Raw genomic sequence first — 288,358 nt, 5'->3', positions numbered from 1 at the left:
TTGCTCGTTCTGTCTTCCCACCCTGCTCCAGTATAAAGATGGCCCCACCTACACACAGTTTTCTTGTATGACACCCACTCTCACAAGATCACAAGTGGAGTCTCTCCCCCATGGTTAGGGAGTTTCTTTTTGTCCATGACTCCAAACACCAGAGAAAACATAACTGGTGTTGGCAAAAACAATCCCTTTCTTCCTCTTCAAAAGATAAGGGGGAGAGACATTGACCTTTCCAAGTTCAATCCTCCCTTCTCCCACATGAAAGGCAGCCTCAAAGCCTGATTGACCATCCTATCCTCCGTAAAAGGGAGCCATTAAACAACAGATTAGTTTCCTTCAAACTCCAAATTGGAGAAGAAACACTGGGGAAGAGGTGAAGGCAGAGAGACATTCTCTCTCAGCCTTACCTTCCTCCCTCATTAATGGAAACATTTGTTTCCCCCTCTGCTCACAGCAAAACCAAAGCATTCAAACTAGAGGTCTGAGAGTCATTCCAAGTTGAGCCTATGTAAGCTCAATAAAAATATAGTTAATGTGAATTCTTTTTAGTGTTTGCACTACAGTAGTTCAGAGTCAATGGTAATCTCATGAGTCCCAGTCCAGTGCTTTCTCTCCATATGAATATGGACAAGGTAAGAAATAAATAGTTTAAGAACATAAAAAGCAAGTAATTTGATTTCGTTTTAGGATATTAAGTAGGAAGACCATCACCATATGGAGCAGTGTTCTGTGTTATACTGTATAGTTAGCACTAGCTGAGAGCATAAAAATAGGTCTGCTTCTCCTAGCATTCAGCAGAGCCTATAAAAGGGAGGGAGAGAGAAAGAAGAGAAACCAATGATAGTCAATTTCTCTTGTTGGTATCACATGTAACAAAAAGTTATTGGTTAGTTTAATTTACCTTTTGGTAGTCTACTAGATTTCAACAGTTCATTTGTTCAGCTTGATACAGATTAATACATATATTAGTATGCAGGTGTTTCCCATCCCTTCTCTGTATGTTTTCTATTTAGGTTGTAAGGCATGCATCTAACTTTCAGTTTTATCTGTAAAGCAGCAGGCACCCTTCAGCATTACTTATATACATTTTCATACTGTTCTTTGTACATACCAACTGCATATGGAATTGTTTAATCATCTCCACTTGCAAATTCACAATGTCTCGATGGCATGCTTCTCTGGAGGAATAAAGTATAAAAAGTCCCAAATGATACCTTTCTTGTCAATTCCATAAAGACATTAGTTTTCCTCTAGTCCCCCAAACACACACACACACAAAAAACCACAAAACCAACTGTCTTATAACACTATGGGATATCTTGGACACAGGAGTAAGGATAATGATTATCCCCACTCCTAACTGGTGCAGAAAGACAAGTAGAATTGTAATAAATCATTCAGGATGGCTCATGTCTCTTGCTACTCCCAAGTTTCTGCAAGAATAGTTCATCTAGTGATTATATGAATCCTTGTTCATAGTCCTAGAAAAAGGATTTTAAGAGCAGAACAATACAGAACATTTGAGAGCTTGTCCTCTTTTTGCTAACAGGACCAGGAATGCCAATAGAAATACATTTTTACTTTTAATCAGTGATCCAAAGATTGGCCTTTCATCTGATGCATCATAGGTTTATCTTAGATTTGTATTATATTTTTAGTGTTCAATTTGAATGTTAAACTTGTTGGAGGAGAAAAGCCTCCTTCAGTCACACAATACGATGCACAACAATGATGCTCAATAAATGAAAGTCATTCGCCTGTAACTGAAATTAAAGAAGAAGATTTTCAGTACAGGTCCACACTTTTGGAAGGTACCTGCACACTGCATTATGGTCTGGAACCGTGATTAGGATGGGCCATAGAGACTTTGCCAAGTCCATAGCATATTTCAGGTCAAGTGATGTAAGAAGGCATGACCTCTTTGTCCTCATTTCCTAAGAATCTACAGTAAACTCCAAGAGAGTGGGGAATATGAATCTGTACTGATGATCTATTTGAAGGCCTCCTTTTACTGGCAAGTAACACTCCCTCCCCAACCCTTCTGAGTAGTGTCAGTACAGATCTTTAACTTGAAAGGTTCTTAATCTTTGGCATTGGGCTCTATCTCTCAGCACAGAGAAGTCCCTCAAATGAGAATTTTGCACTTGGCAACCTGAGAATCTCAGTACTGGCACCTTAATGAATCCACTATTTTTAGTTTACTTGAAGGTGAAATGGATTCCGGGGAGCACTGGTGTAATTCCATCTTTCCTCTCTGAATTTCTAGTCCTTGAAGAATACTCAAAAGAGGGTCTGAGGCAACAGCCTTCCACACCATTCAACCCACCTCAACAGTCAGGATCTCTTGGCACCAAACTTTGAGGCATCCAGAGTCTGGGATTTTGAGTAAGGGCTCACAATTTATTCTGATTTAGAATTTGTCCTAAAAACTCTTAGCCTACTCCATAAAATATGGATCAGAGCAGAGTCTCCCAATCGAATACCCAGCTGATGAACCTTAGGTTTGATGCAAGAAAATGTATTTTACAAATGGGCAATCCTTAAACCTAGGCTCTTTAAAGGGATCTGCCATCCATAGTGAACTGATGAGGTTCATCTTAAATTTCCAGAGAAACTCTTTTCTTTAATTAAAAAATTCATAGATAAAAAATACAAAAACAAACAACTCAGAGGATGTTACATGTAATATTGCTAATCCTTTGAAAATATGCAATATCTTTTAGAGCCAGATTCAAAGCAGCGAGAACACACTGGCCAATTAAACATACTTTGCAGACGCTTTGCATTGTCAGAGCAGCACAAACAGCCAGCGTGTAACACCCCATTTTCCCCAAACCCTCATCCTCCATAGTCCCCTGCACACATGCCACCCCCCCATTTCACCTTCTGATCCCCCAAAATTCCCCTGCATGCATACAAGTATTCCCCCTGTTGAAGAGACATGAATCAATGGGTAGCTTCTGAAAGGTAGTTAGGTTATTGTAATTTTTGCCACTATTTTCATGAATGCACATTACAGGAGCAGCAGAAGAATGATCCTCTTGTTAGGAGAAATCATTCAAAGAACTGTCCTCTTTCAAAATGGCCACCTCCTCTTGTTCACAATAGAAATGATGCCAAGCTGCTCTCTGGCAACACAGAACCCTCTGTGCTGTGAGAAAGCAAAGATTTGCACTGTGCGAAGCAAGTAAATGGAGGCAATGGCCATCGTTTTTAAGGGCAGCCTGCAGCCTTCGTTCCATTGAAAACAATCGGAGATGGCAGCCATTTCCAAAGAGAGCAGTTATTTATGAGATTCGCTGTAGTAAAACAATTCTCAACCTTTGCTGAAAGAAACCTTCAGTCATAAAAAAAACCAAACCTGGCAAAAATGGTCATTAATCTTTAAAAAAAAAAAAAAAAAAAAAGTCTTCTAATGCTGCATATTCACGATTTTAAGGAGTTTCGACTATATAGGAAGCTTGATTCTGCATTAGTTATTAAAATCATTAAGGACAAAAGAGAGAGTGACATCAAATGCTAAATGTCTTAAAAGATCCATTTAAGTTAAAATTAACTCAAACTAATAGATTTATCTATAAATTCTCAGAAAACATGTACCCAGTAAATGCTGTAATTTTGAAGAGCATATGTATTTTTCATAAATAAAGACATTACGTGTAAAACATTCTACAGTCTTAAGTATGCAACAAGTGTTTCCACACAAAAAAGTTCTATGAACTCGACAAGATTTGAGCATCACCAATGAAGGTACAAAGGGATTCTGACTAATCTCTACCTGTTTGAGGAGTGCTATCCCTAAAATCATTTCCAAACCTGAGCCTGGAAAGTAACATCACAGTGTGATTCTGCTATTCCAGTTGATGCTACTGTGTGTTTTTTTTTTTCCTGTTCCACAAACAACTAATTACATTTCATTTCAAAGTCTGAAAGTGCAAAAGAATATGTCCCTTATATTTTATTCAACTACAATTATAAATACATTAGGAGGATACAGTGGTGTAGGCTGGAAGAATGATAAGAGAGAAATTTGTTTTAATTGGTGTTCTCTAGAGGCAGAGACTCTTCTAAAGATTTGGATCAGAAGTGCACACATGCCAATCTCAAGAACTGACCAAAGAGTTCTGTACCCTCTCTAAGAGGCCGATGAATACATGTACAATGAAAGGGGAAAAACTTTTGAGTCATAGCCTAAGACTGCTTCTCTCCCACTACAAATATCAATAATCTAAAACTAACTCAGTGGGAGCTAGGTCGATATACATGCAAATATATGAGACTTGCGTCACAGACAATTATAGATATGCCATTTCTCTTTGATTTCCCCCCAGTTTTTTCATTTTTCCCCCCTTTAGCAATGAAATGTTCAAACAAAATTGTATTAAAAGCTAACTGTAGGAGATTCAAGCCCTCGGCTTCCACAAACTAAGTGCCCTCCACAGACTCCTACTTTCAGAGCCTTTTAAAAAGATGCAGAAATAAAAATCTATCAGACACATAGGAGGTAATATATACCATTAGGTTCTGCTGTTGACAAAATTTAGTGGCTGTAACAAGAGTGGCAGGTACTCCCCACCCAAACAGTGACACGAGCGCGCTTTACCCCATTTTGGTACACCACATCCCTTCCCTCTACAAGGGCATATCTACCCCTTTCTCTCCTCACTCAAACATATTCCTCCTGTCACACAATGAGCTTCCACCATTAGCCGCCTGGCCTCAATTTCTTTCCATGCTCCCTGGTTTATTTGATAAGGAACTAAAAGATTTTGCTTTGGTTTTCTTCATTCTAGGTATGACTTCCCTAGTGTCACAGAAGAGGAAGATGAACCTTTTTCTTAAGAACTGGGGGTTCTTAAGGCAAGAAAAGGAAAGACAAGAAGACTTCCAAGAGGGGGAAAAAATATACATTTTTATTATATTTCTTGATTAAATCCTGGAGGTTATAAACATAAGAAGCTATGGTATGGTATTTCTCTTGAAATACATATACAAAGAGAGAGAGAGAGAGGCACTTCTAGAGTAGATGGAATGATACTAAGACACAAAGAAGTAATCAGTGTCACAGTATAAATAGTTTTTGCTAGTAGCATAGCAATAGTTCTGTCACATCATAGCAAAGCTATTGTGAGACACCAGAAAATGTTTTGAACAACAAAAAAGAGAAGAACTATTATACAATGTTGTATATATATGAGAAAAACAAAAAGACTATCACAAGAACCACCACAATTTACAACATTTCCAGTTAGAGTAAAATTGTGTGAAATTATTGATTTCCATCTATATAATTGACTTGCAATTTTTTCGACAGAAAATAGAAACCAGTGCCACATTTCTGTTTCTATAAACAGCCTATAGAAATAATATACAATGACTTTTGAAAGAGTCACAAAATAACCTGTTTCAGAGTGGTAGTCTGGTTACTCTGCATCAGCAAAAAGAAGGAGGATTACTTGTGGCACCTTAGAGACTAACAAATTTATTTGGGCATAAGCTTTCGTGGGTTAAAACCCACTTCGTCAGATGCATGCAGTGGAAAATACAGTAGGAAGATATACACACACACACACACATACCTACACCTTAGACGTTAGGGAGTGCTATGTAAAAAAAAATTTTAAACACAAAGGATCTGTTTAAAAAAATAAAAATCAAACACAAGGCAGGGCTCATTTTCGGAGATGGGTGGCTGGAAAGAAGTGGCACTCAGTCAAAGGAGGGGGACTATGGAGGAGAGAAAACCAAAGCCAATACAAACATAAGAATGGTGGTGCTGGCTGAAAAGAATAAGGAAGACCTGAGGTGATGCTGCACAACAATTTAGACCCAAGTTTGTAAAAGAAAATGGGAGAAGAAGTGGGAGATGCAGACACTCCACCCAACAATCCAAAATTTTTGGGATGCAAAGAAAAAACAAACACCCCCCTCCCACCACCATCACATCATAGTTTGGTCCCTCAATAGTCCTCCTTTGCACAGGTCTGATTCAACTCTACCATTGATCACTCATTGATGGGAGTTCTCAGAAGAACAAAAAACCCATTGGAGTTCTGGAGGAATTAAATTAGGTGTCATCTACACCTGAGAATTTACCAAAATAGCTATTTCAGAATAATCATTGAAGAGTTATTTTGGGATAAGTCCCCATGTGGATACTCTTATTCTGGAATAAGAGTGCCTTCTTCCAATTTTCAAAAGGCACTTTCCCAGTCTGGAATAAGTAGCCCCATAGGGGCTTATACCAAAATAACTATCCCTGAATAATTATTCCAAAATAGCTATTTTGGTAAATTCTCAGGTGTAGACAAGCCCTAAATGAATCCCTCCAGAACCCTGATAGGTTTTTTGTGGTTATGAGAACTCCTGGCAATGAGTGATCTCAATCTGTAAGTACAGTTGAGCCAGACCTGGACTATTGATGGACCAATCTATAATAATTATTCAGGAATAGATATTTTGGAATATTTCCAGGTGTGGCTAAATCCTTAGCTAAACTATCTGTCACAGCTAGTTTGAGCCCTTTAGGCGTCTAAAATCACCTTCTCTCCCTTTTAACCCAGCCAGGTGTTAAAACCCTACACAACTGCAGAACTTCATAAAGTTACTGGGGCAAGTCTACACTACAAAGTTTTGCCAGCATAGGTATGTGGGTTAGGGGTTTGAAAAACCACAACCCTTCCTGACATAGCTATGCTGGCAAAAGCCTCTGTCCCTACACAGCTTATACTGCCAAGAGTCCTTTGGCACTCAATACAGCTTCTTTCATTCAAGGAGGTGGTTTTAGTATACTGACAAAATAACTTCTTTTGCTGGCATACGTTGAGTCTACATCTACAAGGCTTTGCTGGTATAGTTGCGCTGGCACAGCTGTACCAGCAAAGCCTTTGTAGCGTAGACTAGCATTTCTTCTCCTTTCTTACATGCTTTGATAAGTAGTGAAATACTTAACAATGCTCACATTTGAAGTATCACAATTGTTATCTGTGTTACCAACCACTAAAATGAATGGGGCAGTTTGCACCTCAGAGCTGTATCAGGCTCTTTGTGGGGGGGGTTGGGAAATCGATCTAAGATACGCAACTTCAGCTACGTGAATAGCATAGATGAAGTCGACGTATCTTAGATCAAATTAAAATTACTTATTTCACGTCCTAGCGGCACGCCGCGATTCCCCCGTCGACTTTGCTTCCGCCTCTTGCCGCGGTGGAGTTCAGCAGTCGACGGGAGAGTGATCGGGGATCGATTTATCGCGTCTACACTACACGCAATAAAATCAATCCCCGATAGATCGATCGCTACCCGCCGATCCAGCAGGTAGTGTAGATGTACCCTTAGTCACAGTTGGCCTTGCCTAGGCTAGGACTTGAAGATGTGTCGTTAGCTAACAAATTCTAACTAACTGGTTTTAAACCTAGTATCAACAAGGCAAACTGCCTTTAACATGGGCTAAACTGGTTGAGTTAAAGCCTAAAGCAAGAAAGAGTAAAGGTCAGGGTGAATGTCACACCAGAAAAAAAGCTCTTCAGTTTCCCAATAGAAGACAGACCTCTTTAGATACAGACAAGGCTGGGAAACACTAAAAAAATAAATTGTAGGGAACAATTTTCTACCAGCAGGGAAATCCATTATGTCATCTAGTGTTTCTTTTCCTCTCCAGTTCCAAAATCTAGAATTCCAACAAATGCAATGCACTTGACCCACGATACAATGAGTTAGGAGGTTTATGGCAAATGTTCCTATATTTTAGATAAGCTCTTTAAAAAGCCATTCCTTTGGCTTTTAGTGAGGCATTTTTTGTTTTCAAAAAATGAGAGAACTTTTAGTAACAGCTCCACATGCACAACAAATGGATGCCAACCAACGTTTTTCATTTACAATACTGGCTTCATTTTGTGTAGACCTACACTCAGTACTGCAGTGCATAACTGAATTAATAGCTTTGCAGTTATTTAGATTCTGAGAAAAGCTCAAAGCATTGCTTTGAACAATTTATTTTCTTCTTAAAAAAAAAAAAATATATATATATATATATATATATATTAGAGAGAGAGAGAGAGAGAGTGTGTGTGTGTGTGTGTGTGTGTGTGTGTGTTTGGCTCAATAAATTTCCACCAAAAGATAAAAGCAGAAGTGAAGGCAAAGTATAAGATACTGAGACCTATTTAATGGTTTTTTTGTAACACCTGACCTATCATATTAAAATTAATGCTCCAGTGATCTCTATTTGAGTGCATTGTTTCAAAAAAAATGTTAAGATGGCAACGAACTTTCCCACTCTAACTTGAGCCATATCAAACCTGATTTAACTGCAACTGAAGTCCATAGGAGCCTTTCCATTGATTTGAATACGAGTTGGATTGTGCCCCCGGGGGCGGGGGGAGGAGGGGAATCTCCCAAAATAGTTAGTACCCAAAGCAGAAACTCCTATTTCTAGAGAAGGGAGAAGCAACAGAAGACACCACAAAAATCTACTAAGGAACTCATCATGCAGATCTAAAACTTACCCAAAAAGCATGTAGCTTACCAATCCTGCAAACGTATGTAAAATTTATTCATATGAGTAGTCCCCATTATGGCATCAACCTATTGAAATCAATAGGGCTACTCACATGAATAAAGTTACGCACAAGCTTACAAGTTTGCAGTATTGGGACCACTGATACTTCAGTGATAGGAGATACAGAAACTAGGACTGTCGATTAATCGCAGTTAACTCACGTGATTAACACAAAAAAAATCGCGATTAATTGCAGTTTTAATCGCACTGTTAAACAACAGAATACCAATTTAAATGTATTAAACATTTTGGATGTTTTTCTACATTTTCATATATACTGTATTGTGTTGTAATTGAAATTAAAGTGTATATTATTCTTGATTATCATTTTTGCTGTGCAAATATTTGTAAACAAAAGAAATAGTACTTTTCAATTCACCTCATACAAGTGCTGTCGTGCAATCTCTCTCATGAAAGTGCAACTTACAGATTTTTTTTGTTACATAACTGCACTCAAACAAATTAATATAAAAACAACGTAAAACTTCAGAACCTAAAAATCTACTCAGTCCTACTTCTTGTTCAGCCAATCGCTAAGATAAACTTATTTATATTTACAAGAGATAATACTGTCCTCTTCTTATTTACAATGTCACCAAAAAGCGACAACAGGTATTTGCATGGCACTTTTGTAGCCAGCATTGCAAGGTGTTTACATGCCATATATGCTAAACATTTGTATGCCCCTTCATGCTTTGGCCACCATTCCAGAAGACATGCTTCCATGCGGACGATGCTTGTTAAAAAAATAATGCGTTAATTAAATTTGTGACTGAACTCCTTGGGGGAAAAGCGTATGTCCCCTGCTCTTGTTACCCACATTCTGCCATATATTTCATGTTATAGCAGTCTCGGATGATGACCCAGCACACGTTGTTCATTTTAAGAACACTTTCAGTGCAGATTTCACAAAATGCAAAGAAGGCACCAATGTGAGATTTCTAAATATAGCTACAGCATTCGACCCAAAGTTTAAGAATCAGAAGTGCCTTCCAAAAATCTGAGAGGGACTGGGTGTGGAGCATGCTTTCAGAAGTCTTAAAAGAGCAACACTCCGATGCGGAAACTACAGAACCCAAAGCACCAAAAAAGAAAATCAACCTTCTGCTGGTGGCATCTGACACAGATAATAAAAATGAACATGCGTCGGTCCACACTGCTTTGGATTGTTATCGAGCAAAACCCATAATCTGCATGGATGCCTGTAGGGTTGTCGGGCATCTTGTTTTTGACTGGAACGCTCTGTCGAAAAGGGACCCTGGCAGCTCCGGTCAGCACTGCCAACTGGGCCATTAAAAGTCCGGTTGGCAGTGCTAAAGCAGGCTAGTCCCTACCGGTCCTGGATCTGTGCTGCGTCCCGGAAGTGGCCAGCAGGTCCAGCTCCTAGGCGCGGGGGGAGAGCGGGGGGGTTGAGAAGCGGGCCAGAGGGCTCAGCATGCTGCCCCCACCCCGAGCACCAGCTCCGCACTCCCATTGGCCAGAAATCACAGCCAATGGGAGCTGTGGGGGCGGTGCTTGCGGGCGAGAGCAGCACGCAGAGCCTCCTGACACCCCCCCTCCCCCCATCTAGGAGTCGGATCTGCTGGCTGCTTTCCGAGAGCAGCGCGGAGCTGCCTTAGCCTCGCTGTGCTGCTGACCAGGAGTCACCTGAGGTAAGCCCGCGTCCCAACCCCGAGCCCCAATCCCTAAACCTGGAGTCCCCTCCTGCACCCCAAACTCCTGATCCATAGCCCCACCCCAGAGCCAGCACCCCCAGCCGGAGCCCTCGCCCCCTCCTGCACCCCAACTCCCTGCCTCAAACCGCAGCTCCCTCCCACACTGCGAATCCCTCATCCTACCTCCCCCAGCCTGGACCCACCTCCCGCACCCCAACTCCCTTGCCCAGTGAAAGTGAGTGAGGGGGAGACCGAGCCACCAAGGGAGGGAGAATGTAGTGAGCGGGAGGCAGGGCCTCAGGGAAGGGTGTTTGGTTTTGTGTGATTAGAAAGTTGGCAACCCTAGATGCATGACCCCTGGAATGGTGGTTGAAGCATGAAGGAACATACAAATCTTTAGCGCATCTGGCATGTAAATATCTTGTGACGCCAGCTACAACAGTGCCACGAGAATGCTTGTTCTTACTTTCAGGTGACATTGTAAACAAGAAGCCGGCAGCATTAACTCCTGCAAATGTAAACAAACTTGTTTGTCTTAGCGATTGGCTGAACAGGTAGGACTGAGTGGACTTGCAGGCTCTAAAATTTTACATTGTTTGATTTTTGAATGCAGTTTTTTTGTACATAATTCTTTTCATGATAAAGAGATTACACTACAGTACTTACTCATAGACATTAAGGTCAGAAGGGACCATTATGATCATCTGGTCTGACCCCCTGCATGCCGCAGGCCGCAAGACCCTTCCCTGTACTCTACCGTTGAAGTCCCCAGTCCTGTGTTTTAGTGACTTCAATCGGCTGAGACCCTCCTGCTAGTGATCCCTGCCCCATACTTCTATTAGGTGAACTGAAAAATACTATTTCTTTTGTTTTTTTACAGTGCAAATATTTGTAATCAAAAATAAAGTGAGCATTTGTATTCTGTGTTGTAATTGAAATCAATCTATTTGAAAATGTAGAAAACATCCAAAAATATTTAAATAAATGGTATTCTATTATTGTTTAACAGCGCGATTAATCGCAATTAATTTTTTTCATCGCTTGACAGTCCTAACAGAAACCCTAATATTAGTTAAACAGGTTGATGATCAATGGAAATATCTACAGCATGTTTACCGTACTTTAGTTGAAAAGCTGAATTCTGATTATACAAAACTGAATGATTTGTTTTGCCATCCAGAGTTTGTATTAAAACACTTCATATAAAGTTACAAAATTCAATTGAAGAAAAAAAAAAAGAAATCAAGTCAATGAAATATTCCAAACATTACATAAACATACTTTACCTGAAATCATCCAGCGTTTCTTGTATCATATTTTGAATGAAATGAATTTGAACTGATGTCAATGGTGCATTTGGTCTATTACTTCCAATGGTGTCTACTATTTTTTCAGATAATGAACTGGCAACTCCCGCAGTGACAGAAGAAGTTATCTTTGGACCTATAGAAGAAAAATGAAGCGTATTAGAGTGAATATGGAGAAGGAGACTAAGAGAAAACTTCTGTTACTCCACAAGGCATCTGTCTTGAGAGAGAGAGATGATAAACTAAACTAGTCAACAACTTAATACTGTTGCCAAAAAAAAAAAAAAAGGCAAACATTCTGGGATATATTAGCAGGAGTGTTGTAAGCAAGACATGAGAAGTAGTTCTACTCTACACAGCACTGAAAAGGTCTCAACTGGCATACTGTGTCCAGTTCTGGCATCACACTTCAGGAAAGATGTGGATAAACAGGAAAAACTCCAGAGGAGCGCAAACAAAAATGAGTAAAGGTCTAGAAAACATGACCTTTGCCGAAAGACCAAAAATAAATAAATCAATCCCCTGGGTTTGTTTAATCAGGAGAAGACTGAAGGGGGACATGATAACAGTCTTCAAGTACGTATAAGGTTGTTATATGGAGGAGTGTGATAAATTGTTCTCCTTATCCACTGAGGATAGGAAAAGAAGCAATGATCTTAAATTACAAGAAGGGAGATTTACGTTAGACATTAGGAAAACTGTCAGGGTAGTTAAGTACTGGAACAAATTACCTAGGGAGGTTGTGAAATCTTCATCACTGAAGGCTTTTAAGAACAGGTTAGACAAAACAACCAACCGGGGTGCTCCAGATAATACTTAGTCCTGCCTCTGTGCAGGGTACTGGATTAGATAATCTGTGGGGGTCCTTCCAGCTCTATATTTCTATGATTCTATGTTTTTGAATATTTTACCCATAAGATTAAGTGACTTGAGAGCCTAAGGGCTAGATTTACAAAAATACTAATGATGTGGCTAGGTGCTTAATGGGATTTACAAAACCACTTGAGATATATGTCTAATTCAGGCACTTTGGAAAATCCTACCAAGTACCTACCTGCATCTTTAACCAGCTAAATACCTTTGTAGATCTGGCCTTTAGGCTCCCAAGTCATTTGGGAGTGTTTACACAGACACTTAGTTTGCTGCAAGCTGAAGTGTAAGTCTGCCGCACACTAAAAGTTCCCTAGTGCACTTTCAGCTACCCGACTTTGAAAAGGGAGTAGATCAAAATGCATGAGAGAACTTTAAGTGCATGGCAGCAGGGTCCATAAAGAGACACTTAATGTTCAGCAGGTTATATTTACACCCAAGCGTTCATTTAGACAAGCCCTTAGATGCTTTTGATTATTTTATCTTACATCTAAGCAGCTCAAGTTATATTTAGTACACTATTAAAAAAAAATTCCTCAGTTACTTGCCCTTTAATTCAGTTTTAATGCTAAAGTCACTTCTGTGACAGTTTTCACATTAGGTATCATAACACACAATAACCACTTGTAAAACCAGACAACTTCCACACACTTACTTGCTGAGGTAGTACCATTTACTGGTGAATCGGACATCAAGAGTGCCTGAATATTCTTCCCTAGCCTCTCATTTGCTTCCGGAGTCTTGATTACAGTGGGCAAAAGTGGAGTATTTGAATTTCCAGACTCAGCATTCGATGAGCTCAATTTTGAAAGCTTGTAAGTCAAATTAAAAACAGTAATAATTGTAACACTTCAGTTGTACTTAATGATGGTTTACATTTTAAGATCTACATTGCCTCATGTATTTTTGTGTTTGGAAAGCTGGAACAAATAGGTCTGGCTAGAAAACAATGATTCCATTTCCCCCAAAATTTTGAGATTTTGGAATTTGCTTTTGTTCCGCATCAGAACAAAACAGAGACCTTTTGACATTTTTCACAGAAATGAGGGCACCAATCCCAGAATACCCATTAGCCTAGTGGTTAGGGAACTCCCCTGGGATGTAGGAGACCTGCTCCAAATCAGGAGTGCCCTACACATCAGATTACACAGATAGTCCTCTCTGAAATATTCCTAACAAAGTTTCTGGGGAGAAAAATTGTTTTACTGAGTTGGCATTTTTTAACAAAAAAGTGTTTAGACAAAAAGTTTCCAACCAACTCTAGTGACTAATGCAAACTAAAATTTAAATACAAATATTTACAGCATATCCTTGAAGCTGACCTCAAAAACTTGGCTTTGCATTAGTATTAGAATGGTAAAACCCAGTATCTACTTACTATTGTAAAAGGAAACAGACACTATTCATGACTAATGCAGTATTTTCCTTTCAGCAGAAAAAATATGGCAGATTAATTAGTTCTCTTCTCTTTTTAAGAGAGTAGAACTATCTCCTCTAGCCTGTAGCAAAGCCATATGTTCTGGTAATGGTGCTACAGGTTCCACATGAGCCACAATTGGAGAAAAACAGGGAGTCAGCAATACAAGAAAAGCCAAAAGAACCTTCAGACTCAACAGTGCCCTTGGAGGTAGTTTGGCCACACAGTTCTTGGGCTCATGTGTTTATTCCCTTTCTGGGATAGTGCCAACACCTCTGGCACTGAAGACCTCTCAGTTTCTTACTTTTGTTTATGAGGACATGCCTGAAACATCCTCAGATAGAGAACCTGCTTGAAACTCAGCGGACTGTGCCCAAAAGTCTTGTTCTGCAACAGACTTTTCCAAAGTGAAGGAAAACCCTGACATTGAGGGAAAACTTGCTATGGCTTGTTCCAATGGAAGATGATGTTTGGCAGGTGCTGGCTTAGTACCACATCTCTATTATCTGGGTAGATCCTGGCACTAACAGGAGGACCCATAACAACAACAGATTCTTGAGACACAAAGATCAGCCTCATAACCAACTCATACTCAAAGCTGCCTACAGAAAGAAAAGAACTGGAATGACGTGGGCTTTTTGTAAATTCAGCTGTAAAGGTTCAGTGCTGCAAGCATTGCTTTCTAGAGAGTTCCTGAATCTCAACAGCAACAGAAGTGGAAGCAGATTTCATAAAGAGGAGTAAGCAGAGACCACCTCAAAAGAAATGACACCTTCCCCTTTCTAGGTCCTATGAGTTTTGTGGAAAATGCTTTCTAAGTCAAGAAATAATAGCTCCCAACTATTCAGAAATTAAAAATATTCTGCATGGTAGTATAGCTGGTCTTCATTGGTTTCAAAGTATTATAATGTCAAGGACTTTTTTAAAAAGGATGTAAACTCATATCATGTTGCTCAAGACCACAAGAGACTTCTCAAAAGTGATTCATTGTAAGTCAGACATTTAAAGAGATCAAGAATCAGAATGGTCTAAACTGGAGTAAGACAGAGACACTGTAAGGTTATTGTGACATCTAAGGGTTATTTTGCAGTCCTTTTAGTACACATTTCCTGGAACAATTTTTGGCAAATTCCAAATAAAAGTATTTATTGCAGGTAAAAGGCAACAGGCAGTCACTGATAAACAAAACAAAGAACAATCACTTAGGAGAGGAATTAGCATAGAGTACCTGTTTCAAGGGTTCTCTAGATTCTTGTTTTCCAATATTTATTTTTGTAGCTTCAGCATCTTGATTTGGATGCTCATCTTCTTCTTTAATAGGAGAGCCCACAAATGCATGTAATGGGCTAGAACGTGTCCCTTGCATGCAAGCACCTACTGTGTTTCTTTTTATGGGAAACACAGTGTTGAATTGGGGAAGGAAATCCAAACCAGGAAAGTAGGGCTGAAAATCCAAACCTGAAAGGGAAAGAAAACAAAAGGCTTTTCTGGCTTACACTGAGGTATTCATTAACACAAACAAACAAACAAACATGGAGAGAAAACCCATATCCTGCAGTACTTATCACTTACAGGAATGCTTTTCTTACAACAGTTATGATTTGCTGTTACACAGCATACCCAACATTATACATATTGGGCCCTGACATTATTATGTCCATTTTATACCAGTGCAGTTCCACTGATGTTTGACTGCATGGATGGTTTGGTTTCAATGGAATCATATCAGCATAAAACTGGCGTTAATGCCTTGGCTAACCAGGCTTGTTTTGTTTTTAGCCTTGACAGTAAACAGAAATGTACTGCAAAAACACTTACCATCTCCTTTTCCTGGAAGATCTTCATTTGTTTTGTAAACTGCAACATCTATAAAATATTGACAAAAATAAAGGTTAATTTAAAACTTGTGTAGATTGAATCTGTGTCAGTATTCTACATCAACACAGTAGTTTAATAATAAGCAATTAACATAACTATGAAACAGGAACAGCTTCTGTATTCTGGACTCCTGCTTCTGCATTCTGGACTCTTGCACTCATACATAGAGCACTGTATGGATACAAAGTTTGTATCTGCATCCGATCCGCAGAAATGGTCTACAGATAAAGGCAGATATCCGCAGACTTGCAGGGCTCTACTTATACAGATTCATGACTTCCAATAGGATTGCACACAGGTGCAGAGATCCACATTAGTGCATGTGCTTTCAGGATCAGAGCCCAAAGGTGATAGCAGACGCACTACTCTAACTTCCCCATCAACATAAGTTCCTAGAAATCAATAAAAATAATGCCTCTGATTGTTTTCTTATTAATTTGCCTTCTGGATATTTGAGCACCATGTTAGTCTATTTCATACTTTTGTTTCTAATAAGTTTTAAAAATACGTATCATAGGGAAAGAGTCTGAGGTGCAACCAGGATCCCAGAACTTTGGGAAAACTTGGATCTCGACTGTGCACCATAGGCCCATCTCGGACAGTAAGTATTCAAATGACCACAGTGGCAGTATTTTTTATTGACACTCAACACTGTTATTTTCTTACAGCCAACTCTTGCATTTTTACAAATGTTCTGATGAAAGTTTGTTGTCTGCCTACTTAAAAAAAAAAAAAAAAAATCCTAGTTTTCCAAAGCCTGCAAAAAGATAGGATCCTGTGCAATATGTGCAAAACTAAAAGCATTAAGCTCTCTGAGCCTTGTTGTATGGAGAAGTACTACACAAGATGATGCCAGACAGAGCACACAGCAAGAATTCATCTGCATTGTGACAGGTTTCAGTGGTAGCCGTGTTAGTCTATATCAGCAAAAAAAACGAGGCGCCCTTGTGGCACCTTGGAGACTAACAAATTTATTTTGGCATGAGGTTTCGTGGAATAGAACTCACTTCATCAGATGTATGAAGTAAAAAATACAGGAGCAGGTACCTTCTTGTCAACTGTCTAATGAGCCACTCTCCTACCACTTCAAAAGTTCTTTTTCCTCCCTTGGTATCCTGCTGTTAATTGATTTATCTCGTTAGACTGACCTAACACGTGATAAAGCACCCCCATCCTTTCATGTATTTATATCTGCGCCTGTATTTTTTACTTCATACATCTGCTTAAGTGAGTTCTAGCCCACGAAAGCTTATGCCCAGATATATTTGTTAGTCTCTAAAGTGCCACAAGGACTCCTAGTTTTTTTTCATCTGCATTGTAACGAATCTTACAAGTTTCAATATTAACAACTTACCATCTCTGACTGGAGAGAACATGTCACCCAAACTATCTCGTCCCAGATCATCAAAGTTAGTCATATTGGCACTCTTCCCATGATCTGTTTCTTTAGATAGAATTACATCCATGCTGCCGCTACGAGGAAAACCTTAAGATGACGACAACATTCTATTAGGAACTTACTGTTTCATTACATCAAATAAAATAAAATAAAAGACTGCTTGCTTTACAAAATCTAACTGAACATCAATCCAAGCTAAGTTTCCCTAACAAAAGCCAAAACAAAGTTTGCTATACTTTTATTTTACGGTCTTGTAGCAATTCTAATTAGAAAACCAACTCTTTGTCTGTACATTCCTTCATGTGAGAGTTACCTCATTAACAGCCTCCAGTCACACAAGTGAAAGAAAAATATAGGTTGACTTTTTCCTTTTATAGAAGGAGTCTTGTTAATGGAGACAAATGCTCAAACTAAGTTTTTCAGGTAACACTACAAAATGTATTGTTTATTTGATGGATGCAGTCAGGATTAATGGAAATTAGAAAAACAAAACAAAAAAACCCCAGCACCCCACTCCCCAAAAAGTAAAGTACTTTTATAAGCTTGGAGAAGAAAAGTCACCTATCAACATTATCCAGCAATAAAAAGCAGTCTCTGCTTATACAGTTGTTAAATGTTCAATTTAAAATTATATATAAATATATGTGTATGTATCTTCAAGCTGCTTCCCTCCCCCCCCCCCCCCCAAGCTCTAAAACTAATGTTTAGAAAATGAGCAGTTAGTTAGGTGTCCCTAGCCTTTGTTTACCAGAAGCTGGGAACGGGCGACAGGGGATGGATCACTTGATTATCTGTTCATTCCCTCTGGGGCACCTGGCATTGGCCACTGTCGGAAGACAGGATACTAGGCTAGATAGACCTTTGGTCTGACCCAGTATGGCTGTTCTTATGTCATCTTAAAGTTTAACCAAAAAAAAGTCTCAATTGAAAATGCTACAAGAATGAAGAAGAAATGAAAGATACCGACATAAAAGAAAGGATTAATAACTATTCTTGATATCTCTTCTATTCTAAAGGTGGTCATTTTTCACTGGAAGTAAAAAGGTGGATATTCCAAGATTGATCCAACTCAGACTTTATAGAGTTAAAGATGGGCTAAGCCTGTCAGCCTCTACATCTCTTTTAAACCTAGAAAAGCAGCATAGAAAAACAAAGCTAAATATAACTTTAGATCACTTGCAGTAGTATAAATGTTGTCTGTCCATAATGGCTTGGGAACTGATCTTTATTGATTTCTAGCTCTATGAGGAGCACCCACAGGTATATACACATCTTAAAAACTCCAGTTACTGCACAAGGTGAGTAACTTCTTCTACAAGTAGCATCCCTGCGTGTGCTCCACTTCAGGTAACTCCCAAGCAGTATCCCTAGATAGAGATGGATGTAACACTGAAGACTGCATTGCCAACCACATTATTTGCTTTAGAAGAATGAATCAGAGCATAACGTTTGGGAAAAGGTATGTATTGAGGTCCAGGTTATGGCTCTGAAACTTCAATGACCAGAATATTGTTAAATGAAAGCCACAGAAGTAGATTGGGACCTTGTGGAATGGGCTATCACCCTAGAAGGAGACTGAACATTGTCATAATAAGAAATAATTTATCCTGAAGACTCTCAAAGTGTATCTGTGGGTGTAACTGCAGATCTTCTGAATCTGTCAGCAACTGACACAAAGAGTCTAGGAGACTTCCTGAAATGCTTGGTTCTATCTAAATAGAACGGCAGTGTGTCCTTCTGACATCTAAAGAACGTAAGGCTGCTTCCTTTCTAGTCCAGTTTTCTTTCAAAAGTCATGCCAGGTGAAAAACCTAGTTAATATGGAATTCAGAAGAAACTTTAGGTAGAAATTTAGGATGTGGTCATAATGAAACTTTGTTCCTGAAGAACATGGTGAGTGTGTGTGTGTGGGGGGTCTGCCTTCAGAACACCCATTTCCTCCAACCCTTCAGAAAGAAGTGATGGCTACCAGGAAGGTTGACTTCATAGAAAGGTGGAGTAGTGCACAGGTAGCCAGAAGAAGTGCAAAAGGGGGCTTCATTAGACAGTTAAGGACCAAGTCCCCACCCCATACCGGGGTTGGTTCCTTGATCTGCATAAAAAAAATTCAGCAGTCCTTTGAGGAATGTTGTCATCGTGAAGTGAGCAAAAACTGAAAAACCTCCATGGACAAATGAAAGGCTGTCATAGCCACCAAATGAACCAGGACAAGATCTGATTTTTATTTTTTTTTATTTCAACAGATAGTCAAGGACAGCAGAAAGGGAAGAGTAAACAGAAGAAGTCTGTCATCAGACACAGGCATGGGGAAATCTCTTCCACTTCTGAAGGTAAGCATTTTTCATAGAGGTCTCTCTGCTGTACTTCTGTTGAAGAGGAAGTCTCTATCCCCAAGAATCACTGAGGAGCTGGGATGAAGAGGGCAGCCAGAGTCCTAGCACAGCACATAGGGAACAGGTGAACAAGAAGAGAGGCAAATCAGGTAAGGGTACCAGACCTGTCTAGGCCAAGTTGGTACAACTAAAATGACACTGGCTTTTTCTTGCTCTATGAGCACTCTCAGAAGCAATGGTATTGAAGGATTATGTGCAGTCGTTCACAGAATAAGGATGACATCACTTAAAAAAAGGGGGGGGGGACCCAGACTTCCTTTCAAACAAAAGTTCCTGTCCTTTTTGTTGAGGGTGTCAGAAAACAGATCCACTTCTCGGACACTGCATGTTAGAAAGACACAATGGAGATTCTCTAGTCCAGTTCCCTCTTGTAATCTTGGGAGAAATGCCTGCTGAGATTGTCAACTCTAGTGTTTTGTTTGCCTGGTACGTAAGATGTTGACATCAGGATGTGACTGCTTGTGTGCCAGTTCCATAGCTTTATGGCTTCAGCCCAAAGAAAAGGGGACCTCACTTCCCCACTGATGTAAAACAAACGGGGCACATTGTTATGATTTTGATGGACTTGCTCCTAATTAGAGGAAGGAAGTAGATACAGGCATTCCTGACTACTCTCAGTTCCAGAATGTTAAATGTATAGAAAAGATTCTTGGGCAGACCACTTGCCCTCACTTACTAAGATCCCCTAGGTGCACTTCCCATCCCAGAAGGGATGCATCTGATGTTATACTGACAGTGGGAGAAAATGGGAAGAATGGGACTCCTGCACAGACTTAGAGGGGTCCTTCCATCCACTGAGTGAGTTCAATTCATTGTGAGGGAATCATAGGCGCTTGTCTAGACTATGTTCAGAATATAGACTGTTTGAGCCATCCTTAAAAGGAGCGAAGGCATAATCTGGTACAGTGTATTACAAAAATACGTGCTGCCATAAGAACTAACATAGGAAGACAATTTCTTGCTGAAGTCTGGGGACCTTGCAGCTTGGAAATTAGGTTTGTTAAGAGTTATAAATCTGTCCCTCAGAAGATAAGCTCTGGCGGTTATGGAATTCAAAGAAGCCCCTGTGAAATCTATTTGCTAAACCAGAGTCAAGGTGGACTTGTCAATACTGAGTTGAAATCCTAATCTATGGAAGACAGACGTTATCAGATGGATGGCAGAGACACGGAGTTTTGTTGTACGACTGTGCCTTCAGCAGCCATCCAAAGTAAGGGAAGACTATTATTCCCAGGTAACGCAAATGAGCAGCTACCACTGCTATGATGTTTGAGAACACTCTTGGAGCAGAGGAAAGATCAAAAGGGAGTACTTCATACTGAAAGAGACTGGCTGACTAGAAAGCGAAGAAGCCTCCTGTCAGAGGGGTGAATTGCAACATGGAAGTACACATCGTGAAGACCGAGGGCCAAGAATCAAATCCCACAATCTAACAATGGACTTATAACTGAAAGAGTCACCATCCTGAATTTTTGTGATTTCATGAAGGTGTTTAGGAGCCAAAGAGCTAATATTGGTCTCCATCCTCTGTTCTTTTATGGGACCAGAATAAAAACTTGGAATTCAAACCTTTCCCTCTGTGCTTGGCTGAAACTGCTTTTATGGCCCCTATACACAGGAGAGAGTTGACTTCCTGCCTCAGCAGGTGCTTGTGAGAAGGGTCCCTGAAAAGGGATGGGGAAGGTGAGGATGGAGGTGAACTGAATGGAATAACTCAGTGTTATGGCTTCCAAAACCCACTTGCTGGATATGATTTGGTCCCAGGCTGGTTGGAAATGGGAGAATCAGTTTTCAAAGGGAGAGAGGCAGATAGAAATCTTCAGCTGCACCATCCTATTGTGGGGGGGGGGGGAGAGGGAGAGATGTTCTGTGCCCTTAACCAAATCATCAACATTGATGTTTGGAGGACAAGGACTGCTAGGTGGTGAAGGTTACAATAGTCACAGTGGGTAGTCTCTTCTAGGTGGTTCGGTGGATCTATGGGAGAAAGTGTATTGAACCAGATGAGCTCTCTATGCCGAGTACAACCTACTAAATTTCTCTTACTTACTGAGCATGGCCCTGGAATCTTTTCAAGTCAGAAGAGATTCATTTGAGGACTCAGAAAAGAGCTTAAGCTCACAGAAAGGAAGATCCGCTACAGTATTTTGGATCTCCCTAGAAAAGCTAAACAGTTGTAGCCAGATGTTCTATGCATAATGACTGCAGTAGAGATGGAGTGAGTGTGTGTTCTACTGGGAGGTGATCAATACAATTGTTGAATTTATCATAATTGATGTAGTCGTATTTTGCCATCAGGGCTTGATAATTAACAGGCTGGAATTGTAGAGTCACTGACAAGTAGTTCAAGTCCAAATAGGTCAAGACGCTTTTGTTCCTTGACACAGTGTGTTGACTTCATCTGATGTTGTGTGTTATGCTCACTGACAGCTTCCATAACCAAATCATTCAGTGGCGGGTGGGTAAATGAATACAAATTCTGAATTTTTCACCAGTATGCAATATTTTTTGTCCTCCCATTTGCAAGCAGGTATGCAGTGGCTGGAGTTTGCCAGATGGTTTTGTTAGGGCCCAGTTTTGTTTCATTCACTGGTACAGCCTCTCTGCCAGAAGTTGATGTACATAAAAAGTCAAAAAACGTATGTTGGGACTCCTGGACCTCTTCTGGCAGAATCTATAAGGATTCAGAAATACATTTAATCAATTTCTAAAACTGCTGAAAGTATTGAGCAAGAGAAGGTGGAAGTGGCACTATGGCCTTGTTTGATGAGGTTGATGAAATATTAGTTTGCAATGTCACCTCCTTGTCTGCAAAAGACTCCTCCTGAGGCTTTTAAGGAGGGAGGAGAGGGCAGAGTCTCCCTCAACCATCTCCATGGGAGGAGCTGGGAGGCTTTAAGAACTGGTGATAGCAGACAGCCCGGAGGTTCCAGTATGGCCACTGAAGTTGACCATAAGGCAAAGGAGGGAGGATGCAATGTTGGTCATGCAGGTAAAGAGGGGCATAAGATTATCTGTCCTCTGAGATTTCCCTGCAAGATAGAAAGATGGAGGAATGTCTCATGTAGAACAGTCAGAGGATCCCTATACAGAGATTGGCGAGTCTGAGGAATCATCCTTGATTTAGTCCAAAGGTGGAGAGGTCACCTGAAGCAAATGCAACTGCCTGTTTCAATCGGTACTGGAGATCTATGAGATACCGGTGAAAGATATTGTCTTGGAGACCAAGTGGATCTCGGTGCAGACAAACACCTGGAACCCATTAACAAGAGGGATTATGCCTTGTCTTATGTGACCAAGGCTCTAGAATATCTAAATCCTTGCACTACCAAGTGTAAATGAGCCAAAATAGATAAAGGCTCTGCAGAAATCGGTGTCGGTACCAAGAGAATTATCTGCTTCTGTGATCCCAACTTGGAAGATGGGGCAGATACCGACGGCACTGACATTTGAGACACATTCCTGTTAGATGAGACTGGTACCAAGGATAAGGATAGCCTCTCTTCTACGGGTATCAACATCTGGGATACCCATATACCAGCATCCAAGAGTCTGAAGATGGCATAGGCTTCTGTGAAGCAGAGTGCTTGGAGCCTCTGCTAGGTCTATCATGCTTTAATAGTACCTGGGTTGGTTTCAATACCAAGGTATGACTGGTACCATGGTGTTTTGAAGAACTGGAAGTCTTCAAAGAACTTCCAGTACCAGAGTAGTTTGGAGTTTTCACGGAACACCTTTTGAAACCAGAGGTCTCTGGATCACACAGTCTCTGAGATGACCGGACTCTTTTAGATGGAGGCTCTCTACTAGGAGAACAAGAATTTCTTTTCTTAGGAGCCTGGGGGTACCTTCTGCAGTCTTTTCTGTCAAGGATCGACCAAGAAATGGAGGTCAACAGGGCAGTAAAGAGTTCTCAGATGCCGATGTACAGAGAGATTCCCTGGGCCTGAGGCTGGTCACAAAGCCTATTCCCATCATTAGGAGCTGAAACTTGATTTAATCTGTTATTCTTGAATCTGTTGTTAAAAGAGGTGCAGATCTTGCACTCTGCAGATTATGTGAGTATCTCCTAAAGAGTGGATTCACCAACAGTGTCGGTCATTAACCAGGATGGATTCCCAGCAGAAGAGCCAACATTTTAAAAATGAGGATCCCAGAACACCCCAGCAAAACAAACAAAAACTCACCCCGCCACCGAAGCTCCCCTGGTGAGGGAGGAAATATTTTACAGTTGGGTTCTATATAATAACTACCATACCAAGCAAACTGAAATATACTAAAACTAACTGGTTAAAACAAAAACAGTAATGCTAAACTAGAGACTAAGCAAGATGCAGGCACACTAGATGATCCATCTCAGGCCAAGGGGAATTGAGAAGGAACAGAGGGCAGCTTGCCCAGGTAATTCTCTATATATCTTTGGACCACAGCACAAGGAAGACTAGAGCGCAAGTGCAGGCTAAACAAGCACTCCAAACAAAAATTTCCAATCAAAAGGCACATGGGTGGCATGCGCATCTGAAGGGAATGCCCATAGGGTCACTATGTGAAGGAGGAGACATTTACAATTTTGATCCTATCTTCATCCCTTCAAACAGGTCTCTTTCTGTCCTGGCTGAAGTATCTGGTTTTGTTTTTTTGGGGGGAAGGTTGGGCTGCAAACTTTAAGACTTGGATCAAAAGAAAAACACATCCTCCGTAGAATGGAAAGCCCGCTTTTGGAAAATGCGTTTACAGACTGAATTAGGAGCGTCTTGAGCTTCTGAATTCCAGACCCCTATTCCACTAACACTGGTCTACAATTTTTGAGAAGTCGTCTACTTCAGAGATAAAATGTGCTATTTATTATGTATTTTGATGTGCTGAATTCAAATATGACAATTAAAACAACTGATTGGCTACTGTTTCTAAGATATTTAAGTTTTTATATTTTATGTCTACATATATTGTGTAGATAGTAGAGTTTTAATCATAAATTGTAAACCTAGGTCTTTTCATGTGTTTATGGTTGCTTTCCATGATCATATTTCACCTGTCCTGTTTATGTAACACTTTAAAAATCAGCAAAAGGGTTATATAAATAAAATTTATTATGAAACAAAAAGGCAAAAAACTATTCTGTACATAGTTTAGTCCTATTCAGTGTCTACCGGCGCTTCTTGGCTTGTCTCTTGTATTCATTAAATGGAGCATCTCTTGTCACTGTCCAGCAATAGTCTGCAAGCATTGATGGGCTCCATTTGCCCTGATAGCGTTTCTCCATTGTTGCAATGTCCTGGTGAAATCGCTCGCCATGCTCGTCGCTCACTGCTCCACAGTTTGGTGGAAAAAAATCTAGAGGAGAGTGCAAAAATGTATCTTTAGTGACATGTTGCAACCAAGGCTTTTGTATGCCTTGAGGAGGTTTTCCACCAACAACCTGTAGTTGTCTGCCTTGTTGTTTCCGAGAAAATGTATTGCCACTAACTGGAAGGCTTTCCATGCCGTCTTTTCCGTGCCACGCAGTGCATGGTCAAATGTATCATCTCGAAGAAGTTCACGAATCTGAGGACCAACAAAGACACCTTCCTTTATCTTTGCTTCACTTAACCTTGGAAATTTTCCACAGAGGTACTTGAAAGCTGCTTGTGTTTTGTCAATGGCCTTGACAAAGTTTGTCATCAGACCCAGCTTGATGTGTAAGGGTGGTAACAAAATCTTCCTTGATTCAACAAGTGGAAGATGCTGAACACTTTTCCTCCCAGGCTCCAATGACTGTCGGAGTGGCCAATCTTTCTTGATGTAGTGGGAATCTCTTGCACGACTATTCCAGTCGCAGAGAAAACAGCAGTACTTTGTGTATCCAGTCTGCAGACCAAGCAAGAGAGCAACAACCTTCAAATGGCCACAAAGCTGCCACTGATGTTGGTCATAGTTTATGCACCTCAAAAGTTGTTTCATGTTGTCATAGGTTTTCCTTCATATGGACTGCATGACCAACTGGAATTGATGGCAAAACATTGCCATTATGCAATAAAACAGCTTTAAGACTCGTCTTCGATGAATCAATGAACAGTCTCCACTCATCTGGATCGTGAACGATGTTGAGGGCTACCATCACACCATCGATGTTGTTGAAGGCTACAAGATCACCTTCCATGAAGAAGAATGGGATAAGATCCTTTTGACGGTCATGGAACCCCTAACATCACCTGCCAGGAGATTCCACTGCTGTAGTCTGGAGCCCAACAGCTCTGCCTTACTCTTGGGTAGTTCCAAATCCCTGACAAGGTCATTCAGTTCACCTTGTGTTCTGAGGTGTGGTTCAGAGGAGGAGGATGGGAGAAAATATGGGTCCTGTGATATTGATGGTTCAGGACCAGAAGTTTCATCCTCTTCCTCGTCTGACTCAAGTGAGAATGATTCTGGTGCATCAGGAACCGGCAGTCCTTCTCCGTGGGGTACTGGGCGTATAGCTGATGGAATGTTTGGATAATGCACAGTCCACTTTTTCTTCTTTGACACACCTTTCCCAACTGGAGGCACCATGCAGAAGTAACAATTGCTGGTATGATCTGTTGGCTCTCTCCAAATCATTGGCACTGCAAAAAGGCATAGATTTCCTTTTCCTGTTCAACCACTGGCGGAATCCCTTCCCTTTATAACTCACTTATCCTCTGCCATTCCCAAGTCAAGGGTCGTATATACTGACCCAATAGCATATCTTGAAAACTAGAGCCAATCAACAATTTTAAGCACCATTTTCGTTCTCAGTGACCCAGAATTAGTAAAGTTTGACTACATTTATTTCAGAAGCATTTTGGCTGTAGAGCAGTGTAATTATTAGTGCCTAGAGCTGGCCCATCCTGGACACTGAATGAGGCTGGGGTCCTGTGGAAAAAATAGTACTGATCATGTAATTAAAAGGGGCAAATTAATGTTGGATTGAAACCTTAATTCTGGCATTTCCAAACTTCTGAGTACTTGACACTGAAATTTTTTTAGTGTTCTTTTAAAAACTTTTTTGTGTTTGTAATTGCCTGTTTCCAAAAAAGCAAACTGAAAAACAGGAATTCCATCATGTAGCATCATAATGATATCCACATGGTCGTCAGCAGGCTTGGAACCTTTAGATCTACCATACAGACCTCTGCCAGCCCTGCCTATAATTAGCTACTCAATATACAAGCAGACCTTTCCACACCAAAACAGAAAAGCTTGATGTGATGGACTTTGCAAAGGAAATTAAAACCAATAGCAAAAAGTTGTTTAGACATACAAATAAAAAGAAAACAAGGAAAAAGGAAATGAAACTGCTAAGCACTGAGGATGGGGTGGAGATTAAAGATAATCTAGGCATGACTCAACACCTAAACAAATACTTTGCCTTAGTTTTTAAATAAGGGCAATGAAGAGTTTAAGGGTAGTGACAAGGTGGCTAATGGAAACGAGGATATGGAAGTAGAAATGACCACATTCGAGGTGAAAGTCAAATTCAAAAAGCTTAATGGGACCAATTGGGGGACCTGGATAATCTCCATCCAAGAATATTAAAGGAACTGGCACATGAAATTGTAAATCCAATAGCAGGGATTTTTCATGAATCCATAAACTGGGCTGTCATACCCCATGACTGGAGAATTGCTAATATACTACACTTATTTTTAAGAAAAGGGGTGGGGGTGGGAAAGGATACAGAAAACTACAGGCCGGTTAGTTTGACATCAATTGTATGTAAAGTCTTGGAACAAATTCTGAAAGAGAGTAATTAAAGACAGAGCTAAACGATAATTGGGATAAAATACAACATGGTTTTATAAAAGGTAGATCATGCCAGGCCAACCTGATCTCTTTCTCTGAGAAGATAAGATTTTCTAGACAAAGGAAATGCAGTAAATCTAATCTACCTGAATTTCAGTAAGGCACCTGATGCAGTTCCACATGGGAAATTATTAGTTAAATTGGAAAAGATGGAGATTAAGAGGACAACTGAAAGGTGGGTAAGGAACTGGTTAAAGAGGAGACTATAGCAGGTCATACTGAAAGGTGAACTGTCAAGCTGGAGAGCAGTTGTTAGTGGAGTACAGAGATCAATTTTGAGACCAGTGTTATTTAACATTTTTATTAATGACTTTGGCACAAAAACATGGAAATGTGCTAATAAAATTTGCGGACGACACAAAGTTGGGAGGTAATGCCAATATGGAGGCGGACCGGAATATCATATAAGAAGATATGGAGAACCTTAAAAACTGGAATAACAGAAATGGAATGATATTTAATAGTCATAACCTTGCACCTGGGGACTAACAACAAGAATTTCTGCTATAAGCTGGGGATGTATCAGTTAGAAGCGACAGAGAAAGAGAAGGACATAGGTGTATTGACCACAGGGTGACTATGAGCCGTCAATGAGATGCAGCTGTAATAAAAGCCAATGTAACCATAGGATGCATCAGGTGAGATATTTTCAGTAGACACTGGGAAGTGTTATTACCATTATACCAAGCACTGATAAGACCTCATCTGGAATACAGAGTGCAATTCTGATCTCCCATGTTTATGAAAGATGAATTCAAACTAGAACAGATGCAGAGAAGGATTACTACGATAATCAGAGCAATGGACAACCTACCCTATGAGAGGAGACTCAAGGAGCTTGGCTAGTTTAGCCTAACCAAACAAAGGCTGAGGAGAGATAGGATTGCTCTCTAGAAATACATCACAGGGACAAATACCAAGGAGGAAGAGGAGTTATTTAAATTAATGTTAGCACAAGAACAAATGGATATAAACTGGTCACCAACAAGTTTAGGCTTGAAAATAGATGCCATTCTAACCATCAGAGGAATGAGGTTCTGGAACAGTGTTCCAAGTGGAGCAGTGGGGGCAAAAAATCTAACTGGTTTCAAGATTGACCTTGATAAGTTTATGGAGGGGATGGTATGATGAGACTGCCTACAATGGCATGGCGACCCATCTGCAACTGCTAGTAGCAAATATTTCCAATGGTCAGAGACAGGACAATAGATGGGAACGGCTCTAAGTTACTACAGAGAATTATTTTCCAGGTGTCTAGCTGGTGGATCTCACCAAGATGCTTTGTGCTTCTAACGGATTGACCGGGGGGGGGGGGGGGGGAGGGGGGAATTCCTTCCCAACCCTAAACATGGCAGATTGACAGAGATGCTGGGCGGAGGAGGGGTTGTACCCCTCTGCAGCATAGGGCACAGGTCACTTAATGGTCTGAACTCAGTAACTCAGGCAGAGGTTAAGCGAATGAGTGAAGTTCTGTGACATGCAATGTGAAGGAGGTCAGACTACATAATCATGATGGTCCCTTCTGGCCTTAAAGTCTATGAGATAAGGTGAATGATGATGTATCTTTTATTGGACCAACTTTTCTTGGTTAGAAATAAGCTTTTGAGCTTACATAGAGCTCTTCTTCAGGTCTGAGTATCACAGCTGAAATAAGGCAGCTCACCCACATTGTGTCTCTAATATCCTGGAACCAACATGACTACAACAATGAATATGCCTATGAATAAGGCAACAACAAATCAGGGTGAAATCCATTCATAGGGCCTACTCCTGCAAACATTTACACACCAATAACTTCAATCATGCAAGTGGTCCAACTAAACTCAGTGTAACTATGCATGTGTGTGAAGTTACCCATACGCATGTATGTTTGCATAATCAGATCCATAAACTTGTAATTTGGATCATATTCTGAATTTCACTTTGATATATTTTGGCATACAAATGTTCTCTCTGAGCTTAGATTCCTTTCCACTCTATCCTACATGTAATACTGTGATAAATGTGTACTATTTCACCTAGTAGGTTTACTCTCACCAACACCCAAAGGACTCTCCATAAAACTTAAGCACAGGGTTTTGGGCTCATATACAAGAAAATATGCTATTTTATAGCATTACCCAGATGCCAATTTCAAGCATGCACTCTTTAAATATTTAACTGAGTTCTAGCACACAAATAAGACCAATCATAAAAAAAAAGTAATTGTTTTTAAATAGGAAAGATGAATGCTTTTAATAAGTGCATGTTGTAACTGAAGGAAGACTCTCCAGATGGTGCAGTAATGTTGATTAGTGACACTTCTTGGGTACACAGGAAGCATTCTACTTCACCTCATACTGCACTGCATACCCAAGGGGGTTAATTAATCAGTGTCCCTATAGACTGCAGTGGCTTATTGCTTAATAAATGTTGTTAAACATATTTCTCCTTATTTAAAAAAGAGGGAAAGTTTAGCAGCGTAAAAAAAATCATTAAAAATGTCTTTTGAGTCTTGAAACCCCTCAAAGACTTGCTCAATAGACTTGAGAATATTTTTTCAGAACTGAATATGCTCAAGTTAAATTCCAGTAAGTTATACCTTAGAGAGCAATGGCATTTTACTTCCTTGCAGAGTAAGGGTCAGAACTCCTACAAAACAGCTGCTAATTAAAAGTGCTGTGTTTAGTTAGCATCATCTCCTCTGTCAAATCAATGCACAATGTTAAAAAAAAAAAAAAATAATGCAACAAGGGCACATGAATTAACTGCTTTTGTGGTGAGCTTTATTTTAAAAGAAAAAAAAATGTAAAGAACTTCCTGCACCTTTAAGCGCTAACTGTAAGTACTTCTGTCAGCCAAAGTACAAGGTATGAGGCATAAATTCTAGAAGAATGAGAAAACCAATTTAGCCTTCTCTTCACTACAAATACTGTGGCATGAAAAGCAAGATAGACTTGAATCTGCCTAACACTATTCATGCAAAAGTCAAAAAAAAAAAAAAAAAAAAAAATTGGAGCATACTTTTAAAACAAATATCATAAAATATGCTGCACCATAATTTTCTTCTTCTGTTTTGTTAGCATCAGGCATTTTATATATATAATCTGAATTCTTGAGTAAAAGGCAAAGATCTCCAAAAGTCCCTGGGAGATTTAACTAACTTAACTCTCATCCTATATTCCCCAGCTATCTTTCTAGTGAGAGCTAGAAAGGGGCATCGGGGGGGGGACGGGGGGGGGGGACGACAAAAAACAAACAAACTAGCCTGCAAAGTATTCCATCTTTTAAGCCTCTTGGACAAAAAACTGCACCTAGAACAAAACCCTGCTAACAATAAAAAGCTCAGAGGAATGCCTTTCCACGGAGCTCTCTAAGCGAGGCTTAGAAAAGAGATGGCTAATGGTGACGGACGGAGGGACACGGGACAGATAGATATGATAAAAGGTGTATAAAAATCATGAATGGACTGGAGAAAGTGAATAAGGAAATGTTATTTTATTCCTTCACATAACACAAGAACTAGGGGCCACCCAACGAAATTAATAGACAATGGATTTAAAACAAACATAAGGAAGTACTTCTTCACAAAAAACACACAGTCACCCCTTGGAACTCATTGCCAAGGGACGTTGTGAAGGCCAAAAGCATAACTGTGTTCAAAAAAGAATTAGATAAGTTAATGGAGGATAAGTCCATCAATGGCTATTTGCCAAGATGGGCAGGGACTCAACTCCATGCTCTGGGTGTCCCTAAACTGCTCACTGCCAGAAGCTGGACTGGACAACAGGGATTGGACCATTTGATAATTGCCCTGTTCTGTTCATTCCTTCTGAAGCATCTGGCACAAGCCACTGTTGGAAAACAGGATACTGGGCTAGATGAACCATTAGACTGACCCAGTATGGCCATTCTTATGTTTTTATAATTTCATGCAGAACCTAAACAGTCTACAGGTAATCTAAATCTTTTTATCATTCTACCACAATTAAACTCAACAAGATTAATTATATAAAATGGACTGTGATGGTCTACTATTATGGTCACCACTTTTACAAGACTATGATAAATTTTGCACAAAGTATGCCTTGTGAGGTATCATTTGAAAAATCATAATCTGCTGAATATCATTATCCCGTTAAAATATGTGTAGCGACACTAAATGCAAAGTTGTAAGATTCTACTGTATGATTGTTACTGAAATATGTTGTAATTTGGGGCAACACCACAAATCAGTTTTTCAGAGACAAAGGCACACTATAACACCAGACAGGTGTTAAAGGGCCATCACCTACTTTAGCGGCCATCCTCCAGGAGGGGGGGAAAAGGTGTAAACAAGAAGTTTACATTTCACCCCAGGAACAATTTTAACCTCACATCCACAGAGAACTGCATGTCACCATGACTCAGCAAGGAGGTTTCTAGCCGAAGAAATTGAATTATGAAGAGGAAGGGAAACACTTGCTTGCACCTCTCCTCCTCCCAACACTCTGTCTTGACTTCAACGACTCTTAAAGAGCTCAGCTAAGGGGGAGTGGTCTCAGGCTGAAAGGAGACCCAGCCTGTGAAATTTATAGAAGCATATGGTGAGACAAAAAAATCTTTGATTTTAAGTTCACTTAGCTTGTTAAGTTAGGTATTAGCTTGTGTATTACTCTTTTATTTTGTAACCACTCCGGACTTTCATGCATCATCACTTACAATTACTTAAAATCTATCTTTTTGTAGTTAATAAACTTATATTATTGTTTTATCTTAACCAGTGTGTTTGGATTAAAGTTTGTGGGAAACTCCATTTGGGATAAAACTAGTGCATATAACATTTTCCTTTGATGAAATGATGGGGACTTTTTATGAGCTTTCATTGTTCAGTAGTGTCCTGGACAATACAAGTTGCACATTTCTGGGGTGACAAACCTAGGACTAAGAATTTGTGGGTGTTGCGCTATATGTAATTTATGAGTGACTGGTCAGAGTGCTCATGTATTTTAGCTGGGAGTGAATTTGCATGCTAAAAGCTGTGCTAAGAGGGCAGGAGTGGATATTCTGACAGCAAAGCAGTGTAAAAAGCACCCCTGGCTAGAGAATTAAGGGGACAGCTGTTCAACTGTCCAGATTGTATCCTGGGTAATGTCACATGGACCCAGTGACTTTCTCAGTTCCTTCAGCTCATACATAGCTATTCTATCATAAGCACATGCAGTTTTAGGGTGCAAGGTTGACACAATGGTGATTAAATTGTGGCTGCTCCCAACTTTATGGAAAAACAAATAGCACCATACCTATTACACTGCAGGTTTATCCAGATAGCTGTTAGTGCGCAACAAGCTGGGATGTAAATCTACTTCTCACTAATTGTCCACAGGGACCCTGCTGCTGTGCACTAAAAAAAAAAATCCCTAGCTTGCTTTGATCTATTCTCGTTTCAAAGAGATGTACATCAAAGCGCACAAGGGAACTTTTAGTGAGCAGCAGCAGGGTCTACGTAGACAGTGAGGTAGATTTACAATCCAGTTTGCCACGGACTAACTGTTAATCTAGACAAGCCCTAAGTAGGCTCGAAACTTTTACATTCTTTTGTTCTGGGGTTTGACACTGCCTGTATCACTAACAATGTAAATGAGCAAAACGGCCAATTCCTGTACTAAGCTAAATATTAGAATAAAAAAAAAAAAAAACACCTACATTAAAAAGAAAATTAAGGTTGTGAAGTCAAAAGCTTACAAAATGTTAAAATTAATGTTGCCTGTGGCCTTAATTTGGCCTCTTTGTGTGTATGCAATAGGCTACAGCCTTTAATTACACGATCTCATACTGTTTTTTTTCCACAGGATACCTGCCTCATTCAGTGCACAGGACGGACCCAGCTTGGGATTGAATTAAGGTTATCTAGCAATGGGGCTGTTGTTGGTCAATACCTTCCTGATTTGTTGCAGCAGTTTGAAGGCCTGTGGTGAATGAGGTAGGGAACTGTGGGAAGAGAAAGGATAGTCTCATAGTTAAGGCAGTTGAATCCAATTATATACACAAACGTATACAAATAATATTTCATGGTGACATAATGACTTGTGAACTTTCATTCTGCAAGGCTGGCCAAAGCATGTGAAGTATTGCTCCAAGATCTTTTTTTCACAAACTCAGATAATTTCCTATCCTAAAAACTAGATTCCTTACCTGTTTTGTCCTGAACAACATCTGCTCCTTTACTCTCAATTGTTGACATGGGCTGGGGTGAAACTGTAATTGGTGTGTTAGAGGTAAGATTTTTGATGATGCCAGTATTCTGAATTCCTCCAACATTACTACTCGCTTTAACATCTGTTTTTTTGGATGCTGGTTTATTTGAAGAACATTTATTAAAGCTGGACTGAAGAGAAATAGCAAATTTAAGAAGTTATTTGTGCTCCAACTTAAAGGAAAAAAAAAATACACAAATTCTTTTTTCCTGTTTAAAACATGGACAAGTTTCACAAAATGTTTAAATTGCAAGAAATTGGTCTAAACAAATACAACCTCTCAGTTTCTGATAACAAGTAGGGAGTCAGATGTCTTCAAGCAAATGTGGAGAATGTGGGAGATTTTGTACTATTTCTATTAATATCGTGTGTGCCTCATTTTACCTGCTTGCTATTACTCTATAGACTGCAAGGAGTTAAATCAAAAGGAGGCTGTTTGTTTCCCACTAACAGGAAATAGAACAAGAGCAGAGATAAAATACCTCCAGAGAGAATATGGAGGGTCCTTAAGGAAACCACGGAGAAGCCATTTAATAGGGAAATGCCCACAGCCTAGCTCCTGTCAGAGTAGTGGGTTTATTTTCCCGAGGCCTAAGACTAGGCTCAAAAGGGACACAAAACCATTAAAGACCCCAGCAAAGAGAGAGAGGGCCGGGGTAAGTGGGCAGGAGCAGCTGGAGATAAGTCTCAGACCGAAATACAAAGAGAAAAATGTTGCAAGGGTTGACTGTCTCTGCTAGGCCAGGAACAGAGATATTTGGCCTGTGTGGAACTTATCCAAAACTTGCAAGGAGAGAATAAAGTTTAGGTTAGAGTCATGAGACTAGGCCTTCTCTGTTAATTTACTTTATTTCCCTAATACACTGTTCCTGTTGACTAATAAACAACACTTTGTTTGATAAAGGTTGACTTGTGTTGCTGCAAACATTTTCTGATTATAAAGCTCCCTGGAGAGAAAACTTCTGCAGGGAGCCAACTAAACAGGCCCCACTAGAAGAGTCACAGTGAGAAACTGGGATGCTAAAGCCCGGGGACTCAGTCTAAGGGTATGTTTACACTGGGAGCTGGGGGAGTGATTCCCAGGTCACGTAGACATACTTGCACTAGCTCTCATCATGCTAGAGCACTAAAAGTAGTCGTGTAGCCATGGTAGCATGGGTAGCAGTGATTGATGGCATGGGCTAAGCATGCCGTGTATGTACCCATGGGATTCAGTGGGGTTTGAACTCAAGATGGCTAGCCCGTACAACCACTCACCATGCTACCCCAGCTACACTTCTATTTTCAGCACGCTAGCTAAGTGAGCCCTAACATGAGTATGTCTATGCAAGATGGAAATCACACATCCCACTCCAAGTGTAGACATACCCCAAGAGAGACATTGACGTGTCACAAGACTCCTCCTTGGGTGAAGTGGAGGCCCAGAACAGCACTATAGCCACACACAAAAAGAGTTTAAGACTAAACTTCACTCATGTTACGAAAGACAACTAGCAATGCTGAAACTGTACTTAAGAATGAGAAGAAAATTAAATGGACAATGTATACAGTTAATGTTTGTTTTCTATACACTCTTGGTGTGTTGACAAATCTGATTCTCCTTTATGTTGACACTTGTAATACACTGACAATTCAGTATACACATTTCTTTAGAAGACTTAGGTTAATAAAAGGAAACCATTAACTTTAAGTCTGATTGATAAAGAAGGAAATGCTTTACCTTTGAACAAGTGCTACTGTACTGAAGGCGTATACACTTCACAGAGGTTTTGTGAGCACTGACTGTTTTTACCGGTGACGTCAGCTTTCTTAGATCATAATGGTAAATTTTTCCACGGGACGAGCCAATAGCCAGGGTAGTGCCATCGGGCATAAAATCTACTGCTGTCAGAGGAGATTCAGCTACCAGAGTTCTCAGTAGTCTTCAGACAGGAGAAATATAGGAAGAGGTTATAATTAAAAAGACTTTTTAAGTCACTATTTTTATTTTTAATTAGACTTTTCCAACAGCACTGAAGAATTACAGCAAACTATATAAACACAGATTTTTGTAATTCAGCTACAGATTTTCAATATATTTATTCTTCTAAGGACTGATCAAATACCTACGTAAGTCAGTGGAAAGGCTCCCATTGACTTCAGTGGGCACTGGATCAAGCCTTTGTGAAGCTTGTACACTTATACATTATCAAAATATTATATTTACACACCCGAAAAAGGAATTTAACTGGAGCACAACCACTATTTTCTAGAGAATTCAATCTAGAAGCTATCATTCTTAATGTGGTCTGACTTTAAAATAAACACTAACAACCTCTAATCACAGATAAATGTACTTCTTGGAGTTACAAGAATTGAGTCAAATTCACGTACAATCCACTGATAAAGAATGCTTACCAAAAGTTACATAATCCTTACTTTTTACTTGACGTGTCATAGAGAATGATCCTTTTATCCAAACCTATGGTGACAAGTAGCAACTCATTGACAGGAGAAAAGCAGATTTCTGAGGCTGGAGCTTTGTGAGCAGTTTCAAAATTATGGTATGGATTTTGACTATTTACATCCCACAGCGTTACAGTTCCACTGTCAGACACACTGCCCAATAAAGACTTCTTAAAGGAAGAATATTTCAAGTGTCGAATAGGCTGTAAAATAAACCAAACATGCATAATGCACTATTAACTTAAAAATTATTAAAAAATTAAATGCATACAATATATCTGTATATAAAGTTAAGGTTAAACATGTCTAAATCATTCAGACCAAAAAAAAAGTCATCTGAATTAGGATCGCAAAAGCTGACATAATTCAACAGGCCATAAGTCAATAGACTGACATCATGTTTCTTAGACATGCTTCAGAGGAAGGTGGCTTTAAAAAACAACCCACACACCCATAATGCATTTGGCCAGTATCGCAATGCAGTATGTGTGAAGTGAAAATTCCTTCCTGACCACTGTGCTGCTCAGCTTACACCACAGTCAAAAAGTGAGGGTTAAGGAAGCAGCAATAGAAACTCCTGAGAAAAGTTTCCTGATTTTATGCCAATATCTCTTATAATAAAAGGAAACTTTAAAAAAAAAAATGCCTGTATCATAAAGTTAACTATAAGGCATCAGTTGGTCTATGGAGCCTGTGTCTAGACAAGTGAAAAGCAATATTATAATTTTACTAATTGCTACCTTACCAAGAGTGTTGAACTTTTTAAATACACCACAGTGATGTGAACGTAATTTGGTAAAACATGATGAAGAGGAGGAGGAGGAAGTTATAGCTAGCATGTGATATAGCATTTGTAATCTAGGGGGAGAAGACTTGGCTGTTTACACTATACATTAGTGTAAATGCAATAACTGAGGAAATTAAGTTGACCGAGGCGTATCCTGTTTGTCTTTTAATTTTGCATGCAGAGTTCACCCCACCCCTCAGTGACCTCATAAATAGATGAGTTAGTGCATGATTTTAAGTCTTTGCTCTGAAGTGAATGGTGAATGTGATCTCTATCAGCTTTCTGAGTACTGTCTCTTTAAAATGGAGAGAACTCACTTCACTGCTGCAGAGCCAGTTGCCATTTTGTGTTCAGATGCAGAAGTCTCACTCAGAGTGTGTCTTTCTTATGGAAACAAAGCTTGGGATTTGAGTGATCCGGGGGAAGTGTGTAATTCACATCAACTCATGTGGTGCTCTATGCCCCTCTAGTGGAAGCAGGGCCACATACAGCCTTGGGTTATCGTCTGTATTGACCTGCCACTACACAGGGATGGGGTGAGACACTTTGCCAGTGGGATTCACAGCTAGGGAAGGGTATACTAGTGGTTAGACCCTTCAGCCCCATCCCTCCAGCCCCTCCCTGTGCCCTTCTGCTCCTATCCCTCCCTCTCCAGTTCCTGCCCCCACACCCTTATGCTCCTGCCCATGTTCATCCTTCCCCCACTCCTATCCTCTACCTTTGCACAACTCATCTCCCCTCATCTTCTGTTTCATTCTGCTCCTGTCCCTCTCCCCTCCTGCTCCTATCCTTCCACCCTCCCTCCTCAGTACAACTCTTCCCCCTCCTTCTGTTCGTCACCCATCTGCTCTTGAGTTAGGCAGCTTCCTGCTTAGGCACTAGCAGGGAAAGCATAGACAGCCCTGTCTCCTGGCCTCACAGCAGCCAAGAGGAGCAATTACAGGAAAGTCCTGCTTAGCCCCTACAACCCTGGGCTCAAGCATATTTAACGCAGGCATAGTTAGGCAGTTAAATTGGCCAAAGATACCAACAAGTCTCTAAGGATGTGTGAACTCATATTTTTCAGAAGCTCTAATCTAGACAAGTTTTCCTTCAAACAGCAAAAGATACATCCCTGACACTAGTGTGACCTCCCCACCAAGTCAAAGCTCAAGTCCCTACTCCAAAGCACAGAGGTACAAGAGCTTTTCAATGAGACAGTAGTAAGTCACAGCAGCAGAAACAGGTGCAAGAGTGGGCAAGCAGGGGCATGTCCTCCCCTCCCTCCCCCTAAATCAGCAGGGGCACAGAAATCCTCCAGGGCAGGGAGATCCAGCTCCTCCAGCTGCCAGGAAAGAGCGAGCTCCACCAGCCCTCGGACCACAGGTGAAGGTGGCAGAGCCAGCTCCTCTGGCCCTGGAGGGCACAGAAAGTGCCCCTCCAAAAGCAGGCAAATTTTTATTCCTCTACACACCCCTGCACAGGAGATTTTTAGTTTCAAGCATGGGCAAAGCAGTGTATTTTCTCCTAATCATTCTCTGAAACAGCTGAACAATTTTATCTGAAACTTTCCAAAAGTATTCAGCCTGTGGCAGACACCCGACATGGAAAATTTCACCCTAACAGTTACCGTCTGGCAAAGTTATAAGCAACTGAAGAAAGGGTCTTAATCATGACACAATCTTAATTAAGGTGGTACAGCCTGCACCACATATGATGCATCCTAGCTATCAACACTTTACTTATAATTCCTAACACGACAAAGATTAAATTCAACACTATATCTTGGAATGAGAAAGGGCCAATAAAAGTAACACTAGAAACCCCTTACATTTAAAGTTTTGGCATTCCATTATAGCTTTATTACAAGAAAAGTCTTTCAGATATTGAACAGTTTGCAGAGTTGTCCAGGACTCATCATACAATTAGAATTTAAGAACCTTATCAAAACAGGCATGTCTGCAGAAAGAATGGAGCTTGTTTTTCATTTTAAATGAACTGGAAGCTATACAGGCAATTGGATTTAGTGTATCGGAACACAGGAATTGCCATACTGGTTCAGAGCTGCAGATCATCTAGTCTGGTGTCCTGTTTCCAACAGTGATCAGCACCAAATTCTTCTGAGGAAGGTTCAAGACACCCCACAGCAGACAGCTGTGGAATAACCTGACCCCCTTTTTAGCTCACCTCCTAATCTCCAATAACTGAAATTAGCCTAAACCAGTGGTTCTCAATCTGTTTTCCATTGTGGGCAATATATGCAGCTCTCTCTGTATCATATGGGCCGCATTCACACAATAGATGTACTACCTGTATGGCTCTGAGGATGGCACATGGGCCGCAGCTGTGTGCTGACTGGGCTGCAAATGGCCTGTGGGTTGAGAACCACTGGCCTAAACCCTCTGAAGCATTAGATCTTCTCTCCCTAATACTCCTCATTTATCATTAATTATTGTAACTTTTGATATTTTTGCTATCCATATAAAACATTCAATCTTTTTTAGAATCTTGCTAAGTTTTTAGCTGCAACATTTCTGTGGCAATGAGTTTCACATTAATTTTAGTTATATATTGTGTGGGGGGAAAAAGAACTATTTTCTTTTATTGGTTTTAAATTTGTTTCATTGAACATCCCTTTTTTCATGTTATGAGACAAGGAAGAATCGATACTCCCAATCTACCTTTCTCTATACCAATTATTTTATATGCCTTTATCATCTCCCCTCTTATTCATTTCCTTTCTAAGATACAGAATTTCAATCTTTTCAGTCTCTCTTCACAAGAGAGTTTTTCCATACCTGTGATCATTTGTAACCCCGTCAGAACCCTTACTAACTTTACAATCTCGTTTTTATGATAGGGTGCCCAATACAGCACATAGTATTCTAGGTGAGGCTACACCACTGATTTATATAAAACAACATTCTCCATCCCATTCCTTATACAGCCTAGCATCTTGCTTTATTATTATTATTATTATTTTGGAGGGTGCAGATATATTGTCTACAGTGATGTCCAGGTCCCCTTCCTCAGTTGATACAGTTAACACAGACTCTCATATGTTATGTGAATAGTTTCATTTTTTATCTCCAATGTGCATTACTTTGTATTTATCAACAATGAACTTCATTTGCCATCATCTACCTTAGGGCTTGGCAAGTATAAAGTTCTACTGTCAAGACTTTAAAAAACTATTGCCCCAATTCAGCCCTGATAGTAAAACTTCTTTAATGTAGCAGACAAAAACGTAAGATCCAATGACTGGAGGTTGAAGATAAACAAATTCAGTCTAGAAACAAGGCACAAATTTTTAATAATGAGGGTAATTAGAGTTCAGCTAAGGATGCAGTGGATTCTCCATCACTTGAAGACTTTAAACATTTTTCTAAAAGATATACTTGAGCTCAACAACAAGTTATGGGCTTCCATGCAGAAATCACCTGGTGAAATTCTGTGGACTTTTTTTATACAGGAAGTGACACTAGTCTTAATGGTTCCATCTAGCCTTAAAATCTATTAAAACACTTATAAATAGTAACCATGTGCCTAACATTAAGTCAAGTTAGGCAAGTGTTTAAGTAACTTGCTGAACTAGGGCCAGAGTGCCTAGTTTAGTCTCTTATTCAGAAATGTAATGATTTCAAGAATGTTGAGGGGACAAACAAGGTAGATAAAGTGAGTGGCTGTGGAGCTCATGATTATTTCACTATATGAAAAGAATAGAAGCCATCACATATCTTCACAGATCACCAGCTGCTCAAACAGCTAAACTAACCCTGTTGCTGGGAGAACAGTGCTAGGCATTCAAGATTTGAACAAATGTTTTCTTTTGAAACAGACTTCAATACATTCTCACACAGCAAACAGATAAAATCTAATAGCATTAATAAAATCTAAAAACAGCAGTTGAAGACTCTAGGATTAGATGGTCTACATACAGCTTAGTGCAAGAACATACAACTCAGTGCAAGAACTTAATTCTAATAATGCACATACATGTGAATTTACAGTCACAATTAGGACAATTCTTAGGTGAAATGCAAAGTTTTCATATCACTGAAAGCACTATGACCATGGGCTACGCTACTAAATGTAGAGCCTATAAAGTTTCAGATATTAACTGATCAAGAGATTACATTCCATTTTGCTGAATCAGGTGAAGACAAGCCACTTTTATAAAGTTTGTCTGGCCTCAGCTTCACAACAAAAATGCTTAACTTTCTGTAGTTTTTCCCCCTTAATAAGGGTCACCCCTCCTTAGCTAAGCCAAAGAACCTGTGCCAGAATCAAGAGGTATAATACATTGTTTACCCTGGAAACTTCACCTTTACAGAATTAGACCCTTAGGACTACAAATTCTTGGAGTAGGCACAGTCTTTTTAAAACTCTGTAAGAGCATTATATGTATGTTTAGATACTAATATAACTGTATAATCCTGCAATTCTCTACAAATTCCAATGAAAATCCAAACCAAAAATAAAACTATAGGTAAATAGGAGCAAAAAGATTTTAAAAGATGCACTATATGCAGATAAACTGGAAATCTAAATAGCTACCATGTTACATAATTCTAAACAATTCCATTTTGACACAAAAACACAACAATGAAGTACCCATCACAGTACCTCATTAGAAAATATTATAGGCCCCTTAGTGAGAAAGAGTACTAGCTATATGTATGCAATTACCTTCATGTAACACCTACAATAACTTTAGCCATCTTCCGTCTAGTTGTCTGACCTCTTGATTTCATCTCTATCAAGAAAATGGCTATTCACTGTATTATTGCTAATCATCCTCAAGCACTGGAAAAGCAATCTGATCTCTCTTCAGTGAAAACAGTTAAAATATACCTGAATAAATAGCAGCTACAATAAAGGCTTATCAATTTGGCACCTACTGAAAACACCACTTGAACAGTGTAACCCAGCTGAAAGTTTTCCAGCTCCTTGTCGCTAGTTCTCAAATCCACATTTCCTGTTGTTTTCACCATTATGGTCTTAATGACCACACACTGTCCATAAATAACTGCCAAAGATAATCCCCAAGATGAGCCATCTAGACAGCACACGTATAACAAATTTACTAGCTCTATAGATGGATTGCTTTTTTAAAAAGCAAACTGAGTATTAAGGACAATTCTGCATGCATATAAATGGTAGATGATGATGCATTGAAGACACCACAACACTAGAAACTGAACTTTTTAAAATGATTTTATGTAGTTTTCTTCACCCCAACGTTTAAAAAACACGATCTTCTCCCGATGAAAAATCTTATTAGATCTTCATTAAGTGATTCAAGTTCAGTGTTAGACAAGAGGACCACTTCCAGCTCTATGCCAGCACAAAAGGGAGGTGAAAGGTCAGCTACAACAGCTGAAAGCAGCCAAGCCACCACTTCACTGGTGCTGCAGACACACTGGGAGTCAGCAAATGGTCATGAATAGGGCAGCTTGGCAGAAGTGCCAACTTTGTCCATCCCCCAGGCCAGTGGTTTTCAAACTTTTTTTCTGGCAACCCAATTGAAGAAAATTCTTAATGCCCGTGACCCAACGGAGCTGGAGATGAGGGGTTTGGGGTGTGGGAGAGGCTCAGGGCTGGGGCAGAGGGTCCAAATGCAGGGGTGAGGGCTGTGGGGTAGGGCAGGAAATGAGTGTTCCAGGGTGTGGTTGGGGGTCAGGGATCTGGGCTAGGGGTGCAGGCTCTGGGGTGGGGTCAGGGAAGAGGAGTTTGGGGTGCAGGAAGGGGCTCCGGGTTTGGGAGGGGGCTCAGGGCTGGGGCAGGGGCACGGGTTACCTCGGGTGACTCCTGTTCAGTGGCACTGCAGGGGTGCTAAGCTAGGCTTCCTACCTGTCCTGGCACCATGGACCACGCTGCACCCTGGAAGCGGCCAGCAGCAGGTCCGCCTAGTAGGTGGAGGCGTGCAAGCGGCTGTGTGGCTCTCACCCGCAGGTACAGAAACCCCCCTCCCCCCCCAGCTCCCATTGGCTGGTTCCCGGCCAATGGGAGTGCAGAGCCAGTGCTCAGGGTAGGAGCAGCGCGCACAGTCCTGGGGCCCCCCTGCCTAGGAGCCGGACCTGCTGCTGGCCACTTCCAGGGCGCAGCACGGTGTCAGAAAAGGTAGGAACTAGCCTGCCTTAGCCCGGGCAGCACCGCCAACAAGACTTTTACCCACCGCAACCCAGTGCCTTCCATTCCGTGACCCAGTACTGGGTCACAACCCGCAGTTTGAAAACTACTGCCCTAAGTAGTCTCTACCTTTATACACTGAATGTTTTTTCTACATTTCTTACAAATTGAGCAAATTTAATCTGGAGGTACTGAAACCAATATAGAAACCCATAACAACTTTTTTTTTTTTTTTTTTTAAACCAATCATTGAGTAGAAATGTACTTCAAACTTGTCCAGTTTTGACTCTTCATATTCTACTGCCTTCCATTTCTAACTGGAATAGAGTTAAAAGCCTCCATTATCATCCCTGTCAATACATTTATAAATTTCCAGAAAGGAAATGGTAGGTTAGTAATTTAATACTCTTTTAAAATATTACTACTACTAGAGGCTATGCTGATTAATAAGCAACAAGAGTTAACACATTTTTAAATTCACATTTATGACTTACAAACCTAAAACTTTACAGAACAAACGTTCACCATTTTACAATTGTGTAAAATATTCAATAATCTAAGATTAAACTCCAAACCCCAAATAGTTACTACTTCACTATACACATACTGTACCTGACTGCTACCATGACCAAAGGGAGTGCTGGATAAATTGGTAGTAACATTATGGAGAATAATTTCACCACTCATAGATCCAGAAGCAATGTAGCAATCATTCCAATTAAATGTTACACAAGTTACTTCATCTTTATGATCCTGAAAGAGAAACAAACAAACTAAAACAGAGTGCTGAAGAACGTTCTAGCAGAAGACAAAATGTTTTTTCCATGCTATTATAGAAATACTTCAGCTTCAGGCTTTTGTTTTGCCTCTTCTGTAACAAAGATGACTTTTTGCAAAATTATTTCAGGTTTAACTTGGGCACCCAAACAACTTGGATTTTCATGCTGATGTAACAAAAACTGGGAACCTTGATTTACCCAACACCTGATTAGATTTTTCAGAAGGTTCTTTTATAAAACCCAACATGTTCTTCATTAGAGTATCAACAGTATGTTAATTGTATAATGTAAAGACCTCTAGCACACATAAATATCAAAGTAAAATCTTTCAGGGACAACTGCCAGTTTAACAGAGTTATATTAAGAGCAGTCTACTTTTGCCAGATTTCCCCCTTCAGTAGCTTTACTGTTATTGAACATATTTGCTCAACAGCTCTCTCTTTGGTAGTGAAGGCATCATCATGTCTTTGTACATTAAACTAAAGTGTCCAGGTATATTCCCAGCCCAAAAAGTACACGTTTGAAACATGTATCCATTACCTGTAAAGAAAAACTTTTTACAATACTGCAGATATAAAAGTCTGAAAGTCAGGAAAAATCATAGTTAAGGTTCACAGCTATAGCGGTACATTTTTAAAGGGCTTGGTGGATGCATGACTGGCACTGATATGGGATTAGAGTTAAGGATGCAGCAGAACCTTAACTATGATTTAAAAATCAGGCAAAACTTTCCCTGATTTTAATTAAGAAAAGCCATGACGATCTTAATACCATGTGTCTGAATTTAATTTTATAGCGGATAATAAAAAGCTATTAATATTCCTAATATGAGGAACCTCCCCCCCTCCAGAATTTAAGATTACATCATAGATTGTGTCTTTTATTTTATCTTGGCTTCCCATTTGCAAGACCCAAGCCAAAGTTACTTCAAAAATTACGTTCACAGATTTAAGATACATCTGCCTGGACAGACTTTATGATGCATGCAGACTATCCTGAAGACTCAAAGGTTTTCAAGAAAAGTGCAGACTTTAGACTCTACAGATATTATAAAGTCCTTAGCAAGTGACTGCAGCAGTCACCCATACAGCCTTTTTTCTTGTCAACCTCCACTGCACCGAGGCTCTAGTTGCAAACAAAAGTACAGATAAATAAAACAAATTTGAAGTTAGTAGAATGAGGTTTTTTTGAGCAGTGGTTTTTATTTAATTCCACAAAATAAAAACTCATTTTCAAACATTCATAATGTCAAAACATCTCAGTTGATTAACCTGACCCCCCTTTTTTTGGGGGGGGGGGGAAACAGTGGAGGGGGTAGGAAAAGGGAAGGCAAGTTTGGTAAAAAAACAAACAAGTTACATCCTTAATTATGGAGTTCATACTTCTGCAGCTCCATAAGATGTCATGGAAATAAATGAGACTAGCACAGGGTTTTTTTTGCATTATGGCTTCACTGTAGGATTGAGAATCCAAAATGGACTGGTAACGGGGGTGGGGGTGGAAAATGACCTCGCTCTAACACATACTTTTTCTCATTAAGATGCCAAACCTGACAACACACTTTCATACATGCTTAAAGTTAAGCACATATCGGAAGTTATGTATGTCCTTTTGTATTTGCAGGATCAAGGCTGTAATAAGGCAGGAATAATAGAAAGTGCAGTTCTTGAAATGATTTGTTTTAGGACTTGGCTATTTGCCAGTTTCTTCCAATATGAAAAACCCACTTAAAACATTTTGAAATCACAAAGTTTGTTATTCCGACCTTGATCTTGCAGAGACTTACACATGTGCTTAACTTTAGGCCCTATGAGTAGCGTCTCTGATTTCAACAGAGCTGCTTATAGAGCATGAAATTAAGCATGAGAGAGTCTTCGCAGGATCAGGGTGGTAAATTGTAGCTTGTTTGCTAGCAAGATGGTCAACAAAAGCTAGAAAATATGGGATCTACTTTTTTTTTCCCTGTTAACTATCAGAGCCAAAAGAAAAAATAGTTACCTTAAGGCATCGATGAAGTCTTCTAGACTTTAAATCCCAGATTTTAACAGTGTTATCAAGGCCTCCACTGACAATATGCATAGAACTGGAATTTAAGCTCACACATGTCTGTTTTGCCTAGTAAGAAAATAGGCATAAGAAATGTTTATTATTGCAGACATTTTTATATATATGGTGTGTGTATCTCATGTAAATACTCAAGAGCTTAATCTTTATCAATACAAAGAACAGTCCCACTGACTTCAGTGAAACTACTGGTGCACCCAATGATTACTTATATATTATATGTGATTACTTTTACTTATATATGTTAATTAACAAATATTAAACTTATCATATGGCCTCAAACCTCTCACTCCACCTTTTCCCCCTTCCCATTTATGTTGCCACCACCTTGGTTTCCTTTATTTCAATATGCATTTTCCCTATACAGTATAGCTCCCAGAAGTGATGCCATACCCCTCTAGTCTCTCACAATAGCTACTGTGCACAAATCGGGTAAGACTTTCTTAAACAAATTCCTTTAAAAGACACTGCAAAGCTGTCTAGGTCTCCAAGGTCATATTCTTTAAACATTACAGAGAATATTACAGTAGCAAGCCTTCCAATTCCAAAAAGTGCTTCTTTTTTAAAATAATCACTGCAGCACTGAATTGGGGGGGGGGTCGCCACTCTTAATGACACACCTACACTGAAGACAGAAATGTATTATTATTATTAAAGATTCACTTTGAAGTTTTTGGGTCTGGGAACACTAAGAAGAGTCCATTTATTTTCCATCAGACTCATTCTAATCATTGGCATCAAGGAGTTAAAAATAGCTATGCTGTATTTGGATGTCTAAAAAACAGACATTTTCACTGTTATTTCACCAGTATTCCTCCAAATAAGTAATAGCCCAGCCTTTATCCACTTCTGAACCATTATTTTAGTTTTCCATCAGGATTTAGTAAGGTTTTTGATGCTGTCTTGTATGACCATCTCAAACAAACTAGGAAAATACAATCGGGGCAGGCAAACTTTTTGGCCTGAGAGCCACATCGGGTTTCTGAAATTGTATGGAGGGCCGGTTAGGAGAGGCTGTACCTCCACAAACAGCCAGGCATGGACCAGCTCCCCCCCACCCGCTTCTTGCCTCCTGACGGCTCCCCCGGGACTCCTGCCCCATCCACCCCTCCCCACGCTCTCTGTCCCCAGCCCCTGGACACCCTGCCCCATCCAACCACCCCTTCTCCCTGACCGCCCCCAGACACCCCACCTCTAACTGCCCCCTGCCACCCCATCCAACCCCTTCTCTCCTTCCTGACTGCCCCCCCCCCCCCCCCCCAAGATCCCTGCTCCCATTCAACCACCCTGTTGCCCGCCCTCTGACTGCCCCGACCCCTATCCACACCCCCGGCCCCTGACCATCCCCCAAACTCCCCTGCCCTCTATCCAACCCCCTCCTCCCCTGCTCCCTGCCCCCATACCGCGCTGCCTGGAGCACTGGTGGCTAGCGGCGTGGCTGCACCAGGACAGGCAGCTGCGCTGTGCAGCACACAGCACCGGGTCAGGCCCCAGCCCTGCAGCAGTGCTGCCCGAGGAGCTCGCTGCTCCGCTGCCCAGAGCATTGCGCCAGTGGCAGGGAGCACTGAGGCTGCAGGGGAGGGGAACAGTGGGGGAGGGGCTGGGGGCTAGCCTCCTAGGACAGGAGCTGGACAGGACAGTCCTGCAGGCCGTAGTTTGCCTCTGATCTAGATGGAGCTACTATAAGGTGAGTGAATAACTGGGCGAAAAACCATTCCCAGAGAGTAGTTATCAGTGGTTCACAGTCAAGCTGGAAGGGCATATTGTGTGGAGTCCCGCAGTGATCAGTGATTCATCAAGGATTTAGATAATAGCCTAGACAGTACACTTATAAAGTTTGTGGACAATACCAAGCTGGGAGGTGTTGCAAGTGCTTTGGAGGATAGAATTAAAATTCAAAATGATCTGGACAAACTGGAGAAATAGTCCAAAGTAAACAGGATGAAATTCAATAAGGACAAATGCAAAGTACTCCACTTAGGAAGGAACAATCAGTTGCACACATACAAAATGGGAAATGACTTCCTAGGAAGGAGTACTGCAGAAAGGGATGTGGGGGTCATAGTGGATCACAAGCGAAAAATGAGTCAACACTATAACACTGTTGCAAAAAAAAGCAAACATCTTTCTGAGATGTATTAGCAGGAGTGTTGTAATCAAGATACCAGAAGTAATTCTTCTGCTCTACTCCATACTGGTAAGGCCTCAACTGGAATACTGTGTCCAATTCTGGGTGCAACATTTCAGGAAATATGTGGACAAATTGGAGAAAGTCCAAAGGAGATCAACAAAAATGATTAAAGGTCTCGAAAACACAACCAATGAGGAAAGATTGAAAAAATTGGATGTGTTTAGTCTGGAGAAGAGAAAACTGAGGGGGGGAAATACGATAACAGTTTTCAAGTATGTAAAAGGTTGTTACAAGGACGAAGGAAAATTTTTTTTCTCTTTAACCTGTGAGGATAGCAATTGGCTTCATCTGCAGCAAGGGCAGTTTAAGTTGGACATTAGGAAAAACTTCCCATCCAGATAGTTAAACACTGGAATAAATTTCCTATGGTAATTGTGGAATCTTCATCATTGGAGGTTTTGAAGAACACCTGTCAGGGATTGTCTAGAGAATAATACTTAGTCCTGCCTCGATTGCAGGGGACTGGACGAGAAGACCTCTCGAGGTCCCTTCCAGTCCTATGATTACAAAAGCAACAGTAGTGCAGAACCTGATTATAACAAGTTAGCACTCCAATACAGTTTACTCAAGCAGCCATGTCAGAGTATTACTCTATAAGTGGGTCTCTCTCTCCGGCATAGTAAGTTTTATAATGTATATGGGATGGGACCTAACCCTTGTTACAAAAATCGAGTGATTTAACACACTCACAACAGCCTATAGTCATGACAACCCAGCAAAAAATTAAGCCTCATTTTCTGCTCCTGCAACTAGGTAGCAGTTACTGACCGATACATTGTGTTGTCCCACGGAACTCGAGTTAATAAACTGGTAACAAGCTAAATACTATACATGTTGCTCAATTTTCTGATACTTGGCATTGTGTGTCATAACCTTAACAGTACTTAATTATAAGTGGTATCTAAATAAAGTTGTAAAAGAAGTGAGCAGAGCAGACATAATGCAAATACGAGACAGAAAAAACAAAGCCACAAGTTATACTTACCCCTTCAGCTAGTTCAAAAAGTGGAACAGGTTTACTCTTACAGCTTGAAACAACTATTTTATCACCAATGGTAGATGCAGTGACTAGAAAATTATCTGAATTGGAAGTTAAGGACCATGGAATATAGATCATGAAACTTTGTACAGCTGCTGGCAAGCAAGTGTAGGTACTACCCATTATTGTACCTGTTCAACTGTATTGGCTTAAAGTACAATACCTTGAAATGACATCGCTGCTTTGAAACATTGCTCTTTGAAGGGGGGGGTGGAGAATAAAATGATATGCTCTTGATCCTCTTTTATGGAATTTCATTAAGCAGCTGTTATGTAAATAGTTTGCCTTTTCCTGAAGTAGATTCTCCTATATGATGCCACGGCCCCCCAACCCTAACAAAAAAAATAAGGCAAATTTCGGGGGGGAGGGAGAGAAAGGTATCTGGATTATTTTTGTTGGTTAAATCTCCACCCTGCTAGGCTGCCTGCCCTGACAATATTTCTCTCCCATCTATCCCCACAACATTTTCCCCCTCACTTCTTTTAGGCTCCATCACAACTCTAGCTACCATTAAACAAAATTCCAAGCAATGTTTGTTACCGTTAGTAAGCCTAGAAATCTAGAGAAAACCCCTGTTCATGACAATCACTAATCCAATTCAGTGTGCTGTTCCTAGAATATAGCACAGGTTACTGTGGTTTAGTTTCCAGTGGTCTCCTTCTAGATAGGGAAACCATGCAATACTTCTAATAAAAAGTTATTTTGTGTTTAGAATTATGAAAATGAGTATTTTAGGTATCTGTTGCATACACGATAATAAGCAGAATCAGATTACAGTACAAGTACTGTGAAAGGGAGATCATTATCCCATAGTTAATTTTAATATGAAATAAGCTTTACCTAAACCTTTTGAATGACGAGAAAACTCAAACTAGAGCCCTTTTTTGGGCTTAACTAACACCAGAGTACATTAGCAACTGTTGCAGTTATCATGACCCCAATGCCAATAAGTCTTTTGTCACCCAAAGTAGCTTATTAAGGACAAAAGACACTCTGGAGCAAATAAAGATGCAAAGTTTATCTTCACTAGCTGTAGCATAACAAAACTCTTTCTAACAGCTCAGGCATACAAAATAGTAAAAACAGCCTTTGACATAAAACAGATATACAAGATGGCATTCACCACTATGCTCTTCTCTCAGAGCGTTTGCAGAGAAGATGATAGATGAATAGCAGGATAAAATACACAGGATCAAGGTGGGTGGAAATGGGAGAAGTGTAGCATCTTTTCCCCTCCATCCTACCCCAAGGAGTGCAGAGTGCCCCACTACCCAAACTTGAAATAACCAGAGTAACTATCCCTCCTGAGACATGTGTCCCACTTATAGCCATCTCCAGGGCAGTGGATATGAGGATTAGTAACTGAAGTAAACAAATACAAAACTAGTTAGCTGGATCTGTAACCCAAGAAAATTAAACCTCTCCTCTTAAAATGGTGAAGCAGCCCTCTGCCATCTGAAAAAGTGCACACATATGGCATTGGGGATGGGGGGAAAGTAATTCCCAAGTTCTGATGCTGAGTTAACTCAACTTAAACTTGCACACAGAAGTAGGATTTTTGCCATGTATTATTGTTACAAACACCACCTTAGATTAAGGAACAACTTAAATATTTTTTCCAGTTTGCATTGTGTATTTGATAGCACTTGTAGACAGGCAGTCCCAAGATTTCCCTTTTTGCTTATATCTACCTTTCACATAGAAACAAAAAGGACAAAAATATTATTTTTTAAAAATTAGGAAAACCTGGTTGTAAAATCCTACAAAGATTGGCAGAGGGATTCAGAGGCAGGTGTAGTAACTAAAATACTTTAGTTTTGTTTTAAATGGTCTAGAATTCAAGTTGACTATATCCCTTCAGAGCTCTGGGTTAGTATTTGCACTATATTAGTCAGTCTTTTCCTCAATCTATACTACTAAAATCCTCATCCACACCTTCGTTACTGTAACCTTCGCCTCATCTCTCTCTCACACTCAATTCAAACCTCAGGGGTTCGGGACCCAAAAGAGCCACGGTAGTGTGAATTCATGGTTTCATTTACTATAGTACTATATATTCATATTTAGACAGTATGACAGGGAAAATATTTTTTTTATTAAATGTGTATACATTATTCTCATAGCAAAATGACTGACCAAGTATTATTTTATCAACTACAATTGGTTAACATAATAAAAGCATCTTGATTGGTTAATAATAAAAATCACTCTGTGTTTTAATATCATGTGCTGCAAAGAGCCACAGGACACACATTACAGAGCCACTTGTGGCTCGCAGGCCTCAGTCCAAGTATCACTGATTTAAACAGTTTAGTCTCCCTTGTAATCTCATATTTTATTCCTCAACTCTAAATATTTTCTGCATCAGCGTACAAAACCTTTGCCTAAAACTAAAAAAACAGTTCTTCAAATCAAAACTAAATGAAAATTGACATTTACATATACTTTAATCCAGAAGTTCAATAGAGTTTTGCAGAAATGCACAGACACAGTACCAAACTGACACAGTAAAGGATATTATTATTGCCCCAACATAGTGAGTTGACTGAATGTGAAGTATGTGGGTTGAACTGCTCCACCACTGTTATAGATGAGGAGTCCCATATTTTAATATCATCTCCTGATGAAGCAAAACGGATGCTTTCCTGCATGGCTGCACCTATAGGCCTAAAAAAAAGCATGGGGGTGGGGGAGGGAAAAAAAAGTCAGCTCCAGTTCACTTTGTAAATTAAAGGGAAGGATTCTATCCACAGTTACTTACAAGATTTCCTTGATAAAATGACAAATTAAAGCATCAAGCTGACATTATACAAACAGTCAAAAAGACGGAATTTGTAGCCTGTGATGTTAAATCTGACTGGCTGATAACTCAACTGTTCAGGTTGAAGCACTACAAATGGTAAATTGGTGCCCTCCCCTCTCCCCAGCTGCCATCCCCATTCCCACCCACCCTCTTTTAAATGCTCAATTCTTTGAGTTCATAACAGCTTCATTCTGAACCATGAGTATTTTCAGAGACCTGTTTTGAAAAAGAGCAGATGGAGCCATTCAGGCTAAAATAAATGAATTGTTCCAGCAAGGATTGGAAGTTTGAACTGTAAGCACTCCAGTGCCTCCCCCATCCCAGATCATAAAAAGAGATGGGGGGAAATCTTAATCTGTGGTTTTAATGACACAGATCATTCAAAAGAATTTGAAGTTTCTAATTTACTGTCACTACCAATGCTGTTCGGTTTTGTACTACATTCAACTTCCACAATAAAAACAGACTACTTGGTTTCACTTTTGTTTATAAAAAGTTTCCTTTTCAGCAACTTATGCAATAGCATTTTCTTTTTTGATTTTTTATAGAAACATTTCCATATGATCTTTGGTTGTTGTGCCTAAACAAACGGATACTTTAACTTGATTCAAATTATTTTAAGAAAACCCACACATGCAAAATATGGGGGGAAAAAAGTTAGACATAAGACTCAAGGCCCATGACACTTGTATTCATTTAAGAGTGCATGGCACAACAAACTAGCAACAGACGTACTCTGCCTACTTAAAATTTTCCCTGTAGTTTTAACTGAATTTCATATCCCTTTCCCCTGATTAGCCTAAACTTTGTACATTTGTAATGAAGTGTTGCTGTGTATTGTTTACAGCTGCTGGATTTCACCCAATGGGGGCTGCGCTTCATCATAAGAGACGGAAAGTGGTGGTCTTTTTAATACCAGAGATTGTGTATATCTGTTAAGCATGCAAACTGCTATTTAGTCTTTCTAGATGGAAGATGCTATAAAAACAAGTTATTGTTCCTGTTAGTCAACGGAGATCTCAACACTTTTTGTTGTAAATGGAACAATACTTCCACAATTTGATAACTAGCATGCGTTTTCCTTCAGTTATCCCTGCCACAGCAATATTCTCTCTTGAAGAAAGAACAGGAGTACTTGTGGCACTTTAGAGACTAACAAATTTATTAGAGCATAAGCTTTCGTGGGCTACAGCCCACTTCATCAGATGCCCATGAAAGCTTATGCTCTAATAAATTTGTTAGTCTCTAAGGTGCCACGAGTACTCCTGTTCTTTTTGCGGATACAGACTAACATGGCTGCTACTCTGATTATTAGATCAAGTTCCTCTTCTAATTTCTACTAGAGATGGGCCCACCTAGAACAACAGAACCAAACTCTCACAATCTGAGGGTATGTCAATGCTAAAGCACCACAGCTAGGCTACTGCAGCTGTAGCCCCATAGTGGTGTAGATGCTTCCTACAGCCCTGGGAAGGATTTCTCCCTCAGCGCAGCCGTATCTAGGTCCATGGAAGAAATCTTCCATTAACCTAGCTGAGTCTATCTACATCAGGGGTTAGGTCTGACAATTTTCACAGCCTCAGCGATGTAAGTAAGGTTGATATAATGTTTAGCTGTAGCTCAGGCCTAAATCTCAACCCAGTGGGCTCAGGCCTTTCACCGGCTTTACATAAAGTTAAGCCGGGTTAATGCTGAACGGGGCCAGTTTTCAAAGTCTGCAAACTCCACCCGCCGTGACATTTCAGCGACGCCCCCTACGTGCGAGTCTCGGTCCCCCACCCCGCCGGGCCTGGGGCTGGTTTCGAGCACGCCCCGGGCGAGGTCACCCGGACCATGCCGCGCGCCGCTCTGGGACGGGGATGGGGGGGGGGGTATTTTCAGGGTTAAACTAGACTGCAGCCCCCACCCGCTCCGGCTGCTCCCCCCGGCTCCCCATGGGGCGGCCCCGGGGCTACCAGGAACTTCGTTCGTGCCCCCCCGCCCCCTGGGGCTTTCACCTGCCGGCGAACCGATGGACGGTGCGGACCGCAGAGGGGACTGGCCAGGGGATGCCCCCGCCCGGCTCAGCGGGAGGGAGCCGCTGCCCAGGTAACAGGCACCTGGCCCGACAGCGCTCAGACCCCGCCCCGCGGCCCGTTCCAATTGGCTGGGGCACCCAGGCTCAGAGTCCTCTACAGGGTCCGACTCATGGTTCCAGCCAATGAGCATTGCTAGCGGCAGCGGGCCCCGCGAGACACTTACCGGCGGGCGCCCGCCCGCCCACCCCTTCTCCCCAGGCGCGGGGCGGCGACAGCGGAGTTTCCGCGCCTCTTGCAACTTAACAGCCCGTCCCAGCAGCCACCGCGAGCCCCCTCCCCCCGCCGACTCCGTGTACGGCGGCCCAGAGAGGGCAAAAGGGGTAGAGCGCGTTCGCCTTCTCTTACCGCTCCGGGAGCGGGGCGGCGCCTGGCGGGATGCGGTTGTGTCTGGGCTGTACTGTAGCGTAGTAAACTGCTCCGCGTAGTAATGTGCTACCGGTAGCGGTTATTGATAGGTATAGCGTGTAAGACACTGCTATGGTAGTGAACTGCTACCGGCTGTAGCAAATGCCTGCAGGTAGCAGTTTCTTGCACTATAGTGTATGTGAAATTGCTACGGGTAGAAACGTTCTATCTGTAGCAGTTATTGATACGTATAGATGGTAAGAAACAGCTTTTGTAAAAAGATTATACTTGATTTTTACATACTTGAAAACTGTTATCATGCTTCAAGCGTCCCTCATACTCACAGGTCATGTTTTCTAGACCTTACATTTTTTTTTTCTCTTCTCTGGACTTTCTCCAATTTGTCCACATCTTTCTTGAAATGTGGTGCCCAGAACTGGACACAATGCTCCAGTTGAGGCCTAATCAGCGCAGAGTAGAGCGGACATTCCAGAGTGATGGTCTGTTTTGTTTTGTCTTTTTTTTTTTTTTGCAACAGCGTTACAGTGTTCACTCATATTCAGCTTGTGGCCCACTAGCACCCCTAGATCCCTTTCCACAGTACTCCTTCCTAGGTTATCATTCACAAACTTTATAAGTGTACTCTCTATGCCATTATCTTAATCATTGATTAAGATTTTGAATAGAAACATACCCAGAACTGATCCCTGGAGAGCCCCACTCGTTATTCCCTTTCAGCCTGTGAATCACTGATAACTACTGTCGGAACTGTTTTCCAACTAGTTTTGCACCCATCTTATTTTAGCTCCATCTAAGTTGCATTTGCATTGTTTGTTTATGAGAAAGTCATGGGAGACAGTATCAAAAACCTTACTAAAGGCAAGATAGACCATGCTGACCACTTCCCCCGCATCCACAAGGCTTGTTACACTGTTAAAGAAAGCTCTCAGGTTGGTTTTACATGTGAGGCTGCTTGAATCAGCTACACCAGGTGGCCTTTTTTAGCAAAGTAGGACCTGTTGCTGCTGCAGGTAGCACAGTCCTACAGATAGCATTTTCACACACACAAATGTGTAAGAAACTGCAAACTGTAGGGATGTGCAATCTGATGAAGCTAATTCCTACAGGTAGCAGTTTCTCACACCAGAGGTAAGTGAGACTGCTATCTGTAGCAATTTGCAACCTGTAGATTCCTGGGGTAATCATTATGTGTTTGTGCATTCCTTCAATAAGCCACTAACATTGTCTGGCCTCATTCAACAGAGCACATTTGAAATACAGAGACATGGTCAATATTTCTAGCCTCAGATACAAACGTTACATGCATACAGATTGGATAAATACAGTCAATAGGTCTTAAGTTTTGCAATGATACCCCACATCAGCCATCTTGCATAAAGTACATATTAGCTATGTCATATCCATATCATAAGTATATTTTCATAAAGAATATAGAGTATAATGTCACAACCCACATGTATGTTTGCTGATCTGCAAATAGTAAAGGAGCATGCACCTTTGGGTTGAAACGCTCATGACAATAGGGCAGAGCCATGCAAGCTCCATAATTCTGTGTGAGATGGCAGACAGTGAGTAGGGCCAGGCAGGTTTGTGGGTTTAGGAAAAAAAAGGTGTAAACATTATATAGACGTTTATGTATGGGATACATATAAAATTAGTGGATGGTTAACAATGCATTATAGGAATTTGGATCCCATGGCCACAACCACCCCTGTCTGACCTGTTTGGTACCCAGCATACACTGCCAAACCAAAGCTTCCCAAAATACAGTGGGTGGATAGTGGGATATCTATTCATGGTGCACCTCACTTTGAATCTATACAAGTGCTTCTGGTGAGTACCCTGACTGCTGAGACAAGGAGTCCAGAAGGCATGCACACAAGTGACATAGTAACCGTAGTGACTCTATGCTGACATAACTTGAGTTAACCCACACTTAAAGTGTAGATATGGCCTTAAGTGTATGAAATGTTTGGGAGAGGTAACAGGAACAGTATGAGGGTAGACTAAGATTCATTCAGGTGTTTAGGCTCAAGGCATTGGAACTGGCCTTACTGTACCCTACAGGCTCAGGAACAAAGATGCACATAAAAAAATCATTTATTTATTAAAATTTCTTGACTCAAGGGTGTATAACTCATGATTTTAGAATTCTTGTGGTTGTAAAAGTATCTTGGGGTTGTAGATGTGTGTTCATTATATTTTGAAAGGCAAAACTATGAATGGGTTGAAAAAAGAATTAGATCAGTCCCTCAGGATAAGTACACTGGCTATTAGCCAAGATAATCAGGGATGCAGGCCCATGCTCTGCATGTCCCTAAACGGTACTTTGACTGCCAGATGCTGTGAGTGGACAATGGGATGGTTCACTGAGTCATTGCCTGGTCTGATCATTCCCTTAACAGTGGTTTCCCCAGGAATTGAGATTAGGAGGGGTGTTCGAATTTATAGGGGGTGTGTGTCAGGGCCAATGAGGGGTGAGACTGTGAGGGTGAAGATGGGCTGTATGGCACCATAGTAAAAACTGAAAAATGTTTCATGACCATTTTATTAGATTTAACTCATGTTTTAAAATCATCACACAAATTAAAGTTGGCTACTCAAGCCTTCTATGAAGCACTACATTTACATCCTTCTGCGTTCATCTTTGGTGGCTTCTCATATGTCCGGTACTTCCATTCCTTCAATTGATATGCTCATTAGTTCATTCACATGACCAGGCAGAAGGCGACTTCTTTCAGAACACAAAATTCTATTCAATGATGAAAAAGAACGCTCAACTGTAGCTGTTGTGACTGGAAGTAGCAAGAGATGAATTCCTACTTCTTTCATCCCAGGAAAGATAACACAAAGATCGGGTCAAGCCACTAGTGATGATAAAAAAGAAGTTGAAGTCAAATCGTCATTCATTCATCGTATGATATTCCACTCTGTGTTCAAATTCTCTATTCTGTCCTGATCACATGGCAGCCCCATTGCTGGTAGTGCCTCCTCACTCCACTCAACTGTTGGTGTTTTATAGGACAGGCATCTGGAAAAGCTACGTAGAGGTTGAGTAGAATCTAGAAGTCGCTGTTGTAGCTTTTTAAGAATCAAGTCTGTGTACTTTTTCAGTTGTCTTAACAAACACTTCTTGTTTTCTTCACTTAAGGATTCAATATAAATGTCTTCATTAGTCAACTTCTGGAGTGAAGTCTTTGCTTCTTCCAGTACTTTTTCAATGGATAGCTGTCTGATTGATCCAAATGTAGCTTCTATCACTGGACAAAGATCTACTACTGTTGTAGCAGATGCCTGGATGGCATTGTTTAATGACCCAAGAGGTTTCAACAGTAGACTTAGGAGAGAGAGAATGGCAATAGTCTTCTCTGAACGTAATAGCAAAAGTAATCCACCAGCCTCACTACTTAGATCCATCCCATCTTGGTAGATATTTTCCAAAGCCAGTAATAACGGCTGGAGTAATTTTAAGACAACAGCCAAGGATCGCTCATGAGAAAGCCAGTGGGTTTTCCCCGGTTGGACTAATTTTAACTTCAGTCCCAGTGTATCTTCTATATTTTCCAAGATATTCGCTCTTTTTGGACTCTTGCTGAAAAAAAGAATATAATGAAGACATTAAATTTATAGCCTTTTTAATGTCTTTTGAAAATTCTGCAGCTCGTACTAGTGCTAGTTGGAGTAGATGACTTCTGCAATGTGTATAGGAGAGATTAGGGTTACACTTTTCTCTAAGCAAAGCTTGTACTCCACCATGTCTTCCAGAGAAGTTTGCAGCTCCATCAAATGCACAAGCAGCCATCTGTTTGGGGTCCAATTGACAAGCATTTAACTCTTCTAAGATGTGGGTTGTCACAGATGCAGCCGATGTGTCTTCTATAACTTGGACATCTAGAAATGCATCTACTGGCCTACCCCTGACATCAAGATAACGTACACAATGACTTAATACTTGATGCCCATTTGCATCGGTGCGTTCATCAGCCACGTATGCAAAATTTTTGAATGTGGTGAGAGAGTTCTTCACTTTTTCAACTGTTGAATCTTTCACTGTTGCACCACATGCTTCTAGCCAGTCAGTTGAGTTTCTTGCAGAAAGATAGTGAGCATTTGCTGGTCTTGTTTGGAACCAGTGTTCAAGGATGAACAAGTGACAATGCACTTAATACTGGCCTCCAGTTTGTAGTGTGTGATATCTCTTGCTTAAATAGAAAGTAGGATGCCAGAGCCATGTTTGTTTGCATGAACTGTTGTGTCTCCAGCATTCTTAACAGCTTCATTAAGTACTTCTAAAATTGGCTTTGAAAGTGGGCTTATATGGCTTTCTGCATGTTGATGCACTCCAGAGGCCTGGTGTTTTGCAGCCTTTTCATGTAGTTTGTCAGCATTGGCTTTGCTGATCGGTTTGACAAACCAAGCTCCTCTACTTTTACCAATTATAGCATTGAGAAGCTTTCCTTCTTCGTAAGCTTTTTTGCAAGAGGTGCACCAGTAGCCATCTTTTGTAACTTCAATAAATGGGAACACTTTGACCGACAAACATCGGGAACTGCCTTTAGGTTTTGGAGACACTGTTTCTTCAGTAGGTAGCTGTATTTGTGCTTTGGGCAGGTCGGATGTAGATATACCACTTGAACCTTCAGATGACATGTTGATATCTTCTTGGTTCTTGATGTGTTCTTCACCTTGGTTAGTTTCTGAGGCCTTTGAGAGGAAAAAAATTGTTGTATTGTTTTTTGTCTTTTAATTTTCACTTTGACCTGCAACATATAAAAGAGATATGAATAAATTAAATGTTTTATTAGGATAATGCAAATTTAACATAAGGATAATGCAAGTTACACCAAAACACATAACAAGTCTAGATTTCTAAAAATATATACATTAAAAAGAAATGTATTTAATTTAAATTGACCTTTGAAAAGTAAGCCATCATGGGATAAGATGGAAGTCCTCTCATGGATCAGTAACTGGTTAAAAGATGGGAAACAAAGGGTAGGAATAAATTATCAGTTTTCAGAATGGTGAGAGATAAATAGTGGTATCCCTGAGGGGTCTCATAGACTCATAGACTTTAAGGTCAGAAGGGACCATTATGATCATCTAGTCTGACCTCCCGCATGATGCAGACCACAAAGCCGTCCCAACCCTTTCCCTTGACTCTGCTGTTGAAGTCCCCAAATCCTGTGGTTTAGAGACTTCAAGTAGCAGAGAATCCTCCAGCTAGTGACCCCTGCCCCATGCTGTGGAGGAAGGCGAAAAACCTCCAGGGCCTCTGCCAATCTACCCTGGAGGAAAATTCCTTCCCGACCCCAAATATGGCGATCAGTAGAACCCCGAGCATGTAGGCAAGATTCTCCAGCCAACCCTCATTGGCCATTGATACTGGGACCATTACTGTTCAACATATTCATAAATGATCTGGAAAAATGGGTAAACAGTGAGCTGGCAGATGATACAAAACTATTCAAGGTAGTTAAGTCCCAGGCAGACTGCAAAGAGTTACAAAGGGATCTCACAAAACTGGGTGACTGGGCAACAAAATGGCAGATGAAATTCAGTGTTGATAAATGCAAAGTGTAATGCACATTGGAAAACAATCTCAACTATACATACAAAATGATGGAGTCTGAATTAGCTATTAACACTCAAGAAAGAGATCTTGGAGTCATTGTGGATAGTTCTCTGAAAACATCCACTCCATGTGCAGCAGCAGTCAAAAAAGCAAACAGAATGTTGGGAATCATTAAGAAAGGGATAGATAAATAAGACAGAAAATATCATATTGCCTCTATATAAATCCATGGTACGTGTACACCTTGAATACTGTGTGCAGATCTGGTCACCCCATCCCAAAAAAGATATATTGGAATTGGAAAAGGCACAGAGATGGGCAACTAAAATAATTAGGGGTATGAAACAGGAGGAGAGATTAAAATGACTGGGAATTTTCAGCTTAGAAAAGAGACGACTAAGAGGGGATATGATAGGTCTATAAAATCTTGACTGGTGTGAAGAAAGTGAATAAGGAAATGTTATTTAGTCCTTCACATAACACAAGAACTAGCAGTCACCCAATGAAATTAATAGGCAGCAGGTTTTAAAAAAACAAAAGGAAGTACTTCTTCACACAACATAAAGTCAACCCGTGGAACTCTTTGCCAGGGGATGCTATGAAGACCAAAACTATAACCGGATTATAAAAAGAACTAGATAAATTCTTGGAGAATAGGTCCATCAGTGGCTATTAGCCAGGATGGGGAGGGATGCAACACCATGCTCTGAGTGTCCCTAGCCTGTTTACCAGAAGCTGGGAATGGGCAACAGGGGATGGATCACTTGATGATTACCTGTTCTGTTCATTCCCTCTGAAGCACCTGGCCTTGACCACTGTCGAAAGACAGGATACTGGGCTATATGGACCATTGGTCTGACCCAGTATGACCATTCTTATGTAAAAATTAATTATAATAATAAAAATGTTTAGTACAGAAATTCCCCAACATAATGACCTCTCAAGATAGCAACGATGTGAGATAACAACCTTGGCAAATAATGCATTTTAAAAATCTTGGCCTACTAGGAAACATATTGATATAAGTTTCCATTCCCAGTCACAAATCTAGCATTCTGGAGCAAAGTCACTAAAATATAGTCCAACAAACAAATGTTTATTTAATGTGCCCCGCACTTTTCCCTCCACCGCACCCCACTCACCGGTGTTGTCCTTGGTCAGTGGAGACTCAGAGTTCAGAGGTGCTTTCACGTGTGTACACCTCCCAGGTGGGCAAGAAGGCACCTTGCTCGTTCCTCCAGCTGCTCACTGTTCGCTCTGGCCACTGCTGTTTGTTATGCCACCGTTCACTCCACCACTCTGTTGCCAATGGCCCTGCGCCATCACCTTCTGCTGCCACCTGCCACCTGCCACCTGCCACTGTGACCTCTGCGAGTTGGTCTCTTGAGGTTCCACCCAGCTCTCAGTGATTTCAGCTGAGCTCTCAATGGGGGAACCTCACTGCTAGTGCAGGCTGGGCTGTCTCTTCCACAGAAACTCTATCCCCACAGGAGGACTAAGCACTTAGGGTATGTCTACACTACGGGATTATTTCGATTTTACAGAAACCGGTTTTTGAAAACAGATTGTATAAAGTCGAATGTATGCGGCCACACTAAGCACATTAATTCGGCGGTGTGCGTCCATGTACCGGGGCTAGTGTCGATTTCTGGAGCGTTGCACTGTGGGTAGCTATCCGATAGTTCCCGCAGTCTCCTCCACCCATTGGAATTCTGAGTTGATATCCCAATGCCTGATGGGGCCAAAAACATTGTCGTGGGTGGTTCTGGGTACATCCTCCCCTCCCTCCTGGAAAGCAACAGCAGACAACCGTTTCGTGCCTTTTTCCTGGGTGAACAGTGCAGACACCATACCGCGGCAAGCATGGAGTCTGCTCAGCTCAAGACAACAGTCATGAACATTGAAAACACCTCACGCGTTAGCGTGGAGTTTATGCTGAACCAGAACCTGCAAAACCAGGTGACGAGGAGTAGGCTACGGCAGTGCGGCGACAAGAGTGATGAGGACATGGACATGGAATTCTATCAAACCGCGGCCCCCGGCGCTTTGGAGATCATGCTGTTAATGGGGCAGGTTCATGCTGTGGAACGCTGATTCTGGGCCCGGGAAACAAGACCACATAGTGTTGCAGGTGTGGGACGATTCCCAGTGGCTGCGAAACTTTCGCATGCGTAAGGGCACTTTTATGGAACTTTGTGACTTGCTTTCCCCTGCCAAAATACCAAAATGAGAGCAGCCCTCACAGTTGAGAAGCAAGTGGTGATAGTCCCATGGAAGCTTGCAACGCCAGACAGCTACCGGTCAGTCAGGAATCAATTTGGAGTGGGCAAATCTACTGTGGGGGCTGCTGTGATGCAAGTAGCCAAAGCAATCACTGAGCTGCTGCTACCAAAGGTAATGACTCTGGGAAACGTGCAGGTCATAGTGGATGGCTTTGCTGCAATGGGATTCCTTAACTGTGTTGGGGCGATAGATGGAACCCATATCCCTATCTTGGCACTGGAGCATCAGGACAGCCAGTACGTAAACCACAAGAGGTACTTTTCAATGGTGCTGCAAGCACTGGTGGATCACAAGGGACGTTTCACCAACATCAATGTGGGTTGGCCGGGAAGGGTTCATGACGCTCGCATCTTCAGGAACACTACTCTGTTTAAACATCTGCAGCAAGGGACTTACTTCTCAGACCAGAAAATAACAGTTGGGGATGTTGAAATGCCTATAGTTATCCTTGAGGACCCAGCCTACCCCTTAATGCCATGGCTCATGAAGCCATACACAGTCAGCCCGGACAGCTTTAAAGCGCTAGTGTGGATAGGCTCGGCTCCCAGTGCTCAGAGCTAATCCCCTCATCGAGGTGGATTACCAGGAGCACTGGCACCCGCGGCAGCACTTTGAACTTTGTAGTGTAGACATAGCCTCAGTAGGTTACAGCAGACAGAGGAGCTGCATTGACGAGGCATTGGGATGCCTGTGCCTTTAAGAACGTAGCCCTGTGCCTGTGACTTTAAGAACCCAGCCCTGCGAAGCTGATGCTGAGAGGTGCTATCTGTGAGAGGGCAAATAAAAAAGTCCCTTTGGCCCCCACCATTTTTGCAAGCACTGGTGTCTCAGTCCTATGGGGGTAACTTAACTTTTATCCCCTGTGCCCCTGCCTGTCCTGGGTTTTGCTCTCTGGCACCCTCTGCCAGCATCTCACTACGAGCTTAACTCCTGCTCCTCCCCCCCCCCCAGCCCTGATTTTGCCCTTTAGTCCCTCTCCTAATCCTGCCTCCAGCTACTTGACCCCCCTGACCAGTAAATTTCCACCCCTTGCTCAGACCCTGGCCACCTCCCTGCTCCGATTCGCCCCCTTTACCCCTTTTCAACCCCTGTAAATAGCAGTCAGCCAAATTTTATGGCTAATAAGGGCAGGCTGAAGGGCAGCATGCTCAGTACACCATAAGTAGTTTGTACTACTATGCAGAGCAATTTACTACACCGGCTCTAGTGCAAGGGGCAGGGAAGTGGGGGTGTCGCGTCAGCTGTGGGAGTTCCGGGCCCTGCCGCTCCCGGGGACAGAGATGGAAGCGGCCACTAACTCCCGCCTCTGCAGGGCTGCACAGGTGGATCCATGTGCAGACACGTGCGGGCAGGGACAGACACGTGTCATAGATGTGCACCGACAGACAGACACGCATGGACAGGTGGACAGACCAGGGTGCAGACAGCCACACAGACAGACATGGGGTGCAGACAGATGAGCAGGGACAGACACGGTCACACGTGCAGATGGAGAGACACGTGTGCAGTAGGCAGACACGCACGAACAGGTGGACAAACGTGTGCAGACAGACATGCACACACAGACGCAGCTAGTCTGGTCTGCCTGCCTCCCGCCTGGCCTGCACATGCACAGCCCGGCCGGTCCTGTGGCTGGATGACAGCGGGTGCTAACACTGGTCCTGCCATGCCCCTGGCTGGATCCTGGGAGGATGGCACTCGAAGGGCACAGGGAGAGAAGTGAACCAAGCTGCGGGTGCCAGTGTGCCAGGGTGGCGCAGTTAAGTGCTTATTGATAGTTTCAGTCATTAGTGCATACGTGTGTAATGGGGATGAGCTTAGCACGTTGCCAAAACATTGAGGAAATTTGGATCTAGATCCATAAGGACTGGCCTGTATCATCATAATGGGTCAAGGCCTAATCCTGTCTCTTGCATGTGCCAATGCCCATTCTTCATTATATTTGTACACCACCTAGCACAATGGGGCTTCTGATCATGACTGGCTTCTAAGTGCTACTGTAAATAAAACCAACCTCAACTTGGAGAAGGTTCAGCTCTTGCACTGAACTTTTCAGCTTAGGGCACTGTTTAATTTATTTATAGGACTACAACTTTCTATCCCTGCTCCCCATTTATTTTTAATAATCAATCATGCAACAGCATTTCTTGGCATGTATACCCCAACTGTGAATATGAATTGCTACTCCAGCTTCTTTGAGCTTTACAACAAAATAAACATTCTTTGATCTGTTAAAGTGACAACCATCAATTCCTCACAGCCAGTGTTGGTGGTTCACATTGTCTTTGCTCTCTCGCTCTAAGTGGTATATTCTTTAATAAAGACTATTACTAAAGGGCTATTAAATACAAAAGCAGCAAAACAAAATGGTACAGTGCAGATTCCTTCAGCCCCTAGCTTCCTTGGTATTGCCCTTGCTTCCTAATGAGTCTTTCCCTTATAAATGATCTCAACGTTGCTAGGTATAAAATGCCCATGTCAACTCCATTGCTGATGAAATGTTAATTTGTCTGGTTCACTTCATTTGTCCTGGTCTATGTAAGTGAACTAAGGTCAGGAAAAAACAAAATCATGTTACTATTATACAAAATGCCATTACTTTTCGTTTTCCTGACAGCCTTTAGCATTGTGTCTTTATTCCTTACATTCATCATCATCACACAATCATTGTTCATGTTTTATCTCCTGTACCAATAGCTCTTCTCAAGGGACTCCTGTAGCATTAGTCAGAACTCTTTTTCTTCTTGTAGGCTTAAAGAGTCTGATTCTCCTCTCACATGTGTGTAAATTAGTATCTCCTTTAAAGTCAATGAAGTTACACAGATGTAAAAGCCGTGTGAAAGGAGAATCAGGCTCGTGATCTATGACAGAAATTTCTCCAAGTCTCCCTCCCTCCAAAGAGTCAATTTCTGTCTCATTTACAGGGATTCCAAAAAGCCCTAGGCAGTTCGATAATAAATATCTCTACCTTTTTGTCTTAATGTGCTTCTCAACTGTCTTGTTTATCTTTGCTGTACTCCTATCATCTACTACACGAATGCAAAGCCTTTATTTTCCTTAGCTATTGCCTGAGGCTTTTTTTATTTTAGCTTCTCACTCAGGGATTTAACCAGTTTTATACTGCTGTGCATCCTACAAGACAGGTTTTCCACTTTGCTTCCAAGAGATGCTGTGATAAATGAAGGGGGGGTAGCTCCCTTTTATGGACACCCAGCCAGCCAGTTAGCTACAAAATCCCTCTTGGTAGCTGTTCTCTACTTGCTTTACCTGTAAAGGGTTAAAAAGTCTCACTGCTATGCATAGGTAAAAGGAAGTGAGTGAGCACCTGGCCAAAAGAGCAATGGGAAGGCTAGAACTTTTTTAAATTGAAACAAGACTCCCCTTTTGTCTGTCTGTTGTTCTCCGGAGAGAGGAGATACAGAGCAGCAATGCTGTAAGAAGCTTGCGCCAGGTATGAAAAATCATCAAATCACACCTAGAAGCTCCTCAATATGAAACCCCGGATATATAAGTATATCAGAAAATGTCTAGGAAGACACGATTAGATTTATTTCTTTTATTTTTTATTGGCCTGTGGACTCTGTGCTAAACCCCCAAATGCTTTTGTTTTGCTTGTAATCATTAAGCTGGACCTCAAGAAAACCATTCTTGATGCTTATTATTATATTTGCTCTTTTTAAATCTAGCACTAGCCTAAGTTCCAAAAGTATTTTCTTTCTTTTTGTTTTTAATAACATTTACCTTTTTTAAGACCAGAATTGGGTTTTTGTGTTCAAAGAGGTTGTGCATATTACAAACACTTATTTGAAATTCTCCATTAACACACACACACACACACACACACACACACACACAGAGTGGGAGAGGTTTGCATCATTAGCACACCCATTCTGGGGAGCCGGGGAAGGGAGTTCCTTCTTTTGTACATACAGTTGGGGTGAAAGGGAGGACTCCCCCTACATTTACATACAGATTGGGGAGAGAGACTCCCCTTATTTGCTCTAGTATGTGAGAGAGAAGGCAGTCCCACCCACTTGCACACATAGTGGGACTGTGGAAGGAAGCGAAACAGATGCTCCCCCATTTGCAGCACACCCACATGAGAGGGGAGAGGAGTGGACCCCCCCCCATTTGTTGCACACCCGCCTAGTTTCCATGACCTGCCAAATTCTAGGCTGAGAAACTTTCCAAACTTTCCCCAGTTGGGTGGTCAGGAGTGGGCGGGGCCGGGAGGGCTGTGGGCTGTGAATTGGCTGGGCAGGCAAGGCACCAGGCTGTGATTGGCTAGGCTCTGTCCCCCTCGTCATAAGGGTGGCAAGCATTCGCTGGGTAAGTGTCTCTCAGCAGGTTAAATTAAAATCGGCAGTGAATGGTTTCCACAGATTAAAAAAAAAGAACATCAGGGCTTGTCAAATGGCACCTGGACACACAAACCAAAAGCCAGACTTGTCAGGTGAAAACCAGATTGGTGGCAAGCCTAACTCATGCATTCCTGGAATACCAGACATTCCAGGTCTTCTGGGAACAGTGTGAGCCTGCCCCTACCAACATGACCCCACTGACGCTAGCATGACCTTGGATGCACAATGCGTGTGAGGTCATGCTGCATGGGGGCAGAATGGTGCCCCCATGCTGCATGATGTTGCTCACACTGTGCGTGCAAGGTCACAGCACTGCTCTATCCCCACCAGTATGACCTTCCGTGCATGGTTTTCAATATGGCATCACCTATCCAATACCCGACAAAATCACGTCCAGTTTTGTCTGACTCCAGACGGGGGACAAACCCTAGAAAAGCAGGATTGTCTGGTTTAATACCAAACAAGTGGCCTCCCTAGTCATATCCAGAGTCAGAAGTCCAGAACAGGAGCTGAGGGTGAGACCCAGGTTACTTGGATAAAAGCAAGGCAGGAGCATTCCTGGGTTTGAGACAGGATCAGGGCAGGATCAAGGTAGGAGCAGGAACTATTGCAGCCACGGGCAAATTCTCTGAGCAGTTGCCAAACTGCTTCTGGGCTTAAGAGCTGGTCTGCTGACTCTTCTTGCCAATCAAGCAGTGTAGTCAATCAGAAACCCCTATTACAGGCCAGCTGCACTTGTTAGGTTGTCCGGAGACTGGCTCTGCTGAAGACCCTGATTCCTGAGTCAGGAGGAGAAAAATACGGTGCCCGTTTTTTACAATTATAACTTAATTTCAAAAATTTTGAAACAACTCTATGTTGAGTGGTGAGATTGGTTCAGTCACATTCTCACAATCAGCATATTATTGACTTTAGTCATGCATATGCTGCAATTGTACTGGTTAGTAACAGTCTTCATTTCTTATGCCATAAGAGTGTTGTCATATTCCCAGATATATGATGCCAATAATGATGGAAGGTACGGTAAGGTCCTGGCCCCTATTGCCAGTGCTTTGTGCTGCTGCAAAGCAGCCACAGAACCAGCAGATAGCTGGAATTCTTTGGTGGTGTAGTCACAGTAACAGCTCCTTTGCCAACTCCCTGCTAGCCCCTTGAGTAGGAGGCATGGCCAGAGGAAAGGGATTATGGCTGGGACATCCCTCTGCCCTGGCAGTCTTTGGCTATTGAAATGACCCTGTGTGCAACTGGCCAGAAACAAGATCAACCTTGAGATACACTAACTTCCTCTGGGACTGACCCCCAATGTAAAGGCAGCTTGAAGTCACCCTTCAGCATCTTTCAACCCCCACCCCTGCTACTCTTACACTAAGGACAGTTCAGTTGGACTAAGGAATCTGGCCCTTATTGTTCTGATGAAATCATAACGAGGACATTCCATTTCTTTCCACTGCCTCCCACTAAGATTTTTGCTGTATTTTGTTGAATACATATTATAAATTTCTATTTGCCTGTAAGTGGAATCTTAATTCAGGCTGACCAGTGATATGAATGAGTTATCTTTGAAGTTATCTTATCAAAGGCTGAAAATTAAAATTGCTTTGGTAAATTTTAGATTTCAGTACTTACCTCTGGACTCTTTCACTTGGTTTCTTTATCTTACCTTTGATTTATAGAGCAACCTATGCTGCATATTTTCTCTTCTTTCATCAGATGATGCATTTAGTAGCTTAATTCAAAGAGCATATTTGGCAAAAATAAACAGAGCTCTTTGCTGTCCTAATTCATTTGGTTTATTATCTTGTAATTCTGCAAATTAACCCTAGCCCCATCACTATTCTACTTAAGAAAAATATTTCTTCCCTTATTTGACTGAAAAAAGGATTAGGCAACAAATATCTCTTTAATACGGTCTCTCGATATAATAATTTGCATTCCATAGCATCTTCCATTCAAGGATTTGAAAACATTTTGTGATGTTAATGGATTAAGTCTCCTAACATCCCTCTGAGTTGGGGAAGTACTTTTATCCCTATTAATGATGGGGAAACTGAGGTACAGTGAAGCTAACCAATGGGCAGTCCCACAAGATGATAATTTCTCCAAGAAAGAGGATATGTTCCTAGTGCTAATCAGATGAAAAGTAATTAGAGTTGGAGTCAGAAGGGATTCCACACCACTTTCACACAATAATCACATACATTTGAAGAAAACTGCGTGAAACGATCAATTTTCACTTCACAAAATTCATGAAATGAAATCTGAAGTACTTGCAAGTAGCTAAGTATTTCTGGAGGTGTGGCAGATCCCAGGCAGGCTTTCATTATTAATATACACATGCATTACATACAAGAAAACTATGGTAAAAAGACATTAAGGTTGCAAAGTCAAGTGTTCAAAATTTCAGAATTGTGAAAATAAAGCTGAATTCATCCCCATGGTGTGTGCTGACACAGTCTTTAATTACACAATCACAGGTTATTTTTTCCTCAGGACGTCTGTGTCATTCAGTGCACAGGATGGATGGTTCTCATTGAATGAAGCAGCTGTTTAATGTTTCTTTCTATCCTCATCATTCAGTGTCTGGCCCCTTCCCCAATTTACTGCACGCCATCCAAGGGTTGCACTGAATATGGAGTATTTTATTTCATCACTATTGCCTCTCACAATACTAATGAATTTATCCTCACAAACCCCCTGTGAGATAGGGAAATATTATTAACCCCATTTTACAGATGGGAAATTGAGGCACAGAAATATTTTGGCCAAAATTTGGCCACTGTCCATTAATTGTTGGAGCCTCAATGTCTGGGTGTCCAACTTGAGACGGGCAGGTTTTTCAGAGCTGTCATAGAGGTAACTAATTCCACCACTGCTCTGCATGGATTGGACCCTCACTTCAAAAGGCCTGGGGAATGCTGGTCCCATCCGTTAGTCTTCAAACTGTGGACTCAAATAAGACATGGTCCCCTCCACCCATAATATTTTTAGGAGGACTGAGGGACAACATATTGCAGAGATTTGAGTAATGGTGCTAACAGAGACTTATCTGAGTCTAACAGATTGTAAACCCTAGTCTTCATTCAATGGTAGGGGACGAAAAACCCATCTGAATTCCTATGCTACAGAAAACAAGAATCAATTTACTTTGCAATTACTTTTATGCTTTACTCTATGCAATTGTTGAAAATGTGTTTAAATATGAGCTTTCTTCGTTACAAGCAGATTGTTAACTAAAGAATTTAATTATATGCTAAAGAAATATGTTGTCTCCAATGCTACCTTCTGAAACCTTCAATGAATTCTTAATCCTGTGTTTATGAAAGTAAAATTTGCTGCTATGGATACAGTGACGTCAAAATTTCAGCATTACCATTTTACTGAAGTGCTAAGGAGAGACGGTAGGACAAAATTCTTATTTCAACAAAAACATCTTTAAAAGCATAAAATATTTAAATATGAATGTGAAAAGAATTCTATTGAACATTTATCTTTTAAAAATAAATGTAATAGTGCTGGCAGGGTCCAGATTGACAGCACTGAAGAGTTATCTCCTCTGTAATAAAAAATTTCTTACTTATACAGCACTTTTCATCTGATGGTCTCAAAGTGCTTTACAAATATTAATTAAGCCTCATGAAAACCCCCTGATATACTTCAAGGTGACCTTCAAAAAGAATTGAAAAAAAAAAAAGAAAAAATGAGGTACCGTGCCCTTTTTTGGTTTTTATTATGTCTGGAAGGTTTTTTCCAAATATGCTGTTTTTCTACTTCTTTTATAAAAGAAATATGAGGAATGTAAATTTTTCATCTTCCCGGTAAGAGTTGGGGGTCTTCTTGGAGGATGCTGGAACTGTAGACGGAGCATTCTCAGCCTTTAATTGAAGGGGTAGTGGTTGTCAATCTTTTCTCCGTTTGAGTTAAATATGAGTTATAAGAGAGTTTTAAACAATCTCACTAAAAATACATTCCCTAATTAGTTACTCAAGTTTCACTTTCTTGGTTCCTCTGATGTGATAATCCTAGTAGTACTCCTCTTATCCATAGTGTTATAGGAAAAACAACATCGAAAACATCTGAATAATGTAAAAATAAACACCCCCCACACACATAAGAACATAAGAATGGCCGTTCCAGGTCAGACCAAAGGTCCATCTAGCCCAGTATCCCGTCTACCGACAGTGGCCAATGCCAGGTGCCCCAGAGGGAGTGGACCTAACAGGCAATGATCAAGTGATCTCTCTCCTGCCATCCACCTCCATCCTCTGACAAACAGAGGCTAGGGACACCATTCCTTACCCATCCTGGCTAATAGCCATTAATGGACTTAACCACCATGAATTTATCCAGTTCTCTTTTAAACGCTGTTATAGTCCTAGCCTTCACAACCTCTTCAAGTTCCACAAGTTGACTGTGCGCTGCGTGAAGAAGAACTTCCTTGTATTTGTTTTAAACCTGCTGCCTATTAATTTCATTTTGTGATCCCTAGTTCTTGTATTATGGGAATAAGTAAATAACTTTTCCTTATCCACTTTCTCCACATCACTCATGATTTTATATACCTCTATCATATCCCCCTTTAGTCTCCTCTTTTCCAAGCTGAAGAGTCCTAGCCTCTTTAATCTCTCCTCATATGGGACCCATTCCAAACCCCTAATTATTTTAGTTGCCCTTTTCTGAATCCTTTCTAGTGCCAGTATATCTTTTTTGAGATGAGGAGACCACATCTGTACACAGTATTCGAGATGTGGGCGTACCATCGATTTATATAAGGGCAATAATATATTCTCAGTCTTATTCTCTATCCCCTTTTTAATGATCTCTAACATCCTGTTTGCTTTTTTGACCGCCTCTGCACACTGCGTGGACATCTTCAGAGAACTATCCACGATGACTTCAAGATCTTTTTCCTGACTTGTTGTAGCTAAATTAGCCCCCATCATATTGTATGTATAGTTGGGGTTATTTTTTCCAATGAGCATTATTTTACATTTATCCACATTAAATTTCATTTGCCATTTTGTTGCCCAATCACTTAGTTTTGTGAGATCTTTTTGAAGTTCATCAGTCACACACAGAAGGTAGAATGGAACCCAGGATTTCTGACTCCCAGTCTCAAACTCTAATCACCAGGTACAACTCAGCTAATTCCCCCACACTTCCCCCTGATCCTTTCTGTTAGCTGTATTGCTTGTTGCCTGAATTATTGTAGTTAACAATGGTTTTGAGGCAAAATGGTCGTATAACTTGAGCAATGGCTAGGGACCAGAAACTCCCAAATTCTAATCTTGGATCTCACAGTGACTTATTATGTGGTCTTGGTCAAGCAACTTCATTTTTCTGTGTCTATTTCCCCGTTTGTAAAGTTGGGATAACAACACTTCCTTCCTCAGAGTATCATATGTTTTTATGATACTTTAGTTAATGTTTGTCCAAATTTTCAAACAATAATAATACTTAGCATGTATACATATTTTCAATGTTATTTTGTTAAACATTTTAGAATAGTGTATGAAAGATACAATACCTTTGTACTATACTTTTGTAGCTTTTAAATTTGCCTCTTTACAGATTCTCTCTTCAGAATTATATGAAGATATCTAAATACTTTCTAACAAATCAGTTTCACCGTCAGCAGTATGTAAGAGTTTTTCTTCCTTTAACAAAGGCAGAGGAGTCTGAAATTGTAATTTAAAAGCAGTGAAATTGTGAAAGTAGTCCAGTGCAGTGGTTTTAGGTAGTTGTTTCTCAGTGAAGCTCATCAATAGAAGCACCAATAGAAGCACCTGTGACCAACTGCAAAAGCAGTTAAATGTGTGCTGGTAGGGTAAAGTTTAGCATATAATACATGCTTTATGAAAAAATCCATAGTTTATATTTGAATATTAGGAGGCTACAAGGCCTGCAATATCTCAAGGGAAAACAGTCTTTTTGGCCTAGTCACATTTTTTAATCAACATGAGGTTTTTGAAAAGGAGAAACCTCAGCAAAATACAGACTCACTTATTTAGGACTGAATAGCTTACATTTTAAATCTTTTTACTACAAAAAGTTCCTATAAGAACATTAATTCCTGAAAAAGACATTATTTCGTTTAAGAAACATAAGGAAGAAGGAAAGTTATTTAATATTTCACTTATTTAATAAAACATAAAAGGTGACATTTTCCAAAATGTAACTAAAAACTACACAAATCAATAGGGGCCAGATCTTGGTCCCATTAAAATCAATGGCAAAATTCCCACTGGCTTAAGTAGGAACACAATTTGACCTTTAAAACTGTGAAATTCAGTATTTGATTAAGTTACTACAGAAAGAAAATTCAAGGGAGCAGAGATACAACCCAGTTGAAAAGGCTTCCTCCAGCTATCATACATCCATTAGCAGGATCAAACATTTTCTCCAAATTTTTTATTGACTGCAAAGTAACATCAAATGGGACCTGGTAAAGATAAAAACAATATTTCTTAAGTAAACAGCTCTTTAATATCACAGTAGGAATAAACTGAGACCTCTTAAATTGTCAAAAAACAGGTTTCCCAACCACAATGGAAGAATAAATTGCAAATATGCACATAAATAAGTTTGAGCCCAAAATGACTTCTTCTTACATAAACCCCCATGGAAACGGGTTAAGGGGGAGGAAACCTCAGCAAGATCCCTTCACAGAGTTTCTCTTTTATCGTTCTGTGCCCCTCAAACCTGGGGACTTTGATATATCCACTGGATGCTAGGGCACCAGGACCATCTGCCCCATTCATGTTTTTGTTCTGCTCTTGAACCCTGATTCCTTCCGCCCACCACCCAGTAGTGTGGCTCCAATGGAGCCATGGTGCCAGGGAATCCCACTAGCTACAATTATTATCAATCACCCCCTCCTCCCACACACACACACAATGAGAGAGCTCTAAAGCAGTGGTGGGCAACCAGAGGGCCGTAGGTTACCCATCACTGCTCTAAATGGAAAGAAAGAGTGCCCCAGGTTATATTACCGTTCCAATTTAATCTCAGTAGATCTTGTAAGAAGGTGATGCCAGTCCCCCTAGCCCTGCCACCAATTAATGTGAGACCACCTGGTCTTTATGAACTAGATCAGTTTAAAAGTTATTGTTTAACTGCATTCAGCCAAAAAGTATTTTATTTAGAAATCACTTTTGAAATGTAAAATGGACTTTCCCTAGCATTATTTTTTAAAATTTCACTGGGGCACCTGACTGTACTGAGTATATTATTTTTAAACAGATGATTCATCTTCTATTCTCAAAACCTAAACACTAATACTGTATACTCTAAAATGAATGAAAATGGCCTTTTGTTCTAATTAACCAGTTAATTCAATGATGAAGCAAAAGTACAGGCAGATACTTCAACAAAAGAAAAAAAAGACAGGAAAATACAATGGCCTGCTAAGTGTGACAGGACAAGAAAGATAATTTTAAAAGACTTTACGCAAAATTTTAAACTGATTTCATTCAATTAGCTCAGGAAAAGACAAAAAGGAGGCGAAAAGAAACAACAACTGTAAAAGGTTTCTTTAATGGACTAGGTTCTCCCTGGCCCTGCTGTGAGGCGAGGGTGCACAAGAAGCCTCTTCTGCTTACATACCCCATACAAAGGCAAGAACAACTGCAGTCCCTGTGCTCAAAGTAAGGCAAGAAGTGTTTTAGCAACACATCCTGGCTTCAGGGGACAGGTAGGGGTGGGGCTCGGTGATCACCAAAAGGGGAGTGTGCTACATCATCCTAAAGGATGTTGTGCGTGAACTCCCCCTGCAGGCTGGAAAACATGGGTGAGGGATTATACCTCCTGATGCACAATCTCTCACTGAGCTTCCCCCGACTCCAACAAAGGGTCGTCTGTTATGTGCACAGTCTAACCAAAGATGTTTTATAAAATTTACGGAAAGTGTTGGAAATATTGCTCTGAAATATACTTTAAAGAGGAAGGTGCTGAGCATTCTTAACTTCCCTTGGCTTCAGTGAGATTTGAAGATATTCAGCCCTTTGCAGGATCAGGCCCTAAATCCTTCCTTAACCAAATCTCCCATGGAAGTTTTACGTGAGAGGATTTGGCCTGAAGCCTCTATTCAACATGTTGGTGTGAAAAGTCAATTGTTTTGCCTGTGGAAACATATGAGTTTGTTTTTGGCATAAAACTACATCAAATTAAAAAGTTAATGCCATTGTTTGGCTATGAGGGAACTTGGCTGGACCTGCTTCGTACCTACAGCCAGATTCTCCACAATGAGAAGAAGTTCAGAAGAATTTTAAAACAGGCCCCACTGATACAGCCCACCAGGACTGTAAGGACGCTGGAATGGCATCTCTTCCTATTCACCTGGCCCAGCTTCTACTTCCAGGGAAGATGTTTGGGCGGGATTGTTGGAAGTCTGATTTCTGCAGAAATAATTGCACTTAGATATGGGCCATGAACTGAGTAATGTGGCAGGATAGGATCCTTTGGGAGGAGGAAGATTTATTTCTCAAAGGGGATATTTGGGTTGGTGGGAAGGGGGAAGGTGATACGTACAAAAGGGTTTTGAGGAGCTCTTCATTTGTGCTGGTGAATGTTGATCAGCCAAAATGGAACTGCAAGATACCATGGACCTTTTCCCCATTATTGGTTGGGCCAGGATCCATAAGAGTCAGTCCTTTGGACAATCTCACTCCTATAGGCAGGACTGCTCTATGAGTACCAGGGAGTACTGTATTTAGTAATGAGGAGGAGGAGATAATTTGATTGGGAAGGGGTGAGAGATCCACGGTTTAATTATTTATAAAGGGTGGATGAGGGGGATGCCTTGTGTATTCATCATTATGCTGTGGGCAGCTGTAGGGTAAAGGTATTTGGGGATTAGTGGAGATGTCACTGGTTAGGATGGACTTTGAAGCTTACCCTAGGGATTCTTACTTGAACACCCAGCTGCAGCCACTGCAGCACTTTCATGGCCATCTTAAGGTAGTTGAGAAAGTTGAGTAATAGTGCCTCATACTGGAAAGTTTTGATGCTGATTGAAGAGAAGGTTACTTAGCCTGTGCAGTAACTGTGGGTTCTCCACTTGTAGGTGCGGCAGCACACCCTGCTCCTGGGATCGGAGATCTTCATCAGCAGTGCCCATCGGACTGCACATGTGCACATCCCACTCTTGCACTGTGAGCGGGACCTATATATAGCGCTGTGCAGTCTGACCACTGCCAGTTCCTTCTCTGCCACAGAACTTGTGTTTTCGGCTCCAAAGCAGAGGGCAGGAGGAGTAGGTACTGGAGCACCCATAGGGACACATATCTCAAAGAACCTCAGTTACTGCACAGGGTGAGTAATCTTCTCTTCTTCTTAGAGTGATGTCACTACAGGTGCTCCACTTATAGATGACAAGAAAGCAGTGCCCCTAATTGGAAGGCTGGGGTTTCAGAGCGACATTTACTGCTGATGATAAGACAGCATGTCCTAGGAGAGTGTCCGCTGTGGCATCATGCATAATAGCATAGTGGCGGGCGAAAGTGTCTGTTGATGCCCATGTAGCAGCTTTGCAAATGTCAGCAATGGGGACATTATTGAGAAAAGCTATCGAGGTGGATAGTGGACATGTGGAATGTGCTCTAATTGCAGTAGGGGCTGTCTACTGTGGAGTCTGTGAGAGAGGTCCCCGAAGAGGGACGAGGGTGGGGAGGTGGCAGGGCAGGATAGGAAGGGGATGGAGTATCCTTCCTTGACTATCTTTAGAACCCCACTTGTCCAACATGATTAGTCTCCATGGTAGGAAAAACAGAGATAGTCGGTCGCCAAACTGGTGGGATGTTAAAGAAGGTGGAAATGACTGGAAGAGGGGGAGACTTCTCAGGGACTCGACCACACCTTCAAAATTGTTGCTTCGGTGGGTGTGCGTGAGAGGTAGCCCACCGAGGAGTGCTGTCTACGTTTGGAGGGAGGTCTTTGTTTTCAGTGCTGGATGTCACAAAAGTGCCGTTGAGGAGTATACTGCAGTAATCAGGATCATGGGGGGGAAATGATACTTCCCCAGGCGTTTTTTTGGCACTGGTATGTAGATGCTGAAAGACTGGAGAGTAGTTTGGGAGTCTTTAAGGGAGTGCAGGGAATCATCTGTGTGCACTGAATACTTTTTGGCTCTCAAAGGTAAGTCTTCCACAGAGGTTTGTATCTCCTTAAGAAAGCCTGAGAGGTGAAGCCATGAAGAATGCCTCATGACCACACCAGTTGCGACGGAGTGGGCAGCAGTATCTGCAGCCTAATGCCGCTTGTAGGTTTGTATGTGCTAGGAAGCATCTCTTAGATATTAAAGTCTGAAATTGCTCTTTCTTAGCGTCCGGAAGGTCACAACAGAGTTCCTCCAACTTGGAATAATTTAAGTACAGTAGAATCTCAGAGTTACGAATACCAGAGTTATGAACTGACCAGTCAACCACCCACCTCATTTGGAACACAATCAGGCAGCAGCAGAGACCAAAAAAAAAAAGGGGGGGAAATACAGTACAGTACTGTGTTAAACGTAAACGACTAAAAAAACAAAGGGAAAGCAGCATTTTTCTTCTGCATAGTAAAGTTTCAAAGATGTATTAAGTCAATGTTCAGTTGTAAACTTTTGAAAGAACAACTATAATGTTTTGTTCAGAGTTACGAACATGTCAGAATTATGAACGACCACTCCTGGGGTGTTCATAACTCTGAGGTGCTACTGTCACTGTATTTAGCCATCAGAGCTCGTAGTACAAAATTCAAAATTGGAGCATGGCTGATGAATATGTCTCGCATCCAAATAAGTCTAAGCATTTCCAATCTCTGTCTGGATGGCTAGGCTGGGATTGGTATTGACGGTCTTTCTCTTGCACCACACTGACTACCAGAGAATTAGGGGTGGGTTGCAAGAATAGAAATTCTTGGAGGTAGCTAGTTTTTACCTATATAATGTAAATGAAAAACAATGCTTTTGGTGCCATTTCCGGACTGCAGTTAAACATCAAGCTCCCAGAACTCTGACCCCTCTATATGACCGTGACGTGCAGAGGCATCGCTGGGAATCCCCAGATTAGTGGGTCCTCAATGGCCATTGGGTGAAATCTGTCTGTATATCGGGAATGGTGAGCATAAGAGATTTGCTTGGTATACATATTCTGTGTGTGTTGCTAATAAACAGGTGTTTAGAGCACAGCTGTTTAAGGCTCTTTCACTGGGAAAAGGTTCTGCAGACCCGTAGAGCCCTGAGCCCCGTGAGTAGGAGTGGGTACTTAAATTGACCAGGTTTCTTCCTGAGCCCTGTGGGTAAGGATAGGTACCTTACACCCTGAGCCCTTGGAAGGAAAGGGTGGGGGTGCCTAAATTGATTGAGTCATGCCTTGAGCCCTGGGTAGAGTATAGGCGGGGTGCCCTAAATTGAGCAGGTAACAATTGTGTACATGAATGCTCTTTTGATTGTACAAATCTCTATTAAAACCAGGAACGTAGGAAAGAAAGAAAGACACTAATTGATATCATCTCTATTTTAGTTTGAGCAAAGAATTTTAGCCTTGAAGAAAAAGAGGGTTTTTTTAAAATCAGAATATCATACCTCAATTAATGGAGAGGACAGATCTGGAACAACACACAGCAAAGCTTTTACTTCAGACAAACATTGTTTAAGCATTTCCTAATGATAACAAAATAGGAAAAAAATCAATGCTGTATTTTACGTTTTCTGCTCAGAACTATTAGATAGGATTTTTAAAAATTCTTTTTCAATGCCTCACAATTATGGGGTTATTTGTTGTTTTGACAGAATTCCAAGTGTGGGAATGTTTATGTTCCATTTTTTAATACTGCAGAGAAGTGATGCTCAGACATCCTTAAATTTATAAAGTACCAGACTTATAGTATCCACAATAAATTCATGCTGGTCTTTTCTAGAGCAACTCAAGAGCCCAATCCTGCAGTCCTTACTCAGGCAAAACACCAATTGACTTCAGGAATGAGTAGGGCCATCCCAAGGGGAGTGCGGGACCCGGGACAACACCCCCCCACTTCCCTCACCACCCCCATTCCACCCCTTCCCCCAAGTCCCCACCAGCTTCCTCTTTCCGGCTTCCACCCCCTCCCCCAAGCGACACCAGGAGCCGGCAAGGCGGAGAGGAACAGGGCAGGCTGGGGCCAGATTGCTCGTTGCTGCTGGCGCCAGGCCCTCTGCTAACCCCCCAGGCCACCCAGGACCCCGCGTCCCAAAGCACGGGGCCCCACAAAGCGCAGGGCCCAGGGCGGTTTCCCCTGTCCATCCTATGGACGGGACAGCTCTAGGAATGAGCCCCCAATAAGTGTACTTCTGCCACACATTTATTGAAGACAGAGTTAAGCAGATAGGCAAAAAGATATTTGTGTACATGTAACATACAAAAGAAATACCACAACCAATTAGCAGTCCAGACTGTGGTTTTCAGATCGCTGACTTATTTACTAATGAAAGTTTGAACAAAAACCTTCAGCTAATCAGAAACAGTCACTAAAGACAGCTCTGTCTACCTTCTAAAAACACTGTATTCTGTGATTGGCTGAAACATCATTTGTTCTCCAAGCCAGTCAGAATACAGCTTTTCAATAACGGCACAGTGAGCAATTGTCACTGCTTCACAGCACCCATCAAGCAAAATGACAGCATCTACATCATTAATCATTTCATATAATAGATATAAAGAGAACACTGTCACATGATAAATGTCTCCCACTTTGAAAATAAACGCCTACTTTTCCTCGGCATTTATCAAGCAGCAGTTATGCTGCAGCAATATTCTATTCCATTGACATTATCTCAAAGAGACCACATGGAAATTCTGAAATTGCCTCTTTTGTATTTATTTATTTATTTATTTCTGTCACAGAGACATATTCAGCCTTGCTAATAAAAAGAGAGAGCATGGTGGTATAGAGAAGATGAAAAGAAATTCCTTGCCAGTTTTAACCCTACTCAGAGTTATTGGAAGGTTCTCTTTTTAGAATCCAATCACTGCCCATTCTGGACTGAAGATGTATAAGTTATTTTGTCAAAAGAGCTTTTGTATTGATCTTCATATTAGTATAATACCATGGCCAACATTTTCAAATACGGATCACTAAAAAAGTTAGGTGCTTACAGTCATATTTAGACATCTGAGAATGTGGCCTTTATTTTCAGGGAAGTTGAGCATATTTTATGTTTTTAAAGTGCCAGGCACACCTGACAAGAAAGGAAAAAAGTTACAAAGTTAAAGATTAGGTGAAGTGGGTGACAATGTTTCAACTTTCATTGTAGTAGTTGAGGGAGGTTTCAGTGTTTGTCTTTTCTTCCAACTTTCCCATTTCCTCAAAAATAAACATCTAAGACATCAGACTATCAAACGATTTTAGAATTCTGAGCATAATTTATCCTCACTTACTTCTATTTTTTCATCAAGTTGCACCTTTGCGAGATTAATTTTGGACTTTGTTGAAGGCTCTCGTTTCTGTCTTTCACTTTGTTCTTGTAAAGGAAAACTTGTAGATGACTGCACCAAAATTTCGATTTGCTGTTTCACATTAGACAATTTCTCATGTAAGGAAATAATTCTAAAAAAGAATAATATTGTATCGGTTACAAAATGCAGCTATACATTTGGCAATGCTTTGATGGTACTTTTATTTCCATACATAAACAAATTGACATGAGTTGTTTCTCACACAGTTTTACTGTGATGCCTTCTTTCATTTCAAGCCTGATCCTGCAGTTTTGCACAAACCAAACTTTCACTGAAGACAAAAGAAATATGAGATGTGAAGGAATGCAGTATTAGGCACTTTGTGATTTAAAAGAACCACAGTAGAAATGGTAAGAGGAAACATACTTCAAAAATAATATTTCTCCTTTGTGCCATTGTCATTCTGTTGCCTTTGTTGCTATGTTGTGTGTTTTGTATGCCAAAACACACCAGTTAAGTTTAGCAATTTGATGATCTGGGTTGGATTTGAAATAATACATAAAATATTGCTATAGTTTGTATAACAAAATTAGGAAGTTCCTGAATGTTGACGGGCAGGGATACCTTTTACCTACGAAACTATTTCCTTCACAATGCTCTCCAGTGCTTCCTCTAGTCCAATTCTGCATTGCTCAAACAATACTGCTTCTATTACTTTCCTTGGGAGTCTATCCACACTCTGATATATCTCAAAGTTTACTGATATTCAGCTTAAAATTTATTTTACCTAATTTTCTCTCATTACTCCTACCTATTCCCTCTTGTAGCACCCTACACAACTGATCTATGTCCTTAGTATTTATAGCCTTCAAACACTAAGCTATATTTCTGAGCAGTCATAATTTGATCAAGACACAAATTATGCATACAGTAGATATTACACACATAATATAGCACGTAATAATATAACAAGGTCTGTGATTAATTACCTAGTCAGTGGAATCCACAAGTGACCAGAAAACACATTGGCTGAATTGAAAGTCTTGATGCTGACAATCTTGACATACTTTGTATTGTAAGCATAAAGCAGCAAAACCTGTAAAGAAATGGGAATATGTAAGGTATAAGCCAGTACTAGTATTTCAGACATAAAGTATTTCAATAACAATATACAAACTAATATCTCTGTTGACTTCAGTGGAACTATTCGTGTGAATAAAGTTAAGCCCCTATGGAAAAAGTGTTTGCAGAATCAGGACCTTAGATTGTCAACTCTTTGGGGGCAGGAGTTGTTTCTTTCTATATATTTATTTGTACAGCATCCAGACTATTGTAGATTTTACCACTAAGTAAATAATTTCTGTGGATCTGAAAGATTATGTCACAGGGCATGACCACCCTGAATGCACCCCCACTTCCTGACCCCATTCAACCACATATTTCAAAACCCACGAAGCCTTCACCTCATGCAGACTGAACAGAGGGCTTCTATTCAATGTGGATTAGGGGACATGATACTATTGAAGCTTCTTCCCTGCCCCGGTGTGTGTCAGTCATTTTATTATATCGAAGTATTATGGTCCATATAGCAAGCACAATCACCCAGTCTATGGAGTAATAACAACAAGATGAGTTAGGTCAGTGGCTCTCAAACTTTTTTACTGGTGACCCCTTAGCAAGCCTCTGAGTGTGACCCCCCCTTATAAATTAAAAAAACTTTTTTATATATTTAACACCATTATAAATGCTGGAGGCAAAGCGGGATTTGGGGTGGAGGTTGACAGCTCGCGACCCCCTATGTAATAACCTTGTGACCCCCTGAGGGGTCCTGACCCTCAGTTTGAGAACCCCTGAATTAGGTCAACCTTAGTACTAATTGAATTAATTTGCTTTTGTAGTTGATAATCTATTTCTTAGCAATAGATGAATATTTTTGTTGCATACACAGGCAATTTCAGGCGTATGGCATCATGCACTGTATGTATATATGATTTATACAAGTTTCAGGTACTGCACTTAAATGCACTTTGTTATTTTTAATAAAAAGCTCCAATCCAACTCTTTCATTTTGTAATTATACCATAGTCTCCATATCTTTTGTTGACTTCTCCAGAGATGGAATGTACCACTGAATGCAAAGTTCCTTGTTTGGAGCAATCGTTGCCTTGTTGTCTAGCTGAATGTCTGTGTCTGTGCAAAAAGAAACTGTGGAGGCTATTCTCACTGTGGACATTTTATGTGGGGCTCCAAGAATTTCTAGAGACATCTGAAAAACAAATGTAAACCAAAATAAAGATTTATAATTTTTTTCCAATATAAAATGAACTTGGCTAGCAGTTAGTTTTAGACCAGTAGTTTTCCACCTGGAGTGTGTGGACCCCTGGAGGTCCCCAGACTATGTTTAAGATTTTCCAAAGGGGTCCGTCCACACCATCATTCGAAATTTTTTAAGGGTCTGCAAATGTAAAAAGATTGAAAACCACTGCTACACTGTCTACAATCTACACTGTCTTTTTAGTCCCATTATAACATCCACTGCTGTATAAATATACTACTTTTATATAGTTATTCAAGTAAATATGCAGCTTTAAAAGAAGTCACGCTCAGTTAAGCTTTTTTAAGAGTTCATACGGTGAGATTTTTTTGTCATGAATGAACTGAAGAGTTTTTAAAAGTGAAATAGGTAATTAAAAACTGTACTTCCAAGCTCCTGATGGTTTGTCCTTCTTGCTAAAAATTATATGACATGCTGATCATGTGGAAATCCAATGCTGAGATACTCAACCCGTTTCCATATATGTTAACAACTACAGTAGTGGCTTCATCGCTCAGCCACAAAAAATGGTCTGATAACGTCAGTGGGTCCTTGGCCATGCAGATTCAAAGGATAAAAACACCCTGAGACAATAAACACCCATGACATACCCACAATGTTTTCTTGGCAAACGAAAGCAGACTTTGTCCCTGGGGGTACCCCACACTATACATGATTCCTCAGTATCTCTTGATGCTCTGGCTGTGTCCATGAACTCGTTACCATCCACAACACAAGGCTCTGAGTTTAAGACACTTTTGAGCCCTCAATGCCTGATTAAACCTTTTTATACACATATACACATGTTAACATAGAGATGCAACAAACTTACAAGAACATTCTAATATGGGCCTGCGAATAGGGATTTAGTTTTTGATATCTTTATGATTTTGCAATATCTAGTCTATGTTGTACAGTTTAATTAAGGATTTATAGAAATTTATTTTTATAGTGTATATTTTTAATGTACCACACAGGACTGTATGGCATATTTTGTTTTTAATTGTACAACATTGTCTGTTGTTGTTTACATCACACTGAACCTTTCAGAAGAACAATGACACAGCTCCGCCTGTCAAACTGGAGAGTTGCTGGACTACAGACATTGGTATTTATCAACTCAACTTTCTCAAAATCCTGTAAGCAACAAACTACTGTCTTACATACTTCCTGTCCTACATACTGTTACAGAGTGATATAAAATGTAAGCATGAAAAATTCAAAAAAGGTACACAATTTTATTAGAGCATTTTTTGAAATTTTAACGTAATTTGTTTGGATTCTTTGTTCAACAGAGGAGAAAAAAGCTTCAATAGATTAAAAAAGTTATACAGACATGCATAAGTGATGAGATCCTGAATATAATAACAATCCTTTCAATAAGTCATCTACCTATTTGTAGTGAAAAAAACGCTGAGGTTTAAGTATCAAATTACAGGAACAATTTTTTAAAATAATGCGTACAACCTACTGAATGATTAAATCTTCTAAAATGTTGTTATAAAAATCAATGAAGCTTTGAGCTGATAACAAAAAAATCAAATAATTTTATGCTTGTTAGCTGTCTACAACAGTGAAACTAACACATGATTATGCTGCTTGCACCCGTCATGAACATAACAGTGATTTCTGGAGCTGATTATTCTAGGACAGTGTAATACTAATTATATCAAAAGGAGAGCAGACTGAGTAAAATAATTTTTGATATATGATGGCTGTTATAAATGTCACATACCATATAGTTATAGTTTATTCAGTGGCATTGCTCTTCATTGCTGGGAACTGGGTAATGATATGCCATCTTACATTACAGAAAGTTCACCAACTCTAAAGAGCTACTTTCATAAAAGCAGTTTAAGTCAGACGGGTAAGAGAACAAATTTTTGCAGGCTTATATGAAAACACTGAATAATGGACAGTAAAATTAACCATAAAGAATAACCTGTTGTTTCAATGTTAAAATGGTAATTGTTATTCCTGTTCAGGTGAGGAGTGGGATGGGAAGAAAATAATGTTTAACTTTAAATTGAACCTTCAGAGACTAAAATCAATATATATATATATATGGCATTGTTATTGTAGACCCTACACTTCCAACTGTTGAAGCTTGCTGTGAATGATATAATGTGAGTATATAGTTTGACAAAGTTCCTTCTCTGCCTTGGTGGGTCCTGCGCTTATAGGTGGATTTGCTTCCCTCAGAGATTCACGGCAGCCCTCAGTTTGGCCACTTTTGCTAGTGGCTCAAACCTGCCATCCACTCAGCTAACCTTATCACTGGCTAGCATGGGGGAAACGGAGAACAATCCCCACAGTCTCTGTGTCCCACCTAGTGGGCTGGGGACAGGCCAGATCCCTTTCAATTTAGACCTTCCCTTCTGGTGTTTCTCAAAGACCAGGTCAACTCCTCCTGTGTCCGATCAGGAGTTGGGGGGATGGAGGGGGAACCTGGGCCCACCCTCTACACCGGGTTCCAGCCCAGGGCCCTGTGGATAGCAGCTGTCTACAATGTTCCCTCTATCAGCTGTGTGACAGCTACAACTCCCTGGGCTACTTCCCCATGGCTTTCCCCCAGCACTTTCTTTATCCTCACTGCAGGATCTTCCTCCTGAAGCCTGATCACGCTGGAACTCTTCACTCCTCCAGCAGCACGTCTTCTCACTCCCTACTCCTTGCACACACTCCTACTAACTGATGGGAGGTCCTTTTTAAACCAGGTGTCCTGATTAGCCTGCCTGCCATAATTGATTCTAGAAAGTTCTTAATTGGCTCCAGGTGTCTTGATTAGCTTGCCTGTCTTAACTGGTTCTAGCAGGTTCCTGATTGCTCTTGGGCAGCCCCTGCTCTGGTCACACGGGGAACAGAAAATTGTTCATCCAGTGGCCAGTATATTTGCCTTCTACCAGACTCCCGTACCCCACTGGTCTGGGTCTGTCACATATCCCTCCCCCATTCTCAACACCAAGGGGTTGGGCAACTTGGGACGCCAGACAGTGCACACGTGACAAGCCATCACATTGCCGTGATGGCTCCCTGCTCTGTGTTGCACATGGAACTGGAAAGATTGGAGGGATAAGAACCATCTGGTCACCCTTGTGTTCTTCTCCTTGTTCTGCCGCATCCATTGAAGTGGGGCATAGTGGGTCACGAGGACAAATCTGCGCCCAAGCAGGTAGTAGCAGCAGAATGTTTCCATGACCCATTTTACAGTGAGGCACTCTCTCTCCACCACTGCATATTTTTGTTCCCTGAGAAGGAGTTTCCTACTGAGGTAGAGAATTGGGTGTTCCTCCTCCCCAACCATTTCTGATAGGACGGCCCCCAACCCTACTTCCGATGCATCCATCTGCAGAATAAATTCCTTGGTGAAATCTGGGGCTATCAGTATGGGGTTACTGCAGAGGGCAGTCCATAGGTGTGTGAACGTTCTCTCTGCTGCGTCAGACCATCTCACCAAATCAGGTCCACGGGCCTTCCCTAGGTCTGACAGAGGGCTTGCCCTTGTGACAAAGTGGGGGATAAATTGTTGGTAATACCCCACCACACCTAGGAATGCCCAGATTTGTTTCTTGTGACTTGGACAAGGCCAATTTTGGATGGCCTCTAACTTTTTCAGTTGGGGTTTTACCAGACCTTTTCCCACAATGTAGCCAAGATATTTGGCCTCTGTAAATCCTATGGCACACTTAGCAGGGTTTGCTGTAAGGCCAGCTCGCCTGAAGGTATTGAGGACTGCCTCTACCTTCTCTAGGTGGGTTTCCCAGTCTGGGGTATGAATGACCACATCATCTAGGTAGGCAGCAGCATTATGATTATGGGGGCATAATAGCTTGTCCATGAGGCGCTGGAAGGTAGCTGGTGCCCCATGTAGTCCAAAAGGGAGGACAGTATATTGGAAAAGACCCTCTGGGGTAGAGAACGCAGTCTTTTCCTTTGCATCTTTGGCAAGGGGAATCTGCCAGTACCCCTTTGTCAAGTCTAGGTTAGTCAATAATAATATATGGAGACATACCTATCTCATAGAACTGGAAGGGACCCTGAAAGGTCATTGAGTCCAGCCCCCTGCTTTCACTAGCAGGACCAACTACTGATTTTGCCCCAGATCCCTAAGTGGCCCCCTCAAGGATTGAACTCACAACCCTGGGTTTAGCAGGCCAATGCTCAAACCACTGAGCTATCCCTCCCCTATCTAAATAGATATTATTTTTTGTTGAGAACACATCTTGGTTCCAGAAGATCATCTCAGACACCTCATTCTTCTGGTCTGGCGTTAATTTGGGACACACCCTCACCTGTTCGGAGGATTTGTTTTCCTGGGGTAGGTCTTTTCGGACAGCTGCACATGCCTCTTGTGCATGCCAGGGTTTCAGAAGGTTGATATGATATATTTGCTCTTGTTTCCGATGTCCCAGTTGTTGCACCTTGTAATTTACCTCCCCTACAGGTTCAACTATTTCGTAGGGTCCTTGCCACTGGGCCCAAAGTTTACTCTCTGTTGTGGGTACCAGCACCATTACTCGGTCTCCAGGCTGGAACTGCCGAACTTTGGCTTGGCAATTATACTGAGCTCGTTGGGCCTCTTGCACCTTCTCTAGGTGTTCCTGAACAATGGGTGTGACCCGCGCTATCCGGTCCCTCATTTGTAACACATGCTTAATTACATTCTTCCCCTCATTGGGCTCCTTTTCCCAAATTTCCTTGGCTATGTCCAAGATGCCTCGAGGGTGGCACCCATATAATAGCTTAAAGGGAAAAAACCCAGTTGAGGCCTGAGGCACCTCCTGGATGGCAAACATAAGGTATGGTAGTAGAGTGTCCCAATCCTTCCCGTCTCGACTTACCACCTTCCTTATCATAGCCTTCAGGGTTCAGTTGAACCTTTCTACCAGCCCATCGGTCTGTGGATGATAGACCGAAGTCCTCAAGGTATGTATGTGGAGTAGGTCACATAGGTCCCTCATTAGTTTTGACATAAATGGGGTTCCTTGGTCTGACAGTATCTCCTTTGGTAGCCCCACTCGGGCAAAGATCCCCACTAGCTCTTTGGCTATTGTTTTTGAGGCTGTGTTCCGCAAGGGGACAGCTTCTGGATACCGTGTAGCATAGTCCAGAATGACAAGTATATATTGATGGCCCCGGGTAGTCTTCTCTAGGGGTGCCACTAGGTCCATGGCTATTCGCTCAAACGGGACCTCTATGATGGGTAGGAGTACCAAAGGTCCCCTCAAGTGGGATGGGGACAGTGCAGCCGACACTCTGGGCAGGAGGCGCAGTATCTCCACACTTCTTCATGCACTCTGGGCCAGAAGAACCTTTGTAGGACCCTTGCCAGGATCTTCTCTACCCCTAAATGCCCCCCAAAAAGATGGCTATGCGTGAGGCTTAATACGGCCTTCTGGTGTTTGTGAGGCACTAGGAGCTGCTCTACCTTCTGTCCTTGTACTGGTGCAATCCGGTACAGGAGATCCTTTTTTATAATGAAGTAGGGGCCAGGTTCCTGGGTTTTCCCTTCCATGGGGACCCCATCTATTTCTGTTACCTCCTTCCTAATGTTGTCATACCTTGGATCTTCAGCTTGGTCCTGTCCAAAATATTACCTCCCAGGGCTGGTCTGCCCGAGTTCTAGGGATGGGTCTCTATCGCGTCTGCCGGTTCAGAGGCATTAGGGTTGGGGTCTGTCTCAAGTGCTTCTCCCTCCTGGACAGCCTCCTTTTCAGCTGCCCAGGTCCGCCTACCCACGAGAGCAACCCTCTGGCTTTGGGTCAGTATTCGGGTTCCCAAGGCCTTAGCTGCCCTTCTTTCCTTTTTTCGTCTTTCTGCCCCGCCTGGGAGTGGATAAAATGTCTGGGGAAATTTCAGAGAAAATTGGGGGTTGACAGTCTACTGTGGACACCTCACTAGCTTCAGGGTCCTCCCCTTTCTCCAACCCCCCTACTGGGAGTAAGTCATCAAATCCTGGGAAGTCCCTCCCTATGAGCAGCAGGTAAGGGAGTTTAGGCACTACACCTGCTGCTATCTCTGTAGCGTTCCCTTGGATTTCAATTTTTACCGGGATGGTGGGGTGGTAACTAACCGTCCCATGGATGCATGTCACCCCAGTGCGTTTTGCCTGTAGTAACTGACTACGTTTCATGAGCTTTCCTGTGATGAGTGTGATGGTGCTCCCCGAATCTATCAGTGCTGTGGTCTCTACTCCATTTAACCTCAATGGCCTGGTATAATTGTGTGGGGTTAGTGCAACCCCCACAATGTGAATTAGGGAGCATGGGTTTTCCTGGTTGCCTAGGTTACACTGCATAGACTCCTCAGCATTGGGGCACTGTGCAGCTATGTGTTCCCACTCCCCGCAAGCGTAATATCTGTATGGGGCCCTAGGTGTTCCCCAGTCTCTCGGTTTGGGCAGTCTAACATCACGATCCTCTTCACCCTCAGTGCTTTGACTTTTGGTGGCCTCTGCTGGGCCTTCTGTCCCTCTCTTTTTCCACCTGGGCCTTCCTGGGGGCTCAGTTGCCTGAGATCTGGGGATCAGTGCCACTAGTTTAACCCGGGGCGCCTCTTCCTTGACTGTTCGGGTCAATTCCCTCGCCGTCCTTTGCCTCTCTACCAGTGCAACAACCTTGTCGTAGGTGGAGGGGTCGCTCTGGCTTACCCAGGTGCGAAGATCTGGCAGTAGTCCTCGCATGTACCGGTCAATAACCAGAATCTCTAGTATCTCTTCTGGACTCTGAGACTCGGTTCATAACCACTTTCATGCGAGATGGATGAGCTCATATAATTGGGACTGCCAGGTTCTGTTGTCCTAGTACCTCCACTGGTGATATCGCTGGGTCCGCACTGCAATTGTTACCCCAGATCTGGCCAGGATCTCTGCTTTCAGCTGGAGGTAGTCTGCTGCAGCCTCTTCAGACATATCACAATAGGCCTTCTGGGCCTCCCCACACAGGAATGGAGCGAGGATGCCAGACCGCTGTTCTCGGGACCAAGCCTCCCTTATGGCTGTCCTCTCAAAGGCCAGGAGGTATGCCTCTATGTCATCCTCCCGTGTCATTTTCTGCAGCCAATTGCTGGCCCATATGACCAGCGTCCCATCATGGCTGTGGTTCAGCTCTGTAAGAGCCTTCACCTGGTTTACCAGTTCCTGCAACATAGCATGGTCTTGAGCGATCTGGTCCATTAACAAGTGATTGGTCTTCTGCTGCAGCCTCACTGCCTCCTGTTGGGCGGCTGCCTGGACATGAGTAGCCTCCTGCTGGGCAGCCATGGCTTGTATCAGTGCCCGCACTACATCATCCATTGTGGTGGGGGGGGGGGAAAATAAACCCTCTCCCTCTTTTTTTTTTATTTTAAAAACATTCTCCTTCTTCTGCCACACGGTGCACCCAAATCCCACTCCTGACACCAGTGTGACAAAGTTCCTCCTCTGCCTTGGTGGGTCCTGGCCTATAGGTGGATTTGCTTGCCTCAGAGATTCACAGCAGCCCTCAGTTTGGCCTCTTTTGCTAGTGGCTCACACCTGCCGTCCACTCAGCTAACCTCATCACTGGCCAGCATGGGGAAACAGAGAACAATCCCCACAGTCTCTGTGTCCCACCTAGTGGGTCGGGGACAGGCCAGATCCCTTTCAATTTAGACCTTCCCTTCTGGTGTTTCTCACAGACCAGGTCAACTCCTCCTGTGTCTTATCAGGAGTTGAGGGGATGGGGGAACCCGGGCCCACCCTCTACACTGGGTTCCAGCCCAGGGCCCTGTGGATAGCAGCTGTCTACAATGTTCCCTCTATCAGCTGTGTGACAGCTACAACTCCCTGCGCTACTTCCCCATGGCCTTCCCCCAGGACCTTCTTTATCCTCACTGCAGGATCTTCCTCCTGAAGCCTGATCATGCTCGAACTCTTCACTCCTCCAGCAGCACGTCTTCTCACTCCCTGCTCCTTGCACACCCCACTACTAACTGATGGGAGGTTCTTTTTAAACCAGGTGTCCTGATTAGCGTGTCTGCCATAATTGATTCTAGAAAGTTCTTACTAGGTTCCAGGTGTCTTGATTGGTTCTAACAGGTTCCTGATTGCTCTAGGGCAGCCCCTGCTCTGGTCACTCAGGGAACAGAAAATAGTTCATCTAGTGGCCAGTATATTTGCTTTCTACCAGACTCCTGTACCCCACTGGTCTGTGTCTGTCACAATAGCTTTATTTAGGTTTGAGGCTTGGAATTTCTTTTAACCAACTATACAAAAACAATCTCCAATTTGCATCTCAAACAAGGGGAAAAACTTGTAGGGAAAGGCTCCAGACCCAGCTTGATGAATAACAACCTCAAAGAGGTTATTAGGAGTAAGCAGAAGACCAACAGTGAATGGAAGAAGGGATTGATCAGCAAAGAAAGCTACATTTTGGAGGTTAAAAAAATGTAGGAATAAAATAACTATAGCTAAAAGTCAAGCTGAATTAGCTCATGTCAAGGAAATAAGTAAGAGGATTTTTAGTTATAGAAATACAAAGAAAATAAGGAAGGACGAGGTTGGGACTCTATGCAGTGTGGATAGGAAGGGGATTATACATAATCTAGGTATAGCCCAAAATCTAAATGAATGCTTTGCCTTAGTTTTCAATAAAGATGATAATATGGAACATAGGCATGAATACAACACGGCTGATGAAAATGAGTATATAGAAATGGAAATTACCACACGTGAGTTGGAAGGAAAATTTAAAGAGCTTAATGTGCTCAAATTGGGGGAGGGAGGCTATATCATTTCCATCCCAGAATACTGAAAGAACTGGCACATGAAATTGCTAGTCCAGTAGCAAGGGTATTTAATAAATCTATCTATTTGTGGGTAATACCATATGGACAATAGCTGACATTGTACCTATATTTAAGAAAGGGGAGGGGGGAAGCGATCTGGGCAATTACAGACCTGTTAGTCTGACCTCAGTAGTATGCAAGGTTTTAGAGCAAATTGTGAAGGAAAGAATAATTACATTCATGGAGGTAAATGGTAATGGGGATGTAATGCAACATGGGTTTACCAAAGGTAAATTATGCCAGACTAACCTGACTTCCTTCTTTGAGAAAATAACTGATTAATTAGATAAGGAAAATACAGTAGATCTAATATACTTGGACTGAAGTAAAACATCTGACACACTACTACATGGGAAATTACTAACTAAATTGGAGAAGATGGGGATTAGTACAAGAATTGTAAGGTGGATAAGGAACTGGCTAAAGTGGAGAAGGCAACAGGTTGTACTGAAAGGTGAACTATTGAACTAGAGGGAGATTACTAGTGAAGTTCCTCAAGATCAGTCTTGGGACCAATTTTATTCAATATTTTTTATTAGTGACCTTGGCATAAATATAACTGTGTGCTAAATTTGCTGATGATACTAAGTTGAGAGGAATCATCAATGCAGAAGATGATCAGAATATTATATGGGAAAATCCTGATGACCTTAAAGGGATGAAATTCAATATTACAAAGTGCAAAGTCATGGACTTAGAGTCTAATAATAAGAATTTTTGCTACAAGCTGAGATTCATCGTTTGGAAGTGACAGAGATGGAGAGAGACCTAGATATGTTGATCCATCACAGGATGATTATAAGCCACAAGTGTTATAAGGCTCTGAAAAAGACAAATGGAATCCTAGGATGTATCAGATGAGGCATTTCTAGAAGAGATAGAGAAGTCTTTATGCCACTGTACAAGACACTGGTTAGATCTCATGTGGAATACAGTGTAAAATTTTGGTCAGGTGCAGAGAAGAGATACTAGGATGACTGGGGGCATGGAGGGACTATTTTATGAGAGGAGGTTCACAGATTTTAAGGACAGAAGGAAACACTGTGATTATCTAGTCTGACCTCCTGCACATCACAGGCCACAGAACCTCACCCACCCTCTCCTGAAATAGACCTATACCTCTGGCTGAGCTATTGAAATGCTCAAATCTTGATTTAAAGACTTAAAGTTACAGAGAATTCACCATTTATTCTAGTTCAAACCAGCAAGTGACCAGTGCCCCATGCTGCAGAGGAAGATGAGCCTTCCCCCTCCGCCCCAGGATCTCTGCCAATCTGACCTGAAGGAAATTCTTTCTCAATCCCAAATATGTCGATCAGTTAGACCCTGAGCATGTGGGCAAGACCTGCAGCCAGAGACCCTTTTTTTCTGGAAAAGAATTCTCTGTAGTAACTCAGAGCCCTGCACATCTAGTGTCCAATCTCTGGCCAGCATGGAGGTATTGCTGATAGCAGTCGCAGATGGGCCATATGCCATTAGAGGCAACCTCATCATACCATCTCCTCCATAAACATATCAAGCTCAGTCTTGAAACAAGTTAGGTTTTTGCCCCCAATAGTCTCCTTGGGAGGCTGTTCCTGAACTTCACTCCTATGCTGGTTAGAAATCTTTGTCTAATTTCAAGCCTGAACATGTTGATGGGCAGTTTATATCCATTTGTTCTTGTGCTAACATTGGCCCTTAACTTAAATAACTCCTCTCCCTCCTTGGAATTCATTCTTCTGATGTATTTATAGACAGCAATCATACCTTCCCTCAGCCTTCTTTTGGTTAGGCTAAACAAGCCACGCTCCTTAAGCCTCCTCTCATAAGGTAAGTTTTCCATTCCTCTGAGCATCCTAGTAGCCCTTCTCTGAACCTGTTCTAGTCTGAATTCATCTTTCTTAAACATAGGAGACCAGAATTGCACTCATTATTCCAGATGAGGTCTCACCAGTGCCTTTTATAATGGTAATAACTCTTCTCTGTCTCTACGGAAAATATTTCGCCTGATGCATCCTATGGTTGCACTGGCCTTTATCACAGCTGCATCACATTGACGGCTCATAGTTGTCCTGTGGTTGACCAATACACCCATGTCTTTCTCTTCCTCTGTCACTTCTAACTGATACATTCCCAGCTTATAGCAGAAATTTTTGTTGTTAGTCCCTACATGCAAAGTGCAAGGTCATGACTTCTGACGTTGCACTCTATATGATTTTATGAAAATATGCTAATGAGTGTAAATATAATGTAACTGGAATATGATTCATGCAAAAGGTCTCTTGTAAGGTATCATTACAAAGCTTATAATCTACTGAGTGTGGTCATCCTATTTGTATGCATCATTCTTGTATCTGGAACTAGAAATATGAAATATAACTCTGACGGCCTATTGTAATTATGCAAAGTATGAGCCATTAATGGTGGTTTGGAATCTTGATGACTCCCATCAACCAGGAAAATTGACTGTGGATGGCTCTGTTTGCTTGCAGGCCTTCCTGTGAGTCAGGCTGGGAAGAATGAAGACTTGGGGTCTCACAGGACATGTGACCATGTCACCTGGTACTGAAATCCATCTTAAACCTGGGGCTTTTCCATTTAGAAGGAGGGGTGGGGACCCAGAGAGACAAAAGATTCCCATCTTGTGCCAAAGATATATAAGGGGGTGGAACAGAACAAAGGTGGCTGCAATCATGAGAAATCCCCTAGCTACCACTTGAGCTGGAACAAGGACTGTACCAGGGGAAAGGATTGTGCCCAGACTAGGAAGGTGTCCTGTCTGTGATAGAAGCTTATTGAAACATCTGAGGTGAGGTTTTATCTGTATTCAGTTTTCTTACTGTACTAGGCTTAGACTTGTATGTTTTATTTTATTTTGCTTGGTAATTTGTTCTGCCTGTTATTACTTGGAACCACTTAAATCCTCCTTTTTGTATTTAATAACATCACTTTTTACTTATTAATTAACCCAGAGTATGTATTAATACCTGGGGGGAGGGGACAAACAGCTGTGGATATTTCTCTATTAGTGTTATAGAGGGTCGACAATTTATGAGTTTATCCTGCATAAGCTTTATACAGAGTAAAACAGATTTATTTGGGGTTGGGACCCCATTGGGAGCTGGGTATCTGAGTGTTGGAGACAGGAACCCTTTTTAAGCTGTTTTCAGTTAAGCCTGCAGCTTTTGGGGGATGTTGTTCAGACCTGGGTCTGTGTTTGTAGCAGGCTAGCGTGTCTGGCTCAAACCAGGCAGGACACTGAAGTTGGAGGAAAACGGGCTCAGAGGTAGTCTTGGCACATCAGGTAGCAGACCCAAAGGGGGTTTCTGTGATCCAACCCATCACATGACTATTAAATATCATCCCATTTCTGTTACTCCAGTTTTCAAGGTCCTCCAAATCTTCTTGTATGATATTCCGGTCCTCCTCCATATTGGTAATACCTCCCAACTTTGTGTCATCCACAAATTTTATTAGCACACTCCTACATTTTGCACCAAGGTCATTAATGAAAATGTTAAATAAGTCTGGTCCCAAAATCAATTCTTGAGGAACTCCACTAGTAACCACCTGCCAACCTGACTGTTAATCTTTCAGTATGACAGGTTAAGGTCTCCTAACCAGTTCCTTCCCCACCTTTCAGTTGTCATATTAATCCCCATCTTCTCCAATTTAACTAACAATTTCCTACATGGAACTGTATCAAATGCTTTACTGAAATCCAGGTAAATTAGATTTACTGAATTTCCTTTGTCTAGAAAATCTTATCTTCTCAGAGAAAGAGATCAGGTTGGTCTGGCACGATCTATCTGTTGTAAAACCATGTTGTATTTTATCCCAATTACCTCTCTGTCTTTAATTACTCTCTTTCAAAATTTGTTCTAAGACCTTGCATACAACTGAGGTCAAACTAGCAGGCCTATCATTTTCCAGATCACCCTTTCCCCCCTTTCTTATATATAGGTATTATATTTGCAATTCTCCAATCCTGGGATATGCCCCCCAAGTTTATGGATTCATGAAAAATCCTTGCTCTTGGTCTTACAATTTCATGTGCCAGTTCCTTTAATATTCTTGGATGGAGATTATCTGGACCCCCTGATTTTGTTCCATTAAGTTGTTCGGGTTTTGCTTCAGCTTTCACCTTGGATGTGGTAATTTCTACTTCTACACTCTTGCTCCCATCAGCCACCCTGCCATTGCCCCTTATTAAAAACCAAGGCAAAGTATTTGTTTAGGTGTTGACCCATACCTAAATTATCTTTAATCTCCACCCCATCTTCAGTGTTTAGTGGTCCCACTTCTTTACTTGTTTTCTTTTTATTTATATAGCTACAGAACCTTGTACTATTGGTTTTAATTTCCTTTGCAATGTCCAGTTCTGCTTAGCTTTTGGTAGTTCTCACTTTATCCCACACTTTCTGATCTCCAAGAGTTAGCTTTCCTTGCTGATCCATCCCTTCTTCCATTCCTTGTAGGCTTCCTGCTTTCTCTTAACAATCTGTTGAGATGCTTGTTCATCCAGTTTGGTCTGCAACGCTTCTCTATGAGTTTCTTCCCCTTGCTTTGGATGCAGGCTTCAGATAGTTTCTGCAACTTTGACTTACAGTAATTCCAAGCTTCTTCATTTTCAGATGCTTGAGTTCTTCAGTTCAGTCAACTTCTCTAATCATGGAACCTAGTTCAAGACCTATTTTTGTTTGTCCTGGAAGAGCTTGGCTTATTTAACCTAGAAAAAAGAGGACTTAGAGGGTATATGATTGCTCTCATCGGGGGAGGGGAATAAACACCAGGGAGGGCTATTTAAGCTACAGGACAATGTTGACACAAGACCAAATTGATATAAACTGGCCATAAACAAATTCAGACTGGAAATCAGAAAGTTACTAATCATCAAAGGAGTGAGGTTCTGGAATATCCTCACAATAGGAATTGTGGGGAGAAAAAACTAGATTAGTTTAAGAGAGAGATGGACAAATGTATGAGTGGGATTGTATAATGGGATTGTTTGTGATGGTGGAGGACAGGGCTCAGCAGACCTGGGGAGGTCTCTTCCAATTCATATATTATGTTCTTAAAAGTTTATGTTTCAGGGCTTCAGCTGGCATCCTGTAAGGTTCAAGAAAGGACACCCCTCACCGCCGCAATGTATTCTTAGATGGTTTTGTTTGGTCTACTTCCTCTAAAGCATCAGAGATGGTCATGTGAGATGGGATACTGATGGGTGGGCCAGGGCTCCAAAGTGGCAGTGAGCATTCTCTCTCTCAGATGCTTGGCTGGCTGATTCTTGCTCACATGCTCAGAGTCTAACTGATCACTGTATGTGGGGTTGGGAAGGAATTTTCCCCTAGACTGGCAGTGACTTTAGGTTTTTTCTCCTTCCTCTGCAGCATGTTGTGCAGCTCACCCACTGAGATAATCTGTGTATATTTCACTTATCAATTCCCTTCCATTGCAAGGGCCTTGGGCATTGGTATATGTCAGTCTATCCCATGCTCTGCCTGTTTCACATAATAGTTTAGGCTCCTGTGGACTGTAATACTTTGGATTTAGTGTGTGGGTGCTGGGTTTGTGTTGGTGGCCTCTGATATGCAGGAGAACTGAATAGCTGATCTGATGGCCACTTCTGGCCTTAAATTCTATGACTGTGAGATCTGGACTGGACTAATTGACATGTTTGTTTGCAACCCTTCAGTCCTGAAAGGACTGACTCTAAAACTACCAACTCAGCTGGTCTAATAAGCATATTTACAATTGTAACACACCTTTAAAAATAAATTAAATCTGGAGCTAAACACCTCTGCAGTGTCCTCTTTAGACAAATAAATATAATTATTTTTTTGAAGAAAATGTTTCATAATATTGTATGTAACATATAGAATATATACAAAACATACAATTCTGACAGGATAGAAGGTTTTTACAATCTGAATATGTATTAGGTATTGTGGTATTTTTGGTGTGATGCATGGGGATTTAACCAAGGGATAAGGCAAAAGTATTGGTCTTCTATCAAATAACACTGAAATTTTCTTTAGCTTTTTATGAAAATTTTCATTTAAAATAACATTGTTTAATTGCTACTATTTATCATGCTATAGACACAATGTACATTGGATGTAATTCACTCCTGTGCAGAGAATCAGCACAAAAGCCGGTGCAACAATTAATTCTTTAAAATAAGGCTTGAATAGGACTTAAGTGTGGCATGGGCGTTGTGCTAGCCCTGTGCACTGGTCTGAATTTCACCCTTGTAGAAGAGCTGATAAGAAACAGAATATTTGGAGAGTCCATGAAGCTCTCCATGAATGATGAGTGCAAGGCATGTCATGCAAGCATGACAGGGAAATAATTTTTAAAACATACCTTTACAGGAACAGCAGCCAGATTAGCACCTGGTTTTTCTAAAAACTGCAGTTGTTTTGGAAAATCTTCAAGACAACATGTTGAATAGATATACAGATGTTTTTTAAGGAAAATATGCATTTCTGCTAAACGTAGAACAATTCCAGTATCAAAAACAGAAGTGAACAGTGCATCTTCCATAGAAAATGATCCAGGTGTTGATTTGGAGACAGCTTTGGAAAGAGAAAATCTTCATTAATTTACCATCTGCTATTTAGAAATATAGACTTTCTATGACTGCTTGGCATTTATAAATCCAAAACATATAATAAATTTAAATATTATTTAATTCAGCAACGAATCTGTAAATTTTTTTTGCAGAATTCCTAAACTGATGGTTCTTAATCATTATTGTTTATTTGAATTGTTGTAGCACCTTGAAGCCACAGTCATGGACCAGGGCTGTCTGTAGCTGAATAAACATAACAAAAGTAGCTTAAAAATCAATACAATTCTGTGACAGACTAGAGCACCCACCTCCCATTTGGTGCTTGCAGAAAAAAACACTTTCTGAGGTGATTATTTTAAGAGTTGCTCAGTGGAAGGAAGAATCCATCTCTCCCAGGAGCTCAGTTAGGGGTTTACCCTGAGACAACAGCTGAGGCGGAACAAAACCACCCCTGGAGCTTGGGATGTAATGTTGTTTTTAAGTGCAACTCTCACTATCACCTTGACAATCGAATATTTTCTTAGGCCTCCATAATTAAAAAACAACAGTTTGAAAATGAAATAGCTTACTGAAATAATAACAAGAAATCAATTTCAAGAGACCCATTTAGTGATGCAAAAGAGACATAATATGGTAGTCTAAGTCTACATTCATTTACAGTAGTTTTACACTGGCATAACCCCATTGACTTCAGTGAAGTTTCTCCTGATTTACACAGTGCAAAAGAGCTCAGAATCAGGATCAGTATCAGGTACTTTGGAGTTAGTCCCAGAGAATAACTCCCCTAATTCCCCTGGCATCAAGAAAAAAAAGTAAAATTGACAGTTCATACCAAAGAGAGGGCTCATGTTATGTCTTATTAAGTAATTATGGTAGCGGATTAAATGCACCCATGTTATAGTTTGTTTCCACTGGCTGTCCTTGGAGATATTATATTCTGTTCCTTCACTTTCAATTTGGTCCTTTTCACTTTGTATGATTTCTTCATTTTTGATAGAAGAGGCCATAAGGTTTTTATAGAGAACCTCATATCCATCTGCAAATGCAAAAACAATTAAACCTAACTCACACCCATTTTATTCAACCTTGCAATTTGCAAGTTTAAAAGCTAAGGTGTACTTCACAGCAAAAAGAAACTAAAATGCACACCAAAAGAGAATTTTATTTTCAATGCTATTTCTGAGTCTTGTGCTGAACTTTATCATCTGCAGCTGAAATGCCATTTGTGACCCCAGCAATGTGGCTATACAAGGAAGTAACTGTAAAGCCCTTTCCAACCTGCTTTCATATTTGTTTACCAGTCAGGAGAAAATGTTTTTAACATTCAAAATTTTAACATCAGGAGCCATATTCCGTCTGGTCCTTATGTGAATTCACGCTGGGGTGGGAGGCAGGAGGAGAGGCACATGGCATCTTCAACCTCTTTGTGTGGCCTACATGAGGGCCAGGCAAAACTGCAGTTCCTGTGCTCAGGGGAGCACAGTCCCCTGAGGACATGGAGACTGTAGACACAAACGGTTTGGGAAGGAGGAAGAGGAATATATTCCCACCCCTTTCTGCACCAGCCTGGGGAGCAGGCTGTACCCAATAAAGCGGGGGGTGCAGGCAGTAGGTGCACTGTCCTTGAGCTAGAAAATTCCTGAAAGCAATGACTCCCCATGGGCCCCATAGGACAGTGTGACTTCTCTTAGGCCTGGTCTACACTATGAGTTTAGGTCGAATTTAGCAGCATTAAATCGAATTAAGCCTGGACACGTCCACACGACGAAGCCCTTTTTTTTGACTTAAAGGACCCTTTAAACCGGTTTCTTTACTCCACTTCCGATGAGGGGATTAGCGCTGAAATCAGCCTTTCCGGGTCAGATTTGGGGTAGTGTGGATGGAATTCAACGTTATTGGCCTCCGGGAGCTATCCCACAGTGCTTCATTGTGACCGCTCTGGACAGCACTCTCAACTCAGATGCACTGACCAGGTAGACAGGAAAAACCCATCGAACTTTTGAATTTAATTTCCTGTTTGCCCAGCATGGAGAGCACAGGTGACCACGCAGAGCTCATCAGCACAGGTAACCATGATGGAGTCCCAGGATCGCAAAAGAGCTCCAGCATGGACCGAACGGGAGGTACGGGATCTGCTCGCCATATGGGGAGACGAATCAGTGCTAGCTGCACTCCGTAACAGTAAACGAAATGGCAAAATATTAGAAAAAGTCTCAAAGGCCATGAAGTACAGAAGCCATAACAGGGACGCACAGCAGTGCCACGTGAAAATTAAGGAGCTAAGGCAAGCCTACCACAAAGCCAGAGAGGCAAACGGAAGGTCCGGGGCATGCCGTGAACATGCCGCTTCTACGCGGAGCTACATGCCATGCTAGGGGGTGCAGCCACCACTACCCCAACCATGTGCTTTGACTCCATCAATGGAGAATCACGCAACAGAGAAGCGGGTTCGGGGTATGAGGAAGATGATGAAGAAGACAATGAAGATAGCTCACAGCAAGGAAGCGGAGAAACCGGTTTCCCCAACAGGATATGTTTATCACCCGGGACCTGGAACCAATAACCCCCAAACTCACCCAAGGCGTGCTCCCAGACCCTGAGGGCACACAAGGGACCTCTGGTGTACCTTTGTAAATATTACACATGGTTTAAAAGCAAGCATGTTTAATGATTAATTTGCCCTGGCAATCGCGGCCAGTACAGCTACTGGAAAAGTCTGTTAACGTGTATGGGGATGGTGTGGAAATCCTCCAGAGACATCTCCAGAAAGCTCTCCTTCATGTACTCCCAAAGTCTTTGCAAAAGGTTTCTGGGGAGGGCTGCCTTATCCCGCCCACCATGGTAGGACACTTTACCACGCCAGGCCAGTAGCACGTAGTCTGGAATCATTGCATAACAAAGCATGGCAGAGTATGGTTCCGGTATTTGCTGGCATGCAGACAACATCCATTCCTTATCTCTCTTTGTTATCCTCAGGAGAGTGATATCATTCATGGTCACCTGGTTGAAATGGGGTGATTTTATTAAGGGGACATTCAGAGGTGCCCGTTCCTGCTCGGCTGAACAGAAATATTCCCCGCTGTTAGGGGTGAAGTGATCATCCCAGAGAATTGGGTATGGGGGGAGGGGAAAAGAGCTAGTTGGGTTTGTGCTGCATGTTAACCCGGAAACCGCAGCCCCTCCTTTTACATTGCAAACCCATTTTGAATGGCCAACCCAACAGGTGCTTGGTATGGGAAATGAGGGCGCTGCTGTTTGAAACCATTCCCACATGTTATGAAGATTAAAAAAGCCAAAAGACTGTGGCTTACCATGGCTGCCTGCAAGCCAAATTCTGTTGCCTGGCACTGCATGAGTGATCTCTCACACCAAACTGGCAGGCCCTCAATATAAGAGGAAAAATGCGACCTTGTAACGAAAGCACATGTGCTGTGTAACGTGAACAGCAAAATTTAACATGAAAGAGTGTAGCCATTGTTTTCTATAATGTGTCTTTTTTAACCACCTCTCCCTTCTCCTCCACCAGCTGCAATTGTTTCTTCTTCGCAGAGGCTAGTGAAGATTAGAAGGAGAAAACGGTGGACTCGGGATGATATGTTCTCGGAGCTCCAGATGTCCTCCCACGCTGACAGAGCACAGCAGAATGCATGGAGGCAGTCAATGTCAGAGTGCAAAAAAGCACAATATGAACGAGAGGAGAGGTGGCAGGCTGAATTGCGGGCTGAAGAGAGCAAGTGGCCGGCTGAAGAGGGTAGGTGGCGTCAGCTTGCTGACAGAAGGCAAGAGTTGATGCTCTGGCTGCTGGAGCATCAAACTGATATGCTCCAGCATATGGTTGAGCTGCAGGAAAGGCAGCAGGAGCAGAGACCGCCGCTACAGCCCCTGTGTAACCAACAGCCCTCCTCCCCAAGTTCCATTGCCTCCTCACCCAAACGCCCAAGAACGCGGTGGGGGGGCCTCCGGCCACCCAGCCACTCCACCCCAGATGATTGCCCAAGCATCACAAGGATGGCCTTCAATAAGAGTTAAAGTTTTAAACTGCAGTGTGTCCTTTTCCTTCTCTCCTCCCCCACCCATTCTGTGCTACCTTGGCAGTTATCCCCCTAGTTGTGTGATGAATTAATAAAGAATGCATGAATGTGAAGTAACAATGACTTTATTGCCTCTGCAAGCGGTGCTCGAAGGGGGGAGGGGAGGGTGGTTAGTTTACAGGGAAGTAGAGTGAACCGGGGGGGTGGGGGGGAAGGGTTAATCAAGGAGAAACAAACAGAAGTTTCACACCGTAGCCTGGCCAGTCACAAAACTGGTTTTCAAAGCTTCTCTGATGTGCACCACGCCCTGCTGTACTCTTCTAACTGTCCTGGTGTCTGGCTGCACGTAATCAGCGTCCAGGCGATTTGCCTCAACCTCCCACCCCACCATAAATGTCTCCCCCTTACTCTCACAGATATTGTGGAGCACACAGCAAGCAGCAATAACAATTGGAATATTGGTTTCGCTGAGGTCTATCCGAGTCAGTAAACTGCGCCAGTGCGCTTTTAAACATCCAAATGCACATTCTACCACCATTCGGCACTTGCTCAGCATATAGTTGAACAGGTCCTGACTACTGTCCAGGCTGCCTGTGTATGGCTTCATGAGCCATGGCATTAAGGGGTAGGCTGGGTCCCCAAGGATAACTATAGGCATTTCAACATCCCCAACAGTTATTTTCTGGTCCAGGAAGAAAGTCCCTTCCTCCAGCTTTTGAAACAGACCAGAGTTCCTGAAGATGCAAGCATCATGTACCCTTCCCGGCCATCCCACGTTGATGTTAGTGAAACGTCCTTTGTGATCCACCAGGGCTTGCAGCAGCATTGAAAAGTACCCCTTGCAGTTTATGTGCTTGGTGCTCCGGTGACAAGATAGGGATATGGGTTCCATCTATCGCCCCACCACAGTTTGGGAATTCCATTACAGCAAAGCCATCCACTATGACCTGCACGTTTCCCAGAGTCACTACCCTTGATATCAGCAGGTCTTTGATGGCATTGGCTACTTGGATCACAGCAGCCCCCCACAGTAGATTTGCCCACTCCAAATTGATTCCCGACTGACCGGTAGCTGTCTGGCGTTGCAAGCTTCCACAGGGCTATCGCCACTCGCTTCTCAACTGTGAGGGCTGCTCTCATCCTGGTATTCTGGTGCTTCAGGGCAGGGGAAAGCAAGTCACAAAGTTCCATGAAAGTGCCCTTATACATGTGAAAGTTTCGTAGCCACTGGGAATCGTCCCACACCTGCAACACGATGCAGTCCCACCAGTCTGTGCTTGTGTCCCGGGCCCAGAATTGGCGTTCCACGGCATGAACCTGCCCCAGTAACACCATGATTTGCACATTGCTGGGGCCTGTACTTTGTGAGAGGTCTATGTCCATATCAATTTCCTCATCACTCTCGTCGCCGCGCTGCAATCGCTGCAATCGCCTCCTCGCCTGGTTTTGCTTTGGCATGTTCTGGCTCTGCATATACTCTAGGACAATGTGCGTGGTGTTCATAGTGCTCATAATTGCCGCGGTGATCTGAGCGGGCTCCATGATCCCAGTGCTATGGCGTCTGGGCTGAAAAAAGGCACGAAACTATTGTCTGACGGAGGGAGGGAGGGGCGAGTGATGACATGGCTCACAGGGAATGAAAATCAACAAAGGTGGCTGTGCATCAGGGAGAAACACAAACAACTGTCACACAGAATGGGCCCCCCCAAAGATTGAACTCAAAACCCTGGGTTTAGCTGGCTGTTGATTTCACGGAGGGAGGGGAAAGCAAATGAATACAGAACAAATGTGGTCCATCTATCTTTTACATCTTAGGCTGGCAGCAGATGGTGCAGCATGACTGATAGCCATCGTCATCTTCTGGGTGCTTGGCAGAAGATGCTGTATTACGATTGTTAGCCATCATCATCAAGACGGTTCAATAGGACTGCTGGAAGGACTGAGTCTCCAGGAGACAAAACATGTCTGCCCAGGTGCCTCTGACCGAACTCACAGAGGAGTACGACAATGATGGATACCAGTCGTAATACACCATCTACTGCCAAAAGGCTATACAGCAGCAGCTCCTTGCAATGCAGCCCCACGTCTGCCAGCACCCAGATAGCCGATGACGGCTACCAGTCATACTGCACCGTCTACTGCCAAAAGGCAATTAGCTGTTGCTGTGTAGCAATGCAGTACCACGTCTGCCCGCACCCAGATGACATATGGTGACAATGAGCTGAGCTGAGCGGGCTCCATGCTTGCCGTAGTACGTCGTCTGCACAGGTAACCCAGGTAAAAAGGTGCAAATCGATTGTCTGCCGTTGCTCTGACGGAGGGGGAGGGGCCTGACAACATGTACCCAGAACCCCCCACGACACTGTTTTTGCATCATCAGGCATTGGGATCTCAACCCAGAATTCCAATGGGCGGTGGAGACTGCGGGAACTGTGGGATAGCTACCCACAGTGCAATGCTCCGGAAGTCGACGCTAGCCTTGGTACTGTGGACGCAGTCCGCTGACTTAATGCACTTAGAGCATTTTATGTGGCGACACACACAATCGACTGTATAAAAACGATTTCTATAAAACCGGCTTCTATAAATTCGACCTAATTTCGTAGTGTAGACATACTTTTACTCTGGGCTGTGCCTAACAGATGTGAACTAGCTCCAGAGTGCATAAAGTTTTTGATATGATTCTTCCATTATGTCATATTAGGCCATTCCACATTTCCATGCTTTGGCTTTTGCCTGTAGTGTCTCCGATCTTCCCATTGGTAGTGCACAGGCAGACTGCTAGGTGGGTGTAGAACACTACTGATGTCAATAGGGTTCGATCTGGGCACAGCATGTGCAATCCACTGCAGGATCAGACTTTGACTTTTCATTTTCACTGTGCAGTAGGTTCTAAACCCAACCTAATAAGACCATTATAATAAAAATCACTCTGTGTTCCAGTTATTTCTGATTTTTGATCTTTTGTTTAAGATCTCTTGTTTTACTTAATCCATGACAATCTCAAAAAGCACATTGGCCAATCTTATTTCTTTCTTTTAATGAAATCATTTAAAGGCCAGGTTACTTATACAATGTATGGGTCTCTGACCCTCCTTATAGAACTTGATCCTGATTTTGCAAGTGCACTGAATACTGAACTCCATGAAACCAGTTGGGCATCCTGCTCCCAGAATACTTGCAAGACCAAGCTCCTTTTTTGTTATTTCAACCCTTAGGAGTGATGGCTGGTGAGGCAGTCTCCTGCATGAAACTCCTTTGCCAACTTCAAAAAGGAAATAACTGACTGTAAAGTTCAGAGGGCACAATCTATACTCAGCAGGGTGTGGAGCAGAATGATCACTGAGGCTAACACTCTACCCTGCTTCTGCTGCCCTCCAGGGTAAGAAAAACTCTAAGAGCTAGGGAAGTTTCATCACTTTTGCCAGTCTGGAGCTAAGGAACTAAGATCCAGAAGTGAGAATCATGCACAAATGCTATCTTTAAAGAAGCTATTATTAGCACAAAGCTCACAGCACAAAAGAGAATGTAATCCGCACAATGCAACAGTAGAGCTGGAGTAGTGAGTATTAACACTTGTATTTCTGCACATAACACAGGGAATCCTTGCATCTGCAGGCCTGGCAGCACTATTTGAACTATGCCTGATTTAGTCTCTTTTCCAATTCCTTGCTGTTTTCAAAGCCTACAAAATCTGTCTCTTACAGCCATTCAAAAAAACCTTTGGTATTAATTCCCAGTGGCAATCTCCCAAACAACAGTTTATGCTAATTATGTGTGCATATAGAAAAATAAGTAATGCCTCCATTATTCCCATTTTCATTGTTAAAGATCATTTCATTGTTAATTGTAAAAACAGAATGTAAAATGCCCACACTGTATATAAATGAAATTTTTACAATTTCCCTCATTAGTGCCTCTAAATCTAATATTTTACATGCTGTGTTGCTCATTTTCATTTCAATTCTCCTTTTCATATTATGGCTTATTACTTCCTTTCTACATCCTCCATTCTCCTTTGTATTCCCTCTCAAAACAACCAGGACAAACACCTGCAACATTTGCTAAAAGAAAAATGATAAGCAATTGTCAGCAAATGGAACTCATGCCAGACAATTAAATTAATGGAAGGCTGTAGCACACAACCCATCTGTTTTTATAAACCAATCACAACACATCTATTTAACAGTGGTGTAGTAAGCAGTCATTGCTCCACTTCACCAACATGTATCAGACACAATAATTCCATCTACAGTAGTCATTTGGAATAACTGAAATTAAGTCATTGGAACAGAATGTTATCACAGCATCAAGGTTTTCTGTTTCAAAAAATATAAACATCTCTGTTTTGCCTTGGTATTTACATAGCATTTCAAAATCATTGTTCCACAGCAACACTTTATTTCACTGAAATTATTTCTTAAATAAAAACTGCCATTTCATCATTTTAATGAGCTCCATTGTTTGCAGAATAATTTTAGAGGTTGGAGAAAAATCTCCCTTTGTTAATTTTAGCTTTTATCATTCAGCAAACATGGATAATTTTTTACTTTGTTTCTCAAATGGAGCTTGATTTTTAAGGAAATCTTTTTTGTTTACTTTTACTATTAGACTGATCTCTGTGTAGCTCTAGGAACAGGGTTTGTTATGAATCAACGAATGCAAGATCACAAAATATTATTTTTGGCTGGGACTTACATAAACTCTACTGAATATATATATTTTTATTTACTGGACTGGAAAGATAGTGTTGGATAGTGGTTGATTAATAGGATATAATAACTATAATAGATTATAATTAGGGCTGCAGGTTTGTCACTGTGACTTTTCTCCCTGTCTGTGTGACTTTCCCAAAGGCTGGGTCACTGGCCCAATGCATAGCGGAGGCCCAGGAAGCAGTGGGAGGTAGGAGCTGGAGAGTGAACCTACCTCAGTCCAGTGAGGAGATATGAGGAGACTGGAAAGTGAGCCTGCTCTACATTCACCAGGCACATCGTTGCTCAGGTTCGGCCCCACTATCCCTGCATCATGGGGGGGAGGATAGGTGGGCCAAACTTCATTAAGTGGCATTATGACCTAGCATGTGGAGTCACAGTGCCTCTCAGGTTTGGCTCACATGCCCCTCCATCATAATGGGGGAGATGTGGGATGGTAAAACTTGAGCAGTAATGCAACCCTGCGCACTAGGTCACAACAGCTGGAGTGGGGCACTGGGCCCAACCCCGGGGAACAGCTGCAGCGTGAGCATGGGGCACCAGGAACAGTCCTGCAGGACAGGCACTGCAGGAGCTGCCACTACCCAGGGTGAGTGCGAGGCAGGCTTGTTCTCTAGTCCCCTCTCCCTTCCTCACAGAGTGCGATTAGGGTTGCAGTGCTGGGGCTACTGCAGTTGGGGTGGGGCAAGGAGGAAGGTATTTTTTTAAATAAAAAAATCAGGGAGCAGTCACAATAAATGTAGTGACCCATGACTTTTACTGAATTTACCATTTGTGCTCCAGGATTTTTGATAAAAAATGCCATGGCTAATCTGCAGCCCTAATAACAGTATTAACTGCTTAATGTCAGAATTCCTTTGAAAAACAAATCAAACAGAACCTTACTGACTACTAGTAATATTTATTTTTTTATTCCAAATTCAGACACTCCAAGGTAAAACTAACCTTTAGAGAAAAATTCTGCCCTAACTCACTATGTGAAAAGAAGCAATGGTAGCTGACCAGAGGGTTGGGAGCCATCCCTCTAGGTCAGAAGTGGGCAAACTTTTTGGGTCGAGGGCCACATCTGGGTGGGAAAATTGTATGCAGGGCCAGGGCAGGGGGTTGGGGTGCAGGAAGGGGTGTGGTGTGCAAGAAGGGGCTCAGGGCAAGGGATTGGGGCAGAGGAGGGGTGCAGGGTGTATGAGGGGGCTCAGGGAAGGGGGTTGGGTGCAGGAGGGGTGCAGGGTGCGGCAGGGGGCTCGGGGAAGGGAGTTGGGGTGCAGGAGGGGTGTGGGGTGTACAAGGGAGCTTAGGGCAGGGAACTAGGGTGCAGGGGGGTGCGAGGTGCAGGCAGGGGGCTTAGGGCAGGGAGTTGGGGGGCGGGCTGCAGGAGGGGTTTGGGCTCTGGCCCAGCGTTGCTTACCTAAAGTGGCTCCGGGGTGGCAGCGGCACGCACCAGGGTAGGATAGGCTCCCTGCATGCCTGCCCTGTCCCTGGTCCCGCGCCACTCCAGAAAGCGCTGCGGCCCCTGGAAGATGGGGACGGAGGGCTCCACGTATGCTGCCCTTGCCGCGCTTCCAGGTACCTCCCCTGAAGCTCCCATTGGCCGCGGTTCCCGATTCCCAGCCAATGGGAGCTGCGGGGGACAGTGCCTGGAGGCAAGGGCAATGCACGGAGCCCTCTGCCCCCCATCCGTGGGCCACAGGGACGTGGTGCCAGCCGCTTCTGAGAGTGGTGCGGGGCCCACGGCGCCACGGGGGGCAATCCTGCGGGCCTGATCCAAATTCCCGAGGGGTCAGATCCGGCCCGCGGGCTGTAGTTTTCCCACCCCTGCTCTAGGCATAGGACAGGTTGGCTCAGATAATCCTGATTCAGCATGCGCAGCTGTCTTAAAAAGGAACCGTTTAGCAGTGTGTCCATCCCTCCTACCACACACACTGATTTACTTGCCAACCCCAGCATGCTCACAGGGAGTTAGGTACCCAGTAACTCCCCTAACTCAGTTGGCCATGCTCCCTTGGTGATATGAAGTGCTGGCAGGTGAGTTAGCTGGCACTAAAACCACTAGGAGTGTAATTTGCCCTGCTCCTGTAAGGGTATACTAGGGCAGTGGCAGATGTTCCCTCTTCTTTAAGTCTTGTACTTCTTTGCAAGCCCAGGAAGGATTGTGTCTTTATCTTACACATATTACAAATAAAATGTAATGCAAGCATGAAAAACTAATAAGAAAGCTTTCATGTTTCTTTTCTGCCAAAAAAAACACAAGTGATTGAACCTAATACCAAGGTAAACCAGATGATCTGACTTTGTAATATAATAGTGAATTTACATATTAAATTCACTGTTATATTACATGTGATGGATATTTTCCATTGATTATTAAATGCTCTACAATTGTTAGATATAAAATAATACCAGACAAAAAATCTTTGTATGAAGCAAGAAGGTCCATAGAAGCAAATTCTGGGATGTTCTGTTGTGTTGTGGCTTTCACTTGGTGGCCTTTAACACTCTTCTTTCCAATTAATAGCTGAGAGGCAAGCATAGCTTCACTGACCTAAAATTAACATTTAATTTAGTCAGAATCAGGTCACTGTAATATTTATACATATTGAGACTAGAAAACAGACTACAAAAAATTAAGCACCCAACACGAGAGGTGACTGGGGAAATCTTCCATTTCTCTCTGACATACAGTACATATCTCACTTAAAAAGATAATTACTGTTGACAACTTAATTATTACACAAGTGATTTCAAATCAGACATCCTCACCTGGATGCCACTGATGTCTGCCCACATGTCAAATGCGTATGCATACATATAAGGCACTTAATTCCTAGATTTGCTTTGTATCAAAGTAAAAGCAACCTGTGTCAGACATGGCCAGGAGAGATTAAAAGCATTGCTCATATAGAATTCATTTTAAGTATTCCAAATAACATGCCTGGCAGAAGTCTCAATGAATTTTAATTCTTGTCCCTCCTGCATTGTGTTCTCTTCACAGCTGGTAGGAGTAGAATACAGGGTATGTTTACACAGCAAAAAAAAAAAAACATGAGGCAGCGAGTCTCAGAGCTCATGTCAACTGACTTGGGCTCACGGGATTTGAGCTGTGAGGCTATAGCAGTGTAAATGTTTGGGCTCAGGCTGGAGCCCGAGCTTTGAAACCTGGCAACAGGGTGGGCGGCAGAGTCCAGGCTCTAGCCCAAGTCTGAACACCTACACTGCTATTTTTAGTCCAGCAATGCAAGCCTGTCAAGGCTAATTCCCCACTCTGGCACTTCGAGTGCAGAAGGTGGGGGCCCGCAAGGATTCTGAAAATTAATACTGGCCACTCCAGGCTTGTATTAAACTCCCAAGGTTACAGCTTCTCTCTGACCTTGGATGAGTAGATGCTGCCACCACCCAAGTGCAAAACCCCTTTGAGAATCCAGGAAGACGCACTTGGGAATTCCTCCCTGTGGGGTACCCTCAAGCCCTTTCCACCCCCACCCCCTCCTCCGGGGAAGAGCTGAGAAAGAAAGAAAAAAGAAATCAGCTGTCGTCACCAGCTAATTAAACATGTGCACAAACCTCTTTAAGACACACAAATTCAAATCTGTTCTAAAAAAAGGTAAATATTATTAATAAAAAAAGAAAGAAAATACATCTGGGAACTTAGGCATTTGCTAGATTTAAAAAAAAACAACTACAAGGATTAAGCATCAAGAATAGCTTTCTTGAGGTCCAGCTTAAAGGTTACAAGCAAAACAAAAAGCAGCTGGGGTTAGCACAGAGGAATCAACAAGCCATAAAAGAATAAAAGAGATAAACCTAATAGCGTCTTCCTAGACATTTCCTGATCTACTTACATATCTGGGGTTTCAAATGAGTAGTTTCTAGGTATGATACTGAGGATTCTTCATACCTGGCCCAAGCTTCTTACAGCATAGCTTCTCTGTCCCTTCTCTTTGGGAGAACAACCACAGACAGACAAAAGGGGAGTCTTGTTTCAATTTTAAAAAGTTCTAGCCTTCCCATTGGCTCTTTTGGCCAGGTGGCCACTCACTTCCTTTTACCTATGCATAGCAGTGAGACTTTTTAACCCTTTACAGGTAGAGCAATTAGAGAACAGCTACTAAGAGGGATTTTATAGTTACTGGCTGTCTGGGTGTCCATAAAAGGGAGCTACTCACCCCTCTTCATTTATCACAGAGCCCGAGTCAACTGACCCAGGGTCTGAGACGCACCTCCACAGGATTTTTTTTTTTTTGCTGTGTAGTCATACCCAAAGATAGAATCAAGCGCAAAAAAATCTCCCCCAAATATCACACCAACCTGTGTAGCTGCTCTGATTGCAATCCAGGCCTGTGCTCTGTACACTTCAGTTGCAACGGGGATTCTCTCAGTAGAAGCCAAGTGTTCTTTGGGAGTAGTCTAAAATTTAGCAACAGTTCATAATTAGGTTGGTAGGTTTGCCATGGAAATACATAGTTGGTGGGGAGTAGGTCCTGGAGGAGTCATGGTAGTTAAGTTACAGAAATCAGTAACGTTTGTGAAAAGTCACAGATGTATTTTTAAAACCACCCAAACGGGTCTCCACTATAGTTTTGTATTTTTGAAGGCACATCATGATCCCTCTCTTTTACATAGTTCTTGTATACAGCTTTTTCCATTTTTTGCCAGTAAACACTGTCTTGAGTTTTAAGCGACACCTTTCTACTACCTCTTTTTTCCTTACCTATTGACCTGTATTTCCCTGATGGTCTAGTACTTGTAACTGTACCTTGCAGTACACTAGTCTTTTGTGTCTGCAATGTTGCCCCTCATCTCCAGTTGTAAAACACTATACAAATAACAATATGCTGAGTAACGGCACTCTGAAAAACGTTTGAAGGTTCAGTTTATAATGATACTTTGTTTGAGAACCACAAATTCATTAGTACAGAATCTGAAACTAAGCCACAATTTTGGGGTTATTCTTCTGACCTCAATGTTTTCCTGTTTATTTTAAACCATTTTTACATACATTAACATTGCAAAAAATAGCATAAACCAAATTAACTAAATTAGAATCCTACTGCTGTACTTTACGTTAGTATTATTTATTTGTAATATATATTGTGGTAGTGTCCACAATGTGCTAAAAGAAGACGTGGTCCATGCTCTGAGGAGGTTACGATCTAAAAAAAAGGAGGATGTACCTTTGTTTTGGAGGCCTCTATCTTAACAGTTTGTGAAGCCTCTTCCCTATATGTAGCCAAATGGAAATATAACAGTGCTATCTCCAGGTAGGATTTCCTTATCAGCCTGCAAAAATAAACACACAGATGCATTGATTTTAAGGCCAGAAGGGACTATTACGATTATCCAGTCTGAACTTTTGCATAATACAGGGTGTAGAACTCCAGTGATTCCTACATCCATCCCATAACTCCTATTTGAGCTATAGCAGATCTTCTAGAAAAATATCCAGTCCTGATATAAAGACTTCAAGTAAGAAAGACATACCATACCAAGCAAGAAAACCTAACAAATGGCATAACTATTTAGGAACATGCAAAACGTATTTTGTGTAATATGCAAACAAGCACTTGGTAAACAAAAGCTGTTTTTGTCAAACTGATTTGGTTCTATGTACACAATGTGTATATGTTCCTATAAGCACAGTCTAATGCTTCAATGTTAGGTCACATGTCCACTGCCTCAGTTTCTCTCTCTCGTGGATGGTTGATTTGGGGTATAGCTCTCCAGCCAAACCTATACAAAGGTCCTTCCTCTTCCAGAATAAAAGCAGACAAAGCAAAATAGCCCCTTCAGCCCCGCACTGGGCTCAGCTGAGGTACAGGGAAACATAATCCCTCCCTCAACTCAGATCTGACCCTGAGACCCTAAACTTTCAAGCAGGGTGTCCTCTTCACTTTGTCTCTGGACCATTTCCTACATGTCCTTATAATCGTGGGCCAAGACTCTATGGTTGGAGAGATTCCTTAATATTCCTGCTCCCTGTAGGTCTCTGTAATTTTTCCAGGCTTCCTATTTGTCTCTCTCTCGGGACTCTTCCTACGTGAAACAGTCTCCTGACTATGCAGTCCTCTTTCCAAACACAGTCACAAGCTGAACGGTTGCCAATTCACAGATTTATTGTGATATGTTCCAGCAGGGACATGATTTTTGTGAAGCAAAATGAGAGAGAGAGAGATTTTCCAACACACTGCTGTGTAGACTAAGAGAAGGTGCACTAAACAACAAAATCAAAGATCATGAGTTCTAAACCCAGCTCTTCAAAACTGTTGTCAATATTTCTGTGCACATCACAGCTCTTATTCTGAGCCAACATTTTACATTGTGGGGAATAACTCTCATTAACCAGTTTCACAGATAAGATAACTAAGAGCTTGCACAAGGTCACTTCAGGTACAATCCAGAACAGAACCCAGGTCTCTAATATAGAACTATGTCTCATCTACTTCGCCACTCATTCTTTCAGAAGGAACATGGCACATTAGATGCTTGTGAAACCTACACTAAGAGTATGGCACTGTGTCACCATCTAGAACAGAGGAGGGCAAACAATGGCCCATGGGCCACATCCGGCCCGCAGGACCCCCCCCCCCGGCCCCTGAGCTCCTGCCCTGGGAGGCTAGCCCCCAGCCCCTCCCCTGCTGTTCCCTCTCTGCCGGAGCCTCAGCTTGCTCCGAGCCGGCGCAATGCTCTGGGCGGCGGGGCTGCGAGCTCCTGGGGCAGTGCAGCTGCAGATCCCAGGCTGACCCGGTGCTCTGTGCTGCGCAGTGGCATGGCTGGCTCCAGCTGGGCAGCGGGGTTGCCTGTCCTGGTGCTCTGGGTAGCACGGCTGTAGTGCCGCCAGCCACTGGTGCTCCAGGCAGTGCAATAAGGGGGCAGGGAGCAGGGGGGGTTGGATAGAGGGCAGGGGAGTTCGGGGTGGTGGTCGTGGGCGGGGTGTGGATAGGGGTCAAAGGGCAGGGAACAGGGGGGTTGAATGGGGGCAGGGTCCCAGGGGGGCAGTCAGGAATGAAAGGGGGGCTTGGATGGGGCGGCGGGGAGCAGTCAGGGGCAGGGGTTCCGGGGGTGGTCAGGGAGAAGGGGTGGTTGGATGGGGCAGGGGTCCCAGGGGGGCAGTCAGGAATGAGACGAGGGGTTGGATGGGGTGGTGGGGGGCAGTAAGGGGCAGGGGTTCCGGGGGCAGTCAGGGGACAGGGAGAAGGAGGAGGGGTTGCACAGGGGGCCGGGCTGGGCCACGTCTGGCTGTTTGAGGAGGCACAGCCTCCGCTAACTGGCCCTCCATACAATTTTGGAAACCCGATGCAGCCTCAGGCCAAAAAGTTTGCCTGCCCCTGCTCTAGAAGGTAAGCCACATATAAAGGTTTATGACTCTGCTGCTGCTTCTGTGCTCAGAGTTCTGATTCTTTGGCTCAAGTGATAGAGGATCATGTTTTTACATGCAGAGGACCCCAGTTTTGTCCCCACAGAGAACCCAATTAGGGGCATTGCTATATTTGGCTATACTGTATGTCACCACGAGTCCACAATCTGCTCCCTGAGTCAGGAATAGAAACTAATAATCTTGATGTCCAGTATCCCAGAGCTGCTCATCCTGGTCCTCACTGCCTGAATTGATTCAGACCTCTAGATCCTTCCAGTCTATTGCCTGCTTTTTGCTGGTAACTAACACCAAGGAACACTGTTCTCATTTCTGTTCCAAGGCACACTTGCCCTTCTCCATCTCCATCTGTCCTTTCGATTGTTTCGGTCTGCTAACTCTTTTAGCTTACCAGGCTACACGCACCTACTCCTCACCTACTCCCCCTCGGATCCCCAGCTGCCCTTTTCCACATATTCAGGCCAAACTGCTCTTGAAGTCATGGTCTGGAAAGTTCTTTAGGACTCCCAAGCTCTAGATTGGGCTTCCAGGGTGCTTGAGGAAGATCCCTTGGGCAATAATAGGGTTCAGATCAGGAGTGACGGTGATAGCTTAAGACAATAGTCTTTACTATGCTATGATGTCAGGCATCCTCACTGAGACCTTGGTAGGTGACCTGAGCTCCCCCTAGATGCTCATATCCACTCCGTTGCTGCTGTTACTCTCTCTAATGTAATCAAATAGTCTGCAAAGTCATCATCTGGGCCCGATTTGGCCAGTCTGAGGTCTGAGTTGGTTCATGCAGCCTCAGTCAGTTCTGACACTGGCACTGGACCCCTCCATCAGCCATTTCAGGAGAAGCTCCTGGCCACCCCATTCTTCCTCTGCTCTTCCTGTTGCTGCTCATATTGATGTTGGTTGACTTCTAACATTCACTATCGAGTCACTAGTCCTGCTGTTGTTGCTGAGTGGCCAGCTGCACTGCCTGCTACAGTTGCTAGTGTTCTATCCTTTGGATGTGGACTTCAATTCATGTTTTTTAAAACGAAATAAAGCCATCAGCTTAAACTTAGCACTTTTTGTTCCTGGAGCTGAAACAGAGGGTCCATGTTCCAAAACAGAACTGAAAGCTCTAACTTTTATCTAACGTAATACTTATGTGTTGGTTATTTCAGTGTGTATGGAAATGTATATTTAAACCCCTGCAACATTTACATTACATAAGAAACTATATCAATATTTCTTTTATCTTGGAATAGACAAAATCTCTCCACAAAGAGGGAAAGAAGCCTGTCCTTTATAAAAGAAGCCTCACACAAAGTCCCAGAATAAAGCCAAACACTACATAGTACCTAAAGTGAGAAAGTATTTTGAAAACTTATATTCACAGTTCCTTACCCAAAGTTTTGATCATTTCGCTGGCTCACTTTTATGGCATCCAACAGGGTTTCAGCAGCTCGTGGTGACTTATTGTTACCTGCTTCAATAATCTGGCGCTCTACCTTACCTAAGAAAGAAACACAAAGCAGTTTTGCATGATTTTATTCTTTTCTCTGCAAGACCCAAATTGCTTTTTCCTGCAGGAAACTCAGGAAACACATTGTCTTTCCTTTTCTCCTGCTGATAAGCAAGTAATGGGCACATATTCAGTTTTTTTCAGTTTGCTTTTAAATATAATGTATGATATCGGTATGACAAGTTATTCTGAACTGAAGTATTACCCTGTATTGAAATATGTGGAATAGTTACAGTAATCAACTTTGGAAATACAGTGACACCTAGATGTCATTAGAATCCAATAATGCATGTCAATATTTCAGATTGTTCTTTCCAATATATATGACTTTGAACACTACTGCAATGAATTTAATTGGTGTGACAAAGTTCCTCCTCTATCTTGGTGGGTCCTGCACTTATTGGCGGATTTTCTTGCCGCAGAGATTCACCATGTGGGTTGGGGAACAGCCCAGAGACCTTCCCCTCTGGAAGAACCCACAGTCCAGGTCAATTGGGAGGTTTGGGGGGAGCCCGGGCCCGCCCTCTACTCCGGGTTCCTGTCCAGGGCCCTGTGGACTGCAGCTGTCTATAGTGCCTCCTGTAACAACTGTATGACACCTACAACTCCCTGGGCTACTTCCCCATGGCCTCCTCCAAACACCTTCCTTAGTCTCACCACAGGACCTTCCTCCTGGTGTCTGATAACGCTTGTGCTCCTCAGCCCTCCAGCAGCACACCCTCTCACTCTCAGCTATTTGCACCTCTTGCTCCCAGGTCCTCACACTCGCACCACAAACAGAAGTGAGCTCCTTTTAAAACCCAGGTGCCTAGATTAGCCTGCCTTAATTGATTCTAGCAGCTTCTTCTTAATTGGCTCCAGGTGTCCTAATTAGCCTGCCTACCTTAACTGGTTCTAGCAGGTTCCTGATTACTCTAGTAAAAACCTCACTTCTTCAGCTTATGCCCAAATAAATCTGTTAGTCTTTAAGGTGCCACCAGACTCCTTGTTGTTTTTGTAGATACAGACTAACACGGCTACCCCCTGATACTTGATTACTCTAGTGCAGCGCCTTCTCTGGCCACTCAGGGAACAGAAAACTACTCATCCAGTGACCAGAATATTTGCCCTCCACCAGACTCCTGTACCCCACTGGTCTGGATCTGTCACATGGGACACTGTTATTTAATTCCATAGCATTTTGAAATTTGTCGCAATGCTCTCATTTTCTTTACTGTAAACTGATGCAAAGAAGTCATTTAGCGTCTCTGCAATATCCTTATCCTTCTTGATTGTTCCCCTTACTCTCTGATAAACTAGATAGGTGAACAAACGATTATCTTCAAAAAATCATGGAAGACAGGAGAGATTCCAGAGGACTGCAAAATGGCAAATATAGTGTCAATCTATCAAAAGGGAAATAAGGACAACCCAGGGAATTTCAGACCTGTCAGCTTAACGTCAGTATGTGAAAAGATAATGGAGCAAACAATTAAGAGATCAATTTGCAAACTCCTAGAAGATAATAAGGTGATAAGTAATAATCAGCATGGATCTGTCAAAAACAAATGTGTCAAGCCAACCTAATAGGTTTCTTTGACAGGGTGACAAGCCTTGTGGATAGAGGCAAAGCGGTAGTTGTGATATATCTTGACTTTAGTAAGGCTTTTGACACTGTCTCACATAACTTTTTCCTAAACAAACTAGGGAAATACAACCTAGATGGAGCTACTATAAGGTGGGTGAATAACTGGTTGCAAAACCATTTCTAGAGAAAGTAGTTATCAGTAGTTCACTGTCAAGCTGGAAGGGCATATTGAGTGGGGTCTCAAAGGGATTGGTCCTGGGTCCAGTTCTGTTCAATATCTTCATCAACTATTTAGATAATGGCATAGAGAGTACGCTTATAAAGTTTGTGGACAAAACCAAGCTGGGAGGAGTTGCAAATGCTTTGGAGGATAGGATTAAAATTCAAAACAATCTGGGCAAAATGGAGACTGGTCTGAAGTAAATAGGATGAAATTTAATAAGGACAAATGAGAGGTACTCCAATTAGGAAGGAACAATCAATCGCACACATATAAAATGAGAAATGACTGCTTAGGAAGGAGTACTGTGGTAAGAGATCTGGGGTCATAGTGGATCAGAAGTTAAATATGAGTGAACAGTATAACACAAAAAAAGCAAACATCGTTCTGGGATGTATTAACAGGAGTGTTGTAAGCAAGACACCAAAAGTAATTCTTCCACTTTACTCTTTACTGATAAAGCCTCAACGGAAGTATTGTGTCCAGTTCTGTGTGCCACATTTCAAGAAAGATATGGACAAATTGGAGAAAGTACAGAGGAGAGCAACAAAAGTGATTAAAGGCCTAGAAAATATGACCAATGAGGAAAGATTGAAAAAATTGGATTTGTTTAGTCTGGAGAAGAGAAAACTTAGGGGGATATGAGAACAGTTTTCAAGTACATAAAAAGTTGTTACAAGGAGGAGGGAGAAAAATTGTTCTTGTTAACCTTTGAGGATAGGACAAGAAGCAATAGCCTTAAATTGCAGGAAAGGCAGTTTAGGTAGGACATTAGGAAAAACTTTCTGTCATGGTACTTAAGCATGGGAATAGATTGCCCAGAAAGGTTGTAGAATCTCCATATTTGAAGGTTTTTAGTAACAGGTTAGACAAATACCTGTCAGGGATTGTTTAGATAATATTTAGTCCTGCCTTAGTGCAGGGGACTGGACTAGAAGACATCTTGAGGTCCGTTCCAGTCCTAATGATTCTATGAAACTCCTCTTGTATTTCTGAAATATGTCATTATATACTGTACTCTTGTTAAATATATTTGAGTATAATTAAATGCAGTAGAGATATTTTTAGCCAGTCTGTCAATGTGGGAAATGTCAGGAGCATGTATCCCTTTTAAGGCATACTGCAGGCATGAAAATATGTTGGAAAGATAGTCATGTCACACAACCAAGATTTTGCTTACCTTTCTGAAAAAGAATTTCCGCTTGCAAATCTAATTCTCTTGTTGCGGATGTTCTACAAAGGTCCAATGCTGTTTCTAGGTGACTGAGAGCAGGTAACCATTGTAATGGATTCTCTCTTTTAGATGTGCAAGCTACTTCTTGCGCTAATGCATGTGCTGAAAAGAAAACATTTTAGGCAGGCTTTGGTAAATTGTTTATCAAAAAACACAAATACTGTAAAAAGGAAATAACTTCCCGGCAACGAGAATTATTTTACAGTACTAAACTCCAAAAATCTAAATGGCACAAATATTTTCAGTGATGTACTATGGAGCTGAGAGATCGTGAAGATGTTTCAACACAATATGATGTAAACAAACCATCCTGCGTGGCTCGGTTCACGTGGGCCACAGGAACCAGACCTTGCAGAGGACATTTGAAAGGACTGGCAGTGAATCATTCCCTAGTTTCACTTGAATTTTCAGAATCTATACAAAACCAACACTGCCAGGAATCTCCAAATGTCAAAGCCCCTTTTGCACCCTTCAGATATAGAGGCTTTTTTGAAATTTTCCATGGAACTCTGCAAAGCTTATCTATTCTCCTAGGCTTTTCCAAAAAGTTTAGATTGAAGGGTAAAAACTGACCAAATGAGGTCATTATTTTGCTGGGTGATTTATATTGTGTGAACTGGAATTATATGGATGGTAAGTCACTGTATTTGGAACGCTTCTCTTTATTTTTGTATATTTTAAACATTTGTACAAGCACCTTTGGGAATACAACTTTTATGAAGAAAAAAAAAAGAATTGGAGCTTCTGGGATTACATCATTATTAAAGTTACACGATCTTGGTTCCAGTTCACACTGTAAATACCATACTGTAGAGTCAGATCTACATACAATGTCCCACGTCACATATGCGCAGCTGAACGATCAAATACCATTTGAAACATGACATTGCATCTTTTCCCCCACCCCCATGGTATGGTACTGCCACCCGTACTTCTGCGCTGCCTTCAGAACTGGGCCCTCGGCCAGCAACCACCACTCTCCAGCGACGCCTCTGAAGGCAGCAGCACAGAAGTAAGGGTGGCAATACCATACCATGCCATCCTTACTAATGTGCTGCTGCTGGCAGCAGTGCTGCTTCAGAGCTGGGCTCTCGACCAGAAGCCGCCACTCTCTGGCTACCCAGCTCTGAAGACAGCACTGCCATCAGTAGCAGTGCAGAAGTAAGGGTGGCAATAATGCGACCCTCCTATAATAACCTTGCAACTTCCCCACATCCCCCTTTTGAGTCAGGACCCCTACAGTTACAACACTATGAAATTTCAGATTTAAATATCTGAAATCATGAAATTTATGATTTTTAAAATCCCATGACCGTGAAATTGACCAAAATGGACTGTGAATTTGGTGGGACCCTAACTATATCATAGCCATCTTTGTGAGCCAAAGAGACCACTCTGCCTTGTCCTATATACGGATATCTATAATCTACCATGCTTCAGATACTACACCAGTGGTGGGCAACATCAAAAGACAATTGGCAGGAGGGAATATGCAGACAAGATTAATATTGTTTGTGTAACTTTAGCTATGAATGTCCTGACTTTTTAAACATTTGTCTTTTTACTGAAAAAGGTCCAGTAATGATTTAATTTAATTTAAACCTCAAACAGAGTTTAAGCTTTTTTTCTGAGAATATTCAGTAAATTTCCAAGTAATTTGCCAAAAAAATATCATGCACTGCTATTTACACTGGACAAATGGAGCAGAATTTATTTGTTCATTAACAGCTCACACGCAGCATTAAACATTATAACTTATTTTATTGAGAGAAGGACTATTGGCCCGGATTATCTCCTATTCTTTTTAATAAAATGTTTAGTTACCATAACAACTGTTCTCTGAGATGACTCCCCATGGGGATCCATACATTAGGGAGTTGGAATATATATGGGCAATTCTCAGAGAATAAATGCTGTGTATGGCACTCAGCATGGTATTGTTAACTTCTACTTGGAAAGAATGAAAGTTATTAATTTAAAACTACACATTGCACGTGGCAGTTGTATACATATAGGGTGACTAGACAGCAAATGTGAAAAATCGGGACGGGAGTGGGGGGTAATAGGAGCTTATATAAGAAAAAGACCGAAAAATCGGGACTATCCCTATAAAATCGGGCCATCTGGTCACCCTATACACATAACACTCAGAAAAGCAAAATAAATGGATACACGAATGCAAATTATATGGAATACAGTAACATGCATTATACAAAACTACAATGTTTATGTAAAAATCATATTTTTAAAATGTTTATGGTTGTTGTAATAGTTGTACCTTGTCTGTATAGTTGTTTTGCTATTTGCAATGAATGTATCCATCTACTGAAGATTTCAGAAGGAAAAATTTCCCTTACATTTTTACCATTACTTAATGAAAAATTGATGTAATTCATACACCTCTGGTACTATTTCAGTTAATCTGATAATAGTTTTCAACTATTCATCAGACACATTACTACAACAATGTACTTGATTTTTCTTACCAATTCTCATTTTGACTTTTGCCAGTAAATTGATAGCTGGCAAGTAATTATTTTTCAAAGGAATCACTGGACTTGTCAATGCAGGGTCTTCTATGCACTGTTCGATTGGTTCTCCAAGGGTAAAAATCTAGTAAAAAAATATTTTACAAAGATAAATTATACACAACAATACAATCCATATGATCCATTTTATATACATCCAGGTTGCAATTCTGCACTTTGAATGTATACAAGGGTCTGCCCTCACAGATCGAAAGCCCCACTGACTGACTTCATTATGCTTTATGAAAGAGCACTGAAAAAGGGCTTAATATTCCTGAACTGCTGAATTAACACCGAGGTGTCCTCTCCATTGAGAAGAAAGTTCCTCTAAGTTGAGACTTCAAATTGTATCCCAGTTGGGACAGACACAAGACCAATGAGCTCATGATCTGGTTTAGAAGTCTCAGAGCAGGTCTTCACTACGGGGGGGTCGATTTAAGATATGCAAATTCAGCTACGCAAATAGCGTAGCTGAATTCGATCTATCGGAGCCGACTTACCCCGCTGTGAGGACGGCAGCAAAATTTACCTCTGTGGCTCCCCGTCGACAGCGCTTACTGCCACCTCCGCTGGTGGAGTAAGAGTGTCGATTCGGGGATCGATTGTCACGTCCCGATGAGACGCAATAATTCAATCCCCGAGAGATCGATTTCTAACCGACGATTCAGGCGGGTAGTGTAGACCTAGCCTTAGGCTCTGAAACAGGATAAGGGCTCCAGAAGAAAAATTCCCTCACACCAGAAAGTCATCAAAAAACAGAACCTCTGACACCTTAGTTCTGGAGATGGAATGCTGCTACTGTCAGATTTGAGAAAAGATCTTGAAGCCAATGAGAGACTGTCTCACAATAATATAAATTCTGTAAGTGCCAAAACTGCAAGCACTGTTGACGTAGGGGGAGACAAGGCAATTGGGAACTGCAGTTATGCAGGCTGTAAAACTATTCAGGTTAGCAAGTTCCACAGGAGGAATTCTAAGAGGACAGAGTGGGTCCATTTCATTCTTGATCATCTAGGTTTGGGGACATAACAATTTAATAGTGTAAGACTCTGCATGTCTACACTTAAGGAAGGAGAGAATTTAATCTGAAAGCTTCTTTAGTGAGCCAGTATCAGGAGTGGGCAGAAAATGAAGAAGGGCATGTCTACTTCCAAATAAAGAAGGAAATAGCATATTGCTATAAACTTCTGTTACAAGTGTTATGCCTTTAGATGACTTTTAACTGTATTTATGCTTAAACTATTATGTAAAATCACTTTATTTACACCACTTCACAGTTTATTTTTGTGAATATCTATAAATACTAACTACTGCTATTTTATACTTGATTTCTGGTTTGAGTGATTCTCAGATTAAGAACTAAGGCTAAAATTCTCAAACTGGGGTGCTAAAAGTTAGGCACCTAAATCTGTAATTAGGTATCTAATGAGATGGCCAGATTTTCAAAGGTGTGGAGCACTCTTTGACTTCAATGGGAGCTGTGGGTGCTCAACATCCTTGAAAATCAGGCCAGTTATTTCAGTATCTAAATAAGGATTTGGGTGCTTAAGTGCTTATCCATTTCAAAATGACACTGGATAGTATTCAAAGTACACATTATCTACGTCTGCATCTAACCCATGATGAGTCTGTAGGAATTTGGTAAGAAGGGCAAATTCTGTACATTGTATAATCTGAGGGAAATTGGATTATATGCCCCCTTTCTTTCCAATGAGTTGCAAAAATAGCTTCCAGAGTATGTCACAAATGAGAAGAGTATGAGGAGTTTGCAAATCACATGAAACTAACATAAATCACCAACCTACCCTCACCTGTTTAATAGTAAATTTGTGAGCCAGAATTAACAAGTTTAATCGTTCGATTGCAGAAGAGTGATGCTCAGTGTCCTCATCTGTTTGTGTTGTCAATATGTCTGCCAGCAGAAGCATACTTTTCACTAGTGTTAAAGAAGCCATAGGGGAAATAAATGGCTTTTCTTGGAGTAAATTGATTATATCCTATTTAAACACAGATAAAATAAACCAATTTAACCAATGTTATTGTTTGTTTATAAAGACACAAATAAAATGAAAAAGTATGTTTATATTCACATTATCTAAGAGGTATTAACTATTTCAGGATTATTTTGTCCTGGCAGCAGTTTTATTTGGCAAAAACAAAAAAAATTAACAACTGTTCTTTGTTCGCATTAAAACCTGCAGAAGAAGCTTAATGCCGGTCACAGGGCGCCTTTCTTGCAGGTCCAGTATAACAGCTTGCACCATCACTTCAGCCTGTGTCTCAATGTCACTGAAGGCCTCTGCTTCTATTATTACTTCATTTATTAGACTTGAGCAATCAGTCATGTCATTTTCTAAAAGAAAGAAGGGGATCAATAATAAAAATAAGATCAAAATGATTTTACAATACCTTTCTCTTACACACTTAAAGGTCGCATCCACTCTGAAAAATGACTATAAAAGTGATATAATGGGCTTCCATGTTTATTCTGTTTCACTGATTTCTAGATCAAATGTGTTCAATTTACAAGAAAAAATGGTTTGTTTTCAAATTATCAGCATTGCCAACACACACAAATTGGGTTCTTTTCTTCTGAGGCATCAGTACAAGTAATGAAGATTCTGCAAGCCTGACGATACTCTCCAATTACACTATTGTAATTGCTCAACTCCACTATTGTCTTCAAAATCTTCTGTCAGTTACAACTTTGAAACTCAGTTAACCTTCATAGGGGCTGCACAGGTGCAATTTAGAGCAGAGTTGGCCTGCCAGTCTATGTCAGTAGAGATGATACTCACGCCAGAAAGAGCACAGCTTCAGAGCCCTTGTTGAGCTTGTAGGACTTCAAGTAGGAAAAACATCAGCTCAGTTTACAACTAAAAAAATTCAGTCTGGAATCAATGAGACACAATAAATGTTCCTGTTTTACAGTCACCTTTCAGAGTGGAAGTAGAACACATAATTATATATAAATTATAAATACATAATTTTAACATATATTTTAATTTGTACATTTATACATAATGCAATATAGTTAACACCAGTACATAATTGTGTAACTGATGAAATATTAACTAACAATCTTATGTACAAAAAAAATTCCCTAGCAATTTTGTGCAATTAGTGGCATAAAGTATTTTTATACTGTCATGCTCAAATGCTTGGAAATAAAAGAAACTGGAACAGAACATTTCCATTTATGGGAGATATATAAAGTCAGCACAGCAGAGGAGTATTTGAGGTTTGTTCAAAATAGAGATATGTAGCAGGAATAAATTTTAAAAATTAAGTGTGCCTATTTAACTTAATTGCTTTAAAGCACATCAATTTTTTTATTACGTACTTGATTTTTCAGAAGGTAATGAGCATTAAATGAGCCTTCTTTGATTTAATGGCTTATACTTTATAAACTAGAGGGAAAGACCAAATTCAGAAATAGAATATTTTCTTGGCTGTATTGGCTGAATTCAGTATAAACAGTTGTTTACTGATAGTTCTAACATTAATGTTTTTATTATTTGTACTGTAGTAGAGATTGGGATAACAGGACCATTATGCTGGGCGCTATACAGACACCCAAGAACATATGGTCCCTGCCCAAAGAGCTTACAATCGAAAACACTAAAGCAAAGACAATAGTACCTTTCATATCACCAATGCCACGGATCTGTGCTGTTAGTGCAGTCACTAATGCCATGCGACATCTCAGCCACAGACGTATGTTCATATGTTCTTGTGCTATTACATTGCAAGGCAGCTGAGTACTGTCTACATAAGAATCCTGGTCATATTTCCAAAATCAATAAAGAAGTTATTCTGTGAATAAACTACTTTAACACAAACAATGCAGAACTATTTGTGTTAAGTTTAGGTATTTGTTACTATAATATATATCAAAATACTACAAATATTTTAAAAATAGCATAGTTATACTTAAAAGTTTATTCAGTTTGGCTCAATCATTTTTATTACAGATGTCAATTTATGATTTATTAAGTTAAAACCTGATGAAATAATGAAATCTACAATGAAAATTAAACCGTGGCAATGTGAGAACAAATAAATATGTAATATGTGTAGAATATGTGCCAGTGATGAGCACGTGATAAATTCAAGGACCATGTGATAAAGAGCATTTGTTATACACTTTTGATCACCTCATCTGCACTCCGCCCACTACTCCTGAGACTAATTCGAACATTTCAAATGTCTAAGGCACCTCAAGCAGTTGTCTTCCAGAACAAAACCTACCACAGAGAGTTCAGGTTCCCAAGCCAACCTTCTATACCACCTCCAATCCATTACAAGTAGCTTTTCTGAGACAGGGTTCTGCAGTCCAGATGTCAATAGCTTGTGCCATCAGAACACAAGAGATGAGCATGGCCAGAGTTTGTTGTTTAGCCAGTATCACAATCAGGGCTGGCTCTAGGCACCAGCAAAACAAGCTGGTGCTTGGGGCGGCACATTTTTAGGGGCGCCATGGCCGGCGCCAGAATGCCGCCCCCAAAAATGTGCCCCGGCCGCCCTAGGTCACCTCCGCTGCTGCTGCCACAGCGCACGAAACAGCTGATTCGCGCGCCGCTACTTGCCCTCCCTCCCAGGCTCTCAAACCTGGGAGGGAGGGGGAGCAGCGGCGCGCGAATCAGCTGTTTCGCGCGCCGCGGCCACTCGGCGTCTCCCCCTCCCTCCCAGGCTCTCAAACCTGGGAGGGAGGGGGAGATCCCGAGCAGCCGTTTCGCGCGCCGCTGCTCCCACTCCATCCCAGGCTCTCAAACCTGGGAGGGAGGGGGAGATCCCGAGTGGCCGTTTCGTACGCCGCTGCTCCCCCTCCCTCCCAGACTTGAGAGCCTGGGAGGGAGGGGGAGAAGCGGCACCCATGCCGCGGCCACTCGGAGTCTCCCCCTCCCTCCCAGGCTCTCAAACCTGGGAGGGAGGGGGAGAATCCGAGTGGCCGCGGCGCGGCGCCGCTTCTCCCCGTCCCTCCTAGGCTTGAGAGCCTGGGGGAGGAGGCAGGGCTGGGGATTTGGGGAAGGGGCGGAGTTGAGGCGGGGCCGGGGGTGGGGTAATTAAATAAGGGGGGGGGCGGCCAAAATTGTTTTTGCTTTGGGCGGCAAAAATCCTAGAGCCGGCCCTGATCACAATTATATACTTCAGCTCACATTCTGCTTTTAGTAACACCCATTCACTTAAATGGTTTGCATATTTGCAACCAATGATGAAAATTAGCTACAAGGCTGGATTCTAACCTTAGAAATCAGTCTCCTTTAAAGATATTTTATGTTGAGAGCCTTAACAATTACTGCAGTCCATCATACATTTTAATTGTCACTGCTGGAACTACAATATGTTGGACTGTCAAGACAATAAAAGATCTCAGTCAAAGTTCTGTCAATCCTTAGACAAATATTGAGAATTAAACTGATCAGACACTTTACTAATTTTAGATCTCAGTGGTGATGTGTACTTCTCTCTCAGGCTCTTACAATGAAATGCTCTCACTCAATACATTTGCTCATACAATTTACGTATAGTAAAGTCAATCACGTATTTATTATATAGCATCCAAAAGCGTGTGAAGAGGTTTGAAGTTCAAATCTATATTTTACAGTATAAAAGAAAATCCTTGATTTTTATACTGTAGCAAAACTACTGGGAGGAGGTTAGGCCAATACAACAAGATATTTCTCTGGTGGTCTTTTTTGTTGTTTTGCTTTGCTTTTTATGGTGTTTATAGGAAGAGGAAATGCTGATGCTAAAATGTGCAACTTGAAAAAGTATCCTAATTGCATTTATAATACTCCCACAGCATATTAACTACTATGATGGCAATTAAAAGTCAACATTTAACAACAGTAACCATACAGAGTTATCAGATATACCAGACCTCTCCTATACTAAGACTAAAAGTAAATTTAATACCTCAGATACCACTGCTTAATAGCTGTAGATAAATGCATTAGTGGTGATCACTGCAAGAGCATTTCTAAAAGAGGTTCAGCAGTGTGCTTAATTTGACATTTTGATGCAAGACTTTACATATAAGCAAACAATAATTTAAAAAGTAGAATCTGTATCAATACATACTCGACGCTCTGTTTGCTGTATATTTAGCTGAATATGTGGAACATTCTTCCTGAAAATGTTTGCATCCTGAAGAAGTCGAATTGCAGAGAAAGCCAAAGCAGCACTAATAGGGAACATATTGTTAAACAACAAAAATTATGTACCATTTTATGCTTTCTTGTAATCTTTCTGATGTCTAGACTATTTCTGATTGTGAACCAGCAGTTATAGACTAGATTTTGCTTAATTAATACCAAAAAGTGTATCTATAGCATATATTGAATGTACAAAAACAATGAGGAGTCCGGTGGCACCTTACAGACTAACAGATTTATTTGGGCATAAGCTTCCGTGGGTAAAAAACCCTCTTCTTCAGATGCAGAAGTGGGTTTTTTATCCATGAAAGCTTATGCCCAAATAAACCTGTTAGTCTTTAAGGTGCCACCGGACTCCTTGTTGTTTTTGTGGATACAGACTAACACGGCTACCTCTCTGATACCGAATTTACAGGAGATGCAATTAAATGGGAGGGAATACTGAAGAGTCCTTCTACAAAGAGACACAACCCACTACAAAGAAACATAAGCATGTGTAAGTCAATGGGCAGAGTCACCAACCAAGTTAGTTAAAATAAAACCGAAACTCTAAAGTTCAGTTTCACATCCCTTTCCTCAGGGTCAATTTTATAAACAAACAGCATATGCAAAAAGATTTAAAGTAAGAAAAACCTGTTAATAGAGGCTGTACCACTTTGTGCATGCTAGGAAAGGAGAGGACCTTCTTCCTTGGTACCCCTTTGTAACTATACTTCAGGCTTTTGCCAAGTCCCTGTGGAGAGGCTTATCTCTTTCCAAAATTGAATCAAGAGACTTCCTTTACATAGTCTCCAGTAAGCAGTCACATGGTATTTGGAAGTTGTGCCATCACCAACATACAACGTTGCTAGAGACTGACTTCCAGTAACCTTTAATATAAAGGGGCTATAACAGGCACACTGCGAAGCACATACATTCAACCCAAGGCCCAGTGCTCTATTAACCACAGTACTGTGAACACCAAGCGTTCAAAAATCATCAGTCAGTCCCCTTCCATCCCCCCCCCCCGACATCATGACATTGGGTTGAAAATAATAAATGATGGCCTTTTTTTCTTTGTCTTCTGATTTCTGAGCCTGTAGGGTGCACTTGGGTCACATTTTCAAGACTTTCTTTGCAACCACAAGGGCAATAAACTTCATTTTTAAAAAACATAAAAGCTGAGATTCTTGCGCAATCTCTTGTTGTAGCAGTTAGGGCATTAGGAAAAAATATGAGTGTTGTCAACACTCTAATTAAACAGTGCTTCTTTGAAAAAGAGAGAACTTATCAGCTACACTGATATTTTATGACTGAAAAGGAATCTCCAACAATTGCAGATATAGATGGAAATCCCACATTTTGTTAAAAGAACGAAGGTATTTTCAGGACAGAAAAATGTTTGGGAAACTGATCTAGTAAGGAAATCTTTTCTAACAAATGCTCTTGAGCCAAACATAGGGCCCATCCTCCAGAGAATGTGCTCCTTGTAACAACTGTCTCCAACTTTCTACTGAATCAGAGTTACAAGCAACAGTGTCATACATGTAGTTACACCATATGAGTTATATGTATTTTTCCAGCCTTCCCAACTTTCACCACATTTCTGAAATCATATTGCTTTTCTGTGATATTGCACAGAAACATATCCTCCAAACAATGCAAAGTATTTCCAGGCTACCATAACTCAAAAGGCAAAAGCCCCAACTTCTTGGGGAGTGATAAGGTCTCAGCAATGGGTTGGTTGGGGGGCCTGGATGGAAAAAATGGGGGAAGACTTGCAGAAGCCCCCAGGTAGATATTGAAATGATCATGGAGTTACCTGCACTGTACACTTTTATCTACCAGGTAGTTCCAGACATCTAATAATAAAGTTGCAGCCTGATTAAAATCATATCAAGTGTCTCCTGTCCTTCTTTTGGTATAGACGGAGAATTATTGTTGTTACTTCGGGTAGCTTTTAAGGTTTGAAATACAGGAGTATCTTTGAAAGCTAAGAGGATTGTTGGGTTTATTTGTTTTTTTGTTTTTAATCTTACATTCAGCACGCTGCAATGTATTCTGGTTATGATGGTATTTACCTGAAAGCAGTTTGATGTCTCTGCTGAGAAATAACTGCAAGCTGAAGCTTGGCCTCAATAACAGTCTCTAATTCTACAGCAGAACAGTGAGAAATCTTCCCGTCATATTCATTCTGTATGTTGGCTACAAGAGAGTTAAGCCTTTCTTCAGTTTCTGTCAATAAAATCCCCTAAGAGAAGAACATCACAACATCATGTAATTTCAAGAAATAATACAAATAATAGAAAGTTGCTTAAAAAGTTCTCTGTTATTGTCCAGGACTTCCCATACTTTGAAATAGGCCAACATGAATACAAGGCACTATTTCTGTAAGCAAGATTATTGTTTTAATCTGGTTTTAAACTCGAAGAATAGGAAGTAGCACTGCATACTAAACTGGTAATATTGTAATTTATGACTCTAAGCACAGTACACCAGAAGATATAGTACTGTGTATCTTAATAAAATACTATTAGAAATAATGCAGTTAAACATTTTTCATTCCTATCTTTATATCATAGTTACAGTTCAGGATTCAGTAATTTTCAACTATAAATATAATAAAAGAGCATTTCTTCATATTGGAAGAAACCTATTATTTTTTAAATATAACCTCACTATAATTAATGAGTACAGTATATATCCTGAAAGCCCCTGAGTAGTTTGCAGGCCCTCAGATTCACATTAAGTAAAGCTGCAGGAGACCTTGGAAAAACCAGATCAGAAAGAAATTTCACTTTAAACTAAAACTTGTCAACCTCAGGACTCTAGGAAGAGTTTAGTTAAAAGTCATAGGAACATGTCATGCCATCTGTTTTTAAGCAGAACTCCACAATGACCTCAAAAGGGTTCTCTTCTTAAAAATCCATAGTATGATAGGGCTCAAAGGAAACATCAGAAGTGTCAAACCTGTATTATGCCTCTCAAGTGTTTTGCAATCTCAAAAAGAAGAGCACTCTTCCAACTCATTTAAAAATTATACGTGGCATGTTTTCAAGTATGGAGCAGCATAGTATTACTTTCTAGTTGCCAACTAAGCAACATAGGAATTGCCCTACTGCATCAGACCCAAAGTTCATCTGGACCATTAGTCTGTCTCTGTGTCAGAGGTAGGTGTAAGAACCCTGCAGTGAGCAAATGAGGAATAATTTGCCCTCCCACCTCTGAATGGTTAGAGATTGTGATAAACCATGATGCATGAGGCTTAATATCTAAGATAAGTAATAAACAGTTAGATAAGGTAATAAGCAATAGCCTGATTTCCAGGGTAAAGGGTCATGGGTAGAGGATGATTTATTTGCAAGGAGAGAACAGTCGACTGACACTAGAATGACTACTTTCTCTCACTATCTATTTCTTTAGCTTTTCCATTGATTTGGCTGAATTCAGACAGGCAGCATTAATGCCTGTCAAGAGCACCAGTAAGTTTATTCAAAATGTTTTAAATTTTTATTTTACTTTGTCATATCCCTGGAGCTGTAATTTCTTAAACTACACAACAAAATGAAAATGGAATGCTTCTCTTTTAAATGCCTTGTCAAAGGTTCTAGAGAATTAATGTCTATTTATCCAGTATATTATCCCATCAAAGTAACTCAGACATGTTCTACAGGGACCACCTCTAAAGGTGAATGGGTATTTCAGTTCTCATGTTCAAGTTAGTCCCAAATCTCTTTGTTGAAACCGAGGAGGCTCCTAGCTGCCAGTCCATGCCAGGGATAGATCAAGACGGGGTCCCCAGCCAATTTGGAGGCCCCCCAGGAAAAATGGGTGCTCCAGCCCCAGAAGAAGCCCCTATCGGGTCACCCTGAGCCCCTGCAGCAGCCGCAGAGGAGGAAGCCCTAAGCCTGGGCACCCTGAGACCCGGCTGCAGCCATGGGGATGAAGCCTTGAGCCCGGGAAGCCCCAAGCCTAGACTGCTCTGAGCCCCAGCTGGAGTGGCTGTGGGGGCGGAAGCTCCAAGCCCAGGCTGCCCCAGCTGGAGCGGCTGGGGGACGGAAGTCCCAAGCCCTGGCTGCCCTGACTGCAGCTAGCAGGAGCACAAGCCCGCAACCTCGGGAGGAGCTGCCGGGGGAAGAAGCCCCTAGCTCAGCGCCCAGAGCTGCAGCATGAGCAGCGGAGGAGAGGAAGCAGTTGGCATGTCCCTCTCTAGCAGCCAGTGGGTTCTGCACACTGCACCCAGGCCAAGCGCTGCCCCCACAGCTCCTATTGGCTGCGAACCATGGCCAATGGGAACTGCGGGGGTGGCACCTATGGACGGGGCAGCGCACAGAGCCGCCTGGCCGCAACTCCGCATAGGAGCCGGAGGGAGGACATGCCGCTGCTTCCAGGAACTGCTTGAGGTAAGCGCCATCCAGAGACTGCTCCCATGCCCCCTCCCAGGTCCCAACACCCTGCCCCAGACCTGCTTTCCCCTCCCACCCTCCGAACCCCTCGGTCCCAGCCAGGAGCACCCTCCAACACCCCAAACCGCTCATCCCCAGCCCCACCCCAGAGTCTGCATCCTCAGCCAGAGCCCTCACACACATCCTGCACCCACATCCCCTGCCCCAGCCCAGAGCCCCCTCTAACACTCCGAACCCCTCAGCCCCCTCCTGCACCCCAAATACCTCATCCTTGGCCCCACGAGAGCCCACACCCCCAGCCGGACCCCTCACCCCCCTCCAACTGCCTGCCCCAGCCCAGAGCCCCCTCCCGCATCCTGAACACCTCGTTTCTGGTGCCACCCCGGAACCTGCACCCCCAGCCCAGAGCCCATACCTCCTCCCACACCCCATCCCCCCTGCCTCAGCCTGGAGCCCCTCCCATACTCCAAACTCCTCGGTCCCAGCCTGGAGCACCCTCCTACCCCCCAAACCCCTCATCCCCAGCCCCACCCCAGAGCCTGCACCCCCAGCTAGAGCTGTCACCCCCCCCTTATGCCCCAACCCACTGCCTCAGCCCAGAGCCCACTCCCATATTCCAAACCCCGCGGATTTAGCCCCCCAGCCCAGAGCCTCCTCCTGCACCCCAAACCTCTCATCCCGGGCCCCACCCCAGAGCCTGCACCTGCAGCCGGAGCCCTCACCACCTCCTACACCCAAGCCCCCTGAGCCAGCCTGGTGAAAATAAGCATATGAGTGAGGGTGAGAGTGAGTGAGCGACGGGGGGATGGAGTGAGCAGGGGCGGGGCCTTGGAGAAGGGGTGGGGCATGGCCTTGGCCTTGGAGGAGGGGTGGGGCAGGGGTGGGGCAAGGGTGTTCGGTTTTGTATGAGTAGAACGTTGGCAACCCTAGTGGGGGCAGAAGCCCAGAGCCCAGGCTGCCCCAGCTGTAGCCACTGGAAGGGAAATCCCCCAGCCCGGCAAGAGCCACTGCAGGAGGAAGCCCCAAGCTTGGTGCCTGGTGCTGAGGTGGAAGTTGCCAGGAGCGTGGGGTGTGGAACAGAAACCTGGAGCCCAGCTCCTGGGCTGCTGCTGCGTAGAAGTGAGGGTGTACCACCCTCATTTCTGCGCTGCCTCTGTAGGTGGGTCTGATCTCCCCACCAACAGCGGCCGTGCAGAGAAGGACAATTCCTGTCTCTCCCCAGTGCGGCCGGAATAGCAGCGAGGAGCCGTGGGCTCCCAGCAGCAGGAGAGATCAGATTTCATGGGGGAGTACTGATTTCACGGTCCATGACATGTTTTTCACGACCATGAAATTGGTAGGACCCTACCTATAGCCACTAAGTGCTTGGGTCACATTAGACCCAGTGACCTAGAAAGTAGAGACTCTTTAACTCATTTCCAGTTCCCTACATCATCTAGTCCCCACAGTATAATTTCTGCTACATAGGAAATATCTCATCTGATGAACAGTGAACTGTTTCCTAAGTTTAGTTTCCTAAACAACAAAATTACCTTTAGCATAGCCATATTTAATTCGTCTTTACATCTGACCAGTTGCACAATAATGCTGCTTTGTTCCTGGGGTCTTGTAACTTCTGCATTAACTGGCAAATAAAATTTGTAAAAGCAAAGGATAGTAGTTAAATTCCAAGAAAGACTTCAAGTTACAAAGGAGCAGAGTTGACCAAATAATTCCCAATAATTTGAAGAATATATCTTATTTTTCTATTCACTGAATATTCATGAGAAAATCATGATTTTTCTCAAACATATTTCTTATCTACATTTGTTCTACCATCCTGCCAAACTTTTTACACTTCACACATCTCAGTTGCCGCTACAGGGCTCTCTGTTTAGCGATTGGAGGTTTGGGTGGGGGGAGGGAAAATGTGGAAAAGCCTCCAATCCCACCAGAGCTAGCCCCATGAGGAAAAGGACTGAGCCCTACAGCTAAAATAGAGCAATTAAGCATAGTTTATATATAACAAACTAAATCCAACAATGCTTGGAACAAACAAAACATATATTTCTCCTCATTCTGACCATTTTGTTTGTTCCCGTATCTATTTCTCTGTATTCAGTTTTTTACATTGTAAGATCTTTGGGACCTGGACTATCTCTTATGTTTGTAGAAGGCCCCAACATATCTTGGGAGGTTCCACAATATATATAATTAATAGTAATAAGTGAAGCATTCTGACTATAAAGGGAAAATGAGTAAGTGACCAGAACGTGATCTGAAGAGCATCTTCTGGGGGGTAATTTACTACAAAGAAAATCAAAGAAAGCCAGTCATTCATCTCCCAAGATGAAAAAATGGATACTCATTTGGAAGAAAGTGATAAGGAAATGTTAAAACAGTATAAAGCCCAAAAAGCCATAGGATCCACCAACAATAATGTATCTATAAAAACAAGTAAGAATGAAAGGCAACTCTAAATAAAATTTAAAGATGAAATTTTAACTATTAAAAATTGAAAACTTATATGTTCAAACTTTCTAAAATAAAAAATAAATATTTACATTTTCAACAAGACATAATATGAATATTCTTTAAAATGCATCAGTATAATGTGTACACAAATGTTAAAAATGATAAAATTATACATGAAACAAGCTGGAGAAAAAATCAGATGATGATCAGACTTTTCCATGACAATTATAATTACTTTTTATGCTTGACTCCATGATTCTGCTTGGCTTTTTTAAGCTAGTGTTATCCACAGAATAGATTGTTTTCATCACTTTTTCAGGAATACTATTTATTGTTGCCGAAAGACAAATGATTAAATGCATTTTGGCCAAAGTTAATTTATTCATGATTTGTTGATCACACATTGAAACCACAGCTGGAGGTAGACTCCAATTAAATACGTCTTCTAGTACCTACAAGCAAAGTTAATAATTCGAATTAATATGCAACTACAAGCTAAACACCATATTTGAATTCAACAACAGAAATGTGTACTCCACTTCTATTAATGACATTCATGAAAATACAAGTAGATATGACTCATACTAGATAATATAATATTTGTCACCATGGAGGAATTGGTGTTTTTCTTCCCTAACATAATGTCTTTCTGCCAAGTGATTGCATATGTCAGGGCCTGGCTGGTAAGTTTTCCCGCTGAGGGAGAAAGTCAGTGACAGACAGTCTGGATACTTTCTTAATTTGTTTCATTTACAAAGTATATACCTGTCCTTGAACAGAAGTAGTCACAAATAGTATACAGGTAAAACTCTATATCAGTAATCTCAGCCAAAATCCCAACTCTGCTCCAAGACTTGATTCTTGTTAGAGAGATTAAGGCAGGGAGCAAACTCACATTATTTGCAACCCCCAGCAAAAAAAACCCTGCATCACAAAACTAACAATACTGTGTAATTGCTACACAACTTTGTATTTTCCACTCTACTCTCTGTAAATGCTGCCTTAATTATTACTAATAATAATTATAACTTTTAGCACTTCATAAATTTCATATCAGACCTCTGAAGAGAGAAGTAAGTACTATTATCACCATTTTTTAGACAGGAAACCTGACACATACAGATGTGACTTGACCAAAGCAGAAGGCTGCCCATAGAATCATTGAGGCTCCATCTTAGAACTGAGTTAATCAGTTCTGATATTTATCTCTCTTGGTACTAAAACTGAACACTGTTTTCATAGTATCCAAAAGAATGTATAACACTGTATGTAACAGCACCATCTGGTGACCCTTGCCATAACAATTTAATCAGCACTTCTGTATAATACATTAATTTTGAATATCATCAGAAGATTTTCCAGACCAGGGTGTGAATACATGGTTTCACTGATGTCAATGGCGAAACTCCACTTACTTTACTGGGCCTAGGATTTCACCCAGGCTGCTGAGAAAGGAAAACATGAAAATATATTTCTGGTACTTAGATAGCCCTCCATCAGACAATCCCAACATGCTTTAGAAATATCCTTTAATCATTCTTCAAGAAGATTGACTTTTAATATCCTCATTTTAGATGGGTAAACTTAGAAACAGGAAGGATAAATGGTTCCCCAAGATCACACAGAAACCAAAGGGAAGACCCGACTATAGAAACCAAAAATATTGGCTCAGTGCTCTAACCAGTAGACCAAGATGGGACATGTACTTTCAAACCATTACTCAGACAAAAGTCTGAATAAATTGAGTTAACAAAAGAGACGCCGTCAATTAAAAAATCTCGCTTCTGTCTACTAACCTACTGTTGTTACAAGTGACACGTAAACTTACTGTAAATTAAAGTTTGCTTATTTACATAGTGCATCGACAGAACTTTGTGTAGAGTCAGTTTCACTGTTTCTCCTGCATATTCAACTGGTTGTTTCCCCTGGATCTTGTACACAGCACTAGGGAGAAAAAATGTTAAAACCCTGGAAACTAAAAGATAAGTAAATAGTTACCATGCAACTTTCACTAAAACTAGGAATGGGTAATTCATTATGTAGACTATGGATTCTGTGTCCACCCATATTTTACTAAATATAGATTTCAGATATCCACCCTGCCATTAGAAAAACATGTAAGACAGCACTGAAAGGAATAACAAAGCTAGAAGAGGTTCTGAATATAGTACCATGAAGTATAAATAGCAGAACTAACTAAATCAAATCTTAAGATAGAGCCATAGTGATCCTGTGGAGATTCTCCTGCTTTGGTCATGTCAAATCTCTGTCAGTGTTCTCACTTGATAAACTGGCAATAATAATACTAACTGTGATGTTATATGATTAAAATATGACCATGTATATTATTGTTGCTACCACTGCAATCGCAACAAATCTTGTGCAAAGTATGTCATGTAAGGTGTCAATGGAAAAGTTATGATTTGTTGAATATGATTATCCTATGTGTATGTGTAGCAGGGTGGTTACCCCACTCCTGCCCTGAGGGGCTTAAAACAGCCCTGGGAGAGGACTGTGGCAGGGGAAAGGCTGGGCTGATTGAGAAAGCAGCCACAACTGCAGCCAGCTTAATCAGGGCCCAGCTGGCCCTTATAAGAGGGCAGTGGGCCAGAAGCAGAGACAGTCTCTCTCTAACTGTTAAGAGGGATGGGCCTGGCTGCTGGGAGCTGAACAGAGTGCGTAGAGCAGAGCAGAGCAGGGCTGGGGGAAGGTCAGAGGAGCTGGGGAGCTCTGGCCTGGAAACCCCCCAGGCTGCAGGCCTTGTTAAAGGCCCAGAAGGGTACTGGGGTTGCAGAGGGCAGCCCAGGGGTAGGCCAAGGCAGCAGGTCCAAATCCCCCTTGCCTGTGATGATTGGCTTGTAAACTGCAATCTGCCCCAGTGAATGGGGGCTAGATGGTGACTGGCAGTAGCCTTATACTGAAGTGGGAATGGTGGTTAGGGGTTCCCCTGAGTGGGGAAAACCAGATTCGGGGTTGCTGCAGTGGGCAGAACCCCTGGGTAAAGGGCACCGGAGTCCGGGAGGAAGATGGGGGACAGTGGCAAGTGAGACATCGGCCGGCCTGCAGAGGGCGCTCCGAGCTGGAAAAAAGCTAATTCCCTGGACAACCAGCAGAAGGCGCTGTGCCGGTGAGTTGTCGTCCCATTACAGTATGCATGTATCATGCATGTATTCATGAAGTTATGAATATTGATTATGTACCTGTATTTTAAAAGTGTTTGCTCTTGGGTAACACCCACTGGGTGGTTAACATCCAATCTAGACAGAACATTGTGAATGGAGTATTCCAGTTGATAGCCCATCAACAAACACAATGGGTGATGGAAGAAGCTTATCCCCCACCTGATGGACTTTCCTGTGGATGTCAAGTATCAGAGGGGTAGCTGTGTTAGTCTGGATCTGTAAAAAGCAACAGAGAGTCTTGTGGCACCTTTAAGACTAACAGATGTATTGGAGCATAAGCTTTTGTGGGTGAATACCCACATGCGTCTGACGAAGTGGGTATTCACCCATGAAAGCTTATGCTCCGATACATCTGTTAGTCTTAAAGGTGCTACAAGACTCTCTGTTGCTTTTTCCTGTGGATGTTCCAGTCAGAATATGGGTAATGGCCCCTGCTATGACTCACTGAAGTATGCAAGGGCATGTGACCAGCTCATGTGATGCTGGACTACATATTGTGGCTGTACTTTTCCACTAACTGTGCTGAGGGCTTTGTTTGAGATAATGAAGTTCCCAACATATGGCAGAAAGTATAAAAGGCCCAGGAAACATCTCCAGTTGGCCTCTTTCCTGCTCTGATCTCTGGACTATGAACTTATATTAATGGGAGTATTCTAACCAAAGGACTGAGGACCTTCTAATCATTTGGAAGCAACCAGAGACTTAACAAGCCAACAGTTTTTTTTTTTTTTTTCATCACTGCTTCAAGCCTGATCCAAGAACTTTGTAATTATTGTATGCATTTGATTCCTTTAACCATTTTAACTCTCTCTTCTTTTCTCTTATAAATAAACCTTTAGGTATTAGATAGTAAAGGAATGGCAACAGCACGATTCTAGGGTAAGATCTAAGTTTATATATTGACCTGTGCGTGTGGCTGGTCCTTTGGAATCAGAAGAGCCCTTTGGTTGATGAAATTGGTTTTAAATAACCACTCATCATTAAGTCTAGTGCCTGGGAGTTGAAACAAGGACTGCAATACCTAAGGAGACTGCATTTCTGACTTCTTGTTAGCCAGTGTAGTAAGACAGAAATTTACTTTTGTTGCTTGTTTGGAATTTCTCATGGAAGCATAACCACCAGTTTTGCAGTGTGTCTGCCCTATTCCTTGGCATTTGTCCTGAATCTGGTATTCTGTTATGACCCACTGAGGCACAGTGACACTAACCTCTATCCAAAGATGCCTGTTGTGAAATTTAATGTTTATGAAGTGCTAAAGAGTGTTATTAACATAAAATAAATAAATAATAATAATAAAAGGAAACCCTTTACAGAGGCATATAATGGACAATACAAAGTTGTATAGAAAGCACAGAAATAGGTATATTCTCCAGGTCACATAATTCCTATTGACTCTAACAGGTGACTCTATTGACACTATGCAGGTGAATAGTCTTGCTCTGCACTAATATTTTAGTTCTATGAGACAAAGTTGTTTTCTTACCTGTAAGTTTGCATTTGTCAGGAGGGGTTTTGATGAGTCGAATTTCTGAAAGGACTGTAATTAAAATGTAACAATGAATGATGAATGAGTTGCTGATGATCTTACAAGGAACTTGGGGGAAACCAATGTAATGGTACAGTGTCACATGATATATTGTCATGTAAGCCTCAGTTCAGAAACGGATTTAAGCATGTGTTCAAATGCAATTGACTTCAGTGTGGCTGAGCACATGTTTAAGTGCTGCTCTGAATAATGAAGATTCCCAGAGAGCCAAAGAAAATATCACTAATGGTACTGGTGTCCTCTAAGTTCCAATCTAGTGGGAGTGCAATATGCTCACTCTCTTTAGGAAACAACACTGGTATCTTACTCTTGTAAGACTTTCAGCTTCTTAACCCATTAAATGTCTTTCTATGGCATTTGTTTATACACACACACACCACATTCTTTACATGAAATAACATGAAAGGAATGTTAAAGTTGCAAAATAAAATGTTTCAAGATCAGGAGATACCCAAGTGTATATATCCTGAACTCTGTCCCTTTGTGCATATGCATTATAAGAAAGGGTGAAATCCTGGCATCACTGAAGTCAATGGGAATTTTGCCATAGACTGAAATAAGGCTAGGATTTCACCTATAGCCTTACACTACATGGTCACATACACTTTTTTTTTTCCTGCAAAATGCCTGCCTTACTCATTGTATAGGCTGGATGACACACAGTGAACAAGAAAGGTATTCAAAATTTATTTTTGTCTTCACGGTTCAATATATGGTTTTCTCCCTCATTCAGTGCATGTCACCTAAACTGCTTATTGCATGATGCTGGAGTACTCGTAATTTCAGGAACTAGTAATGGCTCTACTGCTTGTAAAGGTTTTGGATCTTTATAATTCGATGAAGAAGAACCAAGTAAGGGTATAAATATAATCCAAGCATGCATATTTTACCATCATTTTCCCAATAAGTCTGTAGCCTGCAGGTACTTTCCAGGGAATTTTTTCGCCATGATTGAGCAGACACAGTTCAGAGAAAGCCTCCGCAAAAAATCCTAAATCTGTAAGTACTTTAATCTTTAAAGAAATGAGAAACTGAGATTTAGTTTTAGTGCCTTTTCTTAGTCATTCCATTTCCTTACAATACATTATACTAAAAGGGAAATTGTCAAGTAATTTTGACCCAAAGTTTGACCATTTAAAATGGACACAATTTAATCGAGAATGTTCTCTACTAGACAGCTATCCTATATATCTTGTACTGAATAAATGAACCCAAAAGCTGAAGATCTCATGTGACAACAATAAAATAAACAAACTTTCTCCAAAACTGAAAAAAAAAATCAATTAGGGTTCAGGTTTGGTTAGAACTTTATAGTTATAGTTCAAGTCAATGAACTATATTTTATCCAAATCAATGTACTCTCCCTTCTCCACAATCCTCATAATTTCCTTGAGTTATCCAAACTCTATAATAGAACACTTTCACTTACAAGTTAGGCTGTTTTTAAAAATGCTCTCACACTAAGATTTAAAGAACTTTAGCAGGAGTACAAATGAAGTGACAAACCTATTCCAAAAGTTACGACAATGTTCTTGATGACATTACTGGTGTTGACAGGAGTAAGGAAGTGAATAAGGACAGCCACATTCACATACACTCCATATTTTAAAAAAAATTAAAGAGCAGGAGACATCTTGACTCCAGTGCTGCGCGTTGGGGCTCAGCAGAGGTCCGCTGAGGGACGGTGATGGAGGAGCCCGGTGCCTCATAAGTAATCTCTCTGGATGAGTGGAGCAAGGGTAAAGACCTCGCTAGGGAAGCTCTCTTTTTGTGAGAGTCTCTTGTTGGAGAGGTCGAGGCTCACTTCCTGATAGTTTTGGAAGTTGGAGCCTTATCATTGCTTAGGGATCTCGGTTTGTGAAACTCCCTGGAGGACGTCTCTTGTGGAAGTTGGAGGGATTTCTCCATCAGAAACATTTTCAAACTGAGATCCCTATCGCGACTTGCTCTTGACTTCAAGTTGCTGCAGTGTATGCATTTCTGGGAGATCTGAGTTTCTCCCAGACAGCGGATGTAGGATGTGTGTCCGTCAGAGACCGGCATTGGTTCACGGCAGGAGTCACACTTTTAAACCCCGTTGAGCCCTCCTCCCCCCCGATAGATGAGGGTGGGAGTTAATTGATGTGGTAAACCATAGAGCTATTTGTAAATGGAGAACTAAGTAAATATTTTTGTTGAAGAAAATCCTTTAAGAGGAACTAACAAAACTATGTAACTAAGTATAGACTAATAAGTTCCTATGTAACTTTTTTTTTCTCCAGAAAGTATCAAGGAGAGCTCCGTCTGCAGCCGAGAAAGGCTGAGAAGGAACTGAGGGGATGGTTGGGGGTCCGTGCGCTACAGGAGACACCAATGGCTGCACAAGACAGCTCCTTGTGTGCCCTTCCCCTGACCAAGAACTGCTGCGAAAAATCTCCGATCTCCGGCGCAGGGACGCACCGACACCTAGAGTAGAGCACACACCGGGACACCACTCGAAGAAGAATCAATGTTTGCCAAAGAAAAAGGCCAGACTCAGAGGGAATATGTTATGTTCATATTTTTGACTATTGTAGGAGTCTTGATTAGTAAAGACAATAATAAAAAATAATAGTGATTTCAATCACAAAAGACTCTCATTCCATCAAGATGCTCATCGAGAGAAGAAATATTGAACAAGAACTCAAGTATAAAGTATTTCTTTTACAGTTCATGGCACAATGTTATATACCAAGCCACAGTAACTCAATTACATTTAGTAATAAAGTTAAATGAAAAGTTTATTCAAAAATGTAATATGTTGTAGCAGCTAGAAAGTTTTACATTACCTTGAGGATTCTTCCTTCAATACATTTAACCGGGTCCCGACAAATTTCAGAAACAAAGTATTGGTACAATGTAAACAGTGGCAAAACCTGCAGGAAAAAAAAATGTTAGGCGGTCTATACATAAAAGCCAGAAAGTCTGCCAATACAAAAATACAGTACTGCAAAGACTACATTAAAGAAAACACATGAAAGTAACCTAATTTATAGTGCTAGTACTTCCATTGCCATCCTGGCTTGATATCTTCTTCAGAACTGCTTCTCTTGTGTTCTATGAAGAATGGATACTTTACAAAATTCTGTAAATGGCTAAAGCCAATCCTACTATTCTTAAGAGCACTGTCTTTCATCTGATCAATACAACAGAATTTAAAGTTTCCTCAAAATTGTCCTCTTAGCTCAAGGGTGTTTGATGTACCATAAGAGTACATCTACTTGAAAGAATTTAGTACACAGGGTTGCTCAAAGAGTCTGCACTCTGATGCCAAAAATTTTCTAAAACAATCACTAAAAGGATAAAACGATACCGATGACATTATAAAATAGTAAATACCTAGTCAAATATAATAATTTTCTAATTTAAACTATTTAGATTAGAATACAAATTGAATCCTGACAAGGCTCAGCTGAGTTGGACCTGCTTATCCAACAGTGAATGTGCCTCTTGATCTAAATTATTTTTATTAGACAAAGTTAATAAAAGGTAAATGCTTGATCCTATAATCTTTACTTATGTGATTAATATTTAACTATCCAAACAGTCCCATTAATTTCAATTCAACTGCAGATCTAAGTGTAACTCACACAAAAAAGTATAATGTCCTAGGACCCAGTCCTGCAATAATAAATAAACTTTGTTCACTATTTTACAGATTAAAATATACTCAGGTTAAAAATCATATTTGGATTAACATTGAAAACTTTTGTAATCTGCTTTACTGTTAACCACTTATACTGTTTTTTCTTTTTAATTTTCTTTCAGTGTGGACAAGCTACGCAGTGTTACTTTGGCTTATAGTTATTTTCTTGTCAATGTCACTTTACGGTTCTCATGAACTAGTTTAATAGTGCTGTGTCTGTATTACAAAGTCCTCCAGGGAATCTTAGTTTGTTCTTGAAATGTTTTCTCTACAAATTTAAAATATTTCTGAAAAAAATATATTCTGTAAAATATTATTTTATCAAACCAAAATCTGGAGCCAAATTTGACCTCACTTTAAGTGTGCTTTAATGGTGTCCATTGTCCAAAACAGTCCCACAACTGATTACACTCTACAATATGGTGGAAATGTAGCTCTTGCCCTGCTGGTACTGCTATTGCAGTGCCTCTGATCTATGGCCGACTAGCTACTCTACCTGATACAGGAGCAATGTGTCTATAGATGTGCATAAAGAGGTGTGTGAAGTACTTCTTCAACTAGCAATCTGCTCTCTGAGATTGATAAGCAGGTGAGAGTGTGTTTCATTAAAGTTGGAGAGAAAGAAGCAATCTGAATAGAATAAAATTAACCTGGAGGCTAGGAGGGGACAGAATTAAAGTGGAAAATGGGAAGGAACTTGGTGGAGGGCAGAGGTACAGACCAGAGCCTTGCAGCAGGACCTGCTGTCATAATAGCAGAAGAAGGTAAAATGTACTTTGTTGTGGATGAGATTGGGTGGGCAAAAAAAAGAGACTGTGGCAAAGTAAAGCAAGTTTTTCTTTTTTTTTTTAAATAAAGGTTTCAATACTTAAGCGAGGGATAGAAAGAAATTTGCTGTCTATTATAACAGGAGTTAAAGTATTTCTTACATAGTTTAAACAAGATTTGTTTTATTCTTTTAGTGATAAAATTGTATCTGAATTCCATTTGTATATATATTAAGCAACTTAGGGTATTGCAGGGTGGGACAGAAGCAGAATTGAAGAAACAGTCCTCTGAAGGCAGCACCACCACCAGCAGCATAGCAGAAATATGATGGGTGGCATGGTATGGTATTGCCACCCTTACTTCTCTGCTGCTGTTGGTGGTGGTGCTGCCTTCAGAGCTGGGTGCTCGGCCAGCGGCCGCCACTCTCCAGCTGCCCAGCTCTCAATGTCTGCAGAAAGTTTTTTTCCCCCCTAAAGCTTCTCACAGCCCGTCTCCCCAAATACATTCCATGATGCCCCCAGGGGCACCCTCCTTCCCAGGGCATACACACACCCCGGTTTGAGAATCTCTGCCCTAAGGGATTAAAAAATGCAGAACTCTGTGCCATGACCCTGTTGCAACAGCCCCCAGACCAACAGCCAACAAAGATAACAAGGGCTCTCTCCAATACATGCAAGGTACCCACAACAGATTAAGCATAACAATTTTCTATTAAATATGATGACTTACAATTCATTCATATATGTTTTTGAATAGTACTTACTATTAGATTTTGCTTTGCACAATGCAATTCAAATATAAGAAAACTCAGACTTGCAACTACAGTGGAGACATCAGCTCTGTAGCGATCAGAGAACAAATCAATGCCAGGAATAAGTTTGTGTATTTCATATTGTGCAAAGTCACAATCAGCTGTGGGATGTGGAATAGAGACTTTAAACAATGTCTGAAAATAATAAAAATGACATATTTGTAAGTATATATGCAGCTGTGAAGCATAAAAAAGGATGAACAATTCCCAAAACTCAAAATGAAATTCAGTCAACTTCTATATTTCACCTGGCTCCAAATGAAACCATGCAAAATTGTAGAGGAATGATTAATGTTTTCATGTCTGAACCTTGATAGAGTAAGGGATCCGGCTGTAGATGGATAGAAGAGAGCATCAGATGACACTGAGCAAAGCACAGAAGCAGATCTAGGTCCAGAAAAGCCACAAAGAATGTCTGTTTGTCTGGACAAGTAAATTATATTTAAGGTAAACTAAATTCAAAATTACTGCTAATTTGCTTTCAGTGGCTTTTTCTGTGTTCTTCTTGTCTCATCACTTGCTCTGACAGGCAGGATGACTATCATCATCATCCAGTATTTTCCTGCTCTCTAATTCTCTCCTCTCCTCCTTCAGAATTTTCTGGGAACCTATGCAGTCCCTGAGCAGATTTATAACAACTAGTTGCGTGGCAAAGGGAAGGATGCTAGTAGTCTTAGTTATTTGTTGACTCAGGACTGGGAGGGAAGTCTGCAATAAACAAACAAAAACAAATACACCCCCCCCCACACACACACACACATCCATCCCAATAAACAAAATTACCACAAAAGAAGCCTCAGAAAATATTCCACTTCCTGCTAAGAAACATTCCTAATGGGGTTTAGGGCTCAGCTCTCCAAGTCAGAGCACATCCAAACAAGACTTTAGAAAGAGCGGAACAAGTATAATAGTAAATTTCCAGAGAGCCTCTTGAAAATGTGTCAGGTAACCCCTGGGAGAAGAGGGTAACTGCTTCTGATAGCATACAGGAAGGAATTAATGATTCATTCAAGCACTTCAGGAGCCAGGGAAAACAAGGAGGAAGGGCTTGTTAAGATTCCTTATATCATGGAAGTCTTAAAACATCTCTTTATGGAGAGTATCTTTCCCCACAGGAAGGCTTCTCTCTCTTTTGCACAAGCTTAGCAGGCTGGTTTGGTCTTTCACAGCCTGTGACTCCACCAACTTCCTGCTGCTTCTGGAAGAGTCACTACCACCTTTAGGCAGGTTTTGTCTGTCACAGCTCAGGACACTGCTTCAGCCACCTCCTTGTTTCACTGAGGCAGGTGAGATTTCTTTCATTGAGAGCAGAAATAACAATAGCAGTCCCAAGGTAAAAATGTTACTGTAAGAGGTAGAACCAATGGGAGTTTTTTTCCCTTTTTTCTATTTTAGTCTTCTCTGGTCAAGAGAGAAATGGCTGTTATTTGAAGACATGAACCTTGACCTCCTGTGCCTGCTGAGTGAGGGGGGAGTCAAAGTGAAAAAGCTGAGGAGAGAGCCCTAGAGAGTGGGAACATCCTGGATAGTGATGGCCATCATCCTGCTTGCCAGCATCTTTGCTATCCTAGACCAAGCCACAGAATAGTATTGTTTATGACACATGGACAGTAAGTTAAATAAGGAAAATGTGTTTTCTTTGAGTTGTTTACTAAAGTTGATCCATCTTAAATGGATTTTAAGGGGAAACATTTGTAGAAGGGCAAGTATTGTACAAGATAGAAATGTTGCCTCTGAAATTGAAAATTCCTCCTATACAGAGTCTATGACATCACAATTAGCACTCATGGCCTAGAGACTTGCCACGTATACACTACCACTTACGTCGGCAAAAGCTATGTCGCTCAGGGATGTGAAAAAACACACTCTTGAGAGACATGCGTTTCACCGGCACAAGTGGTAAGTGTGCACAGCGCTATGTTGGTGGGAAAGCCTCTCCTGCCAACATAGCCACTGCCACTCCTGGAGGTGGTTCTATTATATCGATGGGAGAGCTCTTTCCCATTGGCATAGAACATCTACATGAGTGATCTTCAGTGGCGCAGCTGCATCAGTACAGCTGTGCCACTGTAAGCGCACTAGTGCAGACATGGCCTTACCGTTTATAGATTCATGCAGCAATGTGAAACACAAAATAGCTAGCATAAACCTGGGACAATAACTATATTAAAGACTATACTAGAAAGAGGAAACCATGTTATAAAACAACCTTCCAAACCAAACAATAAGTTACGGGACTTGTCAGGTACATGACAGTGGACTGATCACATTTTGCAGCACACTATTCCACCAAGCTACAGCCATCTGAACGAACTAGGGCAGGTCCTGCTCCAGTCATGCACAAGTATTTCAAATAGGATAATACTGCGATGATCTGCTAATACTATTGCTCTCTGATGCATGGAATCAACATTTTTCAGCTTTGTATCACAGGCGCGAATGGAAATTCTCCTTTTGCTCAAGTGTTAGGATTTGGTTTCTATTCTTGGTGAAGTTAACAGGGCTTCAGTCTGAATGGGTTCTATCCTCATGGATCAGGCTGCAGAATAAGTATCCTAGGATGATGCATGTGATTAAAATAATTCTACAAATTTTCTAGTCTCAATTTTTTTGGATGAAGCTGATTAAGTTCCTGATTTGCATTGGTATCTATTAGCATAGACCCCTGTGCCTATGAGAAGTCCAGTTGACAGGATATTTGTGATCCCTCTTTCAGGATCCCTGTTTTTAGAAATGCCTCAAATCTCCATTCCCAGAGTATACAGAAACATCTTTACTCCTGGCTTTGTTTCCAAAAGGTTGCATTCTTAATTTAAGGATCTTACTTTCTTTGTAAGTGAAATTTTTATTCATTTGAATGCACTGCCATACCTTTTAGAAGAAACTTCTAACACAGTTGAAATTTTAGCATGAATAGTCAATATTTTGCATTACCAGAAGAAACATTCTGCAGTGATTTTTTTTTAAAGTTCTTATACTCCCAGTTACCTAGTTAAAAATGTGTGACAATCTATGAAGACTCTGTAGTGATCTGTGACAGGAAGTACCAGGCTGATATTGATGTTATATACTTCAAGAGGAAAAAAGATCTATTTGACTGGCAAATGTTTTAGCCATCTTCACATTTCAATATTTTATTTCTTCTCTGGGAGACTAACTTCTTATTGAAATGATAATTTTTGAGACTAAAATACAGAAATAATGTTAAAAAACCCATAATGAACACAACTTAATGTGCATATGTTGGCATCTACCTTCAATCTTGACTCTACATAATTTGATACAGGAATATTTTTATATCATTGGTCATTTATTGAGCTTTATACTTTGAAAACAATATGCCAACTATTGAATAAATTCTAAATGAAAATATATCCTTACCTTAAAGAGTATAGCAGAGAAAATGCAGCATTTAGTTCTTAGTCTCACATTTGATGTCAATATGTACCTGAGTAAGTATAACATATAAGCAAGACATTTGAATGTGTTCATTAATTTATGTTAATTAACAAAGCTTTTTTTCCCTACTATCATTATTATTATTAATAATGAACTCTAGCAGTTTTTCAGATCTGAAAATGTTAAGTCACATGGCTTAATGAACTACCGGAAGGTTCTCAATATTATGATGATGAGGGCCTTATAAGAACCTATATAGAAAAAAGAGAAACAAATAGATATGTGGTTATATCCCCCCTCATAATATCTCACCAGAGATTTCATGACGATTGGCCATTATTCTGTGTATAATATGTGCAAGGTGCTTTAATCTTTTGCATTTTATGGGGCAAAATCCTTACCTCTGCTCCAGACCCATTATTTTGGGTAAAAGGGCCAGAGCAGCATAAACGGGGTCTAAAAGCCCTGGAAATTGATGGAGAAGGATTCCCCCGTGCAGGAATTGAGATAGACAGCTGTAAGGCTGGTTTCCCAGGACTCCCTCACAAGCTTTAGCTGTGACAGATATGGCAATTTCCTGCAACATCCTTGGGAGACCTAACTGAATTAAATTTAAGTATCTTTGGGGTCCATTGTATTAAATGAAGGGGTTATGTATAATTGTGGGCCAGTGTTGTATGTAACCTCCAGCGTGGGGATATGTTACATATGTGAGACCTGGAGGATCAAAGGATTATATTGAACAATATGCCAGATAAGAATGGACTTGTGGAACAAAAAGTGTTAAGTGGTTTTCCTGGGGAATATCTAGGGGGAGGTGAATGCAAATTCCACATCTCTGGGAAATGCAAAAACCCAGCCTTTTGAAAATATGCCCTGAGGAGGGGGTCACTGTCTGCTGATTGTCTATTACATGAGACCAAGATCAAAGGCCCGTGCTATAGAAAGGAAAAGGCTGAACTATTCCTGGTTGTTCTGGTTCTGAATCTGAGACAATCATGAACTTGTAACCACAGGGAAAACCCAGTTGTGAGTTTTGATGGAGTGACAGTTAGAGCCAGAGACTGGAGTTGGGGTGACCTCTTGTAAGCTTTTTAGCATGGATGTAGATTCTTTTATTGTTTTAATATGCTTTCTTGGTAATGCTCTTACCTTCAGAATAAACGTGCTTACTTATAAAGAGCTATATTGTAATTTATAGCTGTAGGCCATTAGGCTGTCCATAGCCTTTGAAGAGAAAGCAAACAGGAGATGGTACCCTGTTTAGGCAGTCTGGCTTGCTGGGAATATCAGTGTAGGCAGGGAACTGCATAGCCTGGAAAAACCCTGGTCAGGAGGCAGACAGATGAGGGTTGCTACCCAACAGAGGTGATGGCTGCTGACATGGGTGTCCTTGGCGGACCACGGAGGGGGAATACAGGTGCAGTTGCCCTGAACTGTGACACTCGCATGGTGTGGAAGTGTACTGTGGGTGGAGCCATAGTGCTGTAGAGATTCCGGGTGCATTGTCGACCAAGGCAGCCAGGGACAGGCTGCTGCTTAAGTTACACCTGGGGCTGCAGAGCAGCTCAGGATCAGTGGTCACAAAAGGTAGTTTAAGCCACCTATGACCCTGCCCCTTCCCCGCCTCCCCCCCCCAGCTGCTAATTCTGTGCTGTGCCTCTTAGAGGCACAAAACAGAATCTTAACTATGGTCTTTTAATAGTATGCATACAATAGCTTGGCTGATATAGTTATTTGCGGTAGTCCTGCACACAACAGATAAAACTTCATCTGATCTAAGACTAATCAGAAAAATTACTATTTTCCCCATTAAATTTGCCCCAATATATTAATATTCATTAAGAGCACTAACTTGAAAATTTTGATGTTTCTATTGAAAATTAATAAGGATGTAAAGTCCTTTTGGCTACAATTTGTCAATCATTTATTAGATTTTTATGTTTTATACATATATTATTATTCTATTCCTATGATCCCTCCCTATACCATACGGCTGCAGTTAAAATCAGAGGGCAGTGCTTGAGAGAGGGGGCTGTCCACAGAGTGTTCTTAAGGAGGGCACTTCCCTTTAGAATACTCTCCACATGCTGATCTAAAAAAATAGCTCAACTCTGTTAACCTTCTGGGTATGCTACAAAGTTCATGTGCTTGAGTGGGAATTGGAAGAAGGCTGAGGAACCTGGGGGATTAATTTTTGTTTTAAGGAAAAGCGGTGATGCAGTGTGGGAATTTACAGTTATAATGTATTGGGCATGCTCACTGTTAATTAGCAAGAGACATGGTCAGGGTAATAGGAGAAGTACAGCTGCTTTGACTGATTTTGTTTTATAACTCCTCTTTAATATGTTTTTAAATGTATGTCAGGGGCACTCAAGGCCTTGGATGGGCATTTGTTGGTGTGGAGTTCTAAAATCTAAAGAAATACATTAAAAAATAAAATACTTACTGAGCTATCTTAGCTGCTAAAACTGCTGCATGCAAGCACCCCCAAATTCCAGCTTGATAAATACATTTCTCACTAAAATGTTTAGAACTTTCATCCGTAAAGTCGTCAGTAACATTTTTTGAAAAGCCATCTAACTCTTGCCAGTTGTTAAGTACATCAGCTATGTTGAGTGTTTCATCAAGGGCTTGACACCAATATTTAAAAGCAGATCTGTAAAACATAAAAATGCATCCATCATATTGCAGATATCTTCTGTAGCAGAAGAAGAGTTTTATTCTGTTTTCTATCAGCTACAAATAATTCTTATTCAAACAGAAAACTGGAATCTAATTTGTAAGACACAAAAAATATAATTTTTGATCAACTCACTAGACAATATTTTACTAAGAAAAAATAGCTGTATGGTAAATGACACAGTTACTTTGTAAAGACGCATATATATTGGTTCATATATATATATATATATATATATATATATATATATATAGGGCAACTAAAATGATTAGGGGTTTGGAACGGGTCCCATATGAGGAGTGATTGAAGAGGCTAGGACTTTTCAGCTTGGAAAAGAGGAGACTAAGGGGGGATATGATAGAGGTATATAAAATCACGAGTTGTGTGGAGAAAGTGAATAAGGAAAAGTTATTTTACTTGTTACCATAATATAACAACTAGGGGCCACCAAATGAAATTAATGGGCATCAGGATTAAAACAAATAAAAGGAAGTTCTTCTTCACATAGCATACAGTCAACCCAAGGAACTCCTTGCCTGAGGAGGTTGTGAAGGCTAGGACTATAACAGGGTTTAAAAGAGAACTAGATAAATTCATGGAGGTTAAGTCCATTAATGGCTATTAGCCAGGGTGGGTAAGGAATGGTGTCCTAGCCTCTGTTTGTCAGAGGGTGAAGATGGATGGCAGGAGAGAGATCACTTGACCATTACCTGTTAGATTCACTCCCTCTGGAGCACCTGGCATTGGCCACTGTCAGTAGACAGGATACTGGGCTGGATGGACCTTTGGTCTGACCCAGTACGGCCGTTCTTATGTTAGGTGTCTTTGAACTAATATATTAAATATGATTATATAAAATTAGTTTTTATTATGCCATTTGAGACATTGCTTTCAAAAATGTAATTATTTTTATTCTACCTTATTGTAACATATCGCACAGATTACTGAACACTTGATGTTAAGAACATCAATCTTATTTTAAAAATCTTAACTTTAAAAAGAACTTTTTGCTGCCATTAGTGTCTTACAACGGAATTTGCTGGCTGTCTTTAAGTTTGCCAAATATACAGAATCATGACTGAGTGGTAGAAAACTGTGAATGTATGAATTCCTGGTGCAGGTTTCTCATGTTCTTCTTCTTTGGCTTTTTAAGTATTCAGGCTTGCTCAATATGAGTAATTCTGAACTTTTTATGGGTTAAGTACTCAAGTACATAGCAACAAAGCAGTACCTCAAGGGGCACAGTTTAATTCATCAAGAAGTGCATATGGCACCCAGATATATATTCTCACTTGAAAGGGATACTGTCAAGCATTTTAGGCCTCAAGTTTAGATTCTGACCATGTGTAGCGGGGTGATTACCACGCTCCTGCCTGAGAGGTTTAAAACAGCCCTGGCAGAGGGCTAGGGCAAAGGGAAAAGCTACTGGGCTGATTGGGGAAGTAGCCACAGCTGGGGCATGCCCCAATCAGGCCCCAGCTGGCCTGTATAAGAAGGCTGGGAGCCAGGAGTTCAAGAGTCTCTCTCTGCCTTCAGAGAGAGAGAGACTCTTGAACTCCTGGCTCCCAGCCTTCAGAGAGAGAAGGGCTTGGCTGCAGGGAGCTAGACAGGGTACCTGAGTGGAGCAGGGCTGGGGAAAGGCTGAGGAGCTGGGGAGCTCCAGCCTGGATAGCCCCAGGCTGCAGCCTGGTAATAGGCGAAGCGGTACTGGGGGTTGCAGAGGGCAGCCCAGGGCTAGGCCAAGGCAGCAGGTCCAAACCCAACCTTGCCGATGATGAGTGGCCTATACTGCAGTCTGCCCCAGAGAGTGGGGGCTAGCTGGTGACTGGCAGTGGCCTTCACCTGAGGTGAGGTGGGGTTAGTGGGTGGGGGTTCCCCTGGGAGGGGAGACCTAGCATATGTATGGGTATTGCCAGGGGGCAGAACCCACAGCAAGGGGCACCGGGGTCCTGGGAGGGACACAGGGGCCAGAGAAGAGGAAAGGCGGATCACTGGCCTGCAGAGGGCGCTCCAGAGGCTGGTGAGCTAATTCCCTGGACGACCAGCAGGAGGCGCCGCAGGGGTGAGTCCGGACCTTCTCTTACACCATGTGATGGCATGGAGGTACCCAGTGTGCCCCCTTTCAGTGAGGCCTCGCACACCACATGGGCCCTGCATCTGTTTTCCTTCCCCCCAAGTTATAAACAAGTCCAGACAGACATCTTTATCAAAGAACACTTCCCTTTCCAGGAGTCTCATTGATTAACAATAGTCTTCAACATAAGTAGGACCTACTCAGCTACACACAGGGCATTCATCCTGTCTGACTTTGTCCAACTAGTAGTCTCTGGTTTCTTTCTTCTACCCTGCTCTGAGAAACGTCTCTGTTTAAGGAACTCTTCCCAGTTCTTCTCTGAATTACTCCTTTTCAGACCCTCCTTAAAAAGAGTCTCCTAGCTCTCCCCCCTGGAACTGGGTTATATTAATTAGATTCTCCAGTCCTTCTTAAGCAGGAGCCCTCCTCTTTAGAGAGGAGTTGTAGGTTGACCAGCTGTACAACCTTTGCCAGCTTCTTTTTCAGCTGTCCTCTTTTCCTTTATTAGCCCACGAGCTTCGGGGATCTCAGCAGGCCAGTCTTTCCTGGCTGATGCCTCCTATTATCTGACCTGCTATGGGGGAGGAGGCTGCATTTATGCTGGTCCCCTTCTGCCAGCTCATGCCCATTTGTTTGGGAGAGAGGGAAGCCTTCCTCTGCCTCTCTGTAAGGCTCCTGGCCTCAGGTCTGACTCCCAGGACGGCTTCCTCTCTCCCAATATTTTCCAGGTCCTGGTATCTATAATCAGATGTTTCAGAGTCTTAAAGAGTCACACCAGATGGCAGGGTGGACCAATCATTAAGCAGTACTGCTATTAAAAGGCATAGTACCCTGTAACAGACGCATAATATGGTATAGTTGCATAAACTTTTATCTGTATTGTTCCTTAATTTAATCTTAAAGATTCCTGTTTCTCAACATTATGAGAAATCTTATTAATCTGTTAAAAACACAATAAATTAAAACATTTTTCAGGATTTAGTTTACAGTGAGATTCAGTATCTAAATAATTAAATAAATAGTTCACCTTGTTTGCATTATCACCCTGATATTTTATGAAATGAGGCTGAGGACTATCTGGGCCTCTGAATTGCTGTATTCTCTCCAGAAGTTGTCTCTGTGCATATACCAGCAGTGGAGTCACTTGTTCTGCATATCTTTCACTGGAAAAGGCCAAGTAATATTACAAATCAAAATTACTTATGTTTTAAATGAATAATCTAGCTTTTTCCTCTCCATACACCCTTAAGTGTTACTTACTGTGTAATTGTGTTAAAATGCAAGGCTATATGTACCAGTGCTTCCCATTTCTTCATTTGGTATAAGAGCTCTATAGTTCTAAGTACCAGACCACATATCCATCTCAAGTCAACCACATTGATATCATCAAGAGGGCAGCAAAAAGTAAGATTAGAACCCCCGTCCTCATCAGCAATTCCTCCTACACAACTTGGAACACAGAAATCTCCTTCAGGATCAAAAATCTATGAGTAGAACATAATACATTATAATGAACAGTTTCAAAAGTTAATGCAATTAATTGTATTGCAATGAACAATTACACGGTTTTAATGAAATTCTTTCTGGATTGCTTTTGTTTTTGCCCATTTCCTTTTGTTTGCCATATAGACTCTCTCCCTCCCCCCTTGGTCATTGGGCTCCGTTTTGTTTTAATCAATGGTTTGGAAGGCACTCCACATACTTTGTAATAGGCACTAGAGCTAGTTGGGAAGTTTTTGAAAAACATTTTTTTTGTCAGAAAATGCGAATTTGTTGAAACTGTTAACAATCAATTTCCCATTTTGAACATTTTTGATGAAAAAGTTTCAAAGTTGTCAAAAAGTTACATTTTTTGGTTTTCATTTAAAATTTTCATTTTCAAATTTCATTCCAATTTTTATTTCAACATTTAAGTTAATTTATAGTAAAAATAAATTAAAAAGGTTGGAATCAAGAGAAAGTATTTCAAAATTTTCTAAACAGAACTTTTAGATTGATCCAATCCAAAACAAATTTCAGATTTTTGGTTTGCAAAATTTTCAAGATTTTGACTTTGCATCCTGATTTGAGATGGGAAATTTTTCAAAATCTTAAATTCTCATGGGAGGGAAAAACCATTTCCTGCCCAGCTCTCATTGGCAACATAGAAACGGAAAGATAAAAGGAAAAGGTAAATGTAAAATTGAGGCAGACAGTAATGAGAATAGATGGCTTCAGTTTTTATTGTCTCTTCTAAAGTAAGTTTTTAGAAGGCAAGTTATAATTCTACAAGTTAAGAAATACTGTTATTCTGTACAGGCTGTATTATGGGCAGTAGTTTGAAGTTACCAAAATCAATGATCAGTACAAAAAAATAATTTCTCCTGATTCCTTTCTCCATTTTTCCATACCATTCAAAGAACTAACTAAAATAGAATATATGAATAAAAATACATGTTTACCTTAAGGGAATTACTAGTTTGTAGTTCAATTATCATATCAAGTATCGTATCTGATGCCAAATAGAATGGCAACCAGATGGTGCTGATAAGAAAATTTCTGGTAATAGGAAATAATCGTTGAAGAGAATGTGAATGCTTGGCAACTGACAGCGCTTCTTGACTATAGTTCCAAAGCTCTCGGCAGGTATTTTGAAGCAATGTCCAGTGGCCACCACGATGAGCGAGAACCTATACATAATTTTTTCAAAATGTTGTTATATTTTCAAAGTATAGTTTTGAACAAAGATTCATTCCTCTATCTCAAAACTCAGATAGAAATAATTCTTTAAAATTATGAAGATTTCCTTAAATTACTCACCCTCAGTAAGAACTTACTTAATATATTAATAAAATGATAATCACAGAAGTGTAGGACTGGAAGGGTTATTTAACACAGAGAGGTTATTTAGTACAGTTCCCTGCATTCAAGGCAGGGCTACATAATACCTAGACCATTCTTGACGGTGTTGTTTTTAAAAACCTCCAATGATGGAGATTCCACAATGTCCGTAGGCAATTTGTTCCAGCACTTAACTACCCCGACAGTTAAGAAGTTTTTCCTAATGTCCAAATAAACCTCTCTTTCTGCAATGTAAGTCCATTGCTTCTTGTCCTATCCTCAGAGATTAATGAGAACAATTTTTCACCCTCCTTCTTGTAACAACCTTTTAAGTACTTGTAAACTGTTATATCCCACTTCAAACTTCTTCTCCAAACTAAACAAATCCATTTTTTTCCATCTTTCCTCATATGTCATGTTTTATAGACCTTTAATCATTTTTGTTGCTGTCTTCTGGACTTTCTCCAATTTGTCCACATTCTTCCTGAAATGTGGCACCTAGAACTGGACACAATACTCCAGCTGAGGTCTTATCAGCAATACAATTTATAATTGTATAGCACCTTCCATTCCAGGTTCTCAACCTACTTTGCAAAAAAATCAATACATTTAGCCTCACAATATAATAATACATAAGGGAAGTAAGTCACTTTGCCAGTGATGGAGAATCTATCATGACCCTTGGCAGGAGTGATGGAAAAAATGCTTCCTATTATAAAATTCAAAAGTACACAATTATAACCTATTAGCAATGTCAGATACAGTGGGATGAATTCTGCTCTTGCAACCTCACTGAAATCAGCAAATACAGCCAGGAGAGCTGGCTGTATTTTAAAGAATCCTTACTGAGGTTGCAGGAACAAACCATTCCGATGTGTAGAAAGAACAGTAAATATGGCAGGCAACCAGCTTGGCTTAACAGTGAAATCCTTGCTGATCTTAAACACAAAAAAGAAACTTACAAGAGGTGGAAAATTGGACAAATGACCAGGGAGGAGTATAAAAATACTGCTCAGGGATGCAGGAGTGAAATCAGGAAGGCCAAATCACACTTGGAGTAGCAGCTAGCAAGGGATGTTACTCTTAACAAGAAGGGTTTCTACAGGTATGTTAGCAACAAGAAGGTGATCAGGGAAAGTGTGGTCCCATTACTGAATGGGGGAGGCAACCTAGTTTCAGAGGATGTGGAAAAAGTTAATGTACCCAATGCTTTTTTCACCTCTGCCTTAACAAACAAGGTCAGCTCCCAGACTACTGCACTGGGCAACACAGTATGGGGAGGAGGTGACCAGTCCTCTGTGGAGAAAGAAGTGGTTCAGGACTATTTAGAAAAGCTGGATGAGCACAAGTCCATGGGGCCAGATGCACTGCATCTCAGGGTGCTAAAGGAGTTGCAGAGCCATTGGCCATTATCTTTGAAAACTCATGGCAATCAGGGGAGGTCCCGGATGACTGGAAAAAGGCTAATGTAGTGCCCATCTTCAAAAAGGGAAGAAGAAGGATCCAGGGAACTACAGGCCAGTCAGCCTCACCTCAGTCCCTGGAAAAATCATGGAGCAGGACCTCAAGGAATCAATTTTGAAGCACTTAGAGGAGAGGAAAGTGATTAGGAACAGTCAGCATGGATTCACCAAGGGCAAGTCATGCCTGACTAACCTAATTGCCTTCTATGATGAGATAACTGGCTCTGTGGATGAGGGGAAAGCAGTGGACGTGTTATTCCTTGACTTTAGGAAAGCTTTTGATACAGTCTCCCAAAGTATTCTTGGTGGCAAGTATGGGCTGGATGAATGGACTATAAGGTGGATAGAAAGCTGGCTAGATCATTGGGCTCAATGGGTAGCGACCAATGGTTTCATGTCTAGTTGGCAGCCGGTATCAAGCGGAGTGCCCCAAGGGTCGGTCCTGGGGCCAGTTTTGTTCAATATCTTCATTAATGATCTGGAGGATGCCGTAGATTGCATCCTCAGCAGGTTTGCAGATGACACTAAACTGGGAGGAGTGGTAGATAGGATACAGAGGAACCTAGACAAATTAGAGGATTGGGCCAAAAGAAATCTGAGGTTCAACAAGGAAAAGTGCAGTGTCCTGCACTTAGGACGGAAGAATTCCATGCACTGCTACAGACTAGGGACCAAGTGGCTATGTAGCAGTTCTGCAGAAAAGGATCTGGGGTTACAGTGGATGGGAAGCTGGATATGAGTCAACAGTGTGCCCTTGTTGCCAAGAAGGCTAACGGCATTTTAGGCTGTATAAGTAGGGGCATTGCCAGCAGATTGAGGGACATGATCATTCCCCTCTATTCAGCATTAGTGAGGCCTCATCTGAGTACTATGTCCAGTTTTGGGCCCCACACTACAAGAAGGATGTGGAAAAATTAGAGTCCAGTGGAGGGCAACAAAAATGATTAGGGGGCTGGAGCATAATTTATGAGGAGAGGCTGAGGGAACTGGGATTATTTAGTCTGCAAAAGAGAAGAATGAAGGGGGATTTGATAGCTTCTTTCAACTATCTGAAAGGAGGTTCCAAAGAAGATGGATCTAGACTGTTCTCAATGATACCAGATGACAGAACAAGGAGTAATGTTCTCATGTTGTAGTGGGGGGGGGTTAAGTTGGATATTAGGGAAAACTTTTTCACTAGGAGGGTGGTGAAGCACTGGAATGGGTTACCTAGGGAGGTGGTGGAATCTCCTTCCTTAGAAGTTTTTAAGGTCAGGCTTGACAAAGCCCTGGCTGGGATGATTTAGTTGGCAATTAGGTCCTGCTTTGAGTAGGGGGTTGGACTAGATGACCTCCTGAGGTCCCTTCCAACCCTAATATTCTATGATTCTATGAATGGGGTTTGTCATGTTTACATTTGTCCACCCAGGATGCTTGTCTACATGGGGACTCTTAGGAATATTAAGACAAACCAATTAAAGCTGTGTAATGTGCATAAGTCAAAACATAAACTTACATTGACTTCAGCTGTAGTAGGACTGAGTCCAAATTGGGCTAGATTTGAACCAATAACAGAAATTCTTTATCTGCCAGGACTTTAGTTTTGTGTTTCTCTTGCAAGAGTTGATACATTCCAAGTAAGAACTTTTTACAGAGCTACAAAAATAATTTTTTACTGTTTTTTTTTTTTTTTACACTTAGTTTTGGAGAGTCTACACAGCACCATGAGAGTGAGCTGGGACTCTTTTGCCACACGCAACAGAATTATTAACTAAATTCCACTTGCAAATATGTTTCAGTCTTTATTTTTTGTGATGTGTGATTCAGAAAGAACATGCCTTGAACTTTCTGATCACTGGTTCAATTTGCAGGGCTGACAAAGGAAATAAAATTATAAATTGAGTAAATTTGATATGGTAATCATGGAGATACAATAAATATGGAAAGCCCACAATGCCGTTTTCAAAATATAACCCCATTTTCAGGAGGAAGATTTAATCGGTGCATTTTTACCTTTCAGTGTTTACAGATAGATAATACCATAGGCTGATATTTTTCAGGTGAACATTAAAGGTTTTATTAAGTATTGTTATAGATGTTTTAGATGTTTGTTACATTATCAAATGTTGCCATAGAAAAAAATAAATCCTCATGAAATTAAGACTTGGCAATTAAAGAAAGAAGTAATTTGAAAAAGTATTCTATTTTGAAATGTACCCATACTTACAGTGCTAGGTCTACACATATTCTACTTACGACACAGGCTCTTAAAACATTTTTTAAAATGTTTGCAAAAGCTTTGTATGTTAATAATATTCAAAGCTGTATATTACTTCACTCTGTCACTTTTTTTTTTTAAGTGAGAATTTAGGTGAGCTGGGAGGAACAGAGGGGGTCCCAAAAGAGCTACAATTAAAATAGTTTTTAAGACATCAAGATTGATCACTTATTCACCATGGCCTTCAACTCTTCTAACAAAGGATATAAACAATATAAACAAATAAGTCTGGCAATACTTTAAGGAAGGATTTAGAAAATATGGTAAGAAAAATTATGAAAAAAGTGTAAGATGAAGTAGTTATGTCAAGTACAAAAAAGTGTATATATATGATATGCAGTGTTTGAACATTTTCCTAAGGATGAAAAATCACTAGTTTTCTCCCATTTAAAAGTTTTTTGAGGTACAGTAGTATTTTAAAAAAACTAAATAATATAAAGCAGTAGTAAATATCTTAATTCAAAAGTGCACGTTACCACTGCTCTTCTTAAATGCAGAAAGGTTTTTGTGAAATGCTCTAACAGAATGGCATTAGACATAGGCCGTTCATGCTCTCTGGCGGAAAGAGTCGTGGATAACTCTGTATCATTTGTCATTTGAGATCGAGGAGTATCTGCTTCACTGAATTTACTGCTGTGTTCCGAAGATTTATCAGGATCTTGAAATAAAAAGATAATTGGTTAAAACTAAGTTAACATTCTCAAAAAACATAAGAAAAATCACATCACTAGACTTAAGATTTTAAAGCTGCACTTAAATATTCAAAAATCAGGAAATGCCAAAGCTAACATTATAATTTATAATTTTATATACAATTATTTTTATAAATAAGTTATATTTATAATATCATAATATATTTTTAGTGAAGTGGAGGTCAAAGTAGTGATGGGAAAATTGGTTGAACCAAAATAGTATGCCTAATATTTTGTCCATCCTCCAAACCAAACCAGAACCTCTTTTCTATTAAGAATTCTTTCTCCCTGAAGCCATGCAGTTTTTAGGGGAAGTGGCCATTCAGCAAGCTCCCCAAAATCCCACTGGTGGCAAAGCCCTCTTTGGAGAGAAAGTGGTGGAGGGAATGAATCACACTCTCTTTTTGTGACAACGCTTGTTGTTGGTAAAAATTACTTAGCTCTGTAATGAGACAAGGTGAGTGATGGAATATCTTTTATGGGACCAACTTCTGTTTCTGAAAAAGACCAGCTTACACAGACATCTTTTTAGACCTGCTCTTTTTCAGGTACCTTTCCAAGTCCTTAAGAAGAGCTCTGTGAAAGCTCAAAAGCTTACCTCTTTCACCAACAGAAGTTGGTCCAATAAAAGATATTACCTCACCCACCTTGTTATTCTAATATCCTGGGACCTACATGGCTACAACACCACTGCAATTAGCTCTTTAGTGATAGGTCTCCTTCACAGGGAATTACAAAATCTAGTAGCCTTTGAGTTACAGAGAAGTCTTACTGCAAATGGTTCTTTCAGGTTGAAATGAAGCTTCTCTAGTACTTGAACTCTAGAAAAAAATATGTACTTCCAGAATTCTAGAACACAGAAATATAAATGGCTCTAGGGTTTCATAAATTCACAGTGAGCTCTGAGTTGTAAATAACAAGAAAGACTTGAGAGTACTGCTTAGTTTCAAGGTAGCTGCTGCAGAGAAACCCAGGAAGGGCTGGCATCTAGTTACTACTACTCCTTAACATGGACAGTATATGTTACTTGAGGGGACAAGTGAAATGATCATGTGCTTGACCCTCAGCCAAAGACCCTGGAAATGGATCTGCAAAGTTAAGGAAACTAGAAGTGTTTGGAAGAAGAAGTAGTTTAACTTCTAGGGAATAAAGTGGAAGCTTATCAGAGGCCTGTAAAAGAGAGGCTCTTTATCTGAAACATATCTGCCCTCCTAACCTTTATATACCGAAACTTTTAACATGTACCTTCAACTAACCAAACCTTTGAATCACTTAATTTACAATCATCACTAGTTCAAAGACAGAGCCACTCAAGCAGCACTGAAAAGAAAGCTAGTGGGTGACAGTAATATATAAAAGGAATTTAAGAGGGAGTTTGTGCAGGAGTGTGGGACTCAGCCCTCCCATAATAAAGAAAATAAATGTAAGCCACATTTTGGATTTCAGGTCTATGATAAAAGGAAACATTTCTTCACACAATACATAATTAGACTATGGAACTCACTGTCAACAGGATGCCATTAAAGCCAAAAATTTAGCGATTCAAAGAGGGACAGAACATATAAATGTATAGCAAGGATATCCAGAGTTATAACACTCAGAGTAACAAAAAATATCAGAAGGCAGATAAGACCTCCTGCTTCAGGGCTTAAGTCAGTCTTTAACTATGAGGATTTAAGATGAGACCTTCTTGAGGGGAATATTATCTTACATCTGCCTCTATGGGGCTTCTTGCATCTTCCCAAAAACATCTGGTGTTGGCCAGTATGGCAATAGCTATGTACTTATGTATTCCCCTCTCATCTTTCTGTCAAGGTCACCACACTGCTAAAAACTCTCCATAGCAACAATGGCCCCAAGGAAAGCTGTAAAAAATATAATACTGGCCAGAGCTGCTATAAACACCCAATATCAAGACGAGTCTTCTTTTTGTAGTATATGTGGGGAAGGAAAACACAGGGGAGACTTTTGGGATCTAGGAAAGCCCAGAGGACCGGTTCCAATCTTCTCCAAATGGAGGTATAAATGACTCGCCCAAGGTCACAAAATGAACCAGTGATGGAGCTGGGAGTAAAATGAGGGGTCTCCTGAGTCCCAGTACTAATCTAACCTTACCATCTCCATACAGCATTTTGTCTGTAAGAGGTGGTTCATAATTCTGACAATGTTAATAAGGTAATGGAGAAAGCTAGGTTAAATAGATTTAGTCTGTTCACACATTCATAACTGTTACCAGTTATTTTTCTGCTACTTTCTGATTGTTTTCTTTTAATCAGCAAGTGACTCAGGGTTCCTATGTTGTCATCTGTTCCTCCTCTCACAACTATGATGCCAGAATTATTTAATGAGAATATTTCAGGGTCCAGAACATCATAACTGGAGGGGAGAAAGAAATAAAAAAATAATTCAAAAATCTAGATATTGTATTAAAGAAGACTTCCAAACACATTCATAATATTCATTCCACCATCACTGAATTTTGATTATTCTTCAATTACTTTTATAAGTCTTAAATAATGAATTATGGTCAGAAGTTTTAAATTCTGAAAAAAATAAGACAAAAAGAATGCTCTATAGTACAATTCCAAAACCTTCACTTGACTCAGGAATAGTGCTTTCCTGACTTAATAAAACAAAAATACTATAATAATCACGCAAAATAGTACAGGTTCACTGTTGTATGATGTAAGATTTGCTTTACTCTTGTGCATAGGAGTTATAAATTTTTTCGTACAACCTTATGAGGGGAGCTAGCCATATTACCAAATTGACCAATGGGATTTTAATTAAAAATGTAAGCATTAGCATTAATAATACATTCATGTTTTAAGTATTACAGTACATCATACCTGTTCAAATGTTGTAAACTGCAAACTCCAATATTATATTGCTCTTCCAGCCGCTTTTTAAACAAATTGAAGTGAGTAATTGCCAGATAAATGTTCATCTGAGACCTCCAGGGCATCTCCTCAAGACATACCTGATGGAACCTTTTTCGTTTTAAGTAATTACTAACAGTTGGATTCAGCAGTACCACCAGGGTGTGAAAAGCTACTTTTTCTATCTCATCTCGCTGTTTCCTAAACAAAAACATGTTAATGATTTTGTACATTAGCAGAACAGATGTTGTGCCTTCCAAAGCAATGATGGAGGGAAAATGATAAAGGGTACAGAACAGAATAACCCCATTATACATCAACAGACTTTTACTAGCTCAGAAGCACATTATACATTTCTATAAAAAGGACATCTACAGCTGTGATTTTACTGAACCAGGACAGAGTGTATTTTTCTTTTTCAAATATATTTAATTTTAGAGATATTTACAACATGCAGGTCAAATCCTGATACTCTCTCTTTTATTACTGATTTCCAAGGGAGTGTTCTCTGAATAATGACTGAAGAATTAGGCTCTGTGTTATACTCTGTCATTTAAATATGGCATTGCAGCAAGTACTATATGAAATGTGACACTAAAAGGTACTCTATAGCCTTTATATCTGATAAAACAATATTTAGCCTTCTATTGCCACTTGTTGAATCCACCACACCAAAAAAAGTCTCAACTGGATCATGAGTTTCTACAGCAGTTTCAAAATACAACGCTGAAACTCACTGCAGGTATTCTCATCAATGGGCTGGGGAAGTAATAAAAAGGAAACTAATTTTTTATTTAGTATTCATACACTCATATTTTCAGAAACTTTTTTAAAATGACGGAATATGTATGTCGGAATGAAATTTTTCTCAACCCATATTTCCTTGACTGATTTTGCATCTGAAATCCACAACTGACCCAATACATTGCATCTGCACAAGCAACCACCATTACCCGAAGTTGAAGTTCTTCAGAGCCCAACACTTGGGCTTGAAACACTAGAAGAACCAAGAATCTAATCTTCTGAAATTAGTCCTAGAGTAGGAAATCTTCTAAATTTCCACGTGAATGATCTACTAGGATTGATTAAAAGAGCTCTTCCTCCAACTGATCATGTTTGTTTATTTATTTAGGTATTTTTATATAAAAATCTCATTACTAGAAGAATATGGAAGATTGTTTCCCTTTCCAAGTGAGCTTTTTACAGTAGGCTGTTCAAATAGTAATGTATTTGAATGTCCCATTTCTTAGTTTGAAGATATTACCACTAGTTTGATAAATATTCTGGGAACTGATTGGCATTCCAAAAGACATTGAGATGAACTGGAAGCATCCAGCATCCACAGCAAAATAGAGGAACCATGGATGTCAGTATCTTATTGAGACACGGAGGAAGGACACACAGGATACCATGAAGTCTATGTGGTCCTCTAGTGATACCTCCTGGTCAGAGGTACTGAGGTTTGCATTCGTCTTACTGATTCATGAATTCATATGTTTTAGGGCCAGAAAGGGCCATTAGATCATCTAGTCTGGCCATTATATTTCACACTGTTAGCTCTGTATGGTGCCTAATAGATATGTGACTAAAAAATTCCTCCGAGAAAGGAATCCATTTTTTATTTGAAGACATCAAGAGATGGAGAATCCACCACTTCCCTTGGTAGATTGTTCCAGTGGTTAATCACCCTCACTGTTAAAAATTTGTACTTTATTACTAATTTGAATTTGTCTGGCTTCAGCTTCCAGCCTTTGGTTCTTGTTATTCCTTTGTCCTCTACATTAATGGGACCTTTAGTGCCCAGTATTTTTTCTCCATGAAGGGGCTTTTCAATTCTGGTAAGCCAACTCGAGTGATCTAACGCAATTGATAAATAGAACCCTCTGGCCCATCAAGACAGGGCCTTAGAGAGCTTTTACTAGATGGTCTCTGAAAACTATGACTGAAAGGCTCCTGAATTAGATTAGCCATGAGATAGATTTTGTGACCATGGTTTGAAGCACATGTTATACCATGCCAAAGTGTTGCACAGAAGAGGGTGATCTGTGAACCTGCTGTTATAATCAATCCCTTCTGGAGTTCATTCCCTTTAGCATAAATTTAGAAATGAAACAGACATCATTACAAAGTAAATTTCCAATAAAGTTAATTTTACTTTTATGTAGTGAGTATAAATGGTGAATTCTAACCCTGTAAATTTACCTTTGTGCTTCTGGAGATTTCCCCAGACTTGGGTGTCTCAGGAAATATTGTCTAAGACTCTCTCTTCCTCTAAAGGGGGACATTACTTCTTTTCTTGGTTTCTTCAAAGTTGATGCCTCTAGGGGCTTAGAAAAATATTTGCTATGTCACAAACTAATTAAATATTTCATATCTAGCTCTTTAGGCACATTAATTGCATCTACATCACAATTTGCATTCAAAATGTGTTGTAGTTCACTTCTGTATAAATGTAAATGGAAAAATAAGAAAATATGGAAATTCAGAACTATTTGTCAAAATATGCCATTGAAGGAAATATTATGCATTCCAGAAGGTTATCCCAGAAAACTCTTTTTGCAGAAAGAGAAGATACTTCAGATGTTTCAAATTGGGGTACTGGTCAGGATCCAAAATAATTCTATTTCACTTATCAATATTTTTCAACTCTGAATCATCACAGTTCTTTTCCTGTCACTTTAAGAGAAATTCTGATACTGTAAAATCTCTGGCTTTATTTCCATATATTATAAATTGTAGCGAATGAAAACAGAACTACACTGAGAACTATTATTAGCTGGATTCAATGAAACTGTACTGGGATAAGAAATTTCTAAAGAATCAATCACATAAATCACTAATAAAGATGCCAGAGGATACTAATTATGCAACAGAAGCAGGAATTTTAGGAGTTGTATGAAAGCTATCAAATGAGAAATTTTGTTATCCTTTACAAATTCCAAGAAGATAATGGTATTACAGACTTTTGTGTTAATTTTTTTTATACATATTAGTACTTGGACACTTCTTTAAAATCTCCCTACAGAAATATTTCACAAATTGCTTGAAAAAAAGCAGGATAAAGACTTTAATTTTGTTTATATATATATATATATATAAAAAGTAATTCCCTGGCAATCTTACACATCTCATGGATTGATCATTACCTCTTGATTTTTGTGCAGGAGCACATCTCTCTCAGCAGTGCCAGTAACCTGTTTCAGTTATCTCCCCGCAGACTCTAATAGAACCCAAGCATGTCCAGAAGGCTCTGAGGGAGAACACTGTTCCACCAATAGACTATTCTATCGATAGTTTGATAGAACTGTATAATTCTCTTTTGTCCCAACTATCAATAAAGTGGCCCTTAGTAGTCTTTTTCTCCAGCTCCATCATTAAATGTCACCATGGGTTACAGATGACTTGCAACAACTAAAGCTAAGAGAGTGGAGGCTAAAGTGATGTTACTGACCCAAAAAGCCCTAAATGTCTTGAGACCTGTCTATCTGAGACATCACCTCTCTTCGCGTGCAACAGTAACACAGTTGTAATCAGTGGAGGCACTCATGCTAAAGTCCCCTCAGTTTCAAAGGCAGCTGCTGAGAAGGTATTCTCTGTGAATTTTGTAATTCATTACCCTTCCTTGTCTGAAATAGCTTATATCGGTTGGCCTTTAGGGAATACTGCAATGCCCATCTCTTTTCCTGGACTTTTAGACCGGGGCATATTGAGGTTTGGAATTTCCATCCCAAAGACTAGGAATTATGCCTGTTTCCATTCCTGATGTTTAATTTTGTTTGTATTATTGTGCTTATATTGTTGCTATATGGTAATGATATTTAGCTTTAAATAAAAACACAACTCACCTTTTGGAACTCCACTACTGCTGTTGTGTGCCGCTTTGCATCTTCAGATACACTGAGCTCACTAACTTCCTTTGCCAAAGTTCCCTTGATACCAAGAAAGTGGTTATTCCTCCTAATAAACAAGCAACAACATTAAATGTTAGTAATATATTAATTAAGGACCTGTTCGCGGGAAGAGCTAGGGTACCTGGAATTCCTATGGACTTCAATGAGAATTGTGGGTGTTCAGAATTTCAAAGGAGCCTTGTCCTAGTTTCTTAAATGCTATTATTCTTTATAAATCTTTGCAGACTCTACTGTATATATAAAGGTATAGATAGCTTAATTACATCAAGCATTATTTTTGTTCTTCCAGTTGCATTAACTAAAAAGGCTTAGCTCGCTAATACTAGCGATCCAGAGAAAACTCTATCCTCCTGATGTCACTGTGACACACCCAATGGTCATATTGCTGAGCAGAGTCTGTGGCTACATCTACACTACAGGGGGGGGTGTCTATTTAAGATACGCAAATTCATCTACGCGAATAGCGTAGCTGAATTCGACGTATCGCAGCCGACTTACCCCGCTGTAGGGACGGCGGCAAAATCGACCTCTGCGGCTTCCCGTCAACGGCGCTTACTCCCACCTCCGCTAGTGGAGTAAGAGCGTCGATTTGGGGATCGATTGTCGCGTCCCGACGGTCCCCAAGAGGTCGATTTCTACCCGCCGATTCAGGCGGGTAGTGTAGACCCAGCCCGAAAAAGAGGCTTGGGCAGCTATTCATGACAGAAATGGTCTTTACACAGACATAGCAAGGGAGAAATATCCCCTCACAATAAGGTGTAGTCTCTGAGGCTGTATAGTTTTGAGGTCCATGGAACTTTAGCAGGCCAGTAGTCATGGAAGCAGCATTACCTTGGATGGAGCCCTTATACTTTACAGTCTTTGTTGTATCTGGAATTCTGAAGACAGAAACCAAAATTATTTTTTGGGTACTGTGTTACTACTGTAATCTAAAGTTACCTTCTTAAGAAATCTTTCACACTGCCTGTCCATTCCAGTATTCGTTGAAATTTCTCTTCATTCAGTGTTTTGTGCAAAACTTGAACAAAGAACTCAAGGAAACGAGGTTTCTTCCTGAATTTCATTACTATGTTAAAAATAAAATAATATGGAGTTATCATGTGCTTTCTTGTATTAATATTCTAATTGTTTTCTGAATTCTGCTTTATATTACTGCTTTTTATGAGATGATTTCTCAAGGCATATTAATATTATGTTCCACATAGACAAAGGCAAGCAATTGCTAATATTAAAATCAGATAGTTCAACGGTATACAGGATATAATCCATAAAACATTTTACTATCATTTAGGTTCCAATCCTGCAATGAAAACCGTGTTAGAAAAGGTAAAACACAGTTCTTACTGCAGGATATAAGTCTTATTTTGCCAATTCGAGATTTGTTTTAATTTATTTCTAGTTTATACTCTGTGCTATCTGGCCACACCCCTCTCATCTTTGTCACCAAGAAATTAAAAATACCTCTAGTCCCAGTTTAGTCAGTGTTAAAATTATGGTGAATTATGTTCATTTTACAGTTTTGTCTCCATTGATATTTTGGATTCTATTGCTTTAACCATAAGAGGAGGCACAGCCCAGATTTCATATACCTCATATTTTGTTTTGAAAACATGAGCAAACTTGAACTTCAAATTTTAAACTCCTCTTCATTAAAAGGGAGTTTCCTGTTGCAGAAATGGCGTTGCTTTTTATAGAAAAATTAACAAAACATTGCACTTTTTTCAAAATAGGCCCATTTTCAAGTTAATCAGCCAATGTGAAAAAACATCACATTTTCAGTAAAGTCATAATTTGTTACAAATATTTCATGCACATATAAATGCATCTCCATAAGAAACATTAATAACTATATTGCTTTCAAATGATAAAAGGATAAAAATGGAAAAGATGTTTTCAAGTTGTAAAGTGCTTATTACAAACAATGAAGAATAAAAATAACTTCTTAATTATACCTATTACTTTATCAATCTTGGATTTTAAAGAAAAGAAACATTGACAACAAAAGCAAAATCCAGTTTTCCTACCTTCCCTGTAGGCATTCTTTGTTGTCCAACATGAAATTATAGGGTAGAGAAAAAAAGGATCTTCTTGTCCTGTAATCTCTGGTCCAGTACCTAGATTGATGACCAAGTTAAATAAAATCCATAGGACATCTAATAACACAAGAATGGTATGATTTTTTCTTGAACTGCAGTTGAAGACCAGAAAACACCCCACTTTAGCCCATACTGTATGCCAGAGGTGGACAAACTTTTTGGCCTGAGGGCCACATTGGGATTGCAAAACGGTATGGAGGGCCGGGTAGGGAAGGCTGTTCCTCCCCAAAGAGCCTGGCCCCCACGCCCAATCTGCCCCCCCACACTTCCTGCCCCATGACTGCCCCTCTCAGAACCCCTGACCCATCCAATCCCCCCCACCCGCTCCTTGTCTCCTGACCGCCCCCTCCTGGGACCCCCGCTCGCTATCCCACCCTCCTGCTCCCTGTCCCCTGACTGCTCAACCCCTATCCACACCCCTGCCCCCTGACAGCCCCCCCGGGACTCCCACCCCCTATCCAGCTGCCCTCTGCTCCTTGTCCCCTGACCACCCCTTCCCGAGACACCCCCCCCAACTGCCCCCCGGGATCCCATCCCCTTATCCAACCCCCCCGCTCCCTGTCCCTTGACTGCCCTCCTGACCCCATCTACATCCCCGCCCCCTGACAGGCTCCCCCCAGGACTCCCACCCCCAACCCTCCCTGTTCCTCATCCCCTGACTGTCCCCCCAGAACCTCCACCCCATCCAACCGCTCCCTCCTCCCTGACTGCCTCCCAGGACCCTCCGCCCCCTTACCAGCAGCAGGAACTGGCAGCTGCGACACACGGCCAGAGCCAGTTGCGCTCCCCATGCTGCCCAGCGAGAGTGGCGGGCCAGAGTGTGGCCTGCGTGGCGGCATGGCTGCAGGGGAGTGGGAACAGCGGGGGAGGGGCCGGGGACTAGGCTCCCCGGTCGGGAGCTCGGGGGCCAGGCAGGACGGTTCCCACGGGCCAAATGTGGCCCGTGGGCCGTAGTTTGCCCACATTTGCTGTATGCTATAAAGATTTCTCACTACTATCGCTACTTTTAGAATTCTTATTCTTTTAACCTTTTCAGGAAAAGCAAGGGAAGTTATCTACAAACAGATGAAACAGACTAAATATTTTGAAGGCAATGTCTTTCAATGATCAACCCTGGTCACATTTCTCGAATATGAGAGTTACCCCATTGTAGTTCATAAAGACAAACAACTGTCACTCTTTTATAGATGACTATGACAGGGTAAACTCACCCCACACTGGACGGGGAAGGGTTAACGCCTCACTGTGGGTGGAGGTCACGTCCCTACTTGGTTAGCTCCAAGTGTAGCACCAGTATAAGAAGGAGCAGTGCAGCTCAGTCTGGGCTGACTGCTGGAGAGGAAGGCTGTGCTCCTGCCCAGGAACAACTGGCGCCTTGGACCACGGAAGCCAGAGGGGCCGAGACCCAAGCAGACACCCAGCTACCTGTGGACACGCCAGGGAGATCTGAGCTACAGGGAGTTGCATCAGCCGAGGAACTTGGAGACCTGAAGATGCACAGACCACCACCACCACAAATATCATGGTAGGAAGTAGCCCAGGGGAACTAGCCATTGTCTCAATGATGGTCAGCGTGTTGCGGATGGATCCCTGCTGATGCAGCGGTGGACACACTCGCCACTGACAGATGGCAGATGGGGGCCCACCCGGAGGCAAACCCAGGATATCTTTATTGACTTTAGTTGCTAGGCCTCACTGTCCTGTGAACCCAGGGTATCTCTATTAACTCTGGCCGCAAGGCCTCACTGCCTTGTAGTTCTAGTGACACTGGCCAATAGGCCTTGCTGCCCTGTGAACCAGGGAAAGTCTATGGACTCCAGCTCTTAGGCCTCACTGCCCTGCGAAGAAGGGCTACCTTACTGAATCAGCATGAGGCCCTATTGCCCTGCGGATAAGGGTGATTATATAGACTTCGGCCATGAGGCCTTACAGCCCTGCGGATAAGGGCAACTCGATTGAGTTTGACCCCTAGGACTCACTATCCAGAGACAGAGGGCAACTCAAAGGATGGGATGAACTCACCCCGCACTGGATGGGGTCCCCCCCCACTTCATCAAGATAACATTTTAGACAAAAGCAACCCAAGTTGAGCAACACCAGACCTCAGGCAAGATCTGATCAGGGTTGAGAGTATGGGCTGAGGAGTTTGTGGATTAAAGAAAGAGGGGCTAAGAGTGTGAGTGTGAGAGAAAGAGAGAGAGCAGAAAGTCCACAGAAAGCTGGAGAAGCAGCTGTGAGCAGAACCCTGAAGGGAAGCAGAAAGACAGAGCTTCTTGGAGATGCACTGTGAGGGATTTTTGAGAAAAGAAACTCCCTACTGTTGTTTCCACTGTGTTCAGAAAAGCAGGATTATACATCAAAGAATATACCTGGCTTGTATCATCAATTTTTCCTCCTAATGGAACAGGTACTAACATCTCAAGCCAAAAGAGCAACAATACCTATTTTAGGTACTTATGTAGCCACCACTGCAATATCTCTGAGCACCTCACAATCTTCAATGTACTTATCTTCACAATACTTTTGTGAGGCACAGCAGTGCTATTATTCCCACTTTATAAATGATGAACCGAGGCACAAAGAGAGTAAGTGACTTGACCAAGGTCACACAGGAAGTCTGTGGCAGAGCAAAGAACTGAACATGGGTCTCCCAACTCCCCAGCCAGTGCTCCACCACTGGACCATCTTTCCTCTCCTATATACATTATCTATGTTAATGATTATGCTATGCAATTTGCTGTTATAATAGCATGATTCAGGTAAATACTTTTCAAATCTATTTATTTTATGCTTAGCTGATTTAAGATACCCAATTCAATAATTCACAGTTATATTTCAGGCTTTTTTTTTTACATATTGCATTAATGAATATTTTTGCTTTAAAAAAAAAAAAACATTGCCTGTATTTTCCATACACAAATACAAGCAGATAGCTATATAGCAAGACTGAGTGCAATTTTTCAGACATATCTTGCCAATACCTATAGACTACTTTCTGTCTTATTGAAGTACGCATATTTGACAGTAGTCTACATGAATATATTATGTACCTAAACCCAGAAAGGATCTACAAGGCAACCCCTTTCCTAGAAATAAAAAGGATAAAAATTAAATAAAACAGAGATAGGAATGTGGGGAAAGAACTGGCATAAGACCTAGATACCATAATTACTATGACATGTATGTCTTTCATACATGATCAGATATTGTATCTTTTTTAGTTGTTCCTGTTAGTTTCTCGCTCAGTGCCATGGTAGCTAGCTCTTTAAGCCAGCCGAGGAGGAAGCAGCATCTATTTTCATCATCTGGAAAAGATCCTTTTAGACATTAGAAAAGAGGATGCAACAATTTCTTGATGTTGATTATGAGCACTAACTCTTCTAATACAATAAACACATACAGTCTGAGTGAACATGGAGATTAATACCCAGCACTGATGAAAGTGCTTTAAATATACTGCTTCAGTAATATACTATGTAGTTTTAGAAAGTGGCATAGGAAAAACTGGCTCTCTCTTGTCAAACACACCAAAGGGAAGTGGAGACAAGATCAGCTTTGAATAAGCATTTTGGGGTTCAAGAGTGGCTGCTTTAAATTTTAATTTGAGAAAATCTTCAAGAGAGGGACAGCCTGAATTGTCTTTTGTGTTGAGGCAGATGGTTTCCAGGTTTCTAGTGAAAAAGGCACATTCAGTTCTTTTCCCAATTTCCCTCTTAGATTGTCATCAGTGGGATGCTTCACAGTGTATATCCACTTACAAGAATCTCCCTCAGAGTGGTTTTTGTTACCATATTTGTTAATAATGAGCTCTAGCATAGAGCACACTGTGCTAGATGATCTAACTGTATTCATTAGGCTAGCTGTTAGCTGGGCATCTAGCATTTGTTATAAAGGCAGTCAACAGGAGACTTGCCTTTTGCTTTGTGTTATGTCTTTTATTCTGAATATCCGTTTTCCTAACCAAAGATTTGTAAATGTTCCTTTACCTTAAACTTTTCTGATTTAGATTTTGTGTTTATTCATTTAAATTTTGCAGATACACCTGCATAACCAAGCACCACACTTTAGTAGCACTTTGGCTATTGAGTACTGCACATCGAATTGTTGACAAAATGCAGTCTTCTTTAACATGGTACAGTATCTTATTAAATTAGCTACTTAATTTGAATTTAACTTGCATACCTCATTAGAATTCATAAGGACAGAAAAGGATTGAGAGATGAAGAAACAAATCTTCAAATAAGGCTGAAATATGTATTCTATTTAAGGATTGTGAAAGAGAATGACCACATCGCACCTTTAAGCAGGGTGGGTGGGTATTTGGCTGGTTGGCCGAATGAAGAGAACTGTGCTTTAATTGGTGGGGAGGGAAGACGAAAACTGCTGCAAAAAGGGTCAGCGTGGTCACTGATTCTTCCCGTGGGAATGAAGGATTTAAAAGGGGCAGCTCTGTGCCTAAATCCTCCTCTTTACACAGAGCAGGCTGAGGTACATCACAGTTAACATTCTGAGGAATCTAAGTGGCCTTGCTCAAAGCAGCATTCTTAATAGCAATTTTGGTGCTTTCGGGATCAGCGAGCGAATGCCTGGGTTCTGTAGGGCACTGCGGGGGGGAGAGGGAAGAAGGGGCTTGGAATTGTGTGATATACATTGTCAGGGACAAGTAGGAATATTAAACTTGCGATGGTCAACAACTGATCAAGGAGGCTGGGGAGCATCTGTTATCTTCCAGAAAAGCTGTTTTTCCCAGCAGTGGTACAGCTGGGTATGGGGGCACAGGCAAGTCTGGCAATTGGGCGTTGGCATTCAGACACATACAATACGTGTGTGCAACTTTGGGTGGTGAGTCAATATTAACGTGTTGTGATTTCATTCCAGATGTTGGAAGACCAGCCATGGAGGCGGTGGTGTGGATCTGTGGGCACAGGATTGGTGGGTTTTTTTTTGGGGGGGGGGGGGGGTTTAAGCACATAGGCGGACCAGGGTCCAGTGACAGGGTGAGCCTGCGTTGGCATGGAAGGAGAAGCATGTTATTGGGCCGGCTGATGCCACTGCTGTGCGCCGTAGGGGCCCATCAGTAGTCACCAACATGATGTGGCACACCTTGGAAAACATTATTTGGGAATGTGTAAAGGGGTTCAATTACTGCCCAGAACAAGAAGGGACTTGATGCAGACCTGTGTTGTTGAACATGCATTACACAGGGTCTGGCTGGGAGCCATGGGGCACCACCTCGTGGATAAGGCATGACAGATACGAAGAGGGGGTTGGGCAAATTCCTTGGGTTCATAAAAAGCTCATCACTTTGGACATCCTGAGGGCACCACATTATTCAGGGAGGATGGAGTTCACCTGTAAAGCTTTGGAACCCATTTGTTTTGGCTGAGGCAGTAAGAGATGTCTGGGAACCTGACTGGGTTTGAGGTGCAGGGGAGGCAGGCAAGCTAATTGCTGGCACCTCCTTGTGGCGGATGTCCAGTGCAGGTACTCCATAGGAAAGGTATATAGTGACCAGATAAATGGCTTGGAAAAGGACTTAAAAAGAGGGTTTGTTAAAAGGAACTAACGGGGGGCAGTTGGGAACTTCTATGATTGCTATAACAGGGAGCCAACCCCCTATTTTTATAGTCCACCTTAACCCTGTAACGAAGGGGGTGGATGGTAAGGTCCTGGCAATGGATTTGCTGGAGGGACCTGGCTGGAAAAAGAGGGGGAGCTGGTAGAAGTCCCTCTGGTAATTACAGAATAAACCTAGGGTTACACTTTTATCTGCCGGGAAGTCCCAGACATCTAATAATACAGTTGCGGCCTGATTAAACCCATGTCAAATGTCTCCTGTCCTTCTTTCGGCATAGCTGGACAAATAACCCTTCCTTATCTGATCCAACGTAAGGAGCAGCTAAACATTTCAATTGTTATTATTATGAATTATTTATGTATTTGTATGGCTCCACTCTGCTAGGTGATATACAAACACAGAAAAAAAGACAATGACCAAAGAGTCACATGTGACTAAAAATTCGTGATTGTAGTTCACTAATAGACTCTGAAAGACTAGACTTTTAAAATTTAGTATTTTTATGGGTTGGGTCAATTATATTTACTCAAACTTACTGCTGCAGGCACTCCTGCAGGAACTGTAAGTTCAGAATGGCCATAAATCATTGGATTCTCAAACTAGCTTGCTCTGAAAAAAAATCAAAGGCAGTCTGAACAGCTTGAGGAGGTAGGATATAGCATAGAGCCCCAATACAACTGATAGAGCTTTTAAGCTTGTTAGTGTTTGCTTGAATGCAGCAATCATGGTTGTTAATGAGGAATGAGATATTACCATTGAAAGGAAGGAAAGACTTGGTGAAAACAAATGCCATATGTTACTGCCAACCTAAATGAAACAACAGAAATCATATATTTGGCTGGTTATATTGTGTCCCTCATTTTCCCTCTTAAAAAACAGCCAAAGAACACACGAGTACTTATTCTGCAAAACCATTCTTGAATGCAAACCATGAGAAACAGTAGAGAGAGAAGGTAAAAAATACTTTGCTAAAACGTCTACCTGGTCTTGTCAGTTTGAGGAGGTTTGATTCCAGAGCTGCTAGGTTCTCAGCTGCTTTTTCAACTGCAGCGGCTTGGGACTTCTTTTTATTGTAAGGACTCTAAGAATGTGAAGTTATAAATTATTAATACTTAGAATTTATGTAGCTGTAGACAGCGGGTCAATGGCAGAGCCAGGAATAAATCCCAAGTCTCTTAATTCCCTGTTTGGTGTCCTAATCAATATTTGTTATTTATGTTTTTAATGTAATTTTTTCCAGTGACAACTTCAGATATGAAATAAACTCCACGTAAATTGTGATTTACAGATATCAACTTTCTGTACATTGAATTATTTGGATATAATGAAACTAAATCAAAAGAGAAAGTTAAAATGGCTTAGGATCTTGCCAGAGCTGTAATTTTTAAAAACATATTTAGGGGGAAATCCACTTAAAAATGCTTACAATGTGTCTGTTGCAGCTATGAGATGGTTCCCTATAGTTTGTGAAGATGGCCTTTTGCCACTTCTGAGAAGTGTTTTTATAAGGCGGAGGGAGTGACCCCTTTGGAACTAGCTGTCCCCAGTTCTCTCCTTAGCTAACAGATCCACTTCAGAGCTCAGTTAGAAAGTAGTTGCTTTGAGTTGTGTATTTCTTTCCTGTCTGAATGACATTCAGTCATCTCGAGAATAACTTATTCCCTTAATTAGGGCACTGAAGCGGCTAACTGACGTTCTGTAATTCTCACAGTGTCATGGAGAGAAGATTGAATGATATATTTCATTTGGGTGGGATGAGCTAACTGCTCCACTCCCAGTAAGGGAGAAATCTAAATATTAGTCAGATTACATCTCCCATGAAATGCCTTGCACTCACCACTTGGTGAAGGGAGGCAGAGCATTGGAGAGGTCTGTTTGCAGAGCATCATTGAAACTGTAGTCCTACTAGGGAGCCCAGTGAGGAGAATGGGGACCTAAGGCAATTAAATTATAATTCACAAATCACCAGAACAGCATGTTTGAATAGAAATACTTCAGATTTTAGACAAAATATTTTGGTTTTTGGACAAAAATCAGAAACTTTTAGAATTCTGGACATTTGATTTTTTTCGGAAAAACTGCTGGGAGAAGCCAGCCAGAAACTCAGTCAGCAATAGCAGAGGGGGGAAAAGCTGTATCAGGGACCTGGTGACTCTGATGTTATCTTTGTACACATGGTTTGTACAACTTTCTCTCTGGACATTCTTTCCCCTATGCTGATTGGCTGTTTGCTTCCACTTCCTCCAACCTCCTTCTTCAGGCTCTTTATTTCAGCCTGACTTCACCTGCCCTCCATAACCCTCATCCTTCCCCCTCCTTTTAATGTCCCATCTACTTTCCTTATCTCCCTTTTCAGCCAATCCCCTTCCCCCATCCCCACCACCAAATTAAACAGGCAAAAAAATAAAATAAGAGAAAGAAACAAAAAGTTGTGGAACTAACAGGACAGTTGCCTGTATATTGCATTTGTTCCCTCCAACCTTTTGACTATCTTCTCTATTTAGGTTGTAAGCTCTTCAGAGCTGGGACTGTCTCTTATTCTATGTTTGTACAGTACCAAGCATAACAGGGTCCCAGTCTTTGCTGGGAGCCCCAGGCTCTAGTGCAATACTACTACAACTACTAACAGGATGTAGCTACAAATGAGGGAATATCCCTCAAATAGGAAATATCAATTGCAGAGGCTAATTCGGGCTGACCTGAACATTTATGGTACCAATTGCTGTTATGTTCAGTAGGATTTTTTTTCAGTGGGCAGTAAGTATTAAAAAAGCCCTCTCTCCTTAGCTCTTAAATATCACAGTCCAAGGGTAGAGAGCTGTGGTCCACAAATTTGAGTCAGCACTTTTCATACCATCCGTGACTGACCTGGAGATGCTTTGTCATAACTTATGAATACTCTATGTTGTCATGCTTATTTGTCGGGGAGGGGTTCTATAGGACTATAATGGTTTAATACAACATGAGGCTGTCAGGAAGGGAAAGAATGGCTCAGAATGCCACCTTTCCACAAACAATTGAGGGTTGTTAAATGGCAATGCATTTTGCCACCTATTTAGTCAGCTACAAAATAGTTTATATCAGGACAAAATAAGCCTTCAAACACAGGAGATCAAAAGATGTCTGGCAGATTTTAAAAGGAATGCTCTTTAACAGAGGGCAGCTATTTGGGGGAACCAGGCAAAAGACAAAAGCACCCGCTGGAATCTCTGAAGATGCTTGACCTTCCTACACTACTATCAGAGTAGTAAGCCTGTAGGTAAGAAAGACGTGTGTAGACTGTTGTTTTAAAATCCTTTTCTCTAAATCCTTTGTTCCTACTGATAAACAGATTTTTAAAATCCGAAGTACTGTCTGGTCACAGACTCCTGAAGGGGAGCAAAACAAGTACCTAAACTCAGTCAGTCCCATAGGATAAGCACAATTGATACACAGGGTACTGTAGCCAAGGGCCCAGTGGGAAAGTGGAATTGCAAAACCCTGGAACAGATGAAGGCACAAGGCCTAAGACTTGAGGGGGTGCTCTGAGAGAGACCAAAAATGGGACATAGGTGCAGCTAGCCATTTAACTGTGACACCATCTTCTTCCCTCCCGAGAAGGGCTTTAAATCATCGCCTTCAGGAGTGAGAGACAAAGGGAGGAGCAATGGTATATTTTATTTCTCTTTAAGGAAGGATGATAGGAGCCACCCCTCCAGAGGACCATGAACATGACTGATGATTGCAAGGCTCACTCCAGCCTTCCAGATCCACTGAAGTACTGAGACTGCATGATAATCTCAAGGGAGGGCATATCCAGAGTCAATCCCTGTGTTATTCTCTTGCAGCCCCAGGCAGAAATGCACTCAAGCCTGAGAGGAATGAGGTGGTCTGTGGGGAAGGAAGGTGCCATCAACAGCACCTCTGAAGATGTGCAGCAGCAGCAATGAGAAAGCTACGTTTCTCCAGTTCAATATACTTGGGATACTACTTTTTCAGACTTTCTTTAGCTCAGCAGTTTCACCAGTTATTTATTTCTCTGTCATCTATAGTGTTTCTGAAGACATGATATGAAGTGCAGTATTCAACTATGAAAATTGTTTGATTAAAATTAATTTCAACTTTCCATGGATGTAAGTGATCTTCTATGTGATCTCTGATATGTTAAAGAATGTTGTATATCTTTAAATTTCTTACACTATGTTATATCAGCAATGTTTTGATGGGATGCTATTATGCAACATCCTACTTATAGAAAAGAAAGGGAAAATGAAAAAAAGATTACCTCATCTTCTGTTTCTGTGTCAATTTGCATTTCTTCAATACTACTGAATTTAGACTGTCCATGGGATGTTTGTGAAGAATCCAACAACTTTTTTCCATAGTTAATAATAATTAATGCTAGTTCATATTCTTTCCATGAACGCAGTACCTGTTAAACATCTATTAATTAAAATTTTTCCTTCATTGTTTATAACTGGGAAATATATTAATATTATAGCGATATTAGCCAATGACTAAAACTCTGCAAGCAGGGCCGGCTCCAGGGTTTTGGCCGCCCCAAGCAGCCAAACAAACGAAAAAAAAAGCCACGATCGCGGTCTGCAGTGGCAATTCAGCGGGAGGTCCTTCACTCAGAGCAGGAGTGAGGGACCTTCTGCCGAATTGCCGCTGAACAGCTGGACGTGCCGCCCCTCTCCGAAGTGGCCGCCCCAAGCACCTGCTTGGTAAGCTGGTGCCTGGAGCCGGCCCTGTCCACAAGTAATAATAAAGTACAGTGCAATAATATCAAAGTTTATTGATGAGGAATTATAAACTTGAATAATTTAGATTGGAATTTTCAAATCTTCCTGTCCAAGTGCCTAAATCTGTAGTTATGAATCTTAGTTTATACATGTAGATTTTCAAAGCTGTAGTAGGCACATTGCTGCTTTGAAAATCTGATTTGATATTTACACACTAACCCTTTTCTTCCATTACTAGGTGTTGTCTGCATTCCCCAGAGACAGTATCTTCTTCACAAGTACCTAACAACTTAGGTATGCCCTGAATTGGTCTAACTTTTCAGCAACCTGCTCTGGCTATGTGCCTTCCCACCTACTTTAAAAATACTCTGTTGTGCACTTAACCTCTTGACCAGGCCTATAATTCAAAATACGAGGTGCATCACCCATCCACCCCAAATGTTCAAGAGCCTTGCAGGCACTTTAAATCAAATGTTGACAATTCGTTGTATGCCTATGTTCCACTTCAAGATTTAATTAGGCTCCTCTGTCCCTATTAAGGCACATAAAATGCATAAAGAATTCTAGCATAGTTCCAGTTTCTATTTACTAAACCAACACTTTCAAACTAGGGTACCTAAAGTTAGGCTCTTAAACTCTTATGTAGGAATCTAAATAAAGTAAGTGGCCTAATATTCAAATGTGCTGAGCAGCTGCAGCTCCACTGAAGTAAATAAAGAACTTCAGGTGCATAGCAACTCTGAAAATCAGGTCACTTATTTATGTTCCTGAATATGGATGTAGGTGAATGACCGGAGGCTCTTACATTTGTAAATTTTGGGCTATTATTTATTAGAAAATAAGGTGAGTTAGGCTTAATGTCAGAAATGACTTATTCACCCAGAGGGCTATTTGTATGTAAAACTGTTTACCTTCCATCATAGTGGGACCAGAAGGTAGACTAGTGGCAATTTCCACACTAAGTTTTCTAAAAGAATGAGGAGTACTTGTGGCACCTTAAAGATTAACAAATTTATTTAGGCATAAACTTTCGTGGGCTAAAACCCATTTCATCAGATGCATGCAATGGAAAATACAGTAGGAAGATATAGACATACACACACACAGAGAATATGAAAAAATGGGGGTTGCCATACCAACTCTAACGAGACTAATCAATTAAGGTGGGTTATTATCAGCAGAAGAAAAAAATGTTTATAGTGATAATCAGGATGGCCCATTTCAAACAGTTGACAAGAAGGTGTGAGTAACAGTAGGGGAAAAATTAGCAAGGGAAAATAGTTTTTAGTTTGCGTAATGACCCATCCACTCCCAGTCTTTATTCAAGCCTAATTTAATGGTGTCAGTTTGCAAATTAATTCCAGTTCTGCAGTTTCTCGTTGGAGTCTGTTTTTGAAGTTTTTTTGTTGAAGAATTGCAACTTTTAGGTCTGTAATTGAGTGTGCAGGGAGGTTGAAATGTTCTCTGACTGGTTTTTGAACATTATAATTCTTGATGTCTGATTTGTGTCCATTTATTCTTTTGCATAGAGACTGTCTGGTCTGGCCAATGTAGATGGCAGAGGGGCATTACTGGCACATGAGGGCATATATTCACAGAAGAGATCCACTTCCTGGACACTACAGTGCTAATAAGCGATGGTCTCATAAATACCATCCTATACCGGAAACCTACTGACCGCTATGCTTACCTACATGCCTCCAGCTTTCATCCAGACCACATCACAAGATCTACTGTTTACAGCCAAGCTCTAATATACAACTGCATTTGCTCCAATCCCTCAGACAGAAACGAACACCTCTAAGATCCCTCTCAAGCATTCTTAAAACTACAATACCCACCTGCTGAAATGAAGAAGCAGATTGACAGAGCCTGAAGAATACCCAGAAGTCACCTACTACAGGACAGGCCCAACAAAGAAAGTAACAGAACGCCACTAGCCGTCACCTTCAGCCCCCAACTAAAACCTCTCCAGCTCATCATCAAGGATCTACAACCTATCCTGAAGGATGATCCCTCACTCTCACAGATCTTGGGAGACAGGCCAGTCCTCACTTAGACAGTCCCCCAGCCTGAAGCAAATACTCATCAGTAACCGCACACCACACAACAAAAACACTAACTCAGGAACCTATCCTTGCAACAAAGCCCGTTGGCAACTCTGTCTATATATCTATTCAAGGGACACTATCATAGGACCTAATCACATCATCAGGGGCTCGTTCACCTACACATCTACCAATGTGATATATGCCATCATGTGCCAGCAATGCCCCCCTGCCATGTACATTGGTCAAACTGGACAGTCTCTATGCAAAAGAATAAATGGACACAAATCGGACGTTGTGACAGGGTCGGTAGCTCACCGCTGCGGCGCCTCCTCCTGGTCGTCTCGGGGAATTAGTTTGAGCCAGTAGAGCACCCTCTTTGGGTGGCGTCCCGCCTGTCGTCTCACCTTTGTGGGGTGCACGGACTTGCGTTGCTCCCAACGTTCGGCGTCCTCTTCTGGAACACTGTCCTCCGACAGTGTCCCTTTGTCCATTCACAGCCCCACACCTTCGAGTCTGATCCTCACAGTCCAGGACCTGGCGTGGTTCTGGCCGGCCGCTCCCCGCGGCCTGTGGCTGTGCGTAGGGCAGCACAGCAAACAAAGGGGGGGAAAAGGGGGGGGGGGACTCAGGCCCACCCACTACTCTGAGTCCCAGTCCAGAGGCCTTCGGGCGACAGTCTCGCTGTCTTCCTTCTCCTTCCTCCTCTGACTATCCCTCTGGACCGCTTCCCCAACAGCCCTTCTCTACACTAGGCCTCCTCCTCCCAGGCCTGCCGCCTGGCAGGCTATGGAGTAGGGCCTTCTCCCACTCTCTCGAGCTGGCCTGCACTGCGCTGTCTGTGGTGATGGCCTCCCAGCTCTGGAGAAAGACCTTCCCCTCTGAAGGCCTGGGACAGACTGACCACTCCTGCTCTGGGCAGTCTTTTATATGGCTAAGCCGGGCCCTGATTGGCTGGCCCCAATCTGTCCTCTGATTGGCTCTCTGTAAGCCCTTCTCTGATTGGTTGCGCGTCTGCGCAGCTGCCTAGGCCTGCTGCAACCCACCCTCTCTGGGCGTGGGGCAGCCGCCCCACCACAGATATCAAGAATTATAACATTCAAAAACCAGTCGGAGAACACTTCAACCTCCCTGCACACTCAATTACAGACCTAAAAGCTGCAATTCTTCAACAAAAAACTTCAAAAACAGACTCCAACGAGAAACTGCAGACCTGAAATTAATATGCAAACTGGACACCATTAAATTAGGCTTGAATAAAGACTGGGAGTGGATGGGTCATTACGCAAACTAAAAACTATTTCCCCTTGCTAATTTTTCTCCTACTGTTACTCACACCTTCTTGTCAACTGTTTGAAATGGGCCATCCTGATTATCATTACAAACATTTTTTTCTCCTGCTGATAATAACCCACCTTAATTGATTAGTCTCGTTAGAGTTGGTATGGCAACCCCTATTTTTTCATGTTCTCTGTGTCTATATATCTTCCTACTGTATTTTCCACTACATGCATTTGATGAAGTGGAGTTTAGCCCACAAAAGCTTATACCCAAATAAATTTGTTAGTCTCTAAGGTGCCACAAGTACTCCTCGTTCTTTTTGCTGATACGGACTAACACGGCTACCAGTCTGAAACTAAGTTTTCTGTTAATAGTAAGGCACTAAAAGTCATCTCTGTTAAACTAGATAGGGATATTTCACAGTATAAAAATAAGCACTCCGTTTTATGACCTATTGTACCACAACTAAGATATTTTTTATTTCTAAAATGTAGTCCAATAAAGAATAAAATGTAAAGTTTGTGAAATCTAAGTATCGCAAAGTACAAATGAAAATGAGGTCACTGATTTCATCCAGTAAGTAACAAATAAATAATAATCTATGCCCTGAACATACTACTTAATAAAGTTTCTGATTTTTAAAACTTAAACAATAAACAGTATTACTAAAATGTGCTGATTCAAATCATGTCTGTAAAGGGTTTTTATACCACTATTTCTCACTTTAGGCTTTTATTCAAGAGCGCCAAACTTTTCTTAAGGTCAGATCAGTAAGATGAAGCTTTGTTTAATTTTTTCATGTTATCTATTGAGCCTTAAGTCTACAGTCCTAAACACAATAAAGTAAATACCTGTGCTGTATAAAAGGAGGAGCAAGCTATCATATGCTGAATACTCTCATAACAACTTGTCTGTTTCCTCTGTAAAGTAGAACTGGGGACTTCTTGCAGGACTGTTAGACACTTGATGAGGATCTGAAAGTACAAGGATTACAATATGAAGCCCTAAATCTGAAAAGATTTTCCAGGGTCAGTGCCTAGTAGTGTATCATCTTGTTATACTTGACTGTAAAACTTAAAAATAGTTTACTGAATACACAGGGTGAGATCCTAGCCCCATTGATACCAATAGTAAATGTGACCAAACTTTCACTCAAACTCTGCCTAAGGTAATAGATATAAAAGTTATAGATACATTATAGGTCTTTTTGCTGTTTTAATTAGTCAGAAATAAAATAATTTATGATGTAGTATGAGCTAAAACTCTGAGATAGATCTGTTGCAAATGGTTTTGAGCTGGTCAGAAATGTAAAAGAAAAACAAATTTTCACATAATTATTTTTGTTTTCCAGTCAGCTCTATGGATTCCCCCCCCCAACTTGTTTACAGATATGAAAAGTGCATATTACTAAATTACTGTCCATTAGAATAAGGATCTGAACACGGAAGCCATGTTTCAATAGGCTGGTTGTGCACTTTGTATGATATCACAGCCAATGACTACCCAACTGAGACATTATCATTAGACAGATACAGTATGTGAACAGAATCCCTCTGCCTTTTCCCAGTTGCTCTCATCCCCTCTCTGGTTTTAACACAGCAATTATGCTAGCTGTTTTAAGTTATTTAGCTCAGTCTAACCATAAACTGGAATCTATTTTTGTTTTTATTTCTTGATCACGAGTCTTTGGATGCTGCCAACAATATGTTTAACTGAATCCTTGAGGAAACTAAATAGTTTTATGCCAAACACAGAAATGGAGAGAAGGGGCTCAAGTAGTCATTCAGTTTTCATTTGGAAGATGCTTGCTTTTAGAAAGGAGCTTTGTTTTTAAAAGAAAACATCTCTCCATTGAAAACACAAAGTGAATTATCAAGACATCATGGGACAAAGTTCTAGCTTAAAGAGAGAAGATGACTAGGATATCAGAGTCAAGCACTGAAACAATTGGCAAATACGCTCTTGTTTCCCTCAACACTACTGTTTGTAAATGGAATATAGTTAGAGGTAATGGCTCAGTGGTTTAAATCCGCCACAGTACCCAATCAACTCAATGGAATTACTCTGAATTTACACTAGCATATCTGAGAAAAGAATGTAGATTCATGGATTTTAAGCCTGACAGTACTTGACATACATAGAATAAATACGTTGTTTGTTGTGAAGTTATCAAAAGCATTAAAAATTCTGCTCTCGATAAGCTCCTAAGAACACACATCCCACAAGTTTCGTTCACCTTCTGTCTACTTCATTATATATTAATTTTTAAATTCAGAAGATTTGTAGGCAAGTTGCCTCTCTTTTAAATGTTCTTACCTGAACTACTGGCACTGAAGCAATCTTATGATAGATAATCGGAGCAAGGAGACCATAACATTGAACAACAGATTGCAGGGCATAATTTGCATCATTTAACCAATTACTGAGTTCAATCGCCGCTACCATTCTCTCACATTCAGCTAGTCTAGCAACCTGTAAATGAACAAATATTTTTTCATTCAGATGTAAATTCTGTTGTTTAAATTACTTATCTCAGAGGATGGAAGAAGAAAGATATTTTGTGTCTTAAGCAGCAGTATAAATGCTAGGATGTAGGATGTCTGAATTTGGAATAATCATTACAGTGATCCCTGCTAGAAGTATATAAGGGAAAGTAGCATTGTTCATGACTCCAAAGGTAGACTGTGACTTTGAACTAATTGTATGTTTTGACTATACGCTTACAAAGCCTGGGACTCAACCTCAGTTGCTTTTTTACTGAGCAAGGAAAGAGGCTGTGGCACCAAAAAAAAAAAACTTAGCTAAGTAGAAATTTCACATGCTAATCGCTCACATTTAATTGATGGGAAGGTATCAACTCCTTTCTCGACCTGACATTTTAGGTCCCAATTCTGCAGTTCTTGCTCGTGTGTGCAGGTCCAGTGAAGTCATTGATATGCAGAGGTGAAAGTAAGCCGGTACGGTACAGCATACCGGCAAGAGCCAGTACACCGCCAACCATACTGGCAGGGAGCAGCTTCCCCTGGCCAGTGATTTAAAGAGCCTGGGGCTCCTGGCAGCAGCCAGAGCCCCGGGCCCTTTAAATCGCCGTCAGAGCCCTGCTGCTGGAGCCCCAGGGTAGCGGCGGCAGCTGGGAGCCCCTGGGGCTCCGTCAGGGATTTAAAGGGCCCGGAGCTCTGCTGCAGTAGCGACGGCTGGAGCCCCAGGCCCTTTAAATTGCCACCAAAGCCCCGGGGCTCTGTCAATGATTTAAAGGGCCCAGAGTCCAAGCCCCGCTGCCTGTGCTACCACAGAGGAGCCATGGGCCCTTTAAATTGCCGCCCGAGCCCTGGAGCTCCCGGCTGCCTCTGCAGTACCGCTACCATGGGGCTCTGGCAGTGATTTATAGGGCCCGGAGCTCCAAGCCGCTGCTACCACAGCCAGAGCCCTGGGCCCTTTAAATCTCGATTTAAAGGGCCCGGGGATTTAAAGGCCCTGCCTCTTCCGGTTGAGGCCCCACCCCTTGCTCAGAACTCTGGTGTACCAGTAAGTCCTTTAAGTTACTTTCACCTCTGTTAATATGCCTCACATGAGTAGGGGCTACAGGATTGGGTCCTTAGACAAAAGAAGTGCAATGGGATCTGGAACAGAAATGGAGTGAAAGTTGAATTGATATACCTTTGCATTGCTATCTTCAAGAAATATGATATCACTCTTTTTGGGAGTAAGAGAGGCAAGAAAGAACTCAGGCTAGTATGCCAAAGGTATCCTATTACAAGTTTAATATTAAAGAAAAAATACAAGTCAAGTCACAAAAACATTTATAAAGAAAAAATTCTAGCAACATCAAAGTAGCACAAAATTAACAATGATTTTTTTTTTGCCTCTTTTTTAGGACTTGATCCAGACCCCACTGCAGTCAATGGAAGTCCTTCCGTTGGCTTCAGTGTGCTTTGCCCCTTAACGAGGGAATAATCTAGAAACAGCCCTTTTACCAAAGATATAAAAATATCAGCAAATGTTAACAGACCTTAAAAACACAGAAGATTGTACTTTGATGGATACCATGTTAATGAAGAATGAGATACACTGCAGTTACAGTTAATACACCTCTAATATAACGCAACCCGATATAACACGAATTCGGATATAACGCGGTAAAGCGGTGCTCCGGGGGGGGAGGGGGAGGCGGGGCTGCGCACTCCGGTGGATCACAGCAAGTTTGATATAACGCCGTTTCACCTATAACGTGGTAAGATTTTTTGGCTCCCGAGGACAGCGTTATATCGAGGTACAGGTGTACACTGTAAAATATTCCAGGGAATTTTGAGATGCAACTGGTCAATTCAAAAGGTAAGTTCAAACCCAACATTAGTTTTAAGCCAAACATACTTGTCCATTGTACAGTATCTCTTTGGAACAAATGGAATCACAGAAGAGTGCTCCTTCCTTAACATTAATCTCATTAATAATAAAAATGCTCCTAAGAAAGAGGTGCAAGAGGATTGGAGAAGTCTGAGATACAGCATCAAGACATAATCTACAAAATAGAAAAAAGGGAAAATAATGGTAAAAGTACATAATTACGATATAGACATTCCACATATAAACTGCATAATTTGTGAAAATACAAATTCTAATTATAACATCATAAATCAAAAGGATTAATACAGCTGCTGCTGCTGCAAATGAGATTAATTTCACTTAACGCTGCCCAGTGATGTCAGCATTGGACTAGGAGGGAAAAGTCTCCTGCTTTGGTCTGTGCTGGGTAGCTAGTACCCCAGGATGGCTTTTCTCATTGTTCCTCCTTTTAACATAGTGATGCTATTGTATTGTCATCTTTTGACAACTTGGAAGTTATTTCAAGGATGTAACAGGCTATTTACTTTTTAATAGGTTTCTTCTTCTACGACTGATTATTATTATTATTATTTTGTGTTGTGGTAGCACCTAAAGCAGGGGTGGGCAAACTTTTTGGTCCGAGAGCCACATCTGGGTATGGAAATTGTATGGCAGGCCATGAATGCTCACAAAATTGGGGCTGAGGTGTAGGAGGGGGTGAGGGCTCTAGTTGGGGTTGCGGGCTCTGGGGTGGAACCAGAAAAGAGGAGTTCAGGGTGCAGGAGGCGGCTCTGGGCTGGGGAAGGGGGTCGGAGTGCAGGGGGAGAGGGCTCTGGCTGGAGGTGCAGTCTCTGAGGTGGGGCTGGGGATGAGGGATTTGGGATGTAGGACGGTGCTCCAGGCTGGAGTGCAGGAGTGGGGCAGCCAGACCCCACTCACCAGCGGAAGCTCGAGGGTCGGATTAAATGTGGCCCGTGGGCCATAGTCTGCCCACTCTTGGCCTAAAGGCTCTATTCAGGGATTGGGGCCCCACTGTGCTAGCCATTGTACATACATGCACAATTAAACCACTGTTCCTACACGAAAGAGTTAATTGAATATTTTCCTTTTTCTTAAAAAACAGGAGTACTTGTGGCACCTTAGAGACTAACAAATTTATTTGAGCATAAGCTTTCATGGGCTACAGCCCACTTCATCGGATGCATAGAATGGAACACACAGAAAGAAGATATTTATACATACAGAGAACATGAAAAGGTGGAAGTAGCCATGACAACTGTAAGAGGTCAATCAACTGAGATGAGCTATCATCAGCAGGAGAAAAAAAAACTTTTGAAGTGATAATCGAGATGACCCATAGAAGGTGTGAGGAGAACTTAACATGGGGAAATAGATTCAATTAGTGTAATGACCCAACCATTCCCAGTCTCTGTTTAAACCTAAGTTAATTGTATCTAATTTGCATATTAATTCAAGTTCAGCAGTCTCTCTTTGGAGTCTGTTTTTGAAGTTTTTTTGTTGCAAAATTGCCACCTTCAAGTCTGTCACTGAGTGGTTAAAGAGGTTGACGTGTTCTCCCACAGGTTTTTTAATGTTATGATTCCTGATGTCAGATTTGTTTCCATTTATTCTTTTGCGTAGAGATTGTCCGGTTTGGCCAATGTATATGGCAGAGGGGCATTGCTGGCACATGATGGCATATATCACGTTGGTAGATGTGCAGGTGAAGGTGGCAATTGGCATTGCTACTTCAATAATATTTTGTATACCTTTCTAATTTCCCTAATTTATAGCATTGTTTCCTTTATAGAAATCAACTACAATACTACAATGACTCCCGTCTTGCTATGGAAGTGGGAATGTATTAAGATTACAATATGAAGAAGGAAGAGCAATATATGTTTTTAGAAAAAGATTTTTATTTTTCTTAATATCCTCTATGCTCTGAATTCTTGTCATTAGACTTTTAATGTTCTGGGTTGTTTCTGGCAAAACAAACATGAATATTTTATTTATACTTTATTTCAATAGTGATGCCAAAGTCTTCCAATTAACACAATAATACCAAAAAGAAGCTCAGTTAAAAGAAGATGAGGATGTATACTAGATGTTTTGGATAAATGTTCATTAATCTATCAACAGTCGACATACATTTGATTGTATATTGATTTATTTTTGGATATTACTTTATACATCAAAATGCAATGTATCTTTTCCTCTTATCTTTTCATTACAGGTTTGCTTGCTTTTGTGACTGTACCTACGGTGTTTTAATGGACTGTTGAGTTAAAACTCTTGTAATTATGAAAACCTTAAAATACTTATTTCCGTGTTTTCCTTTATCACAATTATATAGTTTGAATTTTATTTATTTATAGGTAGCATAATTTTTAAAGGATTACTCCTAAAATATCTTAGTACATTAAAAATGTATTGCCAGATTATTGAATTAATCAAAAACAATTTGCAAATATCCACTCATTTTGTGTGCCCCATTTGACACCAGAGACTTGGCTTTCAGCATTTCTTGAGCCCCTGTTGCTCCCATTGATTTCAATTGGAATTCTAGGTGCTCATACCTAAGGCTACGATTTTGTCATGGAGGTCACAGAAGTCACAGAATCCGTGATTTCCAAAGACCGCCATGACTTCAGCCCCAGCGGCTGGGCGCTGCAGGGTCCCGCTGCCTCCCGCAGCGGCAGAGAGCTGTGAGGCAGCAGGCCCCCAAGCTCCAAGCCTCCGTAGGCAGCAGGAATACCCTGCAGCTCCCCACTGCAGCAGTGGCAGGGGGATCCTCGCAGCTCCCTGCCATGATGGTGGGGCAGAGAGACCGCCACAGCTCCCCGCTGCTGCAGCAGAGGAGGGGGACCTCCATAGCCTCTGGCCACTCCAAGGAGCAGAGGGACCCCTGCAGCTTCCCACTGTGGCGGTGGCAGGGGGATCCCTGCAGCTCTGAGCCCCCACAGGTGCTGGAGGCCCCAGAGCTCCCAGCCACTCCCGCAGCTGCCCAGCCCCTTCCCATTTTATCATGGATATTTTTAGTAAAAGTCAGGGGGCTTCCATGAATTTTTCTTTATTGCCCGTGACCTGTCCGTGACTTTTACTAAAAACATCCATGACAAAATCTTAACCTTACTCATACCTCTGGATGTCTAGATCCAGGTGCCTCATGCTTGGCATCAGAAAATGAGACAAACAAAATTAATGAACATTTCCTAAAAATTTAACCTGTCCTGACTGAGAAAACACCGTTACAAAGGAAAAACATGCAAATGTTAGAGATACTATTTATAATGAAAACTCTGTGCTAATTTCATGACAATATATATTTTTGTATGACAAAGTTAACAATCATGATTTATTTTTAGAGCACCTTTCATGCTAGGAGTATCAGCACAATTTCACAGCTTGTTACTCTACAAAATAAAATGGTACACATTTACAGCTGACTGCTATTTAAAAATCATTTTTGCCAATTACCTGTTCTGAGATATAGTCAAATTATTGCTTGTAGAAATAACTGCTGGATCAGCAGATGGTGTTGAAGGAGCCAAGACAAAATAGTCCCACATTGGTGAAAATGCTTTTTTGGCTAATGTATAGTTATCTGTCTGATAGGCAATCTACAAGAAAAATTACATGATTTTTATACTAAAAGTTGTTAGCAAGTATTATCATTATGAATGTGTTAATTCAAATAAAGCTGTTGACTTTCCTTGTTGTTTACATAGCCATACCAAGTCAATTCTGATTACAGTAATAAGCAAGGTTTTAACTCTTGTAATGCTATCCCCTTCCTACATTTCATGGAAGTTTATAACATTTGTGAGAATACTATCAGAACCATACCTAAGTAAAATAAATATAACATCCATTTGACCCTGCTAGAATTTGTAGGACTTGAGTTTCAGCACTAGCATCAGAAAGGCCTTGGTCATTCCCCTGAACAGAGTCCTGTGTGGAAACGATGCAGGTGTTACTACAGTTTGCGTAGCTGTACTACCTCCTTTTGGGTTTCCTCTACAATTGCTACTACTGCATCAGCCACATTGGCAAGGATGAGTGGATGCAAATGAAGCCACGCAAACGGGCAGCCATTCATGTGCACAGCTCTTGCCTCCGCAGATCTAGGGTAACCTTTCTCATAGCTTTCCAAAATCAACAGGGCTGGAAGGTTTCACCCTTTGTCCAATGTGCAGCTCCCTCAAATTCCTCCTTGTTGATAAGACAATTTATAAGAAGTATAATGAAGTTGCCTCACAGAGTTTTCCTGAAACCCTGAAACCTGTTGCTGGTTTCTCCTTTGGAAGGGTTGGATTTGGCTCCTGGGAAAGTTTAATTAAATCTTTAATCCCCAATCCTCAGAGAGCCCCATGAGGATGATTTCCTGCTGTTGGCCTGAACCCCAAAAAGCAAAAGGAAAGAGGAGGATGCTAAGAAAAAAAACCCAAGAGACTAAAAAGGGATTAAACGGGAAGTGACCAACATAGAAAAAAGAAAGAAAAGGACAAGAGACCTAGTCCAAAAACATCTTCCCCCTTAAGATGGTCCCACATCATTTTTGAAGTCAGAATTAGTAAGAATGCTAAAGTCTGTCATTTGTTGTTTTAAAGTTGTGATTTGTCCTAATTATATTTGTTGGCAAGTCCTGAAATTTTGTCTTGGAACCTGACTAAAATAAGGTTTGGAACCACCATTCACAGGGACAGAAACAAATCTTGAACCAAATTAAAAACATGAATCTATTCATTAAAAATCCAATCTACCTGAGTCAGATATGCTCGAGCAGTAGTAGCAGAAAGTGGTGGATAAGCAAGGATTGGTTTAGTTGTTTCCCCAATGGCATCACCAATAAGCTTTCCATCCGAGGAATATGCTGCAACTGCAAATATGTACTTTTCATTGGGATCTAAGCCTTTTATTTCGAAAAGGCTTTTTCCATCAGCTGGTATCTGTTAACAAAAATATTTCTAATTATGTGCACTGCATATAACAAAAAAGTAAACAAAATACAGTAAACCTTTATTGTAAGACCTTTTGTTTCTTTATTAATCACTTCTTTCATATAATCAAAGTTACAACCCATCAAATTCACTGATCCAAAGAATGTACTTAGCCTATAAAATATGTGAAGTTTCCATGGCAAGTGTCGGAATGTTATGATCAGATGATGATAGTATACTTGGAGAGATTGGTAAGGCAGATAGTCTACAAGCTTCCTTTCTTGAAAGCAGAAAGAAAAAAGTCTTAGGCCCTTTTGGAGAGTGGCTGAGTACAAAGAGAAGAGCTAAGTATATAGCCTAAAAGGGTTCAAGTTCTCTCTCCCAAAGAGTATAGAGGCCTTCGTGTTTGAATGTGACAGCTACTGAGGAGTGACACCTTCAAATCTCCAAGAGTGGAGTGAAAATAAATCTAAGGTAATGTCCTTTTAAAAAGGAAATATAGCTCCATCTCTATTTTTACTTAATACAAATATTAAAAGAACCACCCTTATTTGTTTCTCAAATCTGTTTTAAATTTCTCTTTTTCTATTTCTATATTCTTGTAAGCAGCTAGTGGTAGAAACTGTAAACAAATTTTATACTTTCATCTGTTTTATTCTTTACTTTGTAGAGACTTCCTTTAAGAAAACAACTATAGTAAAAAGGGACTCTAATGTAATCACCTTGGAAGCATTCTACTCATTATTCCAAAAGAGTTGAAGGTAGAGTGTCTTAAGACCTGCAGAACTTAAAACACTTGAAATAAAGATCAAAAGTATACCCAAGATTTGGCCAACTAGCTGACTAGATACAGATGAGGAAGGGAGACGGTGATAGATACACACTCCAGTGAAAGCTCTATAGTGAGTCATTCAGTGAGGGAGAATAACTTGCACAGGTTTTATCTTGGTCTTACCTCTTCTCCTGCATTTGGAAGATGATGATTATTTAACCTTACTTTTAAATTGCTTCCTGCTGCTACGCAGCCCAAAATACTGTACCATGAAACCTTTTGAGAAAAAGACAACTTAAATATTTGATATCTACTATCATCTCTAATTTATTAAAATTTACTGTGAGAAGCAATATTGTCTAATGAAGAATTTATGACATTTTCTGAATAAGAATAAGGGCTTTAAAGTGAATGTAGTTATGAAAGTTGTTAGATTAATGGAACTAGAAAATGATTCCACAGATTAGTCAGAAAGCAGGTACAAAAACACACAGTGACTAAGGCTACGTCTACTCTACAAGCAAGTGGTGTGATTCCCCTGCTCACACACACACACACTCACACTAGCTCAATGAGAGCTAGCGCAAGTACTAGTAGTGTAGCTGCAACAACATGGGCAGTGACAGCAGAGGCCTGGCTTAGCCGACCCACGTACAAACCCACCTGAAACCCCGGGGTATGTACTTGGTATGGTTAAGCTGTGTCTCTGCTGCTACTTCAATGCTACTGTGGCTGTACTGTTATTTATACTTGTGCTAACTTGATAAGAGCTAACAGGAGTATGTGTACTCAAGCAGGGGAATCAGACCCCCTAGCTCAAAGTATAGACATTGCCAAATACGTACACTGCTGCTCTACTGTCTCTCCAATGAGGCTCAAACATGACCCAAGGGGACCACCTCTACAGGTGAGAGAGTTGTTAGGTTTTCATGCCCACTCATTCGGTCCTTTTACTCTCAAATTAAACTGCCAATAAAGGTGCCATTTGTGATAGTGGTTTTAATGATGTGGACACCTGGGCCCCGACCCAGCAAAGTACTTAGACAAGTGAGCATGTGAGGACTGGACCTCATCCAAAGGCCACTGAAGTCTATATAAAAACTCACATTGACTTTAAAAGATGTTGAAATGGGCCCATTAACTTCAATTCAGCTATTTACATGCTTAAAATTAAGCTTGTGGTTAAGTGCTCTGCTGGATAAAGACATTGTTCACTAAGAAATGGATCACCTCAGTTTACATACAGTAGGCCTATGAATAGACCACAGATAAGACCAAATTCAAATCCATAATCTAAACATGAAAGACTCCATCCCAGAGTCCCTTAAATCATATAATTATGTTGGCGTGACTCAGACTTATTTTGTTTCTCTACATTTCGAGACACTACGTTATTTTGTAAAAACAAATAATAGAACTTAAGGAAGAACATGACTCCATATATCAGTACTAAATAATCAAACTCACAATAATTTAGGGCAAGATTCTGATACCCTTACTCCTGTTGAATAGTTCATGCATAGTCAACTGAAATCAATGATTCCACTTGTAAAGTAAGATACTCATGTCAAGTAGCATCAGAATCTGTCTCTTAACATTACAGCTTTATTCAACTGGTGACAGTTTCCTTTAAAGTTTCACACAAGAATGTACCCTTTTTGTTTTAGGTTATGTTGCACCTTTCTTTACAAAATCCAACAAAAATGAGTGGCCACATCTTCATTGTAAATATGCATAATGTTGAACATACCAAACTAAAATTCTCAACAGATATAATTTTACCTGTTCTTATAATTTGCATTTTTGGCTTAACAATTAACTAATTATCATTAAACAATCGGTTCATTTTCAAGCAAACAAATATATAGTGAAATATGGCAGGTTTTTTTTCATGATATGAAACAATTTTTTAATTAATAAGGGAATAGATTTGGAGTTGTTTTGACTTTCACTGCAAGAAATTTATGCACCTTTATTTAACTAGAATTTAGGAGAGTATGTAATTTTAATTAGGAAGGATTTTTTTTAAATCTCTCTCTGATGTCAATTTAACACATACATGTACTTTCAGGGGGGGAATGGCTCCTGGAAAAAGTCTGTTCTTGAACAAAGGATAAAAAAAATAAACATATTGCACCATCTAGTGGTGAAAACCCTATAACATCGGTTAAAAATTTACTATGCCATATATTAAACAAAGTGGAATAAATACCCATATCTATTACAAAATTTTAAATATTGGACACTTTAACTAGCTTTAAAATGTTTAAAAATTATTATTTAGGGCATAAATGGAAAGATATTGTCCCACAGTGAATTCAAGGTTGCAATTCAGTCAATTGGTCATAATAAATATACAAAGTCTGAAAACACTATTTCCAGAATTTTGTTTATAACTCTGAACAGAAATTGAGTCCTCACCATTTCTATACACAACATAAACATGTTTGAAAAGATTTACTATTAAAATTCATCTCTTGAGAAAACTGCAGATAGTGGCTATTTTGTACACCAAATTGAAGTATGCAAAGTGTCTGTTTAGCAGAAAGATTAGTCTTTGACAGGTAGCATAAACAGATGATATATAGCAGTAACAGAGGAGAACAGACCACAGGAAAAGAAATGTTGCAGGTAAATGTGAAGGTCACAACAGTGAGTCACCAGTGACTCACAGAGATGAGAATTTAGAATTTATTCAGTTAAAACAACATAATCTACCTAAGAACGATAAAGAGCACTGTGATAAATATGGTATTGCTGAAGCAACTTTCTTCACTGCCACTTATAGTTTCACATCTTTCTTATGGAGTCGTTATGAAGAGCATTACCTGAACATCTGAGGAGAATGGGGCTGGTTTAAATGTCATGGAGCAATGTGATCTGGAAAGCAACAGAGGAGGAGGGGGGATTCTGTTTTTCTTGCTAGTCATAGCTTGTTTCAGACTGGAGCACAATGCATTTTGTTCAGCTTCAACCTTCTGAATTAAAGCTAATGCTTCCTATGTTGAAAAATATGAATAGAAGAGAAAATCAAGGTGAAAAACCAAACAGAAAAGGAAAATCAAAACACATTTTATATTTGCAAAATATCTCCAAAATGAATATTATAGTATGATAAAGTGTTCCACAATGCTGAGGCCCCCACATAGTGCACCACTGGCCAGGAAGTGGAAAGGGAGGGTGGTTGAGAGCTGACTGCCCCGCTTTCCCTCTTTCTCCATTAATTTAAACCTCTTCTTGGGTTTTGGGGGCCTTTTATCCACTTTCACTGCTTCACCCTCCCTCCCTATAGATGTAATACCGGAGCTGTGTTTTAAGGATGTTGCAGGTCTAATCTAGCACCTGTTTGAGGATTAGGAAGGATTTTTTCACATTGGGCCAAAGTGGCAGATGTGCTGTGGGATTTTTCACCTTCCTTGCAGCAACATGGAGGCACAGTTAGGATAAAAGGAGTAGGTCTTGGAAATTCAATAGTAGGATTTTTTTTGAAAAAATGTTTACTTACCTTCTCGTAACTGTTGTTCTTCGAGATGTGTTGCTCATATCCATTCCAGTTAGGCGTGCATGCACCGTGTGCACAGTCGTCGGAAATTTTTTCTCCTAGCAGCACCCGTCGGGTTGGCTGTGAAGCCCCCTGGAGTCGTGCCTTCATGGCGCTCAAATATGATCCTGCCAACCCTGCGCCTCCTCAGTTCCTTCTTGCCAGGTACTCTGACAGAGGGGAAGGTGGGTGGGTTTGGAATGGATATGAGCAACACAGCTCAAAGAACAACAGCTACGAGAAGGTGAGTAACCATATTTTTTTCTTCGAGTGCTTGCTCATATCGATTCCAGATAGGTGACTACCAAGTCCTACCTTGGAGGTGGGGTCGGAGTTATGGAATGACAGACTGGAGCACTGCTCTGATGAAGGCTGCATCATCTCTAGCATGTTGGGTTATAGTGTAATGAGCAGCAAATGTGTGCATCGAGGACCATATTGTTGCCCTGCAGATTTCTTGAATCGGCACCTGGGCCAGGAACGCTGCCGATGAGGCCTGCACCCTCATGGAATGGGCCGTGAGAGCCAGGGTTGGAACGTTGGCTAATTCGTAGTAGGTGCGGATGCAGAAGGTAATCCACGATGAGATCCTCTGCGACAAGACCGGGAAACCTTTCATACGGTCTGCTATCACCATGAATAGCTGGCTCGACTTTCGGAACGGCTTCATGTAAAAAGCAAGCACCCATCGAACATCCAGAGAGTGGAGTCGTTGCTCTTGGCTGGTCGCACGAGGTTTAGGGTAAAAAACAGGCAGGAAAATGTCCTGGTTGGAATGAAATTGGGACACAACCTTTGGAAGAAAAGCCAGGTGAGCCCTGAGCTGCACCTTGTCCTTGAAGAAGACCATGTATGGAGGATCAGAGGTGAGGGCCTTGAGCTCCGAGACCCTTCTTGCCGAAGTAATGTCAACCAGAAAAGCAATCTTCCATGATAGATACAGGAGCGAGCAAGTTGCCAACCGTTCAAACAGTGGTCCCATGAGTTTGGAAAGAAACAGGTTGAGGTCCCATGCAGAGATTGGCTACTGAATCTGTGAGTACAGGCGCTCCAGGCCCTTGAGGAAGCAGCTTACCATGGGGTTGGCGAAGACGGAGTGCCCGGCCACTCCCAGGTGGAATGCAGAGATAGCTGCCAGGTGAACCTTGATGGAAGAAGACCTTGCCGCATGAGTTGCAACAGGTACTCCAGGATGACAAGAATGGGGGCCTGCAACGGTGGAGTACAGCGCTGGAAGCACCAGATCGCAAACTGCTTCCACTTTGCCAGATAAGTGGCCCTAGTGGAGGGCTTCCTGCTACCAAGCAGAACTTCCCTGACCAATTCCGAGCACATGAGCTAAATGGAATTTAGCCATGAAGCTTCCAGGCCATGAGGTGGAGAGACTGGAGGTCTGGGTGATGAAGGTGACCGTGGTCCTGGGTAATCAGGTCTGGGAGCAGTGGTAGCATGATCGGGGTGTCTACCAAGAGGTCCAGAAGTGTGGTGTACCAGTGTTGGTGTGGCCACGCCGGAGCCACCAAGATGACCACCGCCTTCTCCCTGCAGACTTTGAGCAGGACCTTGTGTACGAGACGAAATGATGGGAACACGTACATGAGATGATATCACCATGGGAGGAGGAAGGAATCCGCGAGGGAGCCCTGGCTGTGGCTCCGGAAGGAGCAGAACCTCGGGCACTTCCTGTTACTCCAAGTGGCGAGGAGCTCAATATGGGGAGTTCTCCACCTCTGAAGATGGTGAGGATGACATCCGGCCGGATGGACCACTCGTGGTTGTGGAACAATCTGCTGAGGTAGTCCGCCATCTCGTTCTGTGATCCTGGGAAATACGTCGCCTCCAAATGGATAGAGTGGGCTATGCAGAACTCCCACAGCTGGAGGGCTTCCCAACAGAGGGGAGAGGAATGGGCGCCAGCCTGCTTGTTTATGTAAAACATTGCAGTTGTGTTGTCCATCATGACTCCCACACATTGACCCCTCCAGTGGGCCTGGAAGGTCTGGCACACTAATCAAATCACTCTCCACTCCTTGATGTTGATGTGGAGCGAGAGCTCATCTTGAGACCAGAGGCCCTGTGTCTGAAGGTCCCTCAGGTGCACGCCACCCCAGCACCCACACGTCTGTTACCAGGGACAGGGAGGTCTGAGGTCTGTGGAAGGTGACTCCCTTGCACACATCTTGTTGGTTGAGCCACCAGCCCAAGGACTAGAGGACGTGACCCAGAAGAATGACAACAGAATCTAGACTGTTGTGTCCCGGGCAGTATGCTGACATGAGCCCAATCTGGAGAGGTCTGAGATGCATCCTGGCATGCTGAACCACGTATGTACAAGATGCCATGTGACCGAGTAATCTCAGGCTGACCCTTGCTGTGGTGGTAGGGTACTGTCTGAGACCTTGTATGGCGTCCAAGATCATTAGAAAATGGGTCTCTGGCAGGAATGCTCTGGCACAACCTGAATCCAGTACTGCCCTGATAAACCCTATCCTTTGTATTGGTATCAGGATTGACTTGCTCTCGTTGAGAAGAAGGCCCAACCTGTTGAACATGGATCTCATGATATGTATCTGCACTTCTACCTGGTCCCTGGAGCGCCCCCACAGCAGTCAGTTGTCAAGGTACTAATACACCTGCACCTGCCTCCGGGGAAGGAAGGCGGCAATCACCAACATGCACTTGGCGAACACCCAAGGGGCTGTGGACAGGCCAAAGGGGAGAACCGTAAACTGGAAGTGGTTGTGACTGACCACAAACCTGAGGTATCGTCTGTGAGCAAGACGTACGGATATTTGAAAGTACGCGTCCTTGAGATCGAGGGCAGTGTACCAGTCTCCCAGATCCAGAGAGAGGATGACGAGTTCAGGGAGACCATGCAGAACTTCCGCTTCACCATGAATCTGCTGAGGCCCCGCAGATCTAGAATGAGTCTGAGACCTCCCTTTGGCTTTGGGAATTAGGAAATAACAGGAGTAGAATCCCTTGCCCCTTAGCTCCTGAGGAACCTCCTCCACTGCCCCTGCGGCAAGGAGCGTTTGCATCTCCTGGATAAGGAGGTGCTTGTCAGAAGGGTCCCTGAAGAGGGACAGGGAACGGGAGTGGGAGGGAGGAGAGGAGCAGAACTGGAGAGAATAGCCCACTTCTACCGTGTGAAGAAACCAGCAGTCTGATGTTATTTGTACCCAGCATGGTAGAAGTGGGATAGACGGTTCAGAAAACAGGGTTGAGGATCCGGTCCATAGTCTGGCACGCCGTCTGCGGGTGCACCTTCAAAAGGCCTGCTTGGAGCCTGAAGAGTTGCGTGCCAGGCCCTGAATTGACGAGGGCTGGGATGGCTTCCGTCTGCCATTCCTACCGCACTTCCTAGAAATGTCCTGTCTAGGACGCAGTTGGTAGGGATTGAGAGGGCTGTGATTTAAAATGTTTCCGCTTAGTAGCTGGGGTATGCACCCCCAGTGACTTCAGTGTAGCCCTTGAGTCTTTTAGGCTATGCAGACTGGAGTCAGTTTGCTCCACAAATAATCCTGCCCCATAAAAGGGCAGGTCCTGGAGGGTCTGCTGAACTTCAGGCGACAGACCCGAGGCCTGCAGCCATGAGCTCCTCCTCATGGCCAAGCCAGAGGACAAAGTGTGTGCCGCTGAGTCCGCAGCATCCAGTGAGGCCTGTAAAAAGGTCTGTGCCACTGCCTTGCCCTCCTCAACAATAGCCCTAAACTCCTCCCTGCACTCCGAGGGTAACAGCTCCATAAATTTCAGCATGAAGTTCCAGGAGTTGAAGCTGTATCTGCTCAGGATTGCCTGCTGTTTAGCAGTCCTGAGCTGTAAGCCCCCCGTGGAATAGACCTTCCTGCCAAAAAGGTCAAGTCTTTTACAGTCCTTGGACTTTGGAGTGGGTCCTTGCCACCCATGCCTCTCACTTTCATTCACCGCTGACACTACCAAGGAGCAAGGCTGTGGGTGGGTGTACAAATACTCGTACCCCTTAGAGGGGACAAAGTATCTCCTTTCTACACCTTTGGCTGTGGGGGGAATGGAGGCTGGGGTCTGCCAAAAAGCCTTCGAGTTGACCTGGATGGTCTTGATAAGTGGCAGGGCCACTCTGGATGGACTTTCTGGGGCCAGTACAGTCAACCATTGGGTCCTCTTATTCCACCACCTCCTCGGCCAGTAGGCCCACATTGTGCGCCACCCTGCGCAGCAGGTACTGGTGGGCACGACTGTCTATGGGCGGTAGCCCTAAAGTAAAAGTCCCTGCCATTGCCTTGTCTGGAGAGGACGACGAGGAAGCAAACGGGGGAACAGGATCATCCTGGACCTCCTGATCCATTGGGACCTTCTGCCCAGCTTCTTGTTCCAAGTCAATTATCCCCGGATCCGCTGTAGGAGCAGGGGGCAGCTCCAGGGGAGGCACAGAGGCCAGAGTCCCCCCTCAGCATCCCTGGGGGCATGGCAGCTGGCTGAGGCTGCTGGCAACTCAGTCTCAGATACCACCGACCAGGAGCCCTTGGACAAGATACCCTAGGTCTGATGATATGCCCACGGGTTCCAAAAGGGCCACTATGCCAGGTGCTGCCATTGCGCCAGCCATGGCATTGTGCCCACATTGGGGCATCTATGTGCTGATGGGTGCCGGTGCGAGGATACCATCCAAGTCCGAAGAGGAGGACTGGGATCTCAACGGCCATGGTGGTGCCAAGCGAAGCTGGGCTGGTGAGCGGTGCCATGAGGATGTGAAGCGGTGCTGAGATCCGGAGTGGCTCCACGAAGACAACCAGCGCCAAGACCTCGACCAGTGCTGTGATGACTTATGTGAGAACAGGACCTCCACTGAGTCAGGGACCTGGGCCGAGATGAGGATCGGTGCCTGTGACAGTGTACCCCAAAAGGCTTTATGGGGAGGGGGTGCTTATAAATGTATGTATGACATAACTGGAATATGTTTTGTGCTGCCTGTGCCATGTAACATATCTCCGTAAAGGTTATGGTCTACTATATCTATTCATCCTATTTGTACATATATATCATTTTCTACTCGAGGTTAAGAATATGGGCTGTATGCTTGCCTGATTTCTAAGTAAGCTTTGTGAGGCATTTGGTCAGCTTCTTTAGGAAGGAATTCGCCAGGTTAAGTACCTGATCAGGAGACACTTGAGGAACAATGCATCTTGGAATGGTCCAATCCACATGAGAAGTCTTCCTGGAGACATGCAAGATGCCATGTGGACAATGGCGTGGGCCTGCAAAGACTGAGTCATGCAGGGGCATGTGACTTGCCCAGGTGACTCCAAAACTCCATCTTGGAGCTGGACTTTGCATAGGAGGGAGGAGGGGGGTCTCCACCCACAAGAGAGAGTCTATTTAAACCCAGTGGAGACCCCTCCATTTTGTCTTCAGCTGGCTAAAGAAGGAGCCTCTCCACCACCCCCCCCCAGGATACTTGGAGGAGACTGAAACAAAGGACAGTAACTACAAGGGGGTGTGAGTGATTGCTGGACCCAGGCTAAAAGGAGATTAGCCTGTAAAAGGGAGCACTCTGGAACTGGTGAGGAAATTATCTGTATTCGGTTTGATTAGGCATAGATTTGCGCATTTTATTTTATTTTGCTTGGTGACTTACTTTGTTCTGTCTGTTACTACTTTGAACCACTTAAATCCTACTGTCTGTATTTAATAAAATCACTTTCTATTTAGTAATTCACTCAGAGTATGTATTAATACCTGGGGGAGCAAACAACTGTGCATATCTCTCTATCAGTGTTATAGAGGGCGAACAATTTATGAGTTTGCCCTGCATAAGCTTTATGCAGGGTAAAACGGATTTATCTGGGTTTAGACCCCATTGGGAGTTGGGCATCTGAGTGCTAAAGACAAGCACACTACTGTGAGCTGTTTTCAGGTAAACTTGCAGCTTTGGGACAAGTGATTCAGACCCTGGATCTGTGTTAGAGCCAGACGGGAGTGTCTGGCTCAGCAAGACAGGGTGCTGGAGTCCTGAGCTGGCAGGGAAAACAGAAGCAGGGGTAGTCTTTGCACATCTGTTGGCAGCTCCCAAGGGGGTTTCTGTGATCCAACCCGTCACACTCGACCAGTGCTGTGATGACTTATGTGAGAACAGGACCTCCACTGCGTCGGGGACCTGGGCCGAGATGAGGATCGGTGCCGGTATGGTAAGTGGTGCCGCAAGCCAATCTGGTGCCACGAGTCCGACTGGTGCCAGGAGTTTGAGCATCTTCGTGAGATGGATCAGTGCCAGGACTCAAAACGGTGCTTCCTTGTTGGTGCTGGAGAGCGACGCCTTGGAGATGCAGGCGGACGCAATATTGCTGGCTTGCCTCGGGATGGTGCCATCTTTGGTGGAGGGCCGGGGACTGTGGTGCCATCATGGCAATAAGGTTCCTTGTGGGGTCAGAGGTGTCTGGGATGGATGGTAGCCCCACCTCTTCCACCACATGGCTTGGGGAGTCCAATGGCACTGAACTCAACCGTCCCCTTTCTGGGACCGAAGTTGACAGTGCCAGCTCCAAAGCTCTCTGCGCCAGGTGCTCCTCCCTGGGATGCACCCCATTGGCCAACTCCAAAGGAGTGGGACTCAAAGGCAGAGATCCACTCCTACCCTGCTTCCTGTGCTGCTTCTGTGGCGCTGGGAAATGGGACCGGTGCTGGACAGTTCCCACCGACTTCGGCACTGGGGAGCAGCAGTGCCGCGCGTCTCTGTGCCAGAGTCCTTCTGCGGTGCCGCTTCTGCCATGGATGCCGGAGCACGTCACACCAATGAACTTGGTGCCAGATCTTGCCGTGCCAAGGTGGATTGCGGTCTCAGAGCTGCCTCCATAACTACAACTAACACTAAAGCTACAGCAAACTGAAAGGCTAGGAGATCGAGAGGAGAACTTGCAAAGCAAGCCACCGCAGTTCCAACGACCGTCACTGGCGCCAGGTCGGCAGGGTCATATATTGAGCACCATGGAGGCGCCACTCCTGGGGACTTCACAGCTGACCCGATGGGTGCTGCTAGGGGAAAAACTTTCCGAAGACTGTGCATGCAGCACCTGTACACCTAACTGAAATCGATATAAGCAAGCACTTGAAGAACGTTTGGTTTGTTGCAACATGCAGCCAGTGTCCAGTTCAGAAGAAGACTAAAGCTAGCTCCCAGAATAAAAGAAATATTGATTTTGCTGGTGAAACTTGTTCCTTTGGGAGGAGGAATAACCTGAATTCTTCACAGACTGAGGTCTCCCTTTGGTACCCTCTACCCCCATAGAAATTTAAATTTATTTAATTTAGAAGGGCAGGCAAGAGGTTTCAGAAGTGAGATGAGTCCAAGGGTAGGCTAAGGAGGGTCTAACCCAAGATTTTGGTTAAATCAAGGGAATCCTATAACCCAGAAGTTCTCAAACTGTGGGTCGGGACCCCAAAGTGGGTCGCAACCCTGTTTTAATGGTGTTGCCAGAGCTGGCTTAGACTTGCTGGGATGCAGGACCAAAGCAAAAGCTCCACCGCCCAGGGCCCAAGCCCCACCGCCCAGGGCCCAAGCTGAAGCCTGAGGACTTTAGCCCTGGGTGGCGGGGCTCAGGTTATAGGCCTCTTGCCCTGGGCAGAAGCCTTAGGCTTTAGCCCCCCATGCAGCGGAGCTCAGGTGGGTTCAGGCTTCAGTCTCCCATCCTGGGCTGGTGTAGTAGTTTTTGTTGTCAGAAGGGGGTCGCAGTGCAATGAAGTTTGAGAACCCCTGCGATAACCCAACACTGGACCCAGTTAAATGCCAGTACATGACAGATGGGTGAGCATATAGTGCCCCTCTCCAGTGTAAAGTTAATACATAAGAACATAACATAAGAACATAAGAAAGGCCGTACCGGGTCAGACCAAAGGTCCATCTAGCTCAGTATCCTGTCTACCGACAGTGTCCAATGCCAGGTGCCCCAGAGGGAGTGAACCTAACAGGCAATGATCAAGTGATCTCTCTCCTGCCATCCATCTCCATCCTCTGACAGACAGAGGCTAGGGACACCATTCCTTACCCGTCCTGGCTAATAGCCATTAATGGACTTAACCACCATGAATTTATCCAGTTCTCTTTTAAACTCTGTTATAGTCCTAGCCTTCACAACCTTCTCAGGTAAGGAGTTCCACAAGTTGACTGTGCGCTGCATGAAGAAGAACTTCCTTGTATTTGTTTTAAACCTGCTGCCTATTAATTTCATTTGATGACCCCCAGTTCTTGTATTTTCGGAATAAGTAAATAACTTTTCCTTATCCACTTTCTCCACATCACTCATGATTTTATATACCTCTATCATATCCCCCCTTAGTTTCCTCTTTTCCATACAGTTGCACCCTGCCACTTAAATCTATCCTCTGTCTGATTTCAGTCACCTACATGTCCTGACCAATAAAGTTATGTTGCATCAGTGTTTTTGAGAAGCAATATTGCTCATCCCAGGAAAGGGTGAGTTTTGGACACAAGACTAGGTTCTCTGAGAACAGTCTAGGAACTCAGCATATTCATGCTTCCATAATGACAACTATTATTAATGGTCTGAAGAGAAAAATTTCACTTGTTTATTCCCTCTTTAAAATTGATAGCACTCAAATGACAAAGTGGTTTAAAATGTACTTAATTCTCAACTGCTACAAATTTAAGATATTTCTCAGTATTGAAATGTTCCTCAGAATTCAATAAAAACTGTTTTCAAAAGAGAAATAAACCCAAATGAAAATTGAAGAAAATGCTCTAATACAATGAAATTTGAAGATCAAGTAAAAGGCCATTAGCACAGGCATTATCACTTGAGTGACCCATGTCACACACAGAGTAACATACTATTAGTGTCTCCTATATTTAGTTTTCCTAACTCTTTTCATTATAAAAGATTCTGTTGAAATCTTTTTGTGAGAAGTTTTAACACCACTTTTGTTTGCAGCAGACCTTTGAAATTCAGTAGTCAGAAAGCCCTGGGGGGGGGGTTCTTTGTCCCATAGAATTTTACTCAGGTTTGATTATAAATTTTTTGAAAGTTGCCATTCACCTTCTTATTTGTGCCATCAGTAAAATTTTGGCAGCTTGACAAGATAACAACTAAACTTGAACATTCTAATCTAAAGTTTGGTCCCGGCTGCCATAGCAGACACTGCACTAGGAATCCTGGAGCACAGAGCCTATCCAGGTGTGAGGATAGAGACAGCTAGTCTGGGCTGGGCTCCCCTTGGGTGCACCACATGGGAAAGGAGCATCCCCCCAACCTCCCAAGTAGGTGATGACAGAAAGAGTGAGGAAGGACTTCCCCTTACAAATTTTCCATGCAGACCGAGCATGTATCTGCAGTGGCCTATCAGACTATCTGGGAGGACCATTCCCACCCGACCTCTCAGTGCAGGAGGCAGGGCCGGATTAACTTTTTGTGGCCCGGCGCCAAACATATTTGTGGGCCCCCTGGGGAATGAAGGGGCCAGGGGCAAGAGCACAGCGGGCAGGGTGGATTTGATTGAAATGATGAAGAATTCCTAGTCAGGAAGTCTCGATTTAATCATGGTTTTCTACATAAAAGTGCATTGTTGTTGGTTGTTATAACCTTAATACATATTCTTCACAACTCAGAGATAGATGTAGGTTTCATTTTTAGAAGGTACACACTATACATTTTTAAATAGTGATTTATTTTGAAAACTTTTCAGATGAGTTTTACAGCTGTATCAGAAAATGAATGACTGTTTGGTTATTTCATTTACCAAAGGTAATTGAGCAGACGTTTAGGAATGCATTGGGAGGTGAACTATCTCCAATTCCACAGGTTAATCATTAATATTTGGAGGATTTTCTTGCCATGCTGTATTAGGAGGAGAACATCACCAGACAGACATTTAAATTGTTTTATTTAACTAAAACAACAAAGTTAAGTATTCTGGATTTTTTTCTTCAACAGCAAACATAATATTTTAACAAAAAAGCCTATGTCTCTCAGTTCTCACATTTATCTCCAGACTTCTTCTCTTTGTCCAGATCTACTCTGCCCCCAACAATCTTCTATTCATTGAACTTTTTGAAACTTCGCACTTTTAGAGAGAGGTAAGGGATTGACTCTGTGTACACAAATTTGCAGAGGGACAATAGAGTTGACGTCTGTTATTTCTCACCTCTATATATTAATGTATTTATTTTAAAACATCTTTGCTGTTAACAAGCATGTTAGCTCTGGAGACACAAATCCACAGTTTGAGAACTGCAAGACTAAGCATCTCTGATGGTATCTTCTAGACTGAGCACTGAGTCCCATTGGGTAGATAGAAAGATTAACCTAAATAATCTATAGAGAAGCCTGTGGAACCCCATAAGATTGGGTCCCTAATCCATGAACTATTAGAACTCATTTACTCATACCCACTTTCTGATGAAGTGGGTATTCACCCACGAAAGCTTATGCTCCAATACGTCTGTTAGTCTATAAGGTGCCACAGGACTCTTTGTCGCTTTTTAGAGATCCAGACTAACATGGCTACCCCTCTGATACTTGACTACATGAATATATTGTCTCATACTAGAATTTAGAAATAGAATTTATAATCCCTATTCCATGATGAGATATAATGTATCTTAGGTTTTTTCCCTCAAAAAGCATTTTATCAAAAAAATCCGATTTAAATAAAAAAATGCGATTTTTTTTTAAAAAATCATTGATTTGTATCCACCCTGACAGGGCGCATGGTGGGGGAGGGAGGGAAGATTGGTCCCCAGCTGGAGTGAGGTAGGGGCCAGGGCAAGAGTACAGCGGGGCATGGTGGGTGGGGGGAGATTGGTTCCCAGCTGGAGCGAGGCAGGGGCCAGGGGCAAGATGAGCACAGTGGGGCATGGGGGGAGCATTAGTCCCTGCTGACTGGAGCAAGGCAGGGGCTGGGGGCAAAAGCACAGCGGGGAGGGAGCTAGGGTTGGTCCCTGGAGGAAGGGAGGGGCTGGGGATAAACTGCAAGCGCAGCAGGGCTGGAAAGGGGGTAAACAGGATTCCCCCCACCCCTGCCCACTTAGAGCATGTACCTAACTTCTCCCTGGTTCTAGTCCATTCTCTTCGTCTCTCTCTGCACTGAGCAGCCCTGGGAATGTTCTTAATGTTTTCTCTGAATACTGTGTGGATGCCTCAGTTTCCCCTATGCATTTCTTAAGTATCTAGGTGGTGGGATAAGGGTGTGTGATTGTTGCAGAGCCCTGGGCAGGTGTGATGCTGTCTGCACAGATAATGGCTGACAGGGGTGCAGGGTCTGGCCAGGAGTTAGGGTGAAGGAGGAGGCTCAGGGTTGGGGCAGGAGGTTGGGGTATGGAGCGCTTACCTGGGGCAGCTCCTGTTTGGTGCAAGAGGTGCAGGTAGGAATGTGGGTGTGTGTGCAGGAACTCCTGTTTGGTGCTCAGGGTGGGGGGTTGTGATGTGGGGGGGGGGTGCAGGAGTCAGGGCTGGGGTCATGTGTGTGTGTGTGTGAGGGGGGTGCAGGAGTCAGGGCAGAGGGCTGGAGGTGTGGGCTGGGGTCATGGGGGTGCTCCCAGCCCCCTGCCCTGAGCGGGTCACAGCAGGGGCCTGAGGGGTTATGCCCCGATTCCACCCCCTTCCCGAAGGCCCCGCCCCCGCCTCTTCTCCGCCTCCTCCCCGAGCAGCAAGCACACTGTGGCCCCGCTCCTCCCCTTCCCTCGCACCGGCAAACAGCTGTTTGGTGGCAGGGGAAGCGCTGGGAGGGGGAGGGGCAGGAACGCGGCATGCTCCGTGGAAGAGGCGGGGCGGGGGGAGCTGGCTGCTGGCGGAGACTGCCCTGCAGCAGGAGCTGGCAGGACTAAGCTTCTGCCCCCTATCCCTGCAGGAGAGAGCGGGGGGGCAGAGAAGAGTGGGCTGGGCTGGGCCGGAGGCTGCATGGGCCCAGCACCATGGCGCCAGTGGCACCGTGGTAAACCCCATACTGGCAGGAGGGAGATAAGAGAGAGAGAGAGAGAGAGGGCTCAGTCTCCCTTCCACCTTCCCCCCCCCCCATCTCAGCACATGGCCCATATAACAGGGTGGCTTGTCCCATGAGCCAGAGAGCCTGAGGCTAAAACAACCCTAAATACAGGATGAGCCCAACCTGAGAGCGATCTAGTGTTTCCCCTATAAAGAGCAGCTGAAAGCTACAGTGAAGTGGCAAAGTTCAAGAAGTTGAAAGGAGTGAGAAAGGCTCCTGCAGGGAAGACCCTGATATCAGAAAAGTGGAGTAGTAAGAACCAAGAGGCTGAACTCCAGCCAAATAAAGCCTGGGAGTGACTGTGATAGGACCCAGCTCTGGGAAGGAGGGTTGGGAATCTCTACTTAAGAGGAGAGAGACCTTGAATAGGATTGGGGCCTGGATGGCCAATATGTACCCAGAGGACTAAATACATTGGACCCCTAGAAAGGTAGTAATTTAATTATCTTTGGACTGAGTGCAGGGAAACAGTGACCTCTGGCCACGAGTGGGTGCTCAGGAAATAGACAGCCCAGCCCAGTTACACCCCACCAGCCAGCCCACTTCCCCACCCACCCACATGCACCAGCTTTCTCCGTCTGCTAGCTAGGAGGTTGCACAGGCAACCTTAATTCTTACATTCCTAACTCTTGAGTACCTAACTTGCAAATCTAAGTAATATTCTTTTTACCTACCTTTCTGGTGTGTGATAGATACACAGGAAGAGAGAAGAATATATAATAGTGTAGTATCAAATAAAGTCTTTACCAGCGTTTGCTTGGGACGGCCACATTACTCAAAAATGGTGGAACTATAGGTCCTCATGGCCAAGTTGCTGGTAAATCTTCATATCACCGCATCCCATTTTGTGTTCTGCCATATACCACATATTTTACAGAAAAAATAGTTTAAAATATTTCTAGAGTGTTTTAAAAATCTTATTAGGACCACTTTTTGTATTCTTTTATCTGTAAAGCCAGGTGTTTTTGTTACCATGGTCCAACAGTCTGGGACTGAAAGGATGAGAAAAATAACTAACATTTTAGAAACTTCTAAAAATGACAGAAAATATATTTTCTAATATAGTCACAAGTTTTAGAGCCCAATACTCCAGGGCTAGAAACAAGTACTGTATTTCACTGACAGAGAGGATTCTAATGGATAGGAATTGGGGCAAAGGCCATTGCAGTCAATGGAAAGATTTCAAATGACTTCAATGGGCTCTGGATCAGGCATGCAATGCACTCACCCCTATGAGTTGAAAAATACCAAGCCTTACACCTGTCATTGATCCAGGACTGAACATACCTCATCTTGAATCTCCACCCAATGTAGTTTTAGAAGAAAATCCTACATTTGGGACAAGAAAGATTTGGGGAGATCTGCAGAGCTGGCTCAGAGCCGCAGGATTTGTGCCTGGAGGGCTTGGCCTCCAGACAATCCATGATATTTAGGGATGAAACAAATGCCCATTTCAAAAACACTTCTTTCCCTTTCCTTCTACTCCTCCCTCCATCCCACCTCATGGAATGCTTCAGGGTAAATTCTGCAACAGGGTTTTAATGTTGACTTCAAGTTCACCAGATCCCTTCCTTTTGGGTGTTTTTGCAGAAAGAAATAATCCAGTCCTCAGTTACATGGAATGTGAAAAACTGATATTTTAAAGGGTACTTCAGAAATTTCACAATAAAAATCATTTATATTACCTCAAGGAGGTGCTTTTGGGAAGAACTGGCTGATCCTTTAGGGAACATCAATACAGCCTTTTGCATCAGGAAGATAGCTTTGGATAACTTATTCTTTTTAATTTTATTTATTATATCTGATTCTGTAAAACAGATATATTGTTAAACAAGTGATATAATAAGAATTCTCAAATATTTACACATTTTATAGCAATAATACACTAAGCTTTTTAATCAATACATTAATATGCATTACCTGTGAAGAGATGAAGGCAATTTACATCTTTCCCAGGAGACTTGGTAGACTTGAGATTTTTGCCATCCATTTGAACACCTATATGGAAAGAAAACGCTTCATCATCTTGCTCATTATGATGTCCCTGTTGAAGAGTACTATAAGAGGATTTATAGGTAGTTCTGTGTCTGAATTCCTCCTCTGACAATAGCTGCTCCTCTAAATATTCCATCCCCCTATCCCTGCCATCCTTAGGAGCACTTCTAGCTCATGGGGAAAGAAGGATCTTATGTTATCTAGTGTGACAAAGTCAGTCCTGAAAGATATAAGACTGTGGTCAGGGCTGTCCTTAGGATTTATGAGGCCCTATGCAGTATTATTAAACTGGTGCCCTATGCTCAACTGAAGGCGATCCCCAACCAGCACTGCTGACCCCAGTGTGTTGTGGGGGCACAGCCACGACCCCGACCTGCGAACCCCCAGAACCTCCCCATTGTTGACATACACCAAGCTTCATGTGTGACAGTAGCTCAAGGCAGGCTTCGCGCTGTCACATGGGGGCTGCATCTTGCCAGAGCCCACGGCCCTTCTGCATCCCCTAGTCACTCCTGGCTCACCACAAGCATTTTGACAGGAAGTACCAAGAAGTAATAACAACAACACAAGTGTGTGTGTGTGTGTGTGTGTGTGTGTGTGTGTGTGTGTGTGTGTGTGTATATATATATATATATATATATATATATATATATATATATATATGAATGAGAGAGAGAGCCAGTGCATGTGAGAGAGACAGAGAGAGAGCCTGTGTGTGTATATATGACTGTGTGTTGGGGCTCTGTGTTACAGTGTGTGTTGGGGACAATCTGTATTGGGGAACTGTGACCCATGAGAGCCAGTCTGTGTGAGTGTGAGTGTGTGGAAAGTGAGAGAGACTTAACTAGAGATACCTGAGGCCAATTAAGGGCTGCTAGTGACCTTTAAAAACTCTTCCGGTGAAAGAGAGGAGCCAGCATATTACGGTAACAGCCCAGAGAGGGGAAAGGGGAAAATATTTCTGTTTGTGTTGGGAGTTTGGGTTTTTTCCCGTTTTGTTTAAGAGAACTTCTTGGGCCTAGCCTGCAGCCAACCATGTAAATAAGGAAAAATAAAATCACAGTGAAGAGAAAACCACTCCAGAGTCAGACTGATTTACTCCAGGCCCCTACACTGTCCAAGGGAGAAACACTGAGGCTGACAAGGTGAAGGAGGTACCCTACCACACTAGGATTTCATGGGAAATCCCGAAGTGCAAGATTTATAGTGTCTTTTAAATATTCAAAAATGGACCAAGCAAAATGGTTCTTTGGGGCCTTCTATACCAGAGTGGGAGAACAGGTTGCTTGCTAACATCGAGTAGATAAGGATAAATTGGTAGCATAGAAATTGAGACTACAAATAGTATAAAATAAATTATTCAAATCCACTTTGAGAGAGAGAGAGAGAGAAAGAGAGAGAGATAAAGTGTATACTACAGATGATCCATCTACAGAGCTTCTTCCTTCTTTTCTTTTAATGAAATTACAGCAATTTGCAATACAATTGAAATCATGTAACTCATTGTCTAGGAGCCAAATCCTGGAGTCCTTGTTAAGGTTTAATTCCCACTGATGTAACTGAGTACAGATTAAAGACTGCAGGATATTGTTTGATAAACAGACGTTAATCTCAACATCTTATTTCTGATTGTGAGTGAAATATAAACTGCCCCAAATTTGCTGCATTTTACAAGCATGAATAAACTTTTATGACTTAAATAACATTACAAAAATATACTAACGCACAGATTAATCCAACTGTGAAAGTTACTTAGCTTTATTAAACCTTACCTTGTTTCATGTTAAGAAGTTTCACAGCGACTCTGTGTTGAGCCTGAATAAGCTCCAAGTGTAAATCCATCACAAAATTGTTTCCTGGGGCTGGCTTATCATTACCATATGCTGAAGAAGCATTCAGATTTTGGCCATTTGAATTCTTCTGATTAAAAGGAAGCATTAATTAAGCAAATACTGATTTAAAATAAGCTGTTTTAATATATTTATTTTGAAATTACTAATAAGAAAATTACTAATTCAGTATGTTGAGGAAGTTTCAGCAATTTGCCATAACTATGTAAATCACAAATATTCAGAAATTCATTCTCTCTACAATAGTCAAAAGCATAATCAATAGTAAAGTATAATACACAGACACAGGTAAGAAATATAACAAGGATTTCTGAATCTTACAATCAGAAGTCACAAAAATACACTCAAATGAACTATCTACATCAAAAACAATATAGTTCTATCTGTTGTCAACTACCCTACAATAGGTTATGGAAATAATAGATGCTGTTCACATCAGGGAAATGATCGTTTTCAACATGCCTTTTATGTAGGATGTGCGGAGATGATGTGTTTTACAATGTTTATGAGCCAAATCTACTGGAGGAAAAATATAATCAGAAAAATGTGAATGATAATTTGGAATCATTTAAGAACTTACTAGAAGCCCAGAAAGCCACAGTTGAGGAAGAATGCAATGCTGGTTAAAAAAACTGAGCTGGTTTAGAGTAGAAGTGAAGGCAGCTATAAATAAATAAATACAGAAATAAATATAAACAAATGGAGGAAGTGGGAAGTGGATAGTAATGAATACAAATCAGAAGCTAAGAACTGTAGAAAATTGTTAAGGGAAGCAAAGAGACATAAAGAGAAATCTGTGGCCAGCAGAGTTAAGGACAACAGGATTTTTTAAAAATGTATTAGGAATTAAAAGAATCCTAACAATGGCAGTGATCCATTAATAGATGGAAATGGTACAATTATCAATAATAATGCAGAAAAGGCAGAGTGTTCAATAAATATTTCTGTTCTGAATTTGGGGAAAACAAATTATATAGTTTCTACATAAGGTGATGATAACACTCTTTTCATTCCACTAGTATCTCTGGCGGATGTTAAGCAGAAGCTTCTAAAGTCAAATTTTTAAAATCAGCAGGTCCAAATAACTTGTATCCACGAGTTTTAAAAGAGCTGGCTGAGGAGCTCGCTGGACCATTAACGTTGATTTTAAATAAGTCTTGGAGCACTGGGGAGGTTCCAGAAGAATGGAACAAAGCTAATGTTGTGCCAATTTAAAAAAAAAGGTAAATGGGATGCCCTGGGTAATTATAGGTCTGTCAGCCTGACATAGATCCCAGGCAAGATAATGGAATGGCTGAGACAAGACTTTATTAATTAATTAATCATTAATCAAGAAGAATTCCATGGGTTTATGGAAAACAGATCCTGTCAAACTAGATATCTTTTTTTATGAGATTACAAGTTTGGTTGAGAAAAGTAATAGTATTGATATAATAGACTTCTGTAAGGTGTTTGATTTGGTACTGCACAACATTTTGATTAAAAAACTAAAACGATATAAAATTAACATGGCACACATTAAATGGATTAAAAACTGGTGAACTAATAGGTCTCAAAATGTAATTGTAAACAGTGAATCATCATCGAGCTTGTGTGTTTCCAGTGGAGTCCTGCAGGGATTGGTTCTTAGCCCTATGCTATTTAAAACATTTTATCAACGATCTGGAAGAAAACATAAAATCATCACTGTTAAAGTTTGCAGTTGACACAAAATTTGAGGGGAGTGATAAATAATGAAGAAGACAGGTCCCTGATTCCGAGCAATGTGCATCACTTGGTAAACTGGGCACAAGCAAACAATATGAGTTTTAATATGCCCAAATGTAAATATATACATCTAGGAACAAAGCATGTAGGCCATACTTATACAATGGGGGACTCTCCCCTGGGAAGCAGTGTCTCTGAAAAAAATCAGGGGATTGTGGTGGATAATCAGCTGAACATAAGCTCCTAATGTGATAATGTGACTAGATGAGCTAATGCGATCCAGGGATTCATAAACAGGGGAAACTTAAATAGGAGTAGAGAGGTAATTGTACCTCTATATTTGGCACTGGTAGGACTACATCTGGAATACTGTGTCCAGTTCTGTTGTCCACAATTCTAAAAGGATGTTAATAAATTGGAGAGGGTTCAGAGAAGAGTCACAAGAATGAGTCCAGTGATGGACTCAAGGAGTTCAATTTGTTTAGCTTAACAAAGAGAAGCTTAAGGGGTGACTTGATTACAGTCTATAAGTATCTACAGGGGAACAAATATTGAATAATGGAGTCTTCAATCTAGTGGAGAAAGATATAACATGATCCAACGGCTGGAAGTTAAAGACACATTAAGACTGGAAAAAAGGTGTAAATTTTTAACAGTTGATTAACCATTAATTAACCATTGGAACAATTTACCAAGGGTCATGATAGATTCTCCATCACTGACAATTTTTAAATCAAGATGGGATGTTCTTCTAAAAGATCTGCTCTAGGAGTTATTTCGGGGAAGTTCTATGGTCTGTCTTATACAGGAGGTCAGACTAGTCCAGTGCTGGGCAACCTGCAGGCCATGGCCCGTCAGGGTAATCTGCTGGCAGGCCGCAAAACAGTTTGTTTACATTGACCATCTGCAGGCATGGGCGTCTGCAGCTCCCAGTAGCCGTGGTTCGCCGTTCCCGGCCAATGGAAGCTGTGGGAAGCAGCAGCCAGCACGTCCCTGCGACCCGCGCCGCTGCCCGCAGCTTCCATTGGCCAGAAATGGCGAACCGCGGCCACTGGGAGCTGCAGGCGGCCGTGCCTGCAGATGGTCAATGTAAACAAACTGTCTCGCGGCTCACCAGCAGATTACCCAGACTGGCCGCAGGTTGCCCACCACTGGACTAGATGATCACAATGGTTCCTTCTGGCCTTGGAATCTATGAATCTGTGAAATGGGTGCCACAATTTCCAAGTGTAAACACAGCCTGGGTTTCTAATTTAATCAAATCCCATTGTATTATCTACAAATCTTGTTCTAATTTGTCTTTTTGAATAGAATCATAGAACTGGAAGGGACCTTGAGAGGTCATCTAGTCCAGTTCCCTGCACTCGTGTCAGGACTAAGTATTATCTAGACCATTCCTGACAGGTGTTTGTCTAACCTGCTCTTCAAAATCTTCAGTGATGTAGACTCCACAACCTCCCTAGGCAATTTATTCCAGTGTTTAATCACCCTGACAGTTAGGAAGTTTTTCCTAATGTCCAACCTAAACCTCCCTTGCTTCAGTAGAAACCCATTGCTTCCCATCCTATCCTCAAAGGTTGGGGTGGGGGGGATTTCTCCCTTCTCCCTGCAACAACCTTTTACATACTTGAAAACTGTTATCATGTCTCCTGTCAGTCTTCTCTTTTCCAGACTAAACAAACCCAATTTTTCCAATCTTTCCTCAGAGGTCATGTTTTCTAGACCTTTAATCATTTTTGTCGCTCTTCTTTGGACTCTCTGCAATTTGTCCACATCCTTTCTGAAATGTGGTGCCCAGAACTGGACACAATACTCCAGCTGAGGCCTAATCAGCGCAGATTAGTGCGGAAGAATTACTTCTCCTGTCTTGCTTACAACACTACTGCTAATACATCCCAGAATGATGTTCGCTTTTTTTGCAATGGCATTACGCTGTTGACTCAAATTTAGCTTGTGGTCCACTATGACCACCAGATCCCTTTCCACAGTACTCCTTCCTAGGCAGTCATTTCCCATTTTGTATGTGTGCAACTGATTGTTCCTTCCTAAATGGAATACTTTGCATTTGTCCTTATTGAATTTCATCCTATTTACTTCAGACCACTTCTCCAGCTCTTCCAGATCATTTTGAATTTTAATCCTATTCTCCAAAGCACTTGCAACCCCTCCCAGCTTGGTATCATCCGCAATATTTATAAGTGTACTCTCTATGCCATTATCTAATTCATTGATGAAGATATTGAACAGAACCAGACCCAGAACTGATCTCTGGGGGACCCCACTCATTATGCCCTTCTAGCATGACTGTGAACCACTGATAACTATTTCTGGGAACTGTTTTCCAACCAGTTTTGCACCTACCTTATAGTAGCTCCATCTAGGTTGCATTTCCCTAGTTTATGAGAAGGTTATGTGAGACAGTATCAAAAGCTTTACTGAAGTCAAGATATACCATGTCTACCGCTTCCCCCCATCCACAAGGCTTGTTACCCTGTCAAAGAAAGCTATCAGGTTGGTTTGACACAATTTGTTTTTGACAAATCCATGCTGACTGTTATTTATCAACTTATTGTCTTCTAGATGTTTGCAAATTGATTGCTAAATTATTTGCTCCTTTACCTTTCCGGGTACAGAAGTTAAGCTGATTGGTCTGTAATACTTTACCTTTGTACAATAGGTATCAAGTACTGATTTTCCATCTGGTAAAATGGTCATTAAGCGAGACATGTTCATTCCATTAATTGCTTTTTCAAGATTTTCATAAGCAAAATGTAACTGTTCTGCAGGGCTTTTCTGAAATAAATTTACATACAAATAAACTAAGAGTAGCGCTAACAGCTACATTATATATTATGGCAAGCAAAGTGCAATCATTTTTTGTTGTTGCTATTAAGGTCCAATCATATTCTCCTTAGACAGACAATATTCCCATTGGTTTCACATGCTAATTTTGAAATTTTAAAGTTCAGCCATTTATCAGTTAATGGTAAATATGTATATTCTCATTCACATATAACTAAAAATGTACACGGACAGATTCTCCTGAAATTTTCTAAAACAACATTCAAATCCGCAAAGGCAAATTTCTCAAAATATGTTTACAACAGAGGTGAAATCTCAACCATAAGTTTAGTATTCCCTAGCAGCAGTTTTACAATATTCTATTAAAAAAAAAAAAAAAAAAAAAAAAAGGTTTAAGAAGCAAGCGTTCTAAAGTTAGGATATTGCAGTGTTAAGGATGCTCCCTGTGCATATGCATTCAGATATGGGGCCAGATTTATAAATATATTTAGGCATTTATTTGGATTTTCAAAAGCATCTATGTGCCTAAAGTCATTGATTTCAAGTTAGGCACCTAGGTGCTTTTCAAAATGCCTATTATGTGCCTAAATACCTTTTAAAATCTGGCCCATAGCCCTTAAATTACCTAATGACATATTATATCTCAAATAATACAATATAATACCATATAGCTTTTTGTCCTATAGGGCTTAGTAATGGAACTTGAATGGTCTCTTGATATAGAGTTTTTTTAACATGAAATTTTCTAGATTTCTTTAAAAGAAAAAATGCCATAATCTGGAAGTATTTGCCTGCACAGCACTGCAATGCCCTGAACTGCACAAGGGTGCACTCTGAACAAGGTAAGGGCTTCAGTGAAGTTATGATTCATTCCCACACAACTTACAAAACAGTCGCCTTCAAGGGTCTCACTGAATGAAGCAAGAACCCCATACTGGACATCTTTTATGCTAATTAAATGGATTAAATTTGGTAGATCCCAAAAGAATCAAATTACTAATCCTCTCCAAAATCTTAAAGCTGGTCCCATGCACTGCGATCACACCTGTGGAACTGGATAAGGTCACTTCTCCCTTCCCCTTTTCTCCCTCCCTGCTACTATGCATAGACCTGGGGGGCAGTGCCACTTTAAAACAAGAACACAGACCACCTGTATGAGTTTGCGCCAATGAGCGGATGGGGGGCAGGACAGGGAACAGCTACTGGCAGGTTCGAGGAGAGAACAAAAGAAAAGGCAGAGGAGAAGCAGGGGCACTGAGCTGGGGCAGAGACTGAGACAGGATGCAGAATTGGAATCAGGAGCTGGTTGGAGGAGAATGAGCTGCTTGCAAAAAGGGACTCTCACAGATGCACAACCTGGAGCTAACAGGATGGCTGCAATCACACTGCAAGACCCACCAGTTTGAGCTCACAATGCAGGTGCCAGTATCAGGAGCTAACTCTGACCCCCTAGAAGGGACGGTTGTTGTTTGTACAGAGACATGTGGCTGGGACCCAGGACTCCTACTCAATCCAGGGAACCCCTACTTTACAAGTGCATCACGAATAGGATTTGGGAAGTTTAAGAAGGAACCCTTGGGGACAATGTTGGGAAGCCGGCTACATGATGAGGAGGTGCTCCCAAGAGAGGGTAGCTTTAAACAGGGGACCATGATGGTGCGGGATCAAACCCTGCAGGGACAATCACTAGGCCCAACACCCAACTGGGAACAATCCAGATTCATCAGCAAGTGTCTGATCGTTCACATCAACTTCAATGGTGTGTGGATGGACACGAGTTTCCAGGGGAGTTCTATGGCACTGGCAGCCATAGGACATATCAACTCCTCCCAACAACTGGGTTTGGCTAGTTGCTGGGAATGGACTCAGCATTCCCTATGTTGGGTACATGCTTGCCAATGTACAACTAGACTCTGAGACACTTTGCCAACAGGGGATCACTGTAAGTGAAACTGATAACCACACCCTGCCCCCTGTTGTTCTATGCATGTACCTGCTCCATTACTGCTATAATGAACTTCTAAAGGCACTGCAAGGTCATTAACCCTGGATACCCTGCAGGGAAAAGGGTGTGGTAGAACACCAATAGAGAAATACAGAAGTACCAATGCTTCCCCAACATGCATGGAAAGGCTAAGATCTGGGATACTCACCCTCTGAGAATAGAACCAGATACCAAGACTGTCCTCATGTGTAAGACAAAGACTGATGTAAAGGCAAAGATTATAACACCCCAGTAGAACCCTACCCTGACACCAGTGCAAACCTGATCATGGTGGCCTGTAGCTTGGCCACTGTCAAGAAAGGGGTGCTGTTAGGAGAGTCCTGAACCAAGCCCATCAGCCCATAAGATTGTACCACAATCAGGGCATTGCACAGGTCCTCTGCCTTGACTAGGCAGCTGTGGCAATTCCCAACGAGAGACCAGAGGCTGGGAATGCACCTATTGCCTTGCAGAGTAGCATTAGCGAAGGTTCAGGAGGCCTGGCTACAGGAGATAGATATGGGCAATGAGGAGATTACCACAGAACAGAGAAAGCATCTGACTTGGAAACATTCTGCCACCTTCTCCAAGCACCTGGCCAACTTTGGGTGTGTGACCCTGTGATGGGCTGTCCACCCTACACAAGGTTTTAAGGGGTTTAGGTGGCTAGGTGGGCCAATTAACGCCATAGACTGCATCTGGAAGAGGAGCCAGGGAACAAGAATTAATTAGAGATAAAATTCAGCTGGATAGAAACACGAGGAGCCTGTATAAAGCCCAGTAGCTGGGACTAGAAGGGAGCTGCGGAGAGAAAGAGGCTGCAGTCACTCTCAGGGTGAGAGAAGGAAAGATAGGAAGTAGCCCGGGTATACAGCAGTAAGGTTCAATCTTGTTGTAGTGTCTCTGGACTGGAACCCAGTGTAGAGGGCGGGCCTGGGTTCCCCTACCAGCCACTGGGCAATGGTGTCATTAAGGGGCAGTGAGAGGAAAGACTGCCTGGAACAGCGGGTCCCAAGAAACTTTGATACCTTGGAAGGGATGGACTACAGTGACTAGAAGTAGTCAAGTCTGAAGACAGTAGACTGACAGAATGAACAACTGCACGCGGGACGTCGGCCTGGCAAAGCTAATGCCCAGACATGGCCAGAAGGAGGCGCTCTACAGTGAGTAGAGCACCCTCTGACAGACTCATATCCAGCATCTGATTGCCACCAACCACTCCCTGATCCAAGAGAGGTTCCAGATGGTCCCACTTGCCTTATATCAACCAATAAAAGAGATGCTCAATGAAATGAAAGAAACAGGTATTATCAGAGAAAGCTACAGTCCATGGACTGCCCCCATTGTCCTGGTAAAGAAAAAAAAAGAGAGGGAAACTCCGCTTCTCTGTGGACTAATGGAAACTCAACCAAGTTATGTATAAGGACCACTCCCCTACACAGAGGAAGCATTGACTGCCCTTAAATACGCCTCCCTATTCTCCATCATTGAGCTAGCTTGTGGGTATTGGCGGGTACCAATGACATCAGAGGACCAGGGAAAAAATGGCCTTCATTACCCCCATAGGACTCTATGAATTCATGCACAGGCCATTTAGCCTCTGCAACACTCCAGGAACATTCCAACAGCTGGTGGAGCATTGCCCGGGTAGTGAGAAAAAAATGGTTATTTACCTGCTGTTGTGCACATATGTATTCCGCTGCTGATGGTGTTTGTGTACCTAGGGCACTCAACTCAGAGACTTTTGCCAGCAGTAACACTAAGTGACACATGCACCCCATCTCTCCTCATGGTCTCAGGCAAGGGCAGAAAAGGGGTGTGGCTGCCACCTCCCTCTCTTTTCCTTTGCACCACTGTATGTCATGACCAAGGTAGCGGGAAAGATGAAAGGACTGTGGAATGTATAGGTGCACTACACATCTCGAAGAACAACAGTTAAAAATAAGTAATTATTTTTTCTCCTTTAAGTCATTGTGCACCTATACATTCCACTACAGGTGATTCATCAGCCCCTTAGAGGTAGAGGGCCTTCAGATCATCTGAACAGAAATTGTAATGCCGATTTGCCAAAATTGACATAGTTACAAGAGGTTTGAGTGATGGCATAATGAGCTAAAAAATATGTACAGATGACCATGTTGCTGCCTTGCAGATATCAGCTATGGGAACATTGCTCAGAAAGGCTGATGAAGTTGACTGAGCCCTGGTGGAGTGAACCATTATGCTCAGTGGAGGAGAAACTTGAGCAAGATTGTAGTAGAGCTTAATGCAATCAGAAATCCAATGTGAGATTCACTGAGTTGACACTACATAGAGCCTGGGAGAAGTCCTGAAGGATGTAGTGCAGTCAGGTAGCATGCCAAATCTCCATGAACATCGAAGGTATGAAGTATTTCTTCAGCTTTAGAAGAATGGGGTTTCAGAAAAAAATCACTGGCAAATTAATAGTTTGATTCATTTGGAAATCTGGCACTACCTTAAGCATAAACTTAAGGGGTAGCTTAAGGGAAATCTTGTCTGTCAAAAACTATGAAAGGAGGATCACCTAAGAGAGCATGAAGTTCTGAAATCCCCATAGCAGAATTGATTGCCACCTGAAAAGCTGTTTTCATAAACAATAGTGAGGTTGTAGCTATAGGCTTGAAGGGGGGTGGTTCCTATGAATTTGATGAGGATTACACTGAGATCCCATACAGGTATAGGATCAGTCACAGGATGGTAATTGTTGAGTAGACCTTTCAAGAATTGGGAAATGAGAGGGTAAGAGAAAATGGAAAACCCATTTACTTGCAGCTGTAACACAGAAATGGAAGCCAGGTGACCTCTCAAAAAACTAACTGAAAGGTCTGGTGATTTCAGGTGCCAACATACAGTCTAGCATATACATAACTTCCATGTGATAAATGTTGAGAACGTGTCCAAATTGAAAAACTCTTCCACTTTGCTACATACATGGCTCTAGTGTATTCTTTTCTGCTGATCATCAAGATGGTCTGAACCACTTGGGTGCACAGTTTCTCCTGAGAATTCAACCAGAGATCATCCATGCATAAAATGGAGAGATTGGAGGTTAGGATGTAGAGACTTGCCTTGGTTCTGGGACAGAAGATCTTCAACTAGTGGTAAAATTATTGGCAACTGGACAGAAAGCTGATGTAGGGCCAGGAATCAATATTGTCTTAGCCACACCCATACAATAAAAATCAATGTTCTTCTGTTTCTTTTCAGCTTCCTTAACACCCTCAGAATGAGAGGAACTGGAGGGAATGCATGTAGGAGATGACTGGATCATGGAAGAAGAAAGGCATCCATGATGGAACTCAGACTGTGGCCTGCCTTGAGCAAAATCTCGTGCACTTGTTGTTCAGGTTGGTCGCAAACCAGTCTATTGCTGGGTTCCCTGAGTGGTGGGAGTTCTGAAGGAGAATGGTCCTTCCTGATTGACCACTCATGTTGATGTACAAAAACCCTGCTGATGGAATCTGCAACTGTGTTTCTCACTCCTGGAAGGTGAAAAGCCTTCAGAGAAACATAATGAATGAATAAATTCCACATGAGGGTTGCCTCCTGGCACTGTTGAGGTGATCTTGCACCTCTCTGCTTGTTAAGATAAAACATGGCGGAGGTGTTGACTTTAAGAATTTGTAGCACATAGTTCTCGATGGTAGACAAACATCTTGCTGGCCTGAAGAACAGCTCAGACCTCTAGCACATTCATATGGAGCGAAACTTCCTGGCATGATCAAAGAGTTTGTTTCTGGAGTTGACCAAAATGGGCTCCCCAGACTTTGGTATATGCATCTGTTACACTGGTCTACAATTTTTGAGAAGTCGGCTGCTTCAGAGATAAAATGTGCTATTTATTATGTATTTTGATGTGCTGAATTCCAATATGACAATTAAAACAACTGTTTTCTAAGATATTTAAGTTTTTATATTCTATGTCTATGTATGTTGTGTAGATAGTAGAGTTTTAATCATAAATTGTAAACCTAGGTCTTTTCATGTGTTTATGGTTGCTTTACATGATAATATTTCACTTGTCCTGTTTATGTAACACTTTAAAAATCAGCAAAAGGGTTATATAAATAAAAATTATTATGAAACAAAAGGCAAAAAACTATTATGTACATAGTTTAGTCCTATTCAGTGTCTACTCGGCGCTTCTTGGCTTGTCTCTTGTATTCATTAAATGGAGCATCTCTTGTCACTGTCCTGCAATAGTCTGCAAGCATTGATGGGCTCCATTTGCCCTGATAGCGTTTCTCCATTGTTGCAATGTCCTGGTGAAATCACTCGCCGTGCTCGTCGTTCACTGCTCCGCCGTTCGGTGGAAAAAAATCTAGAGGAGAGTGCAAAAAATGTATCTTTAGTGACATGTTGCAACCAAGGCTTTTGTATGCCTTGAGGAGGTTTTCCACCAACAACCTGTAGTTGTCTGCCTTGTTGTTTCCAAGAAAATGTATTGCCACTAACTGGAAGGCTTTCCATGCCGTCTTTTCCTTGCAACACAGTGCATGGTCAAATGCATCATCTCAAAGAAGTTCACGAATCTGAGGACCAACAAAGACACCTTCCTTTATCTTAGCTTCACTTAACCTTGGAAAATTTCCACGGAGGTACTTGAAAGCTGCTTGTGTTTTGTCAATGGCCTTGACAAAGTTCTTCATCAGACCCAGCTTGATGTGTAAAGGTGGTAACAAAATCTTCCTTGATTCAACAAGTGGTGGATGCTGCACACTTTTCCTCCCAGGCTCCAATGACTGTTGGAGTGGCCAATCTTTCTTGATGTAGTGGGAATCTCTTGCACGACTATCCCAGTCACAGAGAAAACTGCAGTACTTTGTGTATCCAGTCTGCAGACCAAGCAAGAGAGCAACTCTCAAATGGCCACAAAGTTGCCACGGATGTTGGTCATAGTTTATGCACCTCAAAAGTTGTTTCATGTTGTCATAGGTTTCCTTCATATGGACTGCATGACCAACTGGAATTGATGGCAAAACATTGCCATTATGCAGTAAAACAGCTTTAAGACTCGTCTTCGATGAATCAATGAACAGTCTCCACTCATCTGGATCGTGAATGATGTTGAGGGTTGCCATCACACCATCGATGTTGTTGCAGGCTACAAGATCACCTTCCATGAAGAAAAATGGGACAAGATCCTTTTGATGGTCACGGAACATGGAAACCCTAACATCACCTGCCAGGAGATTCCACTGCTGTAGTCTGGAGCCCAACAGCTCTGCCTTACTCTTGGGTAGTTCCAAATCCCTGACAAGGTCATTCAGTTCACCTTGTGTTCTGAGGTGTGATTCAGAGGAGGAGGAGAAGAGAAAATGTGGGTCCTGTGACATTGATGGTTCAGGACCAGAAGTTTCATCCTCTTCCTCTTCCTCGTCTGACTCAAGTGAGAATGATTCTGGTGCATCAGGAACGGGCAATACTTCTCCGTGGGGTACTGGACGTATAGCTGATGGAATGTTTGGATAATGCACAGTCCACTTTTTCTTCTTTGACACACCTTTCCCAACTGGAAGCATCATGCGGAAGTAACAATTGCTGGTATGATCTGTTGGCTCTCTCCAAATCATTGGCACTGCAAAAGGCATAGATTTCCTTTTCCTGTTCAACCACTGGCGAAGATTTGTTGCACAAGTGTTGCAGCATATGTGTGGGGCCCACCTCTTGTCCTGATCTCCAATTTTGCAGCCAAAATAAAGGTGATAGGCTTTCTTAACCATAGTGGTTATACTGCGCTTTTGTGATGCAAAAGTCACTTCACCACAAACATAGCAGAAGTTATCTGCACTGTTCACACAAGTATGAGGCATCTCTGCTCACTTTGGCTAAACAGAAATGTGTCCCTTTGCAAAATCAAACACTGACAAATAAGAGAGCACGACACTGTATGATTTCTAGAGCTGATATAGGGCAATTTGTTAGCAGAGTGATGTAAGCTTCGTTATGATTGCATCATCCATGACTTCTAGGAATAACATGATGCAATTCATATCATGTATGATGCAATACCAGCTTCAGATTGCATCATTCATTGTTTTGCCTAAAAAGCAAGTACTGTCCAAACCCAGTCATAGATTTATTCATTGATCCAGTCAAAGATGTATATTTTAGTCATTTCTGGTTTAAATTGAGATCCCTTCCCTTTATAACTCACTTATCCTCCGCCATTCCCAAGTCAAGGGTCATATATACTGACCCAATAGCATATCTTGAAAACTAGAGCCAATCAACAATTTTAAGCATCATTTTCGTTCTCAGTGATCCAGAATTAGTAAAGTTTGACTACATTTATTTCAGAAGCATTTTGGCTGTAGAGCAGTGTTATCAGAGTTATATTCAGTTTTGGGGACAAAAACGGACCTCTTTGGCATACATAATGGGGATTCAGACACAAAATCAAGAGACTGAAGCATTCGTGCAGAAACACAAATCCACAAGTCCAAAGAGTGGTTGGATGGACAACATACCTAATAGATCCAGACAGGGCCGGCTCCAGGCACCAGGCACCCAAGCACATGCTTGGGGCGGCACCTGGTAAGGGGCGGCGGGGGGAGCGCGGCGTGGCATTCCGCGGGGGGGGGGGGGCGGGCTCCAGGCGGGGGGGGGTGGGGGGGGGGGCCGGGGGGGGCGCGGCGGGGGGGGGGGGGGTTCCGGCGACGCTCGGCGCAGGGGCGGCGCTTTTTTTTGCTGCTTGGGGCAGCAAAAAAGCTAGAGCCGTCCCTGGATCCAGACCTATAGACAGTGAAGTTGAAGTCTGGCATGCAGAGTTACGTATCGGCATGGGGCTATGTAACCCAAGAGCTGAAAGCTAACATGCACTGTTGTCTTAAGGTTGGAATTGAGGCTTCCAGAAAGGAAAGCTATGGATTGATACCTTCCCTTTAGAAGGTAAGTTATGGCGGTCCTGGCAATGAGGTCTGCTCCAATGAAGGTTACGCACTGTGTTGGTTGTAATTGTGATTTGTCCAAATTTTGTTCTCCCATCTGGGCCTGAAACTGTCATCTTATGACTAGGATGCAGTTTTGCACCTAGTCACTTGATGCTCCACAAAAGGACAGTTACCTGTTCCATAACTGGCATTCTTCGAGATGTGTTACTAAGGTGTATTCCACAGTAGGTGTGCATGCTCACCACGTGCACCGGTGCCGGAAGTTTTTCCCTTAGCAGTACCCGTACTGGGGGAGTGCCACTGCGACCCCTTGAGTGGCGCCTCTATACCACGCTATAAAGGGGAGCTGCGCACTCTCCCCACCCTCGGTTCCTTCTTGCAGGACAACTCCAACAGAGGGGAAGGGCGGGATGTGGAATACACCTGAGCGACACATCTCGAAGAACGCAAGTTACGGAACACGTAACTGTCCTTTCTTCTTCAAGTGATTGCTCATATGTATTCCACAGTAGGTGATTCCAAGCTATCCCTGTTGGAGGTGGATAGGAATTCACAATAGACCGGGACGGAGTATCGCCCTGCCGAACCCGGCGTCACCCTAGAGTGGGAAATGATCGTGTAATGCGAAGGGAACGTGTGAATTGAGGCCCAAGTGGCCGCTCTACAAATGTCTTGGATCGGGACATGGGCTATGAAGGCAGCTGATGAGGCCTGAGCCCTTGTTGAGTGTGCCCTAACAATTGGTGGCGGGGGAACCCCTGCCAGGTCATAGCACATGCGTATACACAAGGTAATCCAGCAGGAAAGACACTGGGTGGAGATAGGTTGCCCCTTCACCCGCTCAGCCGAGGCAACAAAAAGCTGTGAGGATTTCTGGAATGGTTTGGTCCGATCCAGGTAAAATGCAAGCGACAAGGTTCTCACAGTTCCATCCCCGATACTGGCTTCCCTTCAGTGGTGTGGAGGTGGCGTTCCTCATTGGAGGAATGGGGTTTAGGACAGAGCATGGGGAGAAAGATGTTCTGATCCATATGGAAGGTGGAGACCACCTTCGGGAGGAACACCGGGTGTGGGCGAATCTGGACCTTATCCCTGTGGAACACCATATAGGGGGGTTCCGAGATCAAGGCCCTGAGTTCCGAGACACGGCGGGCCAACGTGATTGCTACAAGGAAGGCCACCTTCCATGAGAGGTGAGACCAGGAACACGTGGCCAGGGATTCAAAGGAAAGACCCGTGAGTTGTGACAAAACCAAGTTCAGGTCCCATTGTGGCATGGCGGGGGGGGGGGGGGGAAGACGGGTCTAGCGTATGGGAACGAACGGTCAAGGTCCTTCAGGAAGCGGGAGGTAATAGAGTGGGAGAAGACCGAGTGCCCTTGCACTGGCGGGTGGAAGGCCGATATGGCCGCTAGGTGTACCCTGACTGAGGTGGGTGCCAGTCCTTGGGTCCTAAGGGATAGGAGGTAGTCCAGGATAAGCTGGAGAGGTGCGGAGGAGGGGGAGACTCCCCGCTCACTCGCCCACTTGGAGAACCTGGACCACTTCGCCATGTTTGTACGGTGCGTGGACGGCTTCCTGCTTTCCAGGAGGACCCGCCTTACCTGCTCCAAACACCTGCTTTCCTCCTCGTCTAGCCACAGAGCAACGACACTGTCAGGTGGATCGTGGCTAGTTTGGGATGGAGGAGGTGGCCCCCATCCTGGGAGAGGTGGTCCGGGCGAAGCGGCAGCGTCCTCGGGGGGGCCACCAAGAGGCGAAGGAGGGTCCCGTACCAGTGTTGCTGGGCCCACGCCAGGGCTATGAGGATGACTCTCGCCTTGTTTGCTTTTACCTTTTGCAGGACTTTGTCGATGAGGGGGAACGGTGGGAAAGCGTAAAGGAGCCGGCCCGACCACCGCAGGAGGAACGCATCAGAGATCGCGCCCCTCCCCATCACTCCCTGGAGCAGAACTGGGGGCAATGACAGTTCTGGCAGGTTGCAAAGAGATCGACCTGGGGAACTCCCCACTCTCGGAAGAGTCGGTGAGCAACCTCTAAGTAGAGCGACCACTCTTACTGGGGGGGAGAAGATCCTGCTGAGGCGATCTGCTTGCATATTGTGGACGCCCGGGAGGTGTACGGCCCTCAGGAAGATATCGTGGGCTATACAGAACTCCCATAGGCTCAGGGCTTCTCGGCAGAGGGCTAGGGAGTGAGTCCCGCCTTGCCTGTTGATGTAGAACATGGCGGCGGTGTTGTCCGTGAGATCCCTCACCAGCTTGCCGCAAAGGTGCGTGTGAAAGGCCATGCACCCCAACTGTACTGCCCTGAGCTCTTTGACATTTATGTGAAGGGACAAGTCTGGGATCGACCATGTCCCGTGGGTTTGTATGTTTCCTGTGTGGGCTCCCCAATCCAGGTCCAATGCGTCGGTCACCAAGTCTACAGATGGGCTGGCATCCCAAAAGGGAACCCCTTGCAGCATATTGCTCGGGCAACACCACCACTGAAGGGAAGCCAGTATCGGGGATGGAACCGTGAGAACCTTGTCCAGTCCGTCCCAGGCCTGAGAGAATTGGGAGGCTAGCCAGAGTTGGAGGGGCCTCATTTGGAGTCTGGCATGGCGGACCACGTACGTACCATGCCACCATGTGGCCCAGAATTCGAAGGCACGCTCTCACCGTTGTCACCGGGAAAGCCGTGCCGAGGTGATGAGATCTCTCAGGGCCTCGAACCTGTCTAGTGGGGGAGAGGCTGTGGCCCTCGAAGAGTCCAGCAGCGCCCCAATGAACTCTATGCACTGAACTGGAACTAAGGTTGATTTGGTCTCATTCACCACTAGGCCGAGACCGGCGCATGTCAAGAGGAGCAGCTCCACGAGTCTTTACCTCTGAATGCGAGTCGCCCTTGAGAAGCCAATCGTCCAGGTATGGGAAGATCTGTACCCCCTCCCGCCTGAGGTACGCCGCTACCACAGCCATACACTTTGTGAAAACCCTGGGTGCCATGGATAGGCCAAATGGAAGGACCGCAAAGTGGTAGTGGTCCAGCCCCGCTAGGAAGCAGAGGAAGCGCCTGTGCCCCTCGAAAATATGGATGTGAAAGTACGCGTCCTGGGGGTCCAGGGAGGGGATAATAGAGGCCAGGGACACCATGCAGAACTTGGAGCGGGCCAGAAAACTGTTTAGGCACGGATGGGCCTGAGGTCCACTTTGGCCTTCGGGATCAGGAAGTACCGGGAGTAGAACCCTTTGCCTGGAATTCTACTGGTTCTCTTTCCACCATCCCCAGGTTCAGTACGCAATCCACCTCCTGCCCCAGAAGGTGGGTATGCTCCGGGTTCCCCGGGTGAGGGCGGGTGGTTTGGAGGGGGTGAGGTGAACTGCAACATGTAGCCCTTGGAAATGGTGCTGAGGACCCACTGGTCTGATGTTATACGGGACCACGCCGTGCGGAAGGCAGACAAACGGTTGCAGGACACAAACTTTATTAATCAGGGGGGTCTCCCTGGCAACTGGCCCGGGGCCCCCCTGCAAATAGTCAAAACCACCTCTTTCCCTGCCTCTTGCCCTTAGAGGGCCCAGGCTGCGGGGCGGAGTGGGACTGTCACTGAGACCAGCGTTTTTGGTCTCTCGGTCTCTTATACGGGGGCTTGTATCTGCTCCTCACAGGTTGAGCCGACGGTTACGGTTTGGCCTTGTCCTTAGCTGGAGGGACGTAGAGGCCCAAGGTCTGCAGGGTGGTACGGGAATCCTTCATCCCATGCAGCCTGACATCCGTCCACGAAGAGCGCTTTCCCATCAAACGGGAGGTCTTGCATAGGGGATTGGGCCTCCGTCGACAGTCCAGACAGGAGGAGCCACAACACCCTGCGCATGGAAATCACTGAAGCCATCGAGCGGGCTGCAGTGTCAGCTGCGTCCGAAGCCGCTTGCAGGGCCGCTTTCACCGCTGCCACCCCCTCTTCCATCAGGGCCTTAAAGTCCTTCCTGTCCAGGTCTGGAGAAGAGGCTCAAATTTAGGCAGAGACTCCCACAAGCTAAAGTCATATCTGCTCAGCGCGGCCTGGTGGTTGGCTATCCTGAGTTGGAAACTTGCCGAGGAATAAATTTTTCTACCAAAGGAGTCCAGTCGTCTGGCGTCCTTATTTTTGGGGAAGGCACGGGCTGGCCTTGTCACTGTCTGTGGTTTACCGACTCTACCACAAGTGAGTTAGGTGCCGGGTGGGAATAGAGGTACTCATGGTCCTTGGCCAGCACAAAGTACTTCCTTTCAGCCTTCTTGGAGATTGGGGCCAAGGAGCCGGGAGTTTGCCACAGCGTGTTGGAAATGTTGGCTACACCCTGGTGCAAGGGCAGAGCCACGCAGCCCAGTGCCAAGGGGGACAACACGTTAAAGAGGGAATCGGAAGGGCCCTCCATTTCCTCGGCCTGCAGCTGGAGGCTGAATGTCACCCTCAGCGCCTTAAAGTCCTCCTGAGGGATTGATGGCGGGTGCGCCGTTATGGTGTCGTCCGGTGCCGGGGAAAGGGCCGGCACAGAGCCATGGGCCTTGGCCAGTACCGGCGGGTCGAGCCCCAGATCAGAGTCCGGGCGCAGGTCCGCCGACTCGTGGCCCGCCGATCTGTCTCTAAGACGGCCAGACGAGGCTGATGGGGCCTGAGACGCTCCGGCGACCGAGCAGGCCCCCGTCTGGGCGGCCATTGGCAGCCACGGTGCCCACTGGCACCTCTGACCCGGCTGAGGGCCCAGTAGCGGTAGTTGCCCCGGCTGGGCCTCGTGGGCCAGGGATGGGCGGCTGGGTGCCGAGGCCGAAGTCACTGTCAAGCGCACGATCTCACGGGAACGGTATGAGCGGCGGTGCCTGCGATGTTGCCTTCCTCGGTACCTGGGCCTCGATGTCGAGGACCAGTACCCGTCCAAAGTGCTACTTCGGTACCCATGATGGTGGCGGGAGCTCCGGTGCCCCGGTGCCGAGTCATCGCGAGGGGAATCCTGACTGCGACGTCTAGTTGAGCGGGAACTAGAACGAGAACAACGAAGTCTATCCCATCGAGAACAGCTGCGGTAGTCACGTCGCGAAGGGAAACGTTCCTGGCCCCTCTCTCAATGCCTGTGCTCGCTGGCAGGTGGCATAGAGGGTCCCTAAGACTCCCGTGCGGGTGGTGACCGGGATGGCCTGGTCGGCGTCGAGGGAGGGCGCAAGCTGCTGGATGATCGGTCACTGCGCGCCGAGCAGTGCGGGGAGCGGCCCTCGGAGCAGGAACTGCGACCCGAAGGAGAGGTCTGATGGGCGCCCAGTACTGACCAGACACTAAAAATCCAGTTACTGGAGTGACTGCAATCAGCATCCCTGCTGCTGGGGCGGGGGGGCGAAGAGCAGCTGCTGTTGCCTGGAGGAGATGCTCAGCTGCTGATGGAGAGAACTGGCTCCCGGCCCACTAGCTTCAGCAGAGAGGTAGGTACTAGTGCAGTGCCACTGCCACCACCCGGGGGGGATCCTGTCCATCTCCTCCTCTGCATCCCCCCTCAGCTTGTGCCCTGATTGCCCCCACCTCAGCCCCCCCCTCCGGGGACTTCCCCCGCTCCACCCTGCCATGCCCCAATTGCCCCCAGCCCCTCGCTCCTTCTCTGAGCCAGAGCCTTGCTGCTGTAGCCCGATTGGGCAGGCAGTCTCCATGTCAGTTCCACCCAGCCTAGCTCTGCAGGTGGCAGGTGAGTCCCAGGGGTGGGGGAAGCAAGCTACGGAGGGGGGGAGAGCAAGCAACAGTGTGCGGGGAGAGGAGCGAGTGGGGGTGGGGCCTCATGGGAAGAGGCAGGGCAGGGGAAGGTCAGGGATGTCCAGTTTTCAGCAATTAGAAAGTTGCCAACCGCTGGCAAAGGAGAAGCAGCAGCACTGGGCTGGGGCAGAGACTGAGAAACCCCAGAATGCTGGGGTACAGTCACAACTAGGAGCTGCTAGGAGAGGAACCAGCTGTTTGCAAAAGGGGATTCTTACAGACATGCAGCCTGGAGCTGACAGGACAGCTGAGACCACACCAAAAGACCAATCAGTTTGCCCTCACAACACAGGTGTCAACACAGGTTATACTGATGTGGCTGGTTTGTAGTTGGCATGGGACAGAGTCCGTGTGTGGGTGGGGACCATTTTGCTGTATGCTATACCAAGGAAGTCTGTGTAGCCCCTGTTAAAGATCGTGGCCTGGGTCTGTTCCTGGCTCTGCCTGGGTTAGATAAAAGTGTTATTCTATTGTTAATTGTGGTGCTTGCTAACTCTGAGCTCCTAGGAGGGAGGGTTGATTTTTGTGCAAAGATATGTGGTTCGGACCTGGGACCCCTATCCCAACACTGGGAATCCCCACCTGACACACCACTATGTGCAGCTATGTTTGGAGGAGCAACTGAGAAATTGTTTCGCAAGTCCATCCCACATGTTAAGGCCTGCTCTGACTGCAGCACAACAGAGAGAGTACAATGGAAATAAGTATGGACATGGTATAAAGGAAGAATGAGCTTTAGCACAAAATATTTTTCAGATCACAAAGGACTGTACAAGGTCAGAAAAAAAAATAACTTCTCTGGATTTACATGATGAAGATTTGAAGTATCTACAATTTTTCTCTGCTCTAGCATATCTGTGCAAAATGTTTCAACTTCATAAAATTAAATACTACATTTTATAGGAATGTTTCTAACTTTAAAATGTTTAGAAAGGGACATGCACTATACTTTCTGAAAATATTATGCAAGTGGCAAAGAATTTTATATTACCTTCAGAATTTCAGGAATGTCACAGATATGAGTTTGCGAAGGTAATACTGATTCACTTCTTTCTCCTGCTGGATAAGAAAAAAAAAGTAAAATGAAAATGAAAATCAACTGCACTGAATTTATAACACTAATAATAATGGACTAGTTCTATTAATAACTGAAGACCTTGGAAATAGTAGTTTTCTAGCACTTGACTGTGAGATTAATCATATTGTTTTGATTATTGCACATTTGTAATGCTCTAAAACAGGGGTCGGCAACCTTCAGCACGCAGCCCATCAGGTTAATCCACTGGTGGGCCGCGAGAGATTTTTTTTACGTTGACCATCCGCAGGCGTGGCCCCATGGAGCGCCCAGTGGTTGCAGTTCACCGTTCCTGGCCAAAGGGAGCTGCGGGAAATGGCTACCTTTTTGGCTTTCTGTCTCCTTCTCACTGGCTACTTCTCAGAGCTATGTCTCACAAACAGACATACCTCCATCGAGCAAAATCCAGAGAAACTCTTCTGCCCCCATATCTCAGTTTCTGACTGGCCTTGCATATGGCCTGTGTTTTGGGTGGTGGCTCGTATTGTCTCCAGCTATCTTACTCCATAAAGAAGCTTAACTGCTCCTTCCATTTATCCTGAATGAAGGGCATCTGTCACACTCACCAACTTAGGTCTAAAACATTTATATTTTATAGCATTTATTTAAAATAAAATCAAGCATGCTGCCATCACCAACCAACCAAAACAAATAAATATATTTGAAAACCTCTCTCAGACTTCAATTCAGAAAATGACCAACAAAAAAGAAAACTGATTAGCAAATTATATATTGTATTTAGATATTCCTTCCATACCTACTTCCAATAACACTCCTATTATCTTGCTGAACATTTTACCTGTTTTTGCAGATTTATTTGCACAGTCAGCTATGTTCTCCAATATCGCAGTCAGGCGTAATGTGACCTCTGCAAGTACTACAACATTAGCATCTACTATGTTACTGCTGTGAATTACTTCATTTATTATCCAAAGTATATGAACCCACTAGAAGAAAAATATATAAAGCAAGAATCTTAAAACAGTTTGAAAAACTGAATACAAAATATTCATATTTATGTATTCCAAACACTGATGATTTTTTGCACTCCAAATTGTTTAGAGACACTTGTAGATTGATCATAACACATGGAATATGATAGTACTTGGCCCTTGTGAAAAAAGAGCACAAAGTAGGGAGGAAATGCCTTGCATCTCCCCCTGCCCCATGTACCTGCACAAGAGTTAGGCAAAATATAGGCCTTAATAGTCCTCATAGGAACATTAATTTATCAGTTATGTGTAGTAACTTGCTTTGTTTTTCCAAGTTACAACACTTAGTACTTTCACTTTTCCATGATTCCTCCTACATTCCTTCAGATCACAAAGTTCTTTTGTTTGTTTTTTGCTTTTGTTTTTTACTTTGCAGATGTTCTGCATGGGGCACCTATTGTACTATATGTTGGTATGACAAGATGCCAAATCCCATAGCAGATTTCATCAGGTGCATAGAATTTGGAAGCAGTCATTGTAAGGAAAACAGTGATTGTCACCTTTTAGGCATGGAAGCCATGAAAGCATATGATCCAAAGTTGTTTGTGCCCCTCAGTGATACTTAGATCGGATGAGCTCCTTAACCCCACTCCAGTTCCTTTAAGCTAGGTAAAAGGGATGGAGCAGCATAAAGGAGTTCTAAAAACCCCAATACTCCTTGCCTGGCCACAGAAAACGACAGCCATAAAGCTGCTGTCCAAAGATCCCCTCTGAAGCCCTGATGTACTTGGGGAGAGAAGGGTGCCTGGGGCAGGGTCACAGGGCTATAGATATTCTTGGTAGTGTTGCTGTCCACAGGTCAGCCCCAGGAGGCTGGCATAACACATACAGGCTCCCAGGAGTCTGTGTTTCATTATAGCAGGGGCCTCTTCAGCCTTTGGAGCAGCCCAAGATCAAGCTAGCTCAAAGCCATCTCTGCCCTCCCACCTTTCCACAACCTCCTTTCCCCTGAGCTACAAGTTCTCTGCTGCACCAAGAGGGTACATCTACTCTGCAAAAAAACAATAAACCCACAGCTGCACGTTTCAGAGTCTGGCTCAACTGACTCGGGCTTGTGCTATGGGGCTAAAAATAGCAGTGTAGACATTCCTGCTCAGGCTGAAGCCAGGGCTCAGGAAATCAGCAAGATGGATTTGTCTTAGAATGCAAGCTCCAGGCCAAGCAGAAACATCTACACTGTTATTTTTAGCCCGGTAGTGCAAGCCCAAGTCAGCTGACCCAGGCTCGGCGACTCACTGCTGCGAGGTTGGGTTTTTAAGTGTAGACATGGGTATTTTTGTGCAGAGGCACATCACAAAACCTCACCCTACAGTATTTGGGGGATTTCCTTGAATCTTATGTCTTTTCCTTTCAATAATAATAAGAATATTTGTATGGGAAGTGTTTCCCCTAACACTGTGTACCCAACCACCTTGAACAATCTATTATTTTCATTTTGTCTGATTATCCCACGATAACAGACTGGACTTCACATAGAAATGGAACAGAGATCCGTTGTCTGCCTCGTCTCTTTTTTTTTCAAGGCGCTTTGAGATGGGAGTGAAGGAGGTTGTTCTCATCCCAATAATTACATTACTAAAAATATGTGTATACATGTGAAGAAAATAGTGGAGAAATGAAAAATACTGTCATTAAAATTAGTGCATTTTTTTATACTTTACAATGCATATGGACCGGTTTGGAATTACATCCCTCACAGAAAGAACACACAACTCTCATTAGTAACTAATGGGAGTTAGGTCTTTATCAAAAGGAAAATATACTTCTGCGATTTGAGACCTAAATTTTAACTTGGGTTAGCCATCATAGAACGCATTCATGTGAATGGAAACAGAATAAGAAAAAAGGAGTACTTTGTAAGCTTTGAATTTGTAGATATATTTTAAGTAGGCACTTCCACTCGTTTGGATCCGCTGAACTCCTACTTTGCACTTCTGCCACAGAAACATTACAATATCAACAAGTATTTCTTTATCTGGTTGGAGAGTCTGGGGAAAAAAAAGATGTTACCATAGCTGCATAAACAGGTGCAGACAAATTAGTTTTTAGTACAGAAAGTAAGCCAATTTATACTTTGCCACATTTAGTGTTCTTATAAGGGATGTCATCAACATGAAATCTAGCCAATATTTTTTTTAAGAAGAGTTAAAAATAGTTTCAGGTATATTATCTGTCCCCTGTCCCCACCTGCCAATTTTGGGGGCGGGATATAATTTTTTTTATTAATTTCTTTCCTCTTGTTGCTATGTGAAAGATTCACACAAAGAAAAGGGTAGAGTAATTAACTACACAGGGAAACTGCAAAATTGACTATATGAAAAGTGCTGCAACAAGTAAACAAACTGGAAAAATATGAAAAATAATATGGGTTACTAGTTATATTAACCTTAGGAGTTGCTTGAGCAACAGTAAGTAAAAAATTTAAGTGTGATTTTTAAGTTGAAAGTGTCTTTTCTCCTTTTCTGCTTAGAATTGCTGCAGTACAGTATAAGCTCCCAGTTTGCCACAAATATTATGGGCTATCATTATGGCCTTAAGGAGAATAGGAAAATATGCCAGCGAACACATCTTAATTAAGAGTTGTTTAAAAGCATATTATCTCCTAGTAACAATGCATTTTAACACCTTGAAATACATTTTATCTGGTTACACCCATATTTGTAAAGGTGTTAAAAACTGTCTAAGTTAACTGCTGTTTAAAAATCTGTTAGCATATAAATAAAACATGGGTATGTCTTCATTGCAGTCTTAACAAAAGTTATCTACACTGGAGTTACTTCTCTTGAGTTAGCTTACGTTGAATGAGAGCAGCCATACTGAGAAATAACACGAACTGCAATGGTGGTGTTGCACTCACTTGTGTGTGATCCTAACACTTCTGGGGTTGTACCCCAGGAGTCTTTGCACTGCAGTAAACTCAATCAGTCTATGAATTCTTTCCCAGTGAATTGTAGGAGAACTTGTCTGTCCTTTCTGGGCACACAGGAAGAATTGTGGGAAGGCAGTGAAGAGCTAGCAGCACTTAAGTGTTTTTTACCTGCATCTACACTACAGAGTGGTCATGTAAGCAGCTGACAAGTTGTGCTAACTGGAGCTTTAGCCTATATCCCCTAAAGCTCTAGATCAGGGGTCGGCAATGTTCGGCACGCGGCTCGCCAGGGTAAGCACCCTAGCAGGCCGGCCCAGTTTATTTACCTGCTGACGCGGCAGGTTTGGCCAATCGCGGCCCCCACTGGCCGCGGTTTGCCGTCCCGGGCCAATGGGGGCAGTGAGAAGTGGCGCAGGCCAAGGGATGTGCTGGCCGCGGCTTCCCGCCGCCCCCTTTGGCCCAGGACAGTGAACCGCGGCCAGCGGGGGCCACAATCGGCCAAACCTGCCGCATCAGCAGGTAAATAAACTGGCCCGGCCCGCTAGGGTGCTTACCCTGGTGAGCTGCATGCCGAACATTGCCGACCCCTGCTCTAGATACATTCCACCATATTTGAGCACACTTGATTCCCTGAGTGCAACACAGCAAAAAGGAATTTGGTCTCCTTCCTGGATTATTAGAAAGCTGCAGTTAGCCTGGTAGTTTTTGAAAATGGCTTTAATTATTTTATGAAACTAGTTTAATTATATAGGATCAATCATAATAAAAAGTAAATTAAAACAAATAAAATAAATCACAATCAATCACATTTCTTATGCATTAATTAATTTCATTTTTGTTGTAATTTGTAAAGCTTGTCAACCAGGCATAACTTCCTCTGACTTTGAATTACATATAATGGTACTGTCAAGAATCAGAGCCTGCTGCAGAGCCAGTCTCCAGGAAACCTAATGAGTGCAGCTGACCTGTAGTAGGCTGCCTGATTGGCTGTGCCAACTGATTGGTTGGAGGAATCTCTGAGGCCCTGCAGCAGTTCAGAGGCTGCTCAAAGCACTTCCTAACACCTCTATTAGCTTCTGCTCTTGCCTTTGTTCTCTCCAGATAACCCAGGCTGACCCTTGACTCTGATTCCTGACTCTCTGACTTCGGCTCTGACCCTTGGCTCTGGCACCTGGCCTTTGACTCCAGCTCTGACCCTGGATTCTGACTTCTGGCTACCTCAACTCCTGTTCTAACTGCTAGGCATGACTCCAGCTCTGATCATTGGGCCTGACTCCTGCTCCAATCACTAGGCATGACTGCCCAAGTCCTAGTCATTTGACAGCTACAATAGCAAGTACTGCACAGAAAAAAATGTGCATAATTCTTTTATACCTGCTTAGATGTACATACGCAGGAAAACACTGTGGTTGCCAAAGTGACAAGATCATCAGAAGGGTCTCCAGGCTTTAGGGATCCTTCTACAGTCACAATTGATAAAGGAGGAAAAGTAAAATCAAAATATTATTTCCTCATACAAATTTCATAAAAACATGATGATTTCAATTAGGGTGACCAGATGTCCCAATTTTATAGGGACAGTCCTGATTTTGGGTCTTTTTCTTATATAGGCTCCTATTACCCCCCACCCCTTGTCCCGATTTTTCATACTTGCTGTCTGGTCACCCTAATTTCAATGCAGCTACTCCAATTTGCACCAGCTGCAATATGGTTCAGGAAATAGTAAATATGAAGGAGAAGCACGTTCCCCATTTTACACATTCCCCACTTCTGTGAAGAATGCACATTACCATTTTGGTACGTGGAAATGTTTTCAAGATGCATGTAATTTTGTGGATGACAGAATACAGATTTAAATGACAGCACACTTTAACAAGTTCTTCTTTTTTAAATGAAAAGAAATCTCAGATGTATGAACCATTAAAACGTGCAAAATAAAGTCATACAAGTCTGTTCCATCCCAGGCTCATTTTTTTTTGGAAAACTGTCTGAAAACATAAGTTAGAATCGTCTCCCATTTATTGGAAATGTCATTAAGTCATGTTTTGACAAGTGAAAGTAAATAAGACACAGTTCAGGAGGTCATAATTTCTCAACTGTTAGTTACAGTGGCAGAAAATGTTATATTGTATTTTAAAGAACTTCATGACAAATAACAAAATTTCTTGCTGAAAAAATTACATTTGAAATGTAATTATTTCAGCTCAGAGCTGTGACTGTCTACAACACACCTTGAAGTGCAATTGTTCTTCTTCCAGAACTGCGAGATATTGTGGTTTCCTTGAAAATATTTTCCTGGACAGAGAGGCCGTGTTTAGATCTTCTTGTAGACACTAGCGGCTGCATCGCAATGATAAGCCTGAGTTCCATTTCTGCTTTCTTCCATATTGGATCATCTTGATTCTAATAGTTTAAACAGAAACAGGTAATGGAAATTTGCCTTAATAATTTATGAACCGAAGTCTGTTTTAATACCCTCCTGTATACCATACAGTAAATTTGGATTACCTGAAGAAAATTAGCAATCAGTCCAATAGTAGAATCAAATACATCCCACTCTTCATAGCTGAAAGCTAACTTTATAAACTTCATAGCAGCTTCTCCAGAAACACCATTTTTCCCTACAACAATGGCAAATAAAAATACAATTCGTTGGAAAAATACAACATTCAGTAAAATTAAAGCTATTTTTAGCATTTGTGTAATACAAAGCTAAAATTCCACAGAATTCGGCAGACACTGAACAATCTTGAGGGATTTCTCAATAACTCTACAAAATAGACTTTTTATATTATATTGCTGGATATTTTTCAGTGTTTATAAGACTGGACTGCCATACCTGCATTGTCATGTTAATTCCAAAAGTCCACGTTGCTGTTGACATTAATGAGTCTTTTTGATGAAGTCATGGACCTAATTCTACCTGCCTCCAGAAATAACCTCAAAATGTTTGCAACCATAGTCCCAACATATGTCCCTCCCTCCAATTATTACTTTTAGGAATGTGAAAAACATGTGCAAAGATGGCTGAAAAGTTCTCATTGCTATATCTGCAAATATACATATACATACTGGGGAGCCTCTTCTCCCTACCCTCTCAAGTGAATCCAGATAAGTGCAGGACAGAATAGGGAGTCTCATGCTCCTTTCTACCATAGGCAAGGGCCCCAGGTAGTACATTCAGCAGTGTTCCACAGTCCCAAGGCAGTGTTCTAGTGAGTGATCTCCAAAGGCTATTCCTTTGGTTGAAGGTGCTGGGAAGAGGGTTATATTAATGTTTGGCAGCAGGTATCTTTTTGAAGGAGCACTAAGGACTGCTCCAAGGCCACGTCATCCTGCTCTGCACAGAAACTCAAGGACCCTCTGCTCAGCCATGTCCACCCCTCTCACCTCCCTAAGCACATTTCACAATTATAACATCAGAAGTTAGCCTTTGATATTTGTAAAGCACTTGAAGATCTCTGGATCAACTGTGCTATGTATGTTCAAAGTAGTAGCATTTTATTACGACGCCTGTATGTTTACAACTTGCTACTTCAGTAAAGCTTGTAATAGCTTTGTAATTAAAATGGAAACAATATTTAATTATTAGTTCTGATTGCGTGAATACTAATAGAAGGTAGGATCTTGCAAACTTTGTAGGCATAGAACTACCATTGGAGTTTGGAGTGCTGAGAGTTTGCATGCTGAGAGTTTGCATGACTGGGTTCAAAATACTTTGAAAATCCAAACTAATTTACCTGTTAATATAAGCTGCAGAAGTGTCGATGATTCATTTATTACACCAGAAGACTCAGTACAATAACTTCCTTGTGTACTAGCAAAGCTGCCACCACCTATAACAAAAGTAACTCATTAGATAATCATACAATTTGTTTGATGTTATATTTTATTTAGTCATAATCAGAACTGCTCAGAAACCAGAATTCCTGTTGTGCAGGAAATTTTGAAATTAAAAAAATATCATCATAATGAAAACCCGCAACTTCAAAATTCACATGAAACAAAGGGAGTTCAAAATTTTTATTATGAAAAATCAAAAAAGGCGTTCTGTTTTGACTTTTTCTCAACAAATTAATGAGTCTCCCCAAGCTGCCCAGAGCTCAGAGAGCCCACTTTCTGGACCACATAAGAACTTAAGAACAGTCATACTGGGTCAGCACAAAGTTTCATCTAGCCCAGTATCCTGTCTTCCGGCAGTGGCCAATGCCAGGTGCCCCAGAGAGAATGAACAGAACAGGTAATCATCAAGTGATCCATCCCCTGTTGCCCATTCCCAGCTTCTGGCAAACAGAGGCTAGGGATACCAGCCCTGTCCATCATGACTAATAGCCATTGACGAACCTATCCTCCATGAATTTAAATAGTTCTATTTTGAACCCTGTTATAGTCTTGGCCTTCACAACATCCTCTGGCAAAGAGTTCCACAGCTTGACTGTGCATTGTGTGAAGAAATACTTCCTTTTGTTTGTTTTAAACATGCTGCCTATTAATTTCATTTGGTGACCCCTAGTTCTTGTGTTATGAGAAGCATTAAATAACACTTCCTTATTTACTTTCTCCACAACAGTCATGATTTTATAGACCTCTATCATATCCCCCCTTAGTCATCTCTTTTCCAAGCTGAAAAGTCCCAGTCTTATTAATCTCTCCTCATACGGAATCCATTCCATACCCCCTAATCATTTTTGTTGTCCTTTTCTGAACCTTTTCCAATTCCAATATATCTTTTTTGAGATGGGGCAACCGCATCTGAAAGCAGTATTCAAGATGTGGGCATACCATGGATTTATATACAGGCAATATGATATTTTCTGTTTTATTATCTATCCCTTTCCTAATGATTCCCAACATTCTGTTAGCTTTTTTGACTGCCACTGCACACTGAATGGATGATTTCAGAGAACTATCTGCAATGACTCTAAGATCTCTCTCGAGTGATAACAGCTAATTTAGACTCCATTATTTCATATGTATAGTTAGGATTATGTTTTCCAATGTGCATTACTTTGCATTTAATCAACATTGAATTTCATCTGCCATTTTGTTGCCCAGTCACCCAGTTTTGAGAGATCCCTTTGTAGCTCTTCGCAGTCTGCTTGGGACTTAACTATCTTGAGTAGTTTTATATCATCTGCAAATTTTGCCACCTCAATGTTTACCCCTTTTTCCAAATCATTTATGAATATGTTGAATAGTACCAGTCCCAGTACAAACCCTTGTGGGACACCACTCTCTCCATTCTGAAAACTGACCATTTATTCCTACCCTTTGTGTCCTATCTTTAAACCAGTTACAAATCCATGAGAGGACCTTCCCTCTTATCCCATGACAACTTACTTTGCTTAAGAGCCTTTGGTGAGGGACTTTGTCAAAGGCTTTCTGAAAATCTAAGTACATTATATCCACTGGATCCCCCTTGTCCACATGCTTGTTGTCCCCCTCAAAGAATTCTAGTAGATTGGTGAGGCATGATTTCCCTTTACAAAAACCATGTTAACTCTTCCCCAACAAATTGTGTTCATCTATGTGTCTGACAATTCTGTTTTTTACTATAGTTTCAACCAGTTTGCCTGGCACTGGGATCAGGCTTACTGGCCTATAATTGCCGGGATCACCTGTGGAGCCCTTTTTAAAAATTGGCATCACGTTAGCTATCCTCCAATCATTTGATACAGAAGCTGATTTAAATGATAGGTTACTAACCACAGTTAGTTGTTCTGCAATTTCACATTTGAGTTCCTTCAGAACTCTTGGGTGAACACCATCTGGTCCTGGTGACTTATTAATGTTTAGTTTATCAATTTGTTCCAAAACCTCATTTAATGATACCTCAGTCTGGGACAGTTGGTTCCTCATATTTGTCACCTAAAAAGAATGGCTCAGATTGGGGAATCTCCTTCACATCCTCAGCCATGAAGACTGATGCAGAGAATTCATTTAGTTTCTCTGCAATGGCTTTATCGTTCTTGAGCGCTCCTTTAGTATCTCGATCGTCCAGTGGCCCCACTGTTGGTAAGCAGGCTTCCTGCTTCTGGTGTACTTAAAAAAATTTTTGCTATTACTTTTTGAGTCTTTGGCTAGCTGTTCTTCATTCTTTTTTGGCCTTCCTAATTATATTTTTACACTTCACTTGCCAGAGTTTATGCTCCTTTTTATTTTCCTCACTAGGTTTAACTACCCAGAAGCTAGGAAGCCCTGACAACCCTGGCTCAAACCGGGGCTTCCAGAGCTTCTGGGATCCCAGCTCTGTGGCAGCCCACAATACCGGCAGACAAGCTGTCAGGAAGCCTGCCTGGTTTCTGTTGGAAGATTCAATAAAGCCAACACATTCCCACAAAATATTTTTATTTTGATTATCAGCATTTTCTAACAGAAAAATGTTTTGTTAGAAAACTTCTGACCAGCTCTAGTCATAATGATCTTGGAAGTAAAATACAATTATTAAATGTATTTACTTTATACATGTATTTTATTACCAAAACATCTTCCACTCCATGGTTCTAATTCTGTCCTTATTTACACCTCCATAGAACTCTACTGACTTAAATAGAGAGGTCTCGGGTGAAAATCAGTGCAAAATTTGGCTCCTGAAGTGTCCTTCTGAACAACTATTTTATGTGGTAAATAAACTGTATTAGATAGACTCTCTCTGAAATTACACTCATGCAACTGAAATTTAAAGTTAGTGGGGATGCATGGGTGTGACTTAGGACAGAAAATGACCTGCTCTATATACCCAAACACATGAGATTAAAAATGCTTTAAGCAGTGCCAGGGCAAATTTAAGAAACAGAGATCTTTGGTTAATAATTTGAAACATTCTAGGCATACACATAATAATGAGCAACTAAGCATTTGGCTGTCAAAGACCTTCTACCACATGAAGTTTGCACAAAAGAGACTTATCAGCACATCCCAAGAGAAATGTGCAGCCATCAGCTGTGATTTTAATTACATGATTGGTTGATTTGTGCATGTTTTTTTTAAACAGAGGCTATTTAAATGGTTTTACCAGCAATAAAACATTCTTTCAGGGTGAAATTCACTCCTCCCCACACAAATCTTGACTAAATGTACTTTGTTCAGGGAATGAAGTGGATGTCAAGGGATGGAATCCACCATCACAACATACAGGCTGGCTATAGGACTGCATCACAGCCCATTGGAAGCTAGCATTCCAGCCCACGTGCTAAAATAGCAACCACAGTCACTCTTCATATCCTCTATGCTGGAATGACTGGATACAAATAAGCATATATCAAGTGGGTCCTACCCTGGGTCATCACAAAGACCCCTTCCATGCTGACCTATTCAGAAAAGGTGCAGACTTTCTGTGAAGCACAAGGAGTTACTCCGGATATACACTGGTAAAACTGACAGCTGAATCTGGCCAAAGGTTTTAACTTACGTCAAGTCAAATTTTGTGAAGGCAAAATTTAAAAAAAATTAAGTTTGATTTTATCAGTGCTATGGTTATAACTCAAGTATCAGAGGGGTAGCCGTGTTAGTCTGAATCTGTAAAAAGCAACAGAGGGTCCTGTGGCACCTTTAAGACTAACAGAAGTATTGGAGCATAAGCTTTCGTGGGTGAATGCCNCAACCATTTCTAGAGGGAGGAGGGTAAATCCACATTTTACTGGCAACCTCATTCCAAACCAAAGACAAGAAATATTTTTAAACAATTCCTTATAATTATACATGCAGGTTTAAAATTTCCCAAGTACACTATATTGGATTTTAAAAACCCAACATTTGTTGCTAAGTTGCTATATCCCCAATCTTTCTTTCAACAACATGGGGGAAATAATGACAGTCCCAAACCTGCAACTGGCTCTATGCAACAGAACCCTGCCCCCATGTATAGCCCTTGACCATTTATGCACAGAACACAGGTTTTATTTAAATAAATAAATGCCTGAGTTGGGGAAGATAACTATACACAGCAGTAAGAAGAACAGGAGTACTTGTGGCACCTTAGAGACTAACAAATTTATAAATCTGTTAGTCTCTAAGGTGCCACAAGTACTCCTGTTCTTTTTGCGGATACAGACTACCACAGCTGCTACTCTGAAACCTATACACAGCAGTGATAGGAATATTGTTTTAGCTGTAAACAGTTCCCTGTGGTGTTTGCAATCCAAATATTACAGCATTATAGGGGTGAAGGAGAAAATGAAAATTACTGAAAACTAATGGAAAATGAGCCAGTCTATTTTCATTTTCCAAGTTAAATTAAGAGCTAAAAGTACATGGAACTCCACACATACTAAAAGTTAAGCATGTACTTATATACTTTGCTGGATCAGGACCAGATCACTCAGCACCTTGCAGGATCAAACACTTATCAGGCATTCCAGTCTAAAGATCCCTACATTCTGGCTTTTCTACACAAATGTTTCGTTTGCACAAGCTGAGGTATAAAACTACCTGCAAAAGCCTGCCGTGCACTTAAGTGTCCATATGGACCCTGCTGCTGCACACTAAAAGTTCCCTAGTGCACTTTGATCTATGGCTGTTTCAAAACTGGATAAATCAAAGGGCACTAGAAAACTTTTAGTTCATGGCATTAGGGTTCACACTGACACTGAGTGCATGGCACAGTAGTGCAGGGTACATTTACACCTCAGTTTGCCACGAGCCAAGTGTTCATATAGACAAGCTCTCTATCTTCTTATCATACTATGAATACTGCTCTGCACATGTTTTATAACATTAAAATGTCACAAAAATTGCTTTAAAAGTGAACCAGTGCAGGCAAATATAGTTCTATAGATTTTTCCCATTTATTTGAACATTAGTAAATCTACAAAATGTGCAGAAATATTTTTGGCACTGATATCACATTTAGGGTTCACAGCATTGAACAAAAAATCAAACTATAAAAGCATGTAAAAACAAATACCATGACAATTCAATACCTCTGTTTGCTAAGGCCAAGAAAACAGGCATGGCAAGTAGTGGACAAAAATGTCACATTTTAAAACAATCATTAAGAAATTAATTCCTAACAATCAGTCACTTTTAAAACCAGGCATTAAGTAACGTCAGAAACTGATACAGTATTATGAGAAATCTTTGGGAATTACATTGTAAACTGAATTATCTACTGACCCGGACCACAGACTTCAAAGTCTGCAGAAACAATACCCCTATTAGAAATGTACACCTGTTTCCCCAAGTCCTGCTGAAGGACATCACCTAAATCCAGCTAAGTTTTACTGAGCCAAATCTTTGAGAAATCTGGTAGTCTTTACATATGCAAACCACACCTTCCTGAAAAAAATTGTGGCATGACCTTGTTTTATACAACCTGAGGTTTCAGATAAGTGAGGTTTGGATCAACTGGATTGTGCTATATACTCAGAAGTTTAATATGAAAGTATACATGACTGAAATCACATATGACCTGATACTGAAGCCCTTGATACTCTTTTATACCAATGTATCATACAAACCAGGGCAATCAGGTCACATCTGAAATGTGTCAGAATGATGATGTTATAGCTTTGCTATTAACTACAGTAAAGCTAAGTTTTTGTCACGGATAGTTTTTGAAAAAACGTCATGGAAAGGTCACTGGCAATAAACAAAAATTCACAGAGGCCTGTGACCTGTCTCTGACTTTCACTAAAAATATCCCTGACAAAATGGGGAGGTGGGTTCAGTACCCACTCTTGCTGGGGCTCCTTGCAGACTGCTGGGGGGTCTCCTTCCCCCCAAGGTGGCTGGGAGCTATGGGGGGCCACTGATGCAGCTGGACAGCTGCAGGGTCCCCCTGCCGTGGTTGGGCAGCTTCGGGAAGACCCTCACCGCCGACCATGTCTGGACAGTTGCGGGGCGGGAGGGGTCCCCTGCTGCTCACTGCAGCTGGGCAGCTGTGGGAGTTCCCCTGCTGCTCCCCTGGGCTGGGCAGCTGCAGGCTCCCCGACCAGAGTGGGGGCTCAGAGCTGCGAGGGCGGGGCTGGCAAGGAGCTCCAGCCCCGGGCAGAAAATGTCACAGAGGTCAAAGGAAGTCACGCAATCCGTGACCCTTTGACCTCTGTGACCTAATCATAACCTTAACTATAAACAATATCAGTTGAGAAATCCCATGATTTCATAATGTTATCTCTGATGGAACTTATTTATACACCTGTTTTTCCCCAATAATGATTAATAGACTTTTTTCTATTAGTAAAGAAACAATAACAGTATGTACAAATGATATTAATATTTAATAGTATATTATTTTCCAGCAAAAATTACATTCTTCTGATTTTTAATAGGACTGGGGTTTACCAAATATAGTGCTTTCATTCTCAGGCTATCCCAAAAGTACTTTATGAATAAATAAGTTAGATAATGATTGTGCAAGTAAATAAATCTTATCAACAATTCACACAGCTCTGTATATTTAACAGTGACAGAATAAATGATGAGACAGAAATGGGAGTTATGCAAGGGGATTTCTAACTTCTGCCTTGATGGCCTCTCAGCCCAGACAGAAAAGACCTCTTGTCTCTCATCTCACCCAGAGGATGATAGTGTAGCACTTACCTATGCCTCTTGGTATTGCTATATTTGTAATGAACAAGAATGGAAATCATAGGACCAGATTAACCACAGGTTTACCCCACCAAAAACTCTGACGCAGGTCCACAGCATAAAGCCTTCCAGCAGTGGAGACTGCAATGATGCAAAGTGACTGCAAGCAAGTACTGACCAGCAAGAGAGTAGCTGGAGAGTGTGCTGGTTAGAGCCTCTCTCCCATTGGCAGAGAGGCTATGTAGCCCTAGCAAGAATTAAAGATGAAACCATAAGGGAAAAAGCAGAATTACCATCTGCCTTTCTTGGGGTGAATCACCGCTGGAGTGTAAAGGGCTTCTCTAGCTCCGGGAACTGTAAATCACACCTCCCTGCACCAGTGTTAGTGGAAGTTCTATAGCCTATGTTATGCAGGGGGTCAGACTTGATGATCACAGGATCCCTTCTGGCCTTAGACTCTATGAATGTGTGAATCTTGTCTCTAGGAAAGGTCTTGAACTCAATGACTTTAAACCTGACTCAGAAGGAAGAGTGATACTCTCTGAGGTATATGGGGAAACTATTATGAATACACATAATAGTATAAAAATAAATGCAGCTATTAAAGCTAATAAAGTAGGTCTGGGTGTTGTCCAAAGAAAGCAAGTATGCAAAAATATTTAATATTATGAAATGTTTCTCTATACTAATTTATAAGGCTTCTCCCAGTAGAACACTTGGCTGTGGCAGCTAAGATTGTTGGCAATAGAATGTGAGTTGGGGGAAATGATTATTTCCATCAAAGGCTATTTCATACTTTGCACTCATTTATATAGGTTACAGAATCTTAAGGGGGAGTGAGGAATCTCTGAAAAAATGTATCTTTCAAGGTTTTAGAGGAGTACTGCAACGCAAAAACCCACTGAAAATTTGTTGAAGCTGGCACTGAATCTTTAATGTAATTAAACACAGTAGGGAAAATTCAAGGGGCCATACACCAGGGATGAATTTAAACAAGATTTTTTAAAATTATATTAAATACTGTAGAATTGTGGCTATTTTGCAGTGTACAGCCAAGAACATTTATCCTGCACAAATAACACACAGCCACTAAAGAAAACGAGTCCTGAATGATCTAATATAGACCATATTGCCTATTAAAATAATTACACTCTTAAGTTGGTTCCGAGTCTTAATGGTAAAGTTAATATGTTATTTATAAGGCTGGAAAGGGAAAACAAATCATTCTGTTTGCAGATAATGCTGTATGCCCACATAAGATGTGTGCTAGGCAAAGCTATGTCATATCATTACTAAAAATAAGTAATAAACAGATCAAAAAGAAAAAGATTTACACAAAATTCTAAACTTACATTTTGTGCTTCCTTTAGATTAACCCTTAATTTTGGTCGAAAAAATCCTTTGGGCTTTCTTCTGGATTCATATACTGCTCTCTTGAAAACCATTACTGCCATCTGACTCAAAGAGAAGCAGGTGAGTAAAAACTGTGTTATGTATTCTGCTTGTTCAGCTGTATGTATTGTAATTTTTATAAATTGTGACATGTTTATACCTTTATAGTGGCCTCTCTAAAAACTTTTTTTGTTTCTGAATTTTGTGGTGAACAACTCATGCTTTCCAATTGCTTTAGTTCATCAATTTTACTCAGACCACGGCGAGCGAATACCTATATAGCATAAAAATTGGATAAAGAGTTGATTTATCTATCTTGATATTATGGTTCTGTGCTCTGCTTGCTAGGAGAGGGAGAGTACAATAGCCACACCACCTCCTCATCCTTGTGTTCAGAGAACAATAAAGACTAAAATCATAGCCAGCTCCTGTACAACAGATGCAAGGGGAAAGAAACTCCTTGCTCTCTCTCCTTTTGTGCAACCGCTGAGGGGCTGGCCACAGTCGAGCCCTGAACACTTAGAATGTTTATGTACATATTAAAAAATGTATTACTGTGCTTTAATTTGAATTGATTAGTTCAATTTATACAGAGAAACATACTGTAGTAGCCTAACTACATTTCTGAACGCAGATAAAAAGCAAATATAATAATAAAATGTAATATTTAAATAAATATGCAGCTTGCCATTTATTGTTACAAATAAAATTATAAGAGTGATACATAAGGCTACCTCTCCATGGATGCTGGCTTGGTTGTCATAATAACAATAACAAACTGCAGTGTAAAGGGTGGTTCTCCATGTCAAATAGTGTACAGCTAAAAGTGGTACTGATGATTCCATACATATGCTGGCCCACAATAGGTATTCCAGCACCTGTGATGGGAAAAAACAATTATGAACAAAACATTATAAAGAACTGCTCAAAATGTATTAACACTATAAACGTGAAACAGTTGGCTGAGAAAATTATTAAGCATTGATATGCATTTCCTATTGCTCAAAGATGCACATAAAAAACATGGACTTAAATAACAGAACAAATTAGAACAAGAAATCACAGAAAGAGGGTTAATATTTCATTCATTTTACTTTCAGTCATTTATGAATTTTTCCACCTAGAATTGTGTTCATTTTCATCTCTAGACCTGAAGAAGAACTCTACATAGTTCAAAAGCTGGTCTCTTTCATTAACAGAAGTTAATCCAATAAAAGATATTACATCACCTACCTTGTCTCTCTTCATCTTCACCTGACATTTTATGGCCTGAGATATCAAAACAATCCCAGTTCACTACTAAACTGTTTCCTCATTTAGGGCTTGATCCTGCTCTCATTCAAGTCAATTGAAAAACTCCTATTCACTTGAAAGATGCAAGATCAAGCCCTTTAGACTCTGATCCCACAAAGCATTGAGCGCTTCTTATGAGGTGCTGAGCACACTCTACTTTCACTGTCCTCAGTGGGTATAGGAGATTCAGGCCTTCAGTTTGGGGAAATTCATCCTCTTCTCCAAACCTACTCTTCACAGCAAAGACCTCTTGATATAATTAGCCCTGCTAAAAGACAGGTCTACCTTGATTTCTACAGAATCACACCACTTCACCCTACTGAACAGCATTTTCCTCTCTTACTATTCTTGGGCCTGATGCTCTATGAGATGCTGAGCACCCTCATTTCCAAATGAAGTCAATTTACAAACTCAGGCCTTCTGTAAATTACTGAACTGAAAATACATGTCCTGAATGTAGCTGACAGTGTTTCCTCCAGAAATCATGAAGCACATTACATGTATAATATGAGCTACACTGGCATATAGAATAAAGATACAAAGTCACTTCCAGTTTCAATGCTAAGATGTTCAAATCGAAAATTTCCTTTGAAACTCTCCAGTCGCTGACAGGGATACACTTGCTCTTTATGCATGACTGAAATAACCATCTGTCAACAAAATAAAATATTGGATCCAAGATTGCCCAGTGTCTGTTTTCTCCAGGTGGGGGGGAAATTGAAATCCAATTCAAATCTAGATAAATAAAAAAATAAAGTCCAAGGCATACCAACTGAGATACTCACATGAAAGAAACTTTCATGATTAAAAAAAACCCAGCCACAGGGTGTCACTACAGCTCTACCAAAAATCAGCAAAAGGGTAATTCCATTCATATAAACAAACAGCCCAATATGGTTCAGCTTGCTGATTTATTCCCTATTTTAAATAGTGGAATCATAACGACGTATAATAAATTATCCTAACCTCAGTTAACAACAGCTTGCCATTAAGAGTCATTGGTACTATTTGCTTTAGTTAAGCATTTATAGTGATGACAGAGTTACAGTGTAATATTTGTCAGCTGTGGATACAAACATCTGTCTAAAGCATTCTGTTTTATTCAAATTTACAAGTAAGCAGTATTATATGATGGATATTTTTAAAAGATTTTTTGTCAAAATGAAGTCAAAAGGCCACATTCTCAGCTGGTGTAAATCAATGTAACAGACTTCAATGGAGCAATAATGATCTATACCAGTTGAAGATCTGGCCCAAAACATGCAGTGGGAATGAGGCTCCATCAGGGATATCTAATTAAAGTCTTCAGAACCCTAAGCTCAACCCTCTGCCTTCCTCACAAAGCCAGTATAAGAATCTTGTGCCACCCTTTTTTGATAATTGACTTCTTTGGAATCACTACCTTGTGTCGAGATATTAGGAGCCAAGATTTGGGGTGATAAATCATTAAAATGTTGTGCAGTTAAAGTGTGCTTCACTTTTGAAATAAACAGTTTATTAAATTAAAAATGAACTAAATACAACTTCAAGGGGCTTGGATGACTCTTACTGCAACACTCCACAGGGGCCTGACTAATCCCAAAGACCAGCAGCCTGGTATGCTTGGGTCATATGCTCACAGTTGAATGCCGCAGAGGTCCATGAAGGCTTGGGGGACTCATGTTCTCCTGCCCTTCTACTCGAGCCTCTCTGGACACCAAACTCTTTTACCCCACTGTCCAGGATGGTCAGCGTTACTATTGCCAGGGAGAGTGGAGTTGGTCAGATAAGATTTACCCAATGTGCAAAATAAAAATGCATTTCCTTCTTTTCAGTAAAATTCTGTTTGCTGTAAAGCTAAAAGTATTCTTAATAGCTGTACAATATATTAGAAATACCAAATATAAAAAACCTTCCAATTTATCTTGCCATACCTTAGCAGACTGACCTATGCTCATCAAACGTCTGCATATTGTGTATATATAAATTGTACCTAGAAGAATAAAAATAAATTAAAATCTATACAAAAATGGATACGAGTTCAACATTTCTACTTCAAATCTGTTATGCTAGTTAACTGAAATGTTGTTGTTAGAATTTGGATTGTTAATAAGTCTCTTATTTCAAGATGAAAAACAACTGAAAATATAGTTTTAAAAATTAAAAAACTTTTAACATAATTATTTTTAAATTAGAGAAGTTGAAGCCATTGAAATTCTTGTGTGATGTTAATGTTCATTGTAAAATAAGTAGAAAAACAGCCTCATAAAAATTATATATTACTGAAGTCTTAAATGTCCACTAGAAATATTTGATATCACAGGTCAAATCAAGGGATGTGACTATTGGAGGTAGAATTTTCATGGGGAAATTCATGGGACTTGTGCTCTTCAATCACTAAAGTACTTTTGAAAATCCCATCATGGAAGTGTAACATGTATAACAAAGTTATGAGTACACAAAAAGCTAGACAAGCAATAAAACACTCCAGGGTGTATATTCTGTGTAGAAAAGGACACCTGTAGTGCAAAGAGGCAGCCAAACGCCAATCAACACAACTAGAAGGACATTTTATCAACAAGCCACCCCACAGCATCCATTAATAGGGTATTGGTATATGCCTCGGAGGTAGTGAGCCACAAACCTCCTGTTGCTGAGGGAGCTACAGAAAGATGTTCTACCCAGAAGAAGGGGCAGAGTCCTGGGAGGAGAAATGCCAGAGTTCAGGTCCTACCCTAACCTCATTTCAGCCAGTTGGAAGGAGCTAATGCTGGCCAAAACCATGCTCAAGACAGGGATTTGGTCCAGAGAACTGGCAATGGGATCCCAGAATGGAAAATTAGTATATTTTAATTTAATTATTTTATTGTGTTTCTTTGGCAGTCAAGGGAGAGCTGAAAGGGAGAGGTGGGACCAAGAGTGGTCTCAGCAGATAAGAGTGGTTGGAATCTCCAGCCCCATTAAAGCTCTAAACAGGAAAGAAAATACCAGCACTTCACCGCCAATTCAAAAGTGCCTTTTCTCTCATATGCAATTTTATATTACAATAACTTACACTAGTAGCATCAAATAATAATCCATGCCTTTGGATGGGAGAAAAAAAAACAGAATGACCTTAAGAATTCTTGATACGTCTCTTTTTATATACCCAAGTCTGTTCATCTGATCTAAATTAAGCCAAGTATGAACAACACACTTACATGGTGGACAATATCAATCAGATACAGATGGAATCAAATTCTTAATCTAAAATGGTTTCCATTTTTAAAAGGAATGTTTATCATTAAATCCAATGCTGGAGAATATTATTTTTAAAAAAGCACACACAAACTTTTTATGTTTCAAACAGTCATAAATTTATTTCCTATTTCCTACACTTCAGAAATGTAATCCTCTTTGTACAAAAAAATCCCTATTTATAAGTACATTTTATAGCTAAAAAATTCTGTAGTTTGCTTATATATCAGCATTTAATTTAAAAAATGCTTTCATCATGATCTGTCAGAATTCATTATAGGAGTACACTCAAAACACTGCTCAACTGTGGGCTATGAATAAGTTATTTCTTTTACAGATATCCAACACAAAAATGTAATACCATGTAGAAAAATGAAAACTGAAAGTCATTGTGAATTTCAAACTATCATTATTTAATTGTTGAAAAAATACTTACGATTAAAAGGGAACTAGAATTTTACTCACAGTCTTTTTGTTGTCATTACTGAACAAGTATGAAATTTCCTTTCCAAGGCATATTTTGACAGAAAAATATAAATGAAATATGTAACGTACCATTATAGATAAGCCAACACAAATGCTCCTGAGGTAGAGCCACCTGCATAATGAGTCGTAAGGAGGACAAGATATTGAAACACATCTGCAGAGATTCTTGATTCTGGAGATTTCTATCACTGATGCATACCATCTGGTAAATGCAAATATTCCTTCCTTGCAAAGCATGGAACTAAAGTGTATGGGAACAGAAGTAAAATAAAAAATACTGTCTTTTAAAATATAAATATTTATATTTAGCAGTTTTCACATTAGTATTTTGTTGTGCTTTGCTAAACATGAAAAAGTAAAGCATACATCAGAGTTAGTGAATTAGAGAATAGAAAAGGGGTTATTAAGCTGTGCAGATGGCTTCCATTAGATCCACATGCAGAGAATAAGTTTAATACACTATACTCCTGCGTGACAGAGTGGTAGGAAGGGAGGATAAATAAGGCACTGGACTGGGACTTGGGACAAAAGTAGATCAGTGCCTAAGGTCTAACTCTGTATACATCAATATTATATGGACTAAGCATTCTAATTTAGGCACCTTCTATTTTGAAATTAGATCCCGTGGCATTTCCAAGGTCCATGAAGATGGACAACTCAACACATGTTGCAAGTTAAGTAAAGGAAACCATTTCTGGAACTTTAGATTTATTTTAAAAATTATCTTGAAACAACAAAATAAAACAGACTAATGAAATCTCTGACCACATTCCCTTCTTGAAGTTGAACAGTCTTTAAATACCAAAACAAACAATAGCTCTCATATTTCCAGAGCTCCCTGTCCTGGATTCTAAGCAAGTCACCTCATTCCATCTCTTCCCAGAAAAAAAAAAAAATCTAAGGCCCTTTTTAAGGCTTTACCCCTAACTAAGGTCAGCTGTACCTGATCATCACAAGTGCTGGCAGGAAACACATGGCTTTCCCAGTTATCCTAGCTCAGGGAGAAATCCAAATACCCACATCAGTGTCTGGTGCAGCAGAGACTCCCAATAGAGCACTGCTGGGACAGAATGCATTATTTTTATGATGCCTTCCTCTCACCTTGCCCTGCCTTACTCATACCAAAGGACCTATCACAAGCCCTTGGTCTCTTGTAGCGATAACACAAAGGAATGTTTACACCCTCCCTGAGGTCATTTGGCTTTCCTACAAATTTTCATCATTTACAGATGAAACTAATGACCATATAAATCTATTTATCAGTCTATTTTATTTAATACCTGGAAAAGAATATATTGATAGTAGTGTGATGCTGCTTTGTCATCAAGCAGCTTATGTGTAGTATTTTTACACAGAAATACTGCACAAATTACAATACAAAGTTCTAACTGTGTTGACTGCCTTGTTTTCATATAAGGTAGGAACACAAAAATTGACACATTCAATCAGCGACCAGTCATCAACTTTGGTCCATATCCTGTCTTTGACAGTAGTTTATACCAGTGTTTTGGAGGAGAAACCCTGGTCATGGAATAACCTGCCCACAGGAAAATTGTCTACCTAACCTCAATTAATTAGAGGTTGGATTATGCCTTGAAGCGTGAGGGGTTATATCTCTTCCAAAACTTTTTTTAAATCATTAATTATATAACTCTGGATATTCTCAGCATTCATATAATTGTGAATCCCTTTTTAACCTCAATGACATCTTGTGGCAAGGAGCTCTATAGACATGTGTATTATTTTCTATTCTGGATATGTGAACGATTAAAGAGCTCCAGGTATTAGTAAATCTACCTCTCGTTAGTGCAACAGTCTGATATACATTTGTTGAAGCTTAATAAAGGCCTCTTATTTTGAAATCATTAACATTTTTGTTAAAACTCTTACTTGTTTATACCTACCGTAAGTGCAGCACTTTTATCACCAAAGCCATTTGGAAAAAACATGGACTTAAACTGATTCACATCTGCTATTACCTCATCAAGGTTTATTGAACTGAACTGCTGAAGATACCGTCCATAGCACTGTAAAAGTGCCAGCTTATATTCCTGGAATGTGAAGAATATGTTATTCATAGATTTTGCATTTTATTTTTCTATGCAATTATAAAATGTGTATTATACTTTTTTACACTCATTTAACAAATGGCAATGTAGAACAATAACTGGAGGTGAAGTAGACTCACCCAGGACTATGCTGAAAAGTCAGGAAAACATTCTGTAATGTAGTTTATAAAGATAAAGTCACCCAAAGAAAACATTAGAATCTTTGGAGTAATCAAAGATGAGTCAGGGTTTTTTTTAATTCAGAAACTTGACAAATACCCAACACTGGATTTAAAATATTATGTTCTCACAACAACACAACAAACTCAAGGGCTTCCTAGAATGTCCTACAGCTTGAGAGGGATAATCATAATATTACTGAGAAAAGCACTTCAGAACAAAAAGCTTTATAAACTATACACAAGGATTGTTATTTCATCCCCCTCTGCAGTGCCCACCTCTTGGGCAAAAAGAGCAAACCGTTTCAGAATTCTCACCAAAACCACACAATGCTGTAGAACAAGAAGTGATGAAAACTAATGGATACCATTGAAACTGCAGAAGGAATTTAGATACCTGAACTAGCCAAAACACCTCATTTAATAATCCTACTCTTGTGAAAAATGCCATAGGGTCTTTAATAACTACAAGCAGGCAGGACCTCAGGCTTTATGTCTCATCCAGAAGACAATCCTTCGGTAGTACAATGATTCCTTCTAAGACTATGTTGGGACAGTGGTTCCATACTGACTCAGAGGTTGAACTGCCATCTATGGCAGTGGTTCTCAAACAGTGGGTTGGGACCCCCTTTTAATGGGGTCACTAGGGCTGGCTTAGACTTGCTCGGGTCTGGGGGCAACCCAAATATATGGAGATATACCTACCTCATAGAACTGGAAGGGACCCTGAAAGGTCATCAAGTCCAGCCCCCTGCCTTCACTAGCAGGACCAAGTATTGATTTTGCCCCAGATCCCTAAGTGGCCCCCTCAAGGATTGAACTCACAACCCTGGGTTTAGCAGGCCAATGCTCAAACCACTGAGCTATCCCTCCCCCCATAACATCTGAGCCCCATTGCCCAGGGCCGAAGACTGAGGGCTTCAGCCCTGGGCAACAGGGCTCAGGTTACAGGCCTCCTGCCTGGGGCTGAAGCCCTTGAGCTTCGGCTTTGTCTCCCCCCCCCCCCCCGCCCTCGGGCTTTGGATCCCCATCCACGGTGACGGGGCTCAGGTGGGCTCAAGTTTCAGTCCCTCCTTCCTGGGGTTATATAGTAATTTGTGTTATCAGACGGGGGTCGTGGTGCAATGAAGTTTGAGAACCCCTGACCTATTGAATCACCAACACCACTTCCTGCAGCCACAATTCCTTAGAGGTCTCCCATCCAACTGGACTTGTGGGATCTGGCAGATTGTAGGCCAGGATAATTCAAACATGATAAATGCAGATATCTTTCATGTTTTCTTTCCCTCATAGATCATTTTAAAAGTTCAGGTACAGTTAGTCCTATTAAATCTTAAATAGCTTTTTATTTTCTTCAGTCATCTCAGATTTCTTCAAATTAAATACTAAAATAATGTATTTGTTTTCCAGATGTGTTTTATATAGAAAACTGAAGTGTTTTCCTGAATTATGACAGTTATATCGACTTTGCACAAGAAAGAAAAACAAAACTTTTCAAATTAAGTTTGTCAGGAGCCTAAATAGGCAGTAATTGTCCTGTATTATACATACGTAGAAATTGGAGTTGAGGCTTCATCGGGGACTCTACCTACCATTCATGCTGTGAAAGCATCATGAGATAAATAGTCCACCTGATGACCAATAGCGTTTTTCGGAAGTTTCATATGTGATCGTTTTTATAAGTAGTAATGAAAGACAACACACTGTGTTATAATTGGTATTCACCATGATTAATATTTAAAGGTTATTATATGTTAATGCCTATCATTTGTATCACAGTAATACCTAGGAGTCCAAGTCATGGACCAGAATCCCACTGAGCTAAGCACTGTACAGACACACAGCGAAAAGATTATCTCTATCCCAAAGACCTTTCAATCTAACTATAAGACAAGAGGCAACAGCTAGATACACGCAGACAGAAAGAGCATAAGAAAACAATGAGACAATACTGGTCAGCATTATGGGCAGTGGTCTCATTCCAGATGCCTAACTGTTAATAAGAATGCTATGTAATTTCTGAATAGATGACACCTGGAATCAAGGTGTGTTCTAAGAGATTGGAACTTGTTGATTGGTGGGAGCACAGTGGATGACAATGGAAAAGAGTCAAAAGCATGCACTTGTGAGGAAAAGGATAGCATGAGGGTTTGAAGCTGATAAAGATAGGGAAAGGCATTGGTGCTTGTCTAGGATGGGGAGTTGGCAGCAACTGGGAGGGGAGGCAAAGGAAAAGAAGGTGTTTCTGGGATGGATGATAGTGGATAGATCACTTGATAATTGCCCTGTTCTCTTCATTCCCTCTGAAATATCTGGAACTGGCCACTGTCGGAAGACAGGATACTGGCCTAGATGGACAATTGGTCTGACCCAGCATGGCCATTCTTACACTCTTATGATGAAGGGCTGCATCTTCAGCCACTAAAAATTTCAAGAAACTAGTCTACATGTTTCAAAGTCACCAACATAGACCGTCAAAGTACTTTCAATCACGAACTGGGCAACCCCAAGAAATGTGCATGAAGTTCAACGTTTCCTTGGATTTTCAAATTTGTACTGATGTTTTATTAAGGATTTTGCAGAATTGGTGGGGTTGCCCAGTTCGTGATTGAAAGTACTTTGACGGTCTATGTTGGTGTCACTGGGAAAGACTATATAACCTAGAAATTCCTGGTCAAACTCACATTTTTCTAATTTTGCATATAACCCATGCTCACAGAGATGTTTCAGCACTAGGCAACTGTTTTGGTCACAGAGGAATTGATCTAAAGTGTCCCTAAAAATGTCTTTAACAAAATGCTGAAGAGTGGTCAGTGTTCTTGAAAGACTAAAAGGCATCACAAGATAATCAAAATAGCCATAAGCTCTAGTTTCCAATAGGGTGTAAATCACCCAAATAGGATCTTAGTCCTTGCTGGAGATTGATGGGACATTAGTAAGGCCAATGAGGAGGTAGAGTGTCCGCATTCTTATTGAATAGGTTGAGGCCAGATCCACCACAATATAGACATGGGCCAATTTCATGGCAATGCTCCTTCTCTTGACCAATGAGATGCATTCACAGCTGACCTGCATGGCTGCCCCCTGGCATGGGGTAGAGAATAGAGGACTCTGTTATGATGGGGAAAATCAGGGGAACCTCATATGGCAGGAGGGGGAAACGGGGAACAGAGCCCCAGCATGGGGGGATGGTGGGAAAGGTGGCCTACAGAGCCCCTGGCATGGGTGGTGGGGAATGGGGCAGGGTTGATGAAAATCAATAATTTTTAAAAAATTTAAAAATCAGGGTTTTTTTAAATTTAAATTAAATACAGCTTTACTTTTTAAAATTAAACATATTTATAATTCAGTCTATGTTGAAGTCTAAAATTATTATACTCTATTAAAATAATTTAACTTAAATGCAAAAAATATTACGTTCTACATGTTTGTTGCCAAGTTTTAAAGAAAGTTCCATCAGGCATGTGTTTTGAGTCACTGGCTAAGCATGTGGAATAAGAGTTTATTAAAGTGCTAAACCAGCTTTTGCCAATAGTTGCCTCTTTTGAAGGTGCTGAGAAAATATTTTCTTAATTTCAGTTTATTCAACTAGTTCAGTTCAATGACTAGTTCATTCAAAGTTAAGAAACCAATTAGGCATTGAAAATGCAGTAAAGCTTGTTTCCCTCTTCCAATCTATGAATAAAAACTACATGTGAGAGTATATGCTACTAGTTCTAAAATCTTGAAGGACATAGTGAGCAGACACAATCAGTTAAATTCACTAACTACAGATAATACTTCCTTTGTTTATTAAATCAGTTAGTTTTAAAAGCAAGACATGTTTTGATAAACATTTTCTTATTTACCCAGAACATACAAAGTAGTTTTATTTGATTTTTAAAATGCTGCTTTTGTGCATTTTAAATTGAATTTCCATCTGAACAGAGCTGTACACAAACTGCAAGTAAAAAAAATTACTCATCGTCTAGTTAATAAGAAATGTATCATTCACCATTTTCTAATTTAGTAAAAATGTAAATATTAAGCATCTGAATAAAGGTATGTTAAGCTATATAATTATTTAAATAAATTTATGTAGATACAGTGTATCCTCTTGGTTAGTCAAAAAAAGGACCAAATTTAGTGTGAAGGTTTAATTTGTTGTAAGTCAACGTATTTTAATAGTTACCAGTCAACTAATATCAACCTTTCTTGAGGAAAATAACTAAAGTATAAATGCTAAACATAATTTAAAATAATTATTTAAATCCAGGTTTCCTCCTTGCTGATTTAAATCATGATTAAAATCAGTTATTTAAACTGCTTTGATTAAATCAATCAACCCTGGAGGGGGGGCGGTAATGAAGGTTCACACAGACTCCCTAGCATTGGGGGGGGGGGAAATGGGGAATCCTGCTATGGGAGGAGGGGAAATTGGGGGGAATGGGTGTAGACAGAACTTCTGCCATGGGGGAGAAAAAGAGAGACCCTGGAACAGGTGGGAGGGAGAAATTGGGAACGCAGAACCACTGGAGGGAGAGAATGGGGGAATCTCACATGAGGCACACATAACCCCTGCCATGGGAAGAAGGGCAGAATGGGGTACACACTAAGCCCTTTCCATGGGGATAAGAGAAGAATGGAGGGCACATGGGGGATGTGAAAACAGGGGTGCACACAGAGCTGCTAGAATGGGGGACCCGGGTATGGGAGGAGTGGGGAATAGGGAATGCACAAAACCCCTGTCAGTGGGAGATTGGGGAAGTTGCAGGGAGTCCCTGAAATAGAAGGGATGGCATGCAGGAAGCTTGTGAGAGGTACTGGAGGGATGCAAGGAAGCCAGGTATGTGCAAGAAGCTCAGCCTAGGAAGTGTGAAACCCTCTAGTCCTATATAAGTTCAGTTGCAAGTAATTACTTTCCAGCCTTAATCCTGGGGGAATTCTGCACCAAAAAATCTAAAAAATCTGCACACAATATTTTAAAATTCTGCATATATTATTTCTCAAAATAACACAATATAATCACACCAGTATCAATTATTTTGGTAATGTATTTAAAAATACCTGTCAGCAAGTATGTCTGTAACAATACAGACAATGAAAAAGATTCAGGAAATGTTTTTTGTCAAACAGATTTTTTACTAGGCATATAAATACAGAACTTTGAATAATTCATTTAAACTACAATACAGAACCATATTTCCCGCCCCCCACAGAAGCAGTGCAAAGGCTTGGGTGTAATGGAGGAGATGAGGGAGAGGAAAAGAGACTGGGAGTGAACCTGGAAGGTTGTTGGGTGTGGGTGGAAGAAATATGCAACAGATTTGGAGGGGGTCAGGGAGGGATTGTTAGGGAGCCTCCCCTATGCAGACCCTGGCTGATCCCTAGCCTCTCACATTGAGTCAGGCATATCTGCCCCTGTCCCCATGTGTCCCTGTACTCCCATGTGTCCTTGCACCTGCTCCTCCATCCTCATGTGTCCCTCCACCCCACTCAGCCATCCTCCATGTGTCCCTGCATCCCTTCCCTGTCCCCAGATGTCCCTGTACCCCCTCTGCCAGTCCCTTACCCCCATGTGTCCCTGCATCCCTCCCGCTTGTGCCCATGTGTTTCTATGCCCCCATTCAGCCATCCCCTTCCCCTATATGGCCCTGCACCTCTTCCCCCACCTCCATGTGTCTCTGTGCCCCCTCAGCCATTCCCCTTCCCACATATGACCCTGCACCCCCCCCATCCTCATGTGGCCCAGCACCTCCACTCCCATTCAGCCCTTGCCCCAGTCCGTCCTTCCCCAATAGCCCTTAGCAAACCCAGTCTGTGACATTCCCCCTAGCCCCACACTGTCTGTCTCCCCATATCCCCTGTTTCCTGACCTGGCCCCACAGGCACAGTGCTGCCAGACAGGCAATCTCTTCCCTTCCCTATTGGCAGCTGGGGCTGCTCCTGCCTGGGAGAAGCTGCTATGGTTTAGTGCCACAGTGGCCCCTGGTGGGCAAAAGGTGGAATTGCAGCAACTTTCCAGCAGAAGTTATTTTCTGTGGGAAAAGATTATGCGTGGCACATTAATTATGCATGCACGCAGTGGCACAGAATTCCCCCAGGAGTAAGTAGTACATTCTTGAACCATCTCTGAAACTTGGCTGGGAATTAACCCCCAAATATCAGGCAATAAACTGGGTTGGCAGGGCCTCCTCTTAAGGACACCCATGGGGGAGGATGTGGTAAGGTTTGAGGTCCCGTTCAGCAGGCGTCAAAAGAAATGTACTCACTAACACAGGTCCATTCTTTTTATTATTATTAATTTGTATTGCAAGAGTGCCTAGAGGCCCCAATCAGAGACTGCAGCCCCACCGTGCTAGCATTATACATACATAATGAAAAGATGGGCCCTGCCTCAAAGAGTTTTTAGTCTTAAACATAAGATGAGAGACAACAGGTGGACACAAGAAACAGATGGGGGAGCACAATGTGACAGTGAAACAATTACTCTCAGTGTAATAAGCTGTGGCCACAATGCACCAACTGCAATTAGAGTTATTTTTATTAATTTATCTCACATTCAAAACAGCTTCCAGTAAAGTATAATTAAACATTACCCCAAAATAGAAACACACAATGAAACACAGACTTGGGAGTTGAATCTTTTCTATTTAATATGACTTACTTTGATCTGAATAAGGAGGTCACCAACTTTCAGAAGTTTTTCATTGTAATACCAATCTGGCAGTCGAGGCTTATACTTGATCCAAATATTAAACAAAGTGTTTGCTCTAAAGAAACAGCAGGAGACAAAAGTTACACATTAAAAGCTGGCAACAGACCTGCTATATCAAGTAAATGAATAATAAAAATTCCAGTTTCGTTAGCCATTGAAGAGCTCTTTCTTCCAAATGCACCTGAAACAATATGAACACTATGGATTTAAAAACCAAGTGATTATTAATATTGATTTGAGCAAACAAGTCAACCATCAAATTTCAAGCTTTTATCACAATGGATTTACATTAGGATGAATTACCTCCTACATAAGTACTTATCAAAATGTGCTAAGATACGAATTCCTTTGAAGTATTCTGACAGGGTCATAAGAGGTATAAAATGTGTCCCACTTTCCAGCTAGTATGAAAAATGTTGAAAATCACTGGATGTTGAGAGATATTCAGTCTTAAAAAGCTATTTGGTATTTTAAATAAACTCAATGGATTACAATGTGGAAAAATCATTACATTAGAACAAATGAATGAAAAGGACAGAAAAGAAAAATGTCAAATGTAATAAAGCATGTCAGGCAGCCGTAAACTAAGGAATTACTGGATCCTGAAATAAAAACAGATATTTTTCATACTATGGCATATATCACAGGAATAAGAAGAGAACTGATTAGACAGCCTCTGGCATGAGATGGATCTAGCATGAAATGTACAAGAAAATTACAATAGTTGGAATAGATAAGGACATATGTGCTGAAGGTGGGAGAGAAAAAGTAAAAGAAAAACTGTCTTTAAAGAAGTATTCTAAGGGTATGTCTACACTGCAGTTAAATACCCACACCTGGCCCATGTCAGCTGACTTGGACTTGTAGAATTCAGGCTATAGGCTGTTTAATTGTGGTGCAGACATTCAGGAGCCCGAGCCTGAACATCTACACCGCAGTTAAACAGCCCCATAGCCTGAGTCCAGGAGCCCAAGTCAGCTGACATGGGCCAACCACGGGTGTTTAATTGCTGTGTAGACATACCTCCGGCAATATCAGATATCACCAGTGGCCAAAAATGTCACCTTCTGCTAGGCCAGGTTACTACTCTCTTATATTTCAGTCACAGACCCGACCACAATTATCTACACTGCTATCACCAAGGATGATTTAGTGTAACAAACTCCATCTCTGATTAATCCAACGGGTGTCCAGTAAACTGTAATTGATCCTCAAGGGCAGCCTGCCTGCTAAGTAGAGTGGACTGGCTACTTCATGCCACTACTCTGACTCCTATACTGGCTGTAATTTGAATAATAGGGTCCTTGTCTTTAAAACTCTAAATGGATATGACCTTGTTGTCTCAGACCACTTTTCTCTTTGTACTTAATTGAGAAAGCCACATTCAAATAGGGACGTGATAGCTAGTTGGAAACCAGGTTCATACTAACAAGCACAGGGGGTTTTCAGAGGAGGACTCCATTACAAAATTAAGTTACTAATCTTCACAATACCAAACATCTGTTTTTGCAGGTAATCCCCTAACAAATCACCTGCAGAGCAGCCTCAGCAATCGTAACAGAGCTACTCATAAGTAACAACTTATAAATAAGGAAGAAGAGAGGAGACAGAGGAGCTACACTTTGAAGACATCCTTTTCATAGGATTCTTACTCCTGGGTCTTGTGCTCCCTAATATAAAACAAATGGAAGTCTCCAACCTCCAAGGACCTTACAAGGGCAGCAGGAGTGGGTTGCAGTGCAAGCCTCCTCCTCTATTGGTCAAATGACATTTGGGACCCATAAAGCCACCTTTGTAACCTTCCAGTCAGTCCCTGATTTTAGCAGGAAATGAAGGCTCCTCAAAACAGAAATTGGCCAATCACATGAAAAAGAAATAATTTGCTCAGATACAAAAATATAAGTATCAAAGAAGAAGGGTATAAATCACCTTCAAATTCCAAGGGGAAAAGGGTGACCTTGGTGTAATGTAGGCCCTCAGCCTTCTATTGGACCTCACATTAGAACCCAGAAATTTGTACTATAACCGATGTAAGGTTTCAGTACTTAACTATCAGATGCAAAGGCTCCCTGCACTAATGCAAAACCAAGTTCACAACTTTATACACTAGTTTTCAAACTTCCTGGCACTTGTAATGGAGAAGTTTACTTCTCTTCGGCAGTGTAAATATATTTGGAGTTAGAAGAGTATTCATGCTCCTCTAAATTCAAATAGTAACTATTGTCACTCTGAACATCAATCTACACTCTCACAAATAGCTAGACTGACAAAATGATAATGGATTCTCGAGTATATACAAATCCCTTAGGAGGCACTGACACTGACCATGCTGTGATCCTCACTACAAGAGTAACCAGGAGTACCTTTGCCAGGGCTGGTGTTTCAAACACAAAAAATGGTCCAACTGTGTTGAGAGTTCCAACAACGCTTGATACAAGGAAAGAGGGAAGCAATACAGCAGCTTTATAAGCAACCTCAGAGATGAATATCTGTGATCTGGCGAGGTACCTGAATACACATTGCCACTCAGAATTCCTACCTCCATCTTCCTATACTGAACCTGAAGGGAGGATGCTGAAAGTTTTCATGCAATGCTGCCTGGAGCTGGAGGTTTGCAGTGGCATTAGGATGCTGGAGTTTTGGAAGTGAGTGCTCTCTCTCCCTGCATTTCTTGCTGACATTTCTTATTTGGAGATGATAAATGTCAGATGAACTGCTCGGTACTACTTACTTCAAGGATAAAGACTAAGAGGGCATCAGTTCCTAGCTTCAAGGTGGACAGTGCAGAATAATTGGGATGTGAAACTGCCCTGCTGGGCCTTGAAGTGAGCTGAGTCTGTGCTGATATAGGCAGCACCTGCAGAATCCCAGTTCTTAGAGGATAGAGCTGATTTAGGTTTTCACTTCAAGGATTTCTCCTTCAAAGTATTCTGAAGTGCTGGACTTTCTGGTATTGCAGGAGGGTGCCTCAAGAATGCCTTTGACGCATTCCCCTCATCACTGAGTACTTGGGATGACATTTGCAGATCAGATTCAGAACACATTTTTCTGCGGCACAATGTTTGAAGTTGCTGAATGGTCTTCCTTCCTCTGAGGAGTCTAGGTGGAGACTGACATTTTAAAAAAAGAATAAAGAACAGCCAAAGGAAATAAAGAACGGATTTCTGAGGCAACAAAATATCAAAGCACCAAAGTGAAAGATGATGAAGCTCTACAAACAGAGACACCAAAGGTATAACATGATCCTATGGCTGGAAATTGAAGCTAGACAAAGTCAGACTGGAAATAAGGCACAATTTTTTAACTATGAAAGTAATTAAACATTGGAACAGTTTACTAAGGGTCATGGTGGATTCTCCATCACTGACGATTCTTAAATCAAGATTGGATGCATTTCTAAGAGATATGCTCTAAGAATTATTTTGGGGAAGTTCTAGGGCCTGCTACAGGAGGTCAGATTAGATGATCACAATGGTCCCTTCTGGCCTTGGAATCTATGAACTCTGCAAGGGAAAAAGTCCAAAACACAAAGTGAAGGTGTCAAAGTACCTAGAAGCTGAAATAAAAGCTTGGTTATATACCTGAACATCCCCAACCCCCTGGAAACTGATGCACACTGATGGTACGCCTGGGCCTAACAGTCATCCTGGATGAAAGAATTATGGCAAAACAAATGTATCAATTAAAAACAAAACAAAAAACAAATAAAAAATGACCTTAGTTGATTAGAAATTGGGAAGGTCTACAACAGAAAGGGACACTCAAAGCCGATCACTGCTGGGTTGCAAAGTCAGAATGCCAGATGGAAAGGTTCAGCTGCTCATTGCTTCAGTTAACTGAAAAGTTCCAAGAGTTAGAGTTGGGTGATACGAAGTTGGTTAATGACACAACCCACCACCACTGTCCAGAGGGATGAAAAATGATGACAACTTGGGAAGTTCCACCTGCCCCATACTAGAGTGCTGAGAATCTGGAGTAAGAACTCTGCTCAAGTGAACAACAGGGAGTCCGGTGGCACCTTAAAGAATAACGGATTGTGTTAGAAAGAAATGTGTTAGTCTTTAAGGTGCCACCGGACTCCTTGTTGTTTTTGTGGATACAGACTAACACGGCTACCCCCGATACTTTCTGCTCAGGTGGTATTTTTCAGAACTACCTGTTTCCCTTGAAGGAAAAAGTAAGAGTATATCATAAAGCCTAGGTATTATAGTGATGGTCACTATGCAAATATATATTATAAGCACGTATAAAGAGACAGACGCACACAAATGCACAGTATGAATCAGATTTTTTTCCTGGCTGCTGCATACACAATGCATTATAAAAATGTAGAGATTGTGCATCCATACACATATATGCACCCACACATACATGCACACATAAAGGTGCACAAATACATATGAATATGCATAGCTATATGATACGTTTACATCCATGTCCATAAAAGTGTGTGTGTAAATAGACATGGACAGATACAAAGGTACACAAATGTGGACACATGTAGGTGTCCAACTTATTCACGCTAGAGTGTCACAATCTGACCCTGACAGGACTGGACTAGAAGTGTCGGGTTAAGGTGTGAGAACAACTGGACCCTCTTAGGCTTGGCTCATGTCATCTCTGATCACCTCCTCCTGCCAGTGGGGTCTGCGTGGCAGCAGCTGTGTGCCCCCCACCTGTCAGCTACCACCACCTTGTTGTACTCTGTGTGCGCCGTGGAGTGAGTGTGCCAAGTTGCAGTACCTTGCACTCTGCAGCACACACAGCACAGACAGTGAGGCAATGACAGCAGGTAGAAGTGGGGCATGCAGCCACCGCCACACTGACCCCATGAGCAGGAGGCAGCCAAAGACAGATCGCAGGCACGGGGAGCAGAAAGTCCCCACCAGGCCAAGCCCCAAGGAGGAGGCACCAGCGCTCATGCAATTCAGGAGGAAGTGTCAGGTTTGGATCCGGTCAGTTCTGAAAACAATTCAACATTCTTGCATCAGGTTTGGGTCAGCTGTGCTCAGCTCGAATTCGGGCAGCTTTTAAAATTAGGCCTGAGCAGACCTCTAATTCATACCCACTCACTGCTGATTTGTCACTGTCATGGACAGGGTGACCTGATTTTCATAATGAAAAGCAAGGGCAACTCCCAGGTGGCCAAGTGCAGTGTTGCAACTATCACAATATCTAGTGTTTTTCTTAACCCCCTCCCCCAATCATCTAAAGTCATGGGACTACATGAGACTCAACATAAGTTTCTAGACTTCATGATTGTGCAGAAAAACTGAAAAACATAAATCCTAACAGCTGAAAAAAAGAAGGCAAATAAGAACCCAACAAGTAAGATTTAAATCTCAATTTTTAAGCAAATTTCATTTTTTGTTTTTAAACACCTGGAGTTGGGAACACTGTAAAGTGCATGTGCACTAGGTGGGAATCCAGCACAGTGGCAGGGAGGGTGTCAAGTTTGAGGTGAGGAGAAAATCTGAGTAGATGGTTGGGGGACAGGAAGACTAGAAGGGGCCCGGGGAGGCATGATGGATGAGAGCTAAAAGAGAAGATAAGGGAGCCTGCAGGGGCTGATAGTAACTGGATGGGAATTGACAGGGTAATTCAGGAGGACCCAGCAGAAAGAGGCAGTGGCTGGATGAGACTGCCAGGGAAGGGGGCAGCAGGAAGGGACAGTAGATTCAAGGGGATTGCAGGAGGGAGGCAAGGGGCTGAATGAGGATTGCAGTGGGAAGAATGAGGAGCAGTGGTTGGAAGAGGACTGTTGGGGAGGAAGATATGTGGGATCAGGAGCCAGAGAGGGATTGTAGGGGGTCAGGGTCCAGATGGCTGTTGGGCGGGGAGGTGGGGACAGAGTCCAGATAGGGGTTACACAGGGAGGCAGCAAGGTCTGGATGGGGGTCTGCAGGTAGCAGTCGGGGGCGCAGGGTCCGGGCGGGGATCTGCAGGAGGAGGTTGAGGGAGCAAGAGCTGGATGGCTGTTGGAGGGCACAGGGTATGGATGTGGGACTGCAGGAAGCGATGGGGAGGAGGGTTCAGATGGGGCTTGTTGGGGGAAGCTACAGGGTCCCCAGGACTGGACATGAGAGAGACAGCAGGGTCCAGATGGGGGTTATAGAGGGCCTGGGGCAGGACAGGGTGGGCAGGGTCTGGATGGGAGTTATGGGAGGGGGGCTACAAAGTCCCCAGCCTGGGGGCTACAGAGGAGCTACAGGGTCCCCGGGGGGAGGGGCAGGATCCGGATGGAGGTTAAGAACATCAGAATATAAGAATGGCCATTCTGGGTCAGATCAAAGATCCATCCAGCCCAGTATCCTGTCTACTGACAGTGACCAATGCCAGATGCCCCAAAGGGAGTGAACCTAACAGGTAATGATCAAGTGATCTGTCTCCTGCCATCCATCTCCACCCTCTGACAAACAGAGGCTAGGGACACCATTCCTTACCATCCTGGCTAATAGCCATTAATGGACTTAGCCTCCATGATTTATCTAGTTCTCTTTTAAACCCTGTTATAGTCCTAGCCTTCACAACCTTCTCAGGCAAGGACTTCCACAGGTTGACTATGTGCTGTGTGAAGAAGAACTTCCTTTTATTGGTTTTAAATCTGCTGCCCATTAATTTCATTTGGTGGCCCCTAGTTCTTATATTATGGGAACAAGTAAATAACTTTTCCTTATTCACTTTCCCCACACCACTCATGATTTTATATACCTCTATCATATCCCCCCTTAGTCTCCTCTTTTCGAAGCTGAAAAGTCCTAGCCTCTTCAATCTCTCCTCATATGGGACCCATTCTAATCCCCTAATCATTTTAGTTGCCTTTCTCTGAACCTTTTCTAGTGCCAGTATATCTTTTTTGAGATGAGGAGACCACATCTGTACGCAGTATTCAAGATGTGGGCCTACCATGGATTTATATAAGGGCAATAAGATATTCTCCAGCTTATTCTCTATCCCTTTTTGAATGATTCCTAACATCCTGTTTGCTTTTTTGACTGCTGCTGCACACTGCGTGGTTACAGAGTGGCAGCTGCAGAGTCCCCAGGCTGGGGGAAGCAGGGTCCAGATATGTGTTACAGGGGGCGGGGGAGTTGCAGGGTCCCAGGCCCGGGACAAGGTGGGCAAGGTCTGAATGAGAGTGACGGGGGCGGGGGAAAGGACGTGGCTGCACGGTCCCCAGGGTGGGATGGGGGCCTGGGTCCAGATGAGTTATGGTGCAAGGGTGCTGCAGGGTTCAGGTGCAGGGGGGCAGGGTCCAGATGAGAGAGGGTTATGGTGCAAGGGGGTGGGAACAGGGACTGGATAGGCGTTACGGGGGTGCTGCAGGGTCCCCGGGGTGGGGTGGCAGAGTCTGGATGAGGATTAAGGTGCGTGGGGGGGACAGGGTCCGGATAGGGATTATGGGGGACTGCTGCAGGGTCCCTGAGATTGGGTGGCAGGGTCCAAATGAGGGTTACAGTGTGGGGAGGGCTGCAGGGTCCAGGTACAGGGGGGCAGAGTCCAGATGAGGGTTACGGTGCGGGAGGGCCGCAGGGTCCCCATGTGTGGGAGACAGGGTTTAGATGAGGGCTATTGGGGTGGAGGCTGCAGAGTCCAGGTGCGGGGGAGGTAGGGTCCAGATGAGGGTTATGTGGGGGTCTGCAGGTCCAGGTGCAGGGGGACAGGGGCTGCAGGGTCCAGGTGCAGGGGAGGAGGGACAGGGTCCAGATAAGAGTTGGGGAGGTGCAGGGTCCTGGTGCAGGGGGGCTGGGTCCGGATGGGGGGGACGGTGCAGGGGGGCTGCAGGGTCTGGGTGCGGGGGGGGGGGGGCAGGGTCTGGATAAGGGTTGGGGAGGTGCAGGGTCCCGGTGCAGGGGGCTGGGTCCGGACGAGGGTTACAGTGCAGGGGGGCTGCAGGGTCCCGGGACGACGGGGGGTAGGGTCCGGATGAGGGTGGAGAGTCCCGGGGCGTGTGTCGCGGGAAGTGCCCCCAGTGGCCGGGCCTGACACCCGCAGCAGGCGGCGCCCCCCGGGAGCACCTTACCGGCCCCCTCCCCGCCCGCGCTCTGCCTGTACCCGCGTCTGTGCGGCTCCTGCCCCCGCGGCTCGGCCGCCCCCACGCTCTGCAGCCGGCGAATGAAGCCCAGGAAGTCCCGCAGCTCCGACTCGAAGCTGTCGATCACGGGGTTCCCCGGCTCCAGGGCGCCGAAGAAAGTAGCCGGCGGGGGCTGCAGCCTGGGGCCGGGAGGCGGCGCCTGGGACCCGGCCTCCGCCATCATCCCGCTGCCCTGTACACACGGGCGGTTGCTTAGCAACGGGCGGGGGCGGCGTGTGCAGGCTCCTGCCCCGGCTGGTGTTTGTGCCCAGCGCCCTGGTCCCTCACGGCGCGGCCCGCGGGGCCTGGACCGCGGCAGGGAGCGGGGCGCGCACCGCTGGGGTTTTAACAGACCCACTGGCCTGACGGGAGGGTAAGGCCAGGCGGGATGACCAGCCCGGCCAGTGTGACCTAGGCCAATGGCCATAGGGGCAGGAACTAGGGGTGCTGCTGCAGCACCCTCTGGCTTGAAGCGGTTTCCATTAGCTACAGGGTTTACAGCCGTTGTTCTCACACTTTTGTACTGGTGACCCCCTTTCGCAGAGCAAGCCTCTGAGTGTGACCCCCCCCCCATTAAAAACACTTTTTTGTTTATTTAACGCCATTATAAATGCTGGAGGCAAAGTGGGGTTTGGGGTTGTCATAAATATATGCAGGGCAGCTGAACTGAGTTGCCTTACCTGTAAAGGATTAATTGGCACCTAACCAGCAGGACCAATGGGGAAAAAAGATACTTTCAAATCTGGGGGAAGGAGGTTTTGTTTGTGCTTTCTTTGTTTGTTCCCTCTCTGGACCGAGAGAGGGTCCGGGCAGGAAAAAAACATCTCCTGGAAACATACCTGAAATGAGCATCTACGATTATAAAAATTGTAAGTAAGGCAAGGAAATGCGTTAGATTATCTTTTGTTTTAGCTTGTGAATTTTCCCTATGCTAAGAAGTAATTTCATTCCTGGTTTGTAACTGGAAAGCAGAGTCAGAGGGGAATCCTCTGTGTTTTAAATCTTTTTATTTACCCTGTAAAGTTATCTTCCATCTTGATTTTGCAGGTGTGATTCTTTTACTTTTTTTTTAAATAAAATTCTTCTTTTAAGAACCTGATTGATTTTCAGTGTCCTAAAAACCAAGGAGTTTGGTTTGTGCTCACATTGTAACCAATTGGTTAGTATATTATTTTCAAGCCTCCCCAGGAAAAGGGGTGAAGGGGCTTGGGGGAATATTTTGGAGAAATAGGGACTCCAAGTGGTTCGTTTCCTGAATTTTTATCTAAATCGTTTGGTAGTGGCAGCAATCCCATCCAAGGACAAGGAAAGGATTGGTGCCTTGGGGAAGTTTTTAACCTAAGCTGGTAGAAATAAGCTTAGGGGGTCTTTCATGCGGGTCCCCACATCTGTACCCCAGAGTTCAGAGTGGGGAAGAACCCTGACAAGGGTGGAGGTTGACAGCTTGTGACTCCCCCATGTAATAACCTCACAACCCTCTGAAGCTCCCCGATACCCAGTTTGAGAACCCCTGGTTTATAGTTTGGTTCAATGCCTCTTCAACCCCCACAGTACAAATTGTTCCAGCACCCCTGCCAATGGCCAGCCCTGCATTGAGCCCAGCCATCTGGGGTTGGTTCAGCAGGTCCTCCACAAGGCAGCCAACATGGAGCTGAAGACAGACGGAGGTGGCAAATCCATCCCTGCCCTTGGTGGTTTGTTCCACCAGAATTATTGTGCCTAATTTCTAATTTGCATTTATCTGGCTTTAACTCCCAGCCATTGGTTCTGGTTATGCCTTTCTCCATTAAATTAAAGGCCACTTTAGACTAAAGTCTTTAATATACTGCATTTTCTCCCCGTGAAGGTACTTTATACACAGAGCTGGTCAGAGAAACTGCAAGGGAACCGTATTCTGTCAAAAATCTGAACACATAACAAAATCAGGTCAATTTTGTCAAAATGTCATTGTGGAAGAGAACCAGAAAAAAAGCTCCAAGAATGTTAAAATTGCCTGTTTTGACACCTTTGGAATTAAAAGTTTAGCATTTTCATTTTGAAATTACTTAGTTTCTAAACTTTTTTAATTTTTAATTTTATTATACTACTATATAAAATAAAAAAATCAAAACCAGAACAAGTGTTTAGATCAAAATATTTTGCTCAACCAGAAAAATGTTATAATGAATGTTGGATTCATTCAATTTCCTCATTTGATGAAGAACTCAAAGAGAAACTTTCAGCCCAGGAAAACATAGCATATTTCTAGAAATAAATTAGTCCTGGAGCCTTTCTTAAAATCTTCTCTCAGCTACCAAAGATGGCAGTGCAATTTTGTCCAAATTCTCCAAGAGAGCTTTTGTTACTATAAAATAATTCTATTCAGCTACTTACACATTACTGTAGATTCCAAATGTTTCAGAGAATTAACTATCATATTTTTAATCTAGCTAGTCCTTGAAGTTTTTTTTTGCATGAACCATTCGTATGTTTGTATAAACAGCTTTTGCATATCCAAATGCATCTTCATCATAACACTTTCTCTATTATGCATTTGGTTTGGAATGACAGAGTCAAAATAGACTCTATGAATTAATCATTGGCGGCAGGAAAAGAGAAAACTAAAATAAATTGCTCATGACCTGCAATATTTTTAGTTTCATGAATTTAGTCCAGACTATTTTTGATTGTTTCACACTATGAATTTTGAAAAAAAAAAAGCAACATCTTTTATTTTTCATTAATATTACTCTATCACCCATTTGCCAGAATGCTTCACTTCAAGGTCAAGGTAGCTGTAGATTGAAGTTTGTTCCGGCAGCTGATGGAAATAGTTTCGGGCAATAGCCTGACCTTGGACTAGGAATCCTTGCATCATTTTATACTGCAGGCATAGAAGCTGCTCTAGGGACCCACAGATATTTGTAGCTTTACTGAGCCTTTTTCATGCACAGAAGTTTAAGCATCCTTATCTGCAAGCATTTATTTTGTGAGTTCATAATTTTTAATAATAGATTTCTCATTAGTATGATTAACATTCTTACTGATCGTTTGTATCTGTAGCAGTATGAGCTTTATCTGTCCTTGTTAGAATATTTTTATAATGGTAAATTAACATTCTGTTCATATGTGTGTGTGTGTGGTGCCTAGCACGATGGAGCTGGGGCATGTAGGCACTATCACAGTGCAAATAAAAATAATAAATTCTGCATCTTTTCATACCATTTGATGTTGAAGGATAACATTTTCACTCTTTATTTATGGACAGTTCTCTCTCTCTCTCTCTCGATTAATTGCAGTTAATTCACGCAATTAACAAAATTAATCTCAATGAAAAAAATTAATTACTATTAACCTCAGTTTTAATCGCACTGTTAGACAATAGAATACCAATGGAAATTTATTAAATATTTTTGGATGTTTTTCTACATTTTCAAATATATTGATTTCAATTACAACACAGAATCAAAGTGTGATTATATTATTTTTATTACAAATATTTGCACTGTAAAATAAAACAGGTATTTTTTTCAGTTAACCGCATACAAGTACTGTAGTACAATATCTTTATCATGAAAGTGCAACTTACAAGTTTAGAGGTTTTTTGTTACATATCTGCACTCAAAAACAAAACAATGTAAAACTTTAGAGCCTACAAGTCCACTCAGACCTACTTCTTGTGGCCAATTGATAAGACAAACAAGTTTGTTTACATTTATGGAAGATAATGCTGCCTGTTTCTTATTTACAATGTCACGTGAAAGTGAGAACAGGCATTCACATGGCACTTTTGTAGCCAGCATTGCAAGATATTTACGTGCCAGATACGCTAAACATTCATATGCCCTTTCATGCTTCAGCCACCATTCCAGAGGACATGCTTCCATGTTGATGATGCTTGTTAAAAAAATAATGTGTTACTTAAATTTGTGACTCAATTCTCTGGGGGAGAATTGTACGTCTCCTGCTCTGTTGTAACCACATTCTGCCATATATTTAATGTTATAGCAGTCTCAGATGATGACCCAGAACATGTTGTTCCTTTAAAGAACACTTTCACTGCAGATTTGACAAAACGCAAAGAAGGTACCAATGTGAGATTTCTAAAGATAGCTACAGCACTCGATCCAAGGTTCCCAAAATCTGAGAGGGATGAGGTGTGGAGCATGTTTTCAGAAGTCTTAAAAGAGCAATACTCCAATGCAGAAAGTACAGAACCCAAATGACCAAAAAAGAAAATCAACCTTCTGTTGGTGGCATCTGACTCAGATGATGAAAATGAACATGCGTCCATCCGCACAGCTTTGGATCATTATTGAGCAGAACCTATCATCAGCATCGAGGCATGTTTTCTGGAATGGTAATTGAAGCATGAAGGGACATATGAATCTTTAGCGCATTTGGCACATAAATATCTTGCAACGCCAGCTATAACAATGCCATGCGAACACCTGTTCTCACTTTCACGTGACATTGTAAACAAGTTTGTTTGATCAATTAGCTGAACAAGGAGGACTGAGTGGACTTGTAGGCTCAAAAGTTTTACATTGTTTTGATTTGAATGCAGTTATTTTCTGTACATAATTCTACATTTGTAAGTTCAACTTTCATGATAAAGATATTGCACTACAGTACTTAAGTGAATTGAAAAATAACTATTTCTTTTTTTATAGTACAAATATTTGTAATAAAAAATAAATATAAAGTGAGCACTGTACACTTGGTATTGTGTGTCATATTTGAAAATGTAGAAAAAATCCACAAATATTTAAACAAATGGTATTCTATTATTGTTTAATAGCACAATTAATCGCACCATTAATCACCAATAATTTTTTTAATCACTTGATAGCCCTTATATAGATACACACACACACACACACAGTTACATTATTTATGGACAGTCTTTTCTCTATGTGTATGTATATTATTTATATATATTATGGTCTATTTTGTATATATATAATGTGAGACCATTATCAAGCAGTGCAATGGCATGAAGGAAGGAAAGGTAGTTTCTAGCATGAAGGAGATTAAAACCCCTGCTNCTATATATATATATATATAATGTGAGACCATTATCAAGCAGTGCAATGGCATGAAGGAAGGAAAGGTAGTTTCTAGCATGAAGGAGATTAAAACCCCTGCTCAACTGCCAACTATTAATAAGGATGGGCGGATGTGCAGGTGTTCCCCACAGGAATGCTGACAGCCCTTTTTGGTAACAAGCTGATGATTGCTAGAGGTGCTTGATATATGAGCCTGCTGCCTCCAAAATCTGAGCTTGTGAGGGAGATTTTGTGTAGTCTTGTTACCTGGTTGTCCATTAAGATAGTGGAGGCAACCTTTTTTTTCTACACCCCAATGTTATCTGAGAGCTATAGTTGAAGCAAGCCTTTCTTTATGCTTTGTCCTGAAAGTGGCATAACATTCTTTCCACTTCTGTTTTTGAAGAAAACCACCACCATGCAGATGCTTCATGCAACGTGTGCTGAGCCCATTTCTTAACCAAATACTATTTTTAGTGTCTGATACACTGTGCAAAACTAATGCAGCAAATGACAGTGTGTTTCCACTGCTTGATACAATGCATTTCAAAAGGCTGACACATATCCTTTTCCTTTCCTGTGCTAGTTCCCTTTGCTACAGTTCTTTTTTCATCTAATTTTATTCTACCAGAAGAGTATAATTTTATTCGATTTCTCTTTCTAGCTTTCAGGACAGCTAGGTGAGCAGCCCTGGCAGGTGCAGGCTGGGGCTGCAGCAGTCTGTCAGAATTACCAGGTAGCTAGGAGTAACCCCAACAAGCTAATAATGTTGACCAGACTGGAGTAGCTGCCTTCATTAGGAGTCTATATACTTGCCTTGGGATCACCTGCTTAGACTCTTGCTTGTGGATTGGCTGGACCCTTAGGACTTGCAGGTAATTAGCCCATGTGAGTCATCAGGCTCAGAACACTAAGGCTCAGGGATGAATCACACTTTCTTTCCTGGGGGATGTGTGGGAGGTAGTGAATGCTTCTAATGCCCGTTCTTCTACTCCAGCGATATTCAAACTTTGAGCAGAGCCCCCGCTTTGAGTTACAATTTTTGATCGTGCCCCCCAACCAAGACAAAAAAAAAGAGTCAGGGGGTGGAGGTGGTGCTCCCTCCCTAACCCCACTGTGGGGAGACTGGCCCGAGCCACCTGCTATTGCCACTCGCCCCCCGAACATTCCTCTGTGCCCTCCTGGGGCAGTGCACCCCACAGTTTCAAAACCTCTGATCTACTCTGATATCTTGTTAGTTAATCTATGATATTTTACAATTTATTATCTTAGAGATACTGCCCTTGAGATGAGTAGGAAAGAATGCAATCCACGGGGAGCTCATCAGCCCAAGCAAGGGAATCACAGCCTCACCAAAAATTCCAAAAAGCTACAAAATACATTTTGAATATTCTTTATTTAGTTGATTAATTATATACAAATTTAAGGACTAACTGTGATTTGATTTAAATGTTATACCTCACTCTCTCTGGTAGCAAAATGAGACACCCAAAAGTTTGAAGAATGTAGCGCTACGGGAGGCTTAAATCTTGGTATGACAATTAGTGTCTCAAGAAGCTGCCTTGTTACCATGGCAATTTACCATGCCCAGGAGTCAGTTTATAAGGGCTGTGACATTGCACTCCATAATGTTTTATGGAAATATGCTTATGAGTGTAAATACTATGTAACTGGAATATGCTTCATGAAAAAGGTCTCTTGTAAGGTATCATTACAAAGCTTATGATCTACTGAGTGTGTTCATCCTATTTGTTTGCAAATATTATTTCTATGTCTGGAGTTAGAATAAGATATAAACTTGTATTACTGATGTAAACATATTAAATGGAAGCCATTAAGGGTGCTTCAGAATCAATGAACTGTGAATGGGTTTGTTTACCTGCAAGCCTTCCTGTGTACCTGTCTTCCAGCTACTAGGTAATGAAGAAGGTGGTCTTACAGTGACATGTGAGCATGTCACCTGAACTGGAATTCATCTTAGACCTGGTGCTTTTCCATTTAGGAGGAGGAGTGGGGACCCAGAGAGACAAAAGATTCCCAGGAAGAATGGAGACTACAGGGTCTGACAGTGACATGTGACCATGTCACATGATACTGGAATCCATCTTAATCCTTGTACTTTTCCATTGATGAGGCGGGGGGGTGGGGACAAGCACACACAAAAGATTCCCGCCTTGTGCCAAAGCTATAAAAGGAGGTGGAACAGGACAAAAGGGGCTGCCAGTCATGAGAAAACCCCTGCTTACCACCTGATATGTGGAACTAACAAGGACTGTACCGGGGAAAGGATTGGGCCCAGACTAGAAAGGAGTCTAGTCTATGAAAGAAGCTTATTGGAACATCTCCGAGCAGGGCCAACTCCAGGCACCAGCGGAGGAAGCACGTGCCTGGGGTGGCACATGCTAAGGGGCGGCATTCCATCCATTCTTGGGGCGGCACAGTTCGGGCGGCAGTCGGAGTGGCCTTTTTTTTTTTTTTGCTTGGGTTGGCAAACATGGTAGAGCCGGCCCTGTCTCCGAGGGTGAGATATTACCTGTAATCAGTTTCTTAATGTATTAGGCTTAGACTTGTGTGTTTTGCTTTATTTTGCTTGGTGACTTACTTTGTTCTATCTGTTATTACTTTAAACCACTTAAATCCTACTTTTTATACTTAATAAAATCACTCTTGTTTATTAGTAAACCCAGAGTAAGTGATTAATACCTGGGGGAGCAAACAGCTGTGCATATCTCTCTATCAGCGATATAGAGGGCAGACAATTTATGAATTTACCCTGCATAAGCTTTATACAGAGTAAAATGGATTTATTTGGGGTTTGGATCCCATTGGAAACTGGGTGTAGGAGATAGGTGACCTGCTGAGCAGTTTTTGGTTAAAGTCTGCAGTTTCAGGGGCATGGACCAGACCTGGGTCTGTGTTTCAGCAGGCTGGCATGTCTGGCTCAACAAGGCAGAGTTCTGGAGTCCCAAGCTGGCAGGGAAAATGGGCTCAGAGGTAATTCCAGCACGTCAGGTCTCTGTGACTGAACCCATCACAAGGGCATTGGTGTGGTAACCACTGTTTAATGAGGCCACAGCTGGACTGTAGCAGTTAAGCCCGGGCTGCATGGGGTGGAAATGGGGGCTGCACCTCATTGGTCCCCTCATCCACAAGGCACGCCCCATGCGGGTGTACAAGAAACCACTCCCAAGCCCTGGGCCTGCCTCATGCTCCACCCTAGTGCTGATCTAGGTAGCAGCAGCACCAGCAGTGGTGGCACCAGCTCCCCCATGTACTGGCTGCTTCTTCACTATAAATAAGGCACACTTTTAATAGCTTTTAAATTATACATTTGGCGTGAGTGGAAATAACTATTTTGAGATTTGTGCCTCACCTGTTATGAACCGCCACTGATGCAATTTTATTGTTGCGAAAGATTGTCAGGCACTAGGACCCTGTACAGAAATGTAGATTTATTTCTCCTGACTCACCAAACTAGGTGAGTCCTATTAACTCCACCCCATGAGTACAAAAAGTATTTAAGCATCTTATTGAGGCAGAGTTGTTCTGAAGAGAAATATCCTAGGAACAAGCCAAATGGAAGTGAAAGTTTAGGCTGAGAGTTCTGTTTTGTTGGTAAGTGAATAATAAAAGCAAACTCCAAAAAAGGGCTGAATTTGGATCCTGACTCAGAGAGAGAGAGAGGTACTGAGAGCAGAATGGGGACTAAATTCTCACTCATTTTGCAATTTAGTGGAACAAGTCTGTGTATAAACCTATATATGTGCATCTATATCTAGTAAGATTCAGCATGAGTATATAATCAATAAATGAATACACAGTACAGAAGTAAGCATAGCCCTCCACCCCTAAAAAAGTCAGTGATTCTGAAGAGTTGCATGATTTAGGTTTTCTGTGAAGCAAGAGTCCAATGACTCAAGTATCTTCAATCAGCGGATTAGTACGAGTATAAATAAAATTGTACTATTTGAAGTGTGCTATTGCTATTATAAAATGGCTCTTCATATTTTTGAACAATGAGCTAATACATTCTGATCCTGGTTTTTATCCTTCAACTGTTAAGTGGACAACTCTCTTCACTATATCGATTTTCTAATGGACTTCAGTTTTCAGTTGCCTAAGGAGGGCCTTAGACAACCATTGCAATTGTCTCCCAGTGAAGACCTATAGAAAGAATCCCATCCACTCTTCAAACTCTGTGATTTTTATAATGCCATTTTATAAAATATTACTGATGATAATTACATTTTTGAAGTACTTGTCACCATAGTGTAAGGCTGCTTTTTATATATTTCATGTTCAAGAGATGACCTAAATAGAATTATTCTCTCTTGTCCCCCAAAATGTCATACTTGAAAGGTCAGACTAGCCTTGGCTATACTTGGGCATTTTAGCACAAAATTCCCACCAGTGCTCATACTCGCATTTAACTGATGTAGTGATAAAAATTCCAGACCCCCACACAAAGGTTTCCACCTGTGCATCTGAAGTTGTGGTAGCAGTGGTAGGAATCTTTGCTAAAACACCCTTATGTGTACATGTGGTTACCCTGCCCACCTATTAGTGTTTTCCCTGTATTCACAAAGAGAATAATGTTAGTTGCATATCTTAATACTGTGTATATTTCATCTCTTTATTTAAAAAAAAAAACTATCCTGTTAGTTTGTGCTACAGGACATAGACAAAAAAAAGTAACTTAACCTTACATCCCATACAACAAAAGGGTTTCAGAAAAACAAGAAATATGGAAGGAAAATTCAGAATAAATTCAATACCCTTGAGTAACTGTTACCACATGAGGTTGAGACACAGTCACATCAAGAATACTGTTTTCACAGAGATAGTAACTTCAGTCCTTAGTGAGCTCACCCTCCAAAACCTCTTCACAATTTACAAAAAAGAGAAACAAAGTAAAAGCTCTTCTTTCCCAAATTGCCTTCTTGAGATCACTAGATTCCGCACACATGTTGCTGTCACAGCATCCCACACTCTCTCTGTTGCTAAGTGCTTTAGGCTGTTGCAATATGTTCCAGGGGCTCCCCATTTCTCTCCGCTCTCAATATGCGCTAAGTTTGACAAGGTAAAGGGGGGGGGGGAGCTGAAACTGTAAAAATTACAGCAAGCCAAGGAGAGAGCTGGCTTATCTGTACCAAATAATGAGTCTTTGTAATATGGCATGCCCATCAGAACACTTGATCAGAGCATGCCTACAATTCAGAGCTGCATGTGTAAAATGAGGGCACATTGTGGCCTTTAGGCTGTGCCTGAACTTTGACAATAAGTGACATATTATGGCAGCACAGAGCACACAGAAATCCCAATCAGGATGAGGTTCCTCATTGTGTTAATTACTGTACAAACATAGAGGTAGATATGAACCCTGCACCCAAGAGCTTACAATATAAGAAAATGAGCATCATAACAAGGGTGGATGTAAAGGGGAACACTCACCACCAGTGCTTCCTAGTGGTCAGTTGGGGGTGTGGCAGGTTGATTTCATCCCAGGTGTTCCCCTTTCTTACTACTGCTCTGCCCTGCTGTGGTCTGTCCTTTCAGTGATTCAGCTCTCTGGCAGGTCACTTTTTCAAGTCTACCCCTTTTGGTATATACACAAAGAGTCCAATAATGGGAGAAGTCTTCAGGATTAAGTAAGAGATTCTGGGCTTCCCACTTGGGTCCAGACCACAAAACTACAACCCATGTATCTTCAGCGTCCTCTCCCAATTAGATTGCCTGCCAAGGGATAGACTTCTGTAGTTGTCCCTCTTTAGGGGATGGTAGGGGAGCCCAGGCCCACCCTCTCCACCAGGCTCTGATCCAGGGTGCAATGGTGGGCAGATAAGTCCTGCACCTTCAGGTGCTATGTGGCTGCTTTCCTGGATCACTTCCTACCAGTCCCCTTCCTTCCCACAGGGTAAAGTAAAGAACTAAACACAAAGATTGTCTCTGACCTATCAAGAGTCACCAGTCCTTCTTTGCAGGCTTGATCAGGTCACTCTCACTAGGCCCAAGGCAGCAAGAGCCCCTGCGGTGTTCCTTCCCAGGAGCTAAATTAGCTCACCTCCACAGTCTGCCTGCTACTGAACTACTCTGCTTCTCTTTGTAAGCTCCTCCTTCAGCCGATTAAGGCTTTACACTTCCAGTATGGTGAGGCTGTCTGGGCCCAGAGAAGTTCCTTAACCCATTCCTCTCCAGTGTGGAGTCATCACATACCCACCCCCTTCAAACAGGATCTGGGGTCTTGTAATCAGCATTGAGTTCCCCACCCTTTTGAGAGAAAAAAATCCATGTTTTGGTGGGCCTTCTCATCTTGAGGTAGTATCTGAAAACTGTATAGTTGTAAGAATAGGCACCACCACATAATTCTTGGATTGACACCCTTCATGGTGTTCAACCAGCAGAGAGGGGTGTGATCCATTACTGGTGAGAAGGGGATTTCCACAAATAGTATCATAGGGCATTGTGGTGGGGCGACTACCCCACACCCAGAGAGAGTGGGCTGCGGCAGGCCTAGGCGCCTGCGTAGATGCACGGCCAATCAGGAAAGGGCTTACTGGGAGCCAATCAGAAGGCAGATTGGGGCCAGCCAATCAGGGCCCGGCTTAGCCATATAAAAGACTGCCCAGAGCAGGAGCAGTTAGTCTGTTCCAGGCCTTCAGAGGGGAAGGTCTGTCTCCAGAGCTGGGAGGCCAGCACCGTGGCCAGCGCAGTGCAGGCCAGCTTGAGAGAGTAGGAGAAGGCCCTACTCCATAGCCTGCCAGGCAGCAGGCCTGGGAAGAGGAGGCCTAGTGTAGAGGAGGGCCATTGGGGAAGCAGTCCAGAGGAGTAGCCAGAGGAGGGAGGAGAAGGAGGATAGCAAGACTGTTGCCAGAGGGCCTCTGGACCGGGACTCAGAGTAGTGGGTGGGCCTGAGTCCCCCCACCCCCCTCCCTGTTTTGCCCCCTTTGTTTGCGGTGGTGCAAAGGCTGCAGGGAGTGGCTGGCCAGAACCATGCCAGATCCTGGACTGTGAGGATCAGGCTTGAAGGTGTGGGCTGTTGTTTATTCCCCCTTTTCTCCCCCCCCCCCCCCCCAGAAGGGGGTGTGAATGGACAAAGACTGAACGTTGGGAGCAATGCAAGTCTGTGCACCCCACAAAGGCGAGATGACAGGCGGGATGCCACCCAAAGAGGGTGCTCTACTGGCTCAAACTAATTCCCCGAGACGACCAGGAGGAGGCGCTGCAGCGGTGAGCTACCGACCCTGTCACAGGCATCCACAACCTATTTCATGACCAAGGCTTGTTTTTCAATCACCGAGTATGCCATCTCCTGGGGGAACAGTTTTCTACTCAGAGGCCAGCGGGATCTGCCAGTACCCTTTTGTGTGGTCTAGGATGGAGACGTACTTGGCAGCTTCCAGCTTTTCTAGCAACTCATCCATCTTTGGGCATAGGATAGGCATCAAACTTCATTATTGCATTTACCTTTCAGACAGTATCCCACATCTTCCATGGGAGCAGGCGTGGGTTCTCACAGATCTGGTGTTCTGGTTCTGTGTCTATCCAGGTGAGCCTGCTCTGGTAAGGTCAAAAATACTGCGGGGAAAGATTCAATCAACTGCAGTATTTGGGCTGTCCTGATTGATGCTCTTCTCCGATCAGCATGGATTGGGGCTCTTGAGTGCTTGAGGTCCTAGTTCAGGTTCAGGCGGATAGGTGTTATGAGGAGTCCTTCTTGGTCATTACAAGCCTCCAAAAGGTTAACGTGGTACAGTTGTTTCCTTTTTTCTTCTCCAGCTGTTGAATTTCATGGTCAATTAGCCTCTTTGCATCTCAAATGGCCCCTGGCACTAGGCCAATTTGATTCCTAACCCAGCAGCAATAATCGTACCTGGTCAATGGATCTAAATTCTTGTAGATGGGCTCCTTTATTATAGGCCATTTATTGAAGGCCCAACAAAACCAAGGAAGTCCCCTAGAGTCTTGAGCTCTTCTCACAGTTGGAGTATGTACTGTACCACATACATTGCCTTTGGGCCTTGTTCCTCCCATGACTCTTGGAGGAGTCTAAAGTCTCACAAGTTTGTCTTCCCATATAGCAGCTCAAATGGAGAGAGTGCCATAGATGCTTGCAGAGCCTCTCTGATGGCAAATAACAGCAGTGGAAATAACTGGTCCAGGGTCGGCTCTAGGTTTTTTGCCGCCCCAAGCAAAAAAAAAAAAATTTTGGCTGCCCCCAGCTCTGGGCTCCCCCCTTGCACTGCCTGCCGCCCCAGCCCTGGGCTTTGCCCCCTCCACTTGCACCCTCCTTCCACCCCAGCCCTGGGTCACTGGTAACTTGCTCCCAGAGCGGGTCATTCATTAGATGTGCACAGAACACAGACACCATTGGTTCCCATATGGTTACAGAACTGCAGTAAAGTGGAACAATTTTCAGCTTGTGTGATTGGAGGATATCTGGATGCATATTATAAGAATGTCCTCCATAAATGAGGAAAAGCGGAGGTGCCTTTATTATTCTTTTGTTCCACTCTTTATTTCTATGGGGAATTTGCCAATGCAATATCACTGTCTTCCTTTTAAACAAATAAAACTAAAAAAAGGCAATGGCTGTTGAAAATAGCAATTCCAGTCCTAATAACCACATGGAAGCATTTCTTGCTCAATTTTATCCTACTTTTTCTACAGCAAGTTACAGTGGATCAGTATATTTGATTTGGGAGAAATGAGGTAACAGCTGCCCAAATTGAGCTTGAGCACTCCTGAATTTTGAGATGTTCAAATCTGGAAGGCAGATGCTAGATTCCCTTTCTGAATATTAGCTAAATCTGGAAAGGAAAAGTCAATTGCCACTTCCATGGCTCAAAAGTGGAAATCCTCTTACATGACTGGTACTGTATCTAAAGCTGCCCAGGTCCAGTAGAGCCTCCCCTCCCTTACTTTTCATTTTAAATTCTAGTGGGATCCACATACCGCCCTTGCTAGACTTCAGATAGAGAGAGGCAGTGTCCATTTAGTCCACCCAATTCTTTCTTTGGGGGCTGCAAGGTGAGGGCACACCAGTATCCCTAATCCAGTCTGGGGATGTCTTCTGAAGGGGATACCTGGGCCAAAGCCTTCTACTCCTTGGGCACACTTGTTCCCCGTTCACAGTGCCACCCCACTCTAGCAGTGAGCTCTTCATTCACAGCAAGCTGCAGCATGAGGTTTCAACTACCATACTCCCTCCCCCTCCCTTTCCTGTTGATAGCGGCCAAGGGAATGCTAGGAAATGTAGTTCTTTCCCTGCTCCAGAGCTGGCTCTTTAGGCAGAGAGCTAACCAAAGAACTACAGCTCCCAGGCTGGATCCCTGCCGGCTGCCGCCCCTGCAAATGGGCTGCCCCAAGCACCTGCTTGCTTTGCTGGTGCCTAGAGCTGCCTCTGAATTGGTCACAGTGATGATCTGATGCTATGAATTTCTTCAGTGTCTAACTGAACTTCTCACTAATCTGTGTGTTTGAGGATGGTAAATTGACTCCAATGAGGCTGCCTGCCAAGGGATAGACTTCCATAGTTGTTCCTCTTTACAGGTTGGTAGGGGAGCCTAGGCCCACCCTCTCCACCGGGCTTTGATCCAGGGGCAGATAAGTCCTTCACTCTCAGGAGTTATGTGGCTGCCTCCCAGGATCACTTCCTATCAGTCCCCTCTCCTCCCACAGGGTAAAGTAAAGAACTAAATACAAAGATTGTCTCTGACCTATAAAGAGTCACCAGTCCTCCTTTGCAGGCTTAATCATGTCATTCTCACCAGGCCTCAGGCACCAAGAGCTCCTGTGGTGTTCCTTAACAGGACTTCAGAGTGTAGATTAGCTCACCTCCATTAGCTACATGCCATTGAGCTACTCTGCTCTCCTTTTTAACCTCCTCCTCCAGCCTGTTCAGGCTGTGTAGGGAAGGATGGAGCCAAAAGCAGCTCCTTGACCCATTTCTCTTCAGTGTGGGCTTTGCACACCCTACTATAGTGAAAGAGAGCGAGACAATGCGATATCTACAGTTTTTACTTGCATTATGGAACTTTGTAATTGCATCCACAAATAAATAAATGAATGTTGACTTTACATAACTCCCACACATAATAGCTGTTTAAACAGTGGCTGGTTTGTTGTAGGCCTCATAGCAGAAATGTATCTTAAGAAAGCATTTGAAGGAGAAGAAAGCAGTTGTCTTGGTTACAAGGCTAGCTGGATTCTTTCCCCTCCCTAGTTTCTCTGAATTCATCCATTAAGTTTCAGGCCTTGTACCTTTATCTCTCCTGGTGTGGAATTCTGCAGTTTTCCCACTCTCAGACAAGGGCCCTGGGCTACAGTACCTTGTATATCAACTGTACTTACCCTGCAGGTCCAACAGAGTTTGGATGCCTACAGTTCTGCCCTTCTTCCGGAACGGAACGCTTGCATAAGTTGGGGAGCGTCTGTATTCTAACAATAGAAACAAAGCATTTAGAGAAAAAGAATTTAAGAAACCCCAAACTGTCTACATGCACATCTGTCTTACCTAAAGGGTTACCATCCAGGTAACTGAGGAAGGCCTAACTTCTTCTGACACCCCAGTGAGTGCCTCTGCTTCATTTCCCTGAACAACTGCCTCCACTCCCTTCCAACACTCTTCTTTTTTTAAACCTGCCACAATTCTTTTGATCTTCTGTTTCCCAAGCCTTTTTCTATCCTGGCATTATCTCTTAACAGCTCTCAAGTGTTTGCTGAAAAGTGGCTTATCTTGGGACATCCTTCTTCCTGTCGTGTTTTTCCTTACAGCCCCATATTAAACTAAACCAATATATTTATGCAATAAAACTTCCAATAATCAGGTCAAAATACAATATTCATAAATTATTACAGAACAGCTCCTATTCCATCACAGTAGTAACATTATGGATCACTTGAGGGGAACATTCCAGTCTGGATCCACATGGGGCCTCAGGTGTTGCAAAGCTCGAGGTTGCAACAACTAACTTCTAGTTGCCTATAAAATCGCAGGAACAACACTGCTATCTGCAAAGCTTGAGTTAGGTGCCTAGCCTTCCTATACAGTGAATGGGAAGAAATAGGCACCTTGCAGTGCAATCCACAAAAGCAAGCACACTATGCTAGGAGCCATCTAAGCTAGCCAATGAGAGATGGTGAGGAGACGGGTGTGTGCAATACCTGTTCCTCTCTGAGATAGGCACTTCCCTGAAGCCCGGACCTATCTCCATTTAGCAATTCACAAATAGGAGAGCGAGAAAGAGTGTGTGTGTCTATGTGTGTAAATGGGCTGCTGGGCCATGTGCTGAGTCTCAGTGAGGGTGGGTGGTGGTTAAAGGAAGCCTGATCAGTCTCTCTCTCTGGTCTCATGACCGGATGGGGTCCCACCCCTCTCTCTTTTCAAGCAACAGACCACTCGGAGGCCTTCTGGTCAAACACCTCATCATTTATTTCACTATGTTCTCTCTACTACCTATACAAACCTATGTAAGGTTTCCCTACCGCCTATATAAGGATTTTAATATCCTACAATCCTTTGCTCATTTGGCTAAGGTGAGGGGATACAAGGTATTTGCTCCCTGAGAGATAAAGATGGCTCCCGTTCCTGCTCCAAAAAGCCTGCCAGCCTCTCTCTTCCCCACCGATCATTTCTTTCCTGTGCCTTGTCTGTCTCTTGGGTAATGGACTAATTAGCCTTTTAGGCTCTCCTCAGCTCATACTGTATCCACCAATTAGGCACAGCTCTTCCTAATCAGGACTATTCCAGAGCAACTACTTTGTAATTGCAGAGACCAGAGTGCTGCATCAGTGGCTGATCCCAGCACTCTGTCACAGGCCTAATAACTAATTATGTATTTATCCACAGAGGAAAAGTCGATGGACCAGAAAGAGAGAATGGGAATGGGTAGGGCCCCATATGGGAAGCCCAGAGTGCAACCCTCCTGCTCCAATGATTCTTTATTTATTTATCCACAGTGAAACAGCTTCAACAGAGCCCCACATCAGAATACCCCATAGCTTAGTGTTTAGAGCATGCTCCTGAAGGTGGGAGACCCCTGTTCAAATCCTTTCTACCCCTCTGGCAGAAAGGAGAAAATTGAACCTGAGTCTCCCACATCCCACGTGAGTGCTCTGACCACTGGGCTAAAAGTTATAAGGTGGGAACTATCACCTCCTCTTCCTATGGTTGGAGTTTGAATGGGACATGATCTGGTAGGTGGGCTCTGAGCAGAGCTACCCGATTGGGCCAGGCACATGAGACAAAACTTAGATTTGGGCATCTAACCCCAGGTTTAGGTGGGGCAAAGATGTTTGGGGTTAGTAAGTAAGTAAGGTCAGAGTTGGAAAGGGCCCTGTAAGTTAAGATAAGAAGTGCTTGACTGTGGTACTGTAGAAGAGAGGTTTTTTGAGTGCATGTGGATTTTAAATACACTTTACATACTGTGACCATGGTCGTTGGGGGTGTGACGACACTGAGAATGCTCAGTCAGGGCAAACGCCAAAGAATAAGGCACATGATCCTTAAAACTCGTGGTTTATTCTATAATTAGATTTTACCAAGCCAGTAATCAAACAGCTTCTGTAATACCTTACTTATTGCCAAGAAACCAAAATACAGTTCCCTTAAAACAACCCAGCCTTTTCCACCCATCCAGACAGCCAAGCCTATATGATGAGAGTTACTTAAAACCTTATTCACCATATATAAAGTTCTATCAATCCCAAGGGATCGGACACATTACCTACCAGGTCAACGAATATTTCATATCCTACCCAAATACACGCTTACAGCCAATTCTTATTAACTAAATTTAAGATTTATTAAAAAAGGAAAAGAGTTACTGTGGTTAAAATATCATTATATATACAGATATGAATAAAGTTCTTAGGTCAGTTTCATAGCTGAGATGGTGAGGATGCCGATTTGTAAAAATCCTTCTGGAATTAATTTTAAAAGTTATAGTCCAATAACCAGTCCATGTGTAGAGTTTGTTCAAATTCTTCCATGAGAAATTACAGGGTTAATCCAGAACAAACCTAGAGACCTCAGTCTTTCAATTTAGACTTTCCCTGACAAAAGCAGATCTGAGATAGTAAGGATTAGACCCTAAAGATCCTTTATAGCTGAAATTTATCTGATAAGCCTCTTGGCAGCAAATGATTACAGCCGGCGTTCATTGGATGAAGAATAGGTAATGTACATTGATGCTTTGAAATAAATCTCTATTTCTTAGGCATACACCGATAACTAGTTGCATTCATTAGCATAAAGCAATTAACCATTCAAGCACTTCATAGGTAGTTTACTACAAAACTTCAAAGAGAAATAAAGACAATGATATTATTACACGTTTCATCTAAATGTTGATATCACCTTTTGATCTCTGAATCAATATAATATAGTAATGAAGTATTATAGACAGGAACAGAAGTTTAGCATCTACAAGCTAATTAGATCACACTGTTAAACTACTAACAACATTATAGGTAAACATAGACAAATACAATTAGTATCTTCTTTGGATTCTCTAACAATACAGGCCTACATTTCAAGAACTCTAGTCTATGTAATATGGCTTTGCTAACTATCTACAAGGAATGGCCCTGTTTACCATTTCAATACTCTTCTAATATGTCCCTAAAAGTTACTTTCAGTTCAACCAGCGTGCTGGTTGCTTAACCGTTGCTGGCTCAGTGTCACATACACATTTCTCAAAAAATAACATGAAGACATAGATGTGCATAATTAGTATGTAGCCCAATATGTTACTTGGAAGTTTGGTGTCAACGGCTAAAGCAGTTTGTATAGAATAATTTCCATCAGTCTACTGCTTATCTGCAATAAGTACTCTTATTCTGTGACATAAAATAGTGTTTTAATCTCCTGTATGATGAGGAAGAATAAATAGGATGGAGACCTCCTTGAGATAATATTTTAATTTCATACAACCAAATGAAAGCAAACATTTCTTACCAAATACCAATTTATATGGATTCCTTTAGGTCAACATTTCCTGAAAACTATACATACCTTCAAGCATGCTATTTCCATTTGTCATAGATACAATTAAAAATAATCGAAAGTATCCAATACTATTGCTACCAATAATTAAAAACACTGCACAGCATGTACAGGAGAAATATCTCAATGAAGCCTAAGTAATTACTCCCTTACGAGACTACTTTACTCCAGGTATAAAAAATATAGGGGAGCTACAATCTGAGTGAAATGCTGTTGAAACTCTCTCAAGTTATTTTTCACTCCTGGAATGCTGTATGCTAAACAATTGGCAACAGATCCTGAAGCTGTGGGGAGTGCAGTGCAGCAGAAGAAACTTTTCCCATTACATATGAGAATACCCCAGGAGGCAGATAATTGTTTTTTATCAATATGTTGGTGAACTGACAAATTCTTAGATCCCTAGACCTTGTGTATACTGGGAGCTCTAT

The 288,358-nt window shown here is 42.1% G+C and overlaps 2 protein-coding genes across 5 annotated transcripts in view; both read right to left on the bottom strand.

Annotated features, from left to right (window-relative positions):
- Positions 1–54,056, bottom strand: part of NEDD1 (NEDD1 gamma-tubulin ring complex targeting factor) — a 57,936-nt gene extending 3,880 nt beyond the window's left edge. Inside the window, exons 1-15 of one of the 4 annotated variants that reach the window (XM_034773259.1) lie at positions 53,952–54,056; positions 51,426–51,574; positions 48,854–48,948; positions 45,612–45,728; positions 43,447–43,587; positions 35,910–36,139; positions 35,212–35,413; positions 33,430–33,622; positions 17,039–17,170; positions 15,625–15,672; positions 15,035–15,264; positions 13,045–13,201; positions 11,499–11,655; positions 1,109–1,175; positions 1–798 (exon numbers count right to left, since the gene is read on the bottom strand). The exon at positions 1–798 is cut by the window's left edge and continues 11 nt beyond it. In XM_034773259.1, the coding sequence (XP_034629150.1) occupies positions 730–798; positions 1,109–1,175; positions 11,499–11,655; positions 13,045–13,201; positions 15,035–15,264; positions 15,625–15,672; positions 17,039–17,170; positions 33,430–33,622; positions 35,212–35,413; positions 35,910–36,139; positions 43,447–43,587; positions 45,612–45,728; positions 48,854–48,948; positions 51,426–51,558 (1,971 nt within the window). In that variant the 5' untranslated portion in view covers positions 51,559–51,574; positions 53,952–54,056 and the 3' untranslated portion in view covers positions 1–729. Of the gene's footprint in view, positions 799–1,108; positions 1,176–11,498; positions 11,656–13,044; positions 13,202–15,034; positions 15,265–15,624; positions 15,673–17,038; positions 17,171–33,429; positions 33,623–35,211; positions 35,414–35,909; positions 36,140–43,446; positions 43,588–45,611; positions 45,729–48,853; positions 48,949–51,425; positions 51,575–53,707; positions 53,837–53,951 lie in introns of those variants that run through there. The other 3 variants (XM_034773242.1, XM_034773250.1, XM_034773269.1) reach the window with 3 other exon arrangements.
- Positions 54,057–72,193: 18,137 nt separating this feature from the next.
- Positions 72,194–269,105, bottom strand: CFAP54 (cilia and flagella associated protein 54). The gene is made up of 65 exons (XM_034774729.1): positions 268,880–269,105; positions 260,774–260,879; positions 253,805–253,951; positions 251,970–252,141; positions 250,112–250,170; positions 247,640–247,783; positions 247,066–247,179; positions 246,807–246,967; positions 245,601–245,686; positions 238,727–238,822; positions 237,495–237,607; positions 237,218–237,389; positions 236,361–236,446; positions 233,971–234,105; positions 231,925–232,072; positions 231,042–231,109; positions 215,255–215,383; positions 210,806–210,953; positions 208,959–209,036; positions 208,724–208,845; positions 194,353–194,523; positions 191,708–191,800; positions 190,576–190,761; positions 189,290–189,432; positions 185,858–186,005; positions 183,803–183,958; positions 182,338–182,460; positions 177,698–177,844; positions 174,415–174,514; positions 167,784–167,873; positions 166,699–166,825; positions 165,694–165,805; positions 164,051–164,175; positions 161,819–162,049; positions 161,203–161,345; positions 158,754–158,935; positions 154,179–154,406; positions 152,998–153,221; positions 152,765–152,900; positions 149,430–149,719; positions 146,963–147,029; positions 143,534–143,716; positions 141,146–141,232; positions 139,229–139,351; positions 138,276–138,329; positions 133,846–134,062; positions 132,689–132,780; positions 128,832–129,001; positions 126,698–126,800; positions 124,256–124,394; positions 122,809–122,966; positions 122,425–122,610; positions 120,572–120,698; positions 118,032–118,187; positions 114,947–115,055; positions 111,372–111,477; positions 110,506–110,604; positions 108,601–108,742; positions 98,290–98,493; positions 97,250–97,461; positions 81,863–82,048; positions 80,772–80,878; positions 79,765–79,933; positions 77,934–78,011; positions 72,194–72,812 (listed from the first exon to the last, which is right to left on the bottom strand). Exons 1-65 carry the CDS (start codon positions 269,080–269,082, stop codon positions 72,693–72,695), a joined length of 9,036 nt encoding a protein of 3,011 aa, XP_034630620.1. The 5' UTR covers positions 269,083–269,105; the 3' UTR covers positions 72,194–72,692.
- Positions 269,106–288,358: the final 19,253 nt, after the last annotated feature.

This window comes from Trachemys scripta, chromosome 1 (assembly GCF_013100865.1).
Source record: "Trachemys scripta elegans isolate TJP31775 chromosome 1, CAS_Tse_1.0, whole genome shotgun sequence".
In the NCBI taxonomy this organism is placed as follows: domain Eukaryota; kingdom Metazoa; phylum Chordata; order Testudines; family Emydidae; genus Trachemys; species Trachemys scripta.
The sequence above is the reverse complement of the archived record's forward strand: the minus strand, read 5'-3'. Positions and strand labels throughout refer to the sequence as shown.

Coding starts and splice junctions, on each gene's coding strand:
- CFAP54 (XM_034774729.1), bottom strand. CDS start 269,082: ATGATGGCGGAGGCCGGGTCCCAGGCGCCGCCTCCCGGCCCCAGGCTG. Junction 189,433..190,575: donor CTCGAGCATATCTGACTCAG/GTAGATTGGATT, acceptor TTTTTCTTGTAG/ATTGCCTATCAGACAGATAA. Junction 132,781..133,845: donor CATGGAGTCAAGCATAAAAA/GTAATTATAATT, acceptor TTTATTTGCCAG/TTAATGCAGAAGTTACAAGA.